Source organism: Vicugna pacos, chromosome 28, assembly GCF_048564905.1.
Source record: "Vicugna pacos chromosome 28, VicPac4, whole genome shotgun sequence".
NCBI classification, from domain to species: Eukaryota; Metazoa; Chordata; class Mammalia; order Artiodactyla; family Camelidae; genus Vicugna; species Vicugna pacos.
The window spans coordinates 14,693,262-14,981,619 of record NC_133014.1 but is presented as its reverse complement, the minus strand read 5'-3'; the positions used below and the strand labels follow the sequence as shown (position 1 = coordinate 14,981,619).

The window sequence follows — 288,358 nt, the reverse complement described above, 5'->3', positions numbered from 1 at the left end:
AAACATAATAATAATGGAGAAGATTGGAATATTGTGGAAATTACTAAAATGTGACACAGAGACATGAAGTGAGCAAACGCTGTTGGAAAAGTGAGGCTGACTGATTTGCTTGAAGCAGAGTTGCCACTAACCTTCAATCTGTGAAAAAAAAAAATCTAGTATCTGCAAAGTGCAATAAAGCAAAGGCCAATAAAACAAAATGTGCCTGAAGGGTTTCCTGAACCTGTTTTTAACACGTTAACTTTATTGAATAAAAGTGCTTAATTTCACCACTACTAAACGGTTGAATTAAAGTTCTTAATGGTAGTAACATCAAACATTTCCCCTTCTGTGCTGTACAAATTTTAAGTTTTTGTTTAAGAAGCATATCTCTGCCTTTGCTTTTCTTCAGCTTCTAGAGTCTACCTGCATTTTTGGTTCACTGCCTCGTCTTTCTTCTACAAAGCACACTGATGCAATGTCTCTGTCCATCTACATGTCTCTTTTTTTCAAATTGATTTCCTTGTGCCCCTTTTACAAGGTGATCACACTGGACTGACCTCAGTAATCTAGGGTAATCTCCCAATTCCAAGATCCTTAGTTAATCAAGCCTGTACCATCACAATATAAGGTGCCATACTCATAAGTTCCAGACGCCAGGACACAAACATCATCTGGGGGCCATCATTCAGCCTACGACACAGTCAAAGTAATAGACCTTAAAAAGATATATCATAAAATGCCTAATGATAAGAAAATAAGGCAGTATTTTAGTATTATGAGGCAGACTTCAGGAGAAGAAGTATCACCAAGGGAGAAAGATATTTCTAATGATAAAATAATTAATTTACAAAAAATACATAGTCCAAATGTCTATGCACTCAATTATAGACCATTACCAAATACACGTGCTGACCAAACAGAAATGGGAAAGAAGCATATTAACCAATTATATTTGGAGATTTCAATATTTACTTCTTAGTAACTGATGTTACAAATCAAACATGTTAAAATTAATAAAGTAATTTAAATATATAGCTAATTTACATTTACAATTAAAGTTTCTTATTAATTTTAACTATAATTAAAGTTGATTAGGGAAAGCAGACTTGAACAACAATATTCATCAACTCAACTTAATTTATATTTATAGAACATCCACCCCCAAAATATCAAAATATCAAGTGGGAAGTTCACTAAGAAGTTTTATACTTGGTAACATTACAAATAAATTCAAAAGTGTATGTAGCTGAAACATAGCAAAATATCATATTTTTATGCAATAAAGCTAAAAAGTGATTAAATAATCATTTATAGTTTTAATGCCTTTATTAGGAAAAGCATAAGGAATATAATGGTCTCTATTTCTACCTTCAGAAGCTAGAAAAAGAAAGTAAAAGAACCAAAGGAAGTGTCATTAGTTAAGAGGATAACAGAGGTAAAAACAGAAATCAGTTGATTCAGAAAACAAACTATAAAGTAAATCAAAGGCGCAGAAGCCTGTAGCCTAAAATTATCAATAAAATGATAAGCATAACCAAGCTGATGAAGAAAAAAAGAGAGAAGACATAAATCACCAATATTAGGACAGAAAGAAGAGGCACCCCCACCATTCTTATAAGCAGTACAATGATAATAAAGGAAAGTTAATAACTTTATGCTCCAAAACTTAATAACCATCTATCAAATAGAAAACCTACTTGAAAAATACAACTTCAAAGCTTTCTTGAGAAGAAATAGATAACCTAGCCTTCTATACCATAAACCAATTGTATCTGAAGTTAAACACACACACACACACACACACAAAGAGAAATTCAGGACAGGAGAGTTTCAGTGGTGAATTCTACCAATGTTTAAAAAAACATTTTTAAATGATCTCATTTTAAATTATTCAGAAAATAGAGGAAGAAGAAAAGTTCCAAAGCCATTTCATGAGGTCAGCATTTCAGTCTTTTCACAGAAAGAGGAATGTAAATTCTCACGTTTATATGAAATGGCAAGGGACCAGTAGATATCTAGGAAAAAAAAAAACAGGTGCATCCTTTTCTATTTCGGAAGTACTGCAGTGACACAGTAATCAGACAACGTGGTGCTGGCAAAAGGATCGTCTCTTCAGCAAACATGCTGGGGCAACTGGACTTCCACATGCGAAAAAGTGAAGTTGTAACACTGCACACCACACACACAATTCAACTCAAAACGGATCATTGATCTAAAATATACACAAAGTAAAAGCACAAAACTCTGGAAGAAAACTTAAGAGTACATGTTCATAATTTTAGATCTGGCAATGTATTTTAAATATACAGTTCAAGGGACCTCTGTGACAACACCAAGCAGATCAACATTCACGTTACGCGGATCCCAGAAGGAGAAGAGAGAATTGTCATGAATTTTGCAGAACGTTTTTTTTTACTCTTGTAATGTCCAGTTTTCAAACTGAAGATAATCACACGTGCAAGCTTGGGGTCAACCTCTTTTTACAGCTTCCTGGTTTCACCAGCTATTGTGTGATCAGCTATTGTGTGTTGAGGCGATAACGGACGGACGCTGGACCCCAGTGAGCTTAGAGAAAACACCTCACTTTTAACAGACTTGCTGGTGAGGGGTAAGACTTGCTCAGTTACCGGCACAGAGTGAGCGAAAGATTCAGTTCTCTTTCAAATCTCCGTCTCTGTACAAAATCAGAAAAAAAATACTATCTCCTTTTACGGTTGTAAAGGTAAAGCTGATATAATCTACATGACAGCACATTCCAAGATCTTAACAGATTTATAAACAGTAGAGGTCAGTTTCGAATGCCAACTTCAATCACATAGTTTAGTAAACGCACCAGTAACGCAGCAGTTGTGGGGTGGGGGAGTCTGAGATGTCAAATATTGTCGCTAGATTTTAGTATTTTGGGAAGGACATAAGTCAGGTAAACTCTGAGCATATATACTGATATTTGTGACATGAGGCGAGTTTTTGTATATTTATTCCACATACACATGGTTGATTTTAGACCAATTCGTGTTACTGGATTTGCGGCAAGATTGGTAGAGCGAAAACTGAGTCCTGATCATTTACACACCTTCGTGTTGGACGGGCTCCCTAGGAGATCCGCAGTCTTCTGCCAGGCTCTTTGCTTGTGTCGTAGTCTTCCATGCAGCACTGCTTTCATTTTCCACTCTCGGTGGTCACAGCCAAAGGCCCATTTATGGTCCTGAACCACTTCAGTCTCTTAGACACACAATTTCCTTAGATCAATACGTGCTCCGCCCCTGATGCCAACTCCACCAGCTTCAGCCAAAAGCTCCTTTATTTATTTGTCTGAATGAAAGTTACCAAGTCAGATCAAGTTCAGCTAGGTTTCCCTCACCCTCCTTCTCCAGAAGCTGAGCTGGATGAAATAGGGGAAGTGCTCTCCGGTCTTCAGTTACCAACTGATTTTATGTTTTCCTCAACCCATCCGCTTAGGACTGAAAGGCTGTGTGGTTCTTAACCTCTCTGTGCCCCAGACTCCTCAAATGTGAAATGGGAATAATGATGGCATTTATGTCTTAGGATTATTTTAAGTAATAAGCACGTTTACACTTACATTTAAAATAATGCCTAGATGCTAGTAAACACCACAGAAGTGTGGTTATTATTACGAACACCCCTTAGCTTACTTCCTAAGATGTCCTCTTCCCCATTGTAGCCACTTGTCTCCACAGAGACAATATGTGTGTGTATGAAAACCTCTGTATACAAATAGAAATGATCCCTTTTCAATTATTTATTTGAGAACGGGCTCATCAACCCGGCCACATGAGGAAAGATGTTGGAGGCTGTTCAAAATCAATGTGTCTGTCAGCTCGCTCTGACAAACGGCCAGCTGCCTTGTGGGAAACAGAATGAACAATTCAATGAGACCCATTAGAGGGCACTACGAATAACAAATTAGAAAGAGAGAAATAATGCTTCAGCAGTGGTTCGGCCCTGAGACCTTGAATTGAAGACGTCCCAGCTGGCACCCACCCAGGTATTCCCTGTGTAACCCACGCCGAGGTGAAACCTATAAATCACGTTTAAAGGACCAGAAGTCCTCTGCATGAACGACGTGTCTCGATGAATTTGCACCCCAGTGTTTCCACCTGTCAACTCTCCTGGGCCGGCGTCAGGGGCCGTGTCCTCTCTGCCAGTGTGGGCTCCCGCCTTCCCACCTCCTGTCAGCAGTCCCAGACGAGAAAACATTACATCGGAAGACTTAAGCCGTCATTACCACAGGCGCGCCAGGAATGCAGAATGTTGCCTTGACCCAGTGACTGAGAAAAAAGCTAAGACTGCGTTTCAGCACCTGTGTTTACTCCCAGTTACCGTCCCACACCCACTGTTACGGTGCTTAAAGTCAAAGAGCGATCTGCACGCGGGCTCTGTGGAGGACCAGCTACAGCTCTAGCTAATTGGAAAGGACCTAACTAGCCATTTGTATTTAACTTGTTAAAACTTCCAGGGGAGAAGACTTCTGTCACAGAAACGAACCAAAATGCTGCAGGTTTTTGAGCATCAGTTGAGCAAGTCTAAGAGGAATTAGGGCTACAGAAGCCCTGGCCACTTTCCCTGAAATCACATATTCCATTCAGGTAGCACTCTTCTCCCAGTAAGGCTAAAGTCACCCTGGTTTCTGGATTAAAATGTCAGTCTGCACACAGCCTTCTGGGGTTTTGTACCCAATTAAACCATCTGTTGGTGCCCCGGAGCACACCCACCTACAAATTTCTCAGCTAATGAGTTGCTCCGTGGTTTCAGTAAGATTTCCTCCTCAAGGGCAATGCCTTATCCCATTAAAAGCTTGCAAGAAATTGCTAGAGCAGAGAGAGGCACAGAATACGTACTTTTTATGCTGTAAAAATGTCGGTGTCAAAACAAGTGTGAGAAAAGAGGATTTGTTCAGGTCGGCGCCTGGGCGTTCCCTTCATGGCATTTCCATGTTTATCCCTCGCTGGGAAGAAATTAACCCAGTCCTGAGACAGGATGCGCCCTTTCACTGCAGAAGCTGCCTTCTCTGACCATCATGAAGAACGTGCCATTCAAAGGCATCCTCTAAAATGGGCACGTTCTGCTCACTGATACGAGATTACTTACGGTCCACGGGAAGCAGGTGTCCGACGGAGGTGTGTCTTCCTCATGTTCTGTGTGTGTGAAGCTCCCGCAAATAATTATTGATAAAATCACTGAGAGAAATGGTGAGAAACAGAGACCAACAGAGGGAGAGAAAGATGTGGAGGAAAAAAGAGTAGCAGAAAGAAAGGAAGGTAGAAATAAAGAGAAAGTAAAAGATACAGGGGAAAAAGCTAAAAAGATAAAAAAATAAATAAAAAGAATCACCCCTTTATCAAATTACTAATTTAAGCTTTTGCTAACCTAGGGGTTTTGATATGTTTGTTTGGAAAACATTCATTTTGTATTTAGCCTTAAGTAATAGTGTAATTTAATAAATGTTTACAAGTGCACCCTCCCAGAACACAAGCGTAGGAAATCATTTCTTAGCGACAGCTTTTCTGTAAGCCAATTATTTACTTATCTGCTCTTTTTGCAAAAACTAATACTATCTGAGAATCATTTTCTGGATTAATGATTCACTCTTGCCATAGAGAGAGGAAAACTTTGTGACCAAAGAAAAGTTTTCTGTTATCAGCTAGGAATTTACACAGACATTTATATAGATTCAGGGTTACAATTGAGTTTCTGCTTCTGTTTCATTTTATAAGCCAAATCTCAGTGGCAGGTGGTGGCTGTCTGGGTGTTGAGTAGAGAAAACTAAGGTCCTGACAGACACAGCAGAGATGATGACAAGTCTTACCCAGGTACAAGGTGGGGGGGGGGGCGCCGTATGATACGTCCCGGGGACCTGTGATCTGCTCTGACGCTACACTGTCTGAAAAAACGTAGCCACTAACCACATGTGGCCATCGGCTATTTGAAATATGGCTGCTCTGAACTGAAATGAGCTTTATGAATAAAACAATCACTGAATTTCAAAGAAGTACCCAAAACATGTGAAATGTCTTGTCAACAACTTTTCTATCGATTACAGGTTAAAATGTGTCTACTAGGAAACTATGTGTATGGCTCGCACTGAATTTATGTTGGGCAGGGCAGGTCTAGAAAACCTACTCAAATGCTGGTCTTGTTAATCATACCAAAAACATGCGAAGCCAATGCCCTTTCATTTTTTTTAGATGAATCCCACACTGTAGTACACTTTGTTGACATCTGTATGCTGAAAAGATCTAAGTACAAACTATAAAAAAGGTAGTAATAGCTAATGTTTGCCATGACTTACGATGTCCCACAAAGGATGCACTGTAATCCCATTTATAGATGAGGAAGCTGAGGCCCGCCACGTTGGCAGTCTGGCAAGCGGTGAACATGTGATGTAAATCCTGGTAATTTGACATAACGACTGCGCTTTTCTCCCCGTCGGAGGCTCCTAAAATGTGTAATGCGTTCAGCGTTATGGTAGACTCCAGGGAATTCTTAATTACACTTCACGAAATGGCACGACTCAAATAAATCATGAATCCCATCTTGTGGTAGCTGAGTTACTTCTTCTCAAAGAATGGTAAGAAAAAATAACTGTGAGAAAAAGAATTTTTTTTCTATTTTTTTATGTCACTCAGCTCATGGTCCTTTGCTACAGGAGCCCAAACTAAGACCATCACGGATGATTCCGGGTGAGCGTGGGTCTCTGGGTGAGCGCCACTGTGTAACAGGAGGTGTCACAGACACAGGCGGTGTTTCATTTGTTCAAACTTGTTGAGAAGTAAGTATAATATGTACTTTATGATAAAGCCTAAATAATCACAACTTTTTATTTTAACCTTTTTCTCCCTAAATCCCATCCTTAACCTTTCCCCTTAAAGCACATGTCACTGATCAGAAACTCTAGATAAGTAGGTTAAAACGTGTAAGAATCATTTATTTATTTGCATTTGCACATAGATAAACCTCCAGGATCATTGAACTGTACTAATGTTGCACATTTTGGGGAGGGACAACTATCTTTGACTAAAAATAATGGGACGGAGGTTCAGTTGACAAAATGGGCTGACTTTCTAGCTTCTCTTAGTGCAATAAATCACCCCCAAATTTCTCTTTTCGCCAAATACAGACACACACACACACACACACACACACACACGGGTAGTAATTCAATTTGAATATCTTTCTTCTTGTTCTTGCCATGGACTTATTATGAGATAGTAGACATGTGCAGCAGAGCTCATGATTCAGTTCTTTTTAGATAATCATACTTGTATGTCAATGCTGTAGTGGTTTAAAATCTAAAGTAAACTGTGTTCCGTTTCCTCCACTCACTTTGATGTAATCATATGGAAGTCAACCAGATGGAGTCTCTTCCCATCGCTTATTTACTGAAGATTTATTCACTGCAACAAAATGTTGTCCAATATAAAATCTACCTATCTCATATAACCTTCCTCCAGCCAGCCTATCAGTCTGAGTCAGGGGAGGGAGGCCACAGTGCCTGAACTCCAAGGTGGGTCACCATGATGGTCATGCAGACAAGGAAGGTCACTGTCTCCAGGCCATCACTGCGGAGCAGACCCTCTTCTGGGGTCAGACTCTCCCTTCAGAACATTCAGAGTTGATGGGATGTCGCTGCGGTAGGAGTAACTGTCATAGATCTGTAAGTGTCCAGGAAATTCATGCTTGGAAATCTTAGCTATGTTGTCCTCAGATTGGTAATGGTGAAGAACTTTGGCTGGAGTTGGGAGTTCGATTCAGGATTCAGGTGCACAAATACTCTGAAATATCTAGAAGATACTAGCTTCCTCCCACTGAAAAGTTGATTCTCTTCCCTCCTCTCTTCACATTCTGGCATGTCTGTTTTTTTTTTTTTTCCTTTTTTTTTTCCCTCACATTGTCCAATAGATCTCCCTCACTGCATTCTTGGAAGCCTTGCCCTATTTAAAATCTCTAATTTTTCTTACACAAGCTCCCCTTACCCTGCATAACTGTCACTTAGGTGAGACCTAAAATACTGGAAAACAAACCAAAACAAAGCAGTGAGAACTATTAGGTCTATAAGCTTAATAGACTGTATAAAAGTAAATTACTTAAAGAGAGTTTGAAAATGTGGAGATGGCTCCTTACTGATACTCATTTTCCTTAATCTTTATTGCCAAAGGCATTTTTGCTTATTTCTGATGTTACAGATATTTACATATGACGACCTAAACTTCAGCGTCCTCTGTAACTAGACTGCTTGAGGGTTCCACGTAGGAGGACTGACCTCACTCCCCGAGGAACCAAACTGTAACTGGATCCAGTGCGGCTCTTTTGCAAAGGGGTTTATCTGTCTGGAGTTGACAGTTGTCTGTATTACGTAGTTTGAGAAACACGAGAAAAGAATTACCTACAAAAAAAAAAAAAGTGCCACTTATTTGTCATAATCTGTGTCTTGGCACCATCGGTGATTCCTAAACTTCTTCATATATGTTGCCTTCTGTGGAAAAAATAATTATTTATCAATTTCTGTGAGTTCACGGTTTTCTGCAGAAGAAGGAGATTCTGAAATGGATGAAAATATTGTTTCATACCGGGAGAAGGAAAAATAGATTCACCTTGGGGACCAGAAGGGTGTTCCGGTATTAACTACAATTTTCTGCATTTTACAGACAAAACAAGTAAGGAGGAGTGAGGAGACGGCTTGCCCTCCCTCGTGTGTTTGTCCTACTAAATGTGCATCATGCACTGCTTTCTTGGGCAAGTCTCTGGTCCTTTACCACCCCAAATCCTAAAAAGGCTGTCCAAGTTTAGAATTTTAGCCTAAGGACACGGATCTCAACTTCATCAGCGGGGCCAGTATTTCTAAAGATCTTTCTCACGGAGCAAATTACAACTAATTGAGAAAACACATGACTTTGCATTTTCTTCAGTGGTTTCTGTGGACAGGTTGCTTCAGCCCCCCTTTAAATGAACTGATTTATGCCCAAACCGTGACCACCACCATCTGTTGTTTTTCCGTTCATATGACATATTCTTTCCTCAGAGCACCCTTATCCTGTGTCCGTCTCCTTGGTAGACATAAAACAGCCATCATCTGTTGGCCACAACCCTGCTACCTTATGCCCCGGCATCTAAAGAACGCGTGTGTGTTCTCTTCAGCTTTCATCTCTGCTGGAGACGAGAGTAGGAGAGAAGACAAGGCAATATTTATACCTGTGCTCCACTTCAAAAGACCCCTGATCATAAAAGAGGGTAAGAACCTTGCAAGCTGACTTTCTCTTGTTGCACACAATTAGCTTCCAATTAACGAATTCACTCCATAATTCCTATGAAACCAGATGGCCTTGAAAACCAGGGACACTCTTAACATGAATGGATTCAATTCGAATCTTTTTCCACTCAAAAAGTCTTTACCGGGTTATACCAGAGATCGGATACTGTAGCAGGCACCAAGACTGCAAAGATTAAAAGATGCAGTGCCTTCTCTCAAATCTTAAGGCCTAAATATGCAAGATACCCTCCAACACCTTGGAGGAGGGGAAAATGCATCTTTAAAATTATATGGCTAGTGTACAGTGAGGCAGGTATTAAGAGCTAAGTATAAAAATGCATGAAAATACAGAAAAAGAAATTGGGCAAAGCTTAAATATTTACCCCATTTTAAAAATGTAATTCATTGAATTTTCTGTTCAGGACATTCCTCCCTGCCCCCAATTCCTTACTCTTTCTTCGTCCTTAGACAAGACTGAGCTGACCATTCTGCCATGGGTTAACGAACTTGACAAATTTATCTACGATGCATCAAGTGGCCGGTCAATTCCACTGCACATGAAATACAGTCAGATGGTCATTTAAATGAGTTGACATTTTGGACACAGTGCTGGGTGGTTGGTATGGTTCGTGAAGATGTCTGTCCTTCCTGCAAAAAATGAATGATAATCAAGTACCTTGAGCTCACCACACTGGGTTCACACTATTTGAGAATATACCACAGAAAAAGAATTTGGATTAAATTCATTTGTCCTGTGCTGGGTAAGCCATAGAGGGCTGATGTGAGTTTGCAAACAGGTCTTCACTTCCTGTGTGCGAGACACTGCAAACAAAGACCACCAGAGGCCTTCGAGAAAACAATCAAGGGAGGGAATGTCGGCTGCTTTACGAGGTCTTTCTGACTCCCCACAAGGGCACGATCCTTTCTGTGTTCAGCGCAGCCCATGCAGAGCAAAACTCCCCTGGGTGGAGGAGCAGAGAAATCGCAGTCTCTCTTTGACACAGTCAGTTGGAGTGGAGATGTGCAGGCGTATCTGCTCCCCGATGTCTGAGTCTTCCTGGGCTGCTAAAACAAAACACCATGACCTAGGTGGTCTAAACAACACACATTTATTTCTTCCGACTTTTGTGGCAGGGAAATCCAAGATCAAGGCGCTGGGAGACTCGGGCCTCTGTGAGGGCCCTCTTCCACGCTTACAGAAGGTCACCTTCCCACAGCATCTTCACACAGTAGAAGGAGAAAGAGAGAGAGCTTTTGTCTCTTTCTTCTTATAAAAACACAAATCCCATGGTGAGGGAGGGGTCTCACCTTCATGACCTCATCTAACATAAAACTTCCCAAGACTCTGTATCCAAATCCTATCACATCAAGGGTGAGGGCTTCAACCACATTTGGAGAAGAAGTGTGAAATGCTAATTTTACTTTAATGTTATAGAAGACATAGAAAAAACCTGAAATATTTGCTGAATTTCCTCTTCTCAAGGCATATTGTATTCTAGAATATATTCCTAAAATTAGGAAAAATGTTACAGAACATATCAAACATGTGCTTTAATTGTGAGTAGAATTGATTGGCTCCTAGTGTCGTAGGTAGAATGGTAGAAGGTCCCCCAAAGATATCCATGTCCTAAATCCTGGTACCTGTGACTACGTTAGCTTATTAGGCAAGAAGGTATTAAAATAGTGGATGAAATGATGTTTGCTAGTCAGCTGACCTTAAAATAAACAATTGTCTGGAATTATCCAGATAAGCCCAATATAGTGATAGGGTGGTTAATAGAAGTAGGAGACGGAAGAGAAAATAAAAGAGATTGGCAATAGAAAAGAACCTATTCCAGTGCTGCTGGTTTTGAAGATAGGGGTTTGTCTGAAGGGGGAGGGGCAGTACAGAGGTAGGGGATTAAGAGGTGCAAACCATTAGGCATAAAATAAGCTACAAGGACACACTGTACTACGTAAGGAAAGTAGGCAATATTTTATAATAACTATAAATGGAATATAAGCTTTAAAATTTCTGAATCACTATATTGTATACCTGAAATTTATAAATGATATTACATGTCAACTGTACTTCAGTAAAATTTTAAAAAATAAAAAGTAAATAAAATAGAGGTCAGACAAGAAAAGAATAAATACATGTTCTCTTCTTTCAAAAAAAGAAAAAAAAGAAAAATAACTCATAGATGCAAAGAAAAAATTAGTGGTTACCAGAGGGGAAGGGGGTGGTGAGTGGTTCAAACAGGTAAAGGAGGTCAAGTGTATGGTGATGGGTAACTTTGCTTGTGATGGTGATACTTTGATCCTGCATACAGATGTTGGAACACAGTGCTGTACGCCTGAACTTTATATAGTCATTTCCAAAAGATGCAATGACTTGAAAATTTCTTACTGCTTTGGACAAGCTCTGAACCTCTTTTTATGGGCGGTACCATTTTGGTTTCTGTGGGACAGAACTAACCCTGAGATACCCATGGACCCTCTGTTTAAATCCAACACTATCCTCACCAGTCGTTGTGCAGGCTGCATACTGTAGCTTTACATGTTATCAAATGGCTTGTGTTTCTGTCATCTAAGTGATGCTTAAAGCTCTTGTTAGCAAATGATTGCAGAGAAAAGCTTCATTCACAATTTACCAAGGAGTTCGTCAGAGACACAGAGGCGGGCTTGGAGAACTGAACCCCAAAGGAACGACCATCGGTACCAGGCTGGCCGCTCTTTCAGTGGGGTTCTTAGGTAGTAACTCCTCTTCTTCCACTATTTTTTTTCAAAAAATTTTCATGGCCACGAATCGTATTCCTGGATGCTTTCTGCAGTGTTCGCTTTCTGTAAGATTGGTCCCTGTCCCTACCGCTGTTAATATTTATATTTATTCTCTCTCCTCAGTCAATTACGACATGGGATTAATTTTTTCAGCGTTACTGGTATGACTGGAAAAAATCCACTCTCCTAAAAAAGCGCACCCTCGTGCAGATCGCTACTTCATGATTACTGAGCACTTAACGTGCGCCAGGCATCTGCACTGGGTGTGTTCTGTAACTACCCACCATGCCCTCGTAACGCCTCTGCGCTGCTCACCAGAATCCCGCAACTTCTTTCTTATTAATTCAGCTTAGGGCTGTGTCTGTAATAAATGGCAATACCATTGGGAAGGTTAACCTATTAAACACTGCCAGCCATTTAAACTTTTCCCTGACCCTGTCCTGAACACAGGAGTAGATGAAAGGATAGAGAAGAAGGTATGAATGTGCTAATCCCTGAGTCATTCGTGAGGACCATTCTGCCCTCCAGCCTGTAGGAGGAAAGTCAGGGTAATTTTAATGTATGGTTGCTTAGAAATGCCAGCCTGTTCGCTCCTCTCCACAGCCTGTGCCAGATGCAGCCCAATTAAATTCAACAGTTCACAGGTGTTCAGAGAGTTGCTTTCAACATAAAACCTCGCTCGCCATTAGGGCTCTCCACTTTTTTTAGTGCTCTTTAAATCTGAAATATTCTTCCAACAAAATAAACCACATTTACAAATGAAGGCAAAAATACAAGCAATGATAATGAGGATGCTAATAATTATAAAAAATGTTTTCAATAACCGAAATGAAAGATTCTTTCAGCACCGGCTGGAATCCTAATACATTTAACCAAAGACTGAAGAAAATAATATTTTCTTGATTGAAGAAAATGAAGGGTGAAAGTGGAATACAGTTGTCCTACGGGTGTAATGAAAGTACAAAATAAAATGTAAGAATTTGTTTTTCATCTTTCTGGCATCTTTAAATTATTAGCCCACGCAACCTCCCACACTTCCTGCATTTAATCACTGAGAATGTATCTCACACCACCCATACCCTGTTGCAGCTAGCCAGTGAATGCACCAAATGTTCCTTCATCTAGGTCGTCTCAGCCTCAATCCAGAGAAAGAAAAAAACTGACAGCCAGTGATTGATCAGTCTCCATTGAAAATTACACATACATTAAATGACTCCTAAGGACTTTGGAATTATTAGATAATTAAGGTCTGAAAAAATATGACACAAATACGCGACCTTTACTCCATACAAATCTTGTCCTTAAGTACACATCCAATACGAGAAGCAGTCCTTGGCAAGGTCTGGACGGGGAGGGTCATCACCGCACAGGGACTTACGATGGATGAATATTGCAGGGGTAGGCCAAGATTAAACCGGTTTGTTGGGTCATTCACTCAGCAAATACGTCTGGAGTGCCTACCGTGTAGCAGGCACTGTTCTAGAAGCTAGGGTGTAGCAGTGAACAAAACAAACTAGAGACCCCGCCCTGGAGAGTCCTGTGACAGGTAATCAACATTAAACATATGATGTAACTAAATTATCCAGTATGTTAAAAGGTAGTATTTATTATGCACATAAGAAAGAAAGCCAAGCAGGGAAGGGGTAACTGGAATTCAAAAGGAGGGGATCAGGGTAGGAAGTATGGGTGGCAGCAAGAAGCAGGTTCATCCATGTCATTTATCTCAGGTATGTTTATATGTGTTGAGTGAATCCTGTGTTGAATAAAAACTATTTATATTTACTGAAATTGAATTAAGAAAAGTACAAGTTTCATTTGGTAATGACGATGATGATGTCAATAACTAAACTTTCCTGAGAACTAATTATGTGACAAATGCTGCTAAATTACATGAATTATTTTATATGATATTCACACAAAAAAATCTGTGAGACACTTAATGCTACCTCATCGGCTTTAAAGATCAGGAAAATATGGTTAAGAGAGGTGTAATAATTCATCCAATTCCAGCCATTATCAGAGCTGAAATTTAATGTGTTTTTCATCTCAAATCCGTGCTATTAATCATTACTGTGTATCCAGTGTCTTTCTTGTCTTTTTTTTTAGAATACATTCAGAGCTCATGTTTATTCATTTTTCTATTTATACTTTAAAAATTAACAAAAAAAGTTTCTGGGTGGTTCATGGATTTTAAGTGACTCCTTTTTAGTCTGAAAATACTAGATGGATTGTCTAGAAAATTTAGGAAAAATGCAAAGAAAAATATGTAGGATCCTTTAGACTTCAAGTCATTTTGCATATTTTCTTTGATGATTAGCTTTTTCACCTACTGCCTATATCATGAGCATTTCCCCATATCTTTAATACTTTTCAAGGACATATTTAATGAGAACAGAGCAATTACCCATATGAACCTATCATAATTCATTTACTGATCCATTACAGTTGGAAACTGAGATAGGGTTCCATTTTTTTGGTTTACTAAAAGCACAGCATTAATTATGTTTTTCACCGACAGTGAACTCATTTTCTTAAGATAACACCGAAACATGAAATGGCCACTTGAAAAGAATAGATAATTAGACGTATCCGGTTTAGCTGTATCACCACCCCACCCCAGAAAATCTGAATCATCTTGCATTCCACAGGGAGCAGGTCAGCATGTTCATGTCCCAGCACGCCAGTCGATACTGAGCATACAAGGACATACACAGCACAAGCTGTCATATGTGTACTAGTTTTCCAGTTTGTTTTACTACAAACAGCTTGATTGTGCAAACACGTTGTATTTATGGAGCACATATGATAGGTCGGGAATTTTTTAAGTGCTTTAGATACATGAATTTATTTTAATTCTAGAAACAAATTGTACAGATAATAAATATTTTTTAGACCTTTGTGGTAGGATGAATAACAGCCTTCCATTGATGTAGATATTCTCACCCCTGGAGCTTGTACATATGTTACCTTACATGGCAAAAAAAAAAAAAAAAAAAAAAAAAAAAGGCTTTGCTTCTGAGCTTAAGCGAAGGGTCTTGATATTACACTGAATTTTCTGGGTGGTTTCAATGTAATCTTGAAGGTCCTTATAATAAGATGTAATAAGGGGGCATCAGGGTCAGAGAGAGAGGAGATGAGATGAAGCAAGAAGCAGAAATTAAAGTAAAATGAACCATGAGCCAAGGGATGCTCACAGTCGCTAGCAGGTGAGAGAAGCAAGGAATTAGACTCTCCCCTGGAGCTTCCAGAAGGAACTCAGCGTTTCCAGTCCTTCTTGGACTTTTGACCTTCGTGTATATAATAAATCTGTGCTCAGCCACTAATCTTGTGGCAATTTGTTACAAATACAATAGGAAACCAGTATGGATTTTCATACCTAAAGTGGGGTGCTGCTGTAAACACACATCTAAAAATATGAAAATGGCACTGGCCCATGGGAATGGGTAAAGGCGGAAAGAATTTTGAGGGCTGTGATTGAAAGTGCTTTGTGTTTGCCTTGAACAGAGTGTTAGCAGAAACACGGATGTTAATGACTCTGCTAGCAGTGATTCAAAAGACCGAGGAGCAAAGTAGAGGACACCTATATTGTCCTAGAGAATCGGTAACTCATCACAGAGACACGGTTGGTACAAATATGGGCGTCAAATGCACTGCTTGTCAGGATTCAGAAGGAATTGAAGACAATGTTATTGAAAAATGGAGGAAAAGAGGTACTTGTTATTTTAAGGCAGAAAGTTACGTTGTGTCCTACAGCTATGTGAAAAGCACAACTTAACACAGAGGGCTTGGATATTTAGCTGGAGATACAGCCAAGCAACAGACTGAAGTCACAGCCTCCTGTGTCTTACTTCCAGTAAAATAGGATAAATTGAGGGAACAACTATTAAGTGAAAGGAACCAGGGCTTGGAGATTTGGAAAATTATCAGCCCATCAAGACTGCCAAAGAGCTCAAATGAAGAAATACGCTGTGAGGGAAGCATGCTCTGGAGAGAAAGTCAAGGGCCAAGTACGAATTTTGCCAATGCCTTAGATGGATCAAAAGCTTAGAATATTCAGTCATACAGAGGACTCTTGGAAGAGATTGGGCATGTGATTCATGGATGCGTTCAAAAATCTCAATAGAAAAATGGAGATGTGATGGTCTAGGGACGTCATGCCCCTGGGCTGGCACTGGACATGCTATCACAATCAAAACTCAATCAGTCAAATACATGGTACGTTTGGGAGGCTTATGTTTTGTTTATTCCTGCACCATGCACTTTGGAAAGTAGGGAAGAAGAAGTAGGGTTCCAAAAAAATGTACAAATTATTTGGAGATTTAAACATTTTTAAAGCATGAGAAAAATAAATAATAACCAAATGATTCATTGAGTGGTCTGACATTATCACAGGAGTTCAGAAGAGAGGGAAAGAGGTGGACAGTCTGAGTCTTCCAGTGAAGAAGTATAATTTAGACTGGACTTATAAGGATTTTATTTTCATGTTGAGCACAGTGAGAGACAAGCAATGAAGAGAAGACAACTTCAGGGTAAAGGTACAGATTGGCTTAAACTAGAGAAAAACTTAGCTTGGGCATCGGGGAGATTATGTTAGGTGGGTAAAATAAAATCAGAAAATATTGAAGGTGAAATGCAGGTGTTCCTCTTTTATTAGGGAATCGCTGAAAGGATCAAATTACTAGAGACTTGAATCGATCACACTTGTGTTTGTTCTGAGTTTAACTCAAAACAGCTTATCTTTTTTTTCCCACGACACATTTATTCGATTTGCGAAAGTGTAAACAGTAGAGTGTAGTCAATTTTACCATCACAAACACATTGAATTATTTTTATGTGTTGCATGTTCATAGTTGCATGTCTGTACCTGTGCACATAAAACATGAACTATGTAAGAATTCCAATCCTGTTTATGAAAGTGTGCAAGTAACTATGTCTAAGTTCTTGAACAGTAAACCCAACATCAAGCCAGTGTCTCCCTACAGGTGGAGTGTGAAATGTGTCACAATTACAGGTTTTATTTGCTCTTTTTAGGCTCCAATTAATTTTGTTCCTATTCTTTTTTAATATATTATTTCATCAAACTATGTGTTTTCTGGAAGATTTATCTTTGCCCAATTATTTTATAATAACGCTGACTTTCCGTCAAAGAAAACTGTCTTAGATTCAGAGACATTTTGAAGTATTTGAAACACAACTTGCTATAATGAAGCAGATAATAAGATCATTAGGCTTTGTTTCCCATTTGGGATAAAAGCATTATCATTGCTTTAAAATGTACTAATTAAGCCAGTTTCGGGTCCTCAAGGAGCTGAAATCTGAATAATCTGATTTCATGGTCTTTGGTTTTCTTCCTTTTAGCCCACGTCTGCATAAAAGGGGGCAAATCACGTCATGCTTCATCTACTTGCTTTTCCCTAATACGGTTACTGCGCTGCAGCAGCTTTCGTTGTGTTAGTCACACGTTTATTTCCAGCCCTATTCCTGCCTCTGTTCTTTCCTGATTTCCCTGCGCCTGGATTCGTGTTTTTTTTCCGTTCTCCTATTTCATATTCTTCCACACAGCCATATTCCTTAAAGCATCTTTGTGAATCTACTCTCACCTTTTTCTCTATGCTTCTTAAATCTGTACATGGAAAATTTTCAGGCATATTGGCAAATCTCTAAATAGTGAATTATCTTGGATTTTTTGTGTAGCCTAAGGCTCAAGGTTCTTAGAAAGTCCCCTGCATTTGCACACATTATCCTCAAATAAAATGCTATGTAAACAACCAACATACATTAAAAAATTTTTTTTAATACTTAAAAATCTATTGCAAATATACTCAAGGATTTAAAGAAAAATATGGATGTAATATAGAAAGAAATGGAAATTATTAAAAAGAACCTAAAGGAGCATCTAAAAACAATGCAAAAACTACGATGAAACCAGTGCACAGAATGAATTTATCTGTAGTTTTGACCCTTACGAATGAAGATCAGTACTCTTGAACACAGAGAGAAAAAAAAAAAAGAAACTCAAAAATGAAGTAAAAGAAGACAAAAAAGGCTCGGATTGGGTCGGGGGTGGAATATCAAATAGAACTTCAGCAATAAGCAGTCTAACATTTCTATACTTGGAATTCTAGTAGGAAAAAAAGATGCATAGGAAGAAAACTCATATTGAAAAAAATTGCGTATTTTCTTCACACATACACATACTTTTTCATGAAGTATAGTGTTTTATACATAAATGCATTTTTATGTAAAAAAAAAGAGAACGGGAGTCAGCCTTCATGTATGAAACGACTGAGGAAGTTAGATAAGGATCACATTAGGTTTTGGTTTAAAAATTTAGAGAGTATTTGTGATCTTGAATTTAATTTCAGTGTGGAGATGAGAACTAGAGACTAAGCTGAAGAGGTGGAGGACTTTAATTACTCTTTTAAACTGTGTACATGTAAGTTTTATTAAATAAAAACATGTGCAAATAATACAACATATACCCACATAGTTAATCTAATTTGACACACATTAAAATTTAATAGATCTTAATATCCCTCATTATTTGCATTTTCCCGTTGCATGAATAGTAGATATAATTCCTATTATGACTTAACTGTTTCTGTGCTTTGGTTTGTAAGTTTGTGACACATATAATTTAAAAATATCAAGAGCCTTTTATGCATACTTTTAAACTGTGTGCAAAGTAAACACATTACAAGTATTCTTTTGGATTTTTTTTTCATTCAAATATATTCTATTCAAATAGAATATACTGTAGTGTGGGTTTTTTTTTTGTTTATTTTTTATCAATTCTTCTGTTGTTTGGTTTGTTTGTCTTTTCTTATTTTTTAGCATTGGGAAAGGTGTTTCTATAAATGTCAGCTTGTGCACCTGTATGCCAATGTATTTGGATTATGGAGTCCTAAAATACACACATTTTCACATTTGCTAATGTTCACTACACATTTTGACATTTGCCATTTCTTCTCAGTTGTAAACTAGTTTGATGGCACCAATTTCCACTTCCTCTGATAGAATGCAGCAGTTGTGCCTTGGCACAGCTTTGACAATTCTTACTATTTTTATGACTTAAATAGTGTTTGATGGGTATAAAAAGGTACCTTTATATGTTTCCTTTTTGACTACTTTCTGTTTAACAGTGACGGTGATTACCAGTATTTACTGGCAATTCAGTTATCCTTTCTATGAGTTGTCTGTTATTTTATTTTGCACATATTTCTTATATGTTTTTTGTCTCTATATTATTGCTTTTTGTTTTAATTCATGTATAATACAGACTATCATCTATATTAACAAAAGTTGGCTAATATACTGTAATTATCTTTTCATGGAATATAGTTGTATTTTAATTTTACTAGTTGCAGTTAAATACATTTTTATTTTAAATACAGTCAATTTGTCAATACTTGGATTATAATTTATTTTGTGTCAAGAAATACTTTTCTTTCCAGAAGTTATCAGTATATTATTGCATGTTTTATTCTAAAAGTTTCAAGTTTCCTTATCTTAGCTAATATTTAACTGACCTGTAGTTGAACTGTCTACATCATTTGAGGTTAAAAATTCCACCACATTGTGTTACTACCCCGGCAGCATTTACCGAGCTGTTCATCCTTCCCACAGTGGGTCTGCGATGTGAGCATTTGTCTCTTTCTAAAATCCCTGCTCTATTCCTTCCGATCATTTGTTTAGCTGAGTATCACTTTTCTTTTGAGGGCCTTTCCAAGTTAATGTTTATCTGGGGGTATCAACAGCGACACAAAGAAGCTCAAGGCAAATCACAAATTTACGCCAGGGCAGATAAATGCTTCTCAATTCTCAGATAATATCTTTTGAAGCCATAGCTCATTTCAAGACAGTTATTAACTGTTATCTTCCTTTGATGATGCACTGATTTTTCCATTCCCTTCTTTCACTGGATGGGTGCCAGTTTTAGGTGGGTGTCCCAGTTCTTCTCCTTGCAGGGGACACAACCATGTCTCCCGTTGCCTGGGCAACCACTAAAATAATCTCTTAGTTATCCGTGCCTGCATGGGCACCACAGTAGCCTCAGATCTACAGTGACTTATTTCTGGTTTCTAGCTGCCTTCTTAAAGTCTGTGACCGCTGAAATGAATTTCTCTTACTTCCTTGCGTAAGTTATGGAGTGACTTAAAACAAATAAACCAAAACCAAAGATGAACCAAATTAACCAACCAAACAAATAATGTTTTATCTAAAGCATCCAGTGTTTGTGGGTATTCTGTATTGGGAGATTTATTTTTTTTCCCCAGGGCATCTTGTACACTGCAATACTAGAATTGAAAGTCCAGCCCGGGATTTCTAGGAGTTTTGATAAAAAACAGAACAGAAAAGGAAGCAGTTGTTGGGCAGCATTTTTGCCAGTGAATGTATTTTTATCTTTTATGAAGGACCCTAAATCCCTTCAGATAAAGATGCGCTTTTCAGGTCTCTACAGTTTCACACTCTTCTCGTTTTCTGTGCCCTGTGTGCCTCTCTAATTTATGTTATCTTTCTGGTGCCTGTAGGCATTGAACCTTGCAATACCTGCTTTAAGGATTTGACTCTTTTCTATGTTTATCCAGCTCTTAAGTTTAAAGAGCTTCTACTTGATGATGGAAGTAGAAGAAAAATTAAAGTAGACTCCTTTTTTGACTTCCATTACAATAATAGCACCCACCTCAAGCAGGTTGACCCCTCTTTCTCGTCTGCCCTCCTCTGCAAACATTCCCTGACGTTCCACTCACTTGTCTTTTCTTTTTTTTTAAACATTTGAAAAAACTGAAGTAAAGCCAGTTATAATGTGTCAATTTCTGGTGCACAGCGAAATGTTTCAGCCACACAGATACATACATATTACCATTTTCATTCAACAGGATCACAAGCCACAGCTCATTTTGAGCTCAGGTCTTCCCGACAGTCATTTTCTGTATTTTTATCACAGTCTTGTATTCTTCTTTGGTTTTGTGCATCAATGCTAACCTCTCACAGTTAAAAAAGAAAGGAAGGGGGGAAAGAAGGGAGGAAGGGAGGAAGGAAGAATATATATAATCTTGCAAAAGGTCTTTGGGCTTACTAGGCATTATAGACGGGTCTCATTGAATTTAGTCTTTTACGCTATTCATGGATGTGTCACCAGAATTTTATTTTTAAGGAGCCAGTTAATTTTGAATCATAGTCTTATCTAAAGTTTCTGGTCATTGGATCATAGCCATGCTTTATACGAAAAAAATGTTTCTTTCCAGAAGTTTATGAGAACTATCAGCCTAGGCTAGGCATTCCTTTCCCTTATCGCCAAAGCTCCAAAATAGCCCTGGTACGTCTATGTCATACATATGTCATTCTTGTTGATATTTGAGTTTCCTCTTACGATGTCAAGTGATTAAATAGATCAAAAATTATTATATAAGCAAAATGATACTATTGAAAGCTATCTGGGTCAATGAAAGTCTCCAAACTGCCATTTATTTTCTCTAATAGAACTTTTAGAAATAGCAGATGTTTCATAACACATTGATATTGAATTGAAATTTACCCAAATTGGGAGGATTTGGTGAGAGAGATTCTTGACCTACTAGGAGCAAATCTGACAACTCTGCTTGCTACATCTCCAACTGTGTGTCAGTAGTAATTCGCGTTCAGATGACACGGAGACCTTGCAAGTAATTACTTGATAAGTAACTTCCTGCAGAGGGAGCCACTAATCTGACCCTGTGGGTTTAGACATTTTAGGGCAATTTCTTACAATAAAGCTTGTTTTTTTTTGTTTTGTTTTTCTTTCTTTTTTTTTTTCCAGTCATCTTTTGACTTCCCAGATAATCCATTCTCCCAGCTACTTGGATTTCTCACCGATTTTGGAAAAAAACATCGTTTTATCAGCATTATTGATGGTAATGACATACATGTAAGCTTTAGATTGTGTTAATATACTTATACATGCACACGTGCTCACATATAATCTGTCTTGAGGTATGAAAATCCAAAGGAACTACAGAGCTGTTTCTGTAAATTAAATTACCAAGGTAAATTATTTAACCTTTCACATTTTCTGCTTATCCCTTGGTGAAAGACACTTTAAAAGCATCCCTTCATATGCAAATCTTCATACGAAAAGAATGTTAGTGATGGCTTTTCTTTCTTAAATTTGAGGTCCAAAGTCTAGTTCTCATGTTTTGTTCCTCCCTAGCACGTCTTTACAGCACTAGATTTTGATGCTTAGGATAAAAATCACCAAGTGAGCCGTAGCAGCCTGTTTATTATTTTGAATGCCAAGAGTGAAGCTTTTTGCAGTTAATTAGCCGAGTTAAATAAATCATGCTTTTTCACTCCACAGTTTTGGAAAGCAGTCTACAACAAAATAAACTGTAAAAATTACCTATGTTTAATAATACTCTAATTTAGTTGGAGTGATAGGAAACCTTTGCTTGAAATAATACCTTGCAAAGCAATGCATATCTTAAGTTTACTTGGGTATAACGTATTTCACTAAAAACATATAAACAGCGTGACTAAATAAAGTGTGATGTTAAACTATACTGACGCTTCTTCACTTTTCAATAAATTCCTTTTTTTTAAATTGAAGTATAGCCAGGTACAATGTGTCGCTTTCTGGTGCACAGCACAGTGTCCCAGTCATGCAGATAGATACATATATTTGTTTTCATATTCTTTTTCATTAAATGTTATTACAAGACACTGAATACATTTGACATTTTTGTCGATGAGTCTAGAGTCTTCTACAGTGTAACCTGAGTTGTCTTCAAACAACCAATGCTATCCCATCGCTTTCCTGTTTAAAAACTTCTCGTTAACAGTACCATATCCACACTTCCTAGTTTGGCATCCACAGTCTTTGATGATGTGGTTCCAACCTTTCTTCCAAGTATTCCCTGTGGTTATTCCCAAGTCTGAGTTGTTCAGTCCCACTTCACATTTCCTACTTCCTCTTCAGCGTGTCTTTTCACAACTCTGCACATGGTGTAACGTTTGCATTTTTAAGACTTCACTGTTTTAGAGCCGCATTAGGTTTACAACAGCCTTGTCAAGCTGGCTTCTTCCACTTAGCAATAGATAATTTACGCCTTCTTCCTGGTGTTTTCCTCACGGTTTTATAACTCAGAAATGAATAACGTTACCCTGTCTGGCTGTACCCGCTTTATCCATTCCCCTGCCGGAGAACGTGTTGGTTGCTCCAAGCTTTAGTAGCTATGAATAAAGCTGTTACAAACAACCATATGCAGGTTCTTGTGTGGGTATACGTTGTTAACGCCTTTAGGTAAATGCCAATAAGTGTGACTGCTGAACTGGATGTAAGAGCGTGTTTAGTTTTGTAGGAAACCCCGGAATGTCTTCCCAGGTGGTGCACCGTTTCCCATTCCTGTCGGCCACGTATGAGAGCTCCTGTCGCTCTGTGTCCTCGCGTGTGGGGTTGTCAGGGTCTAGATTTGGGTCATTTCAATAAGTGCGCCCCTCATTATTCTTTCAGTTTGCTTTTCCTTGATGGCTCATTTTCCAAATAAGCCTACAAGAAGAGATGCTTATTTGCCATCTGGGTATTTCATCTGGTGAGATGGGTTAAGGTCTTTGGCCCATTTCTTAACTGAGCGGTCTGTTTCCTTACTAGTGGGCTTTTAGAGTTCTTTGTGTAGTTCAGGTAACGGTATGTTGGGGGATGTGTCCCTTGCAAATATATTCTCCCAGAGCATGGTGTGTCTTCTCATCCTCTTAACGTTGTCTTCACAGAGCAGAACAGTTTGAGTTTAATGACATCAAGCTTCTCCAATATTCCTTTCCCGGAATTTCTATATTTCATTCTTTATTGGTCTTGTATCTAAAACGGTACCATCGTACCCAAAGGCATCTATGTTTTCTCCTATGTTAGCACCTAAGAGTTTTACAGTGTTGCATTTATATTCAGCATTGTGATTCATTCTGAGTTAATGGGAAGGGTTTAAATTCTGTGTCTAGATCCATTTTTTTTTCATGTGAATATTCAGTTGTTCCAGCACCATTTGTTGAAGGGAATATCCTTGCCCCACTGTATTGCTTTTGCTCCTTTGTCAATGATCAGTTACCAGTAAGGGTGGAGGGAAATGTTTGGGAGGCAGTAGTAATAAGACTTGGTAGTAAATTGTTTGTGGAAATAGGAGTTTGATAGTTGGATAGGAGAACTCACATTCACACATTCTATAAATAATATTCAGATTCTCCTGAATCAGCATTTCAATGAAAGCAACTGTGGTCATTTTCTGAAGCAATATGTGGATGTTTCTTTGAGATTCTGAGCATCTCCTTTATAAGCATTTACTTTCCATGGTGAGGTGTCGGGCAAAAATCTCCAAGGTGCTTTATTTTTCAGATGAGTTGCAAAAAGATATGTCTTTGTTTCTTTTCTGCACATTTTCCCACTGAATTCATGACCCAGGTGGGTGATACTTTGCAAAGAATTTTAATATGGCTTTGCTGTCACAGCATTCGGCAGCTGTGGAAATATGGGGTTCACTTTCCTTTAATGCTTCTATTCTATCCATTTCTGAGGTCACAAGCAATCTACAGAAAGCCTTTGTTGTTATTTCAGAAATTGCCCAATCTCTAAGTCCTGTCTTCTGTTTGTAAGTATGTCTCGTATCTAGCTCTTAGCCTTTAATCTCCTGCTCTCACACCTCAATTTCCCCTCTCAGTTTAGTTCCTCTGTTCTGACAATTCCTCGCTTATGATTTAGCATCTCAGCAAACTTCATCTTGGAAGAATCTTTCTCAGATGTTTTTATGAACAAAAGGTGCCAAGACCTTATGATGATGTTACACTTCTCGGATACATCCATTGAGTTTGGACCTTACTAAGTCTGGCTAATATTGATTTCCCTAACCTTATAGATGAGAACTAATGGATAAGGGAAGGTTAACGATGAGTCTACATTAGCATGTCGGTAGACCGTTGTGGGGTACAGGCTTGCTGCCGTTCAAGACCAGCTTTGAGCTCCAGTGGACAAAATAAAGTTAACAAATATCCAGAGGAAGTTATGCTTACAAAATAGACAGACAAAAATGGTGAGGCCTGTGACCTGCAGGGTTTTTTTTTTTTTTTTTTTTTTTGCTTCTCTTTTTTTACTCTGGAAAGATGGTACAAGGTAGAAAAAAATTTTAAGAATTTGGATTTTTTTAGGGCAGTCAGGTCTATATTTGAGTGTGCACATTAAGAAACTAAATGAAGACCTGTATGAAGGCAGTTGTTGCTAGCAACACACACACATACACACACACACACACACACACACACACACACAGACAGACACACACACACACAACATGTTGCAAATGGTCTCCCAAGACCTGTGTGATTAACCTAGGGATTTTTGATATTTAAAAATACATAGAGTACAATACACTTAAAATAAGAAAGGAAAAGGAAAAGCAATTCCTAAAGAGAAAAAGGAGCAGAAAGATTCTATGTTATGCTAAATAAAGTAAAATAAAGACACTGTTACTTTAAAATATCATCTGACCTCTGAGACCTTCTACAACATGCAAGAATGCACAGAAAACCACGGCAGTTTACAACTGTGACAATTAACGTGGATTTGCTCAGCCACCACCTGAGGTTAAGCTCAAGCATGGCCTCACGAATGGGCAGAAGCAGCCTCAGAGACCCTGGGTACCTCTCCACCTACGTATGGGCCTATCAGCAGGAGACCCAGAACCCGTTACGCCCCCAGGGTTCTCTGTATACACGGTGGGTGGTGAGCTTGGACTTGGCACGCTACAACCACCCTCACCTCTTTAGGCTTTTCAGTGAAAGAGCCTCTGTGAAGACAGTTAACCAGGAGAATAAGCAGAGGACCAGTAATGAAGATTTACACAGAGAAAGAAAGGAAATTGCAGTTCAGTTCCTTCAGATAAACACTGGCAAGACAGACTCAGACACCAGGCCATATTGCACTGTTTCAGAAGCCTCATGCTTTCAAAGCACCAGTGAACTAATCAAGAAGTAGAGCTAGGGGAAGGTTTAATTTTAGCTTTTAAGCGTACTGCAATGAAAAGAGCATAAAATAATTGGAAGCAGTTGAATATTTACGAGAAAAATGGACAAAAAGACTACAAACAGTGGAATTGAAGATGGAAAAAAAAAGCAAACAAATGATCATTTTAAATGGAGTAATATTAAAGACAAAATTTTGAGGATTCAATTCATTAAACCTGGAATAGAATAGTAAGGAAAAGAGAAAACGTGATACTTTTAAAAGCTAGAAATCTTTGCAACGTCTCCCAGCACACACACATTTCTCTTTTAACTGATGGGTGAAAGGGGAAAGCTAATCTCCCATCACAGAAAAATTAGAAAACAAATTAATGAAAGCTCTAAAAAATCCTAACCTGCGGGAAAGGTCTTAACGATGTTCCAAGAGCAACATTCATAACATTAAATACCTGTTTGATTATCAGGCGAAAATTAATGTAAGCGAGCAGTTAAACAGAGCAGAAATTAATTTGTTCATGATAATGCATTTGGGAAGTTCACCTTCAGTGTATCCGGGTTTGCAGTCAACACTCAGGAAAGGGTACTTGTCCCGGTTTGCACTAGATTTCTGGATCTCGTAAGTGGGCGAGCACACGGCCAGAGTCTCCAAGAGTCATGCACTCAGGGAACAGGAGAAAATACAGCTCTTCGTGAGGATGTAAAAGTCAAGCCTCTCCTGTATTTTTTTTTTTTTAAGCAGTTAGAGTTCCTGAAATAACTATCTGCTAGAGAAGAACATGGGAAAATAAAATGATTTAAGAGAAACGCAGAAGGCTGATTGGAAATAGCGTAGAGGAAGAGATACACAGTTTACTGAAAACCATCCTTTCTGTGCTGCAGCGCAGTGATGCCACCATCCCGCGTCAAATGACTCTGTTTGCGTTTGATGCTGGAGTTTCACTGCCCGCATAATAAGGATGCTTTCATCTTTCCTGTGTGTCAGTTAGCTGTGGCTGTTCCTCCTGTATGTCCCCATACAGAGTTTCAAATAAGTTTGTCAATTCCTGCCCACCGCCCTCCACCACCCGGCTCTACACAAACCTTCCAGACCCTGAATAGTTGTATTACTATTGCACTGAGTGTATAGATTAGGGCTCACATCTTTATAACTTTGACTCCTTCAATATCTCTAATGACAAAGCCTTTTAGTTATTTTGATTGTCTTTCATTTCTCTCCACAGTGCCAATTACTGTTCTGTTCAGAGACGCTTCCCATATTTTATAAAATTTGTTTTTTCCGTATTGGGCATGTTTTTATGCTGTGTTACAAATGGTATTATACACATTTCGCATTCTGCTTTTGTCACTAATGGATAGAAATACATGGTTTTTGTATACAGGCCTTGAATCTAGAAATCTTGAAATACTAAATTATACCAATATTTGTATAGATTATTTTAGAGTTGCCATGTGTATCACCGTGTCATTTTAATGGCATGCTTTTCCTTCTTTTCTGTTGTACATACATTTAATTTTTTTTTCTTGTTTGTGGCATTGGCTAGAATTCTTACATCTCTCATCCCCGGTCACAAGCAGAAAAGTTTTAATATGAATCACTAAGTATGATTTTTGTAGATTGTTGAATAAGTGCTTCCTGAGATTAAGGAACTTTTCTTTGAATCTTGTTTTCTAAGCATTTTAACCTGAATAAACATGGATTCCAGCTCCATCTCCTGGAGGGGACAGTATTTCCTTGTATTATTTTTAATTCTTTGGTAAGGAGGATTTGTCCCTTCTCCCCCATTTATTTACTTGTTCGATCATTAATTTCTCATGCATATTTGGACCCATGCATGCCTGTTTTATACATTGGTTTTCAATTCAGTACCACACCGTGTGTTTTATTGCTAAAATTGCTCCAACTTTGACCATAAGCCGCTCTTTGAATTTGGCTTCTATGATCTCTGGACGTGCCTGCCTCCTTAGCTTTTTGAGTACTTCTCTGCTTTCCGGAACTGAAAGGTGCTCCTGGCGCATTTGGTACATTACTGGACCTGGCCCTACAGTCAGCCCTTTTCACTGAATAATGACACTTAGGAACCAAAAGCTAGGTGCCGGGTGTGCTCTCAGCTAATGGATTGTTACTGCTTCTGGAATCTCTTAGCAAAGTATCCAAGAAACAGATGCATGGATACTACTGACATATGCACACACACCTATCTATCATTACTTTTGTATCTATCTGTCTGTACCTAGATTAAACCAAAGCTAAGTTCATACCGATGTCTCAAACTGAAATTCAGCACCGTATCATTCATTCTAGTCTTTCTCTTTTGCTTTACTATATTTTTCCCTGTCCAACAGTGAGAGACTTGGCCCCACAACCTACTATCCACTTACATACCTGTTTATCCCAAAGAGGCTTACAAAGCAGAGTCAGAACTGTTACACCGTATCTCAGTATAGAGCACGATTTCCAACCAGCGTACAGTGTTTCTACATGGTTACATTTCTCTTTAGCTTTACAGTTTTCAGTCTAAATGCTCTTTCTCAGTGTTAATTAGATCAACTTCTTTTTATCTCTACTCCCTGCAGTCAGGTTATGTCATGAATTATTTACTCAGTTAGATTCATCTATCCCAGTCTGCATTACATTCTGGGGTGCCAGGTACTTGATACATTTTTTATTTGCATACACTGCAACTCATCCTCTGTGATGGGCAATTCTGTGGGCTTAGATAAAGCCATAAAGCCATGTGCCCAGCAGTCTAGTACCGTCCAGAACAGTTCCAGTATCTTAAAAATTCTCCTGCAGATCCTTTCATTGTCAGCCATCATTTCCTCCAAAACTGGCAGACATTATTTTCCATTCCTCAATTTTGCCTTTTTCGACCATGATAGGACTGGAATAACATAATATGTGGTCTTTTGAGTCTGGCTTCTTGTGCTCAGCAAAATACATTTCATCCATGAATTCCAAAATGGAATCAGAAAATATTCAAATGAGTCTGGGATATCTTTTTTCACAAAGAAATAATGCTTTTTTAAATGCCTGGAATAGCGTTTGAAAAATACTTTTAAGAGTTTACTCTGAAGGAAAGACCAAGAAGTGAAATTTGAGACTCAGGGGTGAGTCTCTCCTGTTGGCAGTGTCAGCACCTGTGTGTCTCTGAGATAGCTTGAAAATTTGAAATAAAATAAATATTCATCATTAATTGAAAAAATTAAGTTTAGAAGAAAGCATTAGGTCATGATGGTCTTTAGAATGAATGAATAATATAGAATATACTGGACAAAAGTCATCCTGACCAATAGAAGTCAAACAAGTCACGTTAGCTCCTTGCCAAAAAGTGAGTTCATTGAATTTAGGTGAAATACCTCAGTTAGTTTAATTCGTGTATCTCATGTCTCCAGTAAATTGTTCAAATAAACCTAGCTAAGGGAATTAGCTATTGAATGGAATCCAACCAGCTCAGGCCTGCTGGGCACGGCTGCACAGGGAATGCTGCTTTTTGAGTCATCTGGTCTTAAAATACATGTTGGGAGCGTTTCATAGAGTCAGTTGTTCCTAATGAGCCCAAAACCCAACAGTCACAGCCTCAGGAGTGACTGTATTGGGAGGACGCTTAACTTAGGGACAAAGTAAACGAAGCACTTTGAGCAAATGTCAGAAAGGTTGGCCCTGGGGCGGGTCCACCCCTGCTGGGAGGGTCAGCGCCTGTGTGTCTCTGAGATGAGCTTCCACGTTCTGAGGGAGGCTTCTAGACTTATGCTGTGTAGTGTCTCCCTTTGCAAACTCATCCCCACGAGTCTCCACATCTTCTACTAGTAAAGTAACCTTACATCATCTTCAAATTTTTACCTTGTATTTTTCTTTCTTCTTTTTTTTTTTTTTTTAACTCTTTGCATTAATCCTACCAGAGATCCTTTTTGGTTCCCACTCAAACATCATTTTCAAGAAAAAATAAAATAAGATAAATATAAAGACAAGCAAACAAATAAAGTCCCCACGAGACATCAAGGACATCGAAAAAGAATAAGAGGTAAATTGATAATCTAATGTAATAGCTGATGTTTAAAAAAATCCAAAACAGTGGTCAGCCACAAAGCAGCTTTATTACTAGCAAAGTTATCTGTTAGTAGTAATGTTAGTCTCATTTCAGTGTAATTTTTTATAGATATTCTCTTTTCAAGAGATTGTGGAGAAATACACACTTGTGTACAGTGGTGATAAGAAAATTAATTGGCTAAATCTTTTTGATAGCAATTTGTCAATGTTTGTCAGTATTTTAATTCTACAGTTTCACTTATTAAAATTTATCTTAAAGGTATATATGTATCTATATATGTAAAGATAGAGGATTTATATAAACTAGAAACAACTGAAAATTACAATCAGAAAATGCCTATTTAAATATGATACATTGTCACAATAAAATTCAATTCATTGTCTTTTACTGTTAGCATATATCATAATTAATTAATAATTCATTTCCCTGAATCCTTTTTAACCAAGTAAAGTTAACTGACAAACAGTATATGATTTAGATATTATGGCACAACATTTTTATTGATGCATAGAGAGAATCTGGATGCATTGAACTTTAACAACTATAGAAGGTGGAACTGGAGAGGCTGCAGAGTGAAATTTTATTTTTCCTTTTAGGAAGGATCAGAAATGTACTTAAGGAAAATTAGTGTGGGACATATTTATAAGACCTGTTGGAAAATGAGAGACTGCAGCTGATGAAGATACTTGTGGAAGGCTGCTATACAAGGAAGGGAGAAAACATAAAACTTACACAATTTTAATTAACTTTTGGAACATCTTCAGTCACCTACTTTCAAATTAAAAGTTTTTCTTATATGATTTTATTTCAGTGCCCACATTTCATTTATTTTGACACACTATTTGAAGTTCCTCCAAAAGAATGAGTAAGAAAATAAATTGGTTTTTAAAATGCCTAGATCTTCAATTGTATTTGGGCTTTTAGGAACCAAAAATAGTAGTTTGGCTCTTAACGTCTCTCATTAGCTACAGAGCTTAGCAAAAGAATATGAAGTAAATTTACACTGGCCGCCATGTACTTCCCTCTGTTTTTGCCTCCCTTTGGCATTCTGACCTGATGCTTACTTGCCCCTTTATCTCTCCCATCCTCTAGCTAATTTCATTTTGGTCATTTTCAGCATTTTTTAAAAGGTACAACTCTTGCCGCTTTCTAGAAAACCGTCAGCCCTCTGACTCCTGGACGTGGTGTAGAACCAAGCATGTTCTTTTCATTTGTAAGTGTCAGTAATAGTCGTGTCCAGACTGGTACCAGGGGAATCATAAACACAAAACACTGCAAATTTTCTCCCCAGATGGAAACTAGCAACTAGCCCAGCCATATTCCAAAGTTAGTTAGCTATTTCTCAAGTCAAGTGATCACTATTTTTTTTTGACTCATTCACTTAACTAGAACGAAAACAAACAAAACTTAATACTCCTCCCAAAGAATATTAATAATTACATTAGTTTGGGATGATCAGAAATAAGATGTTTAGAAAATTTTATTAAGCCATTAAAATAAGGCAATTTGTGGCAGTGTTGGGGGGGGTGGAGGGGAAAAAAAAAACCTGGTTCTCATTCAAATGTCAATTCTACGACTCCAGCTTTGCCCTCAGGTGTTGGGACAAAAAAGACTGAAGAGCCCTTGGAGAGTTTTGAATGGGAGTGTGGGGAAGAGGAACTGTTAAAGTGTAAATTTTAGGAAGATCACTGGAGGCTAAGATGAAGGAATGGTCCAAACAAAGAGCCAGAAAAGAACAATTAGAAGAGTTTTTACTGATTTGATTGAAAAGTAGTCACTGTCTCAACCAAGCAGCGACAGAGGGAAGGGTTAAACTGGGATGTTTGGGGGAAATACTAGAGAAGTAGAATTCACCAGATTTAGTAAATAATTGAAGATGTCATATGAGTGACAGTGAAAAAAGTTATGCCCCATGTTAGGTATCCTAGACTGGCTCTGTAACTCAGCAGGCACTGGTGTCTTTCATTGCACTGCGGAACAGGAGAGGAAGGTATGTTTAGGGTCAAGATGATGGGTTGGATACGATGTGTTTAAGGTGCCTGGAAGTGATCCCTACAGTGCCTAAACTGCAATTTAAAAAATGACTATAATTCAATTGTTTAAGTGTAAATAAATAAGTAAATAAAATGCAATTAAATACTAGCAGGGAGAATTCTGCCACTGTGTATAGATTTAGAAGAAATTGCTATTTGGGTTCTATCAAAACAGTGCTGTATATGAAGACATTTAGAAATTGCGTGCACAGGTGGGAGATGAAACACTCTCAGAGAAGAATTAGCAAGATTCTACCTAATAAAACTGCAAAAGAAAAAAAATAAAGGAAGAAGAAGAATCAGCAAGACACAAAGAAATAGTTATAAAGGTAAGACGAGGACCAACAGAGTACAAACCGTAAAAGCGGAGCGAGCTGGCCACATCAGATGTGACCATTATCAGAAATCTGTGTTAGGGATGCTGCAAAAGATGGGGTGATTGAAAAGGAAGAGACCAAGTGATTGTGAGTAGTTTGTTAAACAGAGAAAGAGAATCAGTTTGAAGAGGAAAGGAGGGGGAAAATGTGTTGACTCCTAGTTTGGGGGTTTCATGACCAGATCGTGAGTCATGAGACAGGAGATGAGTGAAAAGGTCCATGTGGGTAACGCAGTGTGTAAAACACAGTAGTTAATAAATATGCACTAGTAGAAAGAGAGGGTGGCTTTCGAGCTGTACCTCAGAGATGTGCTGGTCTCGAGGAGGGAAGAGGCACTGCGGAGAGCAATTTTCAGAGAGACAGGGAAGCAGAGATGAGACCACTGGGTCTGAAAGGCAGTGGCACACCTGCCTTGCACACTGCCTCGGGGAGCAGGGGATAATTTGCACTCAAAGGTCAAGGGAAACAAGACTGCAGAAAACGTTAAAAACTACATGATGGAGATTAGATAAGATGCTGCTAGAAATTAGAATTCTGATGATTAAATAGCGTTTCATTCCATTTTCTGAAAATACTGGTTTAAGAGGTGAAATTACTCAAAAATCTCATATTACACTGAAATGTTTACCAGTCCTTTTACTACAAGCATATGTTAAAAGTGTTTTCTCTATTCGCTTAACTGAGTTTTTAATGGACTAAATTGTTCAGCACATCACTATTACGCTTTGGGGCTTTCTAGTCATCATGTAATTGCTATGCACTCTCTTCAAGCTGTATATTAACATAAAAATGCAACTATCATTTTCATGGATATTGCATGCCAAAGCCAAAAATTTGGTTTGGCAACAGGAAAAAAAATACATATGACAAAAATGCTTTGGAGCTGTGTATGCACAGTCCACAGCATTTGATAGTTATTTGCCTTTCTAAATAGAAGACCCCAGTTTAATCCTGAATATTTAGCAACGGTTTAAAACATCTGGTACCTAAAACATTTAAGCCTAAGATTTAGAGTAGATACATTGACACGATATACTGAGCTACAGTATCAGTTTTAGTACTTTGGACGCTTTTACAGACGCCCATGGTACTGCATTTCCAGGACTAGAAACAGACAGGTGTCCAATAGGGTGTCTCCTGGACCTTCTAAGACGCCACCACTAGCCCCTTTCTCGGCTTTAATAGGCTCCTAATATCCCGTTCTGTTTCATCCCAGCGCACATGTAGTCAGCTTGGTCTCTTCTCTTTTGGTTCACAGCATCAAGTCTTCAGCCCCCTTTCTGTCTCTGAGTAGCAGAGTTAAGGGTAAACTTAGTTACACTCTTCTTAATCCCCCAGGACAAATACATTGATAGTTTCTACATTGACAACTTTAAATCTAAGCCCCTTGGGGAAAGTCAGGGCAGCGGGGAGTGAACCAGTTTTAGATAATAAGAAATAATTGCTGTAGAATTTTTGTGTGCCAGTCCTTTTACCCGCTTATGCAAGCTTCACCACCATGCTGTGGGGCACATCCTTTTAAAATTCTAATTTTGCCACTGAGGAAAGCAAGTTTTGGGCACGTCACTTGCTCAGAGCTACAGAGAAATAGTGGAACTGAGATTAAAACCTAAGATATCTGATTTCAGAGCCCCAAATCTTAACTGCAGCATTGTAATGCATCGGTAAATAATTAAACATTTAAAAAATCTTACCTAGCTCTTAGAGAAATGCTTTCTAACTTCCTCTGAGATGGTAACAATAAATCCATTGCATGAACTACACCATCCCTCTGATTATTTCCTCAGATTATATAAAATCCCAAAGATGAAAATGAAGTTAAAAATAGATTTACTCTGAGCCTTGAAGATTTCAAAGTGTAATAACTTCTTCCTAGTTTCTCTAATCTTTCTACTTTCAGGGTAAAGACGTCCATATCTTTGCCTCCAAAAGTGTGGAAGCAGTCTCCTCCTCATTCCACTACACCAAGAAGAGACAGGAAAATTGGGAAGATACCGTTAGATATTGACGCTAAATATTTTTTCAATCCCCAAATAGCAGATGAAAAATATTGTCACTTCATTGTTATTTGTGGATCACAAATTTGCTTGTCCCTTGAAATTAAGATATCTTAAAGGCAGAGAATTGATAGTAACTGTTTTTCCAATAATTGAGAAAGATTCCCTGAAATCAACTTTACAACACGTACAAGTCAGTTCCCTTTCTAACCAAATAGGGTTTGTTTAAAAATTAATTATCCTGATTTCAGTAAGTCACTAGAGATATCCCCTTGGGCTCTTTGTAATAGATGTCCATACCAATAGTCTTTGTAACTAAATGAATTATTCATAACTACTGTATCGGTCAGGAAAGCTAGGTTATGATGTAGTAATAAAACATTCAAACTTCTTGTGCATGATTTATCTTCAGGGATGCATTCATTTTAGGTGGGGATGGAGGAAGAAGAAACCTAATGGTTGTGGGTGGAGGAAAGTAAACTGTAAAATAAATAATCAAAATGGGCAGAAACCATAGAAACCCAGAAATAAAAATCATTGGATCAGAAATTAGAACATATTTGCTTGCATTTAAAATTTCAACTTGGGGGAATTTTGGTTCCTGGGAGTTTTGGGAAGGGGATACAAGAAAAGCAAAAATAGTCAAGAGGTTTGACCGCCTTTTAAAGAAGTTTAGCCGTCAATGAAATGAAAGGAATGAACAGAAAATTCAAAATAAATAGAAAACTGTCATACACTCAGGGACCCGGGAGTGAGCCAGTGTAGGGAGGGAGGCTGACAAGGGGGAAGGCTACGGAGGTAACTGTAGCACGATACACTGCACCTGACATGGAAGGGCGCCGCCGAGAAATGGAGGTCAGCGTAGTTAGAGGTCCCAGCTGGAGGGTAAATTGTGTAGCACCACTGAAATGGACTCTGAGAAACAAGCGGTCAGTGTGGGACTGGAAAGGGATGATGGTGAATGCCTTCGTAGAAGAGGAAGAAGCTTAAAGGAAATTTAAAGAAGGTAATATTTTGAAATAATTAATTGAAGAGAGAAAAGACACCAGAGGCAGGGTGCACAGCATGAACGAAGGCTGGGAGCCATGGTGGAACAGGCTGTGCACAGATAAGGATGAAAGTAACTTTATTTCATTTTTCTAATCTGAAAATCAAAGTGTTATATTCTCACATTTTTAACTCTACAGTAGAATTTTTTTTTGTATTTTGTACCCCCAGTATCTCACATTTCTTCTTAGCAAGTTGATTCTCATATCCAGACTCCTATAGTCTGATGGCATCCAAAAAAAAGTCAAAACATACGTATGCAAAATCGGTCATCTACCTGATTCCAAACACAGGTAATAGACATTTTATACATTTATTTTCCTTTTTTTGATAATTGTGTTCTCATGTAGGTGTGTGTCCAAACCTAGAGAAACAACAAATATGGATAATTTTAGGCAGACTTTCATATTCTTTGATGAGAACCGCCTCCAAGACTAACCCTGGTTAGTGAACCACTGACAGCTACAGAGTAGACAGAGAGGCAAGTTTCCATCTATTTGGAGAAAGAACAGAGGATTCTAATAAGCAGGCTCTCATTTTAATGTGATAAATAATATATTACTAGAATACAAGTTGTATTAAAGTATGTGTGTATTTACACATTAGTGTTTAAAAAACCTAGAAGACCGTTGCAGGTGAGGAACCCTTCTTAATGAGACGTCCCAGTCTACTGTACAGACAGCTTAGGAGCAACTAAAGAGTTTTGCTTTTTCCTAGACTATTTATTCGTCAGTGGACCGATGCGGAATCAGACCAAATAGCCTGATCTGCTTGGTTCTACATTAACCCTAAACTGAAGTACTGGATCTTGCCTTTTTCATGAGGATAGACATAAGAGCCCGTGGAACCACCTGAGAAGAACATGTAACAGCTGCCTTGCCCTTGGGCGGAAATGCCCTCTGTCCTGTTCAGGCTTCCTCAGTCCTCTCATTCTTTTCTTTCTTTCTTTTATTTTTTAATTGGGGCAAGGCGGAGTGAAGTTCAAGGTCTTTCTCGAGATGTGTTGTACTTCAACTAGTGTCTGCTGATTCAGACTCCTGTGTGTAAGCTTTAGGTTGACAGACTGATTTTCCACTGCTCGTGTATCATATTTCTTCTCTGCGTCTTTGCGTGTCTGGTAATTTCCGATTTGATGTCAGTCATTGTTAATTTTGCTTTTTTTTAGCTGCTGGATATTGTTATATTCTGATAAATATTTTTTCTTTATATCTACCTTTATTTTTCAGCTTTTTAAAATTTCTTTTTACTTGAGGTAACATTGGTTTATAACATTATGTAAAACTCATGTGTAAAAAAATTATATTTCCACTTCTGTATACACTACAGTACACTCACCACCAAAAATCTGGCTTCCGTCCATCACCATACAGCTGATCCTCTTTACCCATTTTGCTCTCCCTGCCCCTTCCCCTCTGGTAACCACTGCTCTCTTCTCTCTATCTGCACGTTTGTTTTTGTTTGGTATGTTTGTTTATATATTTTGTGTTTTTTTAATTTTTTCACAGATAAGATCAATATTAATTCTTCCAGTCCAGAAGTACAACGTATCTTTCTGTTTATGTCTTCTTCAGTTTCTTTCAACAGTGTCTGACAGTTCTCAGTGTACAAGTCTTTCACAGTATTAAAGGAGAATCTTGTACAGCTCTCTCTCGTTATCCCTCTGCAGATCTCCAGAATTCTCTTTCAGTGTTACTCTTTCCTTCCTCTGGCACCGCTCATCGAAGTCTGTCTGACTGGGTCTACCTGGATTCGCAGCTCCACGGCCATCATTACTGGGTTCCATATTCTTGACCTGCATCTGAAAACTCTCTAAAAGCAGTGGACTTGGACAATCTTAGGGCTCTTCTTATTTGTTTCCTGTATCTCCGGGAACACTGCCCTTTTGTTTCCTGGTATCTCTTGTTTTGAAGATTGTTGTTTCATATTCGTTTTCTCGTCTGTTTTTTGCTTCATGCAGTAGTCCCATTGCCCCATCTTGGCTAAAAGCCTCCTTTATCTTTTAAAAGTGAAAATAATTTCTGCCATCCTCTCTGGGATGGGATGTTGTGTCTGACTGTGATTGGCGATGACGAGAGGCAGTTACAGAGGCGTCCCCTTCTCGAATAGCTCTCATACAGGCCATGCGGCTAATTTCTCAGTTCTGCCAATGCTTTTATGTGTTCATTTCATATAGACCTTTGGGGACATGGGAAATAATTTCTAGCTGGGTCTGCAGAAACAGCAAACACACTGAGACCCCAGCACTTGCCAAAATGTCATTTATCATCTGGCCTCCCGTGTGCCTCTAATAGTGACATGTCTCTTTTGGTCCCTGGATAGAAATATCAGTTTGAGTTCTGTGTCCCGAAATTCTCAGAATTTGTGTATTCCCTTTGTCCAGTAAGCAGTTACCTGAGTAAATGGCCATGGGTCTATGTGGGGAAGGACCGTGGGAATCATTACTTTGTACATTAACTGCAGCATTGTAATGTCTTTCCCCCAGTGCTTCCAAGAGCCATTGGGTTATGGATCTGGAAAACTGGACTTAATCTGGAAAATAAATTCAAATGTATGACTTGTTTGGCAATGACTTCCCTCAACTCCTTCATGAACTATCTTTGATTTATTTTTATGATTCTGTTTTCCTTATACCTGCAGCAAGGTTTCTCAAACTCAGACCTATGGGCATTTCATGTGGTCTGGGTAATTCTTTCTTACAGGATGCTGTCCTTTGCATTGTGGGGCATTCGTTCAGTGGTATCCCAGCCTCTACCACCTAGACACCACTGACACAGTTCTTCCAGTTTTTACAAACAAAGATATCCTTAGACAGTGTCAAATGTCCCCTGGGCTGCAAAATTCCTCCCGGTTGAAAATCACTTCCCTAGGGACTTCAAGTGTTTTTAAGCATCTTCACAGGTCTCTCAGACCCTCCTTAGACTGTATCAGGCATCCTCCAGCTTCCTTTCAGACAGTCTTACTTATTATGATGATTAACACTTCCTGGTCGTCACCTGTGTCCTATTTTTTCACAGTCTTATTATCCCAGTTGCCATGCACAAGCCCACTGCTGCAACAGTGTCTCTTCCTGCCCGTGCTGGTCTGTAGAAGACACCCACGGAGCTGTGTAACAGTCCTTGTGCCCCCATCAACAGCACATCTCATCATTTGGATAAACCACAGACCCTCTCATCCTCCCTGAGTTTTCCAGTCTTGTGTTCTTTGCATTTCTTCATCACTTAGCATGAGTCATCACTTTCCCCAAGCTTCCAAAAAAAAAAAAATCTTAGAAGTATGTCAGCACCATTTCCAAATACCTTGCCAAGATGGTAAATCCTATGTTATGGAAGGGTGGCCGCCATATCTATAAATTCTTCTTTTTTCCGACTTTATGTTCTCCCTAATCCCAGCATCCCCAGAAGCTAATCCTATAAGACTCTCCTAACTTCCTATATTGGCTGAGCCCAGCATCAAATTCAGGATGTAGTTGCCTTCCCTCTTTAGTAAGCCCTGCAATTCCTCCACTTGGTTATTTTGTAACCTAATCTTATTTATTGATCTCATGAACTGAAGGGTGCCTGTTTTCTTGGAAGGTAGTGACCCCTACGTTTAATTTAAGAAAGGGAGGTGCTCTGACATTTAACAGGGAGTAGTGGGCCTCTTGCATAAACCCTGAGTCTTCAGGAGTATTTGAGTATTTAATATTATGGAGTGCATTTACCCAGATAACCCTATCACATACTTCTGGGCCTCACTGCTTCCTAATTAGGAACCTGATCTTAGTGAGGCAGACATTCCAGGTTTGAGAATTCAGCCTCCTCTATAGCTTTGCTATTATTATGCTGAAGTTCTTGGCTTGACCCCAAGCTTTTTTTTCCTTCCTGTTTTCCAGCTGTTGGAAAAGATAATTTCAGTTTTGCCACCGAAGAAGCCCTCTAGCTTTCATTGTGAGCTTTCAGATGGTAATTGATCACCTTCTGCCTTTTATTTTCTTTCTCCGATGAATCGATAGTCCCTAGTAAGAACCATTCAATTCCACTATCCTACCCCATTTAATACTTTAAAGGGATTTCTTAAACACCTGAGATGTGCCCTCCTGATGTTCATGGCCCTTCTGGGTTTACCCGGGCGGAGGTTCCAACAAGTGCGCTGAAATTACATGCGAGGCACTCACCGTGTCCTACATTCTGACAGTGATGGAGTTCTCTTCGCCTGCTGGCTGGTGGCCGATCCTGCTCCAAATTTCCATTTTCAAGTCCTCTTCCTCAGGCCTTCTTGGCACCAACTATCTTAGGTCAGGTTTCCCGGGAAGGATTTCGAAGTTCAGATTTGTGGACAAAGGTGACCGAGGAGTACTCTGGGATTAACTACAGTAGGAGAGTGAAGGGAGTGGGTAGATCAGGGCAGAGGGAGACGTGGCCGCCACAAAGCCTTCAGCTGGTTCCATGGAGAATTCTGGAGTGGGATTAACCTTTGCAGATGTGCTTACTTAAAGCAAAGAAGCTAAGCCTTTATCCCCTGCATTGACCCATCACTGGGAGTAGGATGACCTTTATCAAGGGGGCATAACCTTGGGCTCTTCTGAAAAGTGTAACTTCCAGGAGAGACTCAGCTGACATTCTGTAATGCCACCAGCTCCAGAAATGGGGAGAATGGGAATCTCAGTCCCGACGTGAGGCGAGGTGGCCTCTCTGTGGTACCCGACAGCATCCGGTGTGCTCCGTAAACCACCTGTTCCCCAGGCTTCAGTGAACTAGACGAAAGAGACATTTTTGGCAGGGGGTGGGTAGTTTCTTGGCATCTAGACTGAAGCCAATATATATATTTTTTTAATGTCTCAGACTCAGTTCTGCCTAAAGACAGTTTCCAGACGTGACCAACTCAGGAACAGTGCTAGCGAGATCACTGGCTGCCGGCTCACCTCCCCCTGCCCCCTGCATTAATTTTGTTGTTTACCACGTTCGAGTGCAATTAATCTGTGATGAGCCTTTCAGCGGCTGCTATAAATAGTGACTTCCCTAAGTAGCAACTCAGAAACTTTTCACTTTGAAGTGACCCAAAAGACAGTAATAGGAGCTTGAGAAATATGTTCTGTATTGGTATGTCCCTGAGCATTTGCTGCCATAAATAATATATGATCAGTCTCCCACGTTGACTGTAAATTATTAAGCGGTATGTGATACTTCTGAATTTACATTTAAATTTAAATTTAGTTGCAATAAACTCAGCACACGTGCACGCCCCTGTGCGTGTGTACACACACACCTACACTCCCGGGTAACAGGTAATCTCTGCAGCAGGAAGCAATCTACTAGTAGCAGGTGGATTATGATGTTTTTAAGCGTTCTATTCAATTGTACTGAGATAAACATTTTAAAATTTTTTTCAAGGAATATTTAATAACAAGGTAGATAACATGTGCTTACGTAACATGAAATTTTGTATCACTGAAGCTAAAGCAACACATCCTGTTCTTTGGATAAATACGGCCTGCCGTATTGGGTGCACGCTGCAGGGCAATTAAAAAACATGGTAATTATAATTTCAGAACTTCAGAATTTGAATAGACGCCGAACCCCTTTCAAAATCATTTGAAGTTTGGACAAAAATCCCATCGCTGTATTCTTAAGATCACTCTGTAGCCTTCATGACTCAGATGATACAAAGGAAGCTTCTGTTCAACCTTTTGGAGAAGACATTCCGGCTCTCATGATCTCATCAGCCGGGAGTGCGTTGGTGGCAGTGACAGTGCGGGAGCGAAGCAGCTGTTTCTTTGCACATCAGCTACCCCACGTGCCTACTTCTGCCGCCACCATTGGCTCCCCTGTGGTCAAGTCCACACCCACAAGTTGACCTGACTCTGAACGTTCTGCTTGAACTTTAACGCGTGCTTCCTGAAGGTCAAAACCAGAGTTCTGAGCGAGAACCTTGGGAATCACGAGCAATGCTTCCGCGAAGGACAAACAGGCACACACCCACTCAAGTCAAAGGTGCAGTCAGAGACGGCGTGAGGGCTGTGAAGATGCTCGTGACGGTGGCGGTGCCCTTCCAGGTGCTGGCGCAGTGGAAGGGGCAGGGCAGGAGCCCTGGTTAAATATAAACCCAGCGGAAAGGGCAGGGCCCGCCCAATTCGAAGTTCAAGATGAACATTTTTTTAAATGAAGGTTCATTTCAGTGGCCATGTTACCATTTGGAATCTTATTGACCTTTCTCATCCGTGCAATGCATTTATATTTTAAACCAGACCTGGAAAACACACATTAGTTTCCATGCCAATGTTTTATATTAGTTCTGCCTTAATGGACCAGGTCATCTCTAATTACTAATTTTGTTGTTCTTTCCGATCTCATTCTTTCTCTTCCGCTGAGAACATTTTTCTCTGACTCCTGCCCCTTCGTTCCCCCTTTTCACAATAACCGATTGGTCCACTTGCCTTACTGGATTGAATAACAGGTCAAAGTATCTAACACCTTTGTATCACTGTGGTGAAACTATTTATTGTGCATAAAATATTCTTGTCACACCAAATATTTTTATCTACTTCCTGGGTTAGGCCCACCAGGCACACACGGAGCACAAATTCGCTGAAATGATAAAAAGTGAACAGCTTACCATGCTGCCTCTGGGATGTTTTCTCACCTGAGAGATGCCTGCACACGCTACAGCTTCCGCCCCCTGAAGCAACGAGAAGGGGATCATACAGGTTCCCCGATAAAATGCCATCAGCATCCAGTGAGATCCCAGTTTCTTATTTCTCACTCTATCCCTCCAAGTTCCTATCCGCTTTCTTGGCACATTGTTCCAGTGATGGTTCAATGCCTACACCATGCCCAGGAGAGATTCATGACTCGCTCATCTGTCTTGACTCAAATTTCCTTCCTCCTCCTGCCTTCCTTAAGAAAAGCCAATTAGCCCCTGAGAGTAATAGATGTCAACGCTTGCAAGCTGGAGACCTAATTGTCCCTTTGTGCTTCTGCAGCAATGCCTCGTCTTTCCCCCAAGCTAGCAGTTATTAATTTTTTTTCTCTCTCTTATTAACTTTGTTCCTTGATGGGTCTGATTTGAGCACAAAGAGTGTGTTCTTTCATCATCACGCTTGTCATAATATTTTGTGGAAATTACTGACAAGTGGAGTTTTGGCTTTAAATCAAGGATGACAGGTCAGCGGAAAGGGAAGCCCCACTGAAATGATAGCTTTTTATTTTGGGAGATGCACGGTACACAAGATACCCAAGAGGAGGCTGGAGTGGTGGAGCACACAGGGAAAGCTCTGCGCCCGGGGTTGGCAGAGGTTGGTTATACGTGGCTCCTCTAATACCCTCCCACCGCATCATGCTGGCTTTGCTGCGAGCGTCCTCTGAGCCCCATTTTCTTTATCTGCATCTCATCTCCCTGCTTCATAGACCTATGACTCAGAGCAGCAATGATAAACTTACAACTACAAGTAAAGTTCATGAGGAGACACATAGCACAGTGGCTCAGAGCACAAGCTTCAGAGCCACACATGAATTTGTATCCATTTTCTGTGACCTGCCTTAGGTGATAACCTTGAGCATGATCACTAATTTCGCTGAATTCTAGTTTCCTTAAAGTAAGGCTAAAATGCTCTTCATTTCTACCTTGTTTTCGTATTATTCCAAGAATTGAATGAGACAATGCATGCAAAACACTTGCAAAGTGTTAGCGCACAGTAACTACTCAATGAATGATAATGTTAATTGCAGCAAGTCTCATTAGGGAGATGGCATTTCACATGACATTTAGCTTCAAGTAGGTAACACAGGGACACCAACTTAGTGACAGCAGCCCCCTATTAATACAGGATCATGTACAAAACATCTACATTTCATGTATAATCATGTTTACGTAAAAAAACTTCCTTTTGCACTTATTTTTAATTAAAAATAGAATTTTATCAAATCAGTGCAGGCGCACTAAAATAATAATCATAAAGCATTATACAATGGAATACTACTCAGCCATAAAAACTGACAACATAACTCCATTTGCAGCAACATGGATGCTCCTGGAGAATGTCATTCTAAGTGAAGTCAGCCAGAAAGAGACAGAAAAATATCACATGAGATCGCTCATATGTGGAATCTAAGACAAAAACAAACAAAGCATAAATACAAAACAGAAATAGACTCACAGACATAGAATATAAACTTGTGGTTGCCAAGGGGGCAGGGGGTGGGAAGAGATAGACTGGGATTTCAAAATTATAGAATAGATAAACAAGATTATACTGTATAGCACAGGGAAATATATACAAGATCTTAGTGGTAGCTCACAGAGAAAAAAATGTGACAATGAATATATACATGTTCATGTATAACTGAAAAATCGTGCTCTACACTGGAATTTGACACAACATTGTAAAATGATTATAAATCAATAAAAAATGTAAAAAAAAAGCATGTTTTAAAAACAAACTTTCAGAATAATAGGTACATTTTCACAAATCTTAAAACATTATCAAACTTTCTCAAATTGTTTTGATTCAAAGAGTGAAAACATTGGGTCTTCATACTCCTTATTTGCCTTCATATAAACCCCCTGAGTTTTCATTTTTGAAGTCTTCTTCACAAATGAGGTCTCTCTACTATCAGAGACTGATCCCACAGCACGGAGACGGGAGAGTGGCAGACGATCACAGTGCCTGTTTGATAGGACCACTCGTTAACGGCTCTTAATTGCCTTGTATTTTGCCCTAACGTCAAACCCTGAATAGACCTAGTAAACAATCTACGGTTACCGGGGAAAGAGGGCGGGAAGGGATAAACTTGGGAGTCTGAGATTTGCAAATGTTAGCTACTATATATAAAAATAGATAAAAAACCAAATTTCTTCTGTACAGCACAGGGAACTGTATTCAATACCCTGTAATAACCTTTAATGAAAAAGAACATGAAAACGAACATATGTATACATATGCATGACTGGGACATTATGTTGTGCACCAGGAATTGACACATCTTTACTGACTATACTTCAATTTTAAAAACTGAATAGGATGTATGCTATTTGAATCTGCTTTTGCATCAGCCTCATAAACCCTGCTTTCTTTACCCAGTAAGAGCAAAAGACAGTATTTGTGGGAAAAACACCCAGTTGGTGAAAGTCTTTGTAGAAAGTGGGCCACTTTTTACATTAGAGCCACGCATTTGTAAAAACTTGTCCTTAACTTACTGTTTTCATGATGAGATGAACTAGGAACCAGTGTGGATGCTCAAGGTATGTTATAACTGTCACGAATGTTCACAACCAGACACTGAAGCAAAACTGAAAATAAAGCCACTATACCTGGCGCAGGGAGGAAAATCTTTGGAATTCATACTCATGTTATGAAAAGGGGAGAAGCCGGTGGATGGATACAGGGCAATTTAAGGCATAATGCCAACTTAGCAGGGGAGGTAATTTGGGGTGAAATTTTGTTTTTCAAAATCCTTAGCTAGGTGCTATGTAGGTTATTTAGCATTTCTATGTAAACTGTCATCATGAGCAAAAACATGAAATACCCATCATCCCTTTCTCATCCGAATAATCTTAATTTAAATGAGTGTGAGTTGAGGGTAATTATAGTCTTGCCCATGTGCAGCATCTCCCGTTTCTAGCATCTCCTGTTTCTATAATAAACTCATCTCCTGTCTAGTCTATAATTGTAACTCATCTCCAAAGGAGAAGAAAAGCAGCATGAGTTTTGATTGTGGGATAAACATTGTGTTTGTAGGTGGGAGAATATTATTTGTGGTTCTTGATCTATTTACATGACTATGTGGGAGTCACATTTATATTCTACATCAGTAAGATGTCCCCAAGAAGTCCTTAAATTTCAACATTTCTTAGACTTCCTAAGGAAGAAACATGCCAGTTTACCCATTACTTCATAATTTGAGGGTCTGCTTTAGACACATTCACTAATCAGAATTTTATATGCATCTACATTTCCCTAACTATATATATTTAAAAAAATGAAGTTGAGTGCTTTCTCCTGGGCCATGCATTTTAATATTAACTGAAGCAGCAGGAGGAAGTCTGAGCTGGTGTTGAAATGCATGGGGCCATTAGTAGGTTGGAATGAAAAGAAAACGTTGATTTTTTTCTCCGAGGATCTGGAGTTTGAGTAACAGGGCAGTCACATGGGTGCTGCATGCCTACATAACTGACCTCCAGTAAAATCTCTGGACTCGTAGGCTAGGGTGAGTTTTCCTGGTTGGCAACATTGTGTGTGTGCGTGTCTGTGTGTTGTCACGCATCACTACAGCGAGAATTAAATGCATTCCATGGGCCTCCACTGGAGGGAGACACTTAAAAGTTTGCTACTTGTTTCTTCCAGAGTTGGCCGCGTGCATTTTTTTCTTCTCTTTTCTGATTTTAATCTATATTCTTTTGCTCTAATAAAGAGTGAACATGAGTATAACACCTTCTGAGTCCTTCTAGAAAACCACGTAACCTGAGGGTTGTTTTGGGGGACCCCCGGCAAAGTGGGCTGCTCCCCAATTATGCTGTAGTGGTGCGGATACAAGTGGGCACGGCAGACAGTTCCGATGTCTGGTCTTCTTTTATGCCACCTGTTCCCCTCTGAGTCCTCTTGAGTCAAGTGAGCCTCTCCCTAAGACCTTATTTTTTCATTATTCTCTTCTGTTCTAGGGAGAGAGAATTCAGTTAAGGCTCCAAAATAGAATTTTGAGAAGAAAAACATTGGAATCAATGAAATACCCCAAATTGATTATCGCTACTAATCTCCACTTCTGTCTCTCAGTTCATCCTTGCCATCCTCTCTGCTGGCTCTCGAATTCCACCAAATCAGATTAAAATCCCTTCGCCTGGCTCTCAAGACCACAAAAATCTGGTTTTCTATTACCTGAGCTGTCTTTTTAAAACCTACTCTCCGATTAGGACTTTTTCCCCCTTAGGAAGCATGGCTTGCCCACCTCTCCATGACTACGTTAATTCATTAGCTCAATTATACACCCAACTAGTCTCCTAATGAAAATCCATTTATTAGGTTACAGTTATGTGCCATAAACATTGTTCGATATTGTAGATACACAAATGAATCTCTCCTGCTTTCATGGAGTTTACAGACATTTAATGAATTTACAAATAGTTAATGCTTTACAATTAAGAGAATTCTTTAAAAAGAAGCTAATTTCGCCTAAACTTCCTTGTCTTATATAAGTACCCTGTGCTTATATGTATATTTCTTTTCCCTACCAATCAACATCCTCCCACCTACACTGGTGGAATTACCAGCTATTGATAGATGTGGTATTTGAAATTATTCTAAGAAATGCCAGAAAATGCAGACACTTCTGGGCAGTGTAATTTAGAGTGAGATCTCATGTATTTGCTAAAATGGGGAGTAAAGTAAAGGTCTGTCAAAGAGGCACAGATACCATCTAAGACATCTTCACTGTGGGATACCTCCTCTCAGTTCTCTCCCACGTCACACTTAGCAACAGGCTGCAAAATGTTCCTGCCCAGTGACCCTCTTAGAAATAAGATACAGTGTGAACCCCAGTGTCTTGCTCTTGCCTTAACTAAAGCAATTAAAGTTGTTTAATGATTTTTTTTACTGCATATGTTGGAACAAAGTGCTATTTTATTGTTTTACTGCTTGTGTTGTATTGTTCTGTGATTATAACATCTGACTTTGACATGAGATCAAAATTATTAAGCATGTGTGAGTCTGCAACTCAAATTCTGCTACACACAAGCATACGCCCACCCCCACACACACGCACTCTGATATAATCTGGTTTAAACAATTCTTCCTTGTCCATTTATAGGAGAGTCAATGCAACTGCTTAATCACATGCCTCGCTGCATCCCCACATTGGTTATATTTTAGGTATTCTGAGAATTAGAAAGTTGCCAACACCTTGGTATCTGGCAAGCTCTCCGTGTACTTTAAATGTTTGCGTAACACCCAGACCAGGATAAAGTAGGACAAATTTCAAATTCAGATTAGGACCCACTATCCTAATTTGTGAACACTAAGGAGAACCTTAAAGATTTCTTATCTTTTTTCTCTTTAAATACAGCACCCCCAAGAACAGCAAAATAACCACAGTAAAGGGAACAGACTCATTACTGTTCGTACACGTACTCATTCTTTTTATTGAAGTAATGTTGATTTACAGTGTTGTGTTGATTTCTGGTGTACGGTCTAGTGATTCATTTATATATATATGTGTGTGTGTATGTATGGATGTATGTATATATATATATATTCCTGTTCATTGTAGGCTATTACAAGGTACTGAATGTAGTTCTCTGTGCTCTACATTAGGACCTTGTTGTTTGTCTGTTTTATATATAATAGTTTGTATCTGCAAATCCCAAACTCCTAGCTTATCCCTCCCACCCCCTCCCCTTTGGTAACCACAGGTTTGTATTCTATGTCTGCGAATCTATGTCTGTTTTGTCAGTAAGTTCATTTGTGTCACTTTTTTTATTCCACATCAAAAGTGATATCGTATGGCCTTCATCATTCTCTTTCTGACTTACTTCACTTGGTATGACCATCTCTGGGTCCATCCATCATACACTTATTTTATTTTTTTAACATTTTTTATTGAGTTATGGTCATTTTACAATGCTGTGTCAAATTCCAGTGTAGAGCACAATTTTTCAGTTATACATGAACATACGTATATTCACTGTCACATTCTTTTTCGCTGTGAGCTACCACGAGATCTTGCATGCGTTTCCCTGTGCTGTACAGTATAATCTTGTTTATCTATTCTGCATATGCCTGTCAGTATCTACAAATTCCGAACGCTTATTTTAGTAGTTCCCTTTGCAGTAGGAACAGGGCTTCGCTATCAGATGAGGACATTTTACACATTCTGCAGGTGAGGAAACTGGCCCCTACTCAGCGGCAGTGACTGTGAGGCCCAAGTCACATTGCGAGGAATTAGATCAAGGCCCTGGGCTCCGACACCAGTGCTCTTTGCATTGCAGCCCACTGCCTTTTGGGGGTCTTTTCATGCTCATTAAGACACAGTTGCACCTTTTTGTTTCTTATGCTACTCTGATTATCTGTATTGATGTATACATCACTTTAACTCTGCTGCAGGAGTATTGACTAAAGAAGCCTGGCAATTTCTTATGGGATTTTTTTTTCTCAGTGCGTTGGACAACTATAACGGTAAATACTGATGGGGCCGTTTATTTAAAATTCTTATTTGTGTTATTTCTCCTTTCATAAGTAATTTGTAATGGCTTAAAGGAACACAGACAGTACCACGAGGAGATAGGAATAGAAGAGTAATTTATGAATTACTAATACATAAAAGAAAACCGGCTTCTAAGTGTCCTAGCCATTAAAGTAAAAAGGGATGTAATAAATTGGTTCTACTTTTTTTCTTTTTTTTTATTGAAGTATAGTCAGTTTATACAATGCTGTGTTAACTTCTGGTGCACAGCACGGTGATTCAGTTATACATATTGGCCCCTTTTCATATTCTTTTTCATTAAAGTCTGGTATACGGTATTGAATATAGTTCCCTGCACTCTACAGTAGGACCTTGCTGTTTACCTATTTTATATACAGTAGTTGGTATCTGCAAATCCCAGACTCCTCGTTTATCCCTTCATCCCTCCTCCCTCCCTGGTAGCCACAATTTTGTTTTCTATGTCTGTGGGTTCATTTCTGTTTTGTAAACAGGTTCATCTCATTTTCTTTCTTTCTTTCTTTCTGTTTTTTTTTTTTTTAGATTCCACTGATAGGTGATGCCATATGGTATTTTTCTTTCTCTCTCTGGCTCACTGCACTTAGCATGACCGTCTCCAAGTCTTTCCATGATTTTCTTTAAACAGGAATAATATTCATTCATATGCTTACAGGACACCTGTTAAGGACTGTATTTTCAAAGTAGAATATCAATCACTCCTTAATTCAGGAATTTTAGGAAGTCACTAAACATATGGAACCTTCCATGCGATGCCAGGAAAGGGGAAAAATAATAATATATTGTGAGGATAAAATGAAACGACAAATGTAAACAACTTGGCCCATTACCTAGAGCACAGTAAGAACTCAGTAAAGATTAAGGACTTAGAAATAATACAGAATCAAACTTAATAGGAGTACTTAGTATTTGCCATGCAAAACCCTTTCAGTGCGTTCTCTTCTAACCCTCCACAGCCGTGCTCTGAAGGATTTGCTATCAGGGAGTCAGAATCACCTCCTAAAGGCCCCACAGGGCGATACTTCTCAGGACTGGTTGCTGAACTCGGGCTGCAGAGAACATTCTCAACTCCTCCGCTCAGTCTTTCGTTCATCCGTGGGCAATAAAGTAACACCCAGAAATCCCTGCTTTCTCTGAGCGCCCATTTGGAGACACGCACACTGCTACGTACCACGCCGACCCTCTTTAGTGATCACTTCTGCCTAAACTCGCTGCCCCCAAACTCACGCTGACACAGATTTCCATCTATGGCATATTTTGTGGTGGGTTCTAATCGCCCTGTGAAGGGCGCGAGTGGAAGGGGACCTGCCCTGGCGGAGGCTGGAGGGAGAGTCTGCTGGGTGCTGTGAGGCAGGGCTGCTGTCCTCGTCACGGGGCCCGGGACTGGCTGCTGTGACACCCGCAGCACAGCAGCGCCCACGGCGGCCAAGGCCGGGCTTCAGGGGCAGCCGGTCAGGTACTACTGGCTGTCGGGAGCCTCAGCCACAGAGTTTCTCAGAGACAGAAACTGGCCTCTTCAGAGAGCCCCGCCTCCGTTTCTGAACAAGCTAAATACACTATCAGTTTACAAACTCACTTCGGAAAAAAAAAAAAAAAGACTGAAAAATAAAAGGTGTCGTCCGGCACCATCTGCCCTTGTGATGGGCACCATTACTCAGCGAATGAGACCCAGTAGAAAATTATTTTAAGAATTTTTTTATTACTTGTATTACATAAAATCAAGAAAACAAGAAAACAAATTGTGTGTACACACACACACACACACACACACACACGCATATACATGCTCTACTTGCTTGCAGGTGTGCAGTGGCCTTGTGTTAAACTTTGTGCATCTAGAGATAAACTAGGCAAGATTCAAAACTCAAGGGGCTTGTAGTCTCGTAAGAGATAAACAAAATACAGTGCCAGTGTAGTAAGACCAGTGCTAAGGCACTCATCATGTATTCTGCATAGGGAGTGGCAGAGCAGTATCTTGTAATCATGCAAATATAGAAGAGATGATGATTAAATTTGGGTGATGATGAAAGGAGGGCAGTAGAGATATCATCACAAAGAAGGACATTCAGCCCAAAGGAGAGGTTTGACGAATGAAAGCACGTCACAGAGTGGTAAGGAATTCTGCGTGGCTGCAAGAGACGTATTCAAACTCATGGCAGTGTCACTGCAAATGTTAGTATCATTATTCCAGTGGAGTTCATGGTTTCACTGATCCTCTTCAAAGTTGGGCCCAATTTCTGGTATGCTCAAATCCCCTATCTTCTTTCTCATTCAGATGAGGGCAGGTCAGGGCAAGTGTGTGATGGAAGTCCACCCGCTTCAATTTAATATAACTAATGCAGTCACCAGCAGTGGATGCTTGAGCTGTGATAGGTAATAAACCATTGAAACCTCACCCACAACCATTTAGGATATCAGTCTGCTAATGCCACAGTTGTCACCACCGTGCAGAGAGCACACGTTGAGTGACATGGGCGAGGACAGATGTGAACATGGACAGTGGCTGTTTTGTGTTGTTTTTCTAAACTTAGAACCTGAACACTCTCTAAATGGCTGTCCTCCTTAATGTGGAGTCTACTGTTCATTTTGCAAGTTGGCCCGCACCTCCATACATTTTTTGTTTCTCTGCTCACGAATACAATGCTTTCCCATGAATCACGGAGGAAACATGCGATTCTCAGGGGCACTGATATCCCCCCTGGGCTGAGTCTTACACAGGGAAAGCCGATAATCACTCCTATTCTGGTGTAATTTTAAAAATGATAGACCATCGGCGACTTGACCTGGCCAACTCCCCTATGGAGATCCACTCTTCAGGGCGTTCATTAGCTTTTCAGACTTCCGTGCTGTTTCAGCGCCTTCTCTTTCGAAACAGCAGCTCCCCTAGGGTTCAGCTAATATGGTTTTCCACCCCTCAGTTGCTTTAACGCCGAGATCTGTAGGTGATAGCCACCGAAGGTGCAGCCCATCTCAGCAAGCGGAGGCCGACAATGTGCACTTGCCTGCTTTCCGAGGTTCAGGCAGGACAGGCGCCGCTGTGGTTAAGGCCCTGCAAGTTCCCTCCCCATGATTTACCCTCATCCTTTACGGGAACGTTGTCCTTTCTGTCCCTTTTCACTCATTCAGTTATTGTTTCCATCACCCTAATTCCTTTCAACAATAAATGTATCTGCTGTAGACTACTTCCGTTGGTCATATTCACAAACAGGATGCTTTCAGCGATCCCCTTTCCTGAATTTTGACTTCGTGTTTACTGGAGTTTATGCCAGTATTGCCAGGTACGTAAGGGTCGTACACTGCAGAGAACACACGCGCGTTTCATACGAAAGGGGACGGTGATGATGAGAGATCTGGCGTTGTCACGCACCTCAGGAGTAAGCAGGATGAAATGTGAGTTACAAACCTCTGTTCCTGAGAATAGGTGAGGACTGTTTTTAAAATCCCTCGCAGTTCAGAGGAGTGGAAGGCACGGACGTGCACATCTTGATCCTGGCCTGTGAATGGCTGAATCAGCAAGGCGCACTTTCTGGATACTGAGTTGAAAATCCATGTCTCCATGTACTACAGTCCCTCCAGTGGCCCACGTATGTGTTGGGCCACCTCAGAGCTCGTCCTGGGAACGTGAGGTTTGGGAGCTTAGGAGAAAGTTTAAGGTGTGTTGTTAATATTTCTTAACTGGTGATGTGAAACCTTCACTGTACCACCAAGAATGCTCGGAAGATCTCTCACTGACTATTACGCAGTAGCCAAAAATAGGACAAAAAAGTATTGACATGGATTAACCCGAAATGTAACATTGGAACAGAATGTTTCCTAGGACGCCCGCCCTAGGAAGTCTCGGGTGAATAACCACTTAAATGGTTCAAGTATCACAGACAACATAATCTAGGTCATGTGATAATTATGTATGTTGATATACACCCTCACACACACACACGTAGAGTGACTTTCAGTGCCGGGTCCTACACTCGGATGGCGGGTTAGCTCGTGCACATGTGCGTTACCACAGAATCATCACGGCTGGACCTCCCGGCTTCTGCAGGACGCAACAAACTATGATTCCAATTTTATAGACGACAAATGGAGAACTGGAAGAGAACAGACTGCTAACCGTGAAGACAGTCCTACAGAACGAGCTGCAGCCTTTTAAGTCCTTTTAAATGGAAACATCTTTAATGCTACGGCTCAGCCATTTATTTGTACTTATTACTAATGGCTCTTCAAAGGTCACTGTACTTAAAGGAACTGTGTGTGTGTGTGTGTGTGTGTGTGTGTGTGTGTGTGTGTGTGTGTGTGTCTGTGTGTGTGTGTGTGTGTGTGTGTTGGGGGGGGGCCCTTCCTCAGAGAGACCATGACTTAAAAACCTTATCGTCTTATCATTTGACCTTGTGTGTATTTAATTTTCCACGTTATCATTGGTTTGAAACATTTAATGAATCCAAACAGCCATCTATTCTAGCATTCTTTTTCATAATTTTATGACTTTTAATCATTTCTTTGCTTAACTAAATAAGGGGAAAGTAATCACTAACTAATCTCTGTGTGGACTTATGTTTCTCATAATATAAATTTCTTTGAAATTATTTGAACCATGGTTGGAGCTATTGGAATTGGACCGATCAGTAACTGAACTGCAATTCAGCCAAAAAAAAAAAAACAGTTAAAATTTTATATACTGGTATTAAAGATGCCTATGAACTGAATTATTCAAGTAGCAATGTTCACAATTTTCTATGTTTTTATAAATAATAAATTATGTGCATGCACATATATATGTATATATGTATATATATATAATTCTGGGGCTGTATCTAAGGCGGTAATTGATACATGAAATATCTTTACATGTTCATTGAATATGAGTATTTGTGTTCCTCTCAGTGGCTTGTACATCAAATGCGCTTACTGAAATCTTTTTTCTTGATTGACTGACAACAAACTTCCTAAGACAGCCAGGAGAAGAAAAAGCTATAAAAATCCTATGCATTTAATTCCTTGATATAAATCCATTTTATAGAGAAAGAGCAAGGAGTTCACCTTTTTTTCCTTGATGTGGCAAACATTCTTGAAGTAAACATAAAATAAATGTATAGAACTCTTCTGTGTAAAAGGAACATTAGAGGGTCAAAGTTTATTCTATCACATTTAGCCACAGAAGCAAAGTAATTTACTGGACTCCTAACCCTACTGTCAAGGCAAGGAAGTTACATTTATTACAAAAGTCAGGCACAGAGAGGGGGATAAAAAGTCGTGGAAATTCTTAGGGGAGGAACTTTAAGAACCTTAGACTTGCTGTGCTTGTAAGGAAAGTCCAATTTCCCTTCTGAGAGTTGAATGCAGATCTCCTTAATAGGAGTTGCTGTGAGCAGGAAAGAGGAAAAAAAATACGTTCATGAGAAGATCAACTTTGTGCAAAAGAGAATAAATGAAAGTTGCAGGGAAGGTGGCTGATACTGAAGGGAAAACAGGAAAAGACATTAAAGGGTAAAGTAAAAGGAACCACTGGAAGCCATCAGGAAAGCAGAACTACCTCTGAATTTTCTTGTTCTGCATTGCCCATCCCACCACCAACATGGAAGGCCAGACACAGAAGCCCTGAGCTGTGGCTTTTCTTTCTTCCTTCCTTCCTTTCTTTCCTTTTCTTTTCTTTCTTTCCTTTTCTTTTTCTTTCTTTCTCCCTTTCTTTCTTTCTCTTTCTTTCTTCCTTCCTTCCTTCCTTTCCTTTTTTCTTTCTTTCTTTCTTTCTTTCTTTCTTTCTTTCTTTCTTTCTTTCTTTCTTTCTTTCTTTCTTTCTTTCTTTCTTTTTCTTTCTTTCTTTCTTTCTTTCTTTCTTTCTTTCTTTCTTTCTTTCTTTCTTTCTCTTCTTCCTCTCTCTTTCTTTCTTTCTTTCTTTCTCTCTCTTTCTTTCTTTCTTTTCTTTTCTTTCTCTCTTCCTCTCTTTCTTTCTTTTTTTCTTTCTATCTCAGCTTTCTCTTGGGAGTCTCCATCAGGATGACCATGATCAGTGGGGGTGGTAATTAGAGGAACTGGAGTCAGGTGGAGCCAGGAATATGCAGCCAGCACCTCCACCTGCGAGTGTGAAGACAGCTTTGATTCTTTTAGCAGATACAGTAAATGTGAGAAGTTATAATCAATGTAAGAAGCATTTTGGATGCGGTTCTGAGCTAAGTGTGACGTCCACATTTTGACTTTACTGAAGGAATCAACATAAAAGAAATCCTGGGGCCAGGAAACTCAGAGTAATACAGGGCTACTCAAAAGGCACCCTGGGAATGATGGTAAATCCTGACCATCGTCCTGCGAGAAAGAAAAACATGTGTTAGATCAGTATATATTTGTTAAACACGTTATTCTGTGTGTGCCAGGTTGTATGCGGAAAAACAAGAATGAAAACCAACTGGTTTTTGTTCATTTGTTTTCAGTTCAACTTTGGAAGAGTTTCTTTTACCTGCAGGACTTTTTGGGTCCCCAGGAATTCCAGGAGCATCAGTTTAGGCAGGATATTCTTGCTAGTATTTCCGATTATGATTTCTGCTCATGGCATCAGCGGAAATGTAAATCCCCATTTTGCGCGCTATGTGGGGTTTTAAATTCTCAGAGATGTTCACCTCCCACAGCGGTTCTCAAACTGGGCTGCGCTTTGGGACTGCCTGCGCAGCGCAGAGGTCCTGGGCTCATCAGGCGGCGCGATGCGGCATCCCTGCTTTTCGTTCCTGTTCCTCTGCCCCCGCGGGCGCTGCTGGAGCACCAGGCCTGAGAGCCTCTGCCTTACGGACCGTGCTTGGCTGACTCTCCTCTGAAAGGTCAGACACCTTTCGCCGAAGGTGCAGCCCTCGTCTACAGGACACTGGCTTTTCACGGGTCTCTGTTCCCCCCCACTCCATGTCCTTGTCTAGTGTCCCGAGCCCCTAGACTGCACAAAGCCATAACCCCAGGTCAACCCAGCCCCGCCCTGCTGGCACACGTGTTTACTGATCCAGCGATCAGGCGCCCTTCCTTTCTGAAAGCTGAGAAGTTCTTCCCCTTACTTCTTTTTCCCTTGCAAGCGTAGTTCTTCTGTTAAATCCCTCTTCTTCTATTTTATCCAGAAGTTCTAAGTGTTTGTGGCTGGCAGTTTTTGTACCGATTGTATCCCATTATTTCTTTTTATGTCTCAAGCTCAACTTAAATGTCAGCTCTTCGGCCAAGCATTTCCTTTTAGTCAGACTCTCTGTGTATTCTGTGAGCACCCCGTGCTCACCTGTATCAAGCCACCTATGACTGTCACGGGGTCTTTAACGTGCATACCTGTCATTTTCAGTCCATATTGCACCACCTGAGGACCGTGGACCACGTCCTAAATAACACACTACATCACGCTGTTACCCCAGTCCCTGGCCCAGAGAGACACAGGACGGAGATAAACTGGGTAAACCAAGACCCTAAGTGTTTCTTGCTTTTTTTTTTTGTTTTTTAAAACTACGGTTGAGAAGATACCACACAAATAGTCATTTCATAATTGCACACAGTATCACGATTTTTAAGAGGCAGCGGCTAGAATCCGGGCCGTCCGACTCAGTAGCCACTGACCGCATGTGGCCAATTTCAGTTGAATTACTTAACATTAAAAATTAGCTTCTTCCCCACACGACCCACATGTCAAAGACTTACCAGCCACACGTGGCTGGGGGAACCTGTACTGGACAGCACGGAGTGTAGGGTATCTATCCAACGTTGCAGAAATTTTTAGGGGGCAGCAGAGAGAGAGAATGTTTTTGAGGTGGTTGGCTCCACTTTGCTGTGAAAATGCTACCAAAGGACCTTTCTATCCATTCTCAGCAGGAAGTTTTGAACTAAATTGTAATGACATCATTTGAAACACAAGTGTTAGCTCATTTCCCTTATCACAGAACAGTCACCTGGGGTCTCACCTGCCTTTAGGCTCTAAATAGCACCGCGGCGAGGCTTCTCACTTGACAGTCCAGCAGCCCAAGGTCTGGAGCAGCTTTGCCAAACCAACACAGAGTCTTCAAATGAAAAGGAGCAGATTACAGCGGAGAGAAGCTAGCCCACAGCTGGGCGCCCTGCTCCCCAGAGGACCACGGGACAGGTGCGCTCAGCAAGATGCGCCAGCGCAGTTGCCAAGCACCTGACGTCACCTGCTGCCGTGGGCGCAGACGGACTGTGTTTGTGCCCTTACAGCCCAGCACGACATTCCATCATGTGTGGATGCAGGAATTAGAGAAAGCAACGTGGCATCCAACATGCTGCCCAGGTGTGAGCCGAGCACGGTCCTCAGGAGTGTCCGCGTCAGGACCACGGGCAGCCCGGTGCACTGTCCGGCACTGCAGTACATCAGGGCCCCCTTTCTGTCCCTCCATCGCCTGTAAGGACTGACGCTGCCCCGAGGTGTTTATATTCCATTCCAAAGGTACATGCCTTTCCACAGCTCGCGGTTACGAGAATGCCTTTGGGTATTCATAGGGCTATCCATCACGCTGGAGAAGACCGATCCTGTTTGGTAATTATTATCATAGAAATTCAAGTAAATGCCAGAATGGCGTTTAAAAAATACACGCCTTGGGAACTCTCCGTCTTCAATGATCAGAGTCTTGGGCAAAACTATTTTGTTTGGAACTCTCATTTTTTATTGACCTAGTCTCTTGTGGTTTGTTTGAAAAAGCTCACTGCAGAGATGTTAAATTTACTAGGTAAATCACACACAGATGTACACCCCTATACACACACACAAACACACATTTCTTAAGATAAAAAATAAACTAGTAGTATCCACTGACAGGAAAATATTCAGAACTTAAAAAAACATTCAGCAAGTTTGGTGACAGATCTTGCAAACTTTATGTCAAAGAGTGACAGCTGTAAATCCATTGACCAAAAGCTCTCTGTGTTTTCCTTTTATTTTTCTTTTTGATTTGGCTTTGAGTGTGAGAGAGCTGGTCTTATCCAGCTGGAACCTTTCTTTGGCTCATAAGCCCCAGAGTCACCTTTAAAGCATTCTTACTCTCAGATCTGCTGCCGAGTTGAGGCAAAGTGACATCCGTGGCTTTCCCCATGATTGTTTAAAGCAGAAGATGGGGACTTGGATGTTGGCTAAGGTGAAACTGATTCTGCTGCATCTCCAACAGTCGGCACAGAGTGACTGTTTGAGGGTGACACGCCATCGTTCTCACACGAACCCACCTTTCCTAATAACATTCTCAGAAAACACAGGGAAGAAAGAATTCTGGGAAGTCTGTGTTTTAACCACCCCTGTGTGAGTCAAACAGGGAAGGCGCCCAGAGTTGTGGTAGAAGCAGGGAGTTGCATGGGGAGGGATGCAAATTCCCAAAATAAAGGGAAAGGGAAGAAGGAAGGGAGGAAGGCAGGGTGGGGGGATAGAAGGGAGAGAGAGAGAGAGGAAAGGAAGGAAGGAAGGAAGGAAAAGAAAGAAAGAAAGAGAAAGAGACAGAGAAGGAAAGGAAAGGAAAAGAAAGGAAAGGAAGAAGGAGGTGGGGAAGGAACGAAGAAGGAAGGAAGAAAGGAAGTTAGGTAGTTGTAGGCAAAGACAGCAGAAAAATATAGAAACTCGCCATAATTTAACCATCTATTATTGTAAGGTAAAAGAAATTATTGGGGGAGGTCGAGTTTGGTGATGATTTTTTTTTTTAGCAAATTCACTGATCATTGTAGCTTGCATGTGTAGACACCTGCTCTCTTACTATGCCGTGTTGGAATCAGAGAGTGTGCATGAAGCAGTGCTGCAAAGCAAGAAGAGTAATTACAGAAGGAAACTGGGGGGACACCCAGTGCGGCCAGCAAAGCCAGAGAAGAATGAGAGTATTTTTTAGTATTTTATTTAAAATATGCTAATATTTGTTTTAATTTGGGGGAGGAGGTAGTTAGGTTTATTTATTTATTTTTGAGGAAGTGTGGGGGACTGAACCCAGGGCCTTGTACATGCTAAGCATGCGCTCTGCCACTTGGGCTCTACCCTCCCCAAGAATGAGGGTCGTGAAGAGTGACTTAGGGCCTGATGGGGAGGCACTCCTGGTTGTTCTATCAACAATGGCAATCTTCACTGATCTTTAGCTTCTAAAACTCAGCACTACTCAACTGTCTGCACGGCTCAAGAGAAGCTAGATTTCCTGTAATTTATTTGTCAGATTCCTAGTACATAAAAGCCAGACTAACAGCAGGTCATGATGAGCTAGAAAAGATACGGAGAAAGTGAAACGTAAACAGTCACAAACATTTTAACCCACGTTCCTTCTTTCATCACATAAATTTTCCTTGGAGGGGGACATGACTTCCGACTCCATCCATGAGACCATCACCCCTCTGGCGAACTACGACTTCCATCCTCTGACTCTATAATTTTCAATATGTGAACAACACACTTTGGTATTTAGCTATATGCTGTCTTGCATTAATATTTTAAAATTTATTTGTATGTAGTTTCCCCAAAAAGACAGGTATTAAGTTTTTCTTTGTTTTAATTTTTACACAGTACCTCACACAGCGCTGTGCGTATAAAAGTCTCACCTCACACTTCCTGGTTTCACACTTACTGTAAATCTACCGTAACCAAAACAGTGTGGCATTGGCTTAAGACAGACATACGGTTCTATGGGATAGAACTGAGAGTCCAGAAATGAACCCCTATATCTCTGGCCAATTAATTTTGACACAAGTGCCATCTATTCAATGAGGAAAGAGCAGTCCTTTCGACCGTTAGAAACTTGCATATCCACATGCAAAAGGGAACAGCTGGACCCCTCCCTCATGCCATATACAGAAACTAACCCAAAATGGATAAGTGACCTAAATATAAGATCCGAAGCCACGAGATCCTTGTAAAGAAACACAGGGGTAAATTACCACGACCTTGAGTCTGGTGATGGATTCTTAGATGTGATACCAAAAGCACGGGCAACAAAAGGAGAAATAGATGAACTGGACTTTATCAAAATTTAAAAAATATACATTTGTCAAAAGGTATAAAAAAGTGGATAGACAACCTTTTTAATGGCAGAAAATATTTGCAAATTATGTATCTTATAAGTGTATAGTGTCCAGAATATATAAAGAACACTTACAACTCAAGAACAAAAAGACAAACAACCTTCTTAAAAATGAACAAAAGACATGAATAAACACTTCTCAAAAGAAGACAGACAAATGGGCAGCAGTTAGTCAATAGGAAAATATATATCAAAACAAAAGGAGGTATTACCCACCAGGATGGGTCTCGTCCGAATTATAGAAAATTCGAAGTGTTAACAAGGACGTGGACAATTGGAACCCTCATACATTGCGGGTGGGGGTGGTTTCAGCCCTGTAGAAAACAGTGTGGCAGTTTCTCAACAAGTTAAAAGTAAAATTACCATATGGTTGAACAATTTCACATCTTAGTATGTAACCAAAAGAACCAAAAACAAGTAGTCAAAAAAAACAAAAACAAAAAAAAAACCAACCTGTACACACAGGTAAATAGCAGCATGGTTCACAATAGCCAAAACCTGTAAACAGCCCGACTTTTTATCAGTGGAAGAACGGATGAAGAAATTGTGGTATAGCCATAAAATATAAAATTATTCAGCTATAAAAATGAATGGTATACAGAGGTATGTGACAACGTGAATAAGCCTCAAGAACACGGTAACCGAAATGAGCCATCGGCAGACGGCGGCGTATGGTATGATGCCGTTTGTATGAAGCATCCAGAATACAGACACAGTGCAGACTGGCGCTGCCTGAGGCTGGCTGGGGGTCGGGTGGGGGAGGACACGGGAAGCGGCTGCTTCGTGGGTACGGGGTCTGCTTTGGGGTGATAAACGTTTTGGAACTAGATAAAGGTAGTGATTGGATACCATTGTTAATTTACTATATTCTACTAAATTGCTCACTTTTTTAAATGGCCAACTTTCGTTATGTGAATTTCACTTCCATAATGAAAAAAGGACTCGAAGATTGTTTCCTTATTATTTCATTCATTCGATAATAGTTTCAATTATTCATTAATTGTAGATTCATAGTTTAGTAAGACCATTCATATGCACATTTGCTATCTGGAAGGGGTCCGCATCCGTTTAGGCCTGACTTACAGCTGGCAATGTTTTCTTGGTTTGGACCTGCTTTTAGACGTCAGTGGAGTAATCCTATTACAAGCCCGTTGGAAGCATGAGAATGGTCCGCAGACAGGGAAGGTGATGCGGCGGAGGAATGCTGATCACGGACATGGAAGGGCAAGGGCGCAAATGCCAGCAGCTGGCTTCTTGAAATTTGTGCTGACTTTAACCTTTCCTGTCAATGGAGGACCAATTCTGCATAAGCAGTGTTTCAGCCTCTGCACCGTTGTCCTTCTGGGCTCCATAATTCTTTGGTGAAGGGACCGTTCTGTGCAGCGCAGGAAATTTAACAGAAGCGCTGGCCTCTGCCCAGTAGAGGTTGATGAGAGTAGCAACCCCTTCCGTCCTCACTTGGCAGATTTCACTGGAAGTGGGAAAGACAAAGTTGCCCCTGACTGAGGGCTATCAATCTGCAGTGACATCTTCAGAAGTTTTAAAACGGAGTCCTCTAAACAGTTATGGTGTCGAAACTGTCACTTGTCTGTGAGAAAAACATGAAAATCACGAAGAAATGGTTGGAAGAAGTTTTTGTTGTGATCACTGTTAAGAACCCCTTTTTATAAATTCAAAGGACTGCTCATGTTTTAATAAAAGGTGTTTAAACTCTTAATTATGGTAATTGTATTTGGCATTTTAATTAGTTGTTTTGTTGGAATGTTCTTGACATTGATGAGGCCTCAAAATTTATTTTGAAACATTTTGGCTTGGATTAAAAAAACCACCACCTAAAAAAATCAGGACTCATTGCTTAGGACCAGAGCAAGTCTTTTTCTCCTTCAGTCAACTTTGAATGGAATCATCCTGGGATCCATACATACCTATTGCCACGTAAGTAACTCAAATTAGGAAGCCACTTGTAAGAATCAAGATGAGAAAAAAGTAAAGGAAAGCCATTGTATTTTCTTAACACAGAGGTTAAGAACTGGTACCCTGCAGTCCCTACATGGCCCGCAGGCATGCTTTGTATAACAGCATAATTGTTTTAAAGCTGTGATTTAATTGCCAGTATTTTCGAAGATAAGATTTTACATTTACACCTGCATTGCTGGCTCCTTTTTGACAATGGTAGGCTCACCTTTTGACACGGCGAAAGCAGCTGGAACTTAGGAAATTATTCCCATCCAATTCAGTATATATTCACCAATGGACCCATTTATCTCCATCTTCTATCCACTTAAAGTTGTCCTGCTTGACTCATTTGTATTATTCTTAGAACAAATTATTAAGAACACAAAACTGCTGTTATGCTGTGCTTTTTTTTTTCATAAAAGCCAGAAGGAGATGGTTTGAGCATCACTTAATAAAAGGTATCTGCATTTCATTCTTTTTAAAACTCTTTAAACTAGTCTTACAAATACAATGACAGTGAAAATTATTCAAAGAAAAAGAAATCAAACCAATTATTTTGAAGTTTTATGATTTCGTTGGTGTTTTTGTTTGTTTAAACTGCCGACTAAAAAAAAAAAAAAAAAAAAAAAAAGCACAGCCTAAAAGCTGAAAGTTACGTTTTATTGGTTGGACTTTCTGAGCCTTGGACTTGAGCCTGGCAGGCAGCCTCTCAGATCGCTCTGAGAGACCGCTCTGAAGAGGCAAGGGAGGGGCCAGGATGTATAGGAGCTTTTGCAGCAAAGACGAGGTAGTTAGAACAGTAAACGATTATTGTTCATTAAAGAAAGCCAGATGGCTCAGTTAAGGAGCCCAGTGCTTTTCTGTGTGTGGGACGGTGCAAAGGTCTGCACTCACTGAGATCACTCCTTTGATGCGCACCTAGCTGTCCAGGGCCAGGGTCCTGTGCTTCCACACCCTGAGTTCCCGCAGGGGCACTGCTAGGGGTGGCCGCAGAGGCCGGGCTGCCTGCTCGTCTGCATCCTGAGTTCCCTCCGCTTATGCTCAGGTGTGGCAGTGGTGGCTGATGACTCGATGGCCACAGCATCCTTTGCTTACTGATACGGCAGGAAACATTTTTCATTCACATGATGTTGAATTCAGAACAACCACAACAACATAAAGGCTTCAATTCGTAACTGTACAGTTCAGCTAGGTTCTAAGTAATTTTTCTTCCCCCATATACCTAAAGGCCTTATTTACTTCCAGAGGTAACAGCAGATCATCAGAGACATGAGAGCCACTGACAAGAGGTGATGGGGAGGAGGCTCCCAGGATTTGCCGGGGGGAGATGCTATTCAAATTAAAAAAAAAAAAAACTCAGCAGGTAATTCTAAGAAACTGTTCCTCCAGTACCCAAAATTACTCCCACTGAGAGTTATTTATTTTGAACCTTTCTAAACTTGTCTGAAAGAGGCTTGGAAGTCCCTCCTGATGGTTTAAAAATACATGAATGGATGCATATATGGAACGTCTAATAAAAAGCCACATTACTAAGCGCTGATGAATGAAGAATTAAATTAGCCTCAGAAATGGAATCAAGAGTTGCAATAAAAAAAAAAAGCCTTTTCTTCCTTTTCCTCACCTTTCCTTGATGATTTCGTCTGCATTCCATTTCTTTCACCTCAGAAGCAAACCAGAAATAGAATGATAAACTAAAAAAGTAAAAAATAAACTTAATGGATTAATTCACATAACTGAATAAAATATTTCATGTCCAGAGCCATCACTGCTCTTAGATCTACCCTGCTTGCAACACGTAGCGTTTCCCTTCTCCATTCTTGTTTTCTTTCATGCCTATAAACTCCTCTCCCAGATCACTCTCCCTCTTCACATCCTCTCTCTCATCACACTACGAATCAATCACGTTCGTGAAAAAAGAATGGCCTTGAAAATAAACAGGCCAGTCAGACTTTCCCTCCAACCCAGCTCAGCATTTTGGCCTGTCATCCCAGTGTAACTTCTTTATGTTCCACTGTCCCCAGACCCAACGTATTTCTTCTCTCTTCTACGGCCTGAAATTCAAAAGATCTGGTTCCTACTGCCAGTTCTGCCTTCGGAGCAGCTGGGCCGTGTCTCCGAGCCAGTTTCCTCATCTGTAGCCCTGAAGTTTCTTTCTATTGGCAGCATTCCTCGTGCCTCTGGAGTCACACACCTGCAGACCCAGGTGTTTCCCTGACACCCATGACGCTCTGGCTTAGCGGGCCAGGGCAGCAGCCACTTGCCCAAGCAGGGTGAAGGCCTCTATCGTGCTTCACCGAGGGCATTACGGAAGGTGGCCAGAGGCCACTTTAAATTTATATGGTGCTGTACGGTGAATAATCGATGCTCTCCCTCCCTCTCCCTTTGGGGGTGTTCGTCCTTTCGTTGATCGTTTCATCCTTTAAGCATCTAACCTTTACGTGCCCAGCAAATGAATGGACAAACGAATGCAATGCCTGTTAGAAAAAACCCTTTTGATTTTGCTGAATGAACTGACTGCCTGGATGAGAAGAGAGTGTAAATCAAAATGTGCCGTTTACTTTACAGACTAGCTGATAATCAGTCCCCCTTTAGCGATTTTTGTACTGAAGCAGGAGTTGTGCTAGCTTAATGGAGAACGATCCATACTAGAAACTCAGGAGAAAAATATTTCCTCCTGTTGTTGTTGGAATTGGTAAATGTTGAGTGACAGACGCACAACAAAAACTGTGAGCTGAACTGAACTAACGTTAGTCCTTGCTTCTTGTAGGTAGATGCTGAGGGCTTAGGTTGTCACAATGCCGGTTTTCCTTCCATAATCCTTTGGGCACTTGAGTTTATTTTTAGCTGGCAGGTTACTCATCTCACAAATCATCTACAGAGAATGAAAAAAAAAAGTGGTTGATGCTATGGGAACAATATCTCTTTGCATTCCAGCCTTTTAAACCGGAACCAGCTTAATGTTGCATTAATGCAAAGGGAAGTGTGTCTGCATCTCACAGCACCTACAGCTCCATCAGCTGTCGCTTAGCAAGATCTGAACGTTTTACACGACATGATTTTAGAAAACTTTTGACCTTTTTGAGATTTTATTTATTGATTTTTTTAAATTTTGTTCCAAATGTCAGGAACCATCAAGGAACTTGTCTGAAAGGAAAAAGGTCACCCCAAAGAAGAAAGGTAGTCCTGGGCTGAGAGACAGTGTTCCCTGTCGTCTGGCGTGGCGCGCTAACTGCCGAGCGCCTCAGTGACGGCTCACTTTTTGCTTTGGTCCGGGATGTAGGCACAAGGATGTTTCGGGAACTCCTGCAGCTGCTCCCAGTGCAAATCTGGTGAAATGTAACAAAGAATCCAAACCCATCTGCCACGGTCAATGGAAGTCAGCGTCTTGAAACGCACGGCTCTTTGTGAAAGCCAGTTAAATACACTCGACAGAGAGGCAGTGTTTATTTGGAAGTGTTTCATCACTAACCTGGGGTATCATTACAGAGGGACCGTTACGAACTAATTGCCATGTAGGAGGATGGTTTTTTCCTTACAACGAAGTATCCTTGATTGACTACCAGTCTTACTGCAATGACAAACTAGAATAAGTACATAAAAGCACAGGTTGATTCCAATGAAATAGAATCACATTCAAGATTTTTCTTAAAAGCTGATTCTGGAAGGAAGTGAAACCACACCAAGCGAATATTATGGAATTATTAGAAGTATTGTAAAAGGCTGTTGTTCTCTTGGCCCCTCCCACCTATTGTGAAAGAGCAGTTTTGTTCTGCAGGACGGAACGCCGAGGCCAAGGGGTGCTGCAGGCAACCACACTGCCCAGGAGCTACAGCTCACTGCTGGCAAACCTGGGGCTAGAAGTCTTTGGCTTTGGGCCCAGATGTCTGTATTTTTAAAAGCTCTCAAATAAAAGCCAAGGGGCATTTGACAACTCTGGACCTACATTATGAAGAACTGGCAGAATCACTTCAAGATCTGCATTTGACTCAGAGAAACATAAAGTGAACGTAGCGGAGGTGACAATGCTTAGGGTGTTACAGAGACTCTTCACCTGAGACCAGAAACTCAGTAGGATCAAAACAAAGAGGCTCCACTGATCTCCTTCACTGGGTTGGAAATTCATTAAGGCAGCGTTCACATCTCACGTATGTGGGGTCCCCAGACGTCGGGCAGATTCCTGCCCCAAGGCCCCTCAGGTGCCCAGCGGCTGCCCTTTGAAGGTAACAAAGAACTTTGCTTTCCTGACACACACCTGCCTTAGCTGAGATGATGGTCATCCGTACAGTGCTCGGGAGCCCGGCCCCCAGGACTGGTCACAGCCCCCTGCCAAAATCCCTAGCCCCGCCCTTTCACGAGCCCTTCCCTTCCCCGTCTCAGCATCAGCCAATCAAAGAATTGTGCACCAGCTGACCACGCACCCTCTGACCCCTTTTGTGCCTGATGTCACGTAAGAGCAAGGAGTTAAAGTTACCCTCCCTTATAAAAGACCTCAGCAGCCGACCCTTGGGGCACACAGACACCTCTCCTCTGTGGCCCGCTGTGGCGTACAGACTAATAAACTCTGTTAGTGTCTTCCTCCTTGCTCTCTGGTAAGTTCTGTTCCGCCGCGCCCTGGCTGGCCGAATCCCATGACAATATACCCTCGCTCCGGTCCCGTCCACCAGTGGTTGTCATGCAAGTCCCTACCAGCGCTGTGCACTCACGTGAGAACAGCTCATAAACCCCAGACGGGTCTCCCAGTGCTTCCCCGGCATGACGGCTTCATCTTTCACGCACGACTGTCGGGAGTGTCTGGGGGAGCCGGTTCGCTTGCTGTGCAGCCCTGTCCCCTGCTTGAGTTACTGCCTTTGAAGACAGGATATTCGTATTTGCATTCTGCTACTGGAGAAGATAAACACATATTTTAACTTTTACAGGGAGAGCAAACTGAGCCATAAAATATACAAATAAATAATGTATATATGCATGTATGTGTGTGTATGTGTTGTAGAAATTCAATAAACAGAAACTTCAATTAAATAAAGTTAGGAGACCAGAAAGGGGATGTCTCATGCCCCATGGGACAGAGTCCAACACGAAGAAGAAAGATTCCCCTTCTCGCCCGGCCAGAGCTCCGGCAATGAGGTCTCGGCCAACGGAAGCCATGGGCTCTTGTTCACTGCAGTCTCCCAACGCCCTTCTCTCCATTTTGCTGGGACTTGCACGTGGCTCGCCGTGGGCGCAGACCCCGGATGCAGTTCTTTGCTGATCTGAATAATCTCATTTTTGCTGGAGAAATAACTGGCCATCTGCTTGGTTTAGAGCAACTCTGTGTATAATACATTGTTATGTTTGATGATTTTATGTTTCTTGACAATTTTGAAAATTTGCTCATTAGCTCTTCTGTTATTTAAAAAATACTTATTCAATCATTTTACTATTTAATAAACCAACTTTGACACTATTTTTTAAAAATATTCAGCAGTATGCAGAGAAGGCTGCTAGAACAGTTCACCACAATATTCCTTGCGCTCAGAGTCGACGACTGATTTTACCTGTTTTATTTGTATTGTGCAATACATGTTGAAGCACCATCCAATTATTTTTATGAACAACATGTATCATAAAAGGGAATGTGTGTGTAGATGCTGTGTCTGTATGTGTGTGTGCCTTCCAATATGGACAGAGAAAGATCTTACATAAAACTGAGGGCATAACATCAAAATTACACAATGGGAAAGAATGCAAAACACTGCACGTTTAAGCTCTGAATAATTAGAAGTTACATCTGCCTCCAGAGCATGCATTCCAGAGGGGCAAACCTCCTTGTTTTTTGTGTCCTCTGTCACTAGCTCAGGCACTTTAGAAATACTTGTTGCACACTTAATTTCATGTCAGTCAAAAGCATTTCCACATGGCCACTGAATCAATGCTGTTTTATCTAAGTCACTGAACAAACATTTTTAATGCCTTCAATATTCCATATACACTGGTGAGTACAAGATGATAAATTTACAAGGATCTGATAAGATCATTATATACACACTAAATTGAAATCAATGAATAAAATAACTGATATGGGATTTTGCGGTGTTTAAAAAATAATTAAGATTTTGATAAGTGGAAGATAAAATGCTGGGAAACAACTCAATGATGTTAAAGGCATTAAACAATTAAAGTGTATTGTTGGTTCAATGTATAGTCAGATTACTAGACTACTGTTTGGAAATTAACTTAATCTGGATAACAGTAAGCTGTAAATTCCTGCCACGCACTACAAAATGCCATCCTATCTTGAGACGTAGGTGAAAATGAACTCACCACTGGAGCAACACCAATTAAGAAACAGGAGACCAGAAGAGGAGGGGGAGATTTCCATCTTCAGAGAAGAGGCTGGAGAATTGAGGAGTCGGTGAGAGGGGGCAGTGAAAGATGGATGCAGGGATGTGAAAAGCAAGGGAAAGAAGACTGAGCATCAAGAAAAGAAGTCAACAGGAGAAAAGAGCATGTCACTTGCAAGTTTCTACATCAGCAGAGCACCGTGAGAAACAGGCTGAGCATAGAAACTGGGGGTAGGGCGAGAAACTGGCGTCACGTTAGAAACAGGAACCCTTAAATGTACGTTACACGTGATGGGAAGAAAATAAGCCATCGGGGGAAATCGAAGACCAGATGGGAAGAGTAAGTGTTGAGCTGAGCTTTCAGAGATTGAGAAATAGGTAAGATACATGAAATGTCCAAGTAGTGGACTTTTTTTTTTTTTCAAAAAGGAGCACAGATGATTATTCTGAGATCAAGGAAAAGAAGTCGATATGACGGACGTCCTGAGGAACGCTGGGATGGAAAGAAGGGAAGTTGGTCTTTACGTCGGGAGTTGCAAGTGGTTTTAAATAGGATGCCAGTAAAGAGAGTCTGACCTTTCTGAGTTCTGAAGCTGCAGCTTGGAATAGTGGGCTTAGAACCCACAAGCCCTTTTGTGGTTTCTAGATCTACCCCCTTGCAAAAAGAGCTTACACACATTAGCTTCTTTTAATCTCACTTCTATTAAAAAAATGAGAAAGAGGTGGGGAGGGGAGGGTACTGCTTAAGTGGCAGAGCCATGCTCAGCACACACAGGGTCCTGGGTTCAATCCCCAGTACCTCCCCTAAAATTAAATAAATAAGGAAACCTAATTGCCTCCCCACCAAAAAAAATGTTTTTAGTAAAATAAATTAAATAAGAGAGAGAGAGAGGTTGTGATGGATGTAGAGACAGGCTGCTCAATTTTCCTTCAAAGAAAGACTTGTTGCCCTGCTTGGGGTAGTGGTATCTGCAGGCAGCCGTCAGCCTCTTCAAAGACGGCCTTGGCCGTCACCTGACCCAAGGCCACGTCCTGCTGGGGACAGCTCTGTGTGACTGATGGAAATGAAAGCCAAGACGAGGCACCTCCGACGGGACGCTTCAGCTCCGGCGCCCCCTGGGGGTTGCCCCAAGTTGCTGCTGGGGGCTTCTGTGCACCTGGGCTCCCCTCTCGCCCAACCCTGCTGCCTCCGCTCCTCTGAGCTGCGTTTATCCTACCAACGTCTGTCTTTTAAACTCTGCCTCAGGGTCACTTTTGGAAAACTTGACTTGTCGCCGAGGTTGCTGTGAAAACCCACAGAGGAAGGGGTGAATCTGAGCTTGTTTTAAACTGGGTAGGAGCTTGCAGGTCCTATGGGTTACGTTTCATTTACAGCTCTTAGGCCATAAAGAAGCGGGAACCCTTCTTCTGAATATTCTAAAGTAATTCACCTTCACTAAGCATTTTCTGGAGCTATTTTTGCAATATCTACTTTGTCATGTGCTCCTGGTCTTTCAGTGATTTTCCTGTGAGTATGAATGAGCTTTGCGGGGCTTCCTACGCCTTCACTCTTCGACCACAGTTTGCAAAGGTGAGAGGGCATGACCGGTGCTGGTGGTCGCGCTTTAGGGGCAGGCTGGGGTTGTAATCAGAGGTCCGGCTTTGCTGAGGGTTAGAAATCACGCTGTGTCCGGGGTTTAGAGCTGTCCTGAGACGTCAGGAATCAGTTTATAGCTAGATTGATGGGGGGCGCCTGTGTCCAAGGAGAAATGGGAGGCACAAAAGGGAGCCTGACCCAAGAAATGTCACTGACTTCACCCTCTGTGGAAGGAAGCGGTGGGGAGCCCAGCCACGCAGCCCCCCGCACTGGCTGCCACGCCAGCTCAGCTTAAGCTGCAGGTGTCACGACGAGGCGAGCCTGCTTTCTTTCTTTCACTCCTCCTGCTAAAGATCTGTTGTCGATAGCGGTGCACGCAGGTGACAGCTCTCCTGCAGTGAACGGAGATTCACAGCTGACAGCAAACCATTGCAGAGACTGAGTTCACACCAGCAGAGCTGTCACTGCACCCCACAGACCAGCAGTCCAGCCCGACAGTGTCCTCCAGAGTAGAACGGGCTCCCATTCGGGCGCCGGGGTGTGATGAAAGGGCAGGGAGCCGTTGCTTTGTCAGTATTTCTCGGTGGATTTACTCTGGATTGCTACGACCTGCCTCCGCTTTATAAATCATCTCAAAAGTTAACTTTTGAGTTCCTGCTGAAATACGTCTCTGCTGGGAACGATCTGCCCCCGACAGAAGAGTTAACACAAAGCGTTTTTCTTCCATCTTTGATCAGGATAACCTTGCTTCTTTTTGACGTTTCCCACTATTGTGCTTGGTCCGATTTTACCATATGGAGAAAGGACTTGAGACAAACAACAGCTTAGGTAATGAACGTCATGGACTAAAGACAATCATTTAGTCTTGGGTGACTTGTCCATGAGAGCTGTCTGTACAGATTAAATGAACCAGCGACTTGACTTTACTACCCCTAGAGATGAAAGCTTGAACTACGTGTAAGGAATGGCAGAACAACTTGTCAAATGAGTGAATTTAGTTAATTTACAGAGGGGGAAGTCAGCAAAACACATCTATTTGATCTGCTGAGGAGGTCCAGGGGTCCTGTTAAAACTAAATCTGAATGGGCCTGAAATTCTTAGTAATGGATGTAAATCTTTGCATGATTCTGGGCAATGAAAATCTAAAACCTTACCCACACACGTAGCGTTTTCTTTTTTCTATTTTCAACATCATCTGGCTGACTATGTCACAAACATTTCCCTACTAAATGTTTAATTATGCACATATTTATACGGAATAAAACTAACAAATTAGAAATGAGTACACCGTGAAAACTGTGAAAATTAAATCTCGCTTCTGTTCCTGGCCTGGGTCACACAGTATTCCCAGCGAAGGGACCAGCACTGTTCAGAGCGATCCTGTTAATACACAAATTAACACAGCGCCCATATGCAGGCATGTTTTGTTTCTGTTTATACAAATAACAGCACACTCTACTTCCTATTCTGAATCTAATTTTTTTAATTCACAAACTATGTTTGACACAAAATTAAAAAAAATGTAAATGCTGTTATACCTTCCGAATGGAGGTGCTGCCGGTGGATGTGACTTGTGTCCAGGTTCTTGTTCCGTCCCAGAAAGAACTCAGAGATGAGATGCAGAGGTTAAGAAAGTAAAGTGAGGATTTATTAAGGGATGGACAGCACACCCTCAAGGGGAGAGCGGGCAGGCTCAGGGGAGCGGCTGCCCTGTGTTTCTCTGGCAAGTTGGTTATTACATAGGGTGTAAAAATGAAAGGGCAGAATATTCATTGGGGAGCAAAGAGTTTGGGGTCATATTCCCTGATTATCATCCCAATTCCACCTTCCCAAGGGGAAGAGGGATTTTTGTCCTTACTTAGTCTGGATCAGAAGTGTCATGGTGTCCGTGTATGATGGGTACCTCTAATCCGCAAGGCTAATTTTACTGAGATGAAGGCATAATGGACAAAAGGTTACATTCAGACACTGGAGATTCCTGCCTTTTCCCACCTTTCTTTGTCAGCCTCCAGGCCACTCATCACCCCAAAAGGTGTGGCCCCTTGTCAGCCCAGAGGTTCTTGCTTTTCTTTCTCTGCCCAGGGACCCGTGGTGCTCATATGATGTGTGGTTTCCTGCATTTGGCCTGTGCCCCGCCTTTCTGCCCAGGTCCTGCCCTGTGGCCTGCGTCCCCGTCTCTCTGCTCAGGTCTAGCTGTCTGCTGCTCTGACAGTCACACCCACACAGGGTCAAACTGTTGGAAAGAGCATTGTGAATGGGAAGCCATGCTCTTCTGGCTCGAGGTGTGCTAACCACAGCGCAGACCTGAAAACTACATAAGAAGGGCGTTCCGTTAGCAAACTACTGACTAAGATACAATTTACCTTCAGTGCCCAAAGTAGCGACACCAGAAGGTGGTAGACAGGTGCTGGACGGAACTCCAGGGCAAGGAAACATTGTGACATCAAGACAACAGCGAAGTTAAATGTTCAGGCAGAAGAAAGAGCTTGCTCATGACTGGCAAGGATTTAAGAAAAATTCAGAGATCAACAATCTGGCACTGGGATTAGGGTTACAGCGCTAGCCAGGCTAAGACTGGGGCCAGATTCTAGGCTCCGCAGACATTTTAAATGAGAGGGCTCCAGGCCATATCTACTAAACAGACTGCGTGTATTCCAAGAGAGTTCTGTAAAGAGGCTATAAGTCAGTGATTAAGCAACCATCTCTATTAGTCAGCATTTGCATTCAGCTTCATACAGTAGAAAGTGTCAACACCGCAGACTTAAACAAGAGGGTCACCATTTCTACACTCAGATAACAAAACGGTTGGGAAGTAAATGACACAGGACTGGTGTTCATGGCTCAAGTGTGTAGTTGCTAAGGTGACTGCAGTGCCCATGGGACTCCTTTTGGTGATTATTCAAGAGACGTGGCAGAAACCCACAGTGATGTCCGACCTTCCCAACCCCCCGTGTGGCTTGGCCGTGGAACTGATCAGAGCCGACACCTGGCCCATCCAAATGGCTCCTGGGCATCAACAGCCAGCACAGCTGAACTGGGAGACAACAGCTGAGTACTGGTTCTGGTGGCAACTCAAACTGAATACCAGGGCTTCTGGCAGAAAGGAAGGGGAGGGGAAACAATGAAACGGTATGTGTTAACGGATCAGCACTCATTTAATTTTTTTTCCCCAAAAAACCTACATTGTGACTTCTGTTTGTATCTTATAGGTCAGATTTTGTGACATCCCCAAATCCAGCTGCAAGAGCGTCTAGGAAATATAGGACCGTTTTTTGTTTGTTTGTTTTTAATTCTTTGTTTGCTTGCTTGCCTGTTTACCAAGTTGGGCGCATCGCTGCTTGCCACAGAATCAAAGTTCTCCTAAAAAATGAAGAAACAGGGGAATGGACACTGGGTAAACACTTCTGCAATCTGGTCCTTTCTTCTTCCTCTGATGACTACACCAGGGACAGCCATCTTTATTCAATAACAAAAAACACAGGAATCTCAGACTCCAGCCCCGCTTCCCTCGGGTCACTGAATCAATGCCAGCAGCCACTCGCGTGTAGCCTTAGAGCAACATAAAAATAAAAAATCCCAGTTAATCACTACTATTTGATTTGTCTACGACACGCAGCAGAACACATCCCTAAGTAACACGTACGCTGCCCAAGGGTTTTGTCCACCTCCAGCGTGTAAAGTGTGACCTGACTCCACCGATCAGAATAATGCTAGGCTGGGTTCTCACTGTCCCAGGACCCAGGGCTTTGATTGTTGGCTGCAGGTGACGCTTGAAGAGGCAGAGGCTGAAAACAAAGTGTGGACCTTGGCACTGCGGCACACCCCACAATCAGAGACCCGAAACTGAAACCAAAGAGCTTCCACTGCTTCGAGGAAAAGGAACGTAGGCTCAAACAATTGAAGTAAAATACGAACTCCCCAAGCTCCAAATCAATAACTCATCAAAGATGCAAATGTACTGCTATAGTTGGCGTATCGGTCTAGCCGAGAGAATATGGCGTTTCTCCAGGAAAAAGGACATTTAAAAGTCAGAGGGAAATTCATGTTGGAGACTTAGTCGCAGAGAAACTGGGATTCAGCGGAAGAAATCCAGCCATTGAGAGAGTTTAGCTTACAGGGCGGAAGTTCAAATGACTGAGTCCAAGATAGGAAATCTCTCTACGGGAGAGGCCCACAGAACAAAACGTACTAAAAAATTGGGGGACTGTCACAGAACCCAGGCAGTGCGGACGGAGATACAAGGTTATAGGATTTAATACTAAACTCTTAAGCTGACACAGTACAACACCTTAAAATCCTTCCTGACTGGCTCAAGAATTTGGGAGAGGACAGAAATAAACCTTGCAACGGAGGTTAAGTGTCTAAGTAATGTGAATGGGAGCAACTGGGCGTGCAAAATCCGAGCAGGTCATTACAGCGCGGGCATCATTTCGTGACTTTGAAGATCTTCCAATACAGCGTAACCAAGCATTTTATAAACGCCCACAAGTTCTATTTTAGGTAGGCACAGGCAGCAGTGGTATGCCAACTGAAAGATGCAGGAGTTCACATAAGTATGAGAGACCTTAATGGGAACGTGCTGTACAGCATCGTCATTATCACTGAATTTCAACTTAATTCGATTTTAATACCATTTTAACAGTATTCATTAAGGCGAGTGAAACAGTCGAAATTGAACCCGTTAAGGTTTAAGAATTAATAACAGCAACAAACATAGGTCGAAAAAGGGTATGTCACAGGCTCTGTTTTTATGCCTCTGTTTTAAAGGAGTAATAGAAATTATTGGGACTCAGGAAGGGTAAAAAGATACAGAAATTTTACTTTGGTTAGAAAGAGACCGATGGAAACAAACAGGAGCTAGAATTAATGTGTGTCACCTCCCACCTCTGCAGTTTTAGACTTCTCTCTCCTGAACATCCTTTTTTAAAAAATGAAAATGACCTTGACAGTTTCGCACTTTAAATTATCACCCACTAATCGATCTGTGTGAACAAGTACAACGATCCAATTCAGCAAGCGTGTATTTTAACACTACGACGTCAACCAGGTACAGGAGCCCACCCAAGACCTTCGTGGCAGGCTGACACCTAAGGTCAGCTAGGACAGCCACCGAGGATAGCCATCTGGTATTAAAGCCTTTCCTTCTGTGTGTGGCCGGGGCCAAGCGACTCATCTTTAACCAACAGAAGGTGGCCAAGGTCATGGGGATGAGGTTACAAAAGCCACGAGTCTGTGTCATTTTCAGCAGGCCATGCCAATTCTACGTTTCCATGTCCTCCTGGGGACACGTGAAAAATAAAATAAATGACCTTTAATGAAAACGAATGTGAACGCTAACCTACGCACATAGATGCAGGACTGGGACACTGCGCTGTGCACCAGAAACTGACACGCTGCAACTGACTATGCTTCCAGTAAGTAAATAAATACATAAAAATAAATGCATGCGAAGTGCCTAGTGCGTAAACGTGAATTACTTTCCTTCCTCATTTCCGCAATCCTCAATGAATTATTCTGAAGGAAATGCTTAACGGCGAGAGAAAGGGAAAAAAAAATGTAGCTCGACAGGATTTCTGAAGGGAACTCACCGTTCTCCTGAGCAATTTATCCGTCAGAAGAAAGAGCTGTCTTCACCGCATTCTTCCACTCTAAGAGGTGGTTGCCCTCTGGGAGATGCGGGGATGAAAGGAACGTACCTTCCTGTTCACCTGCCCCGGACGGCGCACTGCTGTCTGGCGGGTGCTTCCCTGGCAGCAGAAGAATGGCTGCCGTGGCAAGGGTGCGCGGGACTCCGGGTGCACGAGGCCTCCTCCTTCCCTTTAGCAGTCGGCAGCAGTCCTGGGTTTGGCAGAACCTTTAAGCAGACAAGACATCGATGTGGAGCTGCATGAATGCCAGAGGAACCAAGCTCAAAGCACACCTTCAACCTGTAGTCTTCTAAGTTCAGGCAGAAAGCGGGGAGCTGTGGACAGACGTTGCGTCAACACTAAATCAGTGACGTCAATCACCCATTATTCAGTTAAACTGATGCTTGAGACTTGGGAAAACCAGCAGAAACGCCCTGCATTTGGAGTCAAGGTATTGATTTAAGTGCCTTGGAGTAAAGAGGTCGTGGAAGACAGGTCAGTCAACCCATGAAAGACACGCCTGTACCTTCTAACTAATACACGGCCACGTGGCTCCACCATTTCCAGGGCCAGGGGCTCTCTCTTGGTATAAACAGTCCATTCCACTGTTGCACAGCTTTAGCACTATTTCTCAGTTTCATGGAAACCTGCTTCCTTTTACCTTCCAGGCAGATGAGCAACGCAAACGTGACATCCTTGGTGATGCTGGATTGGGAGGTGGGTGTAAGTGTGGCAGAGAAAGCCTGTTCATATTGGATCTGTGTTGCTCATGAATTTTTTTGGTTGTTAGTTTCCATCATGGTCCCATTTATTACATGATGTTATTAGACACCAAAATCTGGTGCTACTGGTGCTCATTCCCACTGGGGTATCATTACTTCTAAGCTCTATCAGCTGACAGAGCATGGAAAAAATATACGTGTATATACGAACACTTGTATGCATTCGTATTTCTGTAACAGCGATCTGCATCTGTATTAAGCTAAAAATGAGTCTGTACTGATTTCTCAAATTCTAATCCGTCACCACAACCTCCCCCCTTTGCTTATCTGTACCCTTCCCCTACGACAGTGAACAACTTGCCTACCACAGTTGCCATCCATTTACTTGATTTTTCATTTCTGTGATGCATGTTTAATTGTTAACCCGCATCCCCTTGTATACACAATTTGATCAACTGGCGTACAGAGTCCCATGCACTTAAGTAAAGTGACGTTTGCCTCTAGTTTTATAGATTCCACTTTCCAAGGTTACTTAGGTCAGCAGCCTCTTCCCTATTCCCTCCAAGGAGGTTCTTCCATACATTTATAATACAGTTATGTTATTTTTTCACCTTCTTAATTCCACCAGGGTTTTCCACCACACTTCTAAATTTGACTATATTAAGTTTCTTTTTTTTTTTTTTGGTGTAAAGTTCAATGGGTTTTGACAAATATACAATGGAACATATTCACAATTATGGTTTCTCCACCCTAAACAATCCACCATGATTTAGCAAGCCAACCCTGCCTATCTTCCTCTTAAAATCTGGCAACTGCTAATACTTTTTTACTGTTTCTATAGCTTCGTCTTTTCCGGAATGTCATATAATTGGAATTATATTGTATGTAGTCTTTCAGACTGGCTTCTTTAACTTAGCAATATACATATTAGATTGAACCACATCCTTATGGCTTGATAGCTCATTTCTTTTCATCGCTGCATGGTATTCCATTGTATAGAGGTACTATGGTTATCTCATCCATTCACCTTTGAAGGACATTTTAATTGCTTCCAATTGTTTCTGACTTTAAAGTTTTTTTCTCACCTTAGTTACCATCTGAACTGACTTAGATACTTTCCCTCCCACTTTTTGCCTGGGACTCTCTTAATATTGTTCCAGTCTCAGCTTAAATGTCATTTCTTTATGGAAACTTTTCTTCACATTTACAGTATATCCCATTTAATTCTTTCTTATAATTTATTTTTTGGAACCTTAGCAGTACCTACTGCTATTTGCACGCCACACTGTTGGCTGACTTTAACATTTCTCCCTTGCATGACTGTAGTCTCATTCTGATTGATTCAGCTCTGTATCCCCAGCACCTACTAATGGTTTGGCACATAGTAGGTTCACAATATGTGTTTGTTGAACAAATCTGTTAGTCAACCACCTCAGTAACTGACATAGATGTTCACTTTTTACTGGGAAACTGAGAGTAGGCCAAGTTAATAGATTTGCTCAAATTTATATCGATAAGAGTAGAGCTGAGATTTAAGCTAAGACATCCTGATGTGAACGCAGACGTCCCTCCCCTTAGTGGTGCTGAAGTTAAGATGCTGCCCAGAGGAAGACGGTGTGGCCCAGCTCAGAAGGGCGCTATCTCGGAAAACAACCGCCTTGCGCACATGGAGGTAAAAATGATCTAATCAAAATCTTAAAGAACTTAATAAACTCTTCTAAAGTTTACGTAATTTTTAATTATTAATGAATTTTAGGTTAAGAGGAAAGTATTAATTTGAGTGTAAAACTTATTGTCATGTTTAAAGCTATTTTTTCAGATTATTTGTGCCCGGGGAATGGTCATGTTGTTGCCTCTGTATATTTTCCTACAGTAAAAACCCATGAGTCTCTACTCACTAGAGGGAGAGGAAGGAGTTCCACTAGGCTTCAAACTTTCAAAAAATTTTTTCGCCTAACAGATAAAATTGAATCTATTGCCACTGAAGTCAAGGCTGGGCCCAGAGCTCTAATTCTGCGGCTTCCTCTTTCCTGCCTGGGATAGTTTGAAAGTCCTTCTACAGGACCTTTAAATCCATTTTACACATGGACGAAACACACGCACCAAATATATCCTAAGGTTACAAAAATGGACCACGTCCATCATTAGCATAGCAGCCCTATCTGTTAACGATGGTCACTTTACAGAACCATCCGAAACCACCAAAAATGAGGGACTGCGCAATAAAAAGATCGCACGTTAATCACTTCAGTTGCAAAATTAATTTTCAGTCGTTTTTCTATGTTCAGAATATTTAAGCCCCAAAGCACTACACGAGCCATTTTTTCCTACTAGAATCAAGAAGATTAAGAAGAGCGATAAAGGACCATTAGTTCACCGAGTCCATTTACCTCAATTGCAGAGCAATCTTTGGTCATGAGGCTCTATTTGATTTTTTTTTTTTGTTATTTTCTGTCATCCTTAAATTCAGCTTATTTTTACCACATCCTTGGAATGAGATTCCACTGTACAGTACAGTGTGCTTATTGTTTTTATTTCTTTATTTTTTTATCCCCGGAGTCATATACCAAGAAGCTACCTAGAAAAATGAAAAGTCGTGCTTCCGTCACTCCCGGTCTCCTGTCCTGGCACCGCCTCTCCCTCCCTCTGCCATCATCAGCCTTCTTGGAATGAATGGAAATTATTCTGCCTGGGACATAAGGATGAGATGCAGACATGTTTAGCAAGCAAAGCCATGTACGTTTGTGCATCATCCTCATCTGAACTTGGTTCCACGAATATGCGTACTGGTCTATGCGCTTGAATAGCCATCTTTTTTGCCACAAAAGAAATCAGTCAAAAGTAAATTCCTTCGGTTTAAATGTGTAGTCTCTACCCTAACGGAGAGACTGCCAGCACATGATTCAGTTGATAAGGACGAGAATATTATTTTATTATGAAAGCAGTACATGCTCATTTAAGGAAAAAGATTAAATGATTTAAGCAAACAGTCTAATTATATATAATCATATAATCACACTGCCTGCGTATAATGCTGTTATTCTGTTAATATTTATTTATTGTAATAAAATAACAAAATATTTAATATGTTGATAGCTATTCAATGTATGATTATATTCTGTAAAATTTAAATGACTGCCTCACAAATGGGGTGACATGCATCTATCCCATATATATGACCAACATTATGTCTAAAATTCGATGCAAATGCTAGATCATATTTTATTTAATATCTATACATAGCTGTTTTTAGATTTTGCCTAATTTTTCACAATTTCAAACAACTCAGCGATCTATATCTCCTTACACATGGATTATTTCCCATTACACTGCCTTCAGGACAGCTTACTATGAGTGGAATTTGTATCAGCACCTGAGCATATTTTTCTCTTACATTCAACACTTTTATTAAATACTCTGGAAGGAAATATTTTACTAATTTTCAATCATACCTGTAGTGCATGAGATTCCCCATCAATTAAAATTTTTAAAATTTTGACCAAGCTAAGAAGCAAAGCATTTTTACATTCCTTATTTTTAGTTCTATTTCTGGTGATGTTGAATGTTTTTACAGATTTATTGAATTTTTTTTATTTCTTCTACACCACAGGAGTCAGACATACTGAAAGGAAGACATAACTTACATATATGTATTTTATTTTATTTTGTTTTATTGAGTTACAGTCATTTTACAATGTTGTGTCAATTTCCAGTGTTGAGCACAATGTTTCAGTTGTACATGAACATACATATCTTCATTGTCGCAGACAAGACATAATTTATACATTACCTACAATCTGTCACAAATTATCAGAGAGATGATTGGAGATACTAAGACGAAAGCTTGAGAAATAATGTGTATTTTCTTTTGTTGAATGAAGCAGTCTGTTGATGTGCATCTATCCAGTTGAGTAATGGCGTCTTGAGTGCCCCTAAGTCCTTACTGATTTTCTGCCTGGATGTGTCTCTTGAACTTCCATCTCTCTGCTTACCGTCGTCCATCAGTTCTTGCAGCCTGTCTCCGTTACCCAGCAGAGCCGCTAGCATGGTAACTGCAGATGCTTTAAATTCCAAGCCTAATCATTTCAAAATTCCTGCCATGTCTGAGTCTGGTTCTGACGCTTGCTGTCTCTTCAAAGTGTCTTTGTTTGTTTGTTTGTTTGTCCGTCTTTGAATGCTTCATTGATGGTCAGACATGATGCACTGAGTAAAAGAAAACTGTGTGAATTGGCCGTGAGTAACGAGCCGGGGAGGTGTGGAGGGGTTCTAGTCCTCTGATGAGGTCCAGGTCTCTCGGCGAGCTTGCGCCTGGGGACTGTGACCGTCACAGTGACTCTCAGTCCCTCCGCCCTCCCTGGGTGCGACCGGATAACCAAAGTGGGCCGGAGGCTGGCATTTCCCTTCCCGAGGTCGGGTAACCGCTGCTAACACTCCCGGAGGTTAGGCTCCGATGAAGCCGCCTCCTCTGAGGACACAGCCTGCTAAGAAGCCGAGAATGTTCCTACGCATTTCAAAATGGCTTGTTTCCCCCTTCAACCTGCATGAGCGGATTTTTCCCTGACCTTCCCTCTGAGCTCCCGGAGGTAAAACCCGCAGATGTCTGGGAGCCGCTGCGGCTGGTGGCGGCGTCCTGCCAGAGCTTCTCTGTCTCCGGCTTGTCCTCGCTGAGCCTCCGGCATTCCATCGGTCACAGTCCAGATTTCTCAGCCCCAGCACTGTCCTCACAGGGGTTTTTGCTCATGGGTCTCGCCTCCAATAAGCTGTGATTCTCCGTAGTTCTCTCCAATTTTAGGGTGACACTTGTCCCTGTGATGTCTTCTCTTACAGAGCTAAGAAGGGTTGTTTATTTTCCAGTTGCATTAGCTTTCTACTTGTTGTCAGGATGGAGTGAAGACTTTCAAGCTTCTTACATCCCAAAATGGAACTGGAAGCCATTGTGTGTAATTTACCACAAGTAAAATAAAAAATATATATATTTACAAGAAACTTATGGAATAATATAAATAGCATATTACTGCTTTTACAGAAAACACACACATACCTACCTGCATGCATTTGTAAAAGTACATTTAATGTTAAAAATCTGTGATTTCCAGGAAAGGTATCGGGAAGGGAAGAAGTACATTTTTCACTTTTTATATTTCAAAAATCATTTGCAAGTTTAAGTATGCACTTCACTTTTAAATCAAAATCATGAAAAATCGGAAAACATGCAAAATAATAAAACACAGCAGTGTTCAGTATAACTTCTCACGTGAAGTGAGAGCCTGACAGACGCAAACTCGTAGCATTCCTCTCCTCTGTCTCCGGCTCAAGTTCTTTACTTTGGAAATTCCGACAGCTGCCAACCCCGATCTCATATTTACACGCGATGCAGAATGAAAATCACCGCCGATGGTCAGTGCGGGAGCAAGAGAGTGGGAAGTCTGTGTCCACAGGGGATACGGATGGATAAGCAAAGCTCCGAACCACTACCCCAGATATCCTGCAGAGACCTCCTTCTCCGAACCTGTCTAGACTGGTGTTCGTTTTGGCCACACTGCATTGTAACACTTTATTACCTGGCAACGGGAAGCATGTAAGTTACAGCCCCACTCTTGCAGTACCCAGGTTAGCTCTGCACAGCTTTACTTCCAAGCTTTCTGTCAAAGCTTTACTTCCAAGCTTTCTGTCAAAGCTTTACTTCCAAGCTTTCTGTCAAAGCTTTACTTCCAAGGTGGAGCGGATAACGCCACTGCCCTTCCCACTCGAGCAACTTTCCAGTCTCCCGTTTCTCCAGCCTCCTTTTCATTAACTGCCAGCTGTATTTTTTCCACCTCATTTTTGGGTGATCAAGGTTGTATGGGGTCTGCCAAACACTTAGTTTTCATGAAGCCCAGTTCTAGTAGTTTTAAGAGAGAGAAAGCCACTACTATTGGAATTACTCTTACTGTTGGTCCGTTACTGTTGGTTCTTGGTGGGTGTGGGCGCTGGGGGACGACACTGGACTTCACCTACGGAGTGAGTTCTCCGGCTTGTTAAGATGGTCGTGTGCATTCCTCCCCCCTCTAACTTCAACATAGTCTCAATAAAACTTCTTTATGGTTCATATTCCCCAGGAGAATTTGGACATTTCCACAAAGCAAAGAGCAATGCTAAAAGGATACAATTTAAGAGTGAACTTCAAAATTAACTCTGAAGGACGAATATATTTATTCAGTGGAGCAAAGCCGGCAGAACCCAGAAAATTACAACAGGTGTGTGGCAGCCATGTCCACGAGCCTGGTCTGCTACAGCCTCACGTAGAGCGGTAGAATGTATTGTTCAAACAGCGCTGATAATATTTACGGAGAACGTTCCCACAGACAGACGACCGCATGCTTTTTTTTTTTTTTGGTATTCTGCTTTATGATTCAGAAAATCCAGCAAATTAACTGCTCCACTTTGGTCAAAGGATATGTTAATGGATTTTCATTTTCACACCCTCCTTAAAGCAATTACGTTTAACTTCGATTTCTTTCCTTCTCCCAGTTCCTTCTACAGTCCTTACTGGCTTTGGAGTCATCGAGCCTGACACCGAGGTGATGAAATTTCCATCTCAAAATGGAAAATGTCATGTAATTTCTAAGTGGCTTAGAAAATAGAGCTCTCAATTTTGTTACACCAGGCAAAATAGAATTACTTCTACTGACCACTTTTTTTGGTGAATGCTGTGGTTCCAAAGCCTCTCATTAGACAGTTAGTTCATCCTTAAACCCTCTTTCATGTTACAGAATAAATGTGCACATACGCATAGACAGACAGGTGTATGCATATTTATAGATATAGGCTTGTTTGTTGATTGACTTTTCCATAAAAGCGTATCCACACACGATCGGAATGGGGAGGGGAGACGACCACTACCCAGCGGCCTTTAAGGTCCTGCCAAAGTGGGCCGTGTAAACAGGTGGAATAGAGAATGGAATTCTTCGTGGAATGGAGCACAGGATGCTGCTCAGCCTAAAAACACCACCTCATCTAGGACTTTTTTAAGGTCACTGTTTGAACGAAAAACTACTTTCCAGAGAAAAGATGTTCCGTAAAGACAAGCGAAAATACTGTGAGGGGAGAAATGCTCCCAGAACGTCAGGTCTAGAAATGCTGACACTTTTAATTTCAACATTTTTTAGAGACAGCAAGTACTTAAGAGCCAGAAGGTGTATGTATGGTCGGAATTAAAGACTGAGATGAAAGAGACGTGACAGACAATGGAGAGAAGCAGAGGATGCCCCGGAAACCCCACTGCCTGGGTAAAATGACTGCCTCCCCCTCCACTTTCTGAGGAGTGGTGAAGACGGGGCAGGAGCGGGGCGGGCACGACCTAGGTGCACACACACACCTACAAACGGTCTTCTGTTTGAATGAAGGTCCCCCACCTTCTCGGTGGCTTTTATTGCCCTATCGCAGCGCTTTGTACAACCAGCCACTGAGGACTGGGGCAGCTAAGTAAGGCCTGGGGCACCTGGGAAGTTTATTTTTATAAATCTGAGTCCTAATTCTTGCTGGTAATTAGGCTCTTGTCTCACTGCAGAAAAAATTCAGAGACAGGGAGATTAAGAAAGTGAAGTGAGGATTTATTAAGGGATGGACAGCACACTCTCAAGGGGGGAGCAGGCAGGCTCAGGGGAGCGGCTGCCCTGAGTTTCTTTGGCAAGTTGGTCACATAGAATGTAAAAATGAATGGGCAGAATATTCACTGGGGAGGGAAGGGTTTGGGGTCACATTCCCTGATTTTCATCCAGCTCCACCTTCCTGAAGAGAGCAGGGATTTTTGTCCTTATTTAGTCTGGATCAGAAGTGTCATGGCTTCGGTACGTCTAATCTGCAAGGCTAGTTCTCCTATAATGAGGGTATTATGAGCAAGAGATTATATTCGGACTCTGGAGATTCCTGCCTTTTTCCCACCTCCCCTTGTCAGCGTCCAGGCCACTTGTCACCCCTACATATGCGATCTCTTACCAGTCCTCTCTCGTCAGTCTGGAGACTCCTGCTTTTCCATCTGCCCAAGGACCCCAGTTGTTCACAAGCTGTATGGTCTCCTGCCACGTGGCCCGTGCGCCCCTCTCTCTGCTCACATCTAGCTGTCTGCCTGCTCTGACATAATTCCATGCTGACGTGGATGCTGGGGGAGGACCGACGGTGTGCGCTTCATGCAATTCTCACCACCACTCGAGGGAAGTGACGCTGGCTGACAGGCGTGGTCTTACACAACTCTCCTGTTTGTAGACGTACAACCTAACAGCAGATCTCAAGTTCTTACTATTTAAGAAACTTTCATAACTTGATAGGATGGGAGGCCACACACAGGCAGCATGGTGGTCACCGCTGGTGCTGCGTAAGTGAATGGACGAGTAAACAGATGGGATGCTGTGCAGTATGTCAGATCGCGGAGTCCCTCCGCTTGTTCCGGGGATGCACTGAGCAGTTTTAATAAAGACCACGACTGTAGGAGACAGAGCAGGCAGCTGCCCCAACCCCTCTGTCATCAGGCTTCCCGGCAGTCCACCTACAGAAATCAAGAGAAAAAGAGCTTCTCTAAAATGACTGACCTTGTCAACAACATCTGACCTCTGGAGGGTCACACATTTGAGCCTTCGGAGTTCACAAGCGCCTTCTTTCAAATAGTAACTTTACGTCTCATTCAACCTCTCAGTTCAGGAATGCGCTCAGTCATGCACGGACAGGTGTCGAGCAGTATTACGAATATACGTGGTTTGTGTGAATCAGCAGCGAAAATCACACTGCCTACATTACATCTGTGATGAGGAAGAGAAAGGATAAGGGAATGTAATGTTCAGATAATCGGGCATTTGAAGCCTTTATCAAAAGAGGAGCCTTGTTTACAGAGTGGCCAGGCTTTATCAGTCACTGAATAACATGAGATGTCTGTCTGTCTATCTATCTATCTATCTAAACTTAAGTGGGTGAATAATTGCACACTAATGCCAACTGATCGATAATGCGTGCTGACAGTTTTGGTTTTGGAATGATAATGAGGTCACATCCGGGTGCATCTTCATTGCCGGTTATAACATTAATTAATGGAACATGGCAGCGCAAGACTGCAGTGGCCTTCCCCACAGCCGTGCGTTCTAAGGGATGCGTATGTAATGACAATGAAAGCATGACGCACGCCCCACCTCCCCCTCCACACCAGGGCCACGCAGCTGAACACAGACAGGGCGGGGGACCCGTCTGCCTCTCTGTCAGCTTTGACCCGTGTGCCTCTCAAGCCGAGGCTTTGCTGACGACACGCGCCCACCGCCACGAGGGGCGTTCTCTGCGGTGAGCCGGTGGCCGGGGAGCAGGGGTCACTCCATCTTTACCTCTCCCTTTTGTGTTTAACTGCACATGCTAAGGACGGGGATTCACCTCTCTATCTGGATGTGTCTCGGGGTTTGCTGTGTGAGATGTCTTCACTGTTCTCACATAACCTTTCCTTTGAACGGAAACTGCCCCCCTCCACAAAGCAGAGCGGCCCAAAGAGACCAACGTTCCGCCTCTTTTCCAGACGTTGTGAAGGAGCGAGCGAGTTCCCGGAAGGCTCCGGACCAGTTTCACCGTGAGATGTAAAAGACAGAGATGCGTCCTCAGCCCAGCCAGAAACTGGTGAGCGCTCCGAAGTGCACGGCTAGGAATTCCTCGCACGGTGCATTCGTCCTGCTGACGATCAGGCACGTGCCGTTTTCATTGTCATTTAACCAGACGCCCGATGTTCCCCCACAGACCCTCAGAACGGCTAGTACCTGGCGGCGAACGTCACTCCACTGGCGAGATACTTGTTTTGATATCTTTTAACAATTGCTATAAATCTGTAAAATGTGCGGCAGTTGTGCTTTGGGGCGGGAATGCGTTTTTTCCTTCATTTTGAACTTCACAGCAAGCTCGGCCGACCCTGGAGGCAGAGATCAGAGACGGCGTGTCTGTCCTGTGGCACAAATACGCCAGGGTCCCGGTGTTAGGGGCAGCAGAGACCTCAGAATTCATCCAGTTGACAGTTACTGAAATCTGCAGAGCTAATATCGCTGAGCCTCTGATACAGCTGCCTTAAATGCGATTGTTAAATTACATTTAAATTTTTCTTGACCTATTTAATAGCCAAACGGATTCCAGAAACCAAATTGCCAAGTCAAACGTTCTTTCCACGCCATGTCCACTTTTACACTAAATCTTACCGGTCTTAATTTTCAAGGAAGGAAGGGGAAGGGAACCCTGATTCGCGTGTGTGTGCCTGTGATGAATAAAGCACAGTGCTCAATATTGCCCTGTGTGCCTACCCCACTCTTCAGAATGCTCCTCCTGCAACTTATGTATGACCACCACAGGTTTTTGTATTTTAGGAAAGTAGCATTAGAGTGCTCAGTTACTTCTGTCCAATGTCCCACAGTTAGGTAGCCAAGATCCTCCTTTGTACAATTCTGTTTCCAAAGGTCAACTGCAAAGAATCTATGAATTCCCCTGGCTCTCTTGCTGGGACGTCCTAGGGTGTCCTGATTAAACGCTGAGGATCAGTGCCGGGGTTTATCCATCTTCTTTGCTGTCCTTCTTAGTCTGACCCATGATTTTCTGGGACACGTAAGTCAGGAAAAGGACAAAAAGAGAGTGTGGGGAGAACAGCCAATGAGAGGGCGTGTGCGCTGCCTCTGCGCCATCACTGTGGCTCTTATCTCCTCCTCCCAGTGGTGCTCACCTCTTCTCGCTGGTGCCATCCAGGTGGCACAGGCTTGTCTGTCATGACTTACGGTTCTGCTGCAGAACCGCATGGCTTCACTAGTTGTCACTGCTCAGGGCCAGAACGTTCCATGATTCTTTGTTGTCATTCTTAGGGAGTTAGATCACTGGGGGCACTGGGCAGATAAGGTGGAGGAGAGGGGGCAGGGTCCGGAAGATGGCGTTATTCCTGCCTCCAGCCTAAAGGGGCTTTACTTCCTCTAAACGAGTGCCAGCAAGAAACCAGCTATAACCCAACAGCCACAACTGTTTGGTAGCGACAAGGACCTAACCGGACACGACCCAGTGCTCACTGTAATATAATTAGCACTGCGGTTTACGCCCCTCCACGGGCCCTTCTGTGCGCATCACTGGTAAGGACGTGCGCAAAAGGGGACAAACGTGACTAAGCATTCCAGGGACAAGAGCTGTCAATCAATCAAAAGACCACCTCTAAGAGAGGGTGTAAGACAGGGGACCAAAGGCCCCATTCTCCCCTGGATGAGCCCGCTCCCCGTTCTTGGAGGCGTCCTTTCTCTTTGCTAAATCCTTTACAATCTTTTCCTGCACGACACTTCGTCTCCCACCTGAATTCCTACCGTTTGGGGCAACGTCATCACTCCACCTGCCTCTGCCTCTGCTGCCCACCCTGCCAGCGCACCCCGAGCTGCGGGCGCGCTCTGCCGCCTGGCTCCTTCAACCAGGACTCGCAAGAGCCCCCTCCTTCTCTTTTACATTGGGGTCACAAGTAACACATTCAGCTGGTCTCTCACATTTGAGTAAACCTTGCTGGAGACGTTTTCAGTATGTATGTCAGCCCAGCAGAGAGCACTGAACTGGCACCACACGCTGTCTCGGAGAAACACTTTCTGTCCTCGTCCCGTGTTGAAGCACCTCCCCTCGCCTCTCCCCCAGGGTGCCTCTCACGCATCCAAGGGCACCGCCTCTGAAGACTGGAAAGCGCCGGGTGTCCCAGGTCTCCTCTGAGACAGCCTCTGCCCGCAGACTGCCTCCGCATCCCCGACATAGTTCTCCATAATGTTTTTCTTAAATACCTTTCACATGCTCACGCGAAGAGGACGCCTGTCATACCATCTGACTTCTCAGAGCATCCTTTTAGAGAGCATGTCGGTTACAGGCCCATCTGTGAGTCTCGCGATGCTTTTTCTCACCACAACGAAACAGAATCTGGGTCATCTGGCTGCTTCTGGGTGCTAGATACATTTCCAGAATTGTTCGATTCACCCAGTAACATAGCCACAGCCTATGGTAATACGGTGGCTTAACCTAGCAGCCGCAAGCAACTCATTGTTGGAAAAAAAATGGAAGTGGTCCTTGAAACGAGGTTGTTAAGAAAGGATTCTGATTATGTGAAAGGTCGAAGCTGGGGCTGTGGCAACAGCGGCTATTTAGCATAGATGATGCAACGGTGAGAAAGGGCTTGGGAAAAAGATGGTATCAGAGTCCCGTCAAAGCTACTGAAGCAACAAGGACAGAGGGATGGCAGGAAACAAACAGAACAAACAAACAGCAGCTCCCACAATCTGGATCACCGTGTGTGTGAGTTTTAGCCACAGGGTAATAATACTGCTCTGATGTGCAGAAGGTGGTGGTCAAGGGACAAACAGCTTTAATTTTGATGAAGACACAAGATGACTTTTCATTTTCCATCGGACAATAAACCCCCCAAAACAGCAACTCCAGTGTTGCCCCAGGTTCCCTGCTCATTTGCCTTCCCCATCCTCCTCGCTGTTCCTGCCACTTGCTTTTATTTCTGACTTTTTCTTGGCTTGGCTTACTTTTGGCGACGGTTGTGGACTGGGTCCTCCCCTGCAAAGGACCTCATTCATGTGCTGGTATTTTTATTTATTAAAAATTTATTTTCCAAGTGCCCGGCTGCAGTCAGGGCCCAGTGTCAACCAGATTATAAATATTTAATGATTACATAGTTCTCCCACCATGTCCAGCACCTTCATACTCCGTCCCACATCCAGCAAACATAGTTCAACGTTGTCTCTTCTTGGGAACCTACCTGACAAACCATGCAGGTTGCATGCCTGTATGTTAATCCTTTGTTATGCCAGTAACTTGAAGTAATGATACACCCGAACTACTTCAGAAAGCTCAGAGCCTTTCTTAGGATCAAGAGAAGGATCATTATTGGGTTAAAACCCAGGGTGGGCCAGGCACAAAGGACAGGAAGTGATCAAAGGAGTCAGACGATCCGAGTTCAGATCTCAGTCTTCCGAGTCCCCACTGGGTCACGTGACACTGGAGGCGAGAGCTTCGTTCTCCTCTTTGTTAACACAGGTCTACGCACGTGTAGGGCGATCGTGCGATTCTTTGCGACACTGTCTACAAAGTGCCGCGTGTGGGCCCAGCACAGGTCAGCACCCTTTAAATCAAAGCCACTGGTGTGACCATGACTGAGCCCCACAATTCGGGGTTCAGCGTCTCTCTGACGGTCTGCTTTCCTTTTGCAAACACCACGCTTGAACACGTTGCTTGCTCCTCATGGTGCAGTCTGAAAGAGTGAAGGTTTTCTCCCACCTGGGGAGTTTGCGGGGCTTGGGGGTGACTGAGTGCTGGTCCACACGAGAGACAGAGACTGGCTTTTTCTTCTCTCCTTGGTGGGATTTCCCTCAACCTTTTCTCTTACTGTCTATTCTAGGAAAAACAAGACAAGAAGGACCCGAATGAGTGTAGCCCGGATGGAGGGGGCCAGAGCACCGTTCATGCTGGTTTTCAGGCAAATCTCTTCCTGGTGCGTCAGGAAGAGTTTAGAACCACCACGGAGTTCGTGCACAGCTTGTTAGCTACACTGAGTTTGTACTAGGCCACACAACTGTGATTTTAAACCAAAGGCCACAGCACGATGGAATTACCAGAGGATGGCTTTTGTGTTATCTTTTAGGGCCCTCTTGGAATGGGGTATGATCATTGTGCATATTTCAGCACAAATTCGTGTTTTGGAAGCTTGTCCAGATATAATTCCGTCTGTCCATGATCAACACACACAGACACAAAGCTGTCACTGAGCAAAATAAACACGAGTGGGTTAAAAACTTTGCTTCTTACTCATTCATTGGCAATAAATATCTCCTAGATATGAAATCAAAGCAGACATTCATCATTGTCATAAATTATGATTTTAACAGTGCTTTCTAGAAGTTTCTTTTAGGCTGAAACATTTGGATTTGGTTTAAATTGAATCTCCTCTGGAGAAACAGACGTTATCTTAAAAGGTCACGGGGGGCAAAAAAAAAGAGCGAGCGAGCGAGAGAAGCATTTAAGCTTAGCATATGGTCTGAGATCCAGGGAGAAAATCATTATCGGGACACACAGAAAATATCAATTAAATTAAGGTTACCACCTGCCTAGTTTCAATCAGGGTATTTCAAAATAAAAGGTCTGTGTCCAATGTCTTGATTGACTTTATTTCTGAACGTACGTGTGTGTGTGTGAGACAGAGATCTGGAACCTTACTTTTCACAGCCATTCAGCTACTCTATTCTCTATTCTTACCGCTATGTCTACTTTCAAAGGATCTTACAATCTCTAGGGTTGTAACAGAATTCAAATCAGGCAGCCTTGCTATGGTCCTGTCCTCTTCCCGTCTACCATATTTCTTTACAGAACTATCTTTCCCAACAGCACACATGATCATACTACCCTTCTGTTTAAATTATTTGATGAACCCAATGTTTCTTCATAAAAAATTCTACACCTTTTGGAACACTGTCACTCTGAGGCCTCCACTGATCTTCTTTATGTCCTGACCCTTCCCGACACGCTCCTGTGACCCAGACGTCCCAGGTCACCTGCATTTCAGCACAGCCAGCATGCACGTTCTTTTGTTACATCCTCTGAACCAACTGTGAACGTCGGTCTTCCTGTCTTCACAAGCCTCTGCTAGTCCCCTAGGCCACTCAGTTCCGTACATAAGGGCACTGTCGGTGCAGGCTGAGCTCACATCTACATTTCCAGCGCTTACAATGACTGCTACATAGTGGGACATTTATAAACATTTTCTGAAGAAATGACAAATGACCCAGGTTAAACATCTGCATCCTAAACTCAGTATTTTAGCAAAAGGTAAACAAATTATCTTTACTCACTGATTATAATTGATGAGAATTTTGATTCAACTTGTACACCACCCCTCTGATCATGGGACCCCTGCAGACGGACCACATTTTTTTCTCTACCCCGATACCTGGCATGTGGTTCGTGCTTGGTCCAAATATTCTTGTTCCTTGTTTATCCTTTATATTTTTAGTTCTGTCAAAGTTCAGGGGAGAAAAAACAATTGAGGGAGTTCTCGCCAGACTCTGCAAGGCAGAACTGGTGGACAGGAAGAGCTGAACAGTTCAGGACTAAACTGCCAGGGCAGCCTGGGCAGAAGCCGACGCCAGGACGTGAGCGGCAGCAAGTCCAGCCAGGAACAGACGGGTCCACCCGGGAGAACCCACTGCGTTCCCATGCTCCTGCTGCTGTAACAAACTGACACAACTTTGTACTTTTATTCTATCTCCGTTTGGAGGACAGAAATTCTAAAATGGGTGCCGGCAGCTGCTCTCTCTGGGGGCTCTGGGCGACGATTCATCCCACTAACCGCCCCAGCGAGCAGCAGCCCTCCGCGCTCATCTGCACTCGCTCCGTATCTCATGGTATTTTCTCCTCCTGCTTTACCATCACGTTGCTTTTCCTCCAGTTCATCCCACTGGCCTTTCTCTTCTAAGTGCCCGTAGCTTTACACTGGGCTCTCCTGGATAACCCAGAACACTCTCTCCATTATAAACCTTTAGCCTGATGACTCTGCAAAGTCTCCTTTGTCATGTTTGGTAACACACACGGATTCTGGGAGCTAAAATGTGCATACTTTGGGGAGGGGCATTATTTGATACGATAGGATAAAATCATCTCTGTAACTGTGATTGAGCCACGTGGAGATTTGGATCAAAAATGTTACAGATTTTAAAAAATAGCAACAATAATTCTTTGCATTGGGAGAATATATTCAGGACTCAGCACGGAGGCCAGTGTGGACAGACGAGCAAAGGGAGGAGCGGTAAGAGGCCAGAGCAGAGAGACCAAGGAGGGGTGGACAAAAGGAGCTTAGCAGGGGCCTTCCGTGCAGCTCACGAGGAGGATGTGAGCCTGTATCCTAAGGCATACTTGCAGGTGTTGACCAGATGTATAACATCATTTGGGACTGAAGTGTAGAGTCGAAATAAAAAGCTAGAAGGAGCAAAGTGAGTCAGAAAGAGAAGAACATTGGAATTGATACCAGGAGCAGAGCATAGCTCACCAGGTCCCAGATCTAATTCAACCAACCGTGTTGATTATGTTGGCTAATTCTTTTTATAATTCGGGTTTCTCTCTTAGGAGTCCAGCAGGTTCTGGAAGCAAAGTAATTACGTACGTATGGAAGGACTGAGATGGTCCTGTGACCCAGACGTCCCAGGTCACCTGCATTTCATCACAGCCAGCATGCACGTTCTGCCTACCACGCTGTGCATTACAACACTGGCCACCCTCCTTCCCCAATTGTTTTGCCATAATAACTATCTATGCACAGTGATGTATAATAGAATACGTTTACTGATTACCCTCCGTATATGTTTAGTGCAGAATGTAGGTGAAGGAAGGTTAAAACAACACTGTCGTGAGAACAACTTTGTGAGTGTGTCTGTGAATTTTATGTTCCAGAATCCAATTAAATAGAGACCACAACCGGGATCTTCTTCCTTTCAACTTGGTATTTAGCCAACAGAGAAAGCGAGCTAGAGGGATGTAAAAAGCTTCAGTCAAAAAGGCCAGCTTCCAGGGATGGTAATGTTACTGGGCACGTAATATGACTGTGCTAAGCAATAAATATATGAAAGGCAGTCTTATCACCCAATTTTAAAGATGAGGAAACTGAGCTCAGAGAAGTTAAGAACTATCCTCAATCTTGATGACCATCACAGCGTGTAAGCTGTACAGCCAGGGTTAAATGCAGTCCGACCCCAAAGCCCGTCTTCCGACCAGCACACTGCACGCTTCCATTACCTCAGGTCTGTTCCCTTACGTCCACAGCCGTTTTTGAAATAACCAACCAATGAGCAAATTAATTTCCAATTAATCAGATTATTACCTAGTGAATGATTAATTTTGCAATGATCGAAGTTATTTGATGCTCATTTGATAATCCTAAGCTTCTGGGAAAGGGTTCAATGAAAACAGACCCTTACAATCTTTGACATAAATACCTAGCGCTGTAAAGGAGTCACGTGTTTTAGGAAGCTGTCTGGTCAAACAGCAAAGGAGAGATAAAGTGCTTTCAGATGAAAACTTATTGAAACTTTTTCATGTATAATTTTGTCTAAGTCTTTTTGGAAGATATTTTTCTTCCCGGCTTTTCAGCCTCATGGGGTTAGCAAGCGCTCTCATTTTGCTTTTCAATGTTTAAAATATCCAATTAACTGGAGCTAATTTAAAAATAATTCCAGTATCTTGGGGTTTTGTGATCAAGTTTACGCTGTGTCTCCGTCTCTCTTTCTCTTGATTTTATCCAATTAATCATATCCTCCCAGACTTATTTTCAACATTTGGATGCCTGTGTTTCTTTGACCCAGTATAGGCTCTTAATGTGTGTGTGTGTGTGTGTGTGTATGTATATTTTATATCATATATATGGATATATATGTATACAAGATAAAGAATGTGGAGCATTACACACTCACACACATATATATAATATATATAAATAATATGAAATCTTTCAATTTCATATAATATTTATCAAAGCCTGTTTAAAATGCTTAGGGCCCACATATAGACACACACGTTTATAGACAAACAGGCGCTAAATTACTATTTAACATGTGAATGAGAAGTGTCTCTGTGAATACGGTCTTTAATGTAATACAGTGGATTCTGGAGCAGAGAAGCGGCTCCGGCTGAGGGAGAGTGGCCCTTACTGAGAAGACAATTCAGTAAGAAACAAAGAGCAAGGATGTAAGAACGACCCAAGAAGACAAAGCCCTTTGGGTTTCCTGTGTGTGTGTGTGCGTGCGCGCGCGTTAGTGTGTATATGTTACTTCAGGCCATTTTATTCAGTGTATGAAAGTAAGATTTAGGAAATGAAACATCAATTTTTGATTTCTAAAAAAAATGAAAATACTACATAACAAAACATTCTCTTTGAGAGAATTTTGTTTTAAGTGTTATTGACCCAATCGTTCAACTAAAAACCCTGGGAAAAAAGAAAAGCAATAAAAATGCAAAAAGAAATAGAAGGAACTATAGACACTGGCAGACATTAATTTTAAAAAGCATTTATAGAACAGAGAGAAAAAACTAGCTGCGAACATGTATTTTTAAATGGCGAGACAGAAAAGCTGCTGGCCTTGAGCAGAGAAAAGAGAACAACCCTAATGACCGTTATTATAAAGCTCACGTATAGTTAGAAGAGAGAAGAAAAAAGAGCATGAAAAGTATGTAACTTAAAAAAACAAACCTCTTTTGAATACACAGATGAGATGAACATTAAAACAAACAAACAAAAGAACAGTGCTTGGTGATTCACATGGGAGAGTTTTCCAGAACGTCCATCGTTACCACACGAACATCTAAAGAACGTGAGTTCACGTAGGGAGAAAACGATTCCCAGGTGACTCTACTGATAACGTGCCGCACATTTCTAGGAAGAGGGAATTCCTCTATTACGCCAACTGTTCAACTGAGTGAAAAATCTTCCCAACTAGTTTTCTGAGACCAGAGTAACCCTGCACCCACATCAGACAAAGGCCCGAGACACAGGGAAACCTCAGTGTGGTCCCCGTCAGAAGACAGACAGGCTGGAGCCCCAGGAAGACAGGGCTCCAGTCCCCGCCTCAGAGCAGGAAAGGCAGCGCGGCCAACGCTGTCACCTGCGGGCCCAACGACGAGCTGCCCTAGAAATACACATTCATGGGAGAACTTAGCTATTTTTTAGAGACTATGATTAGAAAATAAAATTATACATTTTTAAAGTATGTAAAAACGCATGACTTGCCTCTTCGGGCTTGTCTGTGGTTTCGTATGAATTTTAGAATGAGTTTTCCTGTTTCTACACTTGATCTAAGCCAACAGAGTCGTTCTAGTTCTGTGAAAAATGTCGTTGAAATCTGACGGGGATTACGCTGGACCTGCGGGTTGCTCTGGGTAGTACAGACATTTTAACTCAATCACAGCGGACTGTCTCTGGTTCCGCTGTCATACGCTTTCGTGGCTCCTTGCCACTTCTCTCCAGAGCACGAATCTCCGTCTGCATAACGATGCAGATGCACCACTGATCATGAGACTCACGTCTCTCTTTCCCACCATGTTGAGACCCCACATGGGCAGCAGTGTGCCTGCTGCGTGCCTCCTGGCAGCTCCGTATGCCTTACAACCGGTGCTCAGGGATATCCGCAGCATGAGGGACAGAGAAAATTGTGTTACTTTTATTTAGAGGCACCCTTGACTTTTTTTAAGGGGAAAAAATGAGAAAAAAATATCAGTGCCTTTCTGTGGCAGGTAATATTCTAAGGGTACCTGAATATAGAAGCTATTTCTTTGGAGGAGGAAAAGAATGAGGAAGAGGAGGAGAAGGAAGAAGAGGTGAGGGGAGAGAGGATGGGGACACAGATGGGATGCAGGGAGAAGTGTAGCTATGAGTTTTCAAAAGTGATGGCAAGACCATGGGGAAGAGAGCAGAGCTGAAATGCATGGACTGTTACTCGGTTATTAATTCATCCTTACACTTAATCCGTTGGCTACTCAGCCAGCTACCATTTACCGCACATTCACCATGTGCTAGGCACAGGGTCTCCAGCAGTAAACAAAACAGAGTAAGGCTGCTCTCAAGAGTTTACAGTGATGCAGATACTGAAAAATAATTGAGCAGATGAACAGGACCATTTCAGAGAGTGCTGTGTCCTATAGAATAAACCAGCATGGAGCGGGATGGGGGTACATATGTTACAGGGAAAGGGGCTGTGTGACGTTCTCACCTCTCAAACGTCTTTAAAAAAATTGTAACATACTGTACAGCACAGGGAAATATATACAAGATTTTATGGCAGCTCACAGAGAAAGGACCGTGGCAATGAATATATATATGTTCATGTATAATTGAAAAATTGTGCTCTACACTGGAATTTGACACAACATTGTAATATGATTATAAATCAATAAAAAATGTTAAAAAACCAAAAGAAAATTGTAACAGTAAAATGGCAGAGTTCTGTGCCTAAGGTTTTTTTTTTAAATTATTATCATATTTAATTTATTATAAGGTTTTTTATTATCAGTTGAACTAATAAGCACAAAAGCAAGATGCACATGGTAAAGAGGAGGAGAGTGCAAATCACAGGATGTACAGAAAATACGGGCAACAACCCGGACTGACACAAGGTGAGAAGATGGAGTTTTGGCCAAGTTCATGGGTATTTCTGAGGGAGAAGGGAGCTGTAGCTGATACCGAGTCTACATTTGAATGAACACATGCATCTAAATTAGCTAAAAGGACATAAATCAAAATATTTCAGATCCTAACTCAAGTCCACGAAAAGATGCGGGCATCTGTAGTACAGAGTGGATAACCGTACGCCTCCTTTCATGGAGCAACATGACATTCAGCAGCTGGATTTTGAGATCAGATTTAAAGTGGAGCAAAGTAAGGTAAAAAAGTGCATCTGGGGGAACACCCTGTTATCTCGATCTTGACTCAGTTTCTCAATTTCTTAAGTGGGAGTGCAGAGGAAACTCAGAGGAAACTTCAGGGATGAGTAACAGACCAGCTGGGGACAAGGAGCCGCTTCTACTGAGGGCACAGCAGGAAAACAAATACAGAAGTTAACAAATAAATGGATACACTCTTTTTTTTTTTTTCCTGAAACAAAGAAAACAAACATGAGGTGTGACCAAAGCTTCCACTTGGCCACTCCGTTTGTCACCCCTCTCTGCCTTGCTTTACTTCCATTCAAACAGACCTGCGTGAATTGTACCCACGGAGTTCCTATGCCACTGGGATTTCAAAAGAGTCTGGGTACCAGGGATGCTGCTGAAAGACAAGAGGGCAGGAGGACAGAGAAGCTTTGCTCTCCAGGCTTTCTTGCTGTAACACAACTTAGCTTGGGAGGACCACACGATTTTCCTTCCAAATGGGGACGCATTTGAGAGTGAAAGGCGCACTGCTAACGGTCATACTTGTACGAGAGGGATAAATCTCACCTGGCCCAGATAATTTGTTTGTAAATTTAAAATTATCTCAGGGGAAAAAAAATTGAAAAAAAAATCCCACGGTTTTCCTAATCTTAGAGGAAGGCTGCCCCCAGACTCTTGCCCGCTGCCCTGCCTCACAGTAAGACCAGAGCCAAGGAACCACAGGGCACAGAGAATCTGGCACAGCTACTTCCCTTTCAAGGACGTTGAGGGAGCATGAGGCAGCCTCCTCATGGGAAGATGCTAACTTACAGGGATACGGGAGCGCACTTAGAGCTTGGAGACGGCAATAAACCTGGTTTAGCCACTCAGTGGAGGAAATGAAATCATAAAAGCATGTTTACAAAGTCCTGGTGATAACACAGAAAAATACCCAATCTAATGGTACAAGAAAACACAGATAAAATCTACACTATATCATAACGACTGTGTAAAAAACAAACCTACTCAGAAGGGGAAAAATAAGAGGCTAAAATCAACAGCCACTGTGAACACCTCAGCAGACATCGAGATGACGGGAAAAGATGATTTGCTTTTCTCATTTCAATTGTTCTGTATTTTGTTTATTGATTCAGCCACCTTCATTCCAAAGAATGATTTAAGGTAGCTTCATCTGAATTTTACATTAATAAACTGGGTTTAAACACACACACACACTCACACACACAAAAGACTGAAGACTTTTTTGAGGCATGGGAAGGCATTTCGGGGAAGCAGAACTCTTGTCAGCTAGGACTTGGAAACATACACTATGTATCTGAGAAAGAGTGAACAGGTCCAGTATGACTGAGCCAAGAAGACTAAGAGTAGACAGTGGGGCTCACAAGTAGGTTGACCAAAAAAAAAAAAATATGGCTGAACTTCCGTGGACATCTTGATGAATTTCTGTACAGATACACTGACACGGATCTCACAGTGGAGAAGGGGTAGTCAGTATATCAGAAAAGAAAGCTGAGATGCGAGAGGAACAGAGCAGGGCACCTGGTCCACAGGCTGAGAGAGCAGTTAGGGCTGGCCTCACACTGCCGTCTGGGACCCGGGACTCCTGCGTGGGCTTGCCTCTGAACCGGGATCCAAAGGTCTGAAATAAATTTCCTTTTGTTCAAACCTACTCAGATGTCATGCTGGAAAAGGTGTGATAAACATTCACATGAAAGTGTCAGTGTATCCGTTATGAAGACATTGCCATGATCACTTGCAAGACTTGAGGACCAGGGTAACTTCACAAAATCTGCTTTACAAAAACCTGAGAGTGGAAGTTGCTGATACTGACCTAAAGACACTGGAAAATATTACTGTTATTCTTAGTGGGAAAAGCAATCAAATTATCACTATTATTTAATTGGGAGAGATTAAAGAAAATGTTTTATTTTGGGTATTAGCCGCGGTAATTGCTACTGCCTCTGGCTCATTGATAGCACTGAATCCTGAAAAAAATATTAGTAAGAGACTTAAAAATCGGTTCTTATTTAAAGTTTTAAAGACTGCCTGAATTAAATCAAAACGTCATCAATGTGAATGAACGTGGCTAATGACAGGAAGAAACTATAACTTGAAATTAAGAAGTAAAATTAGCATGGTGCTGTGTTTTTTACGTTAAAATGTATTGATGATGAATTGAGGTCAATATCTTGTGTTTTATGCATCTGATACAGCTTATTTGTATAAATCGGAAGTCCCTCTATTTGCTGGAAGTAAAATTTAGTTCACTTCTTTGAAGGGTGAGTCAACATGCCACTTATGTACACAGAGAGCATAATCTCCTTCTCTGGAGCTAAAGCATACGGTTACTGTTGTCAACCGAAATAAAATGCGCAGCCTGTGAACTGAGAGTTATGCCTTACCCAGTGGGCTTTCTGAGGATTTGAACCCGGGACACAGCCTCTCAGATCGCTCGCAGGGAGGTAGAAGCCAGGGTATACAGGAGTTTTTGCAACAAAGACCAGGTAGGCAGAACATCAAAAGATTATTGTTCATTAAAGAAAACCACATAGCTCAGTTAAGGAATTTGGTGCTCTTCTGTGTGTGGGACGATGCAAAGGTCTGCGCTCACTGAACTCCCTCCTTTGATGTGCACCTAGCTGTCTGGGGCCAGCGTCCTGTGCTTCCACACCCTGAGTTCCTGCAGGGGGCACCGCTGGGGGTGGCGGCAGAGGCCGGGCTGCCTGCCTGTCTGCATCCTGAGTTCCCTCCGCTCACTGTCCGGGATGCTAAGGTAATGGCTGATGACTTCCTGGCCACAGCATCCTTTGTTTACTGAGACGGTTGGCAATATTTTTCATTCACACTGTAAAGACAATCAAAACCTCAGAGTAAGAACAAATTTAAATTAGACCTAGCCCTAAAAATAGGGGCTAGCCTTGGGGAAAAGAAGAGCCATGAATTAACTGAAAACATTTCACAAGGCTCCCTCTGGCTGTGCTTCGGAGAATAATGAACACTGTCTGGGGTTCGAAGGGAGCAGGGGAGGGGGGAGTCAGAAACTTTTGTTACTAATTCAGGTGAGAGCTGAGGGAGGCTTTTAAGCCAGGGTGCATCTGGTGGTGATGCTGAGAAGTGGTAAGTATCTGAGTGTGAAGGTAAAGCTGGCAAGACTTGCTGACAGGTGAACATAACACGTGGAAGAAAATAATGAATCTAAATAATACATCACTACCGAACGCATCTGGTTAAACTGAGAGAATGTTATTTCTTGGAACAATATTCTCCAGTAGAGCCATCGTATTCAGGTTATTTTTTCCCAGGGGTCAAACGTAATAGCATTTTGTTCTAAAGGAGTAGATGGGATTTAAAAAATCAGCAGGTTTACTGTTAACAGGAAAAGATGGGCACAAAAACTTGACTCCTCGCTGAAAAGTTCTACCCGAGTCTGGCTTTATCTAAGATGATGTATCTTGGAAAATGAACTAATGACAAACAGACTTACAAGTATGCAATGACCAACTGCTGAGAATTTTACAAACAGTTGTCCTTTACAATCTCCATTATAAACAGACATTTAAGATATTTGTCACATTAATTTGTTACCTATTTTTGCTAATTCTTTATTTCTTACTTGTTTCTTATTTGTTATCTGTTATTTAATTTTTATCTTAAATTCTGTTACCTATTTCTTTCTTCATAAAATTCTCTATTCATTCGATTTATGGAATCCACTTTTTTTGTTTTCCGGGATTACTTTCTCTACTTTTATCCAAATGCTCTTCATCTGAGGAATTTTATTTATGATTTTCTCTTTCATAATGACAAGTATTAAGTCTTTCTTACACACAATTTTTTTTCAATGCATGATGTATACATATTAAGTTCTCAATGAATGTTGAATGAATGAATCAGTGAATGTAGTAGTGATTCTCAAAAGGCAATAGCATATGTCAGTGGGATAAGGTCACACAGAGTTTCCGGAAGTGTCTTTTTAAAATTACAGTAAAGATTTTGGGCATCTACGGGCTGCCACCCAGCCCCACCCACCCAGCGCACTCGGGGTGGGCAGTGGGACTTGCATGAACCCGTGAGTGTGGCTGGTCTAGTGTCTCGGACTTGGACTTCCCATTTACTCCCAGAGCTTCGATCGCCACCAAATGCTAAAAACACCCAAATCTCCATCTCTAACACTGCCCTTCTTTCGTCAGCGCTTCACCTGTTCATTTATAAGTCTTCTGGTTATATTCTTAATTAAATCCTGGTAGGCAGCTTCTAAGGCAATCCCCACATTTGGAAATACTCTAGTGCAGTGTGCTTGAACATCACGTTGGGATTGGCCTTTGTGATCAACAGCGTATCAGGTCATTTCTGAGAGGAGGTTATAGAAAAGACAGGGTGTTGTCTCTTGAATTCTCTCTTTCTCGGATGATTTGCTCTAGAGAAAAATGTGTCAGGGGTCTTCATGAGGGACTGACGGCTTCTGCCAATAGCCACGTGAATTAGCGTGGGACTGCTCCTAACCGATGTGAACACAGACCTGCCCAGATCTGCACTGCAACCTCGTGAGAGACTGAGCCAAAACCATCCTCCAAAGCCACTTCTAGACTCCTGATGCTCCAGATTCCGGATGCTGACACAGAATGTGTGAATTAACAAACACTTGCTGTTTTAAGCGGCTACGATTTAGGACCGTTTGTCATGTAACAATAGATTTAAAAAAAACTGAAGTACAGTCAGTTACAGTGTGTCAGTTTCTGGTGTACAGCACCTTGTCCCAGGCATGGATCTACACACACAGATTCGTTTTCATATATTTTTTCATTAAAGGTCATTACAAATACCGAACACTTTTCACAGAACTAGAACAAACGTTAGGAGGCGAAAGACTTATACACAGAGAACTACAAAACAACGATTAAGAAAATCAAAGATGACTTAAAGAAATGGAAAGATATCCCACGCTCTTGGATTGGAAGAATCAATATCGTTAAAATGGCCATGCTGCCCAAGGAAATCTACAGATTTAATGCGAACCCTGTCAAACTACTCAGGACATTTTTGACAATAGATATTCATAGAGCATCTAACACTCAAAGTAGCTTGAGTTGAAATCGTTCTGTTGAACCCAACGTGCTTTTTCTTCCTTTATTCTCTCCCCAGGTCAGTGATGCCACTGTCGGCTCAGTGGCTCATGACCATCCTGAAATTTTCTTCCTTCCTCAAGTCATCATATTTAACTAGGCTCCAAGTATACTAAATTTATCCTCCTTGTTTTTCCCTTAAATATCTTTATCCCCTCTGCCTTCGCCTTAAGGCTGAGGACTGAACCATGTGAAATGCGACTTGGATTCTCCTCGCATTAATAATTCAGAACTCACTCTGTGCTGTATTAGATACCTGCATGAGATTCTACCTCACAGGACTTCATTTTTTCCCCCTTTATTTAAAATAATTACCTTTCTGAATTTAAAATATACTTTCCATGGCATTTCCATGACTGGTCAGGATAAGAAATTCTGGAAAAAAAGTCTTGCTATTAATTATAACTTACTCTAGTACTTACTCTTGTGTTAATTATAACTTTCTATAGCACGAAAAATATTTTGTGTTTCTGGTGAATATAAAACTCAGTAAAACCTCACATTTTAAGCAGGTCTTATTAAATTCATTTTTATAATTCAGGATGCTAAGCTTTAGAGAGTTTATAGACAGAGGCTACATAAAAATAACACCTTAGTGAACTCATGCTGAAATCCAATAATCAGTCAGTTATTTTTTTAAGATGCATGGAATGTAAAGTCCCCAGTGGGCACACTTGTCTCTCTTATTCTTTTCCATCCTATTTGTTGCTAAAAACACATTCTGGTACAGAGAAGGGGTTCAACATTCATTGGATGGGTGACTGCTCAGTATGATAGTTTGTGCATAGATGAAACTTAATTTTAGGCTACAGGTCTACCTCTGTCCTGCTTTCTATGCAAACAATGCTGAACAACAGTTTCATCAAGAAAACTGCTTTGATCCTGGAAAGAACACATTGTCTTGTTCTTCTCTATCCACCACGAGCCTTACGTAATCCACTGAGCCTCAGACAAGAGAAGATTCTAGGAATCACTTAGCCAAGGTCACTTCACAAGAGAGCTACACAGCTCACAGGAGATGCCAGACTAAAACAAAACTGGGACAGGCGTCCTGCAAGAAACTCGTATTTAAACACCAGAGCCCAAGGCCGCAGGGCAAGGATAAAGGGGAGAGGATGCGGAGTGTGGAAAACAAGGTCTCTCAGGCACCAGGTGGCCCACAGTCATTTCCTTTTATTTCCGTCCATGAATCAGCCACTTGGACTCTTCTGTGTTCCTCAAATACGCACCTACAACCTTCGGTGTTTCTGTTTACAATTTGCACTCTTCTTGGGACGGTCTTTACCTCACACCCTTCCTCTGCTGACCACAACCTTCCTTTCCTTCCATCTTTGTTAAAATCCTTGCCAGATCGTCTCAATAAAAAGAAGCCTGCATATCCCAGCGGCTCCGTGTCTTTTCTGTATTGCAGAGTTAACTGAATTATGAGTATATGACAGTTGTTTGCCTCGCTCTGTCCCCTCCTGGAAGAGAGCACTTCAGAGGGCGTAGCCGTGCTCTTTCCACGTTTTCAGTCTCTAAGTAGTTATCATGGTATTTGACATACGATAGAAAAAGTTCAATAATTGCTGAACTGAATGGAACTGAAGGCTGAGAAACTTTCCAGTTAAGGGATTTCCTTGTTTAAAAAAAAAAGCACAACGCGTGTAACAAAGGCAGTTCTTGATGTGGAGAAATTCCCATGAAAGCAACTTGGCTTGGAGAGGCTTCTTTTATTTTATTTTATTTTATTTTATCTTATTTTATTTTATTTTATTTTATCTTATTTTATTTTATTTTATTTTATCTTTTTTTATTTTATTTTATTTTATCTTTTTTTATTTTATTTTATCTTTTTTTATTTTATTTTATTTTATCTTTTTTTATTTTATGTTATTGAACTATACTCAGTTTACAGGGTTGTGTCAGTGTCTGTGGACAGCACGGTGCTTTAGTCACACAGGAACACACACAGACTTGTTTTCATGTTCTTTTTCACCATAGGTCACTACAAGATACTGAATATAGTTCCCTGTGCTGCACAGTAGAAACTTACTGTTTATCTCTTTTATGTATGTTACTTAATAGCTGCAAATCTAAACTCCCAAAGCTGCTTAAGGACAGCAGTGCTGCCTTTCGGCCTCCACCAGATCCCTCCTTTTCTGGCAGGATGGCGCTTTTCCAACGACAGCAAACAAGAAGAGGAAACAGTGGCCGCCACTTGCGAAGTATCTTCCCTTCCTTGGGTTTAGTTCTAAGAGTGGCTCAGTACCGGCAGCCCAGAGAAAAACCTGCACAAAAACTAAGGGACGAAGTGGGGGGGGAGGAAGAGGGGGAGACAGTCAGAGGGGGCCAATTTTAGCACAAACACCTGGCACACCTCCAGCCCCACTTAAAGCCTTGACGTGAGAAAGCGTCTACATCTGCTTTGATTTCTCAGCAAAGTAAGCAATGAAGAGCAAACAGGGGAAGTCATGCCTGAAGCAGGGGCTGTGGGCTGCTGCACCTCGCACCTCAGATTTATGGCGCTGGGGTGATCTGGGGCACAGAGAAGTTGCGAATCACGCAAGCCGTCGCTTGTGCCTTCTGTGTGGATATCAGACAGAGATTGGCCTGTGGCTACAAGTCTGTTTTACTTACAGCTGTTAGCTCTCAGGTCAACGGTGGATGGGGGTACCCTGTCCTCTTGGAAGGAGGAGTTGTAAGACCTGAACTTGAAAGCTGTCCTCTAAACTCCCTTCTACCCTTTCCGCCAGGTCTCAGCTGTAACCATCCCTCTTCATCTCACCTCCCGAACACATACTAAGTCAGGAGAGCCAACAGCCTTAAAAAAAAAAAAAAAACCCTCTATAGTTTCTCAAATCTAAGCTTCTATTTTCATCCTTTAGTTTCACTGGAGTTGACTCTGGGAAGTGGAACCAGCAATCTGCACAATTTTTTTCATCTTGATGAGAAACTGCAACTTGCTCTCCCAACTCCTTGTACCTGTTACCCTGTCCATCTTATCCGACTCCTTCTTCCCTTCTGCTTGCGGAACTGCAGCTCATCTGTACCTCCCAGGTCCATCTGTGTCCGAGTCTTTAAGAATTTTTCTCTCACCGGATGGAACACATCTGTCTCTTTTGTGTGCAGACGTGGCATTTAGTACATGACTCCTTCACTGCTCTTCTGCACTGTGCTGCCAACTTTTCTTCAATTATGCACCATTAGGTCAGGGAACAGTTATTCATCTTTGTATCCTGAACTGTAAATACGGGGCCTGGCTTATATGTATTAAGTGTTGCTAAAAGGAATTTGAAAGAAAAAAGAAGAACACCAAAGTAACCTGTGACATATATCCAGAGGGAACCGTAATTCAAAAAGACACATGCACCCCAGTGTTCACAGCAGCACCATTTACAACAGCCAAGACATGGGAACAACCTAAATGTCCATCATGTCCACAGAGGACTGGATAAAGAAGCTGTGGTATATTTATACAATGGAATACTACTCAGCCATAAAAAAGAATAAAATAATGCCATTTGCAGCAACATGGAAGGACTTAGAGATCATCATTCTAAGTGAAGTAAGCCAGAAAGAGAAGAAAAATACCATATATCACTCATGTGGAATCTAAAAAAATAGGGAATCATTTATATGAACAGCATCCTTTATGTAAATAAACATGTGGTGAAGACTGCTGGTTGGCCAGGGAGATCTGGTCTATCCTTATTCGATAGCAAAAGAACTGCAGTTGGAAATATGACTTCCCAGGAAAAGACCATCGTTCCTTGACCTCCCCTATATTTAGTTTGGGATATTTGACTAAATGCTGGTCAACGGGATGCAGGCAGACTTAATATTTATAAGTTCTGATTCATCATTAGCTTAAAAGCTATGAATGTAGCCTTGCCCACCCTCTCTTTTCTTGCTCATGAGACGGAACACTTCTGGGGATGGCAGAATTTTGAAATGAATGAAAATTCATCCCTGCATGATGATTAAGATCAAGATTGGCCTCGGGATTGTTTGTAAGAGACTGTTTCGTAACTCATCTATATCACTGCGTTCGCTCACTGACAGCGGTTTGGTTTTTATTCTTACTAACAGAAGGTACTGAAAAGCTATCACCTGGAAGGGTCCGCTTTCTGGGGGGGTACAGAAGAGACAGGTAGAGGAGATAGAACAGAGACGTGAGAAAACTGGTTATGACAGACAACAGAGAAAAGACAACTGAAAATAAAGTGAAATTTGAAAAAACTGGGTTCCATGGGAACTCTACTGAAAAGCAGGACACAGATAAACCAAGTGCATGGGGCGGTCATTTATTACTTCCAGACAAGGACATACCTCCTGTTAGACGCTTTCTCCTAGAGCAAAGCATGAAAGAGGAGTGGGTAATTCAGTTCTTTCAGGTGACAGGAGGGAGTGCAAATCTTCTGAGGTCTTACAAGCCCTGGACAGCTGGCATGTTCGTGTCCACTCTCTGACACACCTAACTTAGAACCACGAACCCTAAATAAGGAGACTCTGTGACACGCTGTCTCTTAGCTCATCCCACAACCACTGATCACTGCTTTAAATTGCTCCACCAGGTTTAGGGGAAGTAATGTGCAGAAGCCCATTCGTACTCCCACCTCATGGCTTTTATAACCAAGTAGACATACTGGGTCTATCTGAGCAGGGCGAGAGAGCCAGCCCACGACCGTGCCAGGTCAGCGAGCCCTTGTGGTCACTGGATAACTCAGCTCCACCAGCTCAACGATGGGGCTACCCAGCCAAAAAGAAGTCAGACTTTCCCATTTTGAGGTTACATCAATATTTTCCTCAACGTGGGAAAATTTCATGCCAGCTAAACAGGTAATCACAAGATGAGGAAATCATTTTAATTCAGAGTGTATCAAAAACAAAAAATAAAAATCCACAACAGGATTAACAGCTCAAACACCAGCGAGCTCTGCGAGCAACGGCGATGGGCTTGGCCACCTATCGTCGTCTTCAGCGGCAGCTTGGTTTTTATTTTTCAGAACCCTCTCTAATCAGACTCTCGAAATGACGCCCCACCAGCAAACTCCAAATTACATCTGACAAACCAGAGATTCAATTCCAAATATTCTGCGTGTTCTAATACACAGCTGAGAGTCCAGAGAAACATGCCCAGCATAGCAAATGATGGAAGGGAATACCAACAGAATGCGTAATGCAAAATCCATACTCGGTGGTTAGCTTTTTTGTTTTTCTTTTATAATTAACGAATACTGGAAAATTCTGTTTGTGAAGAAGTTGGATTAAAACCATAAATTCTTATCGAAGCAGTCAGGTACAGCTTTGACATTATTATGCACTGTGAGAGGTGCTTAAGCATTCAACTGTTTGAGGTACCATCACCAAATGGCTTTAGTTTGAATTTTTTTTGATAAATTTTAAAGGTCCAGAGGAATCCAAGTATTTCTTTGAAGCCTACACTTATACAATATTTTATATTTTCTTTAATCATTTCAAGTATTATGCTTAAGGTACTTGGAGTCCCATCTCCAAAGATTCTGGCTTCCTAAGAGCATCCTTGGGCCCTGCCCATGAGCAACACCTGCCTTAAGACACGGGTACTGTTGGCACTTTAGAGACAGTGACCCAGGCCAACAGTGAGCATTTCAAGACTGGAGGTAACACAGGTGAGGCGGAACTTTCACGATGTTTCAGGTCACATCATGCAAACAAATGGCTTCCTCACTGGCTCACTTGCTCCTTTGGAGAAATGGGATTTGATCAGACCAGGAAACATTAACTTCTTTGTGCACCTCACAAGGCCAGTGCTTTGTGGAATATTGGGGAGGAAACAAAAATATCACCATTTTTTTAAAGCTGTTATTTTAGAACTTCTGATTTCTCTCTTTCTTTTCACATATATTTAGCATGTGCTTGTTATGTAACAATGGTCCCTTGAGTAGGAATAAAGTCGTGAACAAGCAGGGCAAAGTTCTGGTGTTCATGTAACTTACGGAGGGTAAAACAGATATTAACCAGTAAACAAGAAGGAAATATTTTAAGTTTTGGTACTTGTAATGCTATGAGGAAAAAATAAAGCAAGTTAAGGAAATGGAAGAAGGGAGGGGGTGTCTATTTCATAAAAAAAGTACCCAGAGAATAATTTATCGAGGTGATGCTTAAGAAGCGCTCTGAGAATGAACATAACAGCCATGGCAAATCCTAGATGGCCACGGTTTCTACTTTCCAAGCACCGTACACGGATACAATCATTTAATCCTCATCACAGCTCTCAGAAGTAGGTGCAAACATTATCCTCGTTTTTAGACGGACTGAGAGTGTCAGGGATTAGGTGACGACTCCCCCACGGCCATGCACCTACCAGGTGTTGACGCTGGGCTTTGAGCCAGGACGTCAGACTTCACCGTCCATGTTCTAAACCATCCCACGGCCCCGGCGAGAGCCCTCTGTAGGCAGGGGGAGCGGCGGTGGTGAGACTGCAAGGATGTCAGCGCCCCGAGAGGTCGGGATGATCCACCTCAATGTGGCTGCGGAACAAGTGAGGAGGAGAAGGGAGTGAGGTATCAGACGAAATCAGGGAAGCAGGTATTTCACGCTGTTCATAAAATTAATGTGACTCTAAGCGTACATTGTACTGTATATCTGAGTGTGTATCTAACTGTGTATCTAAGTGTGTCTCTGTGTATCTAAGTGTATCTCTAACTGTATATCTGAGTGTGTCTCTAAGTGTGTATCTAAGTGTGTCTCTAACTGTGTATCTAAGTGTATCTCTAACTGTATGTCGTACTGCTCCTATACAATGGGTTGTGCTAAACAGCTGGGGGTTAATAATGAACACACTGAGAAACCTTGCAGGCTTTTGGGTAGGGAAGCAGCATTATTTTAGGTTTTGGAGGCTCCCTTTGGCTGTATCCAGGTTGATGGAGTTTGGGTTAGCAAGTTTGCAACCTGAGAATAATGAAAGTACCATTTCTGCAGCCCGGTGATGATGGGGAGAGTTCAGTCTAGTGTTAGGAGCTGGGAAGTGTGATAACACGGGGATATATTTGAAGGCTGAGCCATCATGACTGCGTAGATCACATGTGGGAAGGAGAGAGGTGAAAAGACTTCAAAGTAGGGTGTTTTAGACCTGTTAATATGCCACCTGAAATTTAAGACCATGAGCTAAATTGACTCATTTATACACCAAAAAATATATATATTTGCAAATGTTATGACACAAATATTAACACACCATTTCGTAACTCTAACAGGCACACTTTTCCACACTTTAGCACATCTGAAATTGTTATGCTGCTCATTCTTCATAATAATTCAGGTGTAATAAAATATTATCATTGGACTTGATTTTCTCAGTGGAGAAAACATTAGCATTTGATGATTTGCTAGGTCTCAGCTTCCCCCGCTATTTCCACATTCACAGCTCTCTTTCACAGGAGTCTCTACCAGAATACCGGCAATTTGTTAAACAGTTTTGCGTTGTTCTTCAAGCATGCTCTGCAGGTACGTCACGCTTTCATTAAGGACAGCACAAACTATTTTAGAGAAGTTTTCCTTCTGTGTACTCAGCCCAGAGTCAGACGTGGAGTAACAACTCAATGAATGACTCCCGAATTGATAGAACAGTGGGATGCGGTACCGTCCAGAATTTATCTGCATCATTTAAGAGCCAGCTAAGTGTCTGTTTCTTCGGCCTCACTTTTCTGTTGGCTAATTGGCTATGAGAGGAAACAGAAATGTCATCTGCATAATCAAAATTCCAGCAGGAGAGCAAGGGGCAAGGGAAAATGTACTTTAAGGAAATGATAAATGGAAACCAGAAAGGTTACTGGAGAATGGGGCATGGGGAAGGGACCTTTCCGGTAGAAGCACAGAACCTAATATATACTGGCAGGGTATATTTGGTTTTCCTCTTCCAGACAAGCTCTTTCTCTTTTCTTTTGCCTTTTAATATCAATTTATTGCATAACAAGACTAAACAGATAGAAAAAAAAATACCAAAACCTATGGGGAAATTCAAAACACTCATATTGTATAAATATGATGAAGTTCAAAAACGCATTTTGAAATCTGCACAGATACACTTAGCAAGATGCTATAATGGTAGTGTTCCTTCAAATAAATAAAACATACAGTCAAATTTAAATATATATGCCAATTAAATATATATTGTCCTAACCATCATACCAGCATAATTAAATCAACACCAGGAAAGAGAATTTTTGGAAGGCAAGTCCATGTTTTCCCCCTAGTGGCCTGGTAGTCAATTAAAGTGATTTGGTTAAAGAAATCAGGGTGGATAGAAATTAATAAATCAAGAAAGAGCAGAATGTGGTCACAGTGAAAGAGCAGTAAAAAATTTACAGGCGTGAAACAACAACAGAGTTCATTAGGCTACATACTTAGCAAGTTGATTTAAAAATTCAGACCCTCTGATTTTGATCTGCAGTGGAGCGTCCTGGTGGCAGGCATTCAAAGGCAGCTAGACTGTGCGCATCCCAGGCCTGGGTAACCGCAGACAGCTTAAATCACAGTCTCCCCTGAAAACAACCCTGCCACAGCCACCTTCACTCTCTTAACGTACATAAAAACCACATCACCTCTCTGAAAGTCACGGGGACCACTTCTGTACATGGAATGCAAAAATCAAAACATAATGAGATATTTTTCCACATCCAGCCATGCATACCTGTTAAATCAATAGATCTTTGGTTCAAAAGCTACTGGAAATTACAAGAATACCAAACACGGCCTATTTGATACTATACAGGGTAAGAAGTAAAACACAATGTATTTAATATTTCAGCATATAATGCGAGTATCATCATATGGAATGATCAGAGGAAACCATCACAGTGCCACACCACACTTCAGAGCAAACAGGATACATGGAATAAATGGTGAGACATACATTTTTCTTGTTTTGAATTCACCTTCCAGAAGCCTCCACAAAGCCACTCTAAGCCATACAGTGTCTGGAATTTTTATTGACTAATTATCCACGTCACAGTTTATTCCAGAGATTCGTGCGTGGAGCAAAATACAAAGTCAACGTGGAGGCTTCTGTGCCCAGAGCTCTGTAAACTCGGGGGCGTTGCCTTACAGGAAATCCACAATAGCCGTCTGACCCGCCCTGATCACACCCAAGTCATCAGTGACACACAAACCTCATACATGAAGGCTGTCTGAGGAATTTGGACAGGAAAAATGAAATTGGGCCAAACAGAAACCAAACAATTCATGAAAAATATAATAAACAAAGTTCCAGAAGGACTTTCAAACCAGGGAAGCAGGAAGAGTGGCCACATCACCTCGTAGGTATATGACATACTCCCTGGGGGTCAAGGCAAGACGAGGTTCAGGATTAAGATGAGCAGAGACTTCAGGAAGGAGCACCTTTGCATTAACTGACCCCGAAACTCACAGAAATGGGTAATAAATGGGTAATCAAACAAATAAATCACCTGCACTATACAAAAAATGATCACAGTCTCACGCCATATGCTCTGAAAAATATTACCTAGCAGACACAATAAAATGTAATACAAGTGTTGAAGGCACCTCTGACCTCCGCGTGGGCAGGGCGGGGCCGTTGAGCTCGGCTCACTGGCAGCTTGGCACACAGGGGACCCTCAGTTTCCACCTGCCGAGTGAGGGGCACTACACTTAGACCACTGTTCCCGAACAACCTCCTGGAAGTCAATGGGACTGATTTCAAAGGTCCTCATAAAGACCTTCATCTGGGGTATCGGAGGCAGGTGTGGGATCAGGCCAGAGCAGAAAGCCGTTCTCCAGAGTGGGGTCAATTTCCACTGAATCTAAGTGCAGAGGCAAGGGGGCCAATGATGCAAACAGGCTGTTTTTTCCCACCTTCCCTCCAAGTCAGTTACGGAAGACTGAAGAGAAGGTAGGTACAGAGAAGATGAAGAATAAGTTGCACTTAATTTTAAGGCTGCTGCTCAAAGTTGACTAGGCAGAGATGAATGCGTCCTGACACTCCAAAAAAAAAAAAAAAGGCTCGTGAGAAAATTTTCAAAGAAACACCTTCCGTAAAGAAACATACTTGGCTAAATTTCATGTCAGATTTTCAAGGAATAGATAACTTTCGAGCTATTTTACCTATTTTAATTACTAAAAAATAAAGAAAGAAAAATCAGTCCTAGTTTTTTTTTAAACAAAAATGCACCACTCTATAGCTGACAAAAACTAAAAGTTTCATATTCATTTCTAATGAAAAATAATGCAGTAACTCTAGAGTGATGGTTTTGAAGATGGTGAAGGTATTCACACATTTAATTCCTGCAGTAAAACATCATCATTAAACAATGGACTTGTTTAATATAAACTGGCCCTTGGGCTTGCAAGCTGTTGACTTCCTACAACGAATGATGACTGAGAATTTAGTCATCTTGCCCAATATTATTCAAATCCTATTTTTACTTACTAAATTGGTTATCACTATGTTGCTTCTATGACTAGTGTCTGTGAACGAAAAATACTGCAAACCACATCAGCAAACAAAATGCTGAAGCCATCAGGCCATCAGCGGCTGCCCCACCCCCCAGTGAGGACCAGCCCGCAGCCTGGCCTCTGCAGCCACTCACCATGGCGCCCCCTGAGGGGACTCAGAACAGGAAAGGGCAGGACACTGGCCCTAGACAGCTCGGTGCTTGTCAAAGGAATGAATTCGATGAGCCCAAATGCTTGCTCCCTCCCATACATAGAAAAGCGCTAAATTCTTTCACTCGAGATGCCTGGTTTTCTTTAGGTAACAAGCAATCTTTTATTGTTCCAACTACCTGGTCCTCCTTGTAAAGCCCCTATGTATCCCAGCTCCCCCCCACCTCTCAGGAGCAGCCCCTCAGAGAGACCTGAGAGGCCGTCATCCCGGCTGGAGTCCTCCCGCCAAATAAAACATAATTCTCAGCTTTTAGGCTGCGCATTCATTTCAGTCGACATGTCATACCAACAACCATTTTTCCCCCTTCCCTAAAATTGAAAAAAAAAAAAAAGACACAAAATTAAACTGCTGTGGTAAAGTACCGAGACAAAAAAAAAATGAATTTTTAGTTTGGTGGAGGATAATGAAACATGAGCCAAAGTTGTCAGAGGCCCCTTCGAGCAGTCTCTTAAATGAGGGTGATGTGACTGGAAGGCAGGCATCCGTTTTGCCCTTATTTCCTTCTCCATCTTCCTGTGCAAATGACTGCTAGTCAGTTGCTGCCCCATGACTGGCCAGGAAGTGGTCCCAAGGATGGTAACCAAGTCCTAAAAAGGGCAGAGCAGGAAGAAAGAAGGGCCCTGAACATTAAGGACCTTCTGATCCACAGGAACTCGCCATGGGCTATTAACCTCAGGATTTGCTGAGTTTCAGTAGATGAACGCAGTTAACGGTATTACGTGACCTTCAGTAACGCTCTTACAACTCTCCATCTGGTTCGTTCATCCATAGATGGTACTCTTTGAATCCTCACTTTTTAGGTGAAGAGACCAAATGTGGCGTTATCTTTCTTATGACCTCTCCCCCTGCCTCCCTGTAAACTTCCTGACTTCTGTAAAAGTGTGTATTTATTTTCATATTTCAAGGTCAATTGTATTTACATTCTGTTCTGTAATCACGACTGACTATCTTAGATTTTGTCTGTAGTTTGATTTTAAGACAAGAATCTGCACCTCTTGGGGAGTGATGGAGATGTCAGCGATCTTGATCATGGTGGTGGTTTCACAGGTGTCTGCACCTATCAGAATTCATCAAATGGTACTTCTGAAATCTGTGTAGTTTACTGCACAGGAATTATACCACAATGAAGGTGTTAAGAAAAGAAAGAAGAAGTTAAAAAAATAAACCACAAAGAGGGAAGAAAGAAAAGAAAATCAATAATTAGTATTTACATGTTTTAAAACCTGCTCATACTGTTCACTGTAGTCAAGTAGAACACTCAACATCTCTATCATTTTTTGTGTGTATTTTGTATTTTTTCCTAGCATATTTATCGATTCCTTTTTCTTTTTTGCCTTGTGTCTTAATCATAACCTAAATTTCTTCCTAAAATTCTCAACCATACCCTCCAGCTTATTTAATAACTTTTATTTCCCAAGACGCCCCTCCCGACGCTCCCCTCCCCGTGTCTGATGTGCTGCTCTCGAGTCCAGCTGTGCGGAGGGCATCCTGGGCCCTCACTTATCCTTGCGTCTGAATCTTTCTTTCCTGGATCATTTATTATCACTTTTCTTGATTTACATTCTCCTTCCTATGACTTTTTAAGCAAATTTGTCTGTTCAGTAAACTTTCTGACACTTTGCTTATCAGTAAATATCACCTTGTTGCTTTCACACTGATCATCTGACTTTGCTCACCCACTTCCAGATTTAAAAAAACTTTCTTCTCAAAATTTTACGGGAGTTTCCCCCTTGTGTCCTAGCAACAAAAGCAGACAGTCAAATATCTGACCTCTGTCTTTGTTTTATAAAATGTCCTTTGTTTTCCTCAGTATGGGGAAAATTTTCAACACGTTATCTAAATGTGACATATGGGTCTTTTATCATTTGCCATGCTTGGAACTTGGTAAGATTTTTCAATTTTTAGATGGATATTTCCATTCTGCTTTGGAAAATAATCTCATATTGTTTCTCTGGCAAATTTTTCCTCATTGTTTTCTCTATTATTTCTTTTTTGAGACTCCCATAAATCCAATTTCGGGCCTCCTGAATTAATGTACTTTTTTATTAACCTCTATATTTTTGTCTTCTTGATATCTGTGGTACATTTTGGGAAATATTCCCAAATTTACTACTTAGGCTTCTACGTCTATAATTGTGACTATACTGAAAATTTTATTTACATTTCCAAGAAATTCTTATTTTTTCTGTGCCTTCTTCATAGCATTGCATTTTTGTTTTAAGGATACTCTTATATTTTTCTAATTTTTCTGCCAAAAAAAATCGTAACTCTAAAAATTGATCTTTGGTTCTCTCAATTTTTTTCCTGTTTCTTCTAGGGAGGGTTTTACTATGGTCTTTCTTCCACAGGGCAGATTCAATCCAAATATTTGTTAATTCTCGGTTGGTTGTCTGCATGTAAGCATGATGCAACAGAAATGGGAAATAAGTTGACAAATGAAATTATACTTTTAGGGTGAAAAAGGAGAAGTAAAGCATGATGTACGGTCCCACACATTCCAGAATATAAGTTTTTACTCTGAGGCTTAGACCTGCACTTGGTAGCAAAGTTATTAAATTTATATGAAAATTAGTATTTTGTGGCTCTTGTTCATCTCACAGATTAAACACACATTTATTTAGTTCTTTTTAATGTGCTAGGCTGTATTATAAGCCTGGAGCTACCGTCGTGAAAATAAGCACACAAAATCTTGTGATCTTATAAATAATAAAGAAAATAAATAGAAAGGAGAATAAGAAATGAGTGCAAGTATGTGTATGGGGAGGTCAGGCCAATGTTTTATTTTGTTTTACTTTTTCTCATTATTTACTTGACATCTAGTTTTTGCTTAGGGAGTAAATGTTTGGCTATAAAAATTAATTACTGAAGTGCAGGTGGACAATTTTCTATTAAAAGAGACTTGATTTATTTTTTAAATGGCATAGCTAAAGATAATTAGGACTCAGGGAACGCACTGTGGGACAGACACTATTTTAGTCATTTTCCATATTTCTAAAATTTACATTACATCATTTACTTACTCTTCACATTAACACTATGAAGTAGGTTCTAACATTACTACCTTTTAATAAGATAAATCTTGGTTTAAAATAAATCTTAGGGACAAGTATGTTAATCATACTCCCTACAATTAATTTAAAAAAGTAACCCATACTCATAAATGTGTATTAGTTTATAAATTGCATCCTTATGCTACTGTAATTAATCTGTCCATTAGACGTACCTGGGTTTGCTAGATACTAAATATAGTAGAAGTTTTCTTCCCCCTTCATTGAAGTTCACTTGATTACCTTGCACATACACTCCCTGTCACTATCGAGCAGTTTAGAAAAGGGAGAAATACATTCCCGAAAAGTGCCACCGAGAGGACCCCTGCAATCCAGAGAGCAACTTCAGCTGGGTCCTGAGGAATGTGTGGTATTTCAGGGCATGGAAATGAGCACAAAGACTTCTCCATTCCCAACGCATCAGCAACATATCAGGAGGCAGGAGGATCAAGTGATCACCTGAGCAACACTAAGTCAGTCTGCACAGAGCAGGACGCACCGAAGAGATGAGAGGGAGAGGCCTGAAAAATGGATTAGAACAGTATCATCAAGGCTTCCTTCAGGGCAAGAGCATGCGGACCTTGTCCGTTAACAATGGGAGTTAGGGAAACGTTTTGAAACTGATGAGTGAGGGGATGAAAAGGTATTCATGTCGCTTCCCCCAGTTAAAAAAGAAAAACAAACCCAGCAGTTATAAAGATCTTAAATTTTCCTTTTCACGAAAACAGCAAACAGTATTTTGGACACCCTGACGTCTACTCCGCTTTCTCCCTCGACTCCTCTCCATCTAACGTTGTAATTTCCTTTGCTAACTTCAGAGTAAGTATGTTTATATCCCAGATAAACTTACCAAATGATTGAAGTATACGCTTGTAGCTGTTAAGGGCACAGCCTGGAAATCTGATTTCCTGACTCTCAGTCCGTGACGCCTCACGTGTTGTTTCCAATTAGTTTTACACAATTGAGTAGTAAATGCCTACGGCCAGTTTAATATGTAACAATGAAAAAGACACGTAGGCACGCACACCTATGAAAAGAAATAGAAAATTTATTGTTATGGGGCTCCCTGCGTGCCTGATCTAGAGGGGTCCACTTCATCTCTGCCTCCTGAGACATTCCAAACTTGGTATTGAAAAAAAGATTGTATTAAATAGACAAAACATCGAAGGCAATTAATTACATTTATTTTATAAGTTTATCACAAATGCTTTTACAGAAATAAATAAATGACGTACTGTCTCTTTTATATATTGCCATGTATGATTTGAGTTTAACCTCCATGTAACACAACATTTTACTAGTATCGCAATATGCATTGAGCAGTAGTCATTTTATTTTATTTTAATTCCTATACTCTAGATGACTTTGTTTGAAATTGGAATTACCTGTGAATATTTAGTTCTACCTAACTATAAAACAACCAACTGGTCTTGATAGTTGTTTTGCAAAAATATCTTCTTTTTCTGAGCGCATTTCTTTCTTCTTGTGTCAGTGGTAGTAACTTTTATTTTTCTTAAGATATATTCATTTACCAAAGTTTCAAATGAATAGGATATAAAGTTTTGATAGTAAGTTTACTTCTTTTTAATTGCTAATATTATTTATGTCTAAATTAATCTAGCCAACTGCTATCAATGTTATTACTTTTAAAAAAGGAGATTCTTGACTGTGTTCATTCCCTATTTGACTTTGATTTTAATGAATTTTATAAACATTACCTTTCTTTTTTGCTTCATTGAAATAATATATACTCCCTCCTTTTTCAACATTTAGAATTGGTTACTTAGTTCAATCGTTAGAGATTTCAACACTTTTGAATATAAATTCTTGAGATCATAAGCTTCATTTTATCGCTATCATAGTGATATTTCTAAGTTTTAAATATACCATTTTTATAACCCAGTTTTAAATATTTTTTCATATCCATTATGATTTTTTGTTTGATTTATAAGTTGGTAATTTTTTAAAATTTCTCACCATAATTTCTGTATTTATTAACTGAATTGCACTGTGGTTCCAGTCCTGATGTGCAGAGTTTCAAACCTTTGAAATTTGTGAGCCTTGGTGCATAGTCCAGCATACTGCAGATTTTAATAAGTTTCATGTATTCTTCAGCTGTTGGTTGTAATTTTCATGTCCACCCACTGGATCAAGTTATTTTAGAGAATTTTTTGAATCTTCTAAGTCTCTCTTTGTATTTCTGCTTGAATTTACTAAATACAAAACGAGATAAAAGATTTATTATTTCCTCCTTTAGGTTCTGCCAGTTTGTGTTCAAGATATTCTGAGATGATGTTTTCAGACATGCATGAGTGAAGATTGGTTTACTGGTTTTTAATCATCCTGGTAAATCGAAGTTTTTAACATAGTGAAGTACTTCTCTTCATCTTTATTACTTATATCTATGTTATTTGCTATTAACAACTATTAATATAACTACACCAACTTCATTTAGGTTAGCACTTGCCTGATACATCTTTTTCTATTTCCTTTCTTAGGATCTCATTGTCCTGATATGATCAGTGAATTCCAGCTGACAGCATAAAACTCAAATTAAATTTTTAGAGTATAGTGGCTGTCCTTGTCTGTTAAATTAAGATTTTAGTCCATTTATATTACTGCTTAATAAACGCAGCCACAATATAGTGGTTAAGAAGATAAACATTGGAGGCTGACTTCGTGTTTGAATTCTGGTTCTGTCACTTATTAGCAATTAATGACCCTGGGAAGGTCATTAAAACGTTCTGAGCTCCTCATTATTTGTTAATTTATATTTATACCAGCAATCGTCTTTATGGGGCTCTTGTAAAAATTAAACGAGTCAGTATTTGCAAATTCTTTCCAGCACTGTCTGGAAGGTAATAGGTACTATATAATTATTTGTTATTATTATATTTGAACTAAATTCGCCGACTTTTCTTTGGCTTGTTTTTGCACTGTATTCTTTATTGTTTTATTTGTTCTGCTTTTCCCCTTTTTACCGTTTATTGATTCAGTAAAGTAACTTTTCATCACATTCTATTGGCTTTATGATCTTTTTAAAAATCCATCATGATTTTCCTAGCAAATAGTAAAAAGCCCATTCAAAAATTAAATATTTCCACAGATGAAAGAACAAATCAAGTAAATTACTCATTAAACTTTAACAGAACCCATGTTTAAGAAATATCTTATCCGACAACTTCCAAAAACTAAGAATATGTGTATAATCCTTTCTGTTTTGCTAAAATTCAATGTAAATATTCTTTCAATTAAATATTAGTGTATTTAGAACATGAGCTAGAGAATTGGGGAAAAATACATACTTTCGTATGGGAATATAGGATGATTTAGGCAAAAACTGATTGATGATCAATTTTAAAAAAGAACGTCAGAAAATCTATTAGAGGTTGTCCTTTTTGGTTGAAATATTTTAATTATAAAGCATTAAAATAGGGCAAAAAAGGCTAATTCTTGGGAGCATTCCAATACTATCAGTGAGAAGGGGGAGTGTCTTTGGTGATTTATGTCTTGGACTCTTTGATTTGAAGATCAAAGAGTTTTCCTTCTTCCATTTTTAACACGCCATTAAAAAATTCTATTCTGTGGATCACGTCTTCAGCGTCTGCGTAGCCTCCATGCTAACTAGCTCCTCGCTTCACCACGCCGCTAAGCACAGTAGGTCACGTTCCATGAACTTCTCCCCATCCAGATGCTCTGAGTGAAAATAGATTTACCTTCGATGTGCGAAACCAAATGCTGAGTCTGACTCAGAGCTAAAACTGGGCTATGCTGCCTCTCAACGCGCAGACACTGAGACTCTGTTCAGCATCCCTCTGGGCAGTTTGAACAAACTCTGAAGACAGAAGTGCGGTACCAGCGCGCACGTGCCAGTTCTGAATCCCAGTTTCTCAGAGTTTGTGGGAGCCTTGGATAATATGTGGTTCCATCTTCTCATTTTGCAAACATGGAAACTGAGACTCCGAGAGAGAGCAGGTGACTTGCTTGTTACATTAGAGATTTCAGTGTCCATTCAGAGAAACACTACAGTTTGGTCACATTTACGTGTATCGATGACAGTGTTTTGCTTGTTTGTTTTTTGGGGAGAAGGGTTTATGACACGTTGCTTTCCTACTGGATTGCAAGCTATTAAGGAGAAGAGCTACATCTTGTTAAAATCCGCAGAGCAGCCCCTAATCCCTTCTCAAACTGAAGCCTAACCCCAGGCCTGGTGCTTATTAAGGATTCAATAAATGGTTGAATAATTTATTTCTGGAGGAGCAACTGTAGAACCCTTGTGTTTGTAAACTGAAAGGCAACAGAAATGGATAGTCCGGTGATAAACACTGGTGACAGAGAGGAGAGATTGGCAATTCCATTTCACCCATAATCAGAAATCATAAAGCCACTGGGCATATGAAGGTACCTAACAGGACTTGCATTAAGGGACACAGACACCAAAATTTAGGGAAAGAACATGTTAGGTTCATATTATGAGTTATAAGCAGATTTCCAGCTTAGGAAATCTGAGGCTTCAGTTACGTAAATTTCTGGCAAAATGATATTATTACATTAAATACCCAGTCTGTATTATTTTTTTTTAAGAATACTCCTAGTTTTTTGTTGATCTTTTTATGAACCAGCTTTTAGAACAGTGGACTCTATAATGGTCAAGAACAACTAAATCCACTTAGTGTGAAAACTTAATGAGTGTGTGTGTGTGTATACACACACACACACACACATACATATTCATTGAAGTATAGTCAGTTTACAATGTTGTGTCAATTCCTGATCTACAGCACAGTAAACTTCAGTCATACATGGCCATACATAGATTCGTTTTCATGTTCTTTTTCACCATAAGTTATTATAAGATATTGAATAGAGTTCCCTGTGCTGTGCAGTATGAACTTGTTGTTTATCTGTTTTATATGTAGTAGTTAGTATCTGCAAATCTCAAGCTCCCAATTTATCCCTTCCAACCCCCTTCCCTCCCTGGGAACCGTAAGTTTGTTCTCTATGTCTGTGAGTCTGTTTCTGTTTTGTAAATAAGTTCATTTGTCTTTCTTTTTTTAGATTCCCATATAAGTGATATCGTATGGCATTTTTTCTTTCATGGATGAGTCTCTGATCACCTTTCCTGAGGAAAGCTCAACGGGCAGGAGGAGAACTCTGCAGGCTGCTGGGGAAAGTGATGACGCAAGCCAGGCTCAGCTTGCTTCTCCCGTGGAAACAAGCCTCCTTCAAAATTACGGTGTCTCCAAAAACACAGGCTTGAGTTTCGTCCATGCTTAGTCCACTGTGCATTCAGCCACCTGTCCAGGGAGGCTGTCCTGCACAGGAAGGAGCAGCCGTCCATCTCCACATCAGCACACACTTCCTCCATCCCAGCAGCCCTCTCCCTAAACGCCGGTAGTAACATACTCATGTTTCCATTCTCTGGTCCCTGTTTGAAGCGAGTCACACGACTGCGGCCAGATGGAAGCCGGGGGAGGGGAAGAATCTTTATTCCTGTGCTCAGCAAAGCAGTATCGGTGAAGGAGGCACTGTCTGCGAGAGAGAGGCACGAGCGTCTCTGGCTTTACATTTGCTCAGACTCCAGGCGAAAGATGAAGGCATCTATTACAGTCCTAAAAGGTAACCGAGGCCACCCCATGAATAAAAAGCAGTTTATCTCCCACAGGAACCTCAAATTTATTTCGAAATGAAGAAGACAGCCTCTTGGTTCTCAGTCTCAGTTTAAGCCTGGCTGTAATTTTATGACATTTCCCACGTAGTTGAAAGTTACTCACTGCATCTCAAAGACAAAGACCGTTAGTCCTCCTCTGGTCTGGGCACTCTGAACAGATTAGACAATGACAAAAGTAGTTTCTTCGGCAATGTTTTAAAAATCAAATTTCTGAGATTTTCCAATACAAGGTCGGTGCAGCTAGAATTCAATATATACTCCCAGACATCAAACGGAGAGGCGGTGGTTTTAATGTGTGTGTGTGTGTGACAGCGTGTGTACGCACATTTTAATACAACTTCTGGTTAAAAAAGAAACAAAAGCTGAAAACAGAACAAAAAAGAAAAGGAAGAACGGGGAGGGCCTCTTTATTCATTCTTGGAAGCCAGCATTTAAAAAAAAATTCATACTTGTCTGGCACTAATGCAATGAACATTTCTAACCAACTACTGATAAATGGAGCCAATGGTGCATCCAGAAATTTTAGTTTTTCTTCACTTTTACCGTGGTTCTCCCTCATCCCTTTGCCAGCTGTGGGCTTTCTGTGGCTCTGAATACTTTCCGTGGTCTCGAATACAAGTGTATTATCCGTAACAAGAAGAGGGTACTCTAGGGTTTCTCCTATTTAGGGCTGTGGTCTCAGCCCATAGTAAAAATTAATATAAACAGTAAGTGAAAGGTTAACAAAATACTGTGTTAAATTTGAGGCTCTGAGGAATTAAATAACCTGACAAAAGAGCATTGAAAGTAAGTCAGATTTAGGATTCAAACTCAAGTCTCCTATATCTGAATCTGGGAAAGGTATGCTTAAGGAATAATCACTTCAGCTTGTTTTTAATTTTTTTCTTTTTTCTGGTTACTTCTCCAAGAAAAAAAAAAGTGATAATTTCCTTCTTTAAAGTAAAATGATAGATTTAAGAATCCTTAAAAGGTATTTTCCTTGTCCAACTGGATGGTTATTTTTTTGAGCTGCATAATCTCAGATCTCTTGTTTGTATAATAAAAATAATTTTCTTTCATTTTATGCCAAGAATAATGTCTTCAAAGAATATGCAGAAGAAATATATATGATATAAATTTCTTCAGATTCCTTACTTATAGTCCTTAGGGAATGATTCTCATAAAGAATCATCATCATTTCTTCCAAATGGCATATTATACTTGCTTCAATTAAGTATAAACGGAATACTGCATTTATTTACTTGTTCAAATCCAATCATTACATATGGAAATAATTAAAAGAGACCTGAGTTAAATTCTAAATTTATTTTATAAAAAGAAAATACTATGAATATTTTTGGATAGCAAAAGCAATTTGACAAGGGAGAGGAGCCTTGCTTCATGAGGTTATTTGTATGTTCTTCCCCGAGGGGGAGGGAAAGACTCTGCAGGCAGAACTTATTTATATATTTGAAACTGCATCTTATTTCTCACCTCGGGTATCTCCCCGTACGTGCCAACTGTAATCTATCAACAGCTGAACGGCTCGCTGCCCTGAAGTGTTCCTGCACATGCCTGACTGAGCTATCGGAGAGGCTGCTCGGATTTTAGGTCCTTGCAGCTTACTGGTTCTGGCACATGTTGTAAGTTTGATTTCTTCTCAACTCCTGCTCTCTTCCATCAAAGGGGCCACTGTCAGGTAGTTCCGTAAAAACTGGTGAATTAGACAATTAACCATCTTTACTGCCTGTGCAAAGTAAAAAAAAAAAAAAAGTAATTCTTATTACTCCAGGAAAAAAATCTTTACCGTTTATTTGAATTGAATGATTGAAGACCTCCAATAAGTTATAGTATTATATATTATTTTTTTCCTCAAAAGTTTATTTTTTATTTTTTATTGAAGCATAGCTGATTTACAGTGTTAGTTTCAGGTATGCAGCAAGGGGATTCAGTTATGCATAAACATACGGATATGTTTTTTTCTTTTCAGATTGTTTTCCATTCTATGTTATTTCCAGAAATTGAATATCGTTCCCTGTGCTGTACAATAGGTCTTTATTGTGTATCTATTTTATATATAGTAATGTGTGTCTGTTCATCCTCAACCTCTAATTTATCTCTCCCCATCCTTTCCCCATTGGTAACCAGGGTTTGTTCTCTACGTCCCTAAGTCTGCTTTTGGTTTGTAAATAGAATGTGTATCATTTTTCTTACATTCCATTTACAAGTGCTATCATATGATATTTGCCTTTCTCTGTCTTACTTCATTCAAGTACATACTATACTATAGAAATGCTGAAAGAAAGCCCAGTGTTACACTATGCTGAAAGGACTTTCTGGCCCACTTCCTGTACCTAGACGCCTGAGATGAGACCAAAAACTCCCCTAGGATTTTGTGCTGTAATTTTTCCGTATGTGACAGTCATTCGTGTTGATCCTCATATATTTCCAGGCATTTTAACATTTCACTTCCCCACTCCCTTTGAAGGTAAGCATGACCACGTGACTTGCTTCAGCCAACAGATGTGGTGTATCTCACCCTTGAGTGGAAGCTTTAAGAGCTGGTACGCAGTTCTTCCCTCCTGTTTCAATAATTTTGGAAACAGACATCAAGACGAAGCCTCGGGTTGTCCTAGATTCTGGAGTAACTGAAAATCCCCAGTTGGGTGTGAATACGTGTAAGGAATACATTTTTGCTGTATTCAAGCACTAAATTCTTTTTTTCCCCCTTTACCTCAGCTTAACTTTCTGTCTTTCCAGATACACTGTGTTCTCCCAGAGATCGCTCAATTACAAATGAATTAAGGAGTAAGATGCAAAAGGGCTCTATACCGAAATGTAGCACTGTGTGTGCCTCAGGTTTTATTTATGTAAAATTAAATTGGGAGGAATTGGTTGTTGCTACTAGCAACTTGCTTCCTTATTAACCACCCAAATGATGTTAAGAACCCAAATCATGCTCCCCAGACAGAGCCAGACAGCCTGTTAAATATGCATGCTGTTCTGTCTTCTCCAAGTCCTCCCACACCTCTCTCCGCTCCTTGTCATGGAAACTTCTCGGGGCTGGAGCGGTGTGTGCCTCACTCAAGCCAGCAGGGACATGCTCCCAGTGGTGCCCAGTGAATTCAGCCCCACTCACTCACATCTCACCTTCTTATGATGCTGGCTAGCTCAGTGTTATCTCAAGCAGCATCTTTTTTTTTTTTTATTGAAGGGGGGCAGCTTTTTCTTGACTTCTCATTTACACACTTCCTTTTACCTAGAAAATAATTCAAAGACACTTTGCAAAGAGCTGACTCGAGCCACACTGGCTAGGTCCAAATTGTGGTGCTAACTTTAGGGCGCTCGGCAATAACAAAACAGCTGTTCTGCATCTTTAGTTGAGAATAAGGAAGAAGTACTCTCTACCTCACAGGGTTACATGAAGATGATGTGAAATAATCAGCATGGACAGCTTCCCACACCAAGCGCTGTAGTTACCACCCACGTCAAGACTGACCATTCATGGTGCTGGCGACTAGGTCCTCGCACTGGGTTCTGAGACTATCCCTATCATGTAATTTAAACGACTGCAAACATGCATTAATTTGTCTCTTTTTGTAAAATTTGAGTAAGAACTCCTTAATTGAGCAAATAGGGGCTTTTCCAATTTGGCGTCCCAATCCTTGTCACACAGGCCCTTTCCTGTAATTACTGACTGAAAACAGAGCAGGCGAGCTCAGAAGGCTTCTGACGGGAGCACCTCTGGGGAGGGTCCATGTTGTAGGCTGCTTTCATTTGGAAAATGCAGACCTAATGGTGTTATCTCATTTAAATAACCTCTAAAGAATTAAATAAAAATTAATCAATTACTTCATTCCCTTTAAGGTCTCTGGCTCTGGCAAAATATATCTCCACATCTTTGGTTCCCTACCCACAACGATGCGTGTCAGTGGAGTGAGGTGGGCCCACACCACTGCAGTAATATTTAAGCAATCTACTTCGATATCTTAAAGGTGGAATTCATTTTTTTGGGGGTTTTAATTTTGCAGTTCCTAATTCATGAGTTTTTTTTTAAAGTTGGGGTATAATAATTTCTTACTATAAGTACTATGTTGTCCAATTAAATAACATTCAAGTCACTGCTTTGGAATGGGGTAAACAAAAGGTCAAATGAAGACTGTCCAGAGATTTATGTACTTGAGTCTCTGAAGATGTAATTCCCTAAATGGACCGATTTTAAAATTTTTATGTTACTGATGTACAGAAAACGTTTCCATTAATTTACGCAAATTTTGAGTTTTATATTTATAGCATAAAATGTTTCTAGGAAGTAAAAGAGCAAGAGATATTAGCAATACACAGGAACCTGACATAAATTGTAGAAGCCCTTTGTCTGTGTAAGAAAGGACACTTTGATTAAGCAGATACTTTTAAAGTAAAAAATCTACTTTCCCTTCAGAGGCAAAACTGTAACGAAGTTATATAAATCGTCTCAAGTCAAAATCCTAGCGGCACCGCTGGAATGTCTCTTCCATGACTCATTATCTTTTCAAGAAAGAAATGGAGATGTAATAAGTAGTAAAACCTATTGGAAATAAAAGTATCTCCTAGAATATTTTCATCATCCAGTAGGTTAGATGCCTGGAAGCTTTTAGGTTGTAATTACTGCGGGAAAAGCTGGGAAGGGCGTGATCGCTGGTCACGCCTCGCTCCCAGCTGTAGAGATGACGACAGTATCCCAGAAATCAACATCATCTGCTCATCAACCTGCATAATTTCATGCAATCTGCGCCCCAGGTACAGTCTAAACAGGGTTTGGTGGAATAGTGTCTCAGCTTTCCTGTCTTTTTTTTTTTTTTAGGTTCCAAAACTACCAGACCAAAGCGAAGTACGAGGCAGAAGACAGAAACCCAGATTACTAAACCACGCCTTTGTAGCTGTCACTCCTCTGTGGTCATGCCAAATGGCTGGCGATGCGGAAGGGCTGAGAAGATGGCTTTTTGACCCCACATGGCTAGGGAAGAAAAACTGGAGTCTAAGGTCACTTCTGTGTGGCCCCAGTAGAACCTTCAGATTTGGGGTAGAGGTCCAAGGTGCTGTCCCTGGAACCAGGGTTGAACGGCAGGGAGCAAGCACCTGCACAGAGAGAAGCTCAGCATCACCAGAGAGGACCCTGGAGGCAGCTCAGTCCCCCCCACGAGACCGCCCTGCTCTGTAAGTTCTTCTTCTATCCCGGCACCCAGAAGAAACAGGCAAAACTAGTCAGTGAAATAAATAATTCCCTAGGTCACGATTTTTATTACATTTTTTTCAGACTTAACTGAAAAATAACCAGGGACACAAGGAGACAAGGTGATATGAATAACAATCACCGGATGCAGTTAGACAAGAACTGTAAGAAGCCATCAGAAGCTGGAACTATTCTGCACAGAATTTGGAACAACTATGATCACTATGTCTGCAAATTAAAATGCAAGATCAAAGCAAGTTTTAGGGATTTCTAAACCATTCTGAACACTGCATAGCAAGTTTTTTAAAATAGGATGTCTAGAGCTGTGACAAAAACAACAGCAAGTGCGTATATACCAGTTGATTAAAAAGAATAGGTCAGACGTCTATGAAGAGGGAATCAGTGAACTGAAATATAGGTGATGTGAAAATATCCAGAGTAAATCTGAAAGAAAGAAATGCCAGCAGTGGGGAAAGGCTAAGAGAATAAGGTATAAAATAGGAAAGTCAAACTTCTGATTCTTCTGTAGGGCTATGATGAGAAGAGAGCGTGAGTAAGAAACACTATTTGAAGACATAATATATGATATTTTTCAGAATTATTAAAGAGATCTAAATAGAGATCAAGAAATTTTTAAAAACCCTCAAGGATAATAAATAAATAAATAAAAAACACCTGCATAAACACATCACTGAAAAATTGCAGAACACCTAAGAGAAGAAGCAGTTATTTTTTTTTTAATTGGAGTAAAGTAGGTTTTTACTGTTCACAAAGTTACATCAGATTTGCAAACATTTTTTCCCCTGCATTCCCCCATTCAATCTGACAGACAGCGCGAGGGCACTTTTTCCCTGCATCTGCAGTAGAAACCTTAGCAGCAGACAGTAACTGCTCCAGGCCTGGCAGGGGCAGTTTTTGACTTCAAAAAAGCTAGGGGAAAATGGAGAATATCTTCGAAGAAAAAAATATGGGGACTGCCAGATGTACTGTGTAACAGAGAAACTAAAACTCAAATCCGAAGTGTGTTGAAAGAAAATGACTGCCAGCCTAGAGCTGTGTATTCAGGGAAGGCATCCTTCAACAACACGGATGACAGAAGTTAACGGGACCTTGGCACAAGAAGAGCTCTGTTATAGGAAATGGCAAAAGGTTCACTTCGACAGGAAGAGTGGCAGCATACGGAAGTTCAGGGATGGAGGACGAGACTGACAACTATGAAAGAGGAAATAAACACAGGTATGCATGTACGTGTGTGCACATATAACACCTAATACACACGCGTGTGCGTGTATATGTTTACACGGTTTTGTATATATACCACTGAAACTACAAAAGAGACGATTGTTATTTTGTGAAACTTTAAATATGTGTACACAGTATTCTTACAGATATATACATTTATACAATTTAGGAGTGAGGTAGAACATACATTTAAAATTTCTGAATGACCATTTACTACTGGACGGTAAACAGAAAGAATAAAATAGCAGTTAAGTTTTGATGCGTCAATGATTCAGGTTTTAATTTCTGTGCTGTTCTTTCCAATGCTGTAAGCCACTTATCTATTTGAACTTATCTGTTTATATCTGTAATTAATATGAATTCATTAAAATCCAATTAAACTTCAGTGCTTTGGTCACAAAAGCCAGTATTTCAAGTGCTCAACAGTCACATGTGGCTAACAGCTACTATATTGGACAACACAGACACAGAACACTTCCATAAGACAGAAAGCTCTACTGGAAAGCTTTACCTGCAGAATAACTCATGAGATAACAGAAAATTACTTCATGTCCCAAATAACTGAGAGAAAAGGAAGTTAAAAAAACACACACAATCTTAAAGAGGTCAAGAAATTAAAGTGTACATAGGAATAAAAGTAGACATTGAAAGCATAGGTTAAGATGTAGATTTTAAATCATAATGTTTAGAATTATCTTAATATAAACGGACTAAGATCTTCTAATTAAAAGACAAAGATTAGGAGTTTGAATCCAAAATAACTCAACCACTGGATAGCCATCTGAAAGAAGCACATGAAAGCTTGAAAATACAGGATAAACAGTTACACCACACTCACAAGCAAAAGCAAGCAAGTGTAGCTATATTAATGTCTAATAAAATAAATATTAAGGAATAAAGTATTGCTAGGGATAAAGAGGGACTCTCTTAATCATCAAAAATATTATATGCCACCAGTAAGGCAAAGGAATTTTAAATGTGTATGCATTTAGTGACCTAAATTGAAATAAAAAGCATAACTTCACAGAACTAAGAAAAAAATTTAGAAGACAGCTTCAAAATTATAATGGACAACTTTAACATGTCTCAGTGATTTAAAGAACAGCAGAAAACAAACAAAAACAAAGCATAAATACAGGACAGAAATAGACTCACAGACAGAGAATACAGACTTGTGGTTACCAGGGGGGTGGAGGGTGGGAAGGGACAGACTGGGATTTCAAAATTGTAGAATAGATAAACAAGATTACACTGTATAGCACAGGGAAATATACACAAAATGTTATGATAACTCACAGAGAAAAAAATGTGACAATGAGTGTGTATATGTCCATGAATGACTGAAAAATTGTGCTGAACACTGGAATTTGACACAATATTGTAAAATGATTATAAATCAATAAAAAATGTCAAAAAATAAAGAACAGCAGAAGCCTATCGAAGTTAGAGATGTGAACTATGAAATTAACACATTTGCCTTAATAGAAAAATAATTTTATAGACACACAGAACACTTACCAAAACAAGTCTGTCTAATGGGACATAAAATAAATCTTAACACATTCCAAAGGATTTAAGCCACAGAGAGAATTTTATCTGGCCAAATTCCCTTAAACCAGAAATCAGATTGTGAGTTTCCCTACCATCCTTACATAATTTAAAGTTAAGAAATATACACTTTTAAAAAATCCCTTTGCCAAAGAAGACATGATAATGAAAACCATAAAACCATTTTAATTTTTAAAGGAAAAAAGAAAAAGTAGTCAGAGAACAAAAGAACAAATCAGACACAAGGGTGTAAAGGAAATGGAGTATATTAGTGAAATGAGGATATACTTGAAAAACAGACAAGTAATAGAAAGTATCAACAGAAACAAAATACTTTTATTTGAAAAACGTAAGAACAAGATTGATAAACTATGATGAGACTGATCAAGAGAAAAAAGGGAGGAGGCACAGATCACCAAAGTCAGAATGAAAATGAGACTATCGTCACAATCTTTATGCCAGTAATTTTGAAAATGTAAATGAAATTAACAATTTTCTGGATAAATACAATTTATCAAAACTGACAGAAGAAACGGAAAATCAGAATAAATCTGTAAAATAAACAGACATTAAGTCTGTACTAATAATCAATCCATTACTAGATGGAAACATCCATCACTAGACGGCTTCACCAGTGTGTTCTACTCAACATGTACAGATAAAAATAATTCTTATACAGACTTCTCTGGAGTGTGTTAAATATAGAGCATTCCCCAAGCTGTTTTCCAATGCTATAGTCTTAATATCAAAATTTGACAAAAAACAATATAAAAATAAAACTGCAGGTCAATTTCACAGGTGAATATATATGGAAAAATTCTAAATTAAATATTAGCAATTCAAATTAAGGAGTTAAGATAGTCGGACAATAATGTAGGTAATACATGTGATCAGCTTAGTTTTCCTTCCATGAACGCAAATTTTGTTTTACATTTGAAAATCAGTGCTTCTTATACTCACTGATGGAATAAAGAATACAAGGTATTTAGAAAAGAAATACAGAAAAAAATGATTTAGAGAAATTCAACATTCATTCGCTTTATATCTTCAGCAGACTTGAAATAGAAGTGATTTTCCTTAATATGACAAAACAAATCTCGGAAAGACAAAGCCAGCAAATATTCGACTCAGTTATGAAATGTTGAAAGCATTCTCTTTTAAAACATGTCTAGAAAACTCATTGTTTCCACTTGTACTAAACAGGGTATTACAGGCCTAACCAGTGTAGTATGTCATCAAAGTGGTGGGGGGAAGAAGTATGAGGACTGGGAAGAAATAAATCTGGTATCATTTGCAGATGAGATCATGATGTAGAAAATTCAAAGTGTACAGATAAAATGTGAAAGAACACGAGGTGATTTCAGGAAGATTTCTGAACACACTTTCAATATAGAAAAACTCATAATTCATATACCAAATGAACTGAAAATCAAAATAATTTTATTATTTAAAACAGCATTCCTATTGTAAAATACACAGAACTAGAACTTGGCAAAAGTATGTGAAAGAATATATAGAAAACTGTAAGTCATCATTAAGAGACTGTGATGAACAAAATAAACGTCTTTTGTTTGGAAAAGTCTATGAGGTAAAATGTCAGTTCTCCCCTGAAACTGATAGAAATAATGATATGCCAGTAGAGTCTTAATTTCTTTTAACTTGGCAAGCTGATTCTAACACTGAAATGCAAAATGCAAGAGTAAAGGCACCCTTAATGATAAAGAAAAAGGCAGGAAAACTTTTACCCCCCCAAATCCAGATTCATTATGAAAATGTAGTATTTAGGGCATTGTGGTACTGGAAAAAATATAGAAACATAAATGGAACAAAACTGTGAATTCAGAAAGAGGACATCACGTACATAAACACTTGATATATGACAATGGTGGCATTTCACTCCAGTGAGAAAATAGTCTTTTTTTTCTTTTAATATTAATGGGTGTGAAAAGAAAACCAGTGTTGTCCCCATTGTGGACCAAAGCTAACTCCAGATATATTTAACATCTTACTACAAAGAGAACAAGGATAAAGAAGTCAGAATATATTGAAGGAGAATATGTTTATGACCTCAACATAGAGAAGAATTTTAACAACATACAAATTCTTTAAGAAAAAAGACCGATAGATTACGTTGTATGTAAGAACTCCCATTCATCAAAAAATAGCAGTAAAAGAGAGAAAGAATAAGCACAGATTAAGAGAAGTGATTGAAAACCTCTAGTGAACAATGGACTCAAGTCAGGAAAGTAAAATAACTCCCAGAAATCGGCACGATAAAGACAAATCACCTACTGTACAATATGGATGTCACTTAAGTAGGCATTTCAAAAGGCAGAATTTCTGTAGTATCAGTGGATACTTGTGAAGATTCTCAACCTCATTAGTAACTAGAAAAAAATGTTAAAGAAATCCCAATGAGCAACCACTAAGCACCCAAAATAATGCAATATTGTCTAATCCAGCAAATACACTTCTATGTACATATCCATTGATATATATGCACCTGTCAACCAGGAGATACACACAAAAAGGTTCATCGCTACATTGCACATGATGGGACTAAACCAATATTCATCAACATTAGAATGTATAAATATATTGTGAAAAGGTTTTAAAATTTTGTATCAGGTTTTGACTGTTGCAAAACAACTTTAGTAGCTTACAACAGCAGGTATTATCATCTCACAGTTGAGGAGGTCAAAAATTTGGAATGGCTAGATAGAGTTCTCCAATCAGGGTCACGCAAACCTCTCACCCGGAGACTCTGGAGAAGAACCTACTTTCAAGCTCATTCAGCTTGTTGGTTAAACATAGCTCCTTATGGTTGTAGGACTGAGGTCCCCGTCTTCTTGCCAGCTCGTGGCTCTGGGATCACTGGGTTCCCTCTCAGGTCTTCCATCTCAGTGACAGAGAATCCCCCATATGCTTAGGATTTCTCCGTCCTCTTCTAGGACTAGCTGGAGAAAACTCTTAGCTCTCAAAGAGCGCATGGAATTAGAACGAACACAAGTGGATATTCTCTTTTGATTAACTCAGAGTCAACTGATTAGTGGCTTTAACTACGTCTGCAAAATCCATTTGCCACGTATGGTAAAATATCTCACTATAATCACAGTCCTGGGGATTACAGTGTGAGATCTTGGGGCAAGCACATCTTAGGATTCAACCTTCCACAACTGTAACATACCACACAGAAAAGAAAAGAAAGAACCTATATTTCCATGCAATGACTCTGCTGAAACTGAAAATGTAACACCGAGAAAAGAAAGCTCAATGCAAGAATTGTTTACCCTTTGACTGCATTTGTGTAAAATTTTAAAATAGCCAAATGCAAACTAGAACATTTAGAAAGGCATATTTGGTGCAAAAACGATTAGTAAAAGCAAAGATGCAATTATCATAAAAATCACAATAATCATCAACATCAGAGAACACGCAGAGGTTCTGCCCCATTACAAGAACTTTCGAGTTGTTCATCTATGGCTACACTGTCATCAGCCTTATGAAGAGACGCTTTGTTGAATATTTATATTTTGTTCGATTTTCTCTGTGTTTCTTATGTTCCACAACAAAAAGGTTAAAGATAAACAGACAGAAATCCTTGAGTGCAAGCATGTTCTCCTGTGTATTTACGAATCAATAATCTCCTTATTAGGTGTCCATGATGTGCTAGTCTCTCTAGACGGTGCAATTACAACAGTAAAGAAAAAACACCACGTGAAGCTGACAAGTCTAGCGATAAAGATACTCGCGGTTTTCTGCCTTAATCTGACTCTGAGTTTAACGCGCCGGGTCCAAGATAATCACAGCAAAGTAGCTAAGAGGCGTGGCGGTGACGTCATTTCAGGACCACCTGACGTCAGTTTTCCATCGTAGCATCTCACCAAGATTCAGATTGACGTGATCAGCAAAGAGGAAAAGCGACCTGGGGTCCTTCCAGCTCCGGCTCCGCCGGGGGCGGAGGAGTGGGGACGGGACAGGCCGCGAACGCACCTGCTGCGGCGGCGGCGCGGAGGCCGGAGGCGGCCGGCGCGCGCGGCCCTGCGGGGCCGGACAGGCGTCTCTCCTCTCCCGGCCCCCGCCTGCGCCCCGCGCGGCCTCGCCGCAGCTCTAACCCGGCCGGGAACCGTGCAGCGCGGAAGACCTTTTTTCTGCAGGTGCCTGTCCTGCTGTGTTAAAAGCAGAAAGAATCATGGGGTGTTTTCTGAACCACCCTGAATCCTGACTTTTAAAAAAAAATTTATAGGCTTTTATTTTATTTATTATTTATTTTATTTATTTAATTTTTTAATTTTAATTTTATTACTTTTAAAAAAATTATGTTTTTATTTTATTATTTTATTTATTTATTTTTATTACTTTAAAAAATTATAAGCTTTATTTTATTTTATTTATTATTTATTTTATTTATTTAATTTTTTAATTTTAATTTTATTACCTTTAAACACATTTATAAGCTTTTATTTTATTATTTTATTTATTTATTTTTATTACTTTAAAAAAATTATAAGCTTTATTTTATTTTATTTATTATTTTTTAATTTTTATTTTATTTTTATTCTTAAAAATCTATAAGCTTTTATTATTTTATTTATTTTTTATTTTATTTTATTTTTATTACTTTTAAAAAATGTAAGCTTTTATTTTATTTATTATTTATTTTATTTATTTAATTTTTTAATTTTAATTTTATTTTATTACTTTTAAACAAATTTATAAGCTTTTATTTTATTATTTTATTTATTTATTTATTTTTATTACTTTAAAAAAATTATAAGCTTTATTTTATTTATTATTTTTTAATTTTTATTTTATTTTTATTCTTAAAAAATCTATAAGGTTTTATTATTTTATTTATTTTTTATTTTATTTTATTTTTATTACTTTTAAAAAATGTAAGCTTTTATTTATTATTTATTTTATTTATTTAATTTTTTAATTTTAATTTTATTACCTTTAAACACATTTATAAGCTTTTATTTTATTATTTTATTTATTTATTTTTATTACTTTAAAAAATTATAAGCTTTATTTTATTTATTATTTTTTAATTTTTATTTTATTTTTATTCTTAAAAAATCTATAAGCTTTTATTATTTTATTTATTTTTTATTTTATTTTATTTTTATTACTTTTAAAAAATGTAAGCTTTTATTTATTATTTATTTTATTTATTTAATTTTTTAATTTTAATTTTATTTTATTACTTTTAAACAAATTTATAAGCTTTTATTATTTTATTTATTTATTTTTATTACTTTAAAAAAATTATAAGCTTTATTTTATTTATTACTTTTTAATTTTTATTTTATTTTTATTCTTAAAAAAACTATAAGATTTTATTATTTTATTTTTTATTTTATTTTATTTTTATTACTTTTAAAAAATGTAAGCTTTTATTTTATTTATTATTTATTTTATTTATTAAGTAAATATCATTTAATATAAAAATGGTAAAAAGGTATATCTTTCAGAAAATAATTTGAGGCACAATATTTATGTAACTATATACATAAGTTATATATACACATATGTTTTATATATATATATATGTAGAAAGCATTGGCTGGTGAGAACTAACAGAAAAAACACTGTATTTAAATGTTAGTTAAGGCCATTGGAGAGATGTTTGCTGAATCTTTAATAAAGCTTTACTTATGAGAAAAAAAAGGAATTTAGAGGAACATACCTTGGAATTTGCTGGAACAATCTTGTCTCCTCAGTTTACTGACCCAGAGTTCATTACTGATTCCCATTCACTGCCATACGGCCTGGCTACATGTAGCCCCATTATGGGTATACGAACACACACACACACACACACACACACACATATGCACGTGTACACTTACACACACATACAAATATATACATATTCACATGTGTACTATACAGACACACACAGATATATGTCCCATATACAGAGTACAGTGCACTGTATATACACACATCCACATATGTATTATGAAAATGAAGTGTGAAATACGGATATAATTTAATTCATTTGTTTATTGAATAAGCATCCGTGACAGACAGTGTGCTGCACACAGAGGCTGCTGCTGTAATTAGAAGAATTATGGCCCCTTCCCTTTGGGAAAAAAGTGGGTAAACAAATGATTATCAAATAACTCAGTAGCTACCTCTGGATGAGAACTAAGGGGCAGAAATACAGAATTACGTTAACTTATGGAATCTCTTTGAAGAAAACAAACAGAAACTCAGAAGAAGGGTTAGTCACAAAAGTTCCCCTCAGAGAAACCGCAAGGGCAAAAAAATGAAACAATTCAAATGTTAGTGTAACACTGAATACAATGAAATACTTCAATTACCCAAAGCATAAACGACTTACATTACACAGAATTTGAATAAAATGTCAAATATATATAATATTTACCTAAATAAGCTGTATAGAAATATGTAATATCATTAAAGCTATTATCAAGTCATATAAATACTGTAATAAAATGACATTATAAACACACTGACAGCCCGTGTTGCCGTCTATCTCAGCTAAAAATACAAGTTGGAAACCTGACCATGTATTATTTGTTTGTTCCCAATCCTTTTATCACCTCCATTGAGGCACCACTAATTCCATAGCAGATAAGAGCAAAGATCTCCTAAAACAGTCTATTTCCAACCCTCTCCACCTTCCTTTACCTGGGCATTCCCCCATTGCTCATCTTCTTTTGATCATTCTAAAACGAAAATAGTTTTATTATTCTCCAAGAGTTGCGGCGGACATTACCATTCATCCAATTTCACTCCCTGCCCTTCTGAGTACCACCTTTTTGTCGTCTTTTGCTTCTGCACGAATAGCATGAGGCTCAGGGAGACATTAAGTTTCCTCTTCCTTTGACTTGCTAATCAAGGGATTAACTCGACTGGTCCAAGATTAATTCTGTTCTCCTCATTATAATCACTAGTTCCCTAAGTCTGCGGCTTGGCTCATCAGCACAGCTTCTCCCTGGCAAAGGGATCAGCTCAGAAGACGGAACCACCCGTGGGCCAGTGGGCTGGGAGGGGTTTTCTAAACAGGCTTCAGAAAAGCAAGTTTTGTTGGTTCTACAAGAAAGCCACTAGACCAGACATTCTTATCTTGAATATTGTGGAATGTGGAATTTATTAACCATAAATAAACCTGGAATTATGGAGAAACCAACCTAGATAAGAGAATACAAAAAACAAATTCTCAGGGAAACAGCACCAGAGTCCCAGGGCTGACTCACTCCCCAGGTGACTTCAGCCTCTGGACCAACATTAACACCAGAACATACGTTTCCATGTGACTTTGCCTCGAATGGAGTTGCCAGCTTCTTGCACGTAACAGCATCTAAACGAAGCGATGGCCCTTCTATGAATTTTGATTTTAAGTAAAACTCTAATAGATGGCACTGCATCATCTGCTTTGTTTACAGTCCCCTTCCTGATGGGTGTGTTCTTGACTAAGTCTCACCAGACTTTCTGATTTCATCTAAGGTATATCTCCTTAATGCCCCAATGACTCCCACCATTTCTACAGACCCCCACGGTATGCTGAGTCTCCTTATTATAACGTCTAACACATGAGATCCTACAGACCTGCAGTTTTACTTTGTAAACTCCTGCAACGGGCTAACGCCAAGCGCTGTCATCAGCTGGGCATCTCCTGCCCCCAACACCGGGGCTAGAATGGTACAAATAACCCTGAGAGAAAATATATGCAAATGAGTGAATGGACTATCTGCACCCTAGGAATTAAGTTTTTTCAGTTGCTGAAGCTTGAATCTATAAATCTGTGTTCTTGTTAATTAATCAAATTCAGAAAGAGAATGGCTTCTCATACATAATTTTATACACTCTGCTCCTTCCGTCCGCACTGAAGTACACTTCTGACAGCAAAGAAACCAATACAACACTCTGTTCAGAGCCTTTTGTTCATCTGTCTCCGGTGGCAACAGAAGTGCTCCAAAGTTCTCAGGACAGTCACCTGGACTGTGTGCTGACGGACGTTAAGGTAAATGCTGCCACTAATATCTCCAGAATCTTTAACAGTGACAGGCAACTGCTCAGAACATCAAATAAGGGATGTGTGTGTGTAGATTCATCAACCTGTATGTGATGTGTCTTAGGTCCCTTTAAACAGCACCCTTGTTCATTCTGCAATAAGGGCTTTCATTTCCAAGAGTCAATGAGTCTGGTATCTCTAGAGACACTAGCTCTAATGGGTCCAAGGACATAAACACATGTGTCTTCTGAGTAATTAGATGAGGCAGACTGTTGCAAGGGCTGGAGAGGATAATACAGATCTTAAGTTCCAGAGGAAGGCAGAAAAGCAAGGTTTTATTTTGCGCTAGTGTTTTCACGGCAGTCATCACAAAAGTGTGGTCACTTGGACTGGCCTTGAAAAATAAACTAGACATACTCAAAGGGACAGCAACACTCCCTTCACCAAAAGAAGAGCTTCATTATTTTTTATTTCACAAAATTATGAATCTAGCAATGACCTCTCTGCCTCTTTATTCCGAAGTGAATTATTCAGCTGATTGTACTGTCAGCCAACTGGTAAGCCATTTCATCATGACTTTATTTAGCAAATATTTATCGACACTAGTTTTGGCTGAGGGTATCCTGCCAGAGGGTAAGGACACAGCGGTGGGCTAGACAGACTAGTCTCTGTCTTGACAAAGCCAACAGTCTATCAGTAAACACACGATTTAAATAATTAGCACAAAGCATAACGCCCAGTTGGGACAAGGACTAGGAAGGAGAGAGACAGGTTGATAAAATGACATAAGGAACCTCTAGCTCCTTCATATAAACCACAACGGCCATGCACCCCGCAGCCCTGGAGCCATCTGCCACGAAAACTGCAGTGTGAGGGGCTTGCACTTTATTTTAATTGAATGGGAAGTCACTTGCGGGTGCAACACAATTAGCTGTGCTTTTACAGAAGAGGCTCTGGTTAAAGTGGGAAGACTGGACTTAGGGCTGAGAACAAGAGCTGTTATGGGGGAAAAAATGGCTTTTTTCAGTGGTGCATGGGACAAAGATAATGGTGATGAGAATGGAGTCAGAAAGAAGTGGATGAGTACATTAGCAGACAGGATTGACAGGACTTGCTATGGATTATACGTGGGGGCGGAAAACGAGGATGCAAAGTTCTTGAGGTGTGATTTACTGACAAGAGCCATGACGTCAAATAAACTAATCTAGCGGAGAGAGTCAAGATGTTTTCTTTACACTTACTTTTGACATTTATCATGAAACCCTTAAACAGAAATACCGATTAGGCATTCGGATACATGTACGGAAACACATAAAGTGGGCTGGAAATTTTTATTCGGGATCCTTTGATGAGCGTGAGCACCCTCAAGGGAAGTGATATTGACCACAGAAACTAAGATTAATTTCATGCATCGAAGCACCAAATTTTCCAAATGTCACCATAGTTCAGTGAACTTCACCAATCTGAAGTCACTGGCCTGACTCAGTTCACACTCAGTAACCTTGTGGCTGGCAGGGAACTCGGTCCCCAGCCTCAGGCCTTTCAGTCTGGGCTCCTGGTCCAGGACCGGGGTGGGCTTCCGGCACAGTGGGAGCAGTCCCCTGGCATCGTCACGCTCCTCAGTTTTCCCTCGGGAAGTCGTCGTCAGAATCAGACGAATTTTTATGTCTCTCTCTATATATTCAGCCCAGGAGAAGTCGTGGTGAAGGGCTGCTGCTCTCTGGCTCCTGGCTTTTGATTCCATTTATTTGCAGTGATAAATCAAGAGCCACCACGGAGTCGTGAAAAGAACAGGCATTCCATAAACAGGCAGCCCCAGTCTAAATCGTGACTCTGCTTGTCCTGGGTGAGTCACTCCATCAGTCTCAGGCTCACGCGCCTTGCGAACGTTAAATGCGTAAAGGCACACGCGTGTGCCCGGCATGCACCAGGCGCCCGACGACTGTCACTGTCCATTGCCCTGTAGTGAACACATCTTAACCGTTCTGTATTTCTGATCACTGTCTTCCTCTCCTTCCGGCCTTACGACGTCCACTGCTCCAGGCGGGTACATTTCCTGTATCTAACTCTAGCTGATTTTAGATTGGGGAAAAGGCACTGTGGGATCAGCGAATGCACCCGGATTGCTGTTTGTTGACTGTGTGAAAAGACGTAATCACAGGGTACAAAGAATTGGGGAGGGCTTAGTAATCGAAACTCAGTGTAAGAAAACAGAATGGGATGATGACAATCCGATTCCACAGAAGAAAAGGGTTCAGGAAGGCCCTGCACCAACTCTACTGGTGTCAGCAGCGACGTGCTGCTTCTCAGAACGCTTCACGTCTACGGATTCGCTTCTTACTCACGACAAGCTTGTGATGCAGGAAGGGCTGATGTGACTTTCATTTTAATAACGAGGAAACAAAGGCTCAGCGAGTTTAATAGGGTTAGAGGTCACCCATGATGGTTCCAAGAGATCTGAATTCTAAGCCAGGCTCTTGTTAAACCAGCTGTCCCTACAAACCGCTCAGACCCTCTGAGGAGGTGCTCAGTCTTCGCACTGGTGAGAGAGGAACTTTAAGATCTATTTCATACGTAGAAGTCTGAGACTCGGTATCTTAACCAATATAAAGAGCTACTTGGCATAGTTAGAGCAAGAACCCTATTCTCTGATTCAAAGCATGTCCCATGCATCACTTTGCTCAAGGTCACTAAATTTTTGGACACTGAATGAGTAGGAATGGTGGTTTGGCCCAAATGAAACATCTCAGCAGCTGAATGGGGAAGATGGAAGAGAGCAGACAAGGGAGCCGTCAAGTCTTCAGATATTCTTACGGTCCCTCCACGTTCAGGAGCAGGTGATGGAGATACTGTTTCAACAGGACGAAAGTTCTGAGTGGACCATGACACACGGGCAAATTACAGTGGATGACACGTAAGAGTGGCCCACGCCAGCAGTTCTGAGGCGGCTCAGACGCGTGTCTGGATGTTGAGCGCATGTGGCGTTTCATATAACCCAGACGGAGCAGAGAGAGCGGCGGGGACGGCGAGCAGGGCATTTATAGCAATGGGGTGTAAGGACCAGGTAGAGCCCAGACGGGATGCAGAGGGGTTGGAGGCTGAGCCTCAGTTTTCTGAATTGGTGAACAAGTAAGAACCAGTGCCATGTTCCCGGGCGCTCTCAGCACCACCGTCTCAACTGGGCACCTGCTGCAAATAAACAAGCAACTCTTTCGGTCTCAAGTTTGGACCACCCGGCTCAGGTGATTAACCAAGTTATGATGTGATTTAGTGCATGTCAGCATGTCAGCTCATCGAGGCGATAGCTTTTGTCCTTTTTGGTTTTTTTAGAAGATGCTCTACACCAGGAAAAGATATTTCACTTCCGATTCAATAAATACTGGCAGAGTTTTGGGGGTAACACAAATGGATGGAGTTATGACAGGAATAAAACGGTGAGATATTTTCTCCATCCACTGGAAAACTGTCACAATGACAGAAGATACATATGATTTGATCATACATTGCTTTTAGTTAATAAAGCAACAAAACTCGGAACTTTGAGGAAAGTATCAACACAGAGAATAAACTGAATAAAAGAACCGTATTTGTTACCAAATACACTTAGCAAATACATTAATTAAACAATTAGTGCTAACTATGCCCCAAGAACTATGCTTGATACTGGATACAGTTATATATAAAATATATATGAATATATAATGAATATAAATATAATATATAATTGCATATATCAAATATATAATAGTCTGAAGGTCTTACACTCTAGCGGAGAGTCAGACTTGTAAAACACAAGATAAAAAATTCTGTAAGGAAATTTTAGGTGCAAATTTCTCCCTAAAACGAATGCACTGGAGAGTTCAGCTGTACCTTGGGAAGTCAGGGAAGACTTCAAGTGAATACTTGAAGAATGAGCTGGAAAGCTCACATACTGCAGAAAAAGAGAACACGTATCGCAGATTGTTCAAGAAACTACAAGGAGTCCAGTATTTCAGGAGACTGGAACAAGAGTTAGATGTGTAGAAGAAAGGTATTAACAGGCATACGGGCCAGATCAACACATGAAGGGTCTTACAACGTGTGCAAATAAATTTCAATTGTATCTTGGAAGCAATGGGGAGACACTGATGAAATGTAACAGCAGAAATAATATCCAAAGTGTCTCAAAAATGCAACTTTTATTCACACTGGAAGTGGATCAGTTGGGGGCTGAGGTTAACAAGCCTTTTACTCCTACCCAGGTAAGTGATGGTAAGTGCCTGACCGGGGGACTCGGTCATTTAGCTACAAAGGGGGAAGATACGTGCTGGTGGGCACGGTCTGAGCAGACCGACCTGCTTCGTTCTGTGTTGGTAAATAACAGTGCCCCCTCAACAGAGCCATGGTATTTGAGGCTAGCCTGGGGAGAGGCAAGGCATTAGGATTTGTGGCTGTGTGGACGTAATCTGGACCACCTTTCTTGTCGTTGGTGTGATGGTTACTCTCGTTAAGGGGTGAATCAAAGAGAGGTCGACGCAAAATACTGAGACCAGAGAAGGCGACCTAAGACATTTCTGCAATAAGACACCAGCGACAAACTAGTCAGCAGATGACGTCACTCCAGCAGGGTTGCGCCACTGGAAGAAAACGCGAACTGCGCTCAGAGCTCACTTGTGAACGAAACTTGATAGGACAGATCCCTAAATTTAACAAGAATCCTGCAAATGTTCATGACATCACCGGTGACGACTTGGGAAGTGGAAAGAGATAAACGACTATGAATAAATAAATAAATATAAAACATAACCATGATAAAGGAATGGTTACCTTATTTTGCTGTAAAGACAACAGTAGAAAATTGTCATCGTATGAAGAGGTGATTTTGTAGCCAAAAAAAATCTGGTGGGTAAGGGAGCAACGTACAGTACCCTCAGGCTATTAATGTACAAAAAGTATTATACTAAATATTATATTAATATTAGTCATATTCTATGATTGTCATTACTGGTGGCACTTGCCAGCTTTTTAACATTTAGAATTTATGATTATTGATTACAAGTAAATATTAAATACTGCTTCATAACTAAGTCTGTAGCCATCATTTTGTATAAAAAAAAAGAGCTTCTGCGAATGTGTGAGCTTCAGGCTACACAGAGCACTGCAGTATTCCTGCAGAGATGACCAGTACCAACCAGAACCCGCACAGAACCTTGTCAGTAAGTGCCGACGCCTGAGTGACCACGTGCTACGCTAAGTGAGTAAAGGCAGGGAACAGAGTGCCTTCATCCTGTGGTAAGAGGAAGGCAGTGTGAATTCAGCGAGAAGGAAAGCTCAAAACATAGTTCAGCCTCAGCTGTATTAGTGAATTTTTGTACTTTATGTTTGGCAAAATCACCTTCATAGACCCCTTGGGCTTGGAGGCTGATAGACCTCAAGACCCCGGAGAAAGAGGAAGCTAATCTGCAGAGACAGAAAGAACAAAGAAAGTGTCACCATTGCTCCTGATCTTGAGAAGGAATCAAGAGAAGTGAAAAGGCTGAAGGAAGATATTGAATATAGTTCCCTGGGCTATATAGAAGAAACCTGTCTTTTTATAATCTATTTTTATATATAGTGGTTAACATTTGCAAATCTTACCTTGTAATAACCTTTAATGAAAAAGACTATGAAAATGAATATATGTGTGTATCTGCATGACTGGGACACTGTGCTGTGCACCAGAAATGGACACATCATAACTGACTACACATCAATTAAAAAAGGGGAAAAAAGGACTAATGGAAGAGATGAATACGGAAAAGAAGGGAAAGGATATGTGTGGAGGGGAACAGGAGGGAAGAAAAAAGCAGAGAGAAATTGGACTAGGTAAGAAACAAGAGCAAAATTCCCCTACAATATGGCAGCTGAAGACTGTTTTAAGAATGGTGAAAACTTCTGCTCTATTTGGATAATACACTGTTGGACAATGAAAGTGTTCTGTTCTTCAGCCACCCAGCCCAGTTCTTTCCAGACTAAAATGCCAATGAATTCTACTCTACTCAAAAGGCATAGTAGAATACTTTTTATTTCCTTTTAACTAAATATTTGGTTGAATTTTACATATGGATCAGGATAGAGAATTCTACAAGAAAGGAGGAAACTGGGAGGGAGAAGAGGACATGAGAACATGTGAAGCATGAACATTAGTAGGAAGGTTGGGGGAGTGGGTGGCTCTGGACTCCTGCAGACCACTGAAGGGAAGGGTTTGAGGCTGTCTGCCTAGATCTTCATGGGCAGAGAACTGTCTGAGGGTCACCAGTCTACACTGTCTTCCTCCTTGCAAGACTGCTCTGATAATGTGTTAAGCAGGCTTGAAGTTGAGGTTGGTGTACTAAGACTTCAGCAACAGTCCAACGGGAAATGATGAAAGTCTAAAAAACAGCAAGAGTAGAGGAAAAAGGAATGAAGAGAAATAGAATCAAGATTTAAGATATAACTGAAATCTGGGGCGAACTGGCTATGAAAATCGAGTGAAGAAGAAAGAGTTAGGGATTATTTTTATTAGGACTTATTTTAAACTATCTGGCTTGATCAACTTTGCCAATTTTAGAATCAGTCTTTGCAAAAGAGAGCGGGTCAGGAAGGAAACTGATCTGCACACTGTGGTCGTCCCTCGGCCATCACCCTGGAGACTGACAGTTCATACATGGAAGCATTTCGACACCTTAACGTCGGACTCCGTGGTCTCCTCAACGCCACTGTTTCTCACCTCGACTCCACTTCAGCAGCTGCTCCCACGGCCACACTCTGCATGTTGCCAAATGCCAAACAGTGCCTTTCTTACCATCTTGGACTAAACGCTCTCAGTTTACAAGTTCAATAATTTGTATGATCTCTGCTTATTCCAATATATCTACAGATCACATCCCTCGATGTGACTCTAAAAGCAGCCCTAGCCACTCCTTTCAATGCCATCTGTAAGAATCTGTGATTTTTTTAATTTAAAATCAAATCCTTCCACTAGAAAATCGACCCCCAGAGGGCAGGCAAGTTACCTACTTATACTTAGCAAGTGACTGACACATTCCAGGCAAACAATGAGACTCATTAATGCTGTCTGATTCTAAAACTATAATCTAAAAAGACAATTCCAGGGACTTAAATTTTTCTTATATAAGGATCCACTTAGTCACTATTTTTTTCTTCTTTCTGTTCGACTTTGGATACATCAGGGACTGCTTCTCTTCTTTACGTTGTATGTTAGAGGTACACACGATGCTACCCTGCATATTGCAAAAGCGTTTGTTGGAATCTGAAGGAATACTCTGAGAACTCTTAAAAAATAAGTGAGACATTGTGAGTAGATGAAAATAAGGTAAGATGGACAAAAAATAGGTGTAAGTCCGTTCTTACTATTTATTGCAAGGACATACGCTCACTGATCCCTTTTCGTAGTGATACGTAATTCAAACTTCGGGTTTATTTGCTTGAGGCCTGGAGGCATAAATTACTCTTTCCATTTACACAGCAAGGTGGAATTGTGAGTACAAATACAATAAAATGCGTGCTGATTCCCACAGTCTGTAAAAACCGGAATTTCTGATATTCTCCAGAACAGAGATTTTTAATTCACAGCGTCTCGCATTAATATTGGAGTGCTGTAGGCTTTTTTTTTTCCCTTATGACACCTGATGCCTTTAGGAAAAAGTGAGCTCTCTAGCTTTCTGAGGTGTTTCTCATTGATGGCACTCAGAACGGCAAACTATGGGAGTGGCAGACTGGAGACCCACCTGGAGGCAGCGTGTCTTAATGCTGTAGCGCAAGAAATGCTTGCCTGTTTGACTACCTTTCTTCCTTATTGCCCTACAGCAGAATTTTAAGGTACTTAAGAGAATAATTTTTCCAGATCACCCACACTTGTGCATAAGCCAGTGGAAGTTTGTCTCAGCTGATCTAGGAACACGGGATCAAATCGCGCTTTGAATTACCTTTTGAGAACGATATGTTCTTATAGGCAAAGAAAAATATACATATAAAAACATGATAATGAATCCCACAGAACCTTTTGAAGTTTCCAAGGCTTTTTTTTATATGTAATACATCTGTAAGGTCTCAAACAAGCTTCTGAGTTAGACAGAGCTAGAATTCTATTTCCTTACAGGAGATTTACTTAAGATAACTTGACTATACAGTTGGGGACAATCACTGATGTTAACCATTTTCACTAAACATGTTTGAGTAAAATCTGTCAATAAAACAGTTTCATTAAAGGACTGATACGGTCCTATGGGGTGATGTGAATACTGAAATCAGGGTGCGTGCTTCTGTGATGTTTTTATATTATTCAGGAATTTAGGGATTTGTGATTATTGTTAATTGCCGTTTACGTATTTCATCCCTTCAGATACACATCAAGTGAAAAGCCTGCAATGTGTGAAAAAACACTGCACCTGCTGGTGTCAAAAAAATACTGCGAATATCGGGAGCAGACAAGTCGGGGTATAAATCTCCGTGCTATCACGTTCTAGCTTCGTGTCCCTCCCTCTGGGATCCCATGTCTTCGTTTGTAAAATGGCGGTCACAGTGCTTTCATTCCAGCCTGGTTAGGAAAACTAAAATATCATGTATAAAGCGGCAAACACCAGGTTAAGAAGTGTTATTCCTTCCTCCCGTTCCCCTCACCGTGGAGGCAACACACTGCACACCTAACACTTCTTCCCCTAGTTCACACTAATCAAATCACACAGCTCTGTCATGTACGGAAAATCAGAAACAGTGCACAACAACAACAAAAAAAACCAAACTGTGCAGTATAGGACTAAATATACCACGTATGTCCTTATAGTAACATTCATAGTCCAGATGAATTGCAAAAACGTGCACTGTGGTGAGTTTGCCAAAACTGCCACCTCTTTAAGCCTGGATGGAATGAAGCATTTCATTGGAATTATTTATCTCGGTCTGTTTTCTTCTCATGAAAGCAGTGTGTCAACATTTTTGACATTGTTAGATACAATTCAACAATTAGTTAAATTTTAGTAAAGCAAATGTGTCAATCTTGCCCAGTGTAACTGACTTCATGAGAAACAATCAGCATTATTTCATAAAAATCACTACCTTCTGAGGTCTGATATTTGGACCTAAATTGATCAATCATGACAGCTCTTTTTATACAAGAGGCTAAAGATGTATTTGTTTTGGCAAAAAAAGGCAAAAATACTGAAACTATGAGATCATTTCATATATTGAGAATATTGCAAAATTCAGGCAGTCGTCTCTCTCCATGGTTCTAATGTGCGTATATTTCAGTGAACAGCTTAATTAAATGACGTCAGGCCCCAACGACGCAATTCAAGTTTCAGGTACCATGTATGTTAACTGTGAGCAACTGGATGAAGTGCAAACTCCACTGGTACGTCTCCTCAGTTCACAAACCACTACACAAATAACAGACGCACACGGTGATGAGTGGCCAGTCTCAGCCTTCTTTTCAAGTCTGTTGGTCACTGGTCCCCTTGCAGCTGCTCGGAAGTTCACACACAGGCAGCGAAGCATCTGGTTTTGTTGCTCTTTGTCTCCCAGGCATAAGGCCACGTCACATTTCACAAATGAATGGAAACTGGTGAACAACGACGGAAGCACAGCAAAGAAGTGGAAAGTGATCATCACGGAAGTGAAATCTGAATGGAACATACGTAGAATTTATAAAAAAAAAATAGCTGAATGTTGACGCTGCTACATTCTGGAAACTTGAGACACGCAGGTAGAGAAACTCAGTAAATGCCAACGGACCTATGTAAATGAGGGAGTGGTTTTGACAAAAAAAGATATTGGAGGGAAAGTGATAAAAACGATAATGCAGAAAAAAAGAATACTTGGAAATAGAACATTGAAAATGCAAGGGGTTAAATATTAGAAGCTCATTCAAACTCAGGAAAGAATATTACACTTTTGCTAATGCATATGAAAGAAACTGCCTTCTATTGTAAGCCAAACAAGAATAAAATGTTCAAAGGATTCTTAACTGGATTTTTAATACAGAAATAAAAACCCAATTTTCAGTATTTCCAATGTCTTAAATTGAAACGTGTAAAAATATTTGTTTGACTATTTGTTTAATTTTCCTATACATTTAGAGTTGACAACAGTAATTTTTTATGTTCTGATAGAAATGTTTAAAGGTCATGGAATAATCAGAATATTTCCCATTGATTTTTACAGTCTCTTCGTCCGACTTCAGGCTGCGTGGCTCGTTTTACAGCTGCACACGCCTGTGACAGAAGAGAAAGGCTGGAATTGTAACATTCAAAACTACAAAACGGGGACTGTGTCTTTGGCTTCACTTTTAAGTGAAAGACATGGCTGAATGGAGGGGACATCTTTTTTTTTTTCTTCCAGGGGCTGTGAGATATCAACATATCTTCACACGCTTGCACTGTCTCGTGGTTATCAAATGGTTTAACAGAAGCAGGAATTCAAATATAATTTTTTTTACCTAAAATAATTATAGAGTTTAGAAATAGAGCGATACATAAGTCTTATCCTTGTTAGTATAGCCATTTTTATTCCAATGCTCCCAGAAGTTCAACCACATTGAAGATTTCGGCGTAAGAGGCACGTACAGAGGGAAAAATGTCTTGGTTATTTTTCTGGTACCAGGACGTCCCCACCTTCCACCGAGGTCTATATCGAACACCCAGACCTCATGGACGTCATTCCTTGTGTTTCCCATCGCGTTTGGGCTCATGCCTATATCCCAGGATTGAACATGGCTTTTGCACTGAAGGAGGGCTCGTTCGTCTTTGTTCTCCAATGTCACATCGATTCGTACCTAGCATGTGATCAGTATTCAATAGGTATCTGTAATCTGAATCCATGAATTTAGATTAATGTACATTTTGGCATATGGAACCTCAAAACAGAGCCCATACAAAATGACTTAGCGCGGTCTGACACGTAAGATGCCTGATTTTGCTTTGGGATGGCTACAGATTACAAAGTCCTGCCTTAGAAAATGAGTCCCTCTTTCTGTCTGGGGTGGGGAAAGGCAGCCTGGATATCAATGTTTGGAGAGCCTGGTGTGTTCTGCAGTCTGCTTATTTAAAGGAGGTGCAAACCTGGATCCTGTAGGTCTTCGTGTCCCTTTTCTGTGTTGTTTTCTCTCCCAGTCCACTTTCTGTTTGCCTTCATAGGCTTGGAAAGGTTACAGATCCACTTGACTAAAGGGTGAACTTGACGCTGCTGAGGTCCCCTAAGCCACACTGTACAAATGTTTGCACATTTTCTTAACTCGGAGTATTTAGCCAATTGACTGTAGCATCTGCTTTGGATATGGCGAATCCCCTCTGGCTAGCACCAGCTCCGGCGATTCTTGTAAAAGCCAAGGTGGTTTCTTTACCTCCCGTTGCACTGTGTCCACACAGCATCCATCACGGACAGCTCTGGCCCGACATGACTTTGCCTTTTAATTCATCAGCTAACTGAAATGTACACTCGAGCCAGAAACTCTTAATGCTATGAGATGGTTCATACATAGAATTACTCTACAAAGATAAATTGTAACTGTACAATACGGTGCCATAAAGCTGCAACTTTTAATAAGAGTAACAAGGTGGCTCCGCCAAATTGGTCAGTTCTGATGTTCTCACTTACTTTCAAATGTCAATTTCTTTAACAGGAGTAATTGCTTTTTTTTTTTTTGGTGGCTGATTCAAGGCCCTTTAAAACTCACCAACACAGGGAGGCATTCTTTAATTAACTCCATGTGACCTTGACCACCCCTCCGCAGCCTTTCTTTTGTTACTAAGCTGCTGTTTCCCTTACTTAAAATGTTCTGCCTTCATTTGGAATAAAAATAATGTGTCGCAACCCCACATGATTCGACACATAACACATGTAGTTTGGCGATCACTGATTACCTCCCTGGCACAGGTAAGTGCTTTGTATAAACGATGCCGTTCCTTCATCACTACGCGAGGGTGGTGTTAGTATTGCTGTTTTATATGTAAGGCTTAGAAGGGGGACGATTTATGGCGTGACCACCAAGGCCACTTGGTGACAATGAATATCCCAGAAAAACACAAAGGAGCAACCAGACCTTAAGATTTCAGAACAAGGCTCAGGAGTCTGGACATTTTCTAGCCAACTGGGGGAGTCACAGCCATTCTAACAATCAAAAACCATTCAGATATATTAAGTATAGGCACGTGTTTGGTTTCTCCAACCAGACTGGAAGTTTCTCAAAAGAACAGAACACTCACTTTTCTCTGTCCCCAGGCTCTCAGTTACTGCCTCTGAGTGGATGTATACTATCAGATAATTCTTTGGAAAGAAAGGCTTTCGTGGCAGAAAAAAAAAATTTCTTTTTAAATTCTCTGAGCCTCAGTAAACGAAAATTATCAGGTCTACCGCATGCCACGATGGAGAGGACCACCAGAAAAATGTGTCACTCCGAGCTACTTGGTGATAGATGATTTACTATTAGAGGAAAAAGAAACCTGTAATTAGGGCCACGTAATGAAATCTGAGGCACAGCACTTATGAATCATTTCCCTCGGGTTCTTTCAAAGATCAGAGCAGGGAAGGGTTAGTCCAGGGCAAGGAAAATGAAGTTCAACAATCAGTAACCAATTCCACAACCTCTGGTCAACGAGCCTCCGTGGAGGAGTGAGTAACTCATGGGGATGGTCAAGGCAAGAGCTGGAATGCCTTCTCTGGCTCTCTTGTCCTGGCCAAACACCTCCGGCAAAAGACAGACAAGGCTGGATTTTTTTCCCTGAAAAGCAGTTATTCACCAAGTGGGTCTGTAATGGATGTAACACTGGAATTCCCGCAGAGCTTTAAAAGCCACTGATGGCAGGGCCTCCCCCTCACCAGCGTGATTTCATCAGCATGGAATTCAGTCTGGACGTGGGAGTTCTGCACATTCCCCCGTGATTGCAATGTGCCTCTAAGCCCGGAAACCACTCTGGAGAGGTGGTCGCTCCCGGGTGTTTCTAGCTGCAGCCAAGAGGCAAAGCCCAGTCCGTTCACTCACAACACCTCTCAATGGCGGGCAGACGCTGAGCGTGGGTGCAAGGCTTCATCAGGCTCCGCTGGGCTCAGCTGCCTTTCTGGGACCTGGGATCCCTGTTTCCTCTTCCATCCCCTGCCCTCTGCATTATCTCCCTAAGGAGCAACTCTACTTGGGCTCTTTTGTGGCTGATTTCTTTTTCAGTGACTTGAAGGAGTGAATGAATGAGACTCTTAAGCAAGGGAAAAAAAATCGGATAGAGGACCGACAATTCTGAAGCTGCATCCCCGCATGCCCCTGCCTGAACCTGGACAGACCCTGCCCCGACCACCTAACAGCTCCTTTGCCTACAACCACCCAATGAACAGAAGAATCTCTGTTCTGGTTCAATGTGCTCACGGAGACTTTGAAAAGGGGATGAATAAAATTAAAAAAGAAAAATCATCAGGGTGCTGGGATGAAAGCTTAAGATGGTGGCTTTCAACCCTATCTACACACTGTCATCACCTGGGGAGCTCAGAACACTACTTACGCCCAAGCCTCACCACCACCAGGTTCTGATTTAATTGGGCTGGACATGGGGGTTTTTCTAAGTTCTCCAAATTATTACAATATGGAGCCAAGCTTAAGAACTGCAGCTCTAACAAAAATATCGCTTGACATATTTAAAGACATTTAGTTAAAGAAAATAATCACTAAGGTTGGAGGAGCCAAAGAAAACCAGATGAGTGTGAGTAACTGATGAAATGTAAGTGTTTAGCAGCAGGAGAGAATGTTGCTAGGAAATGTTACAGCCCAACCTGAGAGAGGCATATTCGAGGGACTGAGAAGAGGAAATGAAACCCAGACAGAAAAGACACATACTTCAGACAGTATATGGGGCACTTCCGTCCTGGATCACGTGGTTTTTGGGGCGCAGGGAAAGCCTCCAAGCAATGCTCGCCCAACTCAGCGCCCACATTCAGCAAATCGGAACCTCTTTTCTCTTAAGGCTGAGATGACTATTAAAATACACATGGTCTGGAGGCGGGTAATGCCTTCGATTGTTACCACTCTTTTGTACTACTTTGTGAATGAAGACCCTAAGACTTAGGGAGGTTGTGGAGGGGAAAAAAGGAACAAGAGAACTTGATGGACAGTTGTGGGTGAAGCTGTTTCTTCCTTTTGAGGAAGAGGGATAGAGAAAGGGGTCTAAAACTATGAACACACACAAACTGTAAAGCCTGGAGACACGTATGTGTGATATCCACCATAATGCCAGTCTGAACTTGGGCAACTGTTCAACTGTCCTCGCTTTTAATTTTGTTGCCTGTAAAACGGAGGCAGGAGAAGAATGACTCACGGTGTTGCTGAAAGAAGTGACGTCAACGTAGCGCTCGTGCTTTCGCTCAGCAAGTGCTCTGCACACAGCAAGTGCTCTGCACACAGCAAGTGCTTTGCACACAGTAAGGTTTCAACCGTCTCAGTCAAAACTGTGAATACAAATAGTTTCAATTATTTAACGAACCTCTGTTTCCAAAGTAGCTTGTGATCAGTTTCTAGCCCTTTACTCTTTAATTTTCTCAGAAGTTTATTATTAGATATTATTATTTGCTTAATCCTACCTCTTTAGTATCTTTTCTTGTTTTTTTTTTTTTATCGAAGCAGAGTCAGTTTACACACGTGTGTCAATTTCTGGTGCACAGCGTGATGTTTCAGTCACACATATACATACATATATTCGTTTTCATATTCTTTGTCATCATAGGTAACTGCAAGCTATTGAATATAGCTCTACAGGAGAAACTTAGTTGTTTATTCTTTAGAACCTTTTATTTGTGAAATATGCAGAGAAACAAAGAAAGGTGATGGCTCAGTTAAACAGATCAACTTTTTTCTCCTAATAAGGAAAATAATACTACTACTCAGTAATACCTAATAATACTTGTGTCAAGAGTGTGCACTGCTGGGTCCCTCCTGGGGGGTGATGCTGCTAACTCTACCAGGGAGATAAAGTTTTGTGTTCTTCCCTTTGGTACCTGCCCTAACAATTACTGGAAAGCGAGCTCACTTGTTCTTGGAAACTTTTCTTTTTTCCCAAAACTCATCCATCTCACTCAGTACCTTTGCCTTGAACATCACCCTGATGTTTCAGGTGCCCCAAGCTTCTCCAGCTGCCGCAAGACTGTGCCCCAGCTGGCCTGTCGTGTAAGTCCCTCAGAGCTGTCGGCTGAAGCAAGTTAGGTTTTATTCCTTTAACAAGCATTTCGGCGTTGGGAAGTGCTCTAAATGTGCTAGACTGGAAGTCACAGGGGCTTTTAAGGACGGAACTTGAGGCCCTTTTCTGGGTATGCCACGGAAAACGTTTGCAGTGCTGGAAGCGTCGCTCTGCGACCCTCAAGTACACGCCTAAAAGCCACCCAGGCTTCCTCTGGGAAGTGGCGCCACTGCCGACCGCCATGCTGTGTCCAGGTTCCCCTGATCACTTCTTAAAGTGCACCTCTCTCTCTCTAATCTGGTTGACTCTTCACTATCTTCATTACCTCGCCATGTGAAAAGGAAAACTCCGACCAATGCCTAGGTGATCTGCTTATAGAATAAAAGAGTTCTCAGGAAGATGGAAAGTTTCTAAGGAGTCAAATTAAGGAAGAGTGTGTCTTCAGAGAGAGTCTTGCAGATGGAACACGGCCAGTTCCAAAGCTCTGCATTTACAGAAAGGATCGTGCACACAGAACAGTGGGTCACCGACTTCATCCAGGTGTATGTGAAAGAGCTTTGCCATCCTTAAAAATCAATCAGTTTGGTGAAAAATTACTCTGGGTGAAATACTTATTAGCCAATTGCTCTAAAACTGAAGACAGGCAGTGTGTATGACCAACAGGCACCACACTAAATGCTTTGCATATATTAACTTATTTTATCTTGGCACTGATTTTATGAACTGGACGGCAGCATTTTGGTTCATTTTACATACGAGGAAATGTGTAAACAGGAAAGTTAAATACTTCGCCCAAAGTCACACAGCTGGAAACTGGGAAATGTAGTATTTTAATATAGGTAGTTGAACGTGCTTTTTACAAATCAGTAGATTGTCCGAATTCTTTTTTAGGAATTTTAAGTTTTATGCTTTTAAATGTACAGATAGAATCTATAATGCATCGAGTCTATTACATAATTAAATCAAAATAAATTCAAATCCTATGAGTTTCTTTAGGTTTGACTAAAATCAAATTAGTTATTTACATTTTTAGTAGGTTATCATATACATTAACATTTTTGATACATTAAATAAAAACATCACATTACATGCCTTTATACTGGCGTATCCACTGTCAAAGTGTCTTCCTAGCTACCAAATGATAGAATTATGAGAAAAATGGGCATCGTCAAAAGAGAATTCGAAGAAAGAGACAGATGGTACTTCTGTGTGCCTCACAGATACATAGCTGCCCATGGATTTGTCCATCTAAGGATCAGATCCTGGGGGAAGAGGCCAGGATTCCAGTGGAAAGATGAAAACCTAGAACCTAATTCCAAGGAAAGAATCCTAGATTAGACTCCAAAGTACAGGTTTGTTTTCAGAAGCTGCCATTTTCAGCTCCAGGATTCTTGCCAAAACAATTGAGCAACAGTGATCAACAAACAAAGTAACATCCAGCTAGGCGCAACTAATTTGTTACACTAACATGCAATTATCTATATTTACTGAGAAAGTAGGTATTCACTTTATTCACTTCTGGTGCTTGCAATGGTGACACTTTGCTTAAACAGAAGTCAGTCATAAGCATGTCTAGCTGTCTAGAACAGTGAAAATTCTGACGGAGAAAAAGGCAGGGGGTGGGGGGGGCATAATCTTCCAAGCAGCCAAAAAGATGTCTACGTAATAAAACGCCACTGAAGATTTGGTAAGGCCTTTGATCAGATTCAACTGAACCGCACCAGCATTAATAAAACGAGTTTCCTGCCCGTCTGTTACTGCGCTGAGTAAAATCAGCACAGTGCACTCGATCTCTACACAGCAGGAAAGGACAGGAAAGTGATTCTCCCACAGGGTCTCCAGAAAGAGAGGCAGACTGGCCAACACTTCAATTTTTCGTCCAGTGAGACCCAGTTCAGACTTCTGATCTCCACTGTGAAGTAAGAAACTAGAGGTAATTTACAGCAGTGATAGGAAATTAATACACATTATTTGGCTCATGAAAACTTCAGCCTGGGGACTTGATGAAGGACCTTCCAGAAGACAGAAGCAGCCACCACTTGGAGCTTGACTGTTGGGCCATTTATTATCCTGTGTGTGCTCAGACCCAGTCCTCACCCTCTCTCGGCGTCCTCCAGTGGGTCAAAGGCGGGTACCTTCCCCCCTTGCGTGTTTGATTCCCCAGTTCCTGCGTGAGCCAGCTTCCTGCTGAGTTCAGCCCGTGAGGGAGCGGCGAGAGCTGGCTAGTGAGAGAGAAGCAGGGCATCTCTGCCCACCTCTTTCTGCCTTGGCTGGTATCTCTGCAGCTGATTTCAGCTCTTATCTGTGTTTCAGGCACGACTCCAGGGGGATGCTTGGCTGGCAGCCTGGTCCATCCTTTCTGCGTCCCATTTTGCACTGTATGTCCCCAGCCTCGGTTTCAGTCCCCGATAGATGGCCTCGGGTCCTTAGCTCCAGAAACACATTCTCTCTCCCGTCCTTCAGTCTTTTCAGCTGCTGCTGGTCACTGAGGAAGCTCACTGCCACCAGACAGGCTTCTCAGCTATTCCTCAGGTAACCGAAGTCTTTGATTAAATTCACTCTGAAATATTTAGAGAGCTTTTGTTTTCAAACTGGGAAACTGTGATGGATTAGAAGTTTTTAAGCCAGAAGACATTTCTTATGTAAGGTTCTTAGGAAGATTCTCTTTTGGATGACTGTCAGAAGATCCATGGGTGGAAGAAAACAAATCAGGGAGCCACGTCCTGTTATAACACAATAAAGATGAAATGGTGCTGCGGGCCTCACTCACTGTGGCCGTGACAACAGCTCCAACAGCGGCGAAAGCATCGCAGGAGCAGCAAGTGACTATTAAACGGAGGTTCTGTGTTCGGCCTTTGTTATCAGAACCAGCTGTACCTGAGTGAGGCGTCTGCCACTTGGCAGCTGTGACACTTGGATAAGCCACTGCCCTGCTCTGTCTTGGCCGCTGCATCTGCAATGTGAGGGTGATAATATATATCTTCTTGACTTGGGGAGGATGTTAAATAAGAGATAAAGAAAATGTTCATAATTTGGCAATTAATGGTGGCAATAAGGCGGACCTCTTATACTGAACTCAAGTATCAGTAAAGAAAGATTCTGCCTTTCTTAAAGAAGAACATTCATTAAAAAAAAGCAAAACTGAGGTCCTCTAACATTTGTCCAGGGTTTACCATCTTACAGCTCTTTTTACTTCTGATCCTAAGGCACTGCTTGCCGAGCCTATGAAACTCCAAGCAGTGCCCTTCCTAGCTCTCGCGCTGCCCTGCTCCATCTGCCTGACGGATTTCACTTTGCAAATCCGGACTCGAGACTCCTCAGGCCACCTGTCACCGCACACGGGACCCTAAGCTCTGCCTACCTGGCTGGACGCTTTCCAGCGATTTGCTGCTGGGCTGCTCCCATCCCAGGGGGACCCTTCTTGCCTCATTTAACCCTTCTGGGCCGAGCTAGCGAAGAAGGCGCGCCATAGGAGCCACTTTGCATAGTATTTGCTAGCGCTCTTATGAGCTTGAGGACAATGATCACATGCTGCTTTTAGCATAAGAAGGAAGGCGCTCCACCACAACGCTGGAGACCACTGAGCAAACTGCTCAGTGGTCTCCCTCCAGGAAACGATGACCAAAGCCATTTTCTGAGAATGAGAATTGTCAATCATCAGATCGTTAACCTTTCCAACATCAACGTGTCCCCCAGATCCAATTTGGCTAAATGACGGCCGGGGGTAGCAGTTAAGGGAACGTCTCTCACAGATGAGCGTGTGAATGGTTTAGTCAGTTCCAAGCGCACTATGAAGGATTTGGGTGAGAGCTCATCTCACATGTTAAGAAACCAAGACACCTAAAAGAATCATCTCACAGCAAGAAAGTGGGAACTGGACAGACGAAAGGTAGCCCGCCTTCTCATCTTTCATGTTTCCTTCTTCCCCGTTTCACTGTATCTCGGATTTTCCTTCCCTACTTCCTTTTACGAACCAGCTTGCATGTAAGCAGAGGAAGACAGGACTACCGCGCGTGTATGTGTGTGGGTGCGTGTGTGTGCACACATGCGTGTGTGTGTGCATCCTGAAGCCCACTCCTGTGATGCGCATCTCTGCTGGTCTGCATGGAGGCCATCTGTCTCTTCATGCCTCCTACGTGGAGGCAGGGACCACTTGTTTCCTTGCTCAGAAGTACATTTTACATCCTTTCCCCTCCTTGATCCAGCGCTTCACTGGTTCAGATCATATTAAAGTTCATGAGTTATAAGTTTAAGAAAGACTTAAACCAGCCACACTCACAGAAGGCAACGAGTGAAAAATGCGATGATGTTAGAGCAGGCAGAGAGGCAGACATGAGCGGCGAAAAGGGGGCATGGACCACATGGCAGGAACCTTGTGGACAACCGGGGTCCCTGGGCAAACAAAGAAAAGCAGGAACCCCCAGACTGATTAAGAAACCACACAGTTTGGATTGACACGTGTCCTGGAGGCAGACAGGGAAAGGCGGGAGAGGGCAAAACTCTCTGGTGTCCGAAGATAACCTTTTGCTCATCATGCTCTTATTACAATGAACTTAGCCTTGCAGATCAGAAGCACCCATCCTGCACGGACGCCATGACACTTCCAACGAAGCCTAAGTAAGGACAAAAATCGCTCCTCCCCTCAGGAAGGTGGAGCTGGGATGAGAATCAGGAAACATGACTGCAAACCCCTCATTCCCCAGTGGACGTCCCGCCTACTCATTTAACATCCTGTGTAACCAGAGAGCCAAAAACCCAGCGCAGCTACTCACCTGAGTCTGCTCTCTCTCCCCTTGGGAGTGTGCGACCACTGAATAAACCCTCGCTTTACTTTCTTGACCTCCCTGTCTTGTCTCTGAGTTCCTTCCGCAATGAGACAAGAACCTATTGTCCAGGAACAATAAGGTGACTAAAGACATACCACACAGTGTAGGTTCTCAAGTCTATACTGAAGGCTGTTAACATGCCTGCATGTTAGAGATTCCACATGAATCTAACAAGATTATGAGCTTTCCTTGCTCTCAAGAAAGAGAAGTGGAATAAAAGAGAGCAAAGTGATCTTTTACAAGAAATAACTTGATTCAGACCGAATTGCATAATAGTGAGTCATTTACACACTTCTGCGTTTTAACTGGTACGAGTCATAAAACAATGACGGCATGCCTTAAACTATTCTTGACACTCTGTACATCTAATACGTTCACTGAGAATCTCTGCTCCAGGACCTAACGAACACAGAGACCTTGAGACCTGGGATCACTCAGCGAAGCTTCTGCGATCTGATATTTCAGGATTCAATCGTCAAAGCCTTTCGCTTTGTGAACACCATCCATCAACTCCCATTGCACCTGCCACGTCCGCATCGCTGATGGTAAGCTGCTTTTACGCAATGCCAGATCAGCCAGTCAGCTTCATCAAGCAGATGAAAGCATCTGTCACACCCAGCACTCCAAGCCAGGCGGACGAGATAACTTGCTGATTTTTCAAAACGCTGTGCTGGTGTCATAAGGACGAAGGCACTGATTACGTCTTGGTCTAAATACCTCTTGACATAAGACTGCGTCCAGCCATGCTGGTGTGGAAACCATTCGTGTTTTTCGTCGATCTCTTCCTAGTTTATACACTGTTGGCCTCCTGTGGGGATATGGGAATACCTGGGGTTCCTATTCTAGTTTTTCTTTAAAGTCCAACTTCAAAATGAATGCTCCTTACAAGAAAGTCATCACAGTCATACTGATCAAGATGCATATAACATATAAGCGACTGAAAATCCTTAGTAGGGAATCTGCTTGATGGAATTCAATAAATGCATGCATTTTTAACACCATGCCTCAGACACAGAGTGGAGGGGTATTCTGGAGGATTAACGGGTCTGCGTGGTGGCCCTGAAATCAACCATGCAGGCAGCAGCTGATCTCACCTACTCTCACCTACTCGCATAGGTGTATGCGATCTTGCTCATCATTCAGAAGCTTTTCCTCCTTTGAGCCTCTGCAAAACTTTTAACTTCGCAGTGTGAGTAGACCTATGGAGAGGGGCAACAAAGAATGGCTTGGAAAAATTCTGTGACCTGCCAATGTCTGCACGAGTAGCTGGTGACCAAGCTTGGGACTGGAGTTCAGACACTGCAGACGCAGATTTGTGTTAATTATTTCCAACTTTCCATGTCACTTTGAGACAAAACTGGAACATAATCCTGCTCAGGTAGCTACACCCTTAAATTAGGTGGTCCTATGTCTCAGCTTGCCTGGAATGGTCCAACTTCTGTCACTGTGTAGTGTAATTATGAATGGCACCCCCTTTTCACTCTCAGAAGTGTTTGGTTGTTCAAAGTATAGAATTACCTTAACTTGGAGATTATAAGAAATTTGTTTTTGGGAAAGGAGGTCTCAGTTCCTTAGAAGAATTCATAGCATAATAGTTTCATCAGACTTCACCTACTGCAAGACCTAGCTTCACTTACTCCTACAGTATTTGGCCTCAGATTCCCTTACGCACCCTGAGTGTTACACTTACTCCTTTGGACTGGGAGTGCACAGCTGGGATAACCTGACAGCTGTGCCTGGCCACGACCTTGTGTTCTGGCGTTGAAGTTCCAGTATCTTGCCTGCCTGTCTCTCCTGTCTTTGAACCTCTTCTCCTTCCCAAGGTTTGGATTTCCTTCCTGCATCTCAGCACCAATAGCATTATGAAGCCAGTGAGCGTGCTGTTCCATTTTTCTGAATCTTACAACGATGAGGAAAACCTCCAAATCCTCTGAAGTGCACTTACATTTTCTACAGGGATGCCATCAATTCTGAAGTTTCACCGTTCAGGATGATGGGGGAAACAGTCCATGAGATTGACCTTTCCATTGAGTTTCTACACCTAGTGAATACAGGGTTTTCTTCCCTAAATATTTGCAATCAAAACGCTCCTAAAACATCCCCCGTTGTACCCCATCAGTCTAGTTTGTAACTAGGAAAGGAAACAATTATTAATGACCCCACCACTACACGCACTGCACCTTTTTTTTTTGATCATCTTCGCCATTATCTGGAGGCTTCCCTCTCGGTTAATTTCAAGAGGAATTGGTTGCTAGAAAAGTAAGTCAATCTGTGGTACCTGATGCTCTACTGCTTAAGTCCAAGCCATAGCTCCACTATTAACTAAGCAGTTCCTCTTTTCATATGTTACAGAATCTCGCTATGCCTCAGTTTCCTCATCTGTAAAATGGAGATTATTATACTGTCTGAGTCATAGGGCTGTTGTGAGGATTTACTGAGTTACAACATATGTAGCGCACAGTGCATGCTACCTATTATAATATTACTAGTATTTAGTCCAGAAGTATCCACTTGGTTAAAAGTAGCTAACATTCTGTGATTTAACAATATCTTTGCTTCCAGGCGAAGTTCAGTACATGACCAAACTTAACGTAGCATGACCCTGATTTTTGAAATAACCAACTTCTCTGCTTTCAGCAGTCACATGCTCCTGCTGCCTGCAGAGAAACAGATACAGCTGGAGGAGACGGGGTCAAAGGAGGGGAGGCTAGGTTTGCACTGTGGGAAAACTGGCCACTATTTGATGACTCTCTCTTATTGGAGAAACTGGACATACTGAGCAGGCTTGCATGGGTCTGGGGATTAAAACAAGAGAAGAGACTGTTTATTGCCAGAAGCAAAGCACCAAGATCATCAGAATGTGAGGAACCCAGGGAAGAACAATTAGAGGGAAGGGCTCTAAGAGCTGGACGACTCTGCAGCCCAGGAGTACATGCAGCCCAGGAGTAGAAGTCAGAAGATAAAATCAAAATCTGAGCACCTTTAAGGCCATTGGCAGCAACATGGATGGACCTGGAGATCATCATACTAAGTGAAGTCGGCCAGAGAGAAAGAAAAATGCCATATGATATCACTTATCTGTGGGATCCAAAAAAGAAAAAAAAAAAAGGGACACAAATGAACTTATCTACAAAATAGAAACAGACTCACAGACAGAGAACAAACTTACGGTTACCAGGGGGTACAGGGGTTGGGGAGGGGGTAAACTGGGAATTTGAAATCTGCACCTCTTAGGGAGGCATGGGAACATTAGCTACCTTGACTGTGGTGGTGGTTTCACTGGTGCACACAACTATCAAAGTTCAACACGTTGTACATTTGAAATATGTGTGGTTTACTGTATAGGAACCGTACTGCAATAATTGTGTTAAAAAAAAAAGACACAGGGGATCCTGTATGGTAACCGACCATAGGAAGTAAAGTTATCTGCCATGGCAAACGGAGAATCATCAGGCAACTCTCTGTGTTTTAAAACACAGATATTTTTCTGACGATTCACTCTGTTATCCTTTCTGCACGGGCTCTGCTTCTGTAGGGCTTCCAGCTGGCAGGTGGCTCTCAGTATCCACACTGCCCATTCCAGACTTACTTCTGATGATCTCGGGACTTAGCTCCCACTAACAATTCCATTGTTAAAATTATTCAGGGTTCCATATCTAACTTTCCTAGGAAGAGGACTGGATTGGATTGCCCCATTCATTGGTTGTCCCCAGGCTGGGAGTCACACCAGCTACAATGGCCAAAAGGTTGATCATTCCTGTATTAATATTCACAGGGTGTGTTGGAACAGGAGATTACAAAGAAAGGAAGAAGAATCGCGTTGGCAAACCAGCTCAGGTCATTTAGTTACCAACGTCAGTGACCTCCTTTCACTCTCTATTCTTCTGAAGCTATTTAATAAGATTAATACCTTCAACCTCCTTTTCTACCTTGTCCTCCATTTCAAATTATTTATTCTTTTGCCTTCCAACCACGTGAACAGTGACTTAGTTTGGATTAATTTCAAAGATTAAATATTAAAATAATTGGTAACAATGCATTTTCTCAGTTTCTCCCTTGTCTTTCTGACAGTGTTCTTCTGTCTACTCTGCTGTCACTGTGCATTAAGGTGCATCTTACATGTTAACTTCAGACACTTCCATAGCTCTACCCCAGGCTTTGCCTTCTTGTGTCTAAAGCTGTTCTAAGAGCAACCACGTTCTCAGCTGCAACTGCTACATCTTTCCAGGTGACGCTTCCATCTCTACCCCAACCCCTAACTCTCACCTAAAATTCAAGCCAACTGCCCATTTATCCACAGGAAAATCCCACTTGACATATTCTCAATGCTTCTCAGACAATTCAACCTTGGTGAGTCAAAATCTGAGCATATTATTTTCAAGTATTCATCCTTATTTTTTATTGAATGCTGTGAAGAGACTGGGATCCTGAGTTCTTGAATCCTAAGACAGTTTCCCAAAGGTGGTGTCGACTCCCTTGACGGCTGGTTTATGTAACAGTTAAACAGCACGGATTCTAGAGCCAAACGTTCATGTTTCTAATTTTACCTCTTCAACTTGTTGGATTCTCTCAGGAAGAACATAACTTTGCACTTCCCAAACAGTCTCCTCACTGAAATTTGGATAATTATAGAAAGTACTTTATAGAGTTATTATGAGGATTGATCAAGATACAAGATGCAATCTGCTAAAGTTAGTATATAGCCTATGAATTCTTTCTGTGGGATTGATAAACAGGAAAGTGACACTGAGTCATACACGGTTTTTCCCAGTCTGCTTATATTTTGCATTATTATGTAACAGTAGCTTAACGAAAAGTACAAGAATTCAAGTTTAAACAAATCCACTCCAATTCTTCCCCCCGAATCAACCTGGCTGTAGGTTTTGTCTTAGAAGTTCTTTAGTCTCATCGATCTTTTTACATTATTCCCTCGTCTTCATAAATCAGACTGCCTTTCCATTCACCCTCCTTCATCAAACTACCGTCAGCTTTTTTAAAATATAAAATCCTTTATGTACTATGGCTATTTCTTTATTAGGAATTTAAAATGTCTTTTAATTTGTTCTTGGGTACTTATCAGGATAATTATAATGTTCGTTAATAGACTGGTTACAAAGGTTCAAAGGTTTTAAATGATCCACTCAATCTACATCATTTTTGTCTCATGAACTCTGGTTTATTGATGTGCACAAGTTTGAAGAACATGGTGATGTTCAGACATGTGCACCCCTGCACATCTGAAGTGCTTAGAACAGGACTCGGCCTATAGGGTGTATTTTAGAACATTCCTGCTTCGATCACAGCCAGAATTTGAGTTCTAAAATACAATCTGTCTTCAACACTGGGATGGGTCATACTTTCCCTAAACAGATCCATGGTCTGAGCTATCTCAACAGGTTAAATATCCTTCTTGGCCTCTTTCTTCTTAGCTTTTCCCTCAAGTCTGAACAATCGAATGATAAGAGAAAACATTAAAGAAAGTCAGAAAACAGAAAGTACTGTAATTAAGGATTAGAATGCAGTGTCCCTGAGTCACCCATTCCATGCCCCTTTTAGCTAGACTCCAGTTCACACCACTCCAGCCCCCAAAGATACAGTTCTTTTGTCATTTCCTGAAAGCCAGCCGACTTTTACACACTATTTTTACGCACAAAGGAAAAAAGATCATAAAGTGTTAGCAAATGAGTGCCCCGTGCCACTCCTAGGTGTAGAACCATTTTTCCCTTCTCCTCCTGGAAGCTTCATACCAGCAAGATTGTCTTTTAAGTCCTTCCCCACTCCCAGAGCCATATTAGATTTTCTTTATCTACTTGAGACTCAGGAATGTAACGGGAAAGAGAAGGTTTCAATTTCTGAAATGATCCCTAATGAGGGGCTGGAACAGCTTTTGTTTTTATTAAAAATTCAAGGACTTTATCAGAAACCCTTCAGATTCATTGTATCTGCCCGAGTGTCTGCATCTAATACAGGCAAGGTTCTTCCTGGCGTCTTGATGCTCTGCCTTAGGTGGCTAGCACTGTCAGATCAGCATCTCTGGTCAGTGCCGGGTGCAGACCTCCACCTCCTCCATTCTGTTTTAGCAAACGACAGCTCATCACTGCAGGAACTCAACCTCAAAATCTTCTCTTTATCTTCATCTCTTGCCTTTCTCTCAATCCCCATGCCTCATCAGTTGGCAAATCCATAGTTTCAATTCTGCAAAAATGCCTAAATCATCTCTTTTCCTCCCATTCTGTACTGTCTGCATTCAAAAATCCAGACATTTCTCACCTAAAAGAATATTTTTGCTTCAAATCATCTCTTCTCCCTTTCATTCAAGAGTTAATCTTCAGTCCCCTTCCTAGAAACCAAATGAGAGTTACAATTCAAAGCATTTACCCAATCACCATAGTCTCCTTATTAAAAATGTACAGTGGCTGTGTGTGTGTGTGTGTGTGTGTGTGTGTGTGTGTGTATATACACAGACATATATATGTATGTATATGGCGTTTATTAGGAATTTGCCCATGCAGTTATGGAGGCTGGGAAGTCCAAAATCTGCAGCGTGGCCAGCAGGCTGGAGACTCAGGGTTGCAAATGATGTAGTTTCAGTCTGAAGGCAGTCTTCCTCAAGGAAGCCAGTCTTTTGTTCTACTCAGGCCTTCAACTGATTGGATGAGGCCCACCCACGTGACGGAGGGCAACCAGCTTTACCCTAAGTTCACTGATTTAAAGGTTAATCTTGACCAAAAACTCCCTCCAAGCTGATACATCAAATGCATCACCTCTCCTTTGCCTGCTATATGCCCTCTGTTCTAGACACGCTGAACAACCTTTCTTCCTTTTTCTCTATTAATTTCAACATACATTTATTAAGTATCTACTTGGTGCCAGACACTGAGGAGAATAAAACAAGCTACCATCTTGACTCTTGTGTCTCTTTGCCTTTGTTCACACTTCCCTTTGCTTGGAATTCCTCCCATTTCTCCACGCAAGATCAAAGCTGACAGGTACAATTTGGTCAACTACCAAAAATGTTCTCAGAATTTACTTCTTTCTTTGAATCTTTCTAAATCATTACCACATATACAACTCCTCTTCTTTCCAGTTGCACATTTGTGCCGTATGTTAATTATTAATTGTTGTTATTAGACTTACAAGTACTTTTGCTCATGTGTGCAGGTATATATGTGTGTATCTATATATGTGATATGTGTCTATGTGATACATATGTGTGTAAGTATACAGCAGTTATATGTGCCATATATATATATATATATATATATATATATATATATATATATATATATATATATATACACGGGTCCTCTGGTCTTTTCCATGCTCTGCCACTTAAGAGCTGGGCAGTTTTATATAGAAAAATGGGTGCTATTTTTATTTGCTTTTTTGTAAAGTGATTTTCCGTCTTCTGTTTGAAGTCCATGGTGACCCTCCTTCTGCACTTGTGTGTTTGGTTTCACTCTCTGATTTACTCCATTGCAGGTCCAATGGGCTGTGCACTGAAGATCACTTCGTGAAATGCAATGCACTGCCCATAACCATGCTAATAAAACTTCCCTTTCTTAAAAAAAAGCAAACAAAACCCAAAAACCAAGAGACAAGACACCTTCGATCACGAACAGCCGAAGGAAGGAACTTTACACCCACAGCAACCAGCCTCAGTCCCCGCTCCGGGTCCGTGGGCAATGTTAAAACCAGACAACTACAGACAGCATCCGGGAGAACAGACTTAGTAACCTGTTTCTTCTTTGTACAGAAAAGTCCATAAATTCAGGGCTTTGCACCCACGAGGAACAAAAAACGCGTGCATTAGAACAGGGGAGTGACAGTCTGTTCTCTGCACAATTTTGTTCCAGGGCGTCTACGGCTTTTAAATGAGAGCTCCAGCTCCCTCAATACAGGGACGTTTCAGGGCCGTTTGTTTTTCTAAAGGGATTTTTTTTTTAAAGGATCATATGTTTAGGGGAAACAACATTCGAAGTGTTTGATCAAATCTTCTCATGACACGATGCCACGGTCTCACTGTTTTCCTTCCTAATCACCCACCTTTTCATTTTATGTTTTTCTGGATTGCGCTGTATGTTCCTTTTCCAGTTTTAGCAGGGGGATGAGGGAGCCTTGTTCAGGGAAGTTTTCTCTCATCTGGTCAAGTCCCCAGATTACATCATCTTATGGAGTCACAGATATTATCTGATTGCAATAGTTTTCAGAACTGGATGCATTATAATTTTTTGAGAAGTTTCTTAAAATAAATTGCTAAGCTCCATACATACATATTTTTTCACACCAACATATTTTTTTATTTAATATGATCTTAGACTTCCATAATGTAACATATGTTCCAGGTCATCACCGGCTACAGTCTCCTGGCATTTGAAAACCACTGATCTAGTCTGATTGCTTAACTGTCAAAAGAGGAGGCCACTGAGAGAATCAGTACTACGGTGCACTTGAGCTCACCTCTCCAGACTGCCGGTGTCATTGTCTCTTCTCATAATAGATGACACACCGCATTAACCTGACTAATAAAGAGGCAAAATTACTGAACTTCAACTTGGCAAAAGCCATAGGTCTTGAGATCCAAACATTCCACAGGAACCACCTGTACTTCCCTTTTCCTGGGCGAACTGTTAGCATGATGAAAATGTGGTTTCAGTAGAGGGGACAGAGTGATCAATTTAAAACAAAGCCAGAAGCATTAGCCTCGTATACATGGTGTTACATTCAGCTTAATTAGGGGATAAGCCAGGACGTGTAGCGTCTCATCTCTGTGCAGATACTCAAAAAGAAAACAGCAGAAGGCAAGAAATCACACGACAATCTGGAAGAGCTGATAGAGCCAATAAAAAATTCGACTGACACGAAGGCCACACCTCAGGTGTAATTTGCTAATGGACTGGCGCGTTGAGCATCTTGGAAATCAAATTAGGAACCAGATCCCCTTGCGTTCAAAAGGTGCAGAGAATTAGTGGAGTTAATAGGTTTGATGGAAGCATTTACTGGTGGTTTGCTCTGGCTGAATGCAAAGGCGAACCCTGTAAATGCAGAATAATGAAGCACGATCCAAGGCAGGGATGGTTATGTCTACGAATGGCAATAACTTTATCAGCTGAGAAAGGACCTGCTAGAGCTGCTTGGTCCCGACAAGATGATTCAGCTCCAGATGCGCATCTTTTCCGATCATGATAGTCCGCTGAACTCAGCAGAGTGAGACAGAAAGGAGGACACTGTACAGACGAACGGTAAGATTCCGAGTTCAGGTGTACAGCTGAGACTCACATAAACGGTGGCCAAAGTAGTACCGAGTGCATTCATTTAACAAATCATAAGACTGTTCCTCTTCCTTGGGTACTACTATCCCAGGAACTAACTGTTTGAGAAGGCTGGTGCAGGAGAGTTCCCTGAGGTTCTGAAATTGTTTTTCATACATTTTAAAGATGCTTTTGCTCTAAGAGGCAATGATGGAATAAAGGAGTATACTGCTTACACCAGCTGTCTGGTTTTCTCCCGGGCCCCAGATTACAGAGCAGCAGAGGGCAGAGAGCCGTGGGTCATCTAAAGCGGTTCCCAAGTGCTGGTGTGCAGGGAAGAGCTGAACTGAGAGCCTCAGAGTCAGTCGGAAAACCCGAGAAATACAGACACCAGGATCCCGTGAATAAAAACTGGGCCAGTAGAACTGGGATGGGGTCCAGGAATTCGTAAAAATAAATTCTGTTAGGTGACTCAGATGCACAGCCATCTTAAAACCTTTCATTAGATCACATGAAACCTTTGTAGTGTCTTGGAAAAAATATTTTCTGCCCCCCTACCTTTTTTTGTGGTGGTGGTGGTGGTGGTGGTGGTGGGGTACCTCCTATGAAAAGGAATCACTACATGTCATGTTTTAATAAAAAATATTTATATTGAGTCATTAGTTTCCCTTAATAATCCAACAAATTGGACTTTGTTGCAACCTCTGAAATAAATCCACCTGCACATCCTGTCCCAAACCAGGTAAGTGTGTTCATGTCACTAAACTCGGGTATCAAACACACACAAAAGCAATTCCAGCCCTCTTCGCTTCTCCCTTCCACCATTTCCAATTTACTGATTATAGTAAAAGATACATGGGCATTTATCAAGGAGGCTGTTTTCCTGCACCCAAGTCAGGGTACAGCCGAGCTTTGGGACAGACACAGCACCATGTCACACGAACTGTCACGGTAACGCTGACGTGTATGTCTCTTACTACAACAACTGAGCAACTTTTCTATCTAGAACAGAGAGCCCTGATACTGAGACTGAAAAAGATGCCATTAACCCCTCCTTTGTTGCACAAATATACCGAAGCCATAGGGAAATAACCAACATAATAGAAAATAATTATCCCACCTGATTTTTTCATTAATCCAGTAAAACTGCAGCATTTAAAAAGTTAAGGGGGGTGTGTGTGTGCGTGTGTGTGCGTGTGTGTGTGTGTGTTCAGGGTATACAGAATAGAAACGAGACGTCGCTGAGAGCTGGGACAGGTATCTTTTCGGGTCTTTTTATTCAGGCTAAAGTACAGGATAAATCTACGTGAAAACGTTCCAACACTGTGACATTCAACCTGTCAGACTCCGAAATAATGTTCACTTGGCTATTTTGAAAAGGAATACGAAAGCAAAACCCTGAAAAGACACATGTTCATTTGGGATCTGACATTTCTTCGTCTAACCCAGGTGACAATTTTCCCTCAGGAATAGAATCAGACGTGGTTTGGCTGAATTCACACAGGACAAAGTTCGAGCAAAGCTTCTGTGCCAAACGGTTAGGGGCAAATTCATCAGCCCTGGCAGCCTGCACAGAGAACTCTGCCTGGTTTTGAAAGGAACAGTGACTACGATGATTAAAGTCTAATTGCTGTTAATATCCAGGTGAAACCCACACTGGCTTCTATTTCTCCACACAAAGCTCCAGGTGGCCTGAGTCTCTACAGAATTAGGGAAAATTCTGGTACCTTCCCCTCACTGTGTCCTCTTCTCCCACAAATACTACCCTTTCTTTCCTTTACCTGATCCAAGACCTCCCTTTTCGTTTTTGTTTTTTTTTGAGAACCTATAATTAATAGGTGTTATTCCCATTCAATTCTAAGTGACTGAAAAAAGCCCAAATACTCTCTCTCTCCCAAGGCTATGCATATTTTAACAGGAATCAGAGGTTTCCCGAAATTGATTATATTTTAATTATTTCAACCTCTTTAGGGTTCATTCATTAAACAAATACTTAGTGACTGCCTTATGTACCAAGCCCCAGTCCAGAAGCTCAGGGTATGAAAATGAATGATGCTCAGTGTGCCTGCCACGGAGGAGTCCACGCATGCATGGGAGGCAGATAAGTCAACAATTATAAACTACATATACTATAGTCAATCCAGGTTGCTCTGAGAACAGACAGAAGGAGCATTTAATTCCACCTGGAAAGTGTGTGTGTGCGTGTGTGTGTGTGTGTGTGTGTGTGTGTGTGTATGTGTGTAAACATGGGCTGGCACATTTAGGGATGGATTAAGAGATTTTTTAATAGAAGCAAGGCACGACTTGATCTCGAGGCAGAGAGGTAGGCTGATGGGGAAGGGCAGGAGAACATGCCAGCTGGAACAAAGATGGGCAGAAGTGCAGAGGGAAGAGTAGGAAGATGTCTTTGAGGAATAACGTGTGACTTGCAAGGCCAAGACCTGGGGGAAGAAATATGAAAGAGTGAAGAAAACTGAACTACAAACATAAGAAGCCTATGGTTTTGAGCTCCTGAAATCAGATGTCGAACGCATGCCATTCTACACCAGAAGATAAAATTTGTGTGATTTTGTTGCTTTTGCTACCAAGGACCAGAGGCAATGTATTCCTCTTTTTCTTGGGCAATTGGAAAACAACACATTTTTGAATAGATACGACATCACGTACCTGTGATGGGTGATGAGCCCTAAATCCTTCATTTGATTAAATTACTAACATATTCACCCCCCCCCCAGAGATTATTTTGGGTTATGTGCTTCTGTATTTCATTACAACAGTAAAAAAAAAAAAATGCCTTTACAGGTCGCATGGGTAACCTACAGAAGGGATGTGCTGGGGAATGCAGTGTGTGTTTAAGCGACCTGACCTCGGGGAGCTACCGTCCACCTCCCACAGACACTGGTAACAGGGCAGATCCGACACTGAGCGGTCTTTCGATACTCCAAGAGAACCAGGAATCTTTTTCATTATAAAGTCTAATTGATTTATGATTTCCCATTATTTAAATTTAGGGGGAAGGAGAGAAGGGGGCAGGCAGGTCATCACCCACCCACCATAGCATCTAGTCGTGTATCTGCCTATTCAGTAACTTGCAGTGTTTTCCAAACAAGTCTTATCTTTAGACTGAATCTGAAGATGATCAGTTTTTGATCTCTAAAATACAGCTTTCTCAGTTCTTGAAATGGAACGTTTACATCTGTTCAAGAGCCTGGATTTATCACATTTAGCCATTATGATTACCAAAAAAATAGACACGTAAAAGAAATCAAAACAGAACCTGATTAATTCAGTTGTGGTGAGGAGACACGACAGAACAAAGGGCAAGTCAGCTTCTCGTCAGCCCGCAGAAGCGGAAGGAGAAAGCAATCTTGTGGACACCTGCTTCCTTTTTTTAAATCATGTCTATTCAGTCTTTTCCAGAGGTGGGTGATAAACCTGGAGTCATCTCCGTTTCTGTTGCCTTCCACAGCTGTGTGTAAGTCAGAGGAATTCAGTTCTCGGAACTTACAGCTACATATTTATGTTTTCTAGAAGGAGAGAAGGGGAGGGGTGAAACCACATTTTCCCATTTTGAGATCAAGGGTAAACTGAAATTAAGTGTGTGTAAGTTTCCTCTCAATGATTCATGCTGGGAAACTGTTTTCCCAGAATAACAATTTTGAACAGTTTTCCAGTTTTTAGAGAAATGTGATGCACGCATAGATTCTGGAGAGACAGAGTGACTTAGCTTATTTCAGTTCTTCCTACAAAGGAAGCATCAGTCAACCCACCCGGATGTTCAAGCTTGACAGGACGCACTGACCCCAAGGGCAAAAGGCGTGAGGACAATCACATTACCGGGAGAAACAGTGGAGTCTCGTGTTTGAATAAATCAGAAGGCTGCTCTTCACAGTCCTCAGGTAAGGACAGGCCGTCAGCAATTCTGCAGTATGCTAGAGTTCTGACTCCAACCAACTAAGCTATAAAGATATGGCAATATGTTAAAGTAATTAATGTATGTGGTCGTTGATTCATGATTGCTGATGACCTCGAACAAAGCTGGAAACACCTGATTCGTGCTGGAGAGCGCTGTCTTTACTAGAGACCTATCCATGAACTATTTGCTGGCTTCAAACTCAAATATCATCTCAGTGTTATCAGTGTTTTCTCTATTTTTTATTTAATTTTTCTTTTTTTAATCAAAGTTATACTTTTTACACATTTGAAACATCAAATAGTACTAAGATGTATATAACAAAGTACAACAATTCTCTGCTTCTGCTGCCCCCAGACACCGGCTTTGAACTTCAGGGCCACCATATTCAGTTCTGACTTACGTCCTCCAATACTTTGTCTTTATGTTTCTAAATAATTGGCTTATGACTGAGTTTTTGGTTAATACAATAGTTCAGTTACGGATCTCCATGGCTGTTTAGAACTAAGCTTTCTAGCATCTCCATGAGAAGTCCAATCTCCCATCTTCTGGCTCATTTCATCCAATTTGAATTACATGACTGTATTTCCACAAATATTTCTTACTGATAACTTTTTTCTCTTACAGGATCTTCACAAAGAGCTTTGCCATAGATATATTTAGTAGTTCTTCCTGATGGCCAAACACAGTACCACATCCTCCTATGATTTCCATTATGTTTCTAGAGACATTTCTCTTTGTCCTTTGCCTTCCTCCTCTGCTTAGTCCTAAGTAAAATCTTAGGTTTTACTCTTGTATTGTAGCCCAATATTTATCCTCCAAGGGCCTAAACTATATTCATTTATCTCTATTATATTTTTCATAGTTGCCAGTGTATTGAATTCTTGGTTGAAATTTCCTCTAACTTTGAAGTCATTATTCCATCATTTAATTCCCAAATTTTGAGTGGCTGTTAAGAAAAATAAAATTCTTTTTTCATACATAATTTTTCTCTTGACCCGCTGTATACTTCTGGGTCTTAATTCTCCGCATTCTGCAATTTTATAAAGACTGGATTTGCTGAGGGCTTTTTATCATTCAATGTACTGCCCACTTACTAGCACACTGTTCAGAAAATATGTACAACTCAGTTTGGAAACATTTATTTTATTATGTATTTTATCATATAGTACTACTACGTTATTTATTTGCAATGTATCTACACCCACTTCCTCTTGTCATTTCTCTAATATTCCTTTCATCTCTGGATAGTTGGACCTCCTTGAATGAATCTTCTTGTTCACTTCTTGGTCTTCTTCGTTCTACTTTCTAGAAGATTTCCTTGAATATATATACAAAATCTATTACTAATATTCAGTTACTTTACTTCTTATTTTTGAAATTTCATGTGATTTTTTTTGTCTAGATATTTCAGGAGGGTTCTCCTGTGTAACATGATACTTTATGACTCACCAGCTTATATGTGTATATGTGTGTGTATCTGTCTATACACACACACACACACATATACATATATATAATTTTCATCCACTTCCTGTAGTGTTCGTTTTATTCAACGTCATTTTTTAATGTTCCTCCCACTCATGTAAGCTCTTCTAAGCATCTGGTAACCATCGTTCTGGTAATCACTGGCTCTCCATTTATAATTGAGGATGAGACACTGGTAAGCTGACTGCAACCTTAAGTGAGCCATAGGCATGCTGAGTAGAGGACCTGACTTAAGGCAGTGAGTGGAGAGGCAGATTTATTTGAAGAACAATAATACATTTTAGATTTTTTTTTTATGATAGGTTCTGAAGAAACTCAATGCCATGAAAAAAAACTATCTTTCAGGCTCCAGCCTGGGGAGGATACAGAATGACTGCAGGGCAATGGCGGTGTCTGAAAAAAGCTTCATCATTCAGTTTTCAGCGGCCATTTTTCCCCCTTTCTCTTTGGTCACCTTAGCTCTCCATGCTCCCTGCCCCTGCCACTGTGTGCAGAATCCAGAGTCTCAAACAAAACATTTTTGGAGAACAACAGCGTCTGACAAGCTGGGTGGGACTAGTCACATGACTGTGAACTCGAGGTCCAGGCAAATGGATAAAGGAGGAGCCCGTGGTGCCAGCTCTGATGACAGGTTTATAACTCATCTTCTGGCTTCACCTTGAAGCCTCACCGCCATCTTCCTGGGTGGCCTACGCCATCAAGGTTTCCCAAATTTCTGTAGGGTAAACCTTTCTTCTCATTGCTGTTCTTCTCTGTAGATGCTCACTCCGGTCTGTTCAATCACATAAGCCACCTCCTATCTGGTAAGTCAGCAAACAACCCTCTACTGCCCACCTCCACCTTCTAGGGCTCTCTCAGCATGTTGGTTAAACTCTTCTTCTTGAGCCTCTTTGGTTTATATCTTGGCCCCTTTGCTGTCACCATAGTGAAAGCTGCAGGGAAATAGGAAATGCATTTCTGCTTTCAATTCATTATGTTTCACTCTTAGTCCAGTTCTAGTATTTTTCCTCTGCATTTTTAAGAAGGAATAAAGTACCATGGAACTAGGCAGTAATTAAGATGGCTTTTTCAATTTAAAAACAATATATTATTTTCCTTCTGAAAGCAGTCTTGAGGTAACTGACAGAAATCCATTTCCATGCCTTTTAGTATAATCTCACTTCGCTCAAGTTTGTAGCACTCCCCGGGTTGTTAGAATGTCTAAAATGACAGGGGGAAAAATATCCAAAGGCAAAAATATCTTGTAGGAGAAACGGCCCTAGGATTTCTGCTGAACATAATGGCTTTTTATTTCCCCTCCCACTGACTAAGGCGGAAAAATCATTTTAAGAACTGACAAAACTATATCAACAGTTTTCATTAAAAACACATTCATGTCAACATTAAGTAAGTTCCCATCAATTATAATAGGACATTTATGTTTGTGCAAACTAAGGAAATAAAAACAGCAATATAGGGCACACTGCAATCCATTTAGGAGTTCATCATTTCCATAACGAAATCATAAAGCACTTCAGATGTGTGATTTATCACAAGATGATTGGGAAAAGATTTATCCATTCTCTTTTTCATTCCTTTGATTCAGTGCTTTGGCACACAAAATGTTTCTTTCCCATCAAAAGTTGAGAGATGGAACCCTTAGCTCTTAGAAACATGGCGTAGGCAAGAACGGATTTTATGCTTATGAAATGATGCTTCATGAAAATGCATAAAACAATGTGGATTAGAAGCCTGCTGACAGACTCCACCTTCCAGTTAGCGTCCCCAGAGCATTTTTGCTAAAAGTACTGAGATGAGTGATGACCCCAGGTCTGCACCGTGCAGAAGCCACGACACGAAAACAAAAGCTGGCTTTCCAGCTGCTTCAAACCCCCTTTTCCAGCCTTTGTGTCAGATCTCTGCTCTTGAGTCCACTTATTAAAAATAAACAAATGAATTAAAAAAAAAAGATAGATGCTTTGACTCACACAACACTCTTTCCTTTACGCTAGTTGTACGCTCTCTTCTTGGTCCACGGGATGGTCCCGCTTTGGCCTCGTTCATGAACATGAATTCCAGGAGAGGATGAGCTGGTCACTGAGAGGAGGAGGCCAACGAACACTCCCACTAAATCTCTTTCACTTCTTCCTTCCAAATCCTGCCCACAGGAAATGGGGAAGTGCTCAAAAGAGTAACTGATGCCGACGATAACGCAGCTTTGATACGTACGGGCAAAGCGCTTCCTGGTTCACACTGCTTGTTTTATACATTGTCTTGTTTACTGACGTAGTCAGTTACAATGTGTCAATTTCCGGTGTTACAGCATCATGTTTCCGTCATACATATACATACAGATATTCGTCTTCAGATTCCTTTCCATTCTAGGTTACCACAAGATACTGAATGTAATTCCCTATGCTATACGGCAGAAATCTTTCGTTTATCTTATATACAGTAGTTAGTATTTCCACATTATCTTTTTTTGATCCTCACAACCATTTTGAGCTAGGAGAGAGGCTTCACACAGTTTTAAGGAGGAAAGGTGAGATAATGCCACACAGAAGTTGGGCTAACTTGTCAGGACTCAGAGACCAAATTTAAATCTCTTCCCAATTCACAGAAGAGCTTGGCCTTCTACTTTTGTAGCTGCACAGAGTTGAACTGCAGATTCTTGTCTCTGTTCTGTGTTTTCTTCCTTTCCTTTTTCATTCATGAACCAGTTAGAAATAAATGGCATCCAAAAGAGAAAGGAAGAAGTAAAATTGTCTCCGTTTGCAGGTGACATGATCTTACATACAGAAAGCCCAAAAGACGCCAACAAAAACCTGTTAGACCTCATAAGTGAATTTAGTAAAGTTTCAGGTCACAGAATCAACGTACAAAAAGTACTTACATTTTTATATGCTAACAGTGAGATATCTGAAAGATATCAAGAAAACAAATGCATTGATAATAAAATAAAAAAATAAAATGCTTAGAAATGAATCTAATTAAGGAGGTAAAAGATATATACACTGAAAACTATGAAGTATTGTTGAAAGAAATTAAAGAAGACATGAATACATGGAATGCTATCCCACATTCATGGATTGGAAGAGTAAACATTGTTCAAATGGCCTTACTAAACAAAGTAATCTGCAGGTTCTATCAAAATTCCAGTGATATCCTAAAATTCATGTAGAGCCACAAAAGACTCTAAATAGCCTAATCAATCTTGAGCAAAAAGAGTGAAGCTGGAGGCATCACATGTCCTGATTTGAAGCTATACTGCAAAGCTATAGTAATCAGAACAGTATGGTACTGGTATGGAAAGAAGACATACATCAGTGGAAAAGAATAAAGAACCCAGAAATAAACTCACACATACACAGTCAACTAATTTTCAACAACGTGCCAAGAATACAATGTGAAAGGATAATGCTTTCAATAAATGGTGCTGGGAAAACGGGATGTCCGCATGCCAAAGAATAATAATGGGCCCCTATCTCACACTATACACAAAAATTAACTCAAAATGGATTAAAGACTTAAACATAAGACCAGAAACTATAAAACTCCAAGAAGAAACAAAGAGGAAAATCTCCCTGACATTGGTCTTGGCAATGCTTTTTGGAGATGACACTAAAATCACAGACAACAAAAACAAACACGTACAGATAGAAATACATCACACTAAAACGGCTCTGCATAGCAAAGGAAGCAACCCACATGATGGCAGGCGACCTTCGGAACAGGGGAACATACTCAGCAAACTTTGATCTCTTATGGGGTTATTATCCAAAATATATAATGACTCTTACAACTCAACGGCAAAACAAAATGAAACAAAATTTCCAATTAAAAAAATGGGCAAAGCAACTGAACAAACATTTTTCCCTAAAAAGACCTGCAAATTAATGGCCAGCAGGTACATAAAAACGTGCTCAACATCACTGATCATAAAGGAAATGCAATCAAAAGCACAATGCAACGTCCCTTCACACCTGGGTGAATGGCTGTTGTTACAACGGCAAAAGGTAACAAGTGTTGGTGAGGATGCAACAGAAAAGCAAACCCTAGTACACATCTGGAGGGATGTAAATTGGCAAAGTTACGCAAAACAGCACGTGTTTCCTCCTCAGATGAATAATGACTAACACATGACCCAGTAATCTCACTGGTCGTCCATATGCACAGGAAATTCAGTCACTGTCTCAGAGGGAGACCCGCATTCCTATTTTCACTATTATCTGTAATAACAAAGACATTAAAACCACAAGCATGCAACTAGGGATACACGGATAAAGCAAATGTGAGATACACACACACACGCACACACAATGGTACAATAACGGTATAGTGTTCAGTCTTTTGTAAAGAAGGGAATTTTTCAATTTGTGACAGCGTGCACGCACCTGGAAGATACTATGCTAAGTAAGATAAGCCAGCTACGGAAGACTAACTGTGCGTAATCTCACTCACAGGTGTTACCTTAAAGAAAAAAAAATCATAGTAACGGAGACTAGAGTAGTGGTTACTGGAGGCTGGGAAATGGGGAGAAAGTGAGATTTTTTGAAAAAGTGGAAATAAATTAGAATTGTGGTTGTCAGGCGCAGGAGAGCAGGGTCATGGGAAGCTACTGTTTAATGGCGCGCAGAACTTATTTTGAGAAATAAAAAGAGTTTGAGGGATGGAAGATGGTGATGGTTGCTCTACAGTGTGAACATATTTACTACCACAGAACTGTACACCTTAAAAAGTTTATGATAGTAAATTTTATGTGTATTTTGCCACAAGGAAAACTTAGGATTAAAAAAAAAAAAGAAAATGGAGAATGAAATACTTAAGGATGGGTTCATGAACCTGTAAAGAGGTCTCTGAACATGAGGGGGATACAGTAGCTCACATGATATTATTGGCAAATTATGTTTCCTCCTTCTCCTCATTTGGGGAGAGATTCCAATAGCTTTCAGCAGAAACTTGAGTGATGCCAGCCATGAAAATTAAGGAGAAAGCTAAAAAAAGTTCTATCATATATTTTTAATTTAAACTTACCAAAAGCAAAAGGTTCTATTGCTGCATCTACATGTTAGAGGCATGTCTAATACCAATAAATTACATTATTTGTTATCCAAACGTTGTTAAGTGATCTCATGGAGTTAGCAAGCATTCTGCTAGGCTTGTCTCTCCTAAATTTGAAAAATACTCTAAACTGGCAAATCCATCTCCTCACCGGACAGTCTGACATTGGTGTCTGGAGACAGTGAACGGCTTGGCCGAGGTGACACAATTGCCTATTCTTCACTCCTATTAAAACCTAGGACGGCCAGGTACCTGATTGTCATTAAGGTCAGTGGACACCCAGAGCTTTATGAAACAGTAACTAACATTTATTGTGCACTTACTAGATACCACTGTTTGAAGCACTAGCCACATGATGGCACTTCTCTCTTCACAATATTCTCACGAGGTGGGTGCATACTAGTTCTCACAGCAGGTTGTGAGTGGCTGCTTTTACTTTACAGGTAAGGAAAGCGAGGCTTCTCAGTGTTAACTTGCTTGTGGTCAGACAGAAGTGACAGTGTCAGATTCAGACTCAGAGGGGTCTGATTGCCAAGGACCAAATGTGAGCTCAGACAGAGGCTTAAAGCCCTGTGGTAAAAAATGCTACTTCGAATCTCTTAATTTTACACACTAGCTGAAAGGTTAAGGAGATAATTATTACCATTAATTTTTAAGCCAATGATACACGGATGGCGGAGATAAATCCCACCACCTAAAGCCTCCAGAAAAGGCAAAGCTATCATCTTGGCTTTGCCGCCTGCTAGCTGGAAGCCTTGGGTCAGTAACTTTTCTTGTCAGCATCCTCTGAAACCCGTCGTCTCTCACCTGCTCCGTTTCTTCACTATGAAATGATAACTCTCTCTCCTCTGCCCCTTTCTACTAGATCATGTCTAACATCATCCAAACGCAATACAATGGCTTCTACTAAAAATACCAACAGAAACAATGAACTCTGCTTGTGCCAATGTTCCTATAACCGCAGCCCTGCCTCGGTGTCCCTCTTCCCAGCAAATACATCAGAAATTTTATATCCATGTAGTAATCTCTTTTAAAAATGGGTAAAACAAAATACAACATACATTAAAATTAGTGTAAAATAACGTATTCAGAAAGAAGGAACAAAATGAACAGCCATGATTTCACCTTTTGGTGTAAGAAGTTGAAGTTACTAGTGACTTAGGGGTAGACTGTGGACACTTGACCCCTAACGTCCTCCCCCAGCAGTAAACAGTGTCATGATTATTTGCTAATTGTCTCTTATTTTTTCTTTATAGTGTTCACACACACACACACACACACACATATATATATAATATGCATGTATTCCTGAACAGTATCTTGCCTAGTTTTGACTATTCTTGAAATTTACATTACTGCAATCCATTTGTGTGCATTTTTTTGGTGACCAGCTGCTTTTATTAATCAGGGGCGTTTATGAGATTTAACCACACTGATACATTTAACTGCAGTTTCTTCCTTTGTTCTGTGGTACACTGTTCAATTATATAAATAGATGAGTGGACTAGAAAAGTGTTTAAATTTACTAGCAATGCAAAAGATCCCAAAGTGTGTGATAATTATCACTTCTATCAGCAGATGGTGGGAGTTTTTTTTCTCTACCACCCTATAAAGAGATATTACCTGATGTAAAAGTTTTGCCTACATTTTCAAATCATTTACTCAGTTTTCTATTGAGTCTCTTGAATACTTTATTGCTGATCTGCAGGTTTTACCTATATATTGTACATGGCCATATAGTGGGGATTTAAAATAATATATTCTCTTTTGAATTTATTTCTGTTTTTTTGATGAGCAACTGTACTGATCTTGTATTTTATGTTTCATTTCATATTTAAGTCTTTAAACGGACTTTATATTAAATTTAGTGTATGGGGTGTAATCTTTGCAAAAGATGGGGCTGACTAGGGCTTAATCTCCAGAATATATAAACAGCTCATACAACTTAATAAGAAAAAAACAAACAACCCAATCCAAAAATGGGCAGAAGACCTACATACGCAATTCTCCAGTGAAGACATACAAATTGCTGGTAGGCAATGAAAAAAGGCTCAGTATTGCTAATGATCATAGAAATGCAAATCAAAACTACAGTGAGGTATTACCTCACACCAGTCAGAATGGCCATCATTCAAAAGTCCATGAACGATAAATGCTGGAGAGGCTGTGGAGAAAAGGGAACCCTCCTTCACTGCTGGTGGGAATGCAGTTTGGTGCAGCCACTGTGGAAAACAGTATGGAGATTCCTCAAAAGACTAGGAATAGACTTACCATATGACCCAGGAATCCCACTCCTGGGCATATATCCAGAAGGAACCCTGCTTCAAAATGACACCTGCACCCCAGTGTTCATAGCAGCACTGTTTACAATAGCCAAGACGTGGAAACAGCTTAAATGTCCATCAACAGATGATTGGATAAAGAAGCTGTGGTATATTTATACAATGGAATATTATTCCACCATAAAAAAGAATAAAATACTGCCATTTGCAGCAACATGGATGGACCTGAAGAATGTCATTCTAAGTGAAATAAGCCAGAAAGAGAAGGAAAAATACCATATGATATCACTCACATGTGGAATCTAAAAAAAAGAAAAAGACAAAAGAACCTATTTACAAAACAGAAAGACTCTCAGACATAGAAAACAAACTTACGGTTACCAGAGGGAGAAGGAGGTGGGAAGGGATAAATTGTGAGTTCTAGATTTGCAGATACTAACTAATATATATAAAGTAGATAAACAACAACTTCATATTGTACAGCACAGGGAACGATATTCAGTATCTTTTAGTAACATGGTGAAACAGAATATGAAAATGAATATATGTATGTTCCTACATGACTGAAGCATTATTCTGTATGCTGGAAATTGACACCACAGTGTAAACTGACTATACTTCAATTAAAAAAAAAGACTAGATAAAAAGAGAAAAAAAAGATTTCTTCAGAAAGAAAAATAAATGATCTTAGACAGGAAACCACAGAAATTCTAGAAGGAATAAAAACTGAGAAAGGGAAGAAATGATTAGGTATATATAAACACTGACTAGGTTGTTGGTAATATTTATTTGTTTTCTCATATGGGTCGCTTTTACAGGAGTTTGTTCACAATTTACGAACATACTTCACAGATACGTTTTGCGGTTTTCTTCATTCATGTTGCACTTATGTAAAACACTGTTAAAAATCAAATCAAATCAAATCAATCTTGAAGATCTCCCCAGGCAAAAAGAACCATTTAAAGCTATGTAACACAAAACACAGTCTAGTTTATTTCATAAACATTAGCAAAATTTTGGTTACTTCTTGTAAATGTCTGTGATAAACATAAATGAAACTTGAATCATTGCCCCCAAATTATATAAGATAATTGCTTTTAGCCAGTCTCCTACTGTCTAGGAGACCTATTACCCCCCATTGTAATAACTAATATTGGAAAGGTTACCCTGCGCCTTCATTTTCACAGTACAAACTATCCCATAAAGTCATGCCTGTGAACTTCATGCCAGTTTTGGGTTTGAAGTGTCCCTGTTCACAAACAGTTTGTTTCTCACATAATAAAATATTCGTATCAAGTGAAGCTCTCTGACTTCTCTCCTGACAACATCCTTTTACATGTTGAATCCTCTGTTCTTTTTTTAAGATACAGGTTTTTTTTTTTTTTCAGTACCTCAGTGTTGTGATTTCCTCTTTCCGTTGACTTACCATTGGATGTGCAGTCCTGGCTGCTGCTAATATACACACCTGCTAGATTTAACTTGACTCCTTACCTTTTTTTTTTTGTTACGAATGAAACCATGCCAGTCAAATCTTAAGCTGTGATTGAAAAGTTTGTCTTTTTCTTAAGCTGAGGCGCCCATGAGAGATTATTTTATTTATGATTGTGCTTTAACTTCCTACCGCCAAGTTTAAAGGGCTTTCCTCTACCTCTTTTACACATTTGTAGAACTGACTTTTTGTTAACAGTAGTCCTGAAACTGAAGTGAAGAACAAGAGGATTGTGATGAGTGAGGAAAGGGGAGAGCGCCCCCTGCTGGATGGGGAAGGGCGACCCCAATTGTCAGTGGAAAGCCCATTTGTTTCTGCTGGAGACACACAGGGGTTATTCGGACAGAACATATGTTACACATCGCTTCAGCGCTTTATTCCAATTTTGATTAGCCAAAATTCTAATGCCGACTAGATTACTGAGCACTAATCTTAGTTCCTGTTGTCATTGACAAATCCATCCCTTTTTCTCTTACTACTTTTGGATGGTGAGGAGGTGAATGGCATGTCTTTCTAGGCTCACACTGGAAAGTTCCCTCATCCATTTTGATCACATTTAACTTTTTAAATGTAATATGTCTCCTCAAGCCATTTCACAGTATGGCAGCATAAAAATACATAACATTTTTAAAAAACACATTCTGTTTTTATTATTGTAGTGATAAGGGTGTAGTAACCTGAATTCATCTAGCAACTGAATTTATTTAACCTCTTTCATCTAATCATATTATCAACACACAAATGTCTGATTATGATTTAGTTTCCCGTGTAGGTCTCCCTAAGCTAATTTTAGTCTTTAAAATATCCTACCTTCAAGAAAAAGGAGCCAGTTATTTCCCACTGGTTTTCATCTCACTTGGAACTGAAGGGCTCACTGTTATGAGTTCTGAAACAAGTTGGGATGTCTGGCTTCAGTTTGGTTTTGTTACCGACAATTGTCTTGACAGCGAGCAATTCTCTCCACCTCTCTAAGCTTCGATTTCATCTTTTCTGATTCGGTAAAATGAGAAAATGTTAGAAAATGATCTTAAAGTTCCCTTTTGGCTCTGATACTTGAGCACTTCACAGATGTGCTCAAGTTTGTTCCAGGTTAAAAGATAAGCTAGCAATAGAATTGGGAATCAAGCCCCCAGAATATGTCTTTAGCTCTAATCAGGTGACCTAGTGAAGAGAGAAAAATTTCATAAAAAAAAGAGAGAATAAAAAGTGAAGCAAAGGGGATATGAGAAGTAAAGTAAAGGTGAAAAATGAATAGAGAGAGAATTGTTTGAAAAACAGCTAAGGATAAAATAGGAGTCTCCTGATGTGACTGCATAATTTTCTTCTGATCTACACTGTCCCGAAACACAGATTATTCAATCTAATCATTCCTCTACCTCTCCAAAATTAGGTGTTATGCAAATATCTCTCAATCCCTAAATCTCTGTGATATTCAGGAACTCTTTTCTTCCTCGACTCCTGGGCTCCCTCCCCAGCATCCTCCTGAATCCAAGGTTGACCTTCTCTCCGCAGCCTCACACCAACCACTGGCCGTTGTGAGCGACCTGCCCTTCTCTTCAGCCTGTTTCCTAAACCCAGGCTGGTGTCTGTACTGAGAGAACCAATCTATAATGTAACCACACGCTGATTCTCATTTTAAGTTAAACAGTATTCATTTTTAGACTGTGGCTCACCAGGGCCTTTTTTAAAGTTTAGTTTTTATTGAAGTGTAGTTGATTTATAATGATAGTTTCAGGTATACAGCAAAGTGATTCAGTTATACATACACATACATATATATTATTTCCAGATTCTTTTCCATTATATGTTATTACAAGAAACTGAATACAGTTCCCTGTGCTCTGTAGTAGGTCCTTGCTGTTTATCTATTTTATATATAGTAATGTGTACATGTTAATCCCAAACTCCTAATTTATCTCTCCCTGCCCTTTTCCCTTTGGTAATCATAGTTTATTTTCTATGTCTGTGAGTCTGGTTTTGGTTTGTAAATAAAATTTGTATCTTTTGTTAATATTCTACATATAAGTAATACCATATGATATTTGACTTTGTCTGACTTAATCTTCAGGTCCATCCATGTTGCTGCAATGACATTAGTTCATTCTTTTTTATGGCTGAGTAATATTCCATTATATATACAGCATATATATTTCATATATATCACATCTTAATCTGTTCATCTGTCAATGGACATTTAGGTTGTTTCTGTGTCTTGACTATCATAAATAGTGCTGTTATGAGCACTGGAGTGCATCTGCCGTTTTGAATTATAATTTTCTCCAGGTATCTGCCCAGGAGTGGCATTGCTGGATCCTAGGGGTAAGTCTATTTTTAGTTTCTTTAAGGCACCTCCATATTGTCCTCCATAGTGGCTGTGCCATGTACATTCCCACCAACAGCAGGAGGGTTCCTTTTCTCCACACCCTCTCTAGTATTTATTATTTGTAGACTTTTTAATGGTGGCCATTCTGACTGATGTGAACTGATACCGCACTGTAGTTTTCATTTGCATTTCTCTAATAATTAGTGACACTGAGCATCTTTCCACGTGCCTATTGGCCGTCTGGAACACCAGGGCTTTTATGAAGACTGGAGCAACAGCATCTTTCAACAGCACCATCTGGATGTGGCTAAATGAAGTGCGATGATAAAGCAGTGACGATGATGCAAGAATTAGAAGGGATGCTGTTGCCCTATAGACGTTAAATTGCCTACGGCCCTAAAGTTCACTATTTAAGATCTGATTTTCAAGACTGATATGATGCAATTAAAAAAACCCAAATACTGGAGAAAGGTACAATTTGTGGGTGTTTCAGTCTTTATACTTGATTTAAATTGATTAAAACAATTCATGACCATTGCCAACAATGAACTGGTGAGGGACGTGAGCAAATACACGCATATGTGAAGAACACACAAGAGCACAAAATTCCATATTTGGATTCTGAAGGGAAGGATTTAGGGTAAAACAGAGCAGGTAAAGGAAAATTTTGCTGATATAACAGGGTATAATTTGCAAAGCTCTTTTCTCCTGGCTGATAAGGTCAGTCCAGAGCTTTCGTTTTGTCTAATCTGAAACCAAATAATAGCTTTCATTTCCTGAGAACATGCAAAACATCTGGCAATGCTCTGGGGGCTTTATACACAGTTTTAGAACAAATGCTCACAACCACTTTTCACTTCAGGTAATTTTATCTCCATTTCACACAGATAAAGTAACTTCCCCCAAGGTCCATGCCACTAAACTTCAGGGTTGAGTTTGACTGACTTTAATACCTAAGTCCAGAACCCTAACTCCATTTAGCACTTGGCTGTCTCTCTCCTTCAGAAACCAGCGTGCTTGGTTTCCTGGAGTTCAGGGCATTCTGACACATTATACAGGTCCAAAGTCTGGTTCAAATCCCAGCTCTGCTACTCACAATCCATAAAATAGTACCTACCTTTAGGACCAAAAGCCTCCTGCTCCCCGTCTAGCACGCTGTGGCTATTCAGTGTTGGGCTGTGGTTGTTTTTGTTCGATGTCAAATAACTTGGCATTAATGCCTTATCCTCCATTGTGACCTGAATCTGTGTAATCTCACCCTATTGTCTCACCAGGAAAAGCCCAAGTCCTTATTCGAGATGCTAGAATCTGAGTCTGTGTTTTTTTCAGTTCCATGACTATTGAAAAGTCGGTCTCCCAGGGACCTTCTGTGAGGACTTGGCACCTAACCCAGGGGCCCAAACTTTCAGAAAAGCATAAATTCTAGAATTATCCAAGATATTTCTATTTGGGTGGGAGGATATTGAGGACATAAGGATTTAATATTGAAAATACACAGATACTTAAAAGCACTGTTTATACAGATCCTCTGTTCTAACAGAATTTATGGAAGGGTCTTATCCCATTTCATTGCAAAAAAAAAAGTCAATATACATTTACTTGGCACATTTATTTTAGGATAGGGAAATAAATATCTTGAAGCTCATGTTTAAGATTATTTGACTAGTTCTCCAGTATATTTAATTTGAACATTTCATTCCCCCTTTTATTCTAATTGTTCTCTTGAAGCTGCGCTAACATCTTTGAAGGCCACTTAAGAAGAAAACCCTGGATAAGTGTCACTTATAACCATTAGGGCAGAATTCTTCCCTTTTAATCAGTCTGATAATTAAACTCTTAAGTTACTACTAAGTTACTTTATTTTACAGAATATAATACCCCTCTGCAGGGAGATGTATATGTATGTGGTATAAGAGTGAATAAATTACATAGTAACATAGATACGTGTATTTCTATCAACTCACATGGGTCAAATTCGATGATACATCACTTTTTAAAAAACTCCTTACATGTTACAAATGGTTTTTACACTTATAAATAGTCAAAAAATCAAGATAATGATTCACATTAAAATTATATGAAAATTGAACGTCAGCATCCGTAACATAAAATTTAATTGGAACACAGTCTGCCCATTGATTTATGAATTAATCATGACTGATTTCCTACAGTAACAACAGAGCTTTGTGTGGCCCACAAGTCCTAGAATACTTCCGATCTGACCCATTTCGGAGCAGGCTTGCCCACCTGTGACACAAAGCTAATACTAACCGTTCTTGTACATCGCTCTCCTTTGCTGATGGGTTTCTGTCTTTTCTACCAGGACTGTTCTCAGCTTCTGCTTCTCCTGAGTTAGCTCCTCTTCCTTAGGAAAAGAACCTCTTCTTAATAGAGAATGTTCACTTTCTCACCTTCCTAACTCATGAATTAATGAGAACATTTTCTACACACTGGACTCTCCAATGATACTGTTCCACCATTATACCTCCCAATACATCAGTAATATATATATATATATATATATTTTTTTTTTTTTCCTGTAGGATCCATACTTTTGCCATCTGGTATATCCTAATTAATTCATACATTCATCCTTCCATCCATCCATCTATCTGTTCATCCTGCAGAAGTGGATTAGGTACTGACAGGCAAGAAGGGAGATAAAATGTATTTTCTACCCCTGTAGGGTTCACCTCCTGGCGTAGGAACAGACACATAAACAGTTAGAGCTTAAAATGCTGAATATTATTCTAGAGGAAATTACCGAGGAGGGTAATTGAATGAAACTTCTGTTCTCTCAGCATTGCCTTCCAACTTTTTCAATAACCTTTTAACTTTGTGTCTTTTTTTTTAACTTTGATATTTTATCAGTATTTCCCTTCTATTTGATTTCCTACTACTGTCATGATCTCTTAGTTCCTTAAGCTCCACTCCTCTGATGATGTCAATGCTGACTTCACTCTGTTACCCACAAGAATGGCGCCCCCCCCCTTCAGGTCACAGCAGTGATTCTGAAGTTTGTCCTATGACAGGGTCCTTAGTTCTGGTTTCCCTGCTCTTCCTGAAGCTGCTCTTGGCCCGTATTTTGGCTTCTGGTTCTTGCACATCAACTCACACTAACTCTGTCTGCCACTTCCACCACACAGAGACATCCTCCAGCCTGTCACGTCAACAGTGCCCCACCAGTGCCTCTCCCAGGCACTTCAACTTGGGTCTTCGTTTGTACTCACGCCGCCCCCCTGATACTTGGGTGACTTGCCACTGCTGCCTCCTCTTCCCTCATTATACTTGAAGGACTGCTGCGGACAGTCACAGAAGAGGGCTGAGCTGCTCTGTTAATCGCGTGTGCTCTCCGACGTCAGCCTGGGCTTCAGCGCTGTATACAATAATCTTCAAAGTGGCTGCTGAAATCTACTTACGCTCCCTTCCCGAAGCTCTCAAACCTCCACCCGCGTGTTTCACTGACTGCCATCAAGATAAGCGTTTGGATTCCACTTTCTCCAACGTGCAGCCCGTGCGACTGGTCCCCCCGGACTGTGCAGGTTACTGCAATGCACGCTTTGGTGTGGCCTTCCGGGCCTTTGGTCAAATGGGGAATTTAGTCATTTCCTTTAAAATCAGCAGAAGAAACTTTCCACATTGCCTCTAGGGCCTCAGAGATCATGGATCTGATGTAGAAACAGGAAGAGGAAGTATTCAGAGTAGAAGGGAAGCTGCAGCATGGCTGAGACAGACAGCAGCCCATTCTCTCTGCACGTTAATAACCAAAGTAACTAAAGGCAGGGGCCCTGAGGAGGCATACTTTTGCCTGCCATTGCATCTGCATGACTTTTAAGAACGTCCGAAGAACTGACGAACAATGTCACAGTGCTGTCTGTTATTTATATACAGTCATCCCTGGGTATCCAGGAGCTGGTTCCAGCCCCCGCTTTCCCACCAGCAACAAAATCCCAGGCTGCTACTGGCATATACCTTAGGCACATCCTCCTATCCACTTTGTTTTTATTGAGTTATAGTCAGTTTACTCTCCTATCCTCTTTAAGTCATCCCTAGATTACCTACAGTACCTAAAACAATGCAAACACTCTGTAAATTCAGAGTGCGGCAAATCCAACTTTGCTTTCTGGAACTTTCTGGAATTTTTTCCTTCCAATTATTTTTGCCCCTTGGTTAACTGAGTGCACAGACACAGAACTCATTGACACAAATGGCTAGCTGCGTTCCCTGAAGCCCTGCAGGATGTACTGACATCTGACTCTGCCACCCACCAGATGTTAGAACTTGGTCCAGCCGCATAACCTCATGGAGAGTCAGGATTCTAGTGCGTACGACTGGGAAAGTGGAATAACGCAACCCCCCAGTCCCCAACACTCTTCCCACATTGAAAACTCAACAGTGCCCACAAAGCATACAGCAAATGTCAGGAAACAGTCAGTGCCCATCAATAACTGGTACTTTTAAACAACAGAGAATGGGCATCATGTCAAAAGGTAACACCGCACTATAGAGATGCTGGACACAGGAACGACCACATTGGGAGGAGAGCTTACTCTTTTGTTTACTTCAAGACAAAAAGTACTTCCCAATATTAGACGAAAAGAAAGGTACCCTTAGAAAGTCAATGGAGGTACGAGGAGATTCACAGATCACTCACACACACACACACACACAATCGTTCTATTTTAGCTCCCTGTACACACCATCACTCGAACTATATCAGTGGCCTCACCTCACGTTGTGTTCACTGTTGCAGGTTCAAACTTCAATATAAACAGTGGCTCTTTAGTGCATTAACCTGAATGCATCCAAGTCTTACAGAAAACAAACTAACGTTCCCAGAGGGAAAAAGCATTGGGGGGAGGGATGAATGGGGAGTTTGGGGCTAACCTACATGCACAACTGCATATAAAACAGATGAACAACAAGGACCTACTGTACAGCACAGGGAACTGTAGTCAGTATCTTGTAATAACTTATAGTGGAAAAGAATCTGAAAAAGAATATATCGATATACTCTACGTACATATATGTATCATACATACATACCTATATATAACTGAATCACTTTGCTGTACAACTGAAAGTAACACATTGCGAATCAACACATTGTGATTCAATAAAAATCAATAAATACAAAAGAAAATCTTGTTCATAATAGATTAAAAAAAACACCAGTTTCAAACACCTTCCCTTCCCCTCAAATGCGTAAGTCTTTATAATACAGCCTCATGATTTTAAATTTTCCTAAGAACTAAAATTCTCCCTACCACAAGTCAACTTCAGAACCATATGTCCTCTCCCTTCCCCGCACCTCCCGAGTCCTATTTATCTTTCCCCACGTTGCCAGGCGGATCTTACTCCCTCCACCTCGTATCGTTATTTTTAATTACCTCTTCACTGACAGCACACTGCCATTGTCCCCTTACTAAATATTCCTGCTCCTGGTCTCTGCCCTAGACAGCCCATCTTTGTAACTGCCGACAGAGTGTTATTCCTAAAAACACATTTTAGGAGAGGCCAGAGAAGGTGCCGTAACCTCTAACTGTTTGGGTAGAGGAAAGGAAATGCCTTCCACAGGCATACTTCTCGTCTCTTCTAATCACAAAAAGACGAAATTCTTCGAAGGAGGAGCTCATACATTATTCACTTTGGTAAACCTTATATGTGGCCTGGTTAAAAAAAAGTTCAAGATGTACCTTTGTTCAATTGTTTGTATGTTCCATAAGCCCTTGCTCCACGCCATTACTCAAGTCCCCGTTTCTATCTTATCACAGAGTATTCCCCCCCATTCTTATTGATTTTAGCTAAGTGTAACTGGAACATTTAATAAAATGCATGGCTGGAGGGAGATGAAAGAATGGAGGAGGAAATGAGCCCCAGAGCTTCGACGAGTTAAGATGCTTTAGCACGCTCCTCTCCCGCACCTCAGAAATGGGGACGCCCACATTTGTGCAACTCATTTTGTCCTTGGTGGAATTCAGAACTTCAAAACCGCATCTATGGAAAATGGTAAAGCTTATGAGAGTAATAGGGATAAAAATGGGCAGAGTTCTGGCAGGATTCAGTGGGTGAAATCTAAGAAGAAAACTCAGAGAGAAGCTGTTGGCTTCGCGCCCTAGTCAATGACCAACACGAACCTACTGAGCCCAATTTTCTTCTCTTTCTTCCAGACACATAGATTTTATTCCCACCCCCAACTCCATGTAAGGCAGGAGGAGAAAAGGGCAGTTAGAAGAGTCCTCTCACGGACAACTGATTTACTTGTTGTGCAAGTGCACAGATGCAACCTCTGAAGCACTGACTTTATTTTCGAATTCTTCTTCTTCATCTTCTTCACCTTCTTTGTTTTCGTCTTTGTCTTCGTCTTCATCTTGGTTAGTGGAGGTACTGAGGATTGAAACCAGGACCTTGTGCGTGCTAAGCATGTGTTCTACCAATGAGCTAGAGCCCCCACCCCTGAGACTTTTCTTTCTTTCTTTCTTTCTTTTTAATATTTTCTATACTCCAACTACCTTAATTCAGGCCACTTTCATCCTGAACTACCGCGTCAGGTCAGCCAGCATCCTAAATGCTTCTCTATCAACTTACTGCAATCTACTATACAATATTCCAACTGAGTTTCGTGTGGTCCCTTTGACGGAAATCTGTCACAAATGTTTTCCTACTAGAAAAAAAATGCAAATAACTTTTAACGGGCAGCTTTGAAACGTGAAGGTCAGAGAGAAGTCTTCCTAATTCAACGTTTTCCTTTCAAAGTGCTCTCAACCTAGAAGACAAGGAGGGCAAAGTCCCCAAGTCTGGGGCACGTTCAGCAAGAGCAAGAAACCCAACGAAACGAATTTTGCAATAGTCTGGATGAGACGTCATGGTGGCAGGAAAAGGGTCGATGTGCCACATGGCCTGGGCTGGATGTGGGAAGCAGAAGGGACAAGAGGGACCCAGGGTGCTTTCCAGGTTTTTATTCCCCTTTAAATGTTACAGTTCATCTAAGACGAGGTCCAAATAATTAAACCTGTCTCTCTGATTAGTACATAGGAAATGGAACAAACCACAACAAATACTTTCAATAAACGAGATTCGCAAAGCAACGCTTTAATTCCCACCTCTTGTTCTTGTGATTTGTATTACTACAAAATGCTTTTAAGCTTTCAGGTGAAGACTGAAACAGAGCATCTCATGTTCCCCGTACTCGCTCATGTTTTCAAGTTTGTCGTGGCTAAGGCAGATAAAGCGCCTGCTTTAGCAAGAAGAAGCAGACTTGGATAAATGCCAGGAAGAGCTAAACCACGGACCACTTTATAATATTTACAGGATTAAGGTACCTGCTGGATGTTCTTCAACAAGAACATCCTCTTAACTGAGACGTAGTAGGTGGTGAGCATCAGTACGTGACAAAATTAAAACTAGACTTTATCTTAATAAAATTATGAAACGTGGTTTTCATGGATTCGTCTTTAATCTTGGGAAATCTAGGCTTATTTCCTCTCGATTTATTTTCACTCACTTTGCGTATTACTCAGATTATTCAGGTTATTTCTCCACTGTTTTAAATAAGACAATGGAAAACGCCCAAATCTACTGTCAACAAGAAAGAAAATCCAAAGACTCTCTCATGAAAAACATAAGACAAATGTTGGCTCTTTATCAGCAAAAGCCAAAATGTAAAAATCCAGACTTGCAGAACTGCTAAACTATGACTGAAATCTTTTCAAAAAAGAACAAGCACACACACACACACACACACATACAAACTTATTATTTTTTCCAAAACGATTAATTACAGATTTTTGAACATAAATAGGGAACAGCCTTTACTGGGAGTTCAATGCACATTTATTCGGCCTATGGTTTATGAGAGGTGCTGTACTGAGTGCTGTGAACGTTAAAAAGGAAACAGACTTTCTATCTTCAAGGGAACCTCTGTGCCAGAGTGAAAGTCTCAGGATTATATGTATTAACCCTTTAATGCACAGCCAGCCTTTGGGAAAATGTAGCCATTAACTCCGTATTTGGAGTTTGTGGAGCGTTTGGTACCCCATGCAATTCTCTGAGGGAAATTAAGGTAGAACTCTGTCTAAAAGATGGTTCCTCCCCACTAGGTATTTCCACGATAGCAGTGCAGGACGAAACTGCTCCAGACACAGCAGCTGAGTATGGACCTGGAGTTGAGATGCAACTCTCACATCTGGATGTGTTATGCAGGTAAGAACCTGGGACGAGGGGAGGAAAGAGCTCAGTGCTAGAGCGCGTGCTTAGCATGCATGAGGTCCTGGGTTCAGTCCTCAGTATCTCCATTAAAAAACAGTTGTATTAGTTTGCTAATTTTGGAGGGAGGTATGGCTCAGTGGTAGAGCACATGCTTATTAGCAGGCACAAAGTCCCGGGTTCAATCCCCAGTACTTCCATTAAAATAAATAAACAAATAAATAAAAACCTAATTGCCTAACCCCCCCCCCTTATAAAAAAAAGAATCTGGGACATGATCATATTTCTAAAGGCGATTAAGGGACCTACTCACACAAAGGACTCGGGATAAATCAAAAAGCATAATTTTCACTTTTATGTTTTCTATAAGATGCTGTCTCTCTCCATCTTTGAAGATGATATTTACCAGTATTAACACATATTTATTGACTCTGCTAAACAGGATATATTGGTTAAATACCCAATACTCATTTATCCTTTCTTCCTGCAAATCCCAAGTACCTAGATTTGTAAGAGGTTGTGGACATAAGGAACCAAAAACAAAGCAAAACTCCTGGCCCCTGATGCAGGTCCAGGCAAGCAGAAACAGAGGGAGTGGCTGAGCGTGTCCACAAAGTCCAGAAAAGTTCTTCAAAACAGTTAAATCCACGGGCAGGGAGTCTCTTGTTCTCCAAAGTTCTGACAGGAAGACTCGCGCTTCAGAGGCTGTCACTTGGTAAACCACGTCCCTTCGGTGTTGGCTTGACATAGAAATCCCATCAAACTTTCCCAGCAATGTTCCCATTCATTTGACAGCCACTTTGTGACTCAGGATCTCAAGAACTGGAGAGAAATTTACAACAGCTGTCCCTGCTTCAAATTTTAAATCATCCCAAACTCTGCGGGTCTCAGCTCCTCCCTCAGCATCCCGAGCACTGTATCATCCCGCAGGCTGGCCGCAAGCCAAGAGCTGGTACTGGACACGCATGGCCCAGGGGCTGTACTAGTGGGACAGGAAAGCAGGAGTGATTGGTCCTGTCTTAGGATTTATTGCTAAGTTTGTCTTAGACCTTATCAAGTGAACACAAAACCATCACATAGCCTGCACGGGTCAACCTGAAGGACACTCAGCCCAGCCACTGACGCAGAGTGGCTGGAGACCAGCTGTACCAGGAGGGCAACAAGAAATATGTGCTTAAATACACCTCTTTTGAACTCAGTACTTATGAAAAATTAAGAAAATTAAAAAAAATTTTGATGTGCATGTGGATTTTTACAAAAGTATACTTGTCACAGGGAGAAAATCTGAGATACCAAGTAAGAGGGAAATCTGCATATAATTTGAATATCTTTGCACATTGAAATAATACATTTTAAAAGTTCTGTTTATACTTACAGAGCTATTAATAGTTTGAGAGAATTGTGATTATACAGTGATGAAAGGAACCAAGAAAACATGATACAAAACTGATAAACAGCACAATTCCAATTAAACAAATATATATATAGATGGTATATAGGTGGTTTATATATACATATGTATGTGTGTGTGTATATATAGACATATATAGGATTTATGAGTAAAAAACATGAATAGAAAATGATACCCTTCTTTAACTGGTGATAATCTTTCCCTAATTCTCATTACCTTAATATTTAGGGAAAAAATATTAAGCTCCTTTTAAAAAAATCTTAAAATGTCACTCCTTTGGGTCCTAGTGAAATTCGATGTTATTTTATTCTTATGAACTATCTGAGAAAATAACTTTTAAAGGGGGCATAAATACAAAACGTAGCAACATTTTAAAGCCTTTGACAAGTCTCGTTGCAGTACGCCTTTCTTCCGGCTTAACGATTTCCAGCATGTTAGCTGACGGTCCCGCGTCTGGACCGAACCTACTGCTTTTCCGGACCAAGCGCAGCATGTCTCTCTGGCCCGGCGGTCCCCTCCCTCTAGTGCGCTTCCCTCTCCTGTACTGAGGATCCTTCCAGGACGCCTTATATTTCAGGGTCGTTTCTAACCCATCTGAAGTTACCTGGTGTGACTCCTTAATACCTAATAGTTCTCCTTGCGTTCACCTGAAGTCCTCTCTCTGTCCTTTTATTCTTCTTTAGCGGAGATAACAAACCAGGACGGTTCCCAAATAGCTACTTAATTCATTGGAGCCTTGTTTATGCTGCTCTTGCATCAATGATTTATATTTTCTCAAGAGGACGGAACAGTGCTTAGGCGGCAAATGGCCTGACTGATACTCCCTTTAGAAGATGTACTCATGGAAAATAGTTAGTTATGCCCCTGAAATGTTTCTTTTCAAGTTTAATCACACTGCGATGTTCTTATCTTGAGACTAAATTCCCTTCTTTTGCTGAACTGGGCTTTCGGTGGGAAATACAGCCGGTAAAAATATCTTGAGTTTAAAGCTGCAACGCAGAAGTTTTCCTTAAATCCTCCTGTTCTAGATAAAGAGAGAATCTCTTTACTTTCCTACGGTTAATACAGAATCAAGACCCATGACCTACAAGAAGGAAACACGTTTAACTGGTTAAAAATTGCCAACTGCAACTTGAAACTTGGAATTCCAATCGTAAGACTCACCGGATGTTACACTGTATGGTTTTCCATTTCCTTCTATGAAATTAGGGATTCCTACCTCATAGCATTCCTGTGAACTTAAATAAACTGTTTCAGGCACTACGTTTGACAAAAGAAGAAGCCCTCAATAAATGTCATTTTCCTAATTATGTATTAAAAACCGTCACATACGATATTCTTGGGGAAAAATACTCTGTGGCATAAGAATTCTTCAAGCTGCAGGCGTCAGACCAGGAACTCAGTAAGTCTATGGGAACGAGCAGGAGAAGTAACAGGGAGTAACGGAGTTGAGAGAAGTAAATTTCATGCAAGGTAACTTCTAATGAATGACAATAATGATGCCTATTCATTCACCACCTTCTGAAGCCCCGTGCGTCTGCGTGCTTGCGTGCTGTAGCTCTCACGTGCCTGACACGCTGTTAGATGACCATGATAAATAAGGCGTATCAGTCACTGCCTCGGTGAATCCTACATTCTAGGCAGCAAGTGGGCAAGTAGAAAACAAGAGCAGACAAAAATAAACAGCAAATAGTTTTCCTTAGATGCAGTGAAGAAAACATAGTTTGGAATCTTATGATGTTGATGAAAAGACAAGCAAGGGAAAGCAATTGGTCAAAGAGACAATTCGATTCAAATGTGTTAAACCATTAACCAGTTAATCACGCCCTGAGTCCCGTTCCCCAGATAATAATGGAATAAGCTTGTTTGTGGGCATCTGTAATCCAGAAATCCGTCAGAGAGTGTTGTGGTTGTTGTGAGTTTCAGACATCACATTTTAGTGATGATGATGGAGCTACTGGATCTGAGATATAATCAGAAAACTCCGAAGACTGCCAGGACCGTGTTCTGACAGTCCTCCGTGGCATAATGAATATGTTCATTTGCATATTCCACTCACTCATTCAATAGATCTTTATCATGCATACTTTGTTTTAGACACTATGTAAGTTATAAAGAAGCTTTAAAGATGAACATGAAATAATCCTTAACTCGAAAGATTTCGTAGTTTATTCCAAGAGGGAAATCATGGTTTTGTATAATAAAATTATAATAAAATAATAATAAAATAAAGATACATCCATTGCGAAATGGGAGGCTGCTTGTAGCTCTGCAGACATTTATCAGGAAGGGGTTTAATGCTGAAATTCTATTGTTGGGGAGGAAAAACTTTTCCTCTCTCCTCTTGTGTTTTTGATGACGTGCCTGCAAATTAAACTGACAAAAGAGAGCTTATCCGATTATCCAGGGGGGAAAAAAAAACTGACTTCATTAAGTACACATGCACTAAAGTTCACAAAGAAATGTGACTCAAGGAGGCAGCCAGAATTTGAGGTTTTATACCATCTTAACAGGGAAGGGACATGGGGCACCTCTGGGAGAACAAATGGTTCCTTAGAAGGGGGAGAGAGGGCACTGTGGCAAAATAAACAGCTTTAAAAAAAAAATGGGACCTTAGGAGAACAGATGGAGGATATAGTTTGTGACAATGTCCATTTGGGTGTGGCGCTGACTTTTTTCTCTGAGACTAGAGCTGCTTCCTGAGACAGGGTTTATGGCAGTTGAGTTCTTTTGGGAAGCCCTCCTTTTAGGCAGTTAAGGAATTCAGAAACTCAAGTGCCTTCCCTTCAAAATATTTTTTTATGCCACAGTGGTTTATTCTGAACCCCTTGACTATCTTTAAGAATGGAGATTTGCAAGTTGAATTCAAAAGGGAAGGGGAAGATTATAAACAGGTGATGTATGATACTAGGGTGAGTATAGTTTTACTGACCAGGGGAAAAAGAAAGGGTTACGTGTGCTGTTAAAGAGAACCAAAGCTGAACAGCAGTTAAAGTGGTAAAGGCAGATTTTATTCAGGGACTATTGCAACAGGGGGACAAACTCCACAGCGTAAAACTGGGCTCAGTTCCTAATACAAGAAGGACAAACGGGGGCTCATTCAAGGAGTAGAGTGGGGTCAGGAGATGGAAAGTTTCCAAGAGGAAATATGGGGGTCCTGCTAAAATTCCAGCCTCTGTGCCCACAGCCGAAATAGAATCGGAGACAGAGTTTTGGATGGATAGAGAAGAACAGCGTTACTGCTTTGCCAGGCAAAGGGAGACACAGCGGGCTAATGCCTCAGAGACTGTGAGCCAGTCTTGGGGTAAGGGTCCTGGGGTTGTATAGAAAAAGGTAATAGGACAGGAGGGTGGTAACCGTCAGGGTACTTGTGTGGGGGCTGCACGCCTTTTCACCTTAGTAAGAACCTGCCGTTGTCATGGAAGAATTTAGGAGCATCTGCTCATTCTCTTGAGGTTATCATTCTTTCTGAAATAACACTCCTGGGATAAAGGATAAGCTATGCCAAGAAAATAACACGCAGGGAGGGGAGCAGGTGAGTCACAAGGTCAGTTTGGCTACAAAGCACAGGCCCGAACAACTCAGGAGGCATCTTGTCTGTTTCAGACCCTTTCAAGGGGGCTGGCAACTCTGGTTAAACTGACCTGAGAAGTTTCTTTCTAAAGGAGGCCACGGCGATCAGATGCCAAGGGCAGGGGAGAGAAAGCTTCATCAGATGTCGGGGAAAATCAGATACCAAGGATGGGAGATTCTTGCAAAACCTGTGAGCTGAAGACTGGGTTCACTGCTCGGCGGATATCAAGCCAAAAGACACAACCGAGCGGAAGACTAGGGGAAGGAAGGATTTACAGTTACTTGCAGCAGGTAAGGAGAATGCTGGCATCTTTCCCAAAGCAGCTTTTTTCCCTGAACAGCAAAACTGGGGACATTTTAAGCTAAGGGTACATGCATATTCATGAAGGAGCTTGAGCAAAGGGAGAATTCAGCATAGAACTGGGGCAAAGGGTTGACAGAGTCCAAGCTTCAGTTGCTTGAAGTCACAGGGGACAAGATCACCTGGGTGGAGGGGACCTTGGTTCCTACAAAGCTCAAAGATACATTATTGTGCATATATGTTGCTTGAGGGACTGGACTGCTTTATCAGTGCCTTGCTGTTTGACTGCTTTTTCTCTGTCCCTGTCTTCCTTCGTTCCCTTAAAATCACTAATTACTGAGACCCTGTTCAAGGGAAAGGCTATGGCCAGGCTTGGATCACACAATGGTTTAGACCAAAATGGCTTCTCTTATGTCAAGAAAGCCATCTCTTCTCTTGTGCCAAGAAAGTTCTCTTTCTCCAAGGACCCCCTCATTTATCTGCTTACACACTGACTGAGTAGGATTCTGGCTACAAGTAAGTAATGCAAAGACATCTTGGCTTACTCAAGAAGTGGGCTCAGGGGAGCCTAACTGAAGTCTGGCCAAGGAAAGTGTCTTTGTCAACTCAAAAAAGGAGGGAGTGGCGAGGAATGGTGGCAGAGTTGGGTAATCTTCCAGATTCCTTCTTATATAGAGAACTTGCTTCCACTGATTCCTTTTCTTCCCTTCCTCTTTCTTTTCTTTCCTTCTTTCTTTCATTTCTCTTTCTCTGCCTTCCTTCCTTTTTTTCTTTGCTTTCCTTTTCTTTTCTTCGTTTAAACAATTTTTTTTTAAATGTTAGGCTCGAATCCTATCTGTTGGTCTAGATTTGCTATATAGGTAATGTTTACTGGCAGAGATGTTATGCCTTCAGGCGGCAAATCATTTTAAATTCAAAGAACTGTATGGGAGAGAGTTACCAAACCAAGACGACTGCCTACTCTGATGGGGTCAGAGCCCTGGGGGAGAACAATATTGATCATTAAGGGAGAGCTCTGCTGGAGTTTCTCTTGAATGGACTGAATTGCTCAGTGAGAAGATTTTCTATTGAAAAGAAGTTGTCAGAGTTGCTCAAATTCCTCTTTCCTAATTAGGCCTTTGAATTTGAGCTATAATTTCAGACAAAAAAGGAGGGTAGTGAAATTCTGTAGCCAGGGAGGGATGGCGAATGAAATAAAAGGATAATTTTAAAACCTAATGAAAACAGAAAATAACAGCAATTTGGGGAGCTTACTGACATCATTTCACGGTTTCTAACTGGGAGGCAATTAGCATGCGATTGTCCCAGCTTCGCTGGTTTCCAGAAAGGATCCCTGCCACCCCCAAACATGGGGAAATTCTTGACACTTTTTTCCAGACTCTCTTGGCCTTTTGTCACAGGTCTTGTTCCTTTCCCCTTTAATCACACATTCCTTAGAGAGTGTGTGCATTTTCCACAACAGTGTTGCCCATCACAGAGTCCCTGTGCTTCAAGCCACAACCTCTTCTTGCCTTTTTTGGGGGAAGTACAACTTGTCTTTTACTTGTTGATAGAATAGAAGCGAAAATTGTGTGACTTGAAGGGTAATGAAAAATTTCGCTCTGCACCAAAATTCCTTTCCAACTGATGCCAGAAATCCTCTAAATAAAGATTAATTTACTGGCATTTAGTGAAAATTCTCCAGCAATGCAAATGCCTCTTTGTGGATATTAAATAAAATCTGAACGGGAATGGATTTTCCATTGATTCTGTCAGGAGAAAAACTGAGAACACACAGCAAGACAGACTTCATTCAAGGAGGAATGCTGCAGTGGGTGCACAACAGAGCTACCACCAGCGGGGTTTGTGGTAGTGGAGAGAGATGGGGCTCAACTCTGAATTTAAAAAAAAAGAAGGGAGTTTATACCAAGAAGCAAGGTGGGGGTCAATGGACGGAAAATTACTATGAGGAAACATCGGGGGACACAGGGGGGATTCTGGCTAACCCCGCCCAACAGGATGCTTGCTGAAGGCAGGCCAGGGTCATCGGGTGTCCCCTGGGGACCACAGAGAATGAAGAGCTGGATGAGATACCGGGGATGGCTAACCTGACTTAGCAGGATTCTTGTTACAGTCGGACAACGCAGAGACGAACACGGAAGTCCAAAGGACGGGGTCTACTTGAAAAAGGTCTCCAAGAGCCTAACTAGAATTTGATCAAGGAGGGAACCTTGGCCAGTGCTCACATAAATGCATTTTTAAGAATTTCCTCTCCTACTCTAATGCAACTTTTCTGAGTTTCATAACACATGCACTCAAGCCAAAGGTGAGACGTACAGGGTGGTGTCCAGTTACGGCTTCCAACAAGGCCTGAGTCTAGGCACGGTCCATGTGACCTTGATACAACCGGATCAATGATCATGCCAATTGCTACAGAACTCTCAGTGTTAACAACGGAGGGGAAAGAAGATAACTGGCACAAATCTCCTCTCCAGCCATCTTCCTGTCGTCCCAGATAGCTCTCCTTGCTCTAATTTGGTGAGCTGCTACCGTTGGCAAGCTGGCTTTTCTCTGTCAGCACAACCTTGAGAACATGGTCAGCTGCCCCGTGTGTCAATTCGAGGGCCCCTCAGTATTCCATAACCAGACATCCAATGGAGAACTGGTCCTTCAGTGTCTGCCCTACTTTTGCAATTCTGGTCTCTTGTCAATGTCCGATGGCTTAAACCTCCATGTCTCTACGCTTGCACTTTGTGTCTTATCAAAGTGAAATATTTGGCTGGAACAGTAAGGCATTGGCAAATTGCCTCTCTGCCACTTTGCTATCTCCAGCGAAAGGCTCTTTACAATGGAATCACTACCTTTTCAGATCACTTGGTGCTCACAAGGAGCTGTCTGAGAGGGTTACAGGGAATCAGCCATCTCTTCTTCTCCGGCTCCCTAAGCATCCATCTCTTGTTAAAACTTAATGCTGCTCCTTTTTGCTACCACAAGTGTTAGCTCAGAGGCATCTTTTTCTTTTAGGTAGAATCTTTACAAAGGATTTTAGAAGCAGCCTGGTTTTTTATTTTTTCTATCAAACTTCCAAAACTCAAGCATTAAGTAAGAATGCCTTTGAAGGCTCAGGGGCTAATAGTTCAAACAGGATTCAATAACAAGAATGACTATTATCATCATAATTTCTTAATCCCAGATAAAGGAGTCTTCAGTTCCCACCTTCCCCCCTCAACTCAGTGAACCCTAATATGAGAATTTGTCGCCCAGGACATATACCATTGGCAGTATTGTCAATATGACTTAGGGTTCAGGTTGCAAAAGGTAGATATTCATTTCAAATCAGCTTAAGGAAAAAAAAATGTATTCGTTCAGTTAACCAAGGAGTCCAGGGATTGAGATGGCCTTTGAAATTTCAAGAAATGCAAAATGTATGATTTTTCATTCCCTGTCCTTCCTTCTCTCTCCAAGATCATCTAAGAATTTTGCCCATATATTTTTCTGTTTCTAGATAGGGAAATCTGGCTACAGAGAAATACAGGCTCAAATTATCTGAGTTTTACAAACCAAGAAGAAAGGAAAGGCTTCCCAGGGGAGTCCGTGGATAATGAACACACCCTTTAGCCAGTGGCTGTGAAAGAAGGAACAAGGGCTGGGGTGTAATGATTATTCCTTCCTGGGCCACACTCATCCTTCTGTAGCCAGAATACTCTAAATACAGCCTCCTAGAAACTACCTGGAAATGGGGATGGTAAATTCCCCCACGTGGTAAGTGCTTTGTTTTGAAAAGAGGCAGGATACGATGAGCAAAAAAAACGCAATAAAAATAAAACAGAGGTCCATACCATGTAGCCTTTCTCCATTTCCCCTGAGATACATACATTGAGATTCAGATTCTTGAAGCAAAACAGTCACTTTCAGAAACAGTTGCCTTCCCTTCTGTTAACTGTAAACTAAACTTATCTCTGGGGGTGCAGGTGTCATATTTTGGTAGTTTCGCCAAGAAAAAAAATTAAAAAGATGCAGCTGGTTGGAACCATTCATGCTTCAAAACACTTTCCCTGCCATCCTGAGAGTCGACCACCTGTAACTCTATGTATGAGCCATTGAAAGTCCTTACAAAACCCCCCCACAGAACTGGGATGTTATGACTGGAATGGACCTGCAAGACCATTAAGTCTACATCCTAGGACATTCAAGAGATACTGTTGTTTTAATGATAAAGCATTCTTTACACCTGACCTCCAACGAGGACAACTGTACTGCGTCCGAAGGCGGAATAGTCTGGCGTTCAGCATCTCTGATTAGTGGAGAGCAATTTGAGTATATTATGAACAGAGAAACAGAGTTGCATATTATGAAAGACAGATACATTTTGAATGCTAAAAAGTATTTTTTCCAGAGTTGTGAGACGAAAAGTACTATCCTGCAGTCTCTTCTCACTGATATTGGGGTCAAATAAAATACGTGTAATTTCCTTTTCCTGAGACAGCCCTGCACATATACCTAGAGCCAGCCGCAGGCCCCCTATGCGTTGCTTCTCCTTCAACGTAAATATTGCTAATTTCCCCAGCCTTTCCTCATTCAAATAAATAAATATAAAACATGCCCGTGCAAAGACAATTTCAGTTCCTTTTACAAAACTTCCTGAGAGTTAAGGGAAAAAAAAAACCAAACTAAAAGTCCTGTGTCTCCCTCTTCCTCCCCCATCTCTCTTTCTCAGGATTGGACGACCCAAAGCTTAATTCTGTTTAATCATCACAGCAACTCTGAAGGTCAGATATGATTTTGTCCACTTTGCTAATAAAGAAATCACGGCTTTTTGAGGGCAAGTGCATTTCCCAGCAGCTCAAGCTCAAATGTAGCTCCTTCTGATTGGGAGCGCGTCCCACCTGGCCGCGGGGTGTATAAACTGGACCGCCTGTCACAGAAGGGGCTTGATGTAAACTGTACTGGCTGGGGAGGTACCCATCTATTCTGCGTTTCCATTCATTCCAATCCAGGCCACAAAATAGACGAACCTCAATGTGATGCTGAGTGAAGGAGTTCAGACCTGAAAGACTCTGTTGTGTAATTCTACTTACTGGAAACTAACAACAGCAGCAAAAACAGCAGATCTGTCACAGCAGGTGCCCAGGACTGGGGAGGGGCATGAACATGGGAACGGGTACTGCAGACGGGTACCAGAAGCCAGGTCACGGACATTTCTTAAACTGGATTGCGGTGATGTCTGCAAAACTGTTAAAACTTACTGAAGCTTACTATACACGGAAAAGGGGAACTTTTATTTTATGGGAAGTATGCCTCAGTGAAGCTACTGAACAATACTACCAAGGACTTCTTAGAAAAACAAGAAGGGATCGAAGGAGCTGTAGAGTTTGCACCTCGACAGCACAGTTCTTTCTGCACTGAGATGTCACAGACTACATGTCATGCTGCCATTTCACATATAGTAAGAGAGAGTTCTGCAATCCTATTAAATTATTATTAAGTTAAACTATAAAATATTTGCTTGTAGTTATTTTATATGTATTTTTTCTTAAGTATTGTTAAATTTGGACCAAAACTTGTCTTACATGATCACAACAGCGTGTACACCTCGAAGAAGCTCACAGAGGCATTGAGAATGACGAGTAAGTCACGACTGCTGTTTGGCTGCTAAGTACACGCTGCTTTCAGAAATGATGAGACATGAAAAACACACGCATGTTAGACTGTGCGCTAAACACCAGAGTAAGAAGAAAACCAAAGGCCCAGAATAGTCTACATCTGGGACACAACGAGGAGGCAGCTGGGTGAGGACAGGGAAGGAAGATGCTTCATGGGAGAAAAACTTGGTAAAGACAAATGGCCCGAGATGCAACGAGCTGGAGCAGGCAGGGTAAGCACCGAGAAACCACGCGTCAGCACCACACGAGAAACTCACCGAGGCCGAGACCACACCTCAGGTCACCAGTGGCCCATCAGCAATCAACATCATCGCGGGCCGCCTCCCCAGAGGAGCCAGGGCCACTGGACTGGCCCCTCCATTAAGTGTGTGTAGGTGAATTTGCACAAGTGCAACCCGCTTACGCCTCGAGACTTGCTGAGCTCTGTCTCAGCTGGTGTGTCCCCCCCCCCCCCCGGGCAACGATCTAGAACGCTCCCAAGCCCACTCAGCCCTCAAGCCAAATGGGGAGTCTCTGTTAACTCAGAGAGATGCTCAGAGATGGTCGCGGTACAGAAGGAAGAGCCCAGCATCTGTGCTCAGGCAGGACGGAATGGCAATAAGCACTTACCTCCCTTCTACGTATCACTCTATGTTTCAAAGGAAAAAACCGGTAACGATTTAATTGTGAAAACCACCAGCTTTGAGCAGTGTCTTGAGCGCACGGCAAGGAAAAGAGCATGACTTCTGAGAGCGAGCAGGTCAAGGGCATATGAGCAATTTGACCTTGCACGTGTCATCTCAACTGCCAGGGGGTCAGTTCCCTCCTTCTGAAGTGGGGACACTAATAACCAACTTTCTTACATTGTTGTAAGAACTAAGTTAAGACTGCACCTAATAATATGGTGCCTTGAAAACAGTAAAAGATCAATAAAAATCTAGTATCATTATGGTCGTCATCATCACCACCACCCCCATTATAAAACCGCGTAATTATCATCATGACGACTACACTGTTAGAGTCTCAGTTTGGAGAAGTTTCTGACTTCTGGGCTGTTCTTACCTGGACAAGTGACTGTTATTTTTAACTCAAATACAAATACTGAAAATACACAAAAGCTCAGCTGTAAAGTGCCTTTGCTTAACGAACAGTAAGGAGGCAACAGTGTCTGGAGAGTCTGAGAGGTTTAGCTCATCCCAGCTGGTTTCTTCACGTGAGGACACTTCCCTAGGACCCTGGTGGAAGTGTCCCATCTCAACTGTCGATGTGAGGCGCACGACAGCTGAAATCTGGTGTGCTCAGATTTCATCGCTGGTTGTATCTCAGCCTGCGACAGACTCAGCTACTTATATTACTGTCACTACATCCAGATTTGGTGCCGCATTGCAAAAAAATTTTTTTTTCTGTTTTCAGGATGACGGGACCATCTCTCAATCCTCGGCTTTTCTCCTTACTGGTTTTGCAAATAACAGACTCACTAAAAAGGTCTCCCTTGCAAGGCCGGCTCCAATGTATGCTTTCCAGGAGCACAGAGTCCATGAAGCTAATACTTGTTAAAAAAAAAAAAAGGAAAGAAAGAAAAAGAAAAGTCGACTACAACAGTTCAATGAAGCTAATGCACGTTAAGAAAAACACCTTGCACCTTACACTGCAATATGTGCACAGTGTTGTTGTACATATGTTCCTGCGTGAAGATGTGTCTCTCTGCGTGTATCCCAGCCACACAGAGACCAGATTCAAGTACAGGGTGGCACTAGAGCTGAGTTTTCTCCCTTTCTGAAATGTCAGGTTGCCTTAGAAAGTTCCAGAAACTGCTGAACGCTAGGATGCGGTAAAAGACTAGGGAGGTTTGATACAATTATGTCCAAAACAGACAAAGCAGTCCTCAGGGTCAACAGATCCGCCAGACAGCCCACCGACCACCTCCAGGGCAGAAGATAAAATGCTTTCCCCTGCTTGTTACTTCAGGAATCGTACTAAAAAGATCTGCATACAGTTATTTCCTGTGAATTATTTCAGTCTCATACTTTGAGTTGTTTCTGTCCTAATAACACTCTTAATTACTGGCATAAATTAAATTTTTCATTTTTAACAAATGAGGTGGGAATACAAATAGCAAGTCATTAAAAATCAAGTGTACCATAATGACCTAATTTGAGTTAAAAATGTGTTTAAATTCCCAATTAATCCAGATATCTGTGGCAGTTCATAAACAAATGACAAACAAAAGGTGACAAGTTGAAGTTGGATAATTCTGAGGGTCGTGTGTGTGTGTGTGTGTGTGTGTGTGTGTTGAAGAGAGAGAAAAAGGGAGAGAGTGGAGAGAAGGAATCAATGTGTTTTTGTTTACTCACTGACCAGACTACCTACTCCTCAGCCATAGTTTCCTTCGGTTTTACTTCCACTAAAGATGGCCAAGCTGTCTGAAGTGAAGATAGTGAGATGTGAGTCATTACTAGTAGGTGGTAAGTCAGAAAATTTATAAAAACTTCAGTTAGGATTCAGTCCAACGACCCCATCTCCACATCCCCTGGCAGAGCCCACGCTTGGATGTTCGCTAAAGAGCGCGACATGGGTCAGGAGAGATGCCCATGATCACAAAGACATAGGAAATGTATTTTATATATCTGCATCTGAACTTGTTCACAGACTTCTATTTTTGTAATAGTATTTGCTGAGATAGAATATGGAGTCTGAAGTTGAAAAGAAAAAAAAAATTCTAGCACTTTTCAAAAATTCCAAAGATGCTGGATACAGACCAGCTCCTTCCTCAGGTACCTCTCCCTCAGCAGAACATGGCTCTGTGACTTGCAAGTCACGTCCCTTCTCTCTCTTCACCTCAGTTTTCCCATTTGGAAAATGGGATCATAATACCTACCATTCAGGACTGTAGAAAGAAATAAAATGATTAATGTAGAGGCTGAGCTCCATGTCACGTACACAGTAAATACAAAGATTACACAAGAGTAGTCAGCTAGTCATCCAAAATATCCCAATCATCATCTAAATGAAGATAAATGACTTATATTCATTTTCCCCCAACACTTTCATTTTGAAAAATTTTCAGCGTATAGAGAAGTCAAAAATGTACAAGAAGCATTCACACGTTTTTCACCCGATTCACCAATATTTGGCCATCTTGGCTCCACTTCTTGATAGATGACACATATATACACCTAGATACACACATAGAAAGACTCACACACACACAGATCACACAGATGCATGAAGAGATGCACAGACTATCTCTGCTGAATGTTTAAAGAGTAAACTGCAGATTCTCACTGGAGTGACGTCAGGTAACGACAAATAGGTGGTTCCCGACTTCAACCCCTCGCTCACAAAAGAGCAACCGGCAACTGTACAGAGGAAGTTGCCAAGAGAGGCTCAAGCACCCAGTGGACCACAGGGTAACAGGGCGGCTTCCCTTTGACTGCACGGCCCCTCCCCAGGCGGAGCACTGCCCTGACGGGGTCCCCTCAACCTGTGTTTCTACAGGGAAAAGAGGCGTCCAAGGCGGACACTGAACTTGCTCAGAGTCCCAGGTGCTTGCTGGGAAGCCCGCCTAGAGCATGGCTCGTGGGGTCACTGGGGGCATCAGCTCGAGAACGAAGTGGGTGCAGGGGGCTCACAGTGTGTCCCTGCTGGGGGCTGCACCCTGGTGGGGATTCCAGCCCGCAGCTCCGCCCCCCTACAGAGCTGAGCCAGCGTCCCCAGCTGGCCAGGGAGCACAACTGGCCGTTCTGCTCAGTTTGGGTTTCTAGCCTGTGGGCTGCCCTGGCCAAGGAGCACCTTCTACAGCATCCTCAAGCATTAGAGCAAATCACCCACCGCTGAGCACAGCCTTGGGCCCCGCCTGACCAGGGAGCCCGACCAGAGACCCCGAGCACCAACCAGAGAGCCCAGCCTGTGCCACCGCCCAGGCAGACAGCCGAGCCGGCAGACCGCCCACCTGCTGAGCAGGGCATCTGGCTCCCCCTGAACTAGCAGCCTCAACAGTGGCTCCAGGAAGCCTGGCGAAGCTCAGGGGATAGTCCGCAGCCCTGGGCAGCCGCGAGGCCCCACCCAGTGGCGCTGCCAGATGGCTGACCGCAGCCTGCAGCCTCACCAGGCAGAGAGCCCCACCAGCACCCCCACCTAACCACAGGGCGTAGCCTGCACCCCTCAGACCAGGCCGCCCAGCACGACCACGGCCAGCGACGCGCGGCCGGCGGCCGGCCTGACCACGAAGCCCAACCTGTGCTCCCACCGGTACAGCCACAGTGGAAAACATCTGGAGGTTTCTCAAAAAAATCAAACACAGAACTAAAATATGATCGATCACTACCACTTCTTCGTATGTATCTAAAGAAAACGTCATCCCTTAGAGAGACATCTGCACGCCCGTGTTCATTGCACTGTTATTCCCAGTAGCCAAGACAGAGAAACAGACTAATTTTTTATTCATGGTTGAAGGGATAAAGAAAATGTGAAAAAAAGTAAATACATACACACATAAATTATTCAGCTTTAAAGGAGAAGGAAATCTTTTCTAACAACATGGATGAACAATGAAAAATATTTAAGCTGAATTCCCAGAAACAGGAAATAGACTGGTTGTTGCTAGGAGCCGGGGAATGGGTAAAATGGGAAGATACTGGTCAAATGGTGCAAACTTTGAGTTATAAGATGAATCAGTTTTGGGAACTGATGCACAGCATGGAGAATACAGTTAACCATAATAGATCGTGTACTTGAAATTTTCTAAGAGAACAGACCTTGAATAGCCTCACTACAATAAAGGTAACTATACGAGTTGATGGACGTGTTACCGAACATTAGTGTGGTGACCAAAATCTGCCTGAAAGATGCATTCAAGGTACAGAAGGAGCCAGCACGTGGACACACGTTAACAGACACGCACTGGCTAATAGCTACACGATCTCTCCTCATGATGGCTCAAGTAGACAGCAGTACTTCCATCCTCACATGAGATAAACGTGATACGTGAGACAGCTGACATGCAACTTTGGAGTTGAGAACTTTGTACATGGTTTCTTACTTGTCAAAATGCTACGTAGTTCAATGGCAAAGTTCAGCCCTGGGCATAGGGAGGATGCTATTTCGGGATTAAGTCTCACAGAAAGCAAATTCAGAAGAGAGCGGTCAATTTTTGGAAGCCCTCTCCACCGTTCCGTGCTTCCACCTCCCACCCTCACACTAGGTGCCCTCTTACTGCCTGTGGCACATTTAATTTCCCCTGGCAATGGCTTAACAGGGTCATTCCCACCACTTTACTCTCCAAAGAAACAACTGTATTTGTGTGAAATCTCCAATTTGGCAAAATGTCTATCATAGTGGAAACATTATCCTGTAAGGCCGAGGACATCTAGTTGATGAGATGGTGAGATACAGTTGACAGGAAACCCTTTGATTGCCTCTCAGATCACAAAATGTTGACGAAAATGATGTGCTACAGGACCAAACTGGGCTGATACACGGGACTTTGCAGAGAACACAGTCCCAGTCCACGTTTTTGTTTTGTTTCGTCTTAAGCAGCTTGCACCCAGGCTCGCGCTAAGCAAAATCTACCGAGGCCACGTCTATGCTCCCATTTTTTGCCTGTGTCCTCCTTGCAGTCCCAGTCCCTCCCTTCCCCCTTTCAGGGTTCTAATAAGCCCCTCAGCTCTCTTTCCTCTGCACAATTTGGGCTCGGCTAGGATCTCATTTAACCGCCATTTACCTCTTCTCGTGAATGTAACCACAGCCACATTAGTACTGTTATTGCATTATCTTCACATATATATTTTACCTAAGAGGAGTCATTAATTTCCTAGTCGTATACGGTTAAAACATTAACTCAAATTCTGGTAAAAGAAAAAAAAAAAAGAATTGTCCTCCTTACAGAAATTCCTGGCATCACCGAGTGAATCTGCATCTACAAGAGCTCCTTGGAGATCCTAAAACACTCTCTCACAAAGTGGCCACCTATTCTGCTTACCCGTAAGCCAACACGGACTGCCGTCCAATCTGTGGTTAAAAAAGAACTGGGTTATGCATAACTGAAAGAACTGATATTCAAGTATGTTGAACCAGCTTTTACCAGCTTTTCCTCTTTATTAAAAATATAAGAAAATACTCTACATGCATGCCCTGGTGACTCTGGGAAGGAAAGCACCATCTCCCTAATCTCCGAATCATTCACCTGTCAGATCAGTCCTCTAGACGAGCTTGGGTCTAACTTGAATAGAAGGAAAGCCTTCTGTTTCTCTAACCACACATTGATTTGCTTCCTTAATATGTTTATGACTTGGTGTCAGTTTTTAGAATGCTTAAGATTATAAACATATAAAAGCAAAAGAAATAGACACTTGGTGAAAACACACAGCTAAAAGCAGAAATAGCTATATTAATCTCATTTAACTTTCCAGGAGAATGTGCTTAACATTCTAGAGTTATTTAAAAAATGGATACCGTTTTTGTCTCCTCTTGCCTCTTGGACACAGTCTAAGCCTTCATGTTGCTTTGAGCAGTAAGGATTGTTCTGGAGCATCCACAGTACAGCTAAAGACCTAATCCCAGCCCTCACACGCAAAAGATAATGAGGATTTAATACTTAGATAGGTGCTTTATTAATATCACCGTATGTTTTTAAATTAACTTTTGCTCAGCATTTTCCATAAATTTCTTCTCAAAGAAAAAAGAAAAATGTCATTCACTTGCAACAAACTGACATGCAGATAACAGATGGCTGTGTGGGCTTTTTTAGAGTAAAAAAGCATGCAGAATGAGGCACATCGTTTATTATTTTGCTTTGCCCTCTTTATCACTTTCAATCTAAACAGAAAAGTGATGTATTGCTGGAAAACGGCCCCCTCTGTGACATTTCTGATATGACTCTACAATTTCAACACCAGGGTGGTTCATTTTCTGAAATGAATGAGACATCCTTTAACATTTCACGAATTCCATGTTTTGGAAATGAGTCTTGTAGAAACTCATTAAGCTGCTGCATAAATTCTAAAAAAAAAAAATCAGAAATGATAGGACTGCAATGATAAATCGACATGTGTGAATGGAAAAGGACCAGGCAGGGCAAATCGTTGGTCAATTAATACTTCCATGCTCTGCTAAGTATACAAAAGAAACTGGGTGTCAGTTGCGTACAGCTGACGTCTGTCTTTGAGGTAGAATTTCAAAGGGGCGGTGAAGACCCCTTTCCCAGATTGCCTCCGTGAAGGTGTGTTTTTCTTTCTCAGCACACAATTTCAACTCTCACGACTTATTCTGCGCTAACTGAATGCTTACGACAGAGGTGCCATTTTGAGTTTGCCTCACAATGGTTACCCCATCAGATCGAGAGCTTAAGAACTATGTTCTAAATAACACATTTTAGGGTTGAAATGCAGATCCACCGGAGGCCAGAATTCTAGGCTTTTCACCTATTTTGCAGTTTGGGGGTTTTAGTTTAAAAATGTCATTGTTACTAATGTATCATTACTGCAGTAATGAATTATAGTTTATGGCTTCAGAGAAACAATGTTTACCCAAGAAAATACCAAAATAACAAAAAATGTTAACAAACTCTATTTTGTAAGTTTCCTATTTTCCAAATATTCTTTTTTATCATTATGAGAAACTCATTATTTTGGAAGGAGAACACTGTTTCTAGCCTTAAAAATCATATAAAATCACAGAGCAACAAAATATTTCTGATCATTGAAAAAAAACGGGAAGTTTCCAGATCTCACTTAGACCGCAGTAACCCTAGCCCTAACTCAAACCCCTAACCCTAACCCAGGAGAAGATAACATAGGATTAACAAGTGTCTCGTTCTTCACCCCTGGGAGCGCAGGTATCGCTTGGTGAGCACCCACTGAACACCTTGGCCTCCCGTTTCAAGCTGCCTCTTGTCACTGCTTCTCCTTCCGCGGCCACTGCTCACAGCACCACACAGGACTGCCCTGCTCTAAAATCACGCTGGGCTGTGGCCACACGGGGTCCCCTCTCTGGCAAGATGCTTCGTGCTGCGTTCTGCATCTTCTCATTAGTGAAACTGGGGAACTGCTCATAACCCTGACATCGCTGCCTTTGCTACATCCCTGATCATTGTTCCAAGGCGGCACTGCTAATTCTTCCTACTGGACTGCTTTTCAGGGACATCTCCGAACAAAGACATGTGAGTCCTGAGATAATGAAATGTTTTGGCATCACATACACAAAATCCTCCCTCTGGGAAATGCAGACACTATCGCTGTGACTGAAGTTTGAACTTTCAATCATTGCTGGATTTTACTCAAAACTACTTCTCACCTCCAATGATTGGGCTTTGTTTCATATATAAACCGGATAAAAAACACAGCTGCTCTGGATGAAGTGGAACTGGAAAAACCGAACGATTTCTCGATCTTGATTTTCACAGTAGCGCCTGAAGCACGCAGACAACACAATGCAGGCTGTGCGCACACTGGTCTGTAACACTGACTGACTGTGTTTTTAAAATGCAGTGTATCTCTCTGCACGATTAAATGCCATTCCCCTAATTAAGGGCATGATCCTTACAACTGTCTCATGACACAGAGCTCTACACACATCAAGACACAACAGGTTTCTGATTATTTGATTTAAATATACAATTAGTATTAGTGGCTTCCTGCTTAAAGTCCCAAGAAACATCCAAAACTGAAAATAAGTAACAAAAAAATGCCCAGATTTTTCATAATTCAGCATATTTTTAAAATGTAAACATTTGGTTAAACAATGTAAAATATTTTTACTTTGTCCTAATTAATTTTACAGATACACTTACATTAAGGCCACTTTAAAATTAGATTCTGCTCTTTCCAGAGTAGCATGTTAGAACCAATTCTCCTTTCACAGCTGAATCAGAGACCAGAAATGAATAACCTGTAGCCCATGGCCAGGCACCCACGGAAAAATGAATAGTTCTGCCATCTGTCCTCCCAACGGGGCTCTCATGAACAGCACCAGACGGTCAGGTTCAAACCGTGCTTGAAGAGGGACAACACAGCACAACGCAGGAGAACATACTGGAGGCATGGGCATGGGGGGGGAGGACAAAAGCAGACAAAGCAACTTTTCCCTTAAATTCTCAAGAGCGAAGTAAGCCCATGTATTCTCCACGCTCTGAGGACAGGGCCAAGGTATTTCAAGAAGAAAGCAAATCCTAGCCTGCAATTCGGGGGACATGGGTCTGCTACTAATCGTCCACGCAAGACGAGAAACGGTCAATCTCCAGTCTTCCACTTATTTACTGTTAAATATATAAATATAAATGTATGCAGGTGAGTGAGAGAGTGTGTGTGTGAAGGCTATCCCAGAGTCTCTTGCAAGTATACTGTTCTGTGATGACAGATAAAACCTGCCTTTCCTGACAGATCTCCCGTGAGCATTTCTGCCAGCCCAAGTTGTGTTCTCCGTCCCTGGTTTGTTACGTATCATTGGGTCTGCCTTGTTGTGCTGATGTCTCATTAAAAGGTGGTGCTGCTTAATGGAACAGAAAAACTGCATTTATACATTATTCTAATCTAGCATAGATGGGCAGTCAGCATCTCTCCTGGTATAATTATTCAATTGAATGTGATATTGCAAAATCATTAGTCGAATAAAACAATCAGGCGAACGAGCCGTTTCACTGTGAGTCCAGGGAGATTTAAATGTGGCTCGGCCCTGGCAGGCAGGACTGCTCACTGGAAGGATCTTTCAGGGACCTTACATGTTCTGTGAAGAAGCCCTGAGGTGAGAAGCGTAGTTTAATGGCAGAGAACAACCACATATCATAGAGCCATTTATTCTGCACGTCTTTGTTGCTGGATATGGAGGGAAAAACGCACTTGTGTGGAGCAGGGGACGCTCAGAGGCAGGCTGTCATCCTCAGGTCTTCAAGTCAGCTTCACTGTGGCTATCGCACTCTATCTGGCCACATTCACCAAAGGACTGAGGGGGCATCCTCTGCCAAAGGGTTGCAAACATCACACGAAAATGCTGAGTTTTGAAAGAACCCTCAGATTCCTGGCATTCACGTTGGTGGGTCCTCTCTTGAAAGTCTGTGATTCAGTGAGCTCACTATTTCTGACTGTGTTCGAGAGACAGCTGGATACACGTGTGGTCCAGGATAGTGCGGCTTCTTTATTAAGTATAAGCTCCAGAGAGTCTTGCCAGTTTGTGAGGTTTCATTCTATGGAGTAAGATATTTTTAGCAGATTTGTAATCATACAGATGTTTCCCGCTGCTGTTTAGTTTGGATTATCTGGAATTCGCATCAGCAAATGCATAGAAGAAAACAGTAATTAATACTAATTGGGCTACAGAAAGAATACACTTGAATTTTTTATAATCTGGTATTAATCTTCTTTGTTAGTGAAATTTAGCCATACATGTGCACACACACACACACACACACACAAATATACACACACATAATTGTGGCAATATCAAATGCAAAAGAGTTTTAAGTCCATATTTATCATAAGATTTTAGACTTGAAATTATCTTGGAAATTCATTCTGTATCTTTCCTTAAGGGGAGTCGTTTAATGTAGTAGAGTTTAGCAATGACACGTTATTTTCTTTATAAATATCTTCATCTCTTCTTTATACCATTGTTAATGTTATTTTGTTTGCTTGAAAATAATACGCACAGGTAAAATCCATTTTTATTATTTTCATTTCATGATAAAAAAGGGAGTTTCCCATACACCTAAAGCGAAATGAGAGTGCTGGGTCTTGGCGGATTAATAACCAGAGATCTAACCCAAACTTTGCACCTTATAGCGGGGAAACCGAAACTCCAAGAAACAAACGATTTGCCCACTATCAGAGTAAAATTAAGGAACTGGCCTCAACTAGGAGGCGGGCTTCCTGACTCCCAGCTCAGCACGTCTGCTGCTCAGCGAGGCGCTTTCGGCCTAACACTTGGGGAAAATGAGGCAGTAAGTCTGAGAGATTGCCCCCACGTTCTGTCGGAGAGAGGAATAAAAAAATGTGCACGTAGTAACACGTATTTTCCATGCTGTTAGCAGGAAAGTCAAAGTGACTGGATGATTTTAGTTCAAATCTTCCCAGGATCCACTTTTTCTACCTATTTTTACCCATTCTTTATTTTAACCCCAATCTCGAAAACCTGATCTACGAACATACGCAAAAGGGGACTGAATGGAATAATGGAATCCATGTAAAGCTTCCCGGCCTGTGCTGTGTTTAAACCACGTTAACCACCGCACATAGTCAATTAGCAGGCTGCTTTTGGTGACTGCCTGAAACAAAACTCACTCACCCTTTGAGAATTTTTTAAGCTGTGGTATACAACTGAGTTCATTCAGAATGGCCTCAAAACATTGTAAGTGCGTATCCATTTTTCTTTCTTTTTCTTGTTTAAAAACCATTTCTGCACTCAGTTTAAAATGGTACAGTGTTACCTCTACTGAAAACGTCATATTTATGTTCTGAGATCTACATCTGATTTATTATTTTTCCAATAATAGCTAAATAACTTAGGGCCATAAATGACTAGTCTATCCTTTTCCTAGTTTTTTTTTTTTTTATGCTGTCTGTATGAAACATCAAATATCCACAATTCCTGCGCTTCTATTTTGCGGGACTATGAGTGTCTCACTTTATCAAAATACTGTTGCTTTAATTACTATACATACTTAATATTTAAATATACCATCAGACCACGCCTCCTGTTAATGAGCTGGCGATCTTCCATAAAAATTTTAAAATCACACTGCCATTTTTTTTGAATTTCAATTGATAATGTGATTTGATGACTCTGATTTATAGCTTAATTGGAAACACGTGACCTGTTAATGAGATTGACTTTTCTTTCCCATTAGACATCGATGGAGAAATAGCGTACAGTTTCCCTGTTATAAGCTCTAATAATAGTTTAACAGATTCTCCACGAAGTTCTTACTTTTAAAAATAGACTTACTTTCCTGATTTGTGTAATATTTATGGATATTTTGAATGTGATATTTTATCTTATATTCTTGAATTGTTTTCACGTGATAGTAAGTTTGTACTTCTGTAGGATTAGTACTCGGGAGTCCAACTGCAGGGCTGTATGATAGTTTCATGGTTATTTTTTTTTTTAACAAACTACTTATTTTCCATGGGGATTGCACCATTTTATATTCTCACTACAATATGTGTGTGATCCGGGTTTTGCACATCCTTGACAGGGTTTGATGGTGTCACCTTCAGAACAAAATAACCATTCTTGTATGTACGTTATGTTACTTTATTGTCATTTTAACTCACATTTCCCTAGCGACTGAAGATATTAAAAACCATTTCATACGCTTGTTTGCCATTCGTATATCATCTTCACATTGACGTATGTGAAGTGAAACATCGCTTCACGTCGTTAACCCATCATCAGAGTCTTTGATCCTCTTACTATTGACTTTTGAGCATTGTCTCAGTCCAGGCTATTACGACAAAAAAAATCACAGACTGAGTGGCTTACACAACACATATTTCCTATAGTTTTGGAAGCTAGAAGGCCCACGATGAAGGTCCTGGCCAGTCGAACTCCTGATAAAGACTCTTTTTAAGGGAAAAAGGAGAGAGAGAGAGAATAAGCGACAGAGTATGCTCTGGTCTCTCTTCCTCTTCTTATGAGGATGTTAATCTCATCATGGGGGTCCCACCTCGGGACCTCATCAAAGCCTCATTACCTCTCAAAGGCCTCACCTCCAACTATGACCACATTGATGTTTAGGGGTTCAGCATATAAATTCCGGGAAGACGCAAATACTCAGTCCATAGCAAGTGTTTTCTGCATGTTCTCGATCGTAGTCCTTTGTCAGGCACGTGGTTGGAAACTATTTCCCCCCAGTTGTGTAGCCTGTCTTTCAATTCTCACAACAGAGCAAAAGTTTTTTTTTTAATTTTATGAAGTCTTATTTGCCCAATTTTCCTTTTATGTGTAATACTTTTGGTATCAAGTCTAAGAATCTTTGCCTCGACTTGGCTCCTGAAGGTTTTCATCTATTTTTTCTGTAAGTTGTATAGTTTTACACGTTACATAATGACCATCGTGATCTATTCTGAGTACATTTTGGCATAATCTCTGATGAAAGTTTATTTTTGGCCTATAGATTTCCAATCTCCCCAAACCATTTACTGAAAAGGCGAGGTTTCTCCCACTGACTTGCTTTTTCAGCTTTGTCAAGGTCAGTTGGGTATATTTCTGTGGATCTGTTTCCAGTGTATCTATTCTGTCTCATTGCTTTACATGTTAACCCATTGTTAACACCATGCAGTTTTGATTATAGTGACTCTGAAAAATCTTGAGATCAGGTAAACTGATTTTTCCTACTCTGTTTTTCAACACTGGTTAAGTCATTCTAATTCCTTTGCCTTTCCATATAATCTTTAAGATCATCTTGTCTATGCCTACAAAAATATCTTCCAGGAATTTTATAGGATTTGCATGAAACCTGCATCAATTTGTGGATAACTGTCATATTCACTTTGTTGAGCTTTCTAATCTATGAACACCATATGCCTCTCCATTTATCTAGATTTTCTTCAATTTATCCAACCATTACTTTGTATTTTTTCACAACAGAAGTCATATATATGTTTTGCTAGACTAACGCCTAAGTATCTCATTCTCTTTAAGCACCTGTAAATCGGTTTGCATTTTCTATTTCACTGTCCACATTATGGTATAAAGAGAAATTCAACTTACTTTTCTATGTTTAGCATGTGTTCTGCACCGTGGCTAAGCTCACTTTTGAGTTAATTCTAGGAGGATTTTTTTTAAGATTCTTTGAAGGTTTATGTATAATCACATCGTATCGTCTGCAAATAGAGACGGTTTTATTTCTTCCTTTACTATCTAAGTGAGTTTTATTTCCTTTTCTGGGCTTTACTGTGCTGGCTAGAAGTTCCAGTGTTGACGCTGAATAAGAGAGATTCAAGTGGACATTGTCACCTTGTTCCTGGTCTTTGTGAGGAAGTATTTATTCCCTTGTCGTTATGTATTTTGTGAGTTATGGGTTTCCTGCAGATGTTCGTTATTCAGGAAGTTCCTACTCCCCCCGTTATCCTGAGTTTTTATCATGGATAGATGTTGAATAACCCTGTTTCGTGGGTGTCCCTATGTCTATGTTTGGTGAAGCAGAACCTGCTGGTTCTTTCACGTATTTTGTGAAACTCTTCCTGAAGTGAGCAAGTAGTGAATATTATTTGCTTTTAGATTTATTGCAAGAAAATAACATTATTCAGGCTTTCCTTCACATGTCAAAAGTAGAAGAACATGCCAAAATTACTGAGAGTAAGATAATGTATACAAATAAAGAATAGTGGCAGCTCACAGCGAAAAAAAATGTGACAATGAATATATGTATGTTCATGCATAACTGAAAAATTGTGCTCTTCACTGGAATTTGGCACAGCATTGTAAAATGGCTATAACTCAATAAAAAAATGTTAAAAAAAACAACATAAGGAGGTATTCTACCAAGCTGAGTAACATCACTAGGAGCTAAACCCTTTTTTTGTTTTTTTGTGGTTTTTTGTGTTTTTTGGTTCATTTTGTTCTTGTCTTAGGTAACACTAAAACATATTCTGTGAAAAATTAAAAGCTGAAAATTTAAAAAAAAACCCTCAAAAATAGGCTCCAGGCTAGGCTGAGCGAGGCAAGAGAAAAACCAAGTGGGTCCCATTGTCACAGCAGTTTCCCTTTTGACAATTTTATCAAGATGTTAAGAAGTTCCCACTTAGTCTGCGTCCACATAATAGAAAACAAAATAGACACTGAACGGACATTTGGTAAAAACAAGGAGGAGCTCACTCACAGGCACGTGTGTGTTTAGCTGACGGTCTGGCAGGCGGTGAGCAGCCACGTCTGCGCTGAGCACTTACTGTGTGTGGGACGGGGTGCCGTGCCCTGAGAGCCCTGTATCCACGGGCCCTGGCTTCCTCCCCCAGGAAGCTTACAGCCTACATTTACAGATGGCACAGTATTCCAGTGCTGCAAAGCAGAAAGGTGTGTAACAGTCTGAAGTATCCGTACCAGAAACAACACTCAGAAACAGAGGATGTAGTAAAGGAACAGCCACGTGTGCAATGAAGACACTTGTGAAGACAGAACAAGCATGCAGTCCGTATCACCTGTTATGGAAAGACACAAGACTACACGTGCTTAAAGAATGGAGAGATCACTGCTGGCTGAACGACTAAGGGTGACTTTATGAGAGGAAGGACACGCGGTGGGCCTGGAAGGATGGTTACGATCTGCGTAGGTCAGGCGCGTACGGTGGGAGATGCGTGAACACTGTTCTACGACGTGGAGGATCAGAATCTCAGTGTGAAAGAAGAGATCAGGACTGTGTGTTTATTTGTAGGAATTACAGAGAGTGTTCCAACAGGGGAACAGAAGAAACGTAGCTGCTTCCAGAGTGGACCTGGAGGCCACTGCGGTGAGCTAATAATTCTCCAAGATACTTATTTCGCTGGTCCTCAGTTTCTTTACATGCGTAACAAGGGAGTTAAAATACATTATCTATAAAACATTGTGCTGCCTCCTCATTGTAAAAATCTGGGAACCGTGAGTGCGAAGGTTTAAAAGAACAGGATGGGAAATCTGTCTGTCCTGAAGACACGGCATTCAAAATCATTTTTCTTCACAAGCTGAAAACAGATACTATAACACGGACTTTTTCCTTTTCATCTTTCCTCTGGGGGGAGAAAAAAACTAATAACGGTCCTAGTTAGCAAATCAAATAAAAGACAACGAATAGTTCCTAATGGCTTTTTAAATGACTGCCCACAATTCTAATGAGTAATTATATCATTTGCTGTAATGGCATTCATTAAATTAATTATGGATTTTGAAGGAAAAATATATACGGCTTCACTGTGAAGGAAAAAAAAAGTGAGGTAGGAGTGCTGGGGTAATGATAGAGAATGGTACACATTTTGTATAATTACACTTTGACACAATCTGCAAGAATTTGTCTTCACCTTTATTGGCTCTATTTTAGGTTTTGTAGAGCACCATTCTCAACATATCTCGTTGAATTTGGTAGAATGTGGTCGTCATAGAAACTGCACTCCCAATGCGTGAGAAAACTAGTCCTTCTTAACTTGAAGGGACTGAACATGAAGACACACAGTTAATTAACCTGCAGTAAAAGGCCACCACCCGTGTGGTCTGAGTCTATGTCTCTGAAGTTTAATTTTTGATAGTTAGCATAATAGAAGTCGCATGTTGGCAACACGCGGAACTGTGTGAACATCAGACGTGTTCACACGGCATAGCTCACTGTCTAACATTTCAGTGTGCATTTGTCGCTCATCAATCTAATGCTGCAGATGATCAAATGTGACAACTACTGCTCAGTAAACAGTAAACGAACACAGCCATGATTTACTTTTTTTTTTTGGTAGTGTGTTTCCAACACCACAACTAAATTCTAGTCGGCAATCCCAGGGAATGCACGTCAAAAACAATCATACCGATCATGAAAGCTGGGCAGCCTGGACACCCTTTAGCTGAAGGCTCAGCCCTGAAGCATTGTTGGAGTTCAGATCACTCAGACTTCAAAAGCTCTCAAACCTGCCCTAAGGGAAATCATTCTCTTAATTACCAAATTCATCTCTTCAGTCATCTTAAACACAAATGTCACCAAAGTGACAGATCTTGTCAATGAGAGCACAGACAAGAAAAGCTGCAGGAAGCTCTTTATCCGGCAGCTGGACGGACAATCATGGCTGCTCCCTAGGAGAGGGAACACCTCCTAGGGGCTGGGCTTTGGCTCCAGGTTTAAGTCTCATGGCGAAGTCCCTTCTACATAAAAGTGTTCCGAAGAAGAACTTGAGTTTCAAACAAGTTTCCACTGTTTTCCTACGGCTGAGCAGGATAAGTAGATTCTTCTTTCTAAGGCTTCTTAAAAATGTATCAAAGGGGGAAGGAGTATCTTGAGAATTTTAAATGTTTCCTCCAAGGTCGCTGTCATTTTTGCTCTGCTGCCTTCTGACACATGACTCTTCTACAAAGCAAATGTCCAAGAATCACAAGTGAAAGGCAGGGAGAAGGGACCCAAAAACCTTCGTTGGATCTTTTCAAATAATCTGTTGATTTATTTAAATGCTGATTTATTTTTTTCACCGGGCTTCCTTGGAGTTAATAATTATAAAAAATACACGTCCAGCAGAGATTCAAATGCTAATCAAGACAAGCTTTCAGGGGCCAGAAATACATGCAGGTGCAGCAAGATCTTTTCTCACTGAGTTTTTTTTATTGAAAAAAAAATGTACTACGATCTAGATGTAAGGAGGTGACTTTGGTAACAGAAGAACCGGACGTCACGAAAGGAACACTTTTAAGGCGATATTATTGGTCATGGAGCCTGGAATCAACCAGCCATGTGCCAAGTTCACATCGCATTTTTTCGCCGAAGATCACAGGTGAAATATTATCCTCCAGTCAATGGGACCACTGGGCTGGGCTGTCACTGCCTCCAGGCTAGATTCCTGAGATGTTTTTTCAGAGTGAAGCCTTCTTTTTCATTTTCCCCCATACATTTCAAATCTGTTTTGCCTTTTTTTGCCAAACACATTAAAAAAAAAATCTGCTCAAGAAAGTAGAGTGACTGCTTTTAAATCAAATGGAAATTCCTGTTGTTACCCTGTGTCTGGCCCCATGCTTAAATCCCATTTTCTATCAGGAAGCTGTAGTTTTGCAGAAATCACACGATACTTTTACTTCCACACTCCGCCTGTGTCCAAGCCGAATGCAAATTTCTTATTACCTCTCCCCTCCCATTCATACAGTTAACATGCACTCATTCAGGCTGGAGCTGCAGTCCCAGAAATTCCGTGACACCACCTCCCATTACCCAAATGGATAAGATTTCCGATGCTGAAGTTCTACAGTATTTACAGATTATCACAATTTAACACTGAAAAATTCCACGTGCACTTGTAACGCAGACCAACCACAGTGGAACCTCCAATTTCCTTCCGGCTCTAGGATTAATTGTGTTTGTTTGTTAACATTCTCAGCAGGTGAGAAAAAAATAGCTTAGAACTGGAATAAATCATTTAAAAAAATCTTTAAAATGCTGATCCTCAAGCTTTTGCTACACAGCAGGTTTCGACTCACGTGGCTTTGGCGTTATTGAACGTTCTGGAAATCACAGAACAGGCCAGACTCTCTCCAGCTCTTTTCTTTGAAGAGAAAATGAAACACACCTCACAGAATTAGAGGCCACAGGGAGACACCTTTGGCTGGAGATGACCAATAACCAGCTTTGACGTCTACCCAATCTCTGGAAAATGGTGTTTAACAGGCAATTCTGAAGCCTCAAGGGGTCAGGAGGAGTGAAAGACTCTGAGAAACCACAAATCAATAGAAGCATTTTTTTCACACGTGCTTAGTATCCGCACAGCCATCCTGGGCTAACTGTAGGCGGCTGGTATTAACATCACCCCTCCCTGTGGGCAAAGGAAATGATGGTTATGGTTTCTTGGCATGTTCTGCTCTTCCAGGGAGAGCTCAAGGCTGGCGCTGCAAAGGTTTTGTTATGTGTGTTAAGGTGAACATTTTTAACAGAAACACATTGGAGGAGAGCAGAGTTGGTGGGAAGGGAAGCTTTTAAGCTTTTAAGCAACAGGATATGTACCTACTGACACATAAGCACATGTGATTATAATTATTAACTCCAAGAAAGTCCAGCTGCTGGTACTCTGAAGAGACATGAGGTCTAAGAGCATCAGAAGTGACGTGGGGCCACTCACCGCCAAAAGAAACAGGATGACATGTCACGTGCAGGGCACACCCGCGGACTGCTGGTTGACGGAACCACCTCCTACCCGTCCATAGCTTGGCACTCAGTGCCCTGCAGGTACTGACAGAGCTGCTAACATATGATTTTAATTTCTGCCTCCATCTTGTATGACTCTTCATTTATATTTGCCTCGTCATCTTTAAAGAACTTCAGCTCTTACTTACATCATAATGACTTTTTGGTCTTGGTTCTCACACATTCCTTGGGAGATTTTTTTTTCCCCTAGCCCAAACCAGAATTCACCTCTGCCCTACCCATTTCTCCAGGGAATGATGAAAAAGAGGATCAAAACCTAAGACACTAAAAGTGTAAATGATGGTAAGAATAATGTAGTTGTAATATACAGTGGATTCTCATATTCTGCATTAGCTATATTCTGTAAGGCCATCATGAGCCAGAATTATTGAATATTGAAGCATTACTTCCAGGTAAAATACAGGGTTAGGTCTGTCTGAGCTTCTGGTCACAACATGTTCATTGACTACTCAGTATATAACCTGTCTCTTGTGTATTCCTGTTTTAAAGACATTTGTTCAACGTGTATTTTTAATCCATCTGCACTGAACTCACAGCCAACACAACTGCAACCACAGCTAAACGAAGTTTATCCAGGACGTATTTTTTCTGCAAGGCGCGTCACGCCTTCCTGTGTTTGGGAACACGAGACAGCACTTCAGCACTACGCCTGGGGGCCACTTTAAACAGCAAAATCAGCAAAATCACCGACAAACAGCACAACAAAAATGCAAAAAATGTGACACTAAGTAGACCATGGAAAAAACACTTGTTTGCATTATGGGATGCAAAGTAAGACGGCAGAGCATTGCCTTGTTTTTTTTTTTTCAATCTCAGCTGGGATCATGTGTACTTGGGTAACTCACATTTTTTTTTCCTACTTTTTTTTTTCCTACTCTGCACATTTCTAACGAAGATCACAAAAGTGCTGTGGGTATCAATTTTGTGATTACAAATAACTTTTACTGAATAGGTGAAATCACAAATACGGAATCCATGAGTAACGAGGGTGAACTGTATACAGAAGAGTCTGGAAGACAAATCACATTGAGTGTTTCAGGAGGAGTTCTTTTGGGCATTTTACAAAACTGAGACAAGTTCCCCAGTAAGAGAAGAGAATAAAAGAGAAAAATGTTGGGCTCAGTTGTCAGAGCAGAGCTAATGGATGTACCAAAAAGTGTAGGAAAGTCACTTGGAGAAAAAAAGACTGAAGTCTGGGACAGAAGAGCAAGTTCTGCAAAGAAATGGACATACTGAGCAGTCAAGCATCTTATTTTCTTAGAGAAGGAGCGTGATATTTGGACTGTAAGGCCAGCCTGTATGTATCAATAGTGACCAGAACTGACAAGAAAACCAAGTCATATATATTTACTGGGTTTTTTTTTTTCATTATTTTTTGCATCCGCCATCTTCACATTTCTCCTACTGCTGTCAACTGAATCCATGAATGTTCCCCGTTTTTGATATTCTTACCACGTAATTTCTGAATATGACAGAAAACTTTAAAGCATTTCAGCCGTTCTCAGTCCATTCCGGCCAAACATGATGGAGCTTAACCTTCAATATGGCCATATTAGTGATCCTGATGCTGAAACCACAGGTTCCATTAAATTCGCTGATTTCATCCTTCTGATAGGAGGCTACTTACGCCCGAACTCCAGACCCCTGGTCTCACGACTTGGGTCTCTGGTTAGCCCCTGTGACTCTGAGACCTTTTCTGCTAAACTGCTTGGTGTCTCATCCTCCTGGCCATAGTGTCAACGGCTGGTGTCACGTTACCCACTGTTAGAACTTGTGGCAGGCACTCCCTTCCTGTCTCTACATGCCATGTTGCCGGCCCCTAGATTCCTCACTGTCATGTGCTGCTCACCTTTACGGAGTCTTCTTTACTTTATCTAGGACCCCAGTTCTTAGTATTACATATTCTGACTGAAAATTGCTATAACCTTCCAACACTCAAGTTAGGCTGCCAAGCTAACCTGCGTGTTCGCCCCAAACAGCCTTCACAAACCTCTGTCTCCTGAACTGAGTGATACCATCAATACCATCCTTTTGCGTCAACAAAACACTCTAAGATATAAAATAAATAATTCCATACAATGTGTTTAGAACTTTAAAATTATACAGTGTAATTCCAAATAGTAAAAAGTCTACCATTCATGCTGATTTTGGCATCTTTGGGATCAGTAATGATGGTACAGAACATGTGGGTTCGGTGAGGGTTGGTTGAAACTTCGCAGATGTTAACAAAATTCTCTCTCCCAGGCCTTCCTATAATCACCTTTTATGGGAATGATTTTCATACTTGCCTATACCACCTTTCTTTCATTTTAATTTTCTGATACTATGTGATCTAAGATTCTTATTAATCTCTGACTGTCTGATCACTTTTGCCTTTCACAGGCCTGCATGCTGACTGAGCCATGCTTCATAATCCCGCCAGTGAGCTGAATATGGACACGCACCTTTGCTTCCCGTTGCCTATTTTACTATTTATTGCGTCTCTCGCAGTCACTTTCTGTTACACTCATCCACTTCCAGCAGCACTGTCCTACATGTGTGCATTCAGCCTTCCATCAGCGTTTTGCTGGCAGCATCCTGTCCCCACTGATCCTTGGAAACGATGAATTCCTTACGAAGACTCTGTTTTTGCTAATTCGCACTCTTTTCTGTCAGATCAAATATCCTGTTCGTGAAACCAACAGTGCATCAGCTCCTCTACGCCTTGACTGCAGAACTTTATTTATTAGCACTTCGTTCTTGATCTCGCACCCTCTGCCCAAGTTCTGCTACTCTGGGAGTCTTGATAATCACACAGAAAGTGCACATCCTTGCCTAGGGCATTCCATAGGCAGTGGGTACTTTGCTATTGAGGAAAAAAATTTCCAGATCATTTACTAAAAAATATTGCCGTTGTAACCTCATACCATCCTCAACTTCAGACTCCCTCTAATATTAATTCTTCCTTTCTCCTGGTCCTGCCCAATTAAAAAGGCCTGATGAAGAGCAAAAAGTACTCCTTGAGACCTGATTCTGTTTTTTTCAGTCAACCTCTCTGGGTCCCGACAAAATTAGAAGAGTTTCATTAGCTCATTCTAAGATGGGTAGATCATGACTCTGGAGCATTCATTTCCAACTTTAAAACATCTGAGAACAGAGGTGCTGCTAAGGTTATCCAGCGGATAACCAGAGCCAAAACCAAACAGAAGCAAGTAGACACTGAGATCTTTTAATGCATCCGATACTCCATCAAAACTTACCGTATGTTTTAACAGCCTCACAAAACTGCTACATACTAGATACACCATCTGTTTTTACACAGTGTAAAGTTTGTTCTCAAAGAAGTTAAGCAGTATAATGGTCAGGCAGATAAGCCATACTTTGTCTGAATCCAAACCTTGTGCTTTTTCAGATTCTCCATGCTTCTGTTCCTGTATTTAGTCCCTAAGTGACAAAACTGAAGAATTATACATTGCTGATGATCAGTCTTAAGTTATTGCTCAAAAAGCCACTCAATACAATACTTCTGGAATGGTTGTATTCATACAGCCACTTCAAATAAATTCCAAAACACTCAAATGTCTAATTTAGCAAAGCTACCATGATACAATTAAAATAACTTTTTGTCATTTTTTTTTTACATTTATATATTTATTTATTTTGAGGGGGGGTAGCTAATTAGGTTATTTATTTATTTATTTTAGTGGAGACACTGGGGATTGAACCCAGGACCTCGTGCAAGTTAAGCATGTGCTCTACCACTGAGCTATCCCCTCCCCCTTCCCCATCTTTGTGATCAGTTCAAATGTTCCAGTGCTGCAGGCTCTCGCCCCAGACATGACAACAGCTAGCTGAGTTAAAGACACACTAATGGATTGTGGATGCTAAGGGCTCTTTATCTACACTTTATCTGTACCTTACCGACACCCACAATTTTGAGTCCGGTTTTGAGATGCCTACTGAACATCCAAATAAGGAATGCAGTAAGCATGGCTATCCATTCTCATTTGCACACCAAGCATTTCTCGAGGGTCTGTGTGTGCCGGGTACAGTGGGGAGTACTGAAGTATCCAGAGACACATTCAAACGCATCACTTTCAAGCCTCACTTACCAAGGTCATTTTGTATTGTCTATTTCCTCTTTTACTTAATACTGACTAGTAAGTGATGTCTTAACAAAAATGAAGTTCATCAGAGCTCTGACATGTTCCCTTCTGCTAGGTCCATTCAAAATATCTCTTGACTTTCCTGCTACTGAAATTATTATTTTGTTTATCTCCCCAAGGACACTGTGAGCTTCTTGGGGCCAGGAATAGCTTCTTTGTGTTTACAACTGTAGACAGCAACAGTGGATGCTCAATGTAACTGTTGAACTAAAAGGAAAATTTCCACTCTCAAATCCAGTGAAATAATCCATGCACTGATCATCTATTGTAGAAAACACTGCAACTATCTCTCTTCATTTCCAAGTTCCCCAAAGCTCACCTTTAAAAATTCAGATCTAACTGGAATGGTTCAAAGACCTCCAGACACCAACTGGCCATCCACTCTCCCTTTTCCTTTCTAATAAAACTCATTTATTACTGTAGCAACAATTCTCCTGCCAAAACAACAATATTGTACTTGCCAGCCTCCCATACATTTATGAGTGCCCATGTGACTAGCTAGACAATGCAGAATTATTCTAGGAAATTTCTTTAAAAGTGTTTCCACTTTTTATCACATTTCGAGGTCTGGCAGAAATGATGAATCAATCAGGAAACAATTTAGGGTATGGAAGGCACAACTAAGCCACAAGGAGCCTCAGTTCATGGTGATCATCCAGTTGCCATGTTACTTTTGGGCTGCATGAGATAAATATTTGAACCTAAGTCTTATTTAAACAATCATTGTATGAAATTTTCTCTAAAATGCAGTTGTGTCTAATCGTGAATATAGGTACCATGAATCAGAATTAAATAATCGTCTTGTAATAGGAACTGTTAATAATACTATGTAAGACAACATTTTAAGAATAGTAAGACTAAGTGTGGCTAGTGACATATGACTCTTTTATAAATACACAGTGAGTGCACTGGATGGTTGTTTAATATGTACCCACAGGATAAGGGTGAAGGACAGTTAAAACACACAGCTGTAATTTTGATTTGCACGTAGAAATAGCTGCCCGAAGACCCAAGCTAATAGCCTAACTTGCTGTATGAAGTAACAATAAACCAAAATGAACATGGCTTTGCAGAATGCCAGGTACCAAAAAAAAAAATTAAAATCATCAGATTAACAAGTCATTTTAGGTTTTGTAAAATAATCTTGCTTTGCAGACCTTCAGCACATCATCAGTCTTATGAAGAAACTGATCTTGTGAACACGATTCACGGAAGAAACGTTCTGAACGAATTACACAGAAACAGTACTGAATATGGATTACTCAATAGAATAGATACTGTTATGACTAAAATTAAAGGGAAAAACAGACAATACCAAGAGCTGCTGAGTATGCAGAGCAACAGGGCATTTGTTGGATGCAAAACATCACAGTCACTTTGGAAAAAAGCTTGACTTTATTTTAAAATGTTATAGTTGAAAAACCTGGCAAATATTGTCTTAAGTTACCAATGTTAATACCACCAGGTAACAGGTAAATCAAAACTGTGTACCACACAACAGGATGCAATGAGAATAGCACAGAACATTCTGGAATGTTCTTTCCAAAAAATGGGTCATTTGAATAAAATCATGGAAAAACATCAAACGAATCCAAACGGGGGGACAGTCTCCAGAAGAACTTGCCTGTCATCTTCAAAAGCATCAGAAAAGTCAAATAAAGGTTCAGGAACTGTTCCAGTTAATGTATGACAAAGGAGCCAAAAGTAAACAATGAGGAAAGGACAGTGTCTTCAATAAGTTGTACTGGGAAATGCAGCAGAATGAAACTGGATCACCATACAAACATTTTTAACTTGAAACGGATGAGAAGCTTGACACCACAGAAGTCCTAGAAGAAACCAGAAGGAAGCTCCTTGGCATAGGTCTTGGCAATGCTGTTTTTTTTTTAACCTACACCAAAAGCAAAAGCAACAAAAGCAAAAATAATCAAGTCAGGCTACATCAAACTAAAAAGCTTCCGCACAACAAAGGAAACCTTCAACGGAATGAAGAGTAACCTGCTGAACGGGAGAAACTATTTGCAAATCATACATCAGCCAAGGCGGCTAATATCCAAAATACACAAACAATGCATACAACTCAATATAACAACAGTAAAATACAAGCAAACTCATTTCAAAATGGGCAGATCTAAATAGGTATTTTTCCAAAGGAGACATACAGATGACCAACAGGCACCTGCAAAGATGCTCTGCATTATTAATCATAAGGACATGTAAGCCAAAACCACAGTGAGGTACCACCTCACACATGTGGGAATGGCCGCTGTCTAAAATACAAGACATAGCGAGTGTTCACGAGGATGTGGAGAAAAGAGAACACTGTGTGCTGCTGGTGGGAAGACATACCGGTTCAGCCACTTGTGGAACACAGCGTAGAGGCGCCTCATTATATTAGAGATAGAAACCATATTATCCAGCAATTCCGATTCTGGGTATTTATCTGAGCAAAATGAAAACGCTTCCTTAAAAGGACATGTTTATCATGGAAGAACACTTCCATGTTCACTGCAGTGTTATTTATAATGGCCAAGATACATACAGTCCAGACAACCCAAACGTCCACTGATGGAGAAATGGATAAAGAGGCTACCGTGAATATATATACTATATATAGTATATATAGTATATAATATATAATACATGTTATATATATAACATATATAATGGAGTATTATTCAGCAAAACTAAGTGAAGTCTTGCAACATGGACAGAACTCGGCAGTATTACGCTAAGCGACTAAAGTCAGACAGAGAAAGACAAATACTGTATGATCTCTCTTATATTTAGAATCTTTAAAAAAATAAATTAAGAAGAACAAGCTCATAGATTCAGAGAACAGATTGTTGGTTGCCAGAGGCAGGGTGGTGGTGGTGGGAGAGAAATGGGTTTTGAATTTTTAGTTCAAATAAACTGAATAAAAATAGAATAAAACAATACGTAAAGCTCTCCAAGATATATTTTAAGTGATAACAGCAAAACACAGATCAGTGTGTACAGCTTACTACCACTTGGGTAAAGAACAAAAACAGGGAGGGAAGAACATTTATCTGTGTCTCTCTCTGTATCTAAATATAGGCGTGCGTTTGTGTGTGCGTATGTTTCGTATTTGTTAGTATTTTTTAAAAAGCTGAAGAAACAGGCACCATGATAATAATATGCAACAGTCATTGAACATCTTCCCCAAATGTATGGCCCGTGTTGGTCTTTTATACATGTTACTCAAAAAACTAAAATAATAATACAATATAAACCTATTTGCATAAAGTTAAGAAAAAAGCAAAGCCCAGCTATACTTTTTAGGGATCCTCATGTAGGTGTTCATCAGTGTAAATTGAAGCAAGGAAGTGATAAACAGGGCACAGTGATAGTTTGGGTAGCGTAAGCCAATTCTTTGTGTTTGCAGAGAATACAAACAAATAAAAACAGAATTATAACCGAGGCAAAAAATACTTCAAAGAAATGAAGAATCCTGTCACTGAGCAGTAAAACTAGACATGAAGAGTTTCTTTGAAGATTTAAGGAATTCCTTACTCTGAATATCAGGCAGTTCCTGGGCCTCAAAGCGTCTCCCCCTGTTCACAGCCACTGAGCACCAGCAGCTGAAATTCAGCAGACTTCTAGTGCTTTTTTCTTTAGACTTCGTCTCTGTGATCTTCTACAACAGGAATACTTCTAAAGATCAAAATTAAACTAACTCTTGTAGATTGGGAGTAACTTATCAGAACTACTTCTGTGAGGGAGAACAGTTAAATCTCAAATACTAAATACTCACTGGTTGCCAGATACTGAGATGAGTCAGAGCAGATGGGGAAAAAAAAAAGGGTTTCGCCAAAATAAAGAAAATTAACTTAAAAGTGACATGAGCACACTGAGAAAGCACTTCACTTGTATGGTATCCCAATTTTGGATCCCCTCCCTTCATCCAACACACGAGTTTGAGCCAGAACAGGTTGTATACTTGTTTGTATAACAAATACTGGGAGAGATACTCAAAAAAGGTGGTGACTATATGGTTATATTTAAATATGCTCCTTGACAATGAACTTATACTTAGAAAAAACTCTAACTGGAAAATAGAAAATACAGACTTTAACATTTCTTCCAGAAAGAAATACTATTTACAATTATAGAAATACAAAGGAGGAAGAAGAGAGTGGAAGGTTGTCTAGAATCTCCATCCCTGAAAAGCTTTGAACAGAAAATTTGCTTTTAGTGGTTTATAATACCAAGCCTTTTATATTTCTATCAGCTCTAGAATTCTTCACCCACAACCCATCCAGGTTTATGATGATAAAGGAAAACAGATGGTTAGGAAATTATATGATTAACAACAGGCTAAAAGAGCCAACAGGATGAATGAACAATTAATTACCCATCATCAGATGTACATTTCACTTTGAAAAAGCATACTATGAGAATTTGCTTAAAAATTAAAAAAAAATAAAAAGCAGAACTACACATTTTCAGGAGGGTCTTTCAGATAGGGCACGGGAAACCCCTCAGTGGTCATTTTAACAAGGGGAGGGGTGAATGTGTATAAGAGCAGACGATATCATGGACAAGCTGCAGCCTCCCCTCTATTAATCAAATCTACAGAGCAGCTCCTCATTTCACACTATATTGAGATTATATAGAGAAAAAGTCTGGTGAGATGCTTAAAAGCTGAAGATACGATGCTTTCAAAAAAATGACTTAAACGTCACCCCTAGTAATTGCTTGCTCTAAGGGAACATATGAAGTCAGTGGCTAAACGGTATGACAGTCAAACTAAAGTGAGCCGGGATTCACGGGCAAAACCTTCCCAGGGGACGTACGGGAGATTTGTCTCAACTTTACAGGTCGGGAAACCAGACCGTATCCTTTCACTCACCGGTGATGAGTGTTCAGTAACATTCTCTGTTGTCAAGTCAACCCATTGTCCTTCCAACCCGAGAGTCTACCAGAAAACCAAACTGACACCTGGAGGGTGATCGGGGAGTAGGTGGGTGGGTCATGGGTGTTAATGGGTCATAGAGCAAGTCAGGAGGAAGCAGGACACAGGTTTTAACTCCCCCAAGCCACACCGAGCTCCCTTGGGGGCAGAGTCTGCTGCGCTACCACAGGGCCTGTCACAGCGGGGAGAGGGGGCTGCAGAGCAAGGCTGGGAAGACCAGCAGTGTAGACGGAAGGTGTCAGCACTCAAGGCTCAGGACTGGGTGGACTGTGACCTCGATCTCGAAGAGTTCTTAATAATCCTGCTCTCTGAATTTCCATTTTCTTACGTTGCCATCTTTCTGTCTTCTGTCCCATTCTTCTTGCTGCTGCTAAAGACTGTTGAAATTGATGAACGCTTGGACGGTGGCCTGTTACTTCTGCTTTCCGCTCCTCCTTGAGCCAGTTAAGCACAGTCCCCACATGAATGTGGGAAAAAGAAAAAAAATATATAAGGAGCGTGGAGGAAAATGAAACAAAGAACGTATGTTAATGTGCAGCCATATGTTGAGTGGATTAGTCACCATGAGTTTGTGCTTGGGCCCACAACTTGATGGAAATTATTCCACACTGTGGGGACAACTGCAGCCTGTGCCATGACAACTGTACCACGGGGGATCATCCGAGGTGGTGAGTACAACATAATAAAACGGTTCCACGGTCGGCTCACATTTAACGGAGACTGCTCGCTAATGGGTCTCTTCAGTTAATCCTCAGCCACACGTTTAATTTCTTCACTCCTGTAACTCATTCTTGTTTATGAGGTCAGTTCACGTCCAAGACACAGACTCCCACACAACTCTCTGCTCCCAAACCCCTCAAGCAGTTACATAAGACCGTGGCAAGGACGGTCTTAAATGGCTCTGCTGACTCAAAGAACAGAAATGCGCTGCTAATAGACCGGGAGATGAAGATTCTGGCCAGGTTCAGCAAAGCAGAATGGAAGGCTTTCCATTTTTTAACTTTTCTGGATCCCAGAAGGGGGAGGTGAGTATTTTGCACGTAAGTATCTACATACGGTTGCCAGATTTAGCAAATAAAAATACAGAATGCCTGGTTTAATCTGAATTTCATATACACGACAATTTTTAGTTTTTGTCCCCCAAACTGCATGGAACATAGTTACAGCAAAAATTAGATTCTGTTTATCGGAAATTAAAAATTAACTAACTCTCCTCTATTTTATCTAGCCAGCCTACATGTGAATTATCCTGAACTATAGGTTTGCATTTAGATCCCTTAGTCAGATTTTTCTTTGTCTTAAAGATTGGTTTATCTTTCTCCTATCGTCCCATCTGACTGGCTTTATCAGTAAGAAAAAAAGCAATTGATTTTTTAAAAATATATTTGGTAGCAACAGAGACAGGGAGTAATGTAAAAAATGCCAGACTTACTGAAACCATCTTATATCATGATCAGAAGCTTCAAAATCTAGAGTTAATAGTCCATTTCTTTGTTGCCTTTTACTGGAATTACTTTTTTTAAATATTAACTGCCAGAGTGCAGTAGTCATTGACTTCCTGATGCAACTGGATGTTAAAAATGGAATTCTCTTTTGCGTCAGTTTCAAATGAATCCTGCAAATGCCAAAAAGGAGCGAGCATTTACACAATCCTAAAGTGAGAGTTGTCTACACAGGCCTTGGAAAATAGCCTAAAACCACTTTAGTAACAATTAGCCTAATTCTCAGCTCAAGGGGGTAAAATTATTCAGGCTCATGTAGCTGGAAAGGAGGGTTTTTTCGAGGGGAGAGTCCTTGTTGTGCAGCGAGACTCCTCCACCCACGGAAAAGCGGAGGATTCGCCTTCCCTCATATCAGCCTTCGTGAGAAGAGCTTCAGGGAGATTTCTTAGCATAATTCATTTTCCGAGTGGGCTGCCAGCTGATCTGAGCATTGAAAAATAATACAAGGAAAAGGGAAAATGATCTATAGTTGCAGATGTGACTGGTGTGGCTCGCGGAAGCAGGTGGTAAGGCTACTGGGGGGATATACTGCACTGTCACTGAAAACTGAGCGACGTCTCATGTTTCTAGAGCAGCAGATATGGTAGGGCTGTCGGCCAGAGCACAGGTTTAAATGTCCAAGGGTGTTTCCTACAAGGAGTGAGACCAGTTAGTTAGAGGCTGAGGGGAGGTATCATGCGGCCAACCAAAAGAGCAGACCTTTGGCCGTTGCCGGGCTGCTCCAGGAGGAGGTGGTCAAGGGCAGATCTCCAAGACCCCCCAGGGAACCACTCAGAGAGACAGTCAGCTTTAGGTCAGATGCTAAAGACCACCACCAACCAGAAGAAATTAACTACTTGACGATCGATCAAGAACAAGCTCGCGCATGGCCCCCAGACCTTCTGGCGCCTAGGGGTTGACAGTGTTGACCGCCCTGTTCCCTCCACATCAACCAATCAGATTGCACAGGAGCTGATCACGTACCTGTGATCCCCCTCCCTCACCTGCCCTTGAAATATGCTTCGATGAAGCCCTATCAATGAGTTCAGAGGAGTTCAGGGTTTTCTTGGGCATGAGACACCCCATCCTCCTTGCTTGGCCCTGCAATAAACTTTTCTCTTCTCCAGACTTTGACGTTTCAGTTTGTTTGGCCTCATGGTGCGGTGGGCACATGAATTTGTCTTGGGTAACAGAAACAAAGCTAGTTCAAAGGACGTCAGTCTCACACAAGACATTTTCTGCACTATCTCTGTGTCCTCCCTCTCTTAAACCCACAAAGACCCAACCACGTCGTGAATGGGAAGGGATGGAAGGGGGACTTCACAGGCAGAGAAACAGAGAAAGAGGCAATGAGAGGCCACCCCCGAACATCCTGATGCAGGCCTAACCTGAGGGAGAAGTTGGAGAAGCTTAAACTTGAGATGAAGTTCTGAATTTCCAACTGTTCTACAGAAAGAAATATTTTAAATATTGAATAAGGTAATCCTTGGGTTAAAAGCAGCCATGTTAGATAGTTAGGTAAGCGGGGGCACCAGGCAGATAGGCAGAGGAGAGGGAAGATGGCGTTATGCCCGCCTCCAGCATTTACTTCTTCTTAATGAGCACCAGCAAGAAACCGGTTAGAACCTGACAGCCAGGACTGTGCAGTAGCGACAAAGACCTAACCGGACATGACCCAATGCTCATTGTAATATAATTAGCATTGCAGATTAGCTCTCCCTCCCCACCCCCCTCCCCAGCTGGAATTTTCTGTGTGCATCATGGGTAAGGACATGCGCAAAGGAGCCAAACATGACTAAGCATTCCAAGGACAAGGGCCATCAGTCAATCAAGACACTATCTGTAAACAAGGGTATAAGAGAATGCGGAGACAAGGGATCGCTATTCCTTGCCGCAACACCTGGTCTCCTGATTTACTGGCCTGTCGTGTGGTGAGCAGACCACATATGGACTCGGTAATGGAAAGGGTTGTGCCCTAGGAGGGAGAGAATTGGGGACATAAGGGGCCTCACACTTCCTCTCCTTACAGGGATTCCCCTCGTGGTTAACATCCTCCAAAGCAAGCTTTCTGCATTAGCACCTGTCAGCTGACTCCAAAATTGATCAAAGAAAACGAATTTTCTAGAAGGTAGAGGAACACAGACCACAAAGACACTCCTTATACAAGAAAGCAGCCAACTCACTCACTCCACAGATTTCTTCCTCCTGCCCCCTCTACCCTTAAATGAATCAGTCAAGTTAAGCTGGCGCCATTTGTCAGGACACTGACATCAGCAAATTACAAACTTTTCAATAGATTTGATCAATACCTGAAATTATGCTAATTCTTCTCTGAAATGTAGATGAGATTTGTTCAGCAGGAAACACACTGCTCCAAATAATATTGCATTTAGATGTGTGGCACTTCGGCATTTTCAGTATTTCTCTCTGGAGCAAGGTTTCCCAAATTAAAAACCCCCAAACATAGTGATGCAATTTGATTCATTGCTCTATTCAGAGAGGCAACAGTTATTACTTTGCAAAGATGAAAGAATTTTGTTGTTTTCTGGGACAGAAAAATAAGCAAAAAATACATAGCATAAATTTAATATGAGCTCAAGGAAACACCGACATGTTATTATAAATCATTATGTGAGACAGAGAGAAGAAAACAGCCATGAAATCTCCCTAGATTCCTTCATTTTGGTTGAGAAGCTATTAGGTTTGCTCTGATACATTCCTAACGTAGTGTGGAAATGGGTTTACTAGATATACAATGCATCACCTGGTTACCTGTAAAAGAGGAGAAAGCTCCCAGGGGACCACGTCACTGTCATTTGGGAAGACCAGATAGGATGGTCGGCACCAGTTAACTGGAGACGTAAAGGAGACAAGCCCTGCCTATCGGCAGTTCTCTGCGTTCGGTACTTCGCAGACTTTGTGGACCCTTTCGAACAGGAGATGCCAGTTATTCTACTGGATCTTAAAAGCGATGCGAATTACTACAGGGAGCTGACGACAGAGTGGGAGACATCAGCTTCCGTGTCCGCTGTCCGTCCTGGTTGAAAGCAGCTAAAGGTCATTGGTAAATGTCGTGTCAACTTCTAGAAGGTCTGAGGACACTCGTAACCTCTGGACTTACAAGCACCTCATTCAAACAAGACCCCGTGATTGAAAAGAAAAACAAAAAAATAGAGAGAGAGACCAAAAAAAGGAAACAAAGAAAAAAGGAAACGTGAGCAGTTTTTTAAAAGGCAGTATAATGATGGTTGGTGAGGCAAGAAGTGGTCCTTCCCCGTCCGTGGTAGATAACGTAAGTAAAAATTAATTAGACATGCACTAGCAATCTCTTAAAAAATGAAACCTAAGAAGTTTTGTCAAATACGACGGCAAATTCATTTGCTTAGCAAAACAAGGTATTTCACTGGACTTCATTTTTATTTCACAGATGCTTTTTGGATATCTACTGTTTGCAAAGATTTTATTAAAAAAACCATTATGGTCACAGGCAGCTAAAGGCAAGAAGGGACCTTAAATATCAGCGCAGTCAGAATCTCCCTCGCAGCATCCTCCAGCCACGTGTCAAACAAAACCCTTCACCCGTATTACCCCCTCACTTCACAGACTGAGAAACAAAACACAAGAGAAACTGGACGGCAGTAAAGATACTGCATAGTTTGTAAACGTTCAATACCTAGGATTCAACTGACTCAAATTCTGCTTCTCCCACTTACCGCTGAAGAGCTTGAGAAGTTCGTTTCACCTCCGTCAGCATTTACTTGCTTTTCTGTTAAAAAAAAAAAGTAGCTGTACTTACCACTGTTAGATATTTTTACTTGCCTTTTCAGTTCATTTTAAGTGTTTTATAAGCAAAAATATTGTCTTTAATGTTTCCAGATTCTGCAAATTTATTTTTTAAGTATAATCGCTAACACAAAAGTTTGTGATGAAGAATTCTATACTTCAAGGCCTTTCTGGCTGCGTCTCCTTAGATCCTACTCTTCATTTCTTCCAAGATTCAGAAAATTCTAAAAAGATTCCTGAAATTGAAGATCTAAGTCTAGGTCTCAGACCAACCAGATACCAATTCTACGGTTTAGATACCAAAATGATTTTTCTGAGTTTTGATTTCCCAATTTCTTTGGGTCCTTAATATATAATGAGCCCATATAACATAGACATTCTTCAAGGAGTCTGGATATTCTGTCTCACTCAATCTCCAAAATAACACAACAATGGCGGTGCTCAGACTTCGTAAAATGTCACTATTTTATAAAGAAGGCAACTGAGGTGCAGAGACTCTCACAAGCTTTCACAGCACAGTAAAGCCAGAACAGAATGGTGCCCCTTCAGCCTCTGTCTCCTCCTCAGGGCATTCGTGGTAGGGTTACGCTCCCTACTGCCCTGTACCCTCATTTACAGTCTTCACGTGTGCACCACTTCCCTACAACACCAGGAGTAACCCGGGCTCCCGACACATCGACTTCACCTTCTGTTATGCTATAGTAACCAACATATAGAGCCTTTCAAAGAGTCAGCTTTTAAAAAGAATGAACAGATGAAGAAGTAGACAAAAGAATGAACATGAGAAACAGTTACTATCAGTTCATACAGACGCTTTACGCAAACATGGACTTGGACCAGAAAAACAAAACTGTACACAGTTACTGGGTGGCTAGTGGAGTCTGAGGCCACGTGTCCTGTTGTGACATTCAGTGGAGTGCACTGCGGTCACCTGGCGCACCAGACGTGCCATCGTGAAACCCTCGGCTCCCTTTGCTGCATTAGTTCCACCTCAAGCACTTGGGATTGCCGTGGTGCGTTCATCATATTTGGAAATTTGGACCCAAGTAATAATGTAATTGCAAATTAGTAAATAAACAAACAAATCAAGTGTGTTTGGAGTGTCTGTTGAGATGAACTTTATTAAACATAAGTTCTGAAACCACTGTATCTACATCCTTCTCCATTTCTAACAAATTTGAGATCTATGCACCCAAAAATCGTGATAGTGAATGTCAACAGAATTTAAGCAAGTGCACGACAATGTTCTTTATATAATTAGAAATTATTAGTGTCTTACTTTCTATTGTTCATTCATTCATTTTTTTCATGGACCACTTTAAAGGTGGACGCGGAGCATAGAGGTGACATGGTCAGATGTAGTTCACAAAAGTCTGAGAGCTAAGTGAATGGGGCAGGTAACTGACATGCAGGCGTCAGTAGCAGGGAATGGGTTGTATTTTAAAGTTTCTTAAAGGGGGGGGGTGTTCTACATTGAAATCTACACTTCAGGTCTCAGGACAGACTTTTCAGAAAGACACGACAAGATTTTTCAGAAAGGGAGTGTGAAGGCAAAAGAGAAAATTACTCATGCAAATATGATGTGTATATATTATAAAGTTGCTAATAGATCTTTTTCTTCCCCGAAAGGAGCTGCCTAATTTTCCAACTGTAAGTAATTTTAGCCTCAGCAGTGCCCTCCAGGGTAGCTGGGCAGTGGTCTGTGCTGCAGCCTTGTGGACACCAAAGGTGAGAGTGATTTACCACTTACGGATCCAAGAGGCTAAACAGAGGTTATAATCAATCTGTACCTTTCAGCACACGTCAGGACATGACCATTTATCCCTAGAGGGAACACACGGCAGGATGACTGCTCTTTACACAATTGTGAGGTAGGAGTCTATCTGGAAATAAAAGTAACTGCGGAAAGGATGGGGAGTGATTGTAAGGGATACATTTATTTCAGCTGTAACAGTGTGTGTGTGTTAACGTGCACCTGTATTTGTACCACAGAATAACACACAGAGGAACCGGTCTGACTGCCTGAAAAAGTAAGATAGTTTCATAATCCATGACAAAGACTAATAAGAGGGGGCAATTTGTGTGACATTCACGAATGTCCTCAAGCTCTCTTCCTCTGGAGTCATACACATAGTCATAGACACACATTGAGGATACTGACCAAAGAATATGTCCTTTATACAGTTTGCATCATTTTCTTTCAAGAGGTCTCATGTCTTAGAGAACACCATGAGTTCCCATTTTTCAAAACCCTCTTTTGATCTTCTTTCACATTATTTTAAGTAATTATTTTTCTTTCATTTGTCTCATCCACTGTCCCCCAGACAGACACTTTAAAAAAATCTTTTGCATTTTTTTTTAATAGAAAGGCCCTGGAATAGTATGGAAGAGGAGGGTTAGAGTGAATCAGAGAGGTTTATCAACAGGAAGGCGGGCCAGAGAGAGAAACATGTGGAGAATCCAACGCAGAAGTGCCCGCCGAGCAGCGAGGCTCCTGAGGGATCTGAGAGAAATCACCTTAGCTGGGCAGTGGCCACCAATACAGAACCTGAAAGTCACAAGGAGATACAGATTAACTGGGTCAGAAAATAAAGGAGCCAGGAGAGCAGTCGTTCTTGGCAGGCATCGTGAAGAAGTGTTAGCAAATGAGACTGGCCAGAGCTTTGATCTCGGCCATTCTGGTTTTGAGTGAGCACACAGCTGACTTCTGCATTAGAGCTGTCTCTAAGAAGGTAAACTGGGGGACAGCTATAAGACCCTTGGGGTCGTGTGTCTCAGACTTTCATGTGAATGTCATGTTGCCTGGGTATCTCGGTAAAATGCACATTCTGATTCATTACAGGCAACGCAGTATCTGAGATTTTTAATACCTCGCTGTTTCCCAAGGCAAAAGGGCAGGACTTCCTTTTGAGTAACAAGGTTCTAAGAAGATGGATTTCCTTTTCCGGATTTTAGTAAAGAAGTGGATAATATATACTAAAGTGCAGATCATCAAATCATTTCTCAAAAATTTTTAAAATAATTGAAAATCTATTTAAATACTTTATTAGCCTTCAATTTGTCCAAGAAGGGGAATTAATATCTAATGATACTATCAGATACCAGGGATTGTAAACTATTTGTTCTACATAATATACACAATCATGCCATGAAGGTGCACTTATTTTACTGGTAAAGGAAGTGAATATTCAGTGGTTAAGATTCTGGCACCAGACAAGGCAACCAAGGGATATTCAGCAGGAGAAACGTACTAGTCTCTTTTAACTCACACGGCCGGTGACACACTCAAGTGTCCAGTAATAACTAGTTTCTGGTGAGGGTCTTCACGCAGGGAAAAGGCTGGCTGAGAACTTCAGGGAAAGAAACGACTTTAACCTTCTTCGAAACAAGGCTGCATTTACGATCACGCGGTTAGATAAAACTATAAATTTTCAGATGCCCATTCATAATTCATTAAATGTTCCCTTATAATGGAGGAATAGAGTTTTGCTGGTCAACGGGATGTTGTAAATGAGGTATGTTGGAGAGGTGGCGCCTCAATGAATAATCATGTTCTGTGTCACAAATTCCCCCCCTCATTTATTTACCACGGGAAAAAGAGGCAAATGGTAAGAACGCAAAGTGAACTTCATGATTTAACCATTTGGGGCCATCATCACAGCCATGTTGAGGTCACCAGGCCTTTCTTCAGCTCCTCAAATGCAACCTTCTCCCGCCTCAAGCCTTTGTTCGCTGCTCTCTCCCCTGGGAAGTTCTCCGCATCCTCTTGTCTACTCCCACTCACCATTCCTTAAATACATTTTCTTCTCATCCCTCAGAACTTGGCTATTAATTTCTCAAGGAAGACATCCCTGGTTCTCTCTCCTGAATGAGGTCATAAAGACAGCCTCCCGTCTGTCTTGGTAGCTTTACCACAGTGATACTTAGGATCTTGATTCCTTGAGAAGTTTTCTAAAATTATCCAAAATATTAATTAAAATGTCCACTTAAATCTGAGATTTCCTTAAACACCCACCTTTCATGGAAAAACAGTCCTTAAAACAAGGGTTGTGTAAGCCTGGCCCCTGGTCCAGATGCAGCAGGAAGATGGCTGTGTTAAGCTCACGTGGTATGAAAAAAAGTGCAAATGGTTTCCAGTGTGTAAGCAACTGAAACTTTACATAAAAATCATTATTTCCTTTCCTGAAATTCAGAAGATCTGGCTTGTCCCCAGAATCCACGTTCCTGACTGACAACAATCAACTAAAAACATGCGGCTTCTGTACCATTATATACGTAACATTTATAAAATCTATTTCTCACCCACCACTGCTCCCGGCTGGCTTTCTCTCTGACTTTCTTCTCACATTCACACTGTTTGCATGTCCATCGTAGGCATTTGAATATCCAATTCGGTCTGGGAGATCCACATCTGAAATCCTCATCTACCACTGATTGCCAGAAGCAGTGCTTCTCAAACTTTCACGCGCGTAGGAATCCCTAGGAATTGCTTAAGACACAGATCCTGATTCAGTACATGGAGGTGGAAGGTTCTGAGGGTGGATTTCTAACAAGCTCCCAGTTGACATCCAGGCTGTTGAAAAGCAGAGCGCATATTGAAAGGGAGGCAGATCTCCGCGTGTCTGGGTGAAAGGACGTCAGGTGGGTGGGACTGCTAAGTGAGTACGCTAACCCTGGACGTAGCCAAAATGATGAAGCTGAGGTCCCACGTCCTGGTCCAAGGAGACAGAGCTGGAGAAGGATTTGCAGTAAGGTGCACTGAGCTATGTGAATGGGACCCTGAGGGCAAGCGGTGGCAAAGGCACGAGTGCTCTCAGGTCCCGGCAGGACTCCAGCCTAGTTCACAGCTGTGCAGTTCGTCCTGACCGTGTGGATGGATGGCACTGAAAGGCCTGGATTTTTGTTTTGTTTTGCTGTTGTTGTTTTGAATTGCTCTTCTTTTCTTTTCCTTAATACTTATTTTTTACTGAAGTGTAGTTGATTTACAGTGTTAGTTTCAGGTGTATGGCAAAGTGATTCAGCCTGGATTTTTTAAGAAAGCTCTAGACTCCACGGCACATGTCACAGGATGCAGTAAATTGTGCCCTCAACTGTATAGCTAGAGTTCACGGATAGAGAAAGAGACGGTACATACGTGTATTTTCTCTGTGTTTCTGACTAATCACTTTACAGTTTAGAGAGCATATAAAAAGTCATTATCTTCATTGTAGCTGATTGTTTTTAAATGATCCTGAGTCTAGTTACCAGCAGTACAATTAAGCACCCACGTGTAGAGGAACTATTTTATGTTTAATGGCAACATTTTTCGTGGTTACTTTTTGCCTCCTGTCGTGGGGTGGAGTCTGTGTAGGAGGAGGGGGAGGAGGGGGGCTGTTGGTGGAAAGGTGTGGTCCCTGTGCTACGCGGTGGTCGCTCGGTGGTGAAAACACATGCATGACTCGCAGCATCACCCGCCTCCCGCTCTCCCCACACCGCATTTGTCTGTTGCCTAAACTCATTTAACACAAGAAACGATTGAGAAATGTTATCTCCAAAAGGTGCCGGCAGTTGAAATACGGAAAGTGAAAAAGAGGAAAGAATAAACGGCTGAATTTAGGTCGAGGGAAAACAGTAAATGGAGATTATGGGAGGGTCATCTGTCATGATTAGTAGGGCATTATGGCAGAGATGTATAAAATTAATTCTTAACTGTGTTTTGGAGACTAATCACTGCTTCCAACCTCATTCGTCAGAGGACTTCATTAGACATAACCTCGTTCTCCACGGCTTTGGAGTTAGAACAATTTTTCTTCATATTGTAACTACGCCATTGTAAGTCTTGAAGGAAGGACAATACAGCGTAATTTTATTATTTTTACACCTAAAATATATTCTTACGTATTTTAAAGGCAAAATAAATGTATTATTTAGTCACTGTGTCAGGTTAACACTTTTTCATAGCTCTGGCAGTATTATGTAATAGCTGATTTTTTACACGCAACCTAAGATATTTGTGTCAAAAATGTTTTTAAAACAAATTTATTCTTAAAGCTTGAGATCCTTAATACCAGGACATTTATGGTATGTTTAGCATCACAAATTACTTCTTGACTGTGCGTGCCTGACACCGATACGCCAAATACACCTGCTCTCAAATCCACATCACAGAATGTAGGAGCTGGCGTTCAATTTGCTGTACGTAGTAGTATAAATATTTCATTTCATAATGGAAATGTCTACAGATAACAAACAAAACAGTTACAGAACTAGTTCACAAATGTCCTAAAGAATATAGAAGGAACATGTAGAAAATGACCTCATTCTGAAATACAAAAAGATGGAGAAAACAACAACAACAAAAAATGACTTTAATGCGCAGATTCCAGACAAATCAAGTTTGAAGTCTTGATGATAATGAGAGAAAAATGAGTATTTGGGATAAGCGGAGATACACAAATACACAACAGGTTTTGGGTATAAAGTATCCAGAAAGTGAAATAACATTTGTTTTCCATTAAACTTTGTTCCAAAATGTGACCTCCTTCTCCATAGAGAACTATGTGCAGAGATCACAGGAATATTTACAGGAAATTTATCTCAATAACTGCCAGACTATCTAAAGGGCTCTTCCCTGCCCCACCAGCATGGCCTCAGCCCTGTGCACCTGTCGCGTCTGCTTCTCTGCCTTGTCCCCCCTGGTTCATTTGAGACCTCATCGACACTCTGCCCTGCCCTCTGCAGAAGCCACTCTCAACAGGGAAAGAGGTACCACATGACCTCAGCCTCTCACTGCACAGGATTTAGAACTCAGCTGCCTATTCAACTTACTCCGTAAGAACAGAGCCGGTCCATGGTAAGTGATCAAGAAATATCCCTTGAAAGAATCAAAGGACAGAGAAAGGAATTTCTTCCCAGCATCATTTTGTTCTTGGGTATCCTTTGCTGCCAACAGGACCTGGAGTTCTCCAATGCCCTCGAACTGACTTCCATGCTCCTCTTTTGCTCCCAGGCTAAAGTTTTCATCTCACCTGCTTTAGCGTAGGCCTCATAGTCGAACCCATCAGTACAATCCCTTGCTCTCCCAACTCAAGATACCAACTGCGTCGTTTCATTTTAGACTTTGTACTTCCTTTTTCACCCCATCCGATCCTCAAAAGCCTGAACACATTATCTCCGATTTTTCTTCCAACCTGATGATAAGGACTTTTTTTTCCATCCTGGTCTGTGTAATACCCTGAGAGCTGATCTCAGGCCTCATTAATAAGCCTAGCAAACAAAAGGAAACGTGGGAAAAGGAAATTACATCAAGCTGTCCACAGATTTCAAAACCATCAACACTCACACGTGAGGGACTGGGGTTTTGTGGTTATGTGAAGGGAACTGGCAAATAAGAAATCGTAAGTGAAATGGGATGAAAAAACGAACAAAAAAAACTACAACTTTTGGAGAAATACATTAAAGTTGAATGCATGAACTCCTTTTGAAATTTTTATTAAATTTTTTTAAGAATAACAAAAATATTTATGTCAGAGAATAAACAATGCTACTGTGATTCCTGGACCACACCTCCAGACTCCCTTTGAAGATAGTAAATCCAAACCCTAATGGACCTTCATCTGATACTGTTATTTATTTATTTTTTTTAATCAACCAAAGTCCATAGTTTACGTTCGGCTTTACTCTTGATGTTGTATGGGTTTTGACAAATGCATAATGACATGTAGCCACCACTATAGTATCCTACAGAATAATTTCATTGCCCTAAAAATCCCTTGTGCTCCACCTATTAAATATGGAGTATTTGAGTGCAGGTCATCTTTATGAGGTCTGAGAGAGATGTGAAAATTTACAAGTTCACGGTTCTTTGTCATTCCTTTGAAAGGAGGCTGCCTACTGCTTTTCCTGTAATATTCAAGCTCTTTAGGATTTTTTTTTTAACTGAATCTCTCCTACAAAAGACAGGCCAAGGTTCCCATCACTGCCATTTGTTCAATGATCATTTACTTTCCAGCCTGCCCACCCTCTCCATTTCAATGCTATCACTGTTGAGTACGTTTCCTAGGGCAACGATCTGTACTTTACACAATTCAGCTCATCCCTGTCAGATCTTTACAGGGGATAGCTGTAGCACTGCAGAATGTAATTTGCAAAAGGACATCTTGGGACCCCGAAATTTTTCATTCGCTTCCCATGTTAAGTCATTTCTCTCAAAGCGGTTATGTCATCATTGCACTGGGGCAGAGGGCCACAGACAGATCCTTTTAGCTACCTGAGGTCACTTGGCAAGCCTGCTGACAATTCCTGGCCATGTGAGATTCACCCCAGTGAATAACTCAATCTTCATTTGGCAAAATAAAGACATTGAGCCCTGTTGGCTAGGATGTATAAAACGGCCTAATTATCGACACAGAGTTCTATGATTAGATACATTTAACTTTTTCTACATCCAAATAAATCACCATAGAATGATCACATAATTATTAAATGAATGATTCATTAAATCATTTTACTCCCCAAATCAAACTTACAGAGCACTTTCTATAGCACTCCATTCATATCAAGGGAGAACATTCATGAATTAATATGAGACAGATTTCTTGCCTGTCAAGAGTTACATAAGAAATCCGGAGGGCTATTTGACAAGAAATACAAAGGAGCATCTGTGACACTATTTAATTACAGGTCACCAAGGATACGCGCCCCAGAACTTTAAAATATAGACTTATTTAATGGGCTTTTGAAAGAATCAAGTTGTAAAATCAGAGATGGTGAGAAGACACAGTGGGAGAAACATCTGCCGAGGCCTACAAGCCCAGTCAGGGTGAGGGAGTGGCAGGGGAGAGAGAACTAATGAACAAATGAGTAAGATCAGACTGCTGGAACAGCTAGAGGTCTTCAGTTTCACTCTACGTGAAGACATGAACAATTTAAATAAAAGGGGCCAGAGAAGATGTCACCTGGTTAGAAAGTCGATGCATCTTGATAAGTCAAGACCCTTATCATTTGGGAAAGCTGTTTTGCCTCCATGAACTTCAGTTCCATGATGTCTAAAATAGTCATAATTCATTGTGAGGATTAAATAAGATAAATAAGATCAAATACATGGGGTTCTGGGTTTATAACAGATCCCACACAGAACTTGGAACCCTCTCCAGTTTCCCTGCATGCAGAGTGCTTGCTGTTGTCTGCTTCTGAGGCAATAATCAACACAGAGCCTACCAACATCCCTCCTAATGTTGCTTCGAGAAATAAAATATATAGGAAGTCGTGGTATATTCATACAATGGAATACTACTCAGCCATAAAAAATAAAATAACAGCATTTGCAGCAACAGAGATGGCCATGGAAACTGTCATTCTAAGTGAAGCCAGAAAGAGAAAGAAAAATACCACATGACATCACTCATATGTGGATTCTAAGAAAAGAAAAAAAGAAGCCACCAATGAACTCATCTACAAAACAGAAAGAGACTCACAGACATAGGAAACAATCTTATGGTTACCAGGGGAAAGGATGTGGGAAGGGATAAAATTGGCATTTTGAGATTTGCATATTAACTGTTATATATAAAAACAGATAAAAAACAAATGTCTTCTGTATAGCACAGGAAACTATATTCAGTATCTTGTAATAACTTTTAATGAAAAATATGAGAATGAATATACATATGTATATTCATGGCGGGGACATTGTGCTGTGCACCAGAAATTGACACATTGCAACTGACTATACTTCAATTAAAAAAATTAAAAAATACATATATACATAAAATTCTGAGCTGAATTTACCATGGAAATATTTTTTATCCTTGTCCTTAATATAATAACTTCTAAAATGTATGTTTATGAATCTGGTTTCTTCTGTACTTTCTGTGTGTTTGTACTGGGAGATCAGTAATCTGAGGAGACATACCGGAGCCTAGCACAGAGGCGAAATCAATGATGCTGATCACATCTCCATTTTAGAATCTGATTTATTGCGCATCATAATTCTTGCAATAATTTTGATTTTTAAAAAATTATTGTATTAAGTATTATGATCTTGACTACAATTCATTTGGAACCTCATTAAGTTGTGCACCTGAGGCAAATATCTGACTTGCTGTGTGGGAGAGATTTTTTAGATGTGGATTCTGAGATTTTGTTTTGTGTCACTTTATAATACATTTCAGGGTGAACCTCACCACAGTATATCCTGTCAAATTAGCAATAAGGATAGACGGGAAAAGAATCACCAACAGAACAGAGTGGGATTAGTTTATGTCAAACAAGACAGCTTCATTATCGTAAGGTGTGACTCCTTCGCGCCCTGCAGCCCAGTGACTGGAGGCGCCCTGGGAGGTGTGCTGAACGAAGTTAGCATCACCACAAAACTAGGCGTCTTCTTTTCCTGTTAGTGACACTCCAACTGCTTTGTGTTTCCTAATGATAAATTATGATTCACTAAACATTTATAATGCGCCAGGCACTGAAATACATTCCTTTTTTTTTTCTACCTTGCTTTATTTTTGCAAAGAAGCCTGTAGGATATTACTATTAATAACATTTCACAGATGAAGACTCTGAAATTCACAAATATTGACCAGCCCATCAAAAGCCTGTTCTTTGAGTCAAATCTCAAATATGGCAGCCTTCCTCAATATTTAAAAAAAAAAGGGGGGGAGAGGGGACTAGACACATTAGAGTTTCAGTTCTGAACTCCGGAAATAAGAATTAGACTAGCAACTACAATGCCCAGAGTTGAAAAATCTTGCTGATCTCCATGATGCCAGAAACAACACCTTGATTAGAATAACGTAACATTGAAAAAATCAACAAAGAAACAAAAACACACACAAAAGTAAAAGCATAGGCTCTGTGAAGAAGGAAAGAGCTATGATGCAAGGGTATTATTATGGAAGAAGAAGACGGGCCACGCTCTAGAGAAACCCTAGCAGCTCATACTGACACAGGCTGGAGGACAGAACACTGTCATTAGGTCTAGAAAAGAAGATACAGGCCATGATTCAGATAGAACATGGTGTGATCTCTGATTATGAAAAATGAAATAAAGGGAAGGAGCGTAATTATCAGCGTCAGTGGAAGACGAATCATTCTGACTTACCTGGGACGGAGAGGGTTTCCCCAGGTACAGTGCTTAAAGTAGGACAACCCTAAGAAAAGTAGGAGAGCCCCAGACAAGCCAGGATGGTTGGTCACTCTAGAGTAGGCTGGAGGTCCAAAGTCTTACCCAGAAATAGTAGCACAAGATGAAACGAGCAAAGGCAACTGCGCTGCTTTGGAGATGGGAGGGTAGGCAAGTCAGGCGGTGGGATGGGCCAGACTCACAGATGGAAGTGTGGACAAGAGAGTCAAAGGTCAGTCATCCAAAGATCTATTAGGCTCACTTGAGCACATAATACATATGTACCTTGTTGCAAAGTAAATGTTAATAAATTTCATAATTGAGAAACAGAACAACATTTATGAGAATTCAGAGAAGGTAGAAAACTTCCAATTTCATTGAGACCAGAGAGGAGGTGTTAAAAACCAAGATGGGATTGTCATTAAACAGCTTTGGGAGAAAGTTAGTAAAAAGATGTGCCATCGGAACCTACATGAGATGCAGTTTATCCACCAGCTCTGCCCTTCTTTTGGAGTGGGATTTGAAGGTGAAAGAGAGTTGCAGAAGACAGTCTTTGGAACTAAATTTATGATTGGTCTTTAATGTCAGAATAAATATTTCAGGTTTTAGTCATGAAACATCGATGAACCAGCCAGATAAAAGATTTTGATCGGGGAAATGGGCAATGAAGCTGAGTGAGATATACGCTTCAAAGAAATTGGACAGACAATGGTAAACAGATAGCTTTGGGACAGGGAGTCACTGGATACAGAGAATTCTTGCAAAGAATAATGGTAACTATACAGCAATGATAAAAGACAAAGGCTTGAAGCAATGGAGAGAACGGGATAGTGAAGTGATTAGTATTCAAGGCAGCGTGGCAATACGGGGTAGACTCAGGCTGAGAGACAGAGAGACCTCTGATCCTTAGCTTACTGACCATATGACCTCAAGAAGAAATCTCAAATCTTTTTCAATTCTCAAATCTCTTCAATAAAATAAGGATATTATTATCCATGTCAGAGGACTGCTATCAATTGCCAAAATATGTCAACAGATGCAAAGTCCATCTTGCAATGCCAAGTATCTAGACCTTCAGCGAATGATGACTATAATGCTATAATTTCACAGGAATTGGCAACTGCACTTGGCAGTGAATGGTTTAGAAATGTGAGAGATACCTTTGAAATTTGATGTTAGAGTTATACGAGATTCCTCAGAAGTTCATGATAGGGCTATTAAGGGTCTCCCTCCACAGTTATAAGTAATTTATTTGGCTTCAAGCCCCCATATTTGGTGTTTGCCAGTCTAGCCCCATAGACTGTAAAATTTACCCCGTTTTTCTGGTTATTATATGGGGCACACACATATGCAAACACGCAAATACATATATAAATGCGCTTTTTTTTACTATTTATTTCTTTAGTTGATAAAAAGCTTACAAAATACTTATATCCTTAAATTTTCCTTTAGGATTAGATTTTAGTGTTGGTCATACCAGACAAACAAAAACCAACAAAAAAATCACTCTTTAAAGGAAACTGACTCTCAATTATTTCCAACGTAAAATAGGTGATAAAGTTCTTATGTAACGCCTGACTGGATGGTACAGAATTACCGTCTAGGAGATGCTCGGAAGAGAAAAGCGCATTGTGTGATGCAGATTTGGGCAAGTTCGTGGAGGACGCGGGATTTGAGCAGCCGTGTACATACAGGAGGATTTATTCCATGGGATTACTGAACAGGAACCAGAGCAGTCTTTGCAATAGTCCAGCTTGTTCCATCAGAGTGCAAACCCCTTGGTCTGTGATAAAATCCCCTCGCGTGTCCTCCTTTTCCACATGCACAAGCTAATTCTTCTTACTGCCTGGATATCCTGACGATGGAGATTTGCATGTTAAGGTGTAAAATGGGACCAAGAATTTTCCAGGAGCGGCCACCCGGCACCACGTTGTAAAAATGTCTTGAATGATGACAACTTAGGCGACCTAATGATCCAGGCTAAATGGAAAATAAATCTAAATGTAGTGCAGGACAATTCCCAAGAAATGTTGACTTTGAAGGGAGTTTATTTTGCATGCCACATTGGTCCTCTCTGAAGATGATTTTTTTTCTTTAAAAGAAAAAAGGAAGAGGCCAGCTGAGGACATTCTGTGCTCCCTGTGCTGCCCACAGTAAAATCTGAGAACAGCAGTGTCCACGCTGGAATTCCCATAACGACTAGAGAAGATCTATCCATATGGCTTGGAATTGTCCCTCAGCCAATAACTCTTGGAAGGAAATTAGAAGTGCGCTTAGGGGCATCGTTAACAATGATATTCTCTTAACCTTACAGCAATGCATTTCAGTTTATGGAACTCAACACCAGCATTTACAGACCTTTGGGGGAAGCACCAAATGTGGATTTAATCGCCATGGTTAAAGACGCGAATGGCGTGGAAGGTAAAACTGTCTTTGAAAGCACGCGCCTTCTTTCAGTTTCAACAGGTGTTGGAAAGAAAAAAGGATCCGCACGGAATATGAACGCCCTTGTAGAAATATATCTAGGAAAATGAAAACTGCTTCTGTTAAGAATCCATGACCAATATGAGTACGTTAAGAAAATTAAATTGTTGGTTGCCGGCTTAAAATCAATTGTGCTTTGTTAGAGAAAGCTGCACTCACAGAACAATGGTGAAGGTGCCCACAGGGCTGTAGGCGCTTGGGAGCTACAAAAGCTCCGGCTTACAGCACTTTTATGAGCGGTAGATGCGATTCAGTCCTTTGCTGGTAAGTAACGTTCCCTTCCCTCCCTCTGCCTGAGACTGTTGCCTTGGCAACTCAGGTGCCCAGGTGACTCTCAGTTCATACTGTTTTGTCTTTTCCTGGCTTGGGGGCTTGGCTCTGCTCTCTAATATGTGAGGTTCAGGGGAAAAAAAAAAGAGAGGAGACACTTTAGAAAATGCTTTGAGGATACTCATCAAGAAAAAGCCGTAAGAAAGGGGAGTTCTAGGCACTTGTTCTCCCACCCCTGCCTTTACCCGCGTTGTTCACGCAGCGTGGTGCGGGCGCCCTGCCCCACGTCCTACCCATTCTTCACTACGTCGTCCCACTGGCCCCTCTGGGAAGTCTCCCTGGCACCAAGCTCACTCCAGTCTCTCCTGCCCCTGAAGCTGCGTAACGATTCATGCATGGATCGTTCATCGGGCTGCCCTGTCCTGTGCTTTTTGTTTTTTTTGTATGACAGGGCGTAACAGGCAAGGCTCCGAGAGGAGTAAGCACCGTGTTCCCTATGAGCACAAAGGACGGCAGTCTGACCCAGGAGACCCAAAACTCACTCTGCGCCCTCGTGGGTAAAGAGTTATCTTAGGAGGAAGGGACAAAACCATGAATGCACGTGAGCACTGCTCAATCACACGAGCAAAAGACGATCATTTTTATAATTTTCATTTCTAGGGGACAGAAATGGCATCCAAAGGGTGGACACACATCTAAATAATTTCAGCGGAGGTTACTGCCACACAGGGATTATGAGAACTGGATTTTACCTGCACTGGCTACACCCACAGACTGAGTTAGCTGACGGATGGTGAACTGCCTGCACGTACTTGACGCAGAACCTACACTTAACAAAGACACACGTCACTTCTTCCCCACGAAGACGCTGCAGTACTTTCAGGGGATCTAAATGAGGCCACTTCTGTTGCGTGTTCTCGCTGGCAGCGCACTGTCCTTACCACGGCCTGTGCCCCCCCTGCCCTGTGACTGCCTCAGCCCCACAGAACAGTGGTCTTTACCATGCTGGAATGATGTTTGCTGACCGTGTTTAGCGCCTTCCATCCCAGACGTGGCACTGTTACGTTTAATCAATGGCCAGTGACACACTGTTAGGCGTCGTGGAGGGTTGGTGGACAGAGTGCACTTTGCTGCACACCAAACCACATGAAGTCGTGGCTCTCTGGGGCACCAGCCTCTTCTCTGTGACCCACCAGGTGGTAGAGGTGAGGGAGCAACCGTTTCAGTCCCACTCTTTGTAGGAGAATGGAAATGGCAAGTTTCTGTCCTTTTTCTCCCCAGGAAGGGCTGATGCTCTCACGTGGACTATGGGACGTGCTCCTCTTCCGTGAGGACTGTGACGCCAACTCTGGCAATCAGGACTTGGGGTGGACTGCAAACTCACTTGCTGGGAGAGAGGGAAGCAGTGAAGCCTTGTAAACGCTTTCTTTTTTCTCATTAGCAAACTTAACGACATGGTGCAGACGTAATCACACTGATCTAAATCTCCTCTCTTTGCAACTCAGGACCCCTGTGACTCGTAAATCTTACATCAGTCTGTTCTAGTAATATCCTCACAGAAACACAAACACTTTGCATAAATCAGCATATGAATCAGAAACTTTCGTAGAAATCATTTTTTCAGTAAAAAAAAAAAAAAACAGTGGGAGGCGAGGGCACGCTTCTGATTAAATCCCTTCTGAATGCCTGGGATTTAACTCCTTGTTCCATTTGTCCACCTGGCCCCCCAACACTCGGTTTTGGTCTTAAATATTCCACACGCTTCTTCTTGGCATTCTCTTCTGTGGCTCTTCACAGGTGCCTTGATGTTTTATTTCCCTGCTACCTCCTGCAACATGTGGATCTTGGGTCAATGGGAATGTAAAGTAACTCTATGTTACTTGTCCCTCTGTCCATCTGCCCAGAGGAACGTGTTTGTGCATCAAATGTGATGTCACTGTCCATCTCGCTAAAAGACAGCGATGCTACAGCTTTACTGTTATGAACGTCTGGATCTCCTCCGTTAAGGCGCTGAAGCCTGGAGCAGGCAGGAAGAAGGGAGGTTAGATGAAGTGCTAAGAACATGTGACGTTAGGAATTACCAGCGCACAGCACCACATCTGGCTGCTCAGGTGGCAGCTCCTTCCCCATCCATCCCCATCTTCATTCAGTTCTTTTCACTCACGGATTAGAAAGACTTACTTTATGGCCAGTGCATCTTTCCTCTCTCTTTGCTATTACTTGCTAAGTAAATGTCTAACTTGCAGTTCCCTTGTCTTCAAGAAGGGATTGTAAAAGCTCCTACCTCAAGTGGTTGCCATCAGGATTAAATGTGGCATCACCCCCCACCCCCCACAAAGTAGTTAGAAAACGGAATGTCTCACAAGTGATACAGGCTCAGATTCAATCGGCCACAATTAACATCATTATTTTCTGTTAAAGCAGAAAGCAGACTTCAGACTCAGAATCTTAGGCAGGCAGATGGGCATTGGTTTCTTGCTAGAATTCAGAAAGTTCCCTGGCTCCCACTTTACGTGATGGTTCCCTACCACTAAAGCATGTTTTCTGTTTGTAGATGCACTAGGGTGCTTTCTTTATGAATAAGTTTCTTCGAGGAAAAAGGCAAATCAATATAAAGAAAATGTTACATCAATCGTATTTCAGTTCAGGCACCAAGAGAATAAAATCTCTGACCAAAACGGCTTGCATTTGGGACTCTGTAATAAACAGAGTTCAGCTTCCCTCGTACCTTCTTATTGTCACATGCTCCCCCGACTCCCCCACCCCCCAGGTGCTGCATCCCTGCCTGTCAATCATGATGCTCTCCGTCCTAAAATGCTCCCACCTTCCCCCTCACTTCTGGTTCATTTTCTCCAGGAAATCATCTACAATTACACTGATTTGTAATTATCTTCATTTTTTTTTTCTGAAGCCACTTTTGTGTTTTTAAAAGAGCTTTGTGGTCAAACAGCACTGACCCTGCGCCTTGCTGGGTGCATGACTATGGGAGAGACACTCCCCAATTCCCTCGTCTTTAGCGTAAAGAACATAAACGTAACGACTAGTCGTATGTCAGCGTAAGGACTACGTGAGATGAAATACACACAACACGTGGATGAGCTGCTCAAACTCAACAAAACTTCCGCAATAGGATGGTTATACCTGCATGTTAGCAATACATCTGTTTTTATTTTTCTTTCTTTCTGCCTGCCTTCCTTCTTTCCCCTCTTCCTCCCTTCCTTCCTTCCTTCATCTTCCTTTTGTGAGGATTCTTTGAACCAAGGCCTTTTGAAGCTTTCATTTCTAGCTCCTCTAAAAGCTTTTCAGTTTACTTACAATGAAAGACATTTAAAATAAGACCACTTAGATTTAAATGTTAAGTTCAAATATTATATAGAGGGAATGGGGTATAGATATGCCAAATGCTTCAGCTAATAGAATTACTGTTACTGAATATAAATTCAACTCCGCAGGCCTGGCAGCCTCGACATCAGGGGAATTATGACGGGTTATGAGTCTGGTGAATGCTTTCAAAATTTTCTCAGACCTCGTATCTGGCCCCAAAGGCTGCAAGTTGCCTTCAGCAAGCTGGACCAGGGACAGTTGATCCATAAATCTATTTCCCTAAGTGTTTTCTGCAGGGGGGTATGTGTCATAAAGCACATTAGAATTTCATTAACCGTAACTTAAGTCAGGCTACGTGTTTCGCAAAACATTTGTCCCATCTGCGACTATTTTTGTGTTTTCTTATTAAACATTCAACTATAAATGGGAATTTGATGTATCACCTCCAAGTGGCCAAACTGAATGCGTTATGCGTTATGTGGAACTGAGGAATAATTTTTCGATAGCTGGTATATCAACAAACTAATTCTGTCCATTTGTTTAGTATTTTACAGTTTACAGAGGGCGCTGGAATCTATTAGCACTTTCAGGAACACAGTTGAAATATATTAGAAAGAGCTCTGGGCTTGAAGTCAGATGACTTGTATTCAGCTGCGCACTGCAGCCTTAGATCAGACCCCTCATGTCTGCAGCTTCCTCTTCCCTGCTCATCCCTCTGGAATGATTCTGCAGATGGGTGTCTCCACGTTAGCACACACTTTGAGTTTTAAAATGGCAGAACTTGTTTTCTTCCTACAGAGGAATGCTGCTATAGATCATGATAAAAAAGAAAACAATTACATGTACAGCCAACCATGGAAATGGTCAGAAATACATCTTAATTCCCTGGGTTTCTCTTCAGCCAATGTGACGGTGGCATCTTTTGTCACCTCCTGTCTTGGAACTCGACCCTTCTGCACCGCCGGCCCCATGCTGGAGGCAAGCGGAAAACTTCCACCGAATTCGGTGTCCGTACTTAAAAACAACCAACCAACCAACTCTGGTCTTTCAGATAATATTAGTCACTTCTTTTTACTTAAGTTCAATGTCTCATGTTACTAAGCTTTTTCTGTCCGGTTTTCCTGTCTCACCGGTGATAACGTTCCCCGCTCCTCTACTGAGTTAGAAGAGGAATGGCAGATATTCACACAGGGCACAATGTTTACGTGCCCGCAGACACGTGGAGACACAACGCGTGTTATTCAGTGCTATTTTGGGATCAATCAGGTTTAAAATAGGTTCTCTATAATGTCCAAACAGTTAAAAAAAAAAGTAAAAATAAAATAAATAAAATTAATGAACCAATGAGAGGACTCCTATAGCTGACGACAGGGGAAGTTTTCTTGGCTCCTAATTCTAACGGGATTTTTTTTGTCTTCTCCTTCCCCTTAATGACTGAAGGAGAATTTTCAGCAAGTGGCACAGCAGACTCATAGGTATCTGACTGCCGTTTGGCCTCTGTCTCTGTATCTTCAGCTCTAACTCTGTCTAGTTTGCCTTCTGTCCTCCTCCCACATCTGCACCCGCATTCGTTCCTCTCACATACCTTTATAACCACCGAGTCATTCCACTGGGTATTTTATACAATATATAGCCTTCAGTATTATATTTTTGGCTTAACTTACAGAAAGAATATTGTGTTACAAATCTTGTCTTCTTACTTTACTCTTTCAGTATCTTTTAAAAAATTGTATCTACGCTGGTCTGTGTCTACCAGGCTCGTTCCTCAATTCCCTTCCACAAAATTCCACCCCGTGTATTCCCAAATCCTACTCTCTACTCCACAGTGACAGGCATCTCGACTGCCTCCAATCCCTTGCTATATTCGGTACAGAACCCTTGCCTGCAAATATCCCTCACATAGTATGTGAAAGTGTTGACTGGGAACACATCTAAGCTGGGGACTTCTCTACCATGGGGTCCACATGCTCCTCATATCACAAAATCTCCCCAGATATCACCACCATCAGTGGTAAACAACTGTCCTGTTGGTCCAAATTCTTGCCAACCGTTGATTTCATTGAACTTTCTGAAGCTTGTCTCTAATGTGTGTATGGTAGTATCTCACGATCATTCTGACTCACATTCACGCAATGATCAATTAACTTGAATGTTTTATATTTTTCGTGCCCAGAACTAATTTTTAAAGACTATATTTTACAGCAGTTTTCAATTTACAATAAAATTGAGATACATGTACAGGGATTTTTCTGAATACTCCCTGCCCCGACACATGCACAGCCTCTCCCGTTATCAGCATTCCCCCACCAGTGGTACTTTTTTTTTTTACCAAGGATGAAACTACATTGTCACATCATATCACCCAAAGTCTTCAGTTTGGATTATGGTTCATCATGGTTCACTTTTGCTTTTGTAAACTTCATGAGTTTGGACAGATGTATAATGGTATATATTCATATAATATCATGCAGACTATTCTCACTGTCTTAACAGTCCCTCCCCAACCCCTCCCCCACACCTGACAACCACTGATCTTTTCATTGTCTCCATAGTTTAGCTTCTCCCAGAATGTCAGAGAGTGGGAATCATACAGTATGCAGCCTTTCCAAATTGACATCTTTCACTTATTATTATGCACCTAAGGTTCCTCTATGTCTTCTCATGGCTTGATACCTCATCTCTTTTCTTTTTTGGGGGGAGGGTAATTAGGTTTATTTATTTGTTTATTTATTTTAATGGAGGCACTGGGGATTGAACGCAGGACCCTGTGCAAGCTAAGCACGCACTCTACCCCAGAGCTACACTCTCCCCTACTCATCTCTTTTCAGTGCTGAGTAGTATTCCATCGCCTGGACGTACCATGCTTTATTTAGTAATTCACCCAAATGAAGGACATTTTAGTTGCCTCCATGTTTTGGCAATTATGAATAAACATGCTATAACATGCATGTGTAGATTTTTGTGTGGACATAAGTTTTCAACTCCTTTGAGTAAACACCAAGGAGAGTATTGCTGGATCATATGGTAAGAGGTATGTGGTTTTGTTAAAAAAAAAAAGGCAAACTGTCTTCCAAAGTGGCCACATACCATTCTGCGTTCCCACCAGCAGTGAATGAGCTTTCCTGTTGCTCCACACCCTCAGCAGCATTTGGTATTACCAGCGTGCTGAATTCTGGCCATTCTAGTAAGTGTGTGGTGGCTTCTTATTGTTTTAACTTGCATCTTCCTAATGGCGCATGCTGCAGAAGACCTTTTTGCCATCTCATTTGTCATCTGTATATCTTCTTTGATGTGGTGTCTGCTAAAGGCTTTTGAAACAGAGTTGTTTGTTTTCTTAGTGTGGAGTTTTAAGAGTTCTTTGTGTATTTTGGATGAGTCTTTCTTCAGATGTGTATTTTCCAAATATGTTCTCCCAGTCTTTATCTTGTCTCCTAATAGAATGGGAGCTTTTATTTTTAATAACCATATTATCAATTATTTATTTCCTGGACCTTGCTTTTGGTGTTGTATCTAAAAAGGCATCACAACAGCCAAGGCCATCTAGGTTTTCCATAATGTTATTTTCTAGGAGTTTTACATGTTTCCATTTTGATATGTGTTCTATTTTTAATTAATTTTTGGGATGGGTGTAAGGTGTGCATCTTGATCCACTTTGTTTGCATGCAATGTCTGGTTGTTCCAGCATGATTTGTTCAAAGGACTATATTTGCTTCATCATATTGCCTTTACTTCTCTGCCAAAGATCAAATGGCTTTATTTATGATGGCCTATTTCTGGGATCTCTATTCTATTCCATTGTTCTGTCTGTCTATTATTTTGCCAATGCCAATTTTCACCCTGTCTTGACTACTGTAGCTTTATAGTAAGTCTTGAAGTTCGGTAGCATCAATCCTCCAACCTTGTTCTTGTCATTCAATACTGTATTGGCTCTTCTGGGTCTCTTGTGTCTCCATGTAAATTTTAGAACCAGTTTGTCAATATCCATCCACAAGATCATTTGCTGGGATTTTTACTGGGATTTTATTAAACCTATGGATCATGTTGAGAACTGACCTCTTGACAATACTGAGTTTCCTTTACCAAGAACACAAGACATCCCCCCTCCCATTTATTTATTTCTTCTTTGATTTCACACATCAGAATTTTGTAGTTTTCTTTATAAAGATATTATATGTATTTTGTTATATTTGTGCCTAAATATTTCAATTTGGGGGAAGTGCTAACATAAATGGCATTGTGTTTTTAATTTCCAATTCCATTTGTAAATTATTGGTATATAGAAAAGCAACTGACTTTTGTACCCTCAAATGAGAGCACAGATCTAAGCATCACTTAAAATAATGAACAGACTAAATCTGCTTGTTTGAGCTTCTTCATAGCAAAGGAAACTGTAAGTAAAACAAAATGACAACCTACGGAATGGGAGAAAATTTTTGCAAATGAAACCAACAAAGGCTTGATCTTCAGAATATACAAGCAGCTCATATGACTTAATAAGAAAAAAACAAGCAACCCAATCCAAAAATGGGCAGAAGACCTAAATAAGCAATTCTCCAAACAAGACATACAAATGATCAATAGGCACATGAAAAAATGCTCAATGTCACTAATTATCAGAGAAATGCAAATCAAAACTACAATGAGGTATCACCTCACACCAGTCAGAATGGCCATGATTCAAAAGTCCACAAATGACAAATACTGGAGAGGCTGTGGAGAGAAGGGGACCCTCCTACACTGCTGGTGGGAATGCAGTCTGGTGCAGCCACTGTGGAAAACAGTATGGAGATTCCTCAAAAGACTAGGAATAGACTTATCATATGACCCAGGAATCCCGCTCCTGGGCATATATCCGGAAGGAATCCTACTTCAAAATGACACCTGCACCCCAATGTTCATAGCAGCACTGTTTACAATAGCCAAGACATGGAAGCAGCCTAGATGTGCATCAACAGATGACTGGATAAAGAAGATGTGGTATATTTATACAATGGAATACTACTTAGCCATAAAAACCAACAACATAATGCCATTTGCAGCAACATGGATGCTCCTAGAGAATGTCATTCTAAGTGAAGTAAGACAGAAAGAGAAAGAAAAATACCATATGAGATCGCTCATATGAGGAATCTAAAAAAAGAAACAAAAAACAAAAAACATAAATACAAAACAGAAACAGACTCATAGACATAGAATATAAACTCGTGGTTGCCGAGAGGGTGGGAGGGGGTGGGAAACGACAGACTGGGAGTTCAAAACGTAGACTAGATAAACAAGATTGTACTGTGTAGCACAGGGAAGTATATACAGGATCTTGTGGTGGCTCACAGCGAAAGAGAATGTGACAATGAATGCATGTGTGTTCATGTATAACTGAAAAACTGTGCTCTACACTAGAACTTGTTACAACATTGTAAAATGACTATAACTCAATAAAAAAAAAGTTTAAAAAAAACCCGGCTTGTTTGGATAGCTGATTGCTAGAGTTGCTGGCATTTGCACATCCACTGTCCAATCTGTTGTGCTGTTGTTCGACTGGCCTAGTGGTTGTTACAGTTGCTACTTTTTCATTAACTATGCCAAAACCCATAAAATAATTACAAAATAAACAGAGCTGAAACTTAATCTGAGCTATAAAAACACATATGAAAAATAAGATATTTGAAACTATAATCTAAGGCAAACCAAAGTCACGTAATTTCTAAAAAAATATTTTTCTCACAAAACATAGCTGATTAAGTTATTTTTAGAAGGCAGAACATAAGTAAAAGAGTTTTAAGTTTTAGCCCTGAATACTGCTTTCCAGTGGTCAATAAATAAAGTTATCCCTTTGGACTTTCTGACCATAAGCTATTTTTTTTCCAATTTAATAATCTCTAAAATCTTGAAAAGCTTAATTTACCACTTCCCCTGGTGATTCCACAGCATGTAAGGCTGTACTCAAATTTTAAGTCTTTTCAGCCTGATATTCCTCTTAGGCAGGAGTTCTAAAGAAGGAAAAATATACATCTCAAGAACCAATAGGATCATATCCACACGATGCCAAAATAATATACTGATTTTTAAACTCTTAGTGGAGAGTCTGTCAATCTGGATTTTAGCATCAAGTTAAACCCAGGAAAATGCTTAAAACTTAGGGGAAACACGACAGTACCATTAACTATTTGAAAAACTCTCAACTACAAAAATTTGGCTTTTTATGAATTGCCTCAAAGGAAAGAACTAGAAACAGACAGTCAAATTTTAGCTTAACTTAATAAATGATGTTCTAAACAGGGTGACTCAAATGACAGGGAGTCTGTTATAAAAGTTAAGCTAACCCTGGAACCTCAGCATTAGGACATTAAAAGGAGAAGAAAGTGGTGACTGGAAAATAAATGAAAACAAATATTTTGTCATTTTGTTTCTGGAGAGGTAAAGGGTTAGAAGGAATTAGATCTTGTTTAAAATCACATACAATGCCATGATCTCCATGTTTTTCTTAAAAGTATTAAGATACCAGTGCCCTCTGCTTTATTCTCTCTTCTCTTCTCAGTATATCCCATGCTTATAAATCTGAAATTAAATACACAAATAAAGTTCTTTAAAAATATGTGCATTTTTACCAAGATGGAAGTTTTACAAGGAATTAAGATAGTGTAATGTTGAAATTTCTGGCATTGTTCACTGAGATTAAAACTATTAGAGGAGCCCAAATGCCCAGAAGTAAAGCTTCGCATGTGTTAATAACGAAAGCACCCTTGTAATTGTAGAATAGATAAACAAGATTACTCTGTATAGCACAGGGAAATATACACAAAATGCTATGATAACTCATAGAAAAAAAAATGTGACAATGAGTGTGTATATGTCCATGAATGACTGAAAAATTGTGCTGAACACTGGAATTTGACACAACATTGTAAAATGATTATAAATCAATAAAAAATGTTAAAAAAAAAGAAAGCACCCTTGTAAATTTTAACAATGTATCCCCAGTGAAATTGTATCTGTCCCATTGGGGCATGCTTGCCTACTCCCTCCTGAACACGCGCAAGCTAGCACACACACACTCACATCTCACTCTCAAAGAAATTCTGTTCTTTGTGCCCAATATACAGCCATAAAGGAATCAAAAACAATTTCTGAACCACAACTGCCTGCTTCAATTTCTCAGTTTCAGGACTTCTCGAGGAATCAGTATATACCCTTCATCCAGACTTCTCCGAAAAAATGTGTGAGTCATGTCAAAACCTTGACTGTATCCAAATTTAAGATCCATCATTAATTTTCAAATATTGCTGCTTCTGGAAGGCCTTCTACCTAATTTTTGGTTTCCTTTGGCTCTGTGGTGACTTGCCCCTTAATGTGATTTTGTTTCCAGGAAATCTAGTAACAGAGAACTAGAAAATTAGTTCATTTATGTACAGTAATTTTGAGTCGCCTTTATCTGTTTTCTGATGTTAAATCTTGACAACAAGCTTTTGCTTAATGGCCTCAGAATACCGTCCTGAAAGTGTTTAGGAAACAACTTTAGCTAAAAGGGGAGCTAATGTGAATTTGCGGGAGAGGGCTTGATGAAAGTAGGTCTCAGGTACTTTAAAAAATGTCACGACCAATAAGAGCCAAGGCAACCTGAACCTAGGGAAAGATCCAAACCCAACAGGCATGTAATCGAAGGGCAAGAAAAAATATAGGCTTTGGAATGTTAGACGTTGATAAGACAGCCAAGGTCCAAATCAAGAAAACCATCAGGAAGAAAAACAAAGCACATACAATAAATCCAGAACCTAACCTGCAGAAAAGAACTTGAACACACAGGTTAGAATCCAGGATGTGGACATTTGACCACATGTAGAGAAGAGGCTTCTTTTCAGGACTGGTTTATGGAATGAGAGGAAACGGACGAAAGAATCCGGATTCCTAAGAGGGACCTGCATAAAGAGATGGTGGTGAGATCTGGCACCCACATGGGGGAAGCAGCGAAGACCTCCAGCAGACATTTCTCAAAGGGCTCAGTGCAGCTGCCCAGGAGGACTTTCTAATCAAATGCACTCCCAGTGTGGGCCAATCACCACCCCTAGCTCCCTGAACGGAAGGCCGGCTGCAGGTGCCTGGTGCCCCTTTGACAGGCACAGGAAGGACCTTCAAAGAGGAAATAATTTGTGTTCTCTTTGTGCTACTTAATACAGACATTTCTCCCACAGTACTTACAGACTTATTTTCCTTACATACATATTATTATAAAGCATGTTTTTTGCTCTGTGTACTGAGAGTAACTGTAGCTTTAATAATCTGTTCATTTGTAGCTTGTACAATCAACCTCATATAATTAAAAGGGGACAAAGCTTAAGGTTCCTCAGTGAGCCTTCCTACGTGTTCACCAGGTCTACGGACTGGGAGGAATAAAATTTCCGTTAACCAACACCGCTTCGCTTCCCCAGCAGCAGGGAAGTTCTAACCGCTCAGTGGCTAGGAATCATTTGAGATTTAGTCACAAAATCAATGAGACACAGATTCCATCTCTTTTTTTCCTAAGACTAATGTTGCCATGATCATCCTTTTAAATTTTTAAGCATTATCTAAATGACCATCTACTCAAAAAAAGCCGTGGTCAGAAGCCTACAATCCTTAAAATTTTAGGATGTATTAATCAACATAGTATCTTTGGGGGAAGACTATTTTGAGACTGGAACTGCAAAATCTGGGACTATAACAGGTTAGAAATGGACAGGAAAGAAAAAAATTATGGATTAAACTTATTTTGAAAAAAAAAAATCCAGTTTTTGCTGGCTCCCTTGGTAGCCATGACTTTGGCTCCAAAACAGAGTCACTTATAAGCATCACTACGTTGTCCTGCTGTCACGCTCCGTCCCTCAGTTGCATGAGTCCAGCGACCCCTGTTGGGGATGGATGGACCTGAACAGGCGATGATGAAAGGCTGAATCCAAATGATCTTCTTCTCATTTTGTTACTGTTGGTTCTGTTGCCAGGAGATGGTCTAGGGAGCGGGCATCATTGTGGTTCTGATTTCTAGCAGTGATGTTTTTCCCTCCCTTCACTCAGAATCTACATTTTAGAGTCATCCTGCCATCTTCCTGCTTCTCTCGCCACATGACAGCAACATTATATTTTTTTGTACTCCTTTGATAACATCTCTCGTATGTCTCCCTTTCTCGCCACACCAAATAATAGAAATAATAATAATTTTAAATTCATATTAATAATTAACTACCGAGCACTTGTTAATTGCCAGGCACCTTGTTAAGTAGCTCACATGTGTTGTCTCAAGGAACCATCACAGTTACGTTGGCACTGTCTGCATTTTACTAGGAAGGAAAATGAAGCTCAGAATAGTTAAACCAACTGCTCCACGTCATGTAGCAAGAAAACAGATTAGGATCTGAATCAAGGAAAGCATGAGTTTTGAGCACTGCTCCACGCATCCACTTTCTAGGTCACACCTTCTGCAGACACTAACCGCCATCTGATTTAATGCTGCTAATATGCAACTCCAACCGTATCACTTTCCTCTCCATGGACTGTTCCCATTTACGGCAGTGATTTGTGCTGTGGGCTCTGGCAGCTGACTGGCTAGATCTGAAACTTTGTTCAAGTACATCAAAGCCCCTGATGTCCTCTTTGTTGGATTTTAAGCTCTTTAAGCACCGAGTCCTACTGATCCAACCATATGTGATAAGTTCCCGGTTCATAGTTGGATGAACAGTACTCACTTTGCAAACATTTATAGTAATGAGCTTAACTGAATAGAGATGAATTTTTTTTAAAAAAAATACAATCTTGTTACATAAAAGAGGTTAACGTGGCCACTTTTTTGGAATACCGATGACATTAATGAGATAAGAGCATTAAGCTCTTTGTTGAAAGGCCTAAGAGAAGAATACAGACAAAAGATCTCACACTGACCCAGTCAAATCATCACAAAGACGCAAGTAAGGTCAATCCCTAACTTTGCTGTGAAGGAATATAGTTGGTTGGATAACTTCAGTGAGCCCCTGGGTCCTAATCAAGACCCTCATTCTAGAAAGACAGTCTCCATTTGAATACCTGTCTTTCAGCACGCTCTCATTCTGGGCTAAGTCTCATAGCTCCTCTTCAGTCTAGTTTATGACTTCTAGGATTTTTTAAATCATAAAATCTATTTTAAGTCTTCCAGAACTTCCTCTATTTTTGACTTCTGGCAGTAAAGGAGCAACTGTCTTCTCCCTTTGCACCAACAAAACTAGAAATTCTACTTAAGAACCAGGGATCGTGGACATATCCCTGCTTCACTGATGTGTCACACGGGGCTACCATTAACACTTCTGAGACTGAGAAATCCCATAGCATATAATCTGGATAATTTATTTCTCTCATACAAAGTGTAGGGCAAATTATTTCTTAAGAGAAATCTACTTTATATTCAAGAATGCATGATTGTTCTTGGAGTCTTACAAATGTTGAAATAATTTGAATCTGCAAGGGGAGGGGGTTGGGAACATATCTGTAGACTACTTAAATCCAGGGCACTGAAATTGGACTGCTTCAGCTAAAATCACAACTACCATTTACAATCTGCGATACTGAAAAACATGCTTAATTTCTTGGTTCCTCCATCTGTAATAGGTAACTAATAAAAGCATTCGTGTGATAAAACTGTTTTGAAGATTCATGAGAAATTAATCATGAGCAATATCTCCCAACACGTAAAAAGCAGGCAACAGCACATGTTTAACATCACATGTTGAAGTTTGTTTCTGTTCTTATGAAAAAGAATTACCATGTTGTTCATCTGAGCTTGACTCTACACAGAGTGAGGCTGAGACACTTCTAACAGGGTTTTCAAGCAGAGGAATAAAATCTCTGCCTTCTGTGACCTGTGCTAGTATAAGGCACTGGTTAGTTCAAGTTCTCTAGAGAAAACATCCGAACGAAAGGAAAGATGTAGCTCACACAGAAGCTTACAGTGAAGCGTCTTTGGGATAAATCACTTATTAAGATATATGTATATGGACACATACATATATGTATTGAGCACCTCCATGTGCCAAGTTTTACACAAGATGCTGCGGGATTCTAGATCAGCTATTAAACCATCCACGTTAGCACACTCAAGGAACATACAGGGGAACAAGCAAGAAAGCAACCATAACACAATGGAACAAGTGCCCTAAATATGTAAATACAAGCTCTGTAGAAAATGAAGTCCCTGTTATTTTCAGAGAAAGTGAGAATGATCTGCAGGGAAGGAGACATTGTCTATGCAAACTGACCCTTGAGAGCAAGTTTGTCAGGCAAATAAAAGGAAACAGCATGAGCAGAGAAAACAGAAAGAAAAGGCGAGGGCTCTCTGGAGATTCAGAAATGGTTTGGTTTGACTAATATACAGTACGTGGTGGATGGAGTCCAAGGGCTTGAGCAGGAGGAACAGGGGGAGAGGCTGAAACTAGCCCCTGGGATTCATTATTAGAGATCGTACGTGGAAAGAGGCCTGTTCTGAATTCTGCCTGAGGATTGCAGGCAAGGGGCTGACATTCTCAGCATCCACAAGCGACTTCGGCTGGCTAAGTGCAGGAAGTGTGGGTGCGGGAGGAGAACAGAGCTTGCAGTTCTAGAGCAGCTGTTCTCCAAATGTGGTCCCTGGACCAGAAGTATTAGCATCACCTGGAAACTTGTCAGGCACGCAAATTCTCAGTCTCCGCCTTAGAAATCCTGAATCAGAAACTCTGGCGTGGAGCTCGATCATGGGTGTTTGAACAAGCCCTCTGGGTAATTCATCCTTCCACTGGCACTGGGATCCATGGTTCTCGATCAGTCTTCCTACCGGGAGAGTTGTGAGCTGTTTCCTAACAGCAGACAGTAAATATGGAGCTTGGGAAATAGTCCTGAGTCTGAATAAATGAGTGATCAGGTGTCACCAGCTGGCGCGAGGGAGATGCTGAGAATGAGTTTGGTGGGGCAGTCATGTCTATAAAGATTCAAAAGGAGATAAGGAATACAGAGTGAAGCAATGGGGTACTCGAGGGGGAAGGAGTTTAAAGGACTTGTCATAGTGAAATATTACGGTCAGAATCTTGAACACCTGGCAGAAAAAGGTACCTATGTGATGGTTTCGAGGTAGAGTAACAGCTTTCTCTGCATCGTAGCTTTGGTCTAACCTTATCTACATTCCTCATGAACTTCAACGGTTTGGGTGTTGGTCTGTATGAAAACAATCATTACGATTTTTAGTAGGGAAGGGCAAGAGCTGGAGAGAAATCCGCGGAGGTGTATTATAGTCACTGAACTCTGGGTATGTCATAAGTGCAATTTCCACTCTCTTTCCTACATCGCCGCTAAGACTTTTCTGAATCCCATCCTCTGCCAACGTCTGCAAGCCCAGGTATTTGTGAATGCCACACATTTCAGCCTGAAGCTCTTCGTTTCTGCCTCTCAGGCCCCTGCCAATTCTCGGTTTGACAGTGTGCTTTATCCAAGCCATCCGAACCAAGTTTATACATGAAACTTCATGAGACACTTCAAATTCTTCACATCGGTGCACGTATATAGCATCCACTGCATACTCTCAGCCACTAATCTTATAATCCTCTCTCGGTGAGTCTGACTGGCATGCTGTGCTCTCCTCCAGTTCCACTTAGACTCCCCGAAATCCTGGGCTCAGGAACAGTGGGGCAGTAGGCTGGGGAGCAGAGGCAGTGATGAGGGTGAGCAGCTGGGGGACACAGGTCAACCCAGAGTAGCTATAAAGCAAAATGATGCCAATGGGTATGCAGAGTGGAGAAGGGAGGAAAGACCCCCGCCCTGCTTCCACAAGGGGAGTACAAAGAGAGGACATTTTTTTTTCTATGATCTGCCCCAGAGATTATAATGGAAAGGTAGTCCCTTGTTTTCAGGGATCTCCTTTAAGCCACAAGAATGCAAGAGACATGTTTTTGTCTCCTTCACTGCTCTAACCTACCTGCTCATTGCAAACCCTGTCATGAATCAGGCCCTCCTAAATAATTCACTGCAATGTATGAATGAATTCAATTCACAGATTTGCAGCTCCATTTCCTTCCGGCCCTGGCATTCCACCTAACATCCACAACATCACTGGGATGTGTGCATCGCCTGCTGGATACTTCTGACGACCAAATCTTGCCACTGCATCTGAAAGCTAGAATGAGACAGGTGGTTCATTCTAAAGTACAATGTGCTTAGTCATCTTCCAGGGATCCAAGAGAGAGCAGTAAACTCTATAGGATGTCAAGGGCCGTCACAATTCTCCAAAGGGCAGACAATAAATATTTTAGTGTCTGCAGCCCACACAATCTCTGCTGCTAGGACTCAGTCCTGCAGCTGTGGCATGAAAGCAGCCACAGACAATATATAAACAAATGTGCATGATTGTGTCCCAATAAAACTTTATTTACAAAAACAGATATTGGGGCAGATTTAGCCTCTGGGCTCTACTTTGCCTGCTTCCAAGGATAGATCAAAGCCTTTGATGCCTCTGTATCTGAGTCGTTCTGACACTGTAGCAAGACATATTATCAAAATACTGCTCTGTGTGCTCCCATTGAATAATGAAAGAAGCAGAATCATTGAGGCTAAAGCATTCACTGTGAAAACATGAATTGGAAAGCCAGATTGCCAACTTTACACCCAGCTTGTCTATTCATTATATGCCCTCGGCCAGTAGGCTTACTTGCTGTAGCCTCAGTTTTCCCATACACAGAATGAGAAAAGACCACGTACCTGCATTTTAAGGTTCTTAGGAAAATAATCCTTGTTAAACATGGCAGTGACTGGAACAGAGTAAGAACTCAAGGGAAGGCGTGCTGGAAGAGAAATGGAAGCTCAAGATTGAGTGATCTGCTCAAGTTCCAACGGCTTTGACAGCTGATGTTTCATACAACCACCTAATGCTTTTCCATCGTGAAATGGTACAACCATGCCCTGCAGTTTCACAGGTCGGAGAAGTGCGTTTGCACCTTTCTGTGACATGAGCCAATATAACTGAATCCATCTGAGAAATACAGTGTGCCGATGGGCGGAGACGCCCATTGCCTCACTCACAGCCATGCGCTACCATGTTGTGCGGTCTTTCTAGCTAATGATTGACGTCAGGCAGCATCTGCTTTTGCTTTTTCACCATTGGCTTTCAGATTAGCTAAGAATATATCTCAGCATTTCAATCATTTTATGAAAAAAGTTGATGGAACATGGCGGGGGGGGTCGTGCGCGCACACACGCTTGGGGACAAACTAAACTGCTGACTCAGCGTGCAACACACGAACTGCGTGTATTATTCTGCTCCCTGCATCACAGTCACTCAGGATTCACTACTGAGTCCCTCTGTAACCTGACTTTCCAAGATACCTGCTGACAGACACTCATTTCAGGTTGATTTTGGGGACTTGAGTAATTATCAGGGTGGACGTGGTCATATCATAAAAGGTAAAGTGCAATTAAATCAGACAGAGCTGCTGATTTCTTACCATAAACAGTTAACAAGGTACAAGTGGCATACTTGATGCAGGACTGAAATCAGGGGAAAGAAGCCCTATTGCAAATGGGAGAAAAACAACTTCATTCACATGCGTTCATATCAAAACATTTTTTAAAGTGTTTCATGGAATCACCAACTATTAAGAGTCAGCAGAGACTTGGCCTTATGTATCACCGCGAAGGAGAAACAAACACAGAAAGTAGGTCACACGCCTCCCGGTCCGTATTTTTCCCATTAAACTGCGCTATTGTAGACATCAGACGCATCCAACACACCACGTGTTCGTCTGTGTGAGAAGAACTTCAGGCGTTCTTTAGTCTCCGCTGAATTACAGCCACAGAAACCTAAATAAGTGAATTATTCCAACATCATTTTTATATGTGCAAAGTTGTTCAGCATCTTTAAAATAACACTTGCATCCAAGAAGTTGGGGGGCTGGTATAGCTCAGTGGTAGAGCGCACGCTTAGCATGCATGAGGTCCTGGGTTCAATCCCCAGCACTTCCATTAAAAAAAAAAAAGTGTGACTCTGAGTATTGCCCACCCTCTTTGTTGCATAACTGAATCGCTTCCTCTGAGAGCCTCATGCCCACGGCTCAGCTCGCACCCTAGGAAGGAGATGGAAGTTTCCTTCAGAACAAAGAGGTTACAAATCAGGTGAATTATTTGTCTCCTTTTAGGAAAATTATAGTTTTTTAAATGCCAGCATTTTACAATAAGAGAAAGAACACTCAATTTGAAATCTACTTACTGCCACCAAACCCAGGCCACTTCAGGCCTCGGAGTTGATGCCTGCCAGGAGGGACAAGACCCAGGGAAGGACTTGGAGTATTCAGAGAGCCTGCATTTTCCAGGTCAGAGATTCGAGGGAAGAGGAAAGAGAGAGCCAGCACATAACACCGGGCATGACCCCTTTCCCTCGGGAGGTGGGAAAGGGAGAGGAAGGTCCGGACGGCTGTGACCAGTGTCTGAGGCCGTGCAGACCAGCGCCCAAGACGTAAGAGAAAGTCTGCACACGACCCCTTCTAAGGAGGGGAGGGGCAGGGGCACAGGCTCCAGACGTGAGATGTCTGCAGGGACGAGCCCCGCGCCGTGTTCCTGGCGTCCCCTCAGCGGCCCGGGCGGCGCTGGGCCCCCGGTGTTCTGCTGGCTCTGGTGCGCGCCAGACAGGGGCCAGCCGCTGGTCCCGGGGCCAGAGGGAGGGTGAGGCAGCGGAGAAAGCATGCTCCTCCACCTTCTCTAGGTCTCTCGGCTGGCTCTAAGAGTTAAACTGATATAAGATAAATTAACAGGATAAATGAATAGGAGTGTAACTAATCTCAAAATTATACCTTTTGGTAGAAGCGAAGAAAAACAGCCAAGTCCAGAGACACACACAGAAAAAGGCCAATATCTGGTTTGATTTGCATATTTTAAACAAGTCAAGTTCACTGTCATTATAAAATGCTGAATTCTATTAATGCCTTAATTTTTCGGGATTTAAAAAGTGAATTCCCATCAATTGAGGCTTTCTGAATTACCCTTTAAGAAGTTAATTGTCCACCTATTAGATGATAGATATAGATTAGACACATTAAGTTCTTGAGCTCACACCAGAAAATGAATATTTGAAGGATAAGAAATAAAAGACTCAGTTATATGCCTATTAAAGCAAGGTACAGGGAGAGTGTTGTTCCCCATGGACTGCAGAGTTCATCTAATACTCTGAGAGTTTAAGGCATGAATCAAAGAAATCCCAATTTTTTAAAATTGAAATTTGAGTTAATCAAGGAAATACAATGGTGAACCACCAAAAAAAAAAAAAAGCAAGTCTGGGGAACAGAGATTCTTTTACAAGGCTATATTTTTGGCCTATCACTGTGTGACCTTAGATAATTTATTAAGCTCTCTGGCCCTTAGCTTCACAATGGATGAAACTCTAAATGTATAATATATATTTTTACTACAACAAAAGGAAACAATGTAAATACCTATTTAAAATGTTATTTAGTTTTTAATCACCTTTAGATGGATTATCTCATTATATTATATGCATTACTAAGTTACACAAATTATATGTATTGATTTCCCAGATTTATTCATAAAAACATTTAACCTGTCATCCACTTCCTCTGAGTTTTTTTTTTTTTCTGTTTAGCACTTATCATCCCCACACACTAAAGTTTAAGTCCCATTAGAGCAGGAACTTTGTGGGTTTTGCTCATTGGTTTTTCTTTGTACAGACTGATGTGTAATACATTGTTATCAAGTAAAATGTATCATTCAGAATTCCCTAGAGTAGGCTACAGTAACTAAAACATGCAAATCTTAGTCCCTCAACATGTACAAACGTGTATTAAAGTTTTGTTCACACGTGTCCGTGACGAGTCAGCAAGGATGTGCGTCTAAGGGTCATGTTATGGGCTGTGTTGTGCCCCTTCATGATTCACACACTGAAGTACTACACCTCAGCACCGTGGAGCTCACCTGTATTTGCAGATGGAGCCTTTAAAGAGGTAATCTTCGCCTTAAGATTTTTTCCTACACACTAGCAATGAACAATCAGCAAATAAAATTAAGAAAACAAATCCATGCATGAGAGCATAAGGAAGATTAAAAAACTTAGGTATAAATCTAACAAGGAAGTTCAAGGTTCATGTACTGAAAAATACAAAACATTATTAAAAGAAACCAAAGAACTAAATAAATGGAAAAACATCCTATATTCATGGATTTGAAGCCTTAAGTCTTAGGATGATACATCACCTAAATGGATTTATAGACTCAGTGCAATCCAGCCGCTTTTGCAGACATGTGTAAGCTGATCCTAAAGTTCGTACGAAGGACCCAGGGGAGCCAAAACAACTTGGAAAGAACAAAGTTGGGAGATTCACACTTTGCATTTCCAAAATTTACTAAAAAGTCACAGTAATCAAAACAGTGTGGTACTGGCACAGGGGCAGACACACAGAACAACGGGATAGAATTGTAAGTCTGGAAGTAAACATTTACGTTTTTGTTCAATTTATTTTTGACAGGTTGTCAAGAAATTAACTACCGACTGAAGGTTCATGTCCCCCCAAAATGTGTATGCTGAAACCTCCCAATGCAATGGTATTCAGCCGTGTGGCCTTTGGGAGGCGATTAGATCAGGAGGACAGAGCCCTCATGAGTGGCATTAGTGCCCTTAGAAGAGAGACCCCAGAAAGTGCCCTTGTTCCGTCCACCATATGAGGTTGCAGGGGACAATGGCTCTCTATGACCCACGATGCTGCGTCTCACCAGACACTGAATCTTCTGGCACTTGACTTAGGACTTCCCAGCCTTCAGCATTGGGAGTAATACATTTCTGTTGTTCATAAGCCACCTGGTCTACGGTATTCTGTCATAGCGGTCCAACAGACTAACGAAAAATTTAACGGCAAAAAGATGGTCTTTTTAACCAATGGTGCCAGGGCAACTGGATATCCACGTGCAGAAGAATGAAGTGGGACTCCTACCTCACCACACACACACTATTTAAATAAAAATGGATCAAAGGGCTACATGTAAAAGTAAAACTATGAGACTCTTACAATACACAGATATATATCTTCATGAACTTGGATTATGCAATATTTCCTTAAACATAACATGGAAAAGAAAAGCAACCAAATTAAAAATGGATACATCGGACTTCCTCACATTGATAATCTTCCGTTCTTCAAAAGACAGTATTAAGAAAGTGAAAAGACAACTCCACGAACTGAAGACATATTTGTAAATCATGCATCTGATAAACACCTGGCACCTTCAGTACATAAAGCAGTGTTCCCACTCAATAATAAAAAGACAAATAACTCAACAATAACAGATTTGAATAGGTATTTCTCCAAAAAATACATAGAGGGCAAATGAGCACAAAAAAGATGCTCATGGTCATTAATCATCAGGGAAATGTAAACCAAAAGCACAGCGTCACCCCCTCCACACACGCTGGGCTGGCTATTGCCAAAAGGCAAATGGGACCAAGTCTTGAGCGTAGAGAAATCGGGACTCTAACGCACTGCTAGTGGGAATGTAAAATGATGCATCCACTTTGGAAACCAGTCTGACAAGTCCTCAAAAGATCAAACCAGGTTACTACATGACCCAGCAACTCTATTCCTAGGTACCTAACACGAGATTTGAAAGCACATGCACACATACCAAAAAAACTTTACTTGAATGTTCACAGAAGCATTCTTCATAATACCCCAAATGTGGAAACAACCCAAATGTTCAACTGTTGACTGGCTGAAAAAATGCAGTATAACCTTACAATGGACTATTACTCAGTTATACAAAAGGGAACACAACACTGACTCACGCTAGAACACAGACGAATCTTGAAAGAATTATTATGCACAGTGAAAGCAGCCAGACAAAAAAGGCCACGTACTGCATGGTTCCAATTATATGAAATGTATAAGATAGGAAAATCCACAGAAAGAGCTAATTATCTGCATACTGTCTTTCTGTTATCAGAGCATCAGTGCAATGATCAGGAAGAGTGCCTGTTTGAGGTTTTGAACTGAGAGTCTCACGGAGACACGTCATGTAAGTTTTTTTTTTTCCAAGTTGTGTACGCTGTGTAAAATCGGAAAGAGGGAAATATTTCAGAAGGAGATGACAGTACATTCAAAGGACACAAAAAGAACTGGGTTAGTGGGCATTCTAAATGTTTAGTTAGCTGACTAGTTATCTCAGATATGGGAAGTTTAAAAAAAAAAAGGCAAGTGCCTAGATTTAACTCAAGAGTTCATGAATTACAAAACCTACGTCACAAGTTATGATGGGAGGGTCCTGGGGACCTCTAGCTCTGAAAACGTCTCCTAGGCATCTATAATGTGCAAATGGATATCACTGCTATATGTACTATACAGTGATTATTTATACAGATATGAGTCTCCTGGAGGGCATGAACCAGACTTTACTTACATGTTTATCTTTCAAACCAAGTCCACAGCAGTTTTTCAGTGAAGTTCTCACCATAACTTGATACACACATGAATAGGTAACATTAACTTGCAATCAGCAGGGCCAAATTATATCAAAGATTTTGGCTGGAAATAACTTCTTAATATTCGAGTTACCAAAAGGACAGCCACCTGCAAAGTTCCTGGTGATCTTGTTAAATGACTTTTTTTTTTAACCAGTAAACTCTATTGACTTGGCTTCCTTTTTCAGATCTGAATCTGAGCATCTGTATCTTATTAATGTCATCAGCTGCCATATTTCAGTGTAAGGCATTTTATGGGAACCTGTCATTAACAGTATAAAAAACGAATTGCAAGTTGCATGCTACATTAATTTTTCCCCATAAACAAACATCTGAGAAGTAAAACATATGCTAATAGAGAACTGATAATTTTAGCCACCTACCTGGGAAGACAGATGGAAGGCACCTCAGAAAGAATTTTGATAAGCGGGGGACTGCAAGCCAAAACACTCCTTTGTAAGGTCTTGACAAGTTCCTTGTCATCTGTTGTCATGTTTACAACTTCAGGTGACATTTTCCTACATTAGCTTACCTTCATTTCTGAACTCCCATTGGATTTTCTGTGTGACAACTACGATCCAACTCAAGCGTGTGGCTTTGATTCTCACACTTTTGCGCTAACACAGGTCTGAAGACCTCACCTGTCCTTCCTCCTGGCTTCACACTGGTCGAAGCCTATGCCAGCTGGGACAGATCATTCTATCTACTCTTCAGTTAATTAAAACGCATGCTCTCTGAGTATTCTTTTTAGAGGGTTCTCCAGGAATGAAATCTCAGATACAGCCTGACTCAGATAAACAGATAAACGGACTTCCTGATACCTGAGTATCCACATACCCTCTAGGCCATGTTGCAGCAAACACGGTGATAAATAAATCTCCTCCTTGTCGATGGAAACGGAGAATCGCTGGGCATGTCACAGTTTCCATTTTAAAAAATTTTGTAATGTATTTATTGACCATTCGAATTTCTCTTTCTGTGAAATACCTGTATAACACTCTATCCATCTATTTTTTTTTTGCTTTTTTGCTTTATGTTTCCCATTTTTATCACTGGAAACCTGAAGAAGATAAGAGGAGGCTACATCCATATACAGTTTTAGTTTAACTCATTTGACCATTATTTTCTCTTTCAAATAACTGTAGTTTTGACTAATTCCTCCCCCCACACACAGGATTCAACAATTTAGGAAAAATGACTGAACTGGCTTTCAGCACCTATGTCACTCTGCAAGGATGAAAGATAAAGGAGAAAATAGGAACTTTACAAATTTTATTCAACCATACTGAAATAGCTGCCATTGAAGAGGCAGAAATGTGCAGACTGTAACTAATTATTGAGAGCTGGTTTAATTGAGCTGAAGGAATTAAAATGCCTGTGTCCCTCATATAGCGAGATATAGTTTGGCATGATTTAAAGTGATATTTGTCATTTTGGGCAAATGTGATACATACTCAAATAATGTAAACAATATACCAGAAAGTACAGAGCAGAAAGAAAGGCAAAGAAACCAAGAAAAATCGCTGAAATTTCATTATCATTAACATTTTAGTGACTTCTCAATATCTACTAACGCACACAGACACAGAGACTTTCAATTATAGACTTACTGGTATTCTAGTAGCCAATTTAAGCAATAAGCCTTTCCAGTCAAATATATACTGAGGACAAATGAACCTGTCAAAAACATCAACTATCCTCATCATTACCAATGTACACCTAGTTTTTGTATTGTATTTATTTATTTTTTTTTGATGGGGGAGGTAATTAGATTGACTTATTTATTCGTAGAGGGGGTACTGGGGGTTGAACCCAGAACCTCATGCATGCTAAGCATGCGCTCTACCACTTGAGCTATACCCTCCCCCTAGTTTCTGTATTGTATACATATACCATAGTTTGTTTACCCAGTCCCTCATTTTTATACAAATTTTGATTCTTCCATAAACACACTTACGAATATGTATTTTCACAAGTACATGCTGTTCCTTAGGGTAAATCGTACATAATCCCTGAAAGATGAGTATGACGACTTCACATACCTTGTTAATTTATGGTCCGTCTGAACAAGGCACGTTTCTTGACCATTTTTTCAGACTAAGAATTAAAAAACACATATATATGTGTATACAATCCTCACATTTTGCATATGAGGGATCTGTTTTCCTTATCTGCTCATAGACGTGTTATAGTTCTTAGGGCCTGCACACACGTGATAGCTAACGGTCAACAATTACCATAATTCACATTTACACCATCGGGAGCAAGCCAAGGACAAAGCCAGCGGGCCGGCAAGGCCCGCAGAGCCGTTCTCGCGGATGGCTATCCGTCGCCGCGCTGGCTGGCGGCTGTTCTGTCCCGCTCCCTTGGCCAGCAGGTGTAATGGCACGAGACTAAGTGTTCCTCGCTGAGCCCGCACTTTTACGACCCATCTGCTCAAGCAGGAAGGGACGAGGCGGGCGGGATTCTCCACGCCACGACAGGGCTTAGGCAGAAGCAAACGCAGGCGGCGATTTTAATCGTCTTTGCAGAGGTCTGACGCACATTTTGCCATTCATGTTAAAGGTGCACCCGCACTGCTGTGGAAGCCATGATTAGGAAAGAGTGGACTTTGAAACAAAACTCTTTCTCTTACATTTAAGATCTTTGCTTCCTCCCTCCCTCTCTCCCTCTCCCTTTCTTTTCCTTTCTTTCATGGAACTCGAGGTCTGGCGGAGGCCGAGGCCGAGGCCGGGCCGAGCCTACCTGGGGCAGCCGGGCCGGAGGACGGGCGGGTGGCGCCACAGCCCGCGGGCAGGGACCGGGCGCGACCGCCGCCGCCGCGAGGGCTGGGAGGCGGTGGGGCGCGCGCAGAGGCCACGAACGCGGGCCGGGGCCGCCGCACACGCGGGGGCGGCGCCGGGCCTCACGCAGCGCGCGCGGGACCGCGTGCGCGCGGCGCGCAGGGGGCGGGGCGGCGCAACGGACCCGCCCGCGCACGCGCCGTGGCCGCAGGAGCGCGCGGCCCTTCCCGCCGCCGGCAGCGCGGAAAGCGCCCCGGGGCTTTGCTGCGGACCCCTGCAGAGGCGGAGACCCGAGTCGGTCGGCCCTGGCCCGGAGGCTGGACCAGCTGCCCACGAAAACCTCATTTCACAGCTCACGGGCGCCGTTGCCTTCATGCCCAAGGGCCGCCTCGGGCGCAGGGACGCCGAAGCCGGGCACCGGCCCCAGCACGGAGGGGTCGGCACCCCCATCCTCCATGCGGCGGACCCTGGGCTGAGCAAGTTCTGCCGAGGCAAAGCGGGCAGTCAAGACAGCAAAAAGGGGAATGTGGGTAAATGCTGGCGGCCCCCCGCCTGCGGCTCGGACTTCTGTGCAGCCCCCCGAGGGCTGGCGGAGGGTGGGGTGGTGCGGGTGCTACACAGCCAAGGCTGACATCCTTGTGCTGGGCATTTCTCGCCTGGGCAGTGATAGAAAGCACCATTTTCATTGACTCTGAGACCAAACAAGTGCTTCTGGAGTCCTGGTCGAGCTCTCCGTGTTGGTGAGGTGCCGCTGGAAAACCGAAGGAGGGAGTTGCACATCCCCCAGAAACGCAGGGCTTCCATGCCTGAGGGAACCAAGCAGCTCCGGAGAGACGTTGGCTGCTAACCCGGGGACCTGCCTGATGCCCTCGAACTTGCGGCCACAATGGACCAGGCCCCATGTGCTGCTTAAAATTCAGGACAGATCATCTCGGGTGTCTTCATACTAGGTGAGCGTACTTTTTGTTTTGCATACACACTTCCTGGGTTGTGTTCCTCGTCCCGGGCCTGGAGCGGGCCCTGTGGAGTTGGGAGGAGCTGGACAGGTGAAGAGAAGAGGTGCTTGTTATCGAGAGTGCCCCTAAAGCTCAATGAGGAGCTATCTGGGATTATTTTTGTATGAATCGGAAAATCTAGATAAGTGTCCTGAATGATGACTGCAGTTGGGCTGAGTCTCTTAAGTTCATTGGAAACACCTTATCTCACAGTCACTTAATAAGCACATACTGTAGAACATGCCGGAAAAAAAAGGTTAGTTCATCTGACTTGAAGGACAAATTTTACGTTTAAATGATCCTGTATTATTATCCTCTTTAAATGGAAGTTGGTACTTCGTGGTTTCCTTCGCTTGCATAGCTTGTTAAAGCATGTTTCTACATCTCCACCAACAGTGCATGAAGATTCTCTTTTCTCCACACCCTCGCCGACACGTACCCCCCGTCTGTTTCATAACAGACAGGCTAACAGGTGTGAGGTGTTATCTCCGGGTTTTGATTTGCTTTTCCCCAATTGCTACTTTTGCTGAGCACCTTTTCATGTCCCTGTAAGCCATTTGTATGTTATTTTTGCAAAAATGCCTATTCAAATTCTCCGTCCGTATTTTAAATTGTATTACTTTATTTATTTATTTGTTTGTTATCGATTTGTATGAACTCCTTATATATTCTGGATACATGCAAATGTTCCCTCCCACTCAGTGGACTGCCTCTTAATTCTGTGGATTGTTTGCTTTGCTTTGCAGAAGCCTTTTAGTTTGATACAGTCCCCTTCCTTATTTTTGCTTTGGTTGCTTGCTTTTGGTGTCATATCCAGAAAAGTTATTGCTGACATCAGTGCTAAGAGCTTTTTTCCTGTGTCTTCTTCTAGGAGTTTTACAGTTTCAGTTTTTACATTTAAGTCTTTCATCCATTTTGAGTTACTTTTTATGAGCGACGTTAAGATAGTGGTCTATTTCATTCTACATGTGATTATCCAGTTTTGCCAACACCATTTATCGACGGGACCAGCCTTTCCTTACTGTATATTCTTGGCTCCTTTGTGAAAAATTAATTGACCATATATGCATAGGTTTATTTTTAGGGTCTCAATCTGTTCTGGTATGTGTGCCTGTTTTTATGCCAGTACCGTACTATTTTGATTACTCCAGGTCTCCATGGTATCTGGGTCCGGAGGGCAGACCCAGCTGTTGGTGCTGGCTAGGAGCTGGTTCTTGAGAGCCAGCCTGGACCTTGAGGCCACTGGCAACAGCCCAGCTCTGGGATGGGCCTGGAGCCTGGGTCCACAGGGACTGGCCTAGCATTGAGACAGAGGGGGATCCTGTGTCTGTGAGAGCTGGTCTGGAGGCTGGATCCATGTACTGAGGCAGGCTATGAGCCGAGGACCATAGGAGACCACGTGGGACTGGGGCAAGGGGGCCTGCCTGGTGCTAGTGTGGGCTGGGAGCCGGGCATCTCAGGAGCCAGTGGTGCTGGTGTGCTGGGGTCCCTGCTGTGAGATCGAGGAAGGTGTCTCTCTCCACACTGGGCTGACTGGGTCTGGAGCAGGCGGTCACAAGAGTCATGTGAAACTGTCTTTCCTACTTTCTTTCATGTGTCCTTTCTTATTTCTGTGCTCCACCCAAGTGCTGTAATCCCTGTAAACTCCTTTGCTCCTGTGAAGGCATTTTCCTGGGCAGAGATTTGTTCATTGTTTCTGGGAGGCGACAAGTACTGAAAATTTCTATACCACTATCTTGCTGACCCCAGAAATATTTTTTTCCCAGCCAGACCATGAACTCATTCACATTGCCTTTGTCCCTTCCTGTTTTTTTTTTTTTTAATGCTGGGAGCATCTTATATACTTAGATACACATTTTAACATTTATGCCTCTCCCCCATGTGCAGTGTCTACACAGCAGAAAACACTGTATTAAATTGATCCTAGTATCAGTTCAAAAAAGATTGATATATAATATTCAAGCACAGTAGGGATTTCAGATTATTAACACGTGACACCACTTGATAGCTAGTTGGGGAAAGAGGAGGGCTGATGAGAAATAAATACTGAAGCATGAAGCTTTAACTTGATTAAAAAATGCTCAGTAGAAATTCTTAAGTAGCTACAAACCAATGAAAGCTATTCTTGATTATTTATAATGTCAGCCTCAACTCCCTGTATGATACATTTTAAGTATGTAACTGCTGTTTGGTAGAGCATATGATTTAGGTAAAACCAATATCCTTTAGGCATTAATAGCTATGCCTCCCTTTCTCTGGCTCCATGAAACATCTTTCAAACTTCAGCGATGCTACGTCCATAGTCCCCTTCATCTCCTTCATAATTCTGTAAACTTTGATATTTCCTCTTCCCATAATGGGTAGTAAATTTTCAGTCTGTTCTAAGCAAAAACCAGTCCAGTCTTCATCATTACAGTAACTTCAGACCAGAATTCTCCATTTCCACATGTGTTTCCTACAGTCTTGCACAGACCCTAAGACTGGCAGATTCAGTGACAAGTGTCCTTAGAAACTCCTTTGTTTTGAATAACAATTAAAAAAATCATGAATTGTATCTATACCATGTCATGTGGTTGATGATGAAGGTTGGACTGAATTCTGAGGCTCTGGAGAGAACCTCCTTTCTCTTCCCTGCCTTAGATTGGTTGGAATTATGATGAGATCAGAGTAAACATTAAATCAGAACATTCTTCAGTTCAGCTCTCTGTTTTCCAGGAATAACTTTTTTCTGGAAGAAACAGTGCTACTCTGGATTCTGCACCCAGATGGCAATGCAAAATGAGGACTTGTCTGATAATCTCAGAAGCTTCCCAAACGTTTGTTTCGAGTACTAAGAAATAAAGTTTGTCGGGTGGAACATGTGGTGGGGGAGAAGGCACAGGCAGCTTTTCTAAATTGATTCTCACTTGCATAAGACAAATTGGTTTGCCATGTGATGTTTCAAACCATTCAGTGATTTTAATAAAGCACTTATTTCCATTACTGAAAAAGGATTGCTCACCATGCTGGGATCCTGTGTGTGTAATCTCCTCTAATTACCCTTCTCCTTCTGGATTTAGGTGTTAAGAACACACAGAGGCATTATATTGTTAATTTAGAAGTCAGTTCTTAAAGGTTTTAAATGAAAAAATCCCTCCGCTATCTTGGTTTGGATGACCCCATATATCTCCTAGTCTGGCCCCCAAAAGCCAATCTCCTGTAAGAGGAACGATCAAATTATCAAATTCCATAGACTCTGTGAGATTAACATACATGACAGTATTTATTTTGAAGGGGCAAAACCTCCAAAGGGACCAGCAAGACCTCCCAGGCAGGGCCATTGCCTTCCTGCTTTTGCGCTTCTGTAAAACCTCTTGCTTCTAGGAAAATGAAACTTACCCCTAAGATTCCATTGGTTCCCGAAAGCTCACTCCTGATTGGTCCATTTCTAACACCTCATTTGCATATGGTGCAAACTTAATTGAAACCCAAAACCCTATAGAAGCCTGTGTAAACCTACAGATGGGGTTCAGAGCTTGGAATGTTAACTCCTCTGAGCCCGCCAGCATCATAAACCTGAGTTCTCCAACCCTCCGAGTGTCAATTTGACTCTCAATGGGATTCAGGTTGCTGTAACAATTTGTGCTTATGAGAAGACAGGTTTGATATCTAAATAGCCAAAAACAGTATGTCCTACATCTCTGGCTTTAAATAATTACTGCAACCCCAGGGTGAATCTGTCTTCATCTCCGACTCCTTTTTAAATTTTTTTTTAGTTATAAGACTAAGTCATTAGAGTCTTACTATCTGTCTGATGGTATCAAATTGTTTCTTGTTCAAATACAATATGGGTAGCTATGCCCAGCAGGACACATTCTTTCTTTGAAAAGAAATTATAAATGTGATGGTTGTTGAATCTGAACTCTCAAACTCAAAGAACCCAAGTAAATGCCAGAGAGACAGTAGAAGGTTGGGTGATTTGAGTTGAGCAATGATAGGGATGATTAGAAAGGAAATGGCACTCATATGCAATGATGTACTTCTATGATTGGGTGATGGTAGTATGTGTGTGACATATTAGATTATTATGTAGCAATTATCCTTCACCTTCCGGTTAACCACAGTGGAAGGTGTACTTTCCTTTGCTTTCAATTTTGGGCTTTGCCAGTAACTTACTTTAGCCGATGGGATGTGCCACAAAGAGAAGCTCCAAATGGCTGTGTGGCTGAGCTTAATTTTTCAAGTTCCTGCATTTTACCTTAAAAAGAATATGCTTCAAGTAAGGGCTGGTCTAACAAGGACAAGAGTTACGTAAAGCAGACTGTAATCCAACATGCAGCTCGGAACCGAGCAAAGTTGAGTTCTGCTTTAATCAGTCATATTCTAGTTTTGACCCACAGACACATGAATGAAATGAGTATTATTGTATGTAGCGCTAAATTTTTGTAGAGTTCTTACTATGCAGCATTATTGTGAAAATAGCTAATTTGATGTACATGTGTTTATTTTTAAACTCCTTCTTCCAATAGGAATTTTTGCTAACTGATGATAGTAGCCATTGTGAGCCTCAACTATGGTCAGATAATAATCAATATTCAAATTCTTGCTCCTCTGATAACTACTTTCTGTAGGACTTTGGAGCTTAACCTACATAAGGACAGAGTTCTGATGCACAAAATTCTGACAGGGATATCTACCCCACGGAGTTTTTGTATATTGAGTATGACAGTATATTTCAGCTGGGAAGAAACCATCAGAAACATAGGATGTGATGCATGCTAGTCATTCTTATCATGTTAATTACTTTATTTAACTGCTGAGTACATAGCATATGGAACTAAAATGGACTGATTTTAATATAGCACTGCATTGGATGCCAGATGCTTTGAACTGTCAGTTACCTATCTACTGAGTGAGCCATTTGTGTGCAAAATACATTGATCAATACAGAACTTCAATTGCAAGAATAAGGCCCAGGAGGGTTTAATATGCATTAAAGACCACTTCTAGCAAATTCAGTTACTTTACATAGCAGCAGACATGCCAGATCAGGCCATTTTTGCTGTCATAAAATTTAGACACCAAGTCCCTTTGCGAGAATAGTAAGTGACATCACCATATCTCAAGCATAGATGATGCACTGGAAGTATATTTGACGTATGTACTTTTTTCTTATTAGAAGAGGTGAATCGGTATTTAAATATTCTCCGTTTGGCTGTTTGTTAATAACGTTAAATGGATAATCTGTAATATTTTGACTAGTCTTATGGGGTTTCTATTACTAAAAGTACTGAACTCTCTCCATAAAATTGCCTTTGCTCTTTTGTCAGAGATAAGTTGATTATACTTGTGTGAGTCTATTTCTGCCCTCCTCCCCATTTCGTTCTGTTGGTCTGTTTGTCTCTTTTTTCACTATTGCCACAAGGGCTTGATCACTGTAGCTTAACAGTAAGTCGTGAATTCATGCCGTCAGCATTGTCTTGGCTTTTCTGGGTTTTTGCTTTTCCAAATAAGCTTAGGAATTAGTTTATTGATATCCAAGAAAAACACTTGCTAAGATTTTGATTGGGATTGTATTGAATCTGTGCCTCAAGTTAGGAAGAATAGAATCCTATCAATGTGTCTGTATCCATGATCAGGGAATATTTCTCCATTTACTTAGCTCTTTGATTTATTTCATCAGAGTTTTGTTGTTTTTTCTCAGATAGATCTGTGATTTGTACATAGATTGTTAAGAGACATAGCCCCTATTTCAATTTTTGGCTATTGCTAATGCAAACAGTGTTGTGTTTTTAATTCCAAATTCTGATTATTCATTGCTGCCATATAAGAAACAAGTTGGCTTTCTATATTGACCTTATATCCTACAACTATGCTATAGTTGCTTATCAGCTCCAGGAGGTATTTTTGTTTGTGTGTGTGTGTGTGAATTCTTTGGGACTTTTTTTTTTTTACGTAAGCGATTATACCATCTATGAAGGAGTCATTTCTTCCTTCCCAGTCTCTATACCTTTAATTTCCTTTACCTGTCTTACTGAAATAGCTCGGATTATAAGGGGAAAACAAACAGTTTCTTGCCATTAAGTATGATGTTAGCTCCAGGACTGTTTTGTGGATGCTCTTATCTGGTTAAAGAAATTCCTTCCTGACATGCTGAAAGATTTTACCAGGAGTAAATGTTTATTTTGTCAGAGGCTTTTTCTGCGTCACTGATATCATCACGTAGTTTTTCATATTTAGCCTGTTGATATGAGGGTTTATGTAAATTGATTTTTGAACGTGAAACCAGCTTTGCATACCTGAAATGAACTCCACTTGGACATGGTGATATTTCCCACGTATTGTTGGATTCGCTAATATTTTTTGATGATGTTTACATCTATGTATATGAGAGGCATTGGTCTATAAACTTCCTCCCTAGCAATGTCCTTGTTTGGATCTGGTACTCAAGTCATGGTGGTCCCGTGGAACATGTTATGAAGTATCGCCTCTGCTTCTATTTTCTGGACAATGGTAGAGACTTGGTATTGTTCTGCAAGTGTTTGGTTTCTACCACAGTGAAACCATTGGGGCCTGGTTCTTTGTTTTTCAAAGATTCTTCCTTGCAACTTCAATTTCTTTAATAAATATAGGCCTATTTGAATTATCTGTTTTTTTCTTGTGTTCATTTTGGTGGATCATATCTTTCAAGGAATTGGTCCATTTCATCTAATTTATCAAATTTGGGGGCAGAGAGTTGTTCATAATATCCCTTTATTATCATTTTAATGACCATGAAGTAATTTGTGTTGGCCCCAGTTTCATTTCTGATAATTCATGTCTTCTTTTTTTTTTCCCCCCCTATTTAGCTTGGCTGGAGTTTTACAGAGTCTATTTCTTTTCTACGACCAGCTTTTGGTTTCATTGGTTTTCTCTATTATGTTTCTCCTTGCAGTTTCATTGATTTCTATTCTGATTTTTATTATTTTTTTTCTGCTTACTGTAGATTCAATTTGCTCTACGTTTTCAGGTTTCTTAATGTTGAAGTTTAGATGATTGGTTAGAGATTTTCATTTTTTTATGATACATATTTAATATTGTAAATTTCTCTCTAATTTCTACTTTGACTGCATCACACAAAATTTGAGAAATTGTATTTTCATTTTTATTGAGTTCAGAACGCTTTAAAAAAATTTCCTTGATGCTTCTTCCTTTTCCCATGTACTACTGTTTAATATCCAAATATTTTGAGATTTTCCAGCGTTATTCTGTTACAGATTTTTAGTTTAATTCTATTGTCACCTGAGAATATACCTATGATTTCTTTTAAATATGTTAAGATGTGTTTTATGATTCAGGATGTAGTCTGTTTTGAGGAATGTTTCATGTGGGCCTATGAAAAACATGTCATTTGATGTGGTTGGATGAAGCATCTTATAAGTGTCAATTAGATTCAGTTGATTGATGGTGCTGTTCATTTCAAGTATATACTTAATGATTTTCTGCTCTGGGATCTGTCAGTTGCTGATATTAGGGCTTAAAGTCTCCAACTATAATAGTAGATTGATCTGTTTCTCCTTTCAGGTCTATCTGTTTTTCCCTCACTCATCTTGCTGGACAGTTGTGAGTGCACACACACTAAGAATCATATGCCTGCTTGAAGAATTGACCCCTTTATCCTTACGTGATGCCTTCTTTATATCTGATCATTTTTCTTATGCTAAACTCCGCTTTGTCAGAACTGATGTAACTATTCCTGATTTCTTTTGGTTAGTGTCAGCATAGTATATTTATATGTAGTATATTTATACATAGTATATGGTAGTATATTAGTGTGTATATGGTACATACAGTATATTCATCCTTTTATTTTCTGTCTGTTTATAATTAAAGTAGATTTCTTATAAATAGCACATGCTTGCTTTTTTGTTTGTTTTGGTAACCCATTCTGTATGTATATTAAGACCATTTATTTTTAGCATAATTACAGATAAAGTGGCTTTAATATTTGCTGTGTTTGTTACTAGAATTTGTTACCATGTCTTTGTTTCTTGTTTGGTCTCTTAGTCCTTTATTTTCCCCCTGCATTCTCTGTTCTTAATTGAGCATTTTCTATGATTCACATTTCTCACCTCTCTTAGCATATTAATTATATATCTCTTAAAATTTTACTAGTGCTTGTCCTAGAGTTTGCAGTAAACATTTACAACCAATCTAGGTCTACTTTCAGATAAAACTGTTCCACTTCATGGGCTAGTTCAGGGACTATTTCAAAGATGTAAAAGCTAAAATGGAACCCAGAGAATCACTAAAGAAAATGCATAAAACCAAGAGCTGATTGTTTGAGAAGATCAATAAAATTTAGAAATTTCCTTTCATACTGACCAGTGAAAAATGAGTGAAAAACATGAATTAATAACATCTGGAATTGCAGAAGAGCATCACTGCAGAATCCACAGATATGAAAAAGAAAATAAAAATCTAATGTACATTGAGGGGGTGAGATATAGCTTGGTGGTAAAGTGCCTGCTTAGCATGCACAAGTCCTGGGTTCCTTCCCCAGTGCCACCTCTAAAAATAAATGAATAAATAAGCCTCCCCCCCACAAATAAAATTAAAAAAATAAAAACAGTTTAAATTTAAAAAAAAAATTTATAAGTTTAGTGTAAACGAATCACACCAATAAATTCAACTACTTAGATAAAACAAAAAATTCCTTGAAACCTTACTCAAGAAGAAATAGCCTAAATCGTCCCATAACTTTTTAAGAATCAAATATTGATAAAAGCAGAACAACAAGAACAACAGAAAAACACCACTTCACACAAAGAATACACCAGACTCGGATGGCTTCACTGGGGAATTCTACCGCGGTTTAAGGAAGAATAGTGACATTTCTATAATAAGTCTTACAGAAAATTAAGGAAAAGTGAATAGTTCTAAATCTGTGAAGCCAGCAGTGCCTTGACACCAAAACCAGTATAAAAGATGTTATGAAACAAAACACAACAAAAAAGTTCAGTCCCATAATTCCTCGTGGACATAGATTTTTATAACTGCTGCGTCTAACAATGTATAAGGATGGTAGGACTGTGATGTTCAACATGTGTGGGCTGAGATAGGCCCTGGTACCATTGTTCAGTCGAATATGTGGTCTGGATGTCGCTGTGAAGCTCTTTGGCAGATATGCATAATGTCTATGATCAGTTGACTCTAGGGAAATTGCTCTTGAATTACTCTTAAGCCTTACCCAATAAGCTGAAGGCCTTAAGAACAAAAACTGAGGCTTCCCAAAGTTGAAGGAATTCTCCATCACATCTGTAACCTCTAATCCTCCCTGAGTTTCCTGACTGCTGGGCTGCCCTGTGGATTCTCAGACCCACCAGCCTCACAATTCTGGGGGAAACCAATTCCTTAAAATCCTTCTCTCTCTGTCTCAGTAGATAAAAAAGTAGATATAGATAAATCAATAGATATGTACAGACATGGAGACATATGTATTTGGTCAGTTCTATTTCTCGGGAGAGCCCTGACTAAAACAATGACTTATTAGGGTTCATCACAAAAATGCAAGATTGACATAACATTTCAAAATCAAGAGACAAAATTCCTGTATTAACAAACTAAAAAGGGAAAGTCATATTAACATCTCAGTAGACATACTCATATACACACACATTTGAGAAAATCCAAAATTCAAAAAGAAAAAAATGCTGAGCAAATTGCAAGTAGAAAAAAAAAAACCAGCAACAAATAACCAAGTATCTGTCGCAAGGCTATTAAAGGGCATATGCAAAAACATGATAAAACAAAGCTAACCTATGGCTATTCAGTTGGGAATGATTGCATTCCTTTTTCCTAAGATCAGGAACAAGACACAAATGTCCATTCTCACTTCTGTTCATTATTTTACTAGTAAAGCAAGTAAAGGAAATACAAGGTTTCAAATGGGAAAGGAGGAAGTACAGTTGCTTTAAATTTAGATTTGATAGGCTGATCTATGCAGAAAATCTTAAAGATTCTACAAAAAGAAAACAAAACATACAATTTAAGGAAGATTAGCAAGCTTGCAAGATACAAGATCAATATACAAAAAATCAGTCAGATTTCTATAGAAGAATACAAATTTGGAATTAAAAAGAAAACAATACTATTTCCAAAAAAAATGTAACTATGTATGGTGATGGATGTCAGCTAGACTTATTGTGGTGACCATTGCTCAACATTTGCAAGTATTAAATCTTGTACACCTGAGACTAATAAAATATCCATTGCACATCAACTTAAAAAAGATTTGAAGAAAATAAAATAATGCTATTTACAATTAGAGCAAAAATATAAACTGGATAAATATGGCAAAATAAGTTTAAGATCTGTAAAATAAATACTATAAAATATCACTGAGATAAATTAGACGTAGTTAAATGTTGAAAAATTCTACATTCATGGATGAGTACAATTAAAATTAAAATATCATTTTCCCCAAGTTAATCTGTAGATTCAACCCAATCAAAATCCCAGAAGGCATTTATTGGGAAATTTACCAGTCAAATCTAAAATTCATGTGGAAATGAATTACGTGAAAGACTAACACAACTCGATTTCAGAACTTATGATGCTACAGTTATTAAGATGGTATCACATTGGTATAAAAGTAGACAAATAGACCTATTAAACAGAAGAAAAACACAGAAATATCTCACATCGAAAAGAATGATTTTCAGCAAAGGAACAATGACAATTCAGGGTAGAGAGGACAGTTTTCAACCAATGGTTCTGAAATAATTGGGTAATAATACCAAAAAACTTTATTTCACTCTTTACCTCACACAGCACACAAAACTCAGAATGTATCACAGTCATATTTGTAAAAGCTAAGTATACAAGACAAAAATGTAGGAGAACATCTTTTGTGACCCAGGGTTAGCTTAAAGTTTCTTAGATGTAACACCAAACATATAATCTGTAATTTAAAAAATGACAAATTAGCTTTTGTCAAGTCAAAATTTTTAAGTATTTTTCAAAATATGTTACTGAGATAACAAAAATGCAAGTCTTACCCATAAGAAAATATTTTCTAATTATTTATCTGATAAAATAATTGTACCCGACATATAAAAAGAAAACGCAGAGATCATTTATAAGAAACACAGAAATACTTTGGATGCTTCTTAAAAAATTAAACACATACTTTCCACCAGCCATTCTACTTGTAGAAATTTACTGAAGGGAAATTATGGCATATGTCCCGACCAAAAAGGGGACTCCAGAGTTCACACCAGTTTTATCTGCGATAGTCAAAAAGTGGACACAGCTCCAATTCCCATCAACATATGACCCAGGAATCCCACTCCTGGTCTTGTATCCAGAAGGAAATCTACTTCAGGATGACACCTGCACCCCAATGTTCATAGCAGCACTATTTACAATAGCCAAAACATGGAAACAGCCTAAATGTCCATCAACAGGTGACTGGATAAAGAAGATGTGGTATATTTATACAATGGAATACTACTCAGCCATAAAAACCGACAACATAATGCCATTTGCAGCAACATGGGTGCTCCTGGAGAATGTCATTCTAAGTGAAGTAAGCCAGAAAGAGAAAGAAAAATACCATATGAGATCGCTCATATGTGGAATCTAAAAAACAAAAACAAACAAGCAAACAAAAACAAAGCATAAATACAGGACAGAAATAGACTCACAGACAGAGAATACAGACTTGTGGTTACCAGGGGGGTGTAAGGTGGGAAGGGATAGACTGGGATTTCAAAATTGTGGAATAGATAAACAAGATTACACTGTATAGCACAGGGAAATATACACAAAATGTTATGATAACTCACAGAGAAAAAAATGTGACAGTGAGTGTGTATATGTCCATGAATGACTGAAAAATTGTGCTGAACACTGGAATTTGACACAACATTGTAAAATGATTATAAATCAATAAAAAATGTTTAAAAAAATAAAAATAAAAAATAAAAAATGAAAAAAATGTAAAAAAAACCCAGATGAATGGATAAACAAATAGTGGTATAGGAATACAACAGAATAAAACTCTGCAATATGTACTGATACTTGTAACAACATAGATGGATCTCAAAATAATTAGGCTGAAAGAAAGAAACCGGTTAAAATGGTGAACACCTAATGTGACAATGAACATAATGTATGTTCGTGTATAACTGAGAAATTGTGCTCTACACTGGAATTTGACACATTGTAAAATGATTATAACTCAATAAAAATGTTTTTAAAAAAGGTGAACACCTTATAATTTTATTTATATAAAATTCTTTAAAAATACAAACTAATCTGTATAACAGAAAGAAGGTCAATGGTTGCTTGGAGAGTCTGAGAGACGGAAGGGAGAGAGAAAAGAGCAGGAAGAAACTTTTAGGTGATTGATGTGTTCAGTGCTCTGCTTTGTGGCGATGACTAAAACTTATCAAATTGTTCAGCTCAAGTATGTTTAGCATATTGTATGTCAGCTGTACCTGAATAAATCTTCACAAAGGTTGATCTCTTCTACTCAAAAAATTGTAATGAAAATTGGTTCTCTGGCTCCGCATATCTGCATACTACTTTAGATTGCATTTTCCTTTGTGCCCTTCACAGAGTCACTACCTTAATCCTATGATAATCCACTGGGGATAGACGTGGAGGTTGGAGGTGAGCATAATTATCATTTATGAAGGAAACGAAGTGCTGGGGGATGTAGTGGACCACATGGATACACAAAACAAGCGTCTGGCAGAGAGGGTGACTCTCATAAGCTAAATGTGTGGGAGGAAAGACATTCAACCTGTTTGATTTTCTGGATCAGATCAGAACATATGGACGGAAGTAATTCTTTGCCAGCTCCACCACTCACTTGTGGCATCTGTCACTGACCACTGATGGACAAGAACTCAAATCATATGGCTCGTCTGTCACGCTGGGATGACAGTCCAAATTTGTCACTTAAAAAAAATTGCTGGTCTGGCAGATTCACAGGAAAGCCTCTGTTTGCAGGGATACTGGTATTAAAAAATGAATGGTAACATCATACATATGCAGAGCATGCTTAATACTATACAAAATGAAAATGCTTTCCCTACCCAACTCGGGTTCATAGAGGTTAAAGACTGGGTTCTGGCTTTAAGTCTTGAA

At 40.8% G+C, this 288,358-nt stretch overlaps 6 long non-coding RNA genes across 6 annotated transcripts; 1 reads left to right on the top strand and 5 right to left on the bottom strand.

Annotated features, from left to right (window-relative positions):
- Positions 1-53,864: 53,864 nt before the first annotated feature.
- LOC140690042 (uncharacterized) lies at positions 53,865-54,967 on the bottom strand. Its single transcript, XR_012065234.1, has 2 exons — positions 54,205-54,967; positions 53,865-54,033 (listed from the first exon to the last, which is right to left on the bottom strand). It is a non-coding gene; the product is annotated as an uncharacterized lncRNA (long non-coding RNA).
- A 9,136-nt stretch (positions 54,968-64,103) lies between these two features.
- On the bottom strand, positions 64,104-71,990 carry LOC140690041 (uncharacterized). Its single transcript, XR_012065233.1, has 5 exons — positions 71,890-71,990; positions 71,385-71,453; positions 71,065-71,131; positions 66,334-66,511; positions 64,104-64,502 (listed from the first exon to the last, which is right to left on the bottom strand). It is a non-coding gene; the product is annotated as an uncharacterized lncRNA (long non-coding RNA).
- A 16,334-nt stretch (positions 71,991-88,324) lies between these two features.
- Positions 88,325-116,109, bottom strand: LOC140690039 (uncharacterized). Its single transcript, XR_012065232.1, has 5 exons — positions 115,947-116,109; positions 115,273-115,617; positions 113,042-113,151; positions 107,730-107,895; positions 88,325-89,270 (listed from the first exon to the last, which is right to left on the bottom strand). It is a non-coding gene; the product is annotated as an uncharacterized lncRNA (long non-coding RNA).
- Positions 116,110-122,241: 6,132 nt separating this feature from the next.
- On the bottom strand, positions 122,242-274,280 carry LOC140690037 (uncharacterized). Its single transcript, XR_012065230.1, has 4 exons — positions 274,210-274,280; positions 234,745-234,797; positions 123,897-124,005; positions 122,242-122,493 (listed from the first exon to the last, which is right to left on the bottom strand). It is a non-coding gene; the product is annotated as an uncharacterized lncRNA (long non-coding RNA).
- LOC140690036 (uncharacterized) lies at positions 211,400-220,557 on the bottom strand. The gene is made up of 2 exons (XR_012065229.1): positions 220,384-220,557; positions 211,400-211,874 (listed from the first exon to the last, which is right to left on the bottom strand). It is a non-coding gene; the product is annotated as an uncharacterized lncRNA (long non-coding RNA).
- LOC140690038 (uncharacterized) lies at positions 220,666-223,464 on the top strand. Its single transcript, XR_012065231.1, has 2 exons — positions 220,666-220,751; positions 222,852-223,464. It is a non-coding gene; the product is annotated as an uncharacterized lncRNA (long non-coding RNA).
- Positions 274,281-288,358: the final 14,078 nt, after the last annotated feature.